Genomic DNA, 213,953 nt, shown 5'->3' with positions numbered 1-213,953 from the left:
AAATAAATTACGCAAAACCCGTTTTCTAATGTGTTATCACATGTCATATGCACACTTTTAACTTGCCTGCCGCTAGAGGGCTACTGTCGCGCCAGCTGTCAAATGTTGGCATATTTTATACTTATGAGTTGCGCGACTGTATATATTAGACTGTGCAATAGACTATCCATAGTCGACTTTGGACTGTGTCGTATTTCTATCGAGTGCTATACCTTGACGAAAACTACTTCCGACTTGACAGTTTACAGAGAAAGGGGAGCAGTGTTGTCATGTTGCCCATCTTTCGTGTAAGCGAGCGCGCTGCCGATAGAGTGCGGTAATGAACAGCTGACATGAACACATACATTTCTAACCAATTTGTTGAACACTAGGCATTAAAACTTGTGTATATTATTATTTTTATTAGTTTATTATAATTAGTAGTAGTAGTAGTAGTAGTAGTAGTAGTAGTAGTAGTAGTAGTAGTAGTAGTAGTAGTAATAGTAGTAGTAGTAGTAGTAGTATTCTTCAATGCAATACCGTTAGAAAAGCGTCGAAAGGACTGTAAACTGTAAAAACAGGTTTAAATTTAATACGAAGCTTCTGCTTTTACGAGTGTCGGTATTTTTCAGTGTAATATTGTTAAAAAGACGTTGAAAAAATTGTAAATTACAAAAATGTTTATGATTAAAAATCTGCACTGCTTTTTTTCTTTTCCAATATCGATAACAGTGCTCTTATTAATTTTAACACAAGCAGCAGTTCTCATTACGACTTGCGCCAAAGGTAAAAGAGGCCCGCCATTATCTTTCTCCCTCTCAAAATACCTTCTTACATACCACACACCCTCTCCCTCGCTTGATTCTTTAACGAGGCACCTTGTCCAATATTCTTTGTTCTCCGCCTCCCTTTCCTTCCTTCCTTCCGACATTGCACAAATCACTTGTTTAGAAATTCTCGGAGAAAATATATAAAATGCACACTAGCCACACACTCCACCAATGACAACGAAGATAATACGTGTAATATAATTTAAACACAATAATTATCGATGCACTAAAACAATAATACAACTAAATAATATTTTAATTCACACAAAGCACGTGCTAACCAGCCAACTCAAAGTCATTCCAGGTGACAGTATTCACCACTAGGCAGTGGTATTCACGTGCAATTTGTAAACATAGACACGGCAACACCGTCCTGTTACCATAGTTACGCATCTCTCGTGATTGGTTGATTTGAATGGTTGCTATGGTAACATGCTAAAGGCGCCATTTGTCAGGTCGGAAGTTGTTTTGAACAGACCATAGCTTGTTGCGTATTTCACATTGATGCTTGTGAAATGTTCGCTATTGGTTATAATGAAAATGTTAATGGCTAAAATATAATAATTGGAATAACAATATGGGGCAAGGAGGAGACGTTTGTAGTGCTATAAATTGTAGTAACAGTAAGAGAAAGAGGCCAGAGTTATCCTTTTTCCGATTTCAGAAAGATTCAGAAAGGTTCCTGGGTTTCCACAAAAATGCTGTGCAGAAACAAAACTCTTAATTTTGAAGTTCTTTGTGACTGTCAGAATACATTATATCCTTAAATTTCACAATGAAATGTTTCAGTCTAACCGAAGGACATTAGATACCGGTTAAAGTTCTGTCACTTAGGCTGCTAGGCTGCTAAATTTCCAGAGAAATAAAAGTTAGGTCTACTTTTTTTTCAGAGGATATATTTTTAATTGTAGCTATTAATTTTGTTATTATTTTTATGTGTTATTTTACTAAAGACGTAGAAAAATTAAGTTTGTTTTAATGAAATTTATTGATCATGTTTTATTTTCAATTCTGGTGGGATTATTATTGCTTAGGCCTACTTTTTTCACAAAAGGATATGTTTTTAATTATAGCTGTTAATTTTGTTGTTATTTTTATTTGCTGCTTTACTAGAGACGTAGAAAAAGTCTGTTACAATAAAATTTATTGATCACGTTTTATTTCCAATTCTGGTGTGATTATTATTCCTTAACCTCATCCCACTTTGTTAACTACGTAAGCCTACACTACAAGTACCGGTACACGTAAGTTACTCCATTAATTCATATTTCCATTATTATTGTTGTAAAGAGAAATGCAAATTAATATTTATTGGTTACATAGTTAATTATCGCTATAATCTTGAATGAGTGAAGCTATTATAGTAAATTTCAGTTCGTTTTGCACAAACAAAAATTATATTAACTTATTTCTTGCAGGTATCTTCGAGTTTATGGTGCAATTTAATATGCTTCATTAAAATAATAAATTAACTTTATGCTTTTAATATTTCAATAATGGAAGGAAGATGTTAATTTTTCCAAAAGAACACGACAACGAAAGTGTAACATATTTTATCGGAGAGAGATCTGCGATGATGAGGCGATAGAAGCCATCCTAGTGGTGGGCAACTACCCATGTTTGCATTTTTACTACATATTGAGCTTCGCGTCTGTATACAGTAGACTGTGATAAAAACAACCAAATATGAGCCTAAGAGTAACAAGGACTAGTCCCCACACTGCCGGCTGCGCAGAAGATACGACTGGACCCAAATTGAAGCGATCGCTCGCTGCCATCTTGGGGCCGTGACGTTAGCGGACGGAAAGCAATGCTGATAGAACGCAATCGTAAAACAAACTAAGATTTATTACTATACAACATAAAAACAAACAAACATGAGCCTAAGAGTAACAAGGATAAAGACAAAATATAAATAGAAAAACGTAATTACCTGCATTCTTGTGGTATAACATCAAGTAATCAAAGATATTAATCCTGCAACTGTCAGTCAATAATCATCGTCGTCTTTGTGACTTAGGGGTATTTATAGTTACCTAATTCATCATATCCGTAGGATGGGCTTCCTGAAATATATTTCAATAACCGAGTGAGAACATTAACTTAATCTTGCACACTGTGTGCATCTTGCACTCGTGAAAAATAGCGGACGAAAAGTAATGCTGATAGAACGCAACCGCAAAAGACATTAAGATTTATTACTATACCATAAAAAAAACAACCAAATATGAGCTAAAAGAGTAACGAGGATAAAAACAAATATAAACAGTGAAACATAATCACCTGCATACCTATAGTAGTCTACAACAGCAAATAATTGGAGAATTTGGAACTGTCAGTCAGTAATCGTCATCTTTGTGAACAACAAATATTAAGGTGTTATACTAAAACTGTCAATTAAAAATTCTTGTCTTCGTGATTGGGCCTATTCATATTTACACAATTCATCAAATCTGTACCGATGGAGTTCCTGAAATATTTTATTAAATCGAGTTAGGACATTAACTTAATCTTGCACACTGTGTGCATTTTGCTTAGGCCTAATAATAAATATTTCAATAAACAAGGAAATGCATCAACTGTTATTATTAAATCGAATATGTGCAAGAATGTGAAAATATTGTAACTAGGCCATATCTAGATAGTATGAAAATACTTAACCAGATTTATTTTGCACTCACTTATTGATTCATAAATAAAATTGATTTAGAGAAATGCTGTCTAACTATCTTCTTGTGCAAAGCAATACTGGTGGTGAATACACGGTATAAATTTATCGCGTTTAACAGCAGAGAACCATTCACAGAGAAGCTCAGGCTTTTGCAATGGAAACCTAAAAAGAAAGTTTGCGCTTACTCCTATAAAACATTCTCTTCTATTAACACAATAAATATGTACTAATGTTCTCAGTCATTTTACAATATCCTAATACAATATATGTAACTGACTTACTTGTGAAAAGTAATAAAGAATAAATTTGCCAAGGGATACAAGTCTGTTCTGTGTAAAAGAAATAAAGTGATTTCTTTTCAGTTTTTGGATTATGCAGAATCTTACTTGCTAGGGCTGAAAGATCAGTATGACATCCCTTTATATAATACAGCAAGAAAAACTGCAATCATAGGTTTTTTGTCATTGTGTCGAGGAGTTAGATACATTTACAGTGACTTCATTGAGACAGATCAGATGAGCTATTTAGCCACCTACAAGTTCAGTCAAGATCATTTAGAACTCTTTTTTAATAAAATCCGAAGCAGACTTGGACACAACAACAACCCTACAGCTCTGCAGTTCAAAGCAGCATACAAACATTTATTAGTTGTAAATGAAGTAAAGAGTAAAAATACTGGGAACGTCACCGAGAGGAGTAATGTCCAATTATTACCTTGGTGTGGAGCAAGCAAGGCACATGTTGAGCCCGTTACTGAAGATCCCCTGTGTTTCGGAAATATGAGACGCTATGACAACAGTAATAACCTACTGGTACCTGCAGAAGATCTCTATAGCACCTTTTTCCTCACTTCATTTGCACTGAGTGAATATATAGAAAATGTAGTAACATACATAGCTCGTTATGTATTAAAGCAAATTAGTAAAACGATAAATTGTGACACTTGTGAAGAAGCGCTTTATGAAAATGAAAACTACAGCAAGGGAATGTCATTTTTGTTGAAGAAAAATAATGGAGGCCTTCATATTCCATCTGAGGATGTGATAACAGTATGTCGCTGGTGTGAAAAGGCAGTTAGGTTATTGTTAAAAGAAAACAATGGTCTGCCTCCAAAAGGATCACTGGCAAATCAAGTGAAAAAATTAGTTCTGGACCAGCTCAATTCTTCAATCCTTTTCCCCCAGTTACATGACCATGTTTTAGACAACGAATATCCCGAAAACCACATTTTAAGAATAATGCATCTGACAATAAATCTGTATGTGAAAATAAGATGTCATCACACTGCAAAATCATACAGTATTACTTTGCACAAGAAGATAGTTAGACAACATCTCTCTAAATCAATTTTATTTATGAATCAATAGGTGAGTGCAAAATAAATCTGGTTAAGTATTTTCATACTATCTAGATATGGCCTAGTTACAATATTTTGATATTCTTGCACATATTCGATTTAATAATAACAGTTGATGCATTTCCTTGTTTATTGAAATATTTATTATTAGGCCTAAGCAAAATGCACACAGTGTGCAAGATTAAGTTAATGTCCTAACTCGATTAATTAAATATTTCAGGAACTCCATCGGTACAGATTTGATGAATTGTGTAAATATGAATAGGCCTAATCACGAAGACAAGAATTTTTAATTGACAATGTTAACATAACAGCTTAATATTTGTTGTTCACAAGGATGACGATTACTGACTGACAGTTCCAGATTCTCCAATTATTTGCTGTTGTAGACTACTAAAGGAATGCAGGTGATTACGTTTCACTGTTTATATTTGTTTTTATCCTCGTTACTCTTTTAGCTTATATTTGGTTGTTTTTTTATAGTGTAGTAATAAATCTTAGTGTCTTTTGCGGTTGCGTTCTATCAGCATTACCTTTCGTACGCTATTTTCACGAGTGCAAGATGCACACAATGTGCAAGATTAAGTTAATGTTCTCACTCGGTTATTGAAATATATTTCAGGAAGCCCATCCTACGGATATGATGAATTATGTAACTATAAATACCCCCAAGTCACAAAGACGACGATGATTATTGACTGACAGTTGCAGGATTAATATCTTTGATTATTTGATGTTATACCACAAGAATGCAGATAATTACGTTTTCCTTTTTATATTTGTATTTATCCTTGTTACTCTTAGGCTCATGTTTGGTTGTTTTTATGTTGTATAGTAATAAATCTTAGTTTGTTTTACGATTGCGTTCTATCAGCATTGCTTTCCGTCCGCTAACGTCACGACCCCAAGATGGCGGCGAGCGATCGCTTCAATTTGGGTCCAGTCGTATCTTCTGCGCAGCCGGCAGTGTGGGGAATTGGCCTACGTAATACACATTATAGAATGTATAATTTCACGTTAATCAGCATATTCTTAAGTTTCAGAGAATTGAAAATTATATTAACATACATTACTCTTAGATCACAAGACGTAAATACATGCACCTTGATGACACAAGTTCTTATCATAATCAAATTCTTAAGTGAAATAAATGTGTGATGTTGTTAAGTTTTTAGAGATTCGAAAATTATATTACCGGTACTTTTAGACCACAGGACATAAGTAACCACGCAAAATGTAATGCGCAAAGGTAGCAAAATTACATCGCATTTATAAGTAATTCTTCAATTAATAAAGGGAATGCTATCAATTATAAAAAAATAGCCTACCTGTATCTAATACATTGCAAATAATAGGTAACATGAGGACCTAAAAACTAAACATAATCACATTATGTAAAAAAAAAACATAATTTTATGAGTGGATTTCTTTACATGATATATTGTTATTTTAAATAAATATATATCATTGCTTGCGGAGAGACAGTACGTAATTTTATGCAAATATGTTATATCAATAAGATGATATTCCTTACTTTTTTTAATAATATATATCCGGCAAAATATAAACGGATTATTTGTATGTGAACTATATGCACCCACTGAAAAATAATGCACTAGGAATATCTGCAAAAACAAAACAACAACAAAAATTGCTGTGCAAATGACAGCATAGACCACTCACAAGTATAAAGTAATTTTAAATAAGCACTTTAACCCAATTTGAAAAGACAACATACCTCTTTATTCTTGAAAAGGGGGAGTAGGTAAATGCTGCGGCACATGATGACTTAAAAATTGACACATTAAAATGTAAGATATTATAATAGGCCTTCATATAAGTTAGGTAACTATTTACATTTATAACCAGATTGAAAGATAATATTGGGAATGCCTACAAAACAAATTCATGTGCAATTGACAATATAGATATCCCCCCCCCCCAAAAACACTTTAAATGAAAAGATAACAACACAGGGCTACCTCTAAATTCTTGCAAGGATGGTTTCTAATAGATGCTGGTAGATGACGTAGAGATTAACAATTACATTACAATTTAATTTATGTTATAATACTCATAGGTTTTTATTTACATTTACAATCGGAATGAAAAATAGAACTGGGAACCCCTGAAAAGAGTGGAATAAATAAAAACGACATAGAAAAAAAATGAACGGTAACTAATAAGTAGCACAAAAAATGCACATGATAATACAGTTACATACCTATCGATTCATGAAGAGGATGGATTTTGTTAGATGCTGCCTGACAATTTTATTGTTCTGTGTAAATTAACGTTGTAAGATCTTGCTATGTGATGTCATCTAATTTTAGTGTACATTTCAACTGTTAAAGATATAATTCTTACGATGTGATTGTCAGGAAACTCGTTTTCTATTACATGTTACTGCAGTTCCGGGAATATTTCATTTAGGCCTATGTTCATCTGTTCTAGAATACGGCAGTTATCTTTATCTGTAGACCTATAGGACCTTTAAGTGGCATGCCATTTGTTTCGTTTAACAACTGTCTAATGCAACATTCACATTATCTACAAATCTTTACAATGTCTGCTGATGGAATTGCCAATTGTCTTTTCTCAATAAGAACGCTATGTGTTTGAGGGATTTGTTGCCATACAGTGATTCCTCACATTGATGACAATGTTGTTTCTACCTATTTCATGGCGGCGTGAACATGCGCAGACAGGTTTCAATTTTGGACAGCACACCAGCGCTCCTTGTGAGTCTACTATACTATATAACGTCTTTGTATCAACCCTATGACCAGTGCCTTGCCTGCTGCTTGAGCGCTAGTGTCGTGAACGTTGGCAAAAAAAGTGTTGAAGTTGCGCGACTGTATATATTAGACTGTGGTTAAACTATAAAACGTCTTTGAGTTTTGACAAAAAAAAAAGTGTCGGAGTTGTGCGACCACAGTCTACTATATACAGTCACGAAGCTTGAGTTTTGAGGGTGCTAGAAACAGTAGAGTGTGACTGTATTATTTTGCATTGCCTGTAATGAGGCGATATTAGCGATTCTAGTGGTGAGCAACTATCTAATGTTTGCATATTTACTACGTATTGAGCTTCGCGACTGTATATACTAGACTGTGGTGCGACTGTATGTAGTTGTAGCATAGTCTAATACATACAGTCGCGCAACTCATAGTATAAAATATGCCATCATTTGACAGCTGGCGCGACAGTAGCGCTCTAGCGGCAGGCAAGTTAAAAGTGTGCACACTACATATGATAACACATCAGAAAACGGGTTTTGCGTAATTTATTTTATATTTTTATGCTATACAGTAGTGTATGGTTCTTATTAATTTTACTTTAGAATCCTAGAAGAATTTCACACGCAGTTAATCTACAAGTTTCAGAAGCTGGGAATAAACGTAATTCTTTCTGCCCCTTACAACTGAATCATGGTTTGAAATGATATAATTGTTCGTACGTGGACGGTTAATTCAATCCATTCCTAAATATATTTATGAATCATTGGAATTCTATATTATATTTCCTATGAGAAAAGTCAAAATTAGTAGCTTCAAAATTTTAGGGCATATCTCGTAGGGTACATCGCGTGGCGAACTCCTCTCCCTGTTTCCTGAGAAATTAACTATTTTCCATACCGCAAATTGAGGTAAACTGGACCGCTGAGATAAACTTGAAAATAAAAAAGGGAAGGATTTAAACCTTAATATGATAGACACTGAATATATTTATGAAGTTCATTATTCTTTCCATTTCTTAAGAAGCGGTATTTTATTTCCTTTATTATTCTGAGTCTCAAATAGTGCTGATATTATGATTTAATTTTTTATGGCAAGTTTACCGCATTTTAAATTACATTTCCAGTTTTCACACAGGCTTAATTTTAACTAATCCTACCTATATAGTACGTAATTTACATGTACTTACTGTTAATATGACGTAGGTGAGAACAAATAAATGAACACAATTTTTTTGAAAAAGTTTTAACTTCAATTAACTCAGAAAATGTACTTTTATTTGCTAGAAATAATCACTGGAACTGTAAAATCAACACCAATAACAGTCATGCAAATTACTACAGAAAAGATTGTCATTTTATATTAAATTTAAAAAAGGTTCTTTTATTTCTTAAGAACTTAATACGACTGCCACATGAATCTACACCAACACATCAGAAATTTATCGACACAGTCTGTATTTATTCAAGAATTGAATATTTCGCAAAAGGATTACAATACTCCAACGTTATTATAAGATCTCGCATCCCTTAAGAGCGCGTGCTGACTGTATAAACCACAGTCTAATAGATAAAGTCATGCAACTCATAGTATAAAATATGCCAACATTTGACAGCTGGCGCGACAGTAGCCCTCTAGCGGCAGGCAAGTTAAAAATGTGCACACTACATATGATAACACATCAGAAAACGGATTTTGCGTAATTTATTTTATATTTTTATGCTATACAGTATGTTCTTATTAATTTTACTTTAGAATCCTAGAAGAATTTCACACGCAGTTAATCTAAAACTTTCAGAAGCTGGGCATAAACGTAATTCTTTTGCTCCTTACAACTGAATCATGGCCCTGATCACGTATCATGGTTTGAAATAATATAATTGTTTGTACGTGGACGGTTAATTCAATTCATTCCTAAATATATTTATGAACCATTGGAACTCTATATTTCCTGTGAGATGAGTCAAAATTGTAGGGCATATCTCGTGGGGTACATCGCGTGGTGAACTCCTCTCCCTATTTTCTGAGAAATTAACTATTTTCCATACCGCAAATTAGGGTAAACTCGGCCGCTGAGGTTAACTTAAAAATTAAAAAGGGAAAGATTTAAACCTTAATTTGACAGAAATTGATTTATGAAGTTCATTATTATTCAATTTTTATTATTATTATTATTTGAGTCGCTAATAGTGCTGATATGATGGTTTAAATTTTTATGGAAAGTTTACCGCATTTTACATTACATTTCCAGTTTTCACACATAAGCTTAATTTTAACTTACCCTACCTATATAATACGTAATTTACATGCAGTTACTGTTATTATGACGTAGGTGAGAACAAATGAATACACAACTTTGTTGAAAAAATTGTAACTTCAATTAACTCAGAAAATGTAGGCCTAATTTTATTTTCAGAGCACAAGTGGTGTGAGTCAAAAATGGGTAATGGGGGTTAAAGTAAACATTCTGTAAAATACAAAGCAAAGTAGCAGTTAATATTGAATTTATCTATACTATTAGTAGTCAGTGGATAGCACGAAGGATATATTTATTGCTACTTTGCGCTGTATTTTACAGAATTTTTACTTTAAACCTCATTACCTAATTTTGACTTATACCACTTCTGCTCTGAACGGCTCAAATAATGACTGGTAACATAAAATCAACACTAATAACCAGGGAAAGGATTTATATGTAAATACATATTTACTTATAAAGCTAATATAATTTATATTTTGCATTATCTTTATGTTTCACAATGTGTAGGGTTGAAAAATCCTACTTTTATTTTCCATATTTTTCCATATTTTAGAGTTTAGTACATATTTTCGTTAATTTCCATATATTTTCCATATTTCATATAAAACAGTCCATATTATATTAGGTTTAACAATAAAACAAAACAAAATTCCATTAACTTTTAAAAATACATTTCAACAATAGAGATTTAAACACATGTTCAGTAATCCCTTTAACATCAGAGTTATTTGAAAATTAGCAGTCCTATCAACAATGGGAAAGTAAGTTACAAAACTGTATTAATTTAATTTAAAATTTTTAACAGACTTCAGTTGTGCAGCTCAACAGTTAAATGCCAGTCAGAGTACACATAGGTTCAGTTTTGTAAATCATACTATAAAGACGGTAAATATGCCAAAAGTACGTCATTCAGTCAATTTAAAATCAAAACTAACAAGTTACATTTCAGAATTTAAAGAAGATGGTTTATCAACTGACAATAAAATATTATTTTGTAATTTGTGTCAGTGTGCAGTATCATCTACACAAAAGTTCCTGGTGCAACAACACATTACAACTAGTAAACATCAGGCCAACAAACAACTAAATTCCAAGCAGAGACAATTGTTTTTAACACAACCAACAACATCGAATGTAAGATCTGAGTTTAACATCGACCTGTGCCGTTCTCTCATCTCTGCTGATATTCCTCTCTACAAACTAAAGAATAAGGTCTTCAGGGAATTCCTTGAAAAATATACTCAACATACAATCCCGGATGAGTCAACACTTAGGAAGACGTATGCTCCATCCATCTACGATGAGACAATACAGAAGATAAGAGATGAAATTAAAGATAGTTCAATTTGGGTTTCCATTGATGAGACTCCCGACAAAGAAGGTAGACTTGTTGGTAATGTAGTTATCGGTTTGTTAAGTGAACAATATTCTGAACGAATTCTTTTACATTGTGATGTTCTAGAAAAGTGCAATAACAAAACTATAGTTAAACTGTTCAACGAAGCTATGGGTATCCTGTGGCCAAAGGGTATTATGTACGATAATGTGTTATTCTTTATTAGCGATGCTGCCCCTTATATGGTCAAAGCTGGACAAGCATTATCTGTTGTATATCCTAAATTGACTCATTTTACTTGTGTGGCGAATGCATTTCATCGTGTGGCAGAAGTGGTCAGAGACAATTTCCCTAAAGTAGATTTGTTGATTTCATCAGTGAAAAAAGTATTTCTCAAAGCTCCCAGTAGAGTTAACGTGTTGAAAGAAATGTACCCTGAAATTCCATTGCCACCAAAGCCAATTTTAACTAGATGGGGTACATGGCTAGAAGCAGTTGAATATTATGCCGAACATATAGACTCTATTAACAATGTTCTCCTTGCATTGGACTCTGAAGATGCAGTCTCAATTGATACTGCGAAAACAGTTACCTGTGACATAAGTGTGAAGAATGACTTAGCTCACATTCAGCATACATTTTCATGCATCATAAAAACGCTCAAAAGTCTCCAAAATAGGCACCTTTCACTATCTGAAAGTTTTGAAATTATAAATAGTACTGTGGAACAACTGAATCGTGGTAGAGGTAAAGTTGCAGATGCAGTAAGAGCTAAGGTGGACACTGTACTTTCAAAAAACCCTGGATATGAAGAACTACAAAAGGTTGTTGCTGTGATGAGTGGTGAATCAACAGTGAAGATTAACTTGGACTTATCCCCAGCAGACATTGTGAAATTGAATTATGTACCAGTTACTTCTTGTGACGTCGAACGCTCTTTTAGTCAGTATAAATCTATCCTCAGAGACAATAGAAGAAGATTCACTTTTCAGCACTTGAAATAAATGTTTGTAACCTATTGTTATGGTAACAGACAATAAAAATTGTGTTTTGTTGAAACTACATTGGAAGATAAGGTACGTCCATTATATTTTTTGTTTAGTTTGATTAAAATGTACCAATATTTAACGTACATAGTCATTTTTTTATAATTTTAAGTCCATATTTAATTCCATATTTTGGTAAAAATCCATATTTAATTCCATATTTTGGTAAAAATAACTACATATATATTTACATATTTCATATATTTTTAGTCCATATAAATCCGTTCCCTGCTAATAACAGTCATTATTATTACAGAAAAGATTGCTTTTTATATTAAATTTAAAAAGGCTCTTTTATTTCTTGAGAACTAATACGTCTGCTACATGAATCTACATCAACACATCAGAAATTTATCGACACAGTCTGGATTTATTCAAGAAGTGAATATTTGGCAAAAGGATTATAATACGCCATGAATTCTTGAAAAAAATTAACACCATAATCCCTACTTGAATGCAATATAACATTCAACTTTTGAAAAATATAAAGAAAAAAACACGAATACAAAAATTATGGAATTACTTGCATTAAAAACTGTAGATACATTATCCAAAATCGGAATCGTTCCACATTTACACATGATCTCTGTAAAACAATAATATATTGTAACAGGTATTTACTTTGTTTTTATTTAAACTCTCCTTCCTGACATACAAATAGGTAACTGATAACTAATAAATGTTTTATAGAACACGATATGATTTTCTCTTGGTCTTTAGGGAATCTGAAGAACGATAAATTCGGAGATTTAAACTTGTTGTTGCTGCAATTTTCGTCATTGCACACATTGTCTTTATTCCGACGCATGATTAAAACGTTATTATAACATCTCGCATACCTTTAAAGCACGTGCTGGCTGTATTAACCATAGACAAATAAATAGAGTATTAACCCTATGACCAGTGCCTTGACTGCCGCTTGAGCGCTAGTGTCGTGAATGTTGGCAAAAAAACTGTTGAAGTAGCGCGACTGTATATATTAGACTGTGGTATAAACCATAGGTACGACCTGTGCCTTGCCTGCCGCTTGGGCGCTAGTGTCGCGAATGTTGGCAAGAAAAGTGTCGAAGTTGCGCGACTGTAAGTATTAGACTGTGGTTGTAGTGTGTCACCGAGCCCCTACAGCCGAGGCTGCGCAGAAGTTTAGAGTAGGGACAAACTGAAGCTTGCGTCCGCCGCCATGCTTTGGGAGAAGCACAGGCTAGCAGACGGCTGTACTATACAATGCTGAATGTTTAATATATATGTTTGGTGTCTCTTATAAGTCAATGTGAATGGATAAATGAAAAAAAATTCTATTAACATTTAAAGCCACCACGTTAAAGACATAATCAAGCTTAGTTACCGTTAGTTTGACATGAAACGAAAGAAAACTGTAGCAAATTGATACCGTAACTAAAGATTTTGTATAGTTATTTGACAACATATAGAACGAACAGAAATACAAATGCATATTGTAGTAATAGTTCAGATGAAAAGAAAATTATTAGTATTAACTATTATTAACAAAACACTGCCTGTGTAAGACGTTACATTAGGCACAACACGTTTGCTTTGATGTGGACGAGAAATGAACAATTATTATTATTTATTCACTTCCATATCACATAATATAGGCCTGCACCTGTAAAATAGAAGCATGTACCTAATGGTTTAGTTAGAAATATAAGTAGACATACCGTGCAATAGCTTATTATCACAGCTGTAGTATGAAATAAACGTCACATGCATGAATTAGTCATATAGGCCTAATAGAACTCAGGCCAAGTGTACAGAACATCTTGCCTATTGATTCTTCATTATTATTATTATTATTATTATTATTATTATTATTATTATTATTATTGACTCCGTTAAATATTGCCTTACAACATTTTTATGTAAAGTCGTGTTGTACTGGTAATCTTAAGCTGTGTGCTAACATCTGCTCTTCATGTATAGCACTTTCTTTTATTTGGTTATTTAATGACGCTCTATTAACTACCACATTATTTAGCATCGATGATATTGATGATAGCGAGTTGATATTTGGCGAGACGAGGCCAAGGATTCGCCATAGATTGCCTGACATTCACCTTACGGTTGGGGATATAAGAAAAAACCCAACCAGGAAATCAGCGGGAATCGAACCCGCGACCGAGCGCGACTCCGGACCGACAGTCCTTAGCCCACTGAGCTACGTCAGTAGATCTTTATGTACTTCTATGGTCAGTTTAACAAGTTTGAAATATGATTCTCGGGAGGAATCTGGGATCCATTTTCTAAAATATGTTCCTATAAGTGTAGAAAGATTGTACAAGTGTTCTACTTCTAGAGCACATTGTTTTCACACGATGTAAGAGTGAGTGATAATATGCCATTAAACTGTCAACATCTGTATAATCGCTCTTTCACTTAAGCGGTGTACGTCTATAATCTCATATGATGATATGACAAGACTCCCATTATTCTCTCGTTAAAAAATAAAAGAGATTTTGTTTACTGCTGGTAGGCTACGTACCATAAATTGAGTCTTTAGATTTATTACACCATATTTTTCTTAATGATTTAACAACTAACCCAGCAATGAACACAATCACATTTTGACAATATTGTGTCATTGAGAATTATGTAAGAATGAGGGAATTGCAATCAATGTCTGCAGTAGAAGAGTCATATCGCCTCTGATTCTCAAAACATAGAGGCTTATTATTACAGTGCGTTAGGTGTTTTGAAAATTCCATTGGGTATATAGACATTTTTAGCGGACATCCCTCTCTTTGTAATATAATTTAAATAAATTATTTATGTATTTTCTAACGTATATAAAATAACATAAGCAAAAATATTCCATGTATTCGATCATAGGAAATAGAAATAAACTAATAAGTCTATTTATGAGCAATATAAGGCGTTTATATTTAAAGTAATGCTTAGTGATATTATTTAGATTTACTTCTGTTGTTTTATATTATACTTTAGAAAATACGTAAATAAGTTTAGTTATATTACAGTGAAGGAGGAAATCCACTAAGAAAACGCCTATATACCGAATGGTATTTTCTAAACTCCGAATGCTTTATAGAAACAATCATTCGTGCTCCCCAAACATGGCGCCGCGCGAACCTGCGCGAGAGGTTTCAAATTTGTACACGACACCAGCGCCAATTGTGTGTCTAGATATATAACTACAACGTCTTTGTGTGTCACCGTCCCGATCGCAGTCAGGAGCTTATCCTGTTTCCAGAACTAGATACTAGCGCTGAGGCACGGCCCAGTGGAATAAAGTCCTGATGACTTATATAACAGATTGACCATCACCATCTTAAAATAGGTAACATGTGGAAGAGAACAACCGCCAGGATCGCCACCGACGACTGAGAACGAATGCTAGATAGAAATAGAGTTGCTCGATGCAATTCTAATTAGTTATAACGTGACTTTTGTGCAGTAGCTAGATATCAGCATAGTGAAGTTGATAAAAGTTGTTACCGTCAAAGCCTATGGCTGAACAGTCTGTTATGTGATGTGCGACGAAAATAAGTTTAGTAATCTTTAGTTTCGAATCACCTTGATATTTTGAAGTTTTCTATTATTTAGAAAGTTGCTGCTGTGGAGTTTTGTTACCCCTTCCATCGCATTATACGGAAGAGAAAAGAAAATGAAGTGAACGACTAGAAAATGAAATTTGGCTACTATTAGAAGCATTGAAGTAATTTAATGCAGATGTGAGAAGAGTAAAAATAAATATATTAACAAATGATAGATGAATTATTCATATATGGAGATAAACAGAAGAGTGCTGAAAGATGTTTCATTTCAATAAATCTTGAATTATAAATTGTAACTGATTTTTTTGCAGATTTTAAATATGTCCCCATTACGACGAGAGCATAATCACAAACTCATAGGTATGACATAAATATATAATTAATGGAAATGCATTCTTATGTTGCAGGGTATTTAAATCAGAACAATGGCTTTAAGAAAGACAAGAAACCTAACCTTCTGCCCTGTATTCAGAATGCCGGAGGAACTGAACCCACCACAATTACTTACCTATCATGAGGTAATGAAATATTATCTATGGATTAAAAATGAATTAAAACCTGACTTCACATCAAAAGAACCTACTGTTGGAGAGATTTCAAAAAGAGTTGCTATCAAGAGTAAGAAAATCTGGGTAAAGGATCTATTCCGGCAGACAGTCATACAAGAATATTACAACTGGTTTGTGCTTACCATGATCAATACAGAAAAATACTGTATACTGCAACCCCAATTCATAGTCTTCCAAATAAAGTGTAAATATGTGATTTTACAGCAATTCACTAGCTATGTAATAAAAAATAATGGAACAAATATAGAAAAAGACAAAATAACCTAATTTTAAGAATCTTCAAAGCCTTTGTGGCATCTCAAAAATTAAATACAGAAACTCCATATTTTTCACATTCCTAAGTTAAATGAAAATATAGATTTTTGCAACTATTACATTTCGAAAAAAGATAAAAACTATTTCATGTATAGATTCACTTCACCTTAATGTTCATCCTGGCATTTTCTAGGGAAAATTAGAATATTGCATTCTGTCGGAGAATGCGGAATGTATCAGAATGCTATGCTCCTTGATGATATCGAAAAGTATTGGGAATAAATTTGAATAAGGAAAAAAAAAAAAGTTTTCTTCCCAGGCAGGATTCGAACCACGAAAGTCTTGGTTACCACTCTATCGTGCTCTGTAGTGAACGAGGCTCTGAAATCAGCTACAAAGGTCGGTCTGGTTTTTTGCCACTACTGTACTTTATTGTACTATTAAAATTGTACGTTAAAGCAAATAAAAACTAAAAATTAATACAGTATATTGTATTGTATACAAATTTATTTTAGTACAGTACACAATTCTGTATAGTACCTGTACTCTATTTTACTTGGAACATCTCAAATACCATACGTTGCTTTGAAGAAGTCATGATTTACTGTACAGTATTAATTTTTGTATTTTCCCTCAAATCAATCCGGATAATTGGGGATCTGGATGATTGGGGAACGGATAATTGGAGTTCTACTGTACCTTGTCCAATGAAACCCTGTTAAGAGCTTTTGCTCCTCTGCAAAGGACTGGCTCTGGAAAAGAAGAAACATGATTTTCTAGCTGAACTACACTGGAAAGCAGAGCGAAATTAAGCTCAAACTATGTGTAAATTTCCAATGAAATGTTTTTGCCAATTTTCAGATTGACAAACCAATAATAAAATTAAATATCTATTAAGTTCTTAACCATGGTCGCCTGTTGGACAGGCTCAACTTAAGGTGAATACTTTTCAAAATCAAAGGACAGAATTTATGAAATAGTGAACAAAGTGGCTGTGAAACAGATTATACTTCTTCTTACACTGTTCCTGAGTAGCTTCTACAGATTATAACGGAGAACTGTGCATGTATATTCGTTTGTCACTTGATGTATAAAATCAGAAGGTTAAATTGCCTCCTATTTATTCCTCACAGAATTTACTTGAAGACCAAATTTTTTCTACCAACTAAACTAAATTATGGAAATTTCTATTTTATTCATATGAATTTGTAAATGATAATTCTTTATGCTCGACCATGCCGAAATGTAGTAATTATACACCTGGTAGCAGTCCTTTAATGCATATCATTAAAGTACACCTATTCATTAAAGTTCAGGTTTTCTATTATTCTCGGATATGCAATCGAAAGACAACTAGGGAAACGTCACGAAGGCTGGAAATCCAATACTGTCGCAGAAGGTTATGTTCTGTTACTATAATAATTAGCGTTAATTGTAAATAATATTCAAATAAATTCAATTTGTCACCTCGTTTTTCATTGTCGAATTCAATTTCAAGGTTATATCAAGATTAATTTTTATCTTAATCTCTAGATTATATCAAGGTCGTCGACATTCGTTTCCCGGAAAAAATCAATACTTTCGCGTCTGCGCACATCTCACAATTTATGAGGTAGGCTATTGCACGCACTCACATAATAACATGAATACTTATGAATAATTTCAAGTTATAAATATGGTCGAGCATAAAAAGTCGTATGAAACTTGCCTATAATAGTAATTAAGACGCTCGTATGAAAATTATGAAACTCGCTTGCGCTCGTTTCATAAACATCCTCGTGTCTTAATTACTACCATTATAGGCTCGTTGCATAATGTACTATTATCTAATGTTCCTCTTCAACACGAGAGGGGGAGGAGATGGAAGGGAAGGAGGGAGGGCGAGAGGGACAGGAGGGGAGGAAAAGGGACAGGAGGAATGGGGGAGAGGGACAGAGAGGGGATAAGAGAGGGGTAGAGGGGGAAAGGAGTAGGAGAGAGAGAGAGAGAGGGAGAATGTGCTCAATTTTTAATTGCACTCTCTCCTGACATCTTCACTAAATTACTGTGTATACCTCAAAATAGATAAGCCTGAAGGAGAAGGAGGTTAATCTATCCCAACCAAATGAAGGTATGCATTTAAGATGCTGAACAAACTTTACACACCCCTATCCTGACAGACCTTCCTGAACTTGTGATGAAACAAATATAGCTCTGATAATCAGCAAAGTCTGGTTAATATTCTTCCAAGCATCATTTTTTTTACAAATATTAGAGGTTTTACTTACAATGACAACCACACTTATAATAATAATAATAATAATAATAATAATAATAATAATAATAATAATAATAATAATAATAATGAATTGAAAGTAGTGTAATATCAAAATAATATTCAAATTCCGGGTTACCAATACAAGTAATAAAGACTTTATTTCTGGTTAAATATTTTCTGCAGAGTTATTAACGTTAATAATACATTAACAGTATAAAATGAACTAATTTTAAAGCAATGTTTAATCACTCTTAATAGCACTAAAGTGTGGCAGAGTAGTTTTTATAAGTTGTACTAATTACAGACTTTACATAAAAAATAGAATATACTCTTCCTTCTATTTAAACACATTCAAGCCCTCAATGTCTTGTATTAATTTCTACAGATTAAATTAAAATTATTGCACTTGCACTTCGTAACATAAAATGTGTGAAAGTATAACACTAAAAATATATCCAAAATATACTTGTAACAGTGCTTTATAAACAACCAAGTATCATAACACAACCGAAGAGTATACAGGGATTATCTTTAAGTCTCTTAAAATGTATAATTCTTTCATTTTCCATAAAATCTCGAGATATGTTGCCATAAATCTTCAAGTTATCATAAACAGACATGGCTTCAAACTGTTCTCAGGTAGAAGAGAAGACATACAAGACATTAATAATATTCGTTATTGCATTTACAGTACATGTCCTTAATTTAATAAATATTAAATATCATGTTGTATCATGTTAATGTAACAGCAAAATTCGTAAATAAGTCAGTTTGTTAAAAACGAGGAATATGATGGTAATATTTTATAAGAGCCTTAATTTACTGTAAAATTAATGTACATAATGCACTATTTTAAATACAAGCGAATTCTCCTTTAATTAATGTACAGAGCCAGTTTTTATGACAAATTTTTCAAATTACTCATGAAAATTGAATATAATAACGTACTTATGGTTAAAAATGTGACAGTAATTTTGTGATTAATTTTTATTCGCCATGCAATGCCATACGCAACCTTAATTAGCTACAATGCTCCGTTGATTTAGTAGAATGTGTTTGAGTCTAAAAAAAAAAAAGCAGCAGAACAGTACAACGTGGTCTGTTGTTGTGACAAGAATCCAAGTCCCCGAATACTGGTAAGGCATCATGTCACAAACACTTTCACGTCTGAGTATTTCTGACGAAGTAAAATATTATTCAAGACCTTGAAAACAGCACAAATATTAAGGATATTGCTAGACAGTTTAAGGCAATATTTATTTATTTACCTATTTACTCATTTAGTTATTTATTTACTATTGTATTTTATACACATATCTATTCTAGGAAATAAAATTAATTTATATTACCATTGTATCAGATTCACTTTTTATAATACATTAACAAGTCTTAAATATCCATTCCTGTGTGATCGATTTTTTCCTGTCCATAATATACCTCGACTTTCATGCTCTACCTAAACATGATGCTTGCCAATTACAGGGGACTTGTTCCACATGTTGTATCTACGTAGGTAAATATGGACATTCTCCTATATCTACAGAGCAGTGTATAATCACATACATGGCATTGAATTTGCATCATTCACCGTGAAATAAATGTTAATGTTAATAATAATAATAATAATAATAATAATAATAATAATAATAATAATAGTGCCCTTTGCAAATTAGCCTTATTGTCACTTAACTCAGTTTTATACACAACCCAGTCATCAATTGCCTTTCAGGCAATTAAAGAGAATAACAGAATTCCAAAATAATTTGTCTTCCTATTCTTTTGCTGCTATCTTCAAAATTAATATAGCCTACTGCCTTTCTTCAAAATAAAATGCCCTCTTTCTTTTTTACTGTAGAAATGAAGATTTTTCGCAGAAAGAGTCAATTTTCGAAAAATGCGCAACAAATTTACTGTCATAAATCAGTGACATTTATGATGAAACCTGCATAGCCTATATTCTTAGTGCAGCTCTCAGCCACATTTCGTGTTTATCGTTAATAATAATAATAATAATAATAATAATAATAATAATAATAATAATAATAATAATAAAGGCCCTGGTAATATTCAAGAATTGTTAGCTCTGTTGTGTAAACTCCTAGACTAGGAACGGCAATAGGCGCGTATATGAGCAAGTTGCACATAGGAGTCAGTAGTAGTCCGTCACTCGCTCATACAAGCTCTACTGATAACAAGCATACCTAATGAGAGAAAGACTAGTAAGCAAGGGTGTACATGGGTGGAGAGAAGTGTAAATCTTCAAACCGTTTTAACCCCGAATGGGAGGCACGCAAAATGGGGAAATGCCCAATGTATAATACACAAGAAGCACGTGATATGCAGAAAACATAATTTAAGATAACACTATGTAATTTTACAGTCTATGTACTGTTTGTTTGGTAGTACATATGCTTGTGAAAAGTTTTTCTCTACAATGAAGCATATGAAATCAAGACTGAGAGCAAACATATCATAAAAGATACAAAATTAAAAGCTGTGTTGCGGCTTGCAGCATTAAAATATTTAATTCGGATATTGCGGAAATAAATTAAGAAACAAAGCAAGCCCATTCTTCCAGAAAATAATTTCTGAAAATACACATACTGTTTGAAGAGACAAAAAAATTGTTTTGTAACAGAGTGCTTATGTTTGAAGTGTCTATGAAATTAGAAGTCCGTACGACACCTGCCGAAATCAAAAGAATAGAAAAATTGTTCACAAATTATTTTATTGAAAAAATTGTGTTATTTTTAATTCTATTGTTTTCGTACATTTCGACATAAGCAGTGTGCAAACCATATTAAATATCTATTTACTGTGATCCAATAAGAATTATTGGTCTTGTTATATTCTGTTCATAAAAAACTGCAAGTTCTTGTTGTTTCTTAATTTCGTTTGCCAGAAAGAATCAATTACTTTCCCTAAGTAACATGGTTTAGGTACTGTATATTTTTCGAAGTAAAATATATGTTTCTGAAAACAAATTTCTTGTGGATGTACAAACAGGTTTATTTCTACTCGTATTAGGACGATACTGCAAATAAATCAAATGAGACACAATTTTTTATTTATTGAGATTCTTTCAATAATAAAATTATTCCTGAACCCAGGACCTCTGTGGTGGCTAAGTGGTTAGACCTCCAGCCTGTCACGCAGGCTGCCCAGGTTCGAATCCCGGTCAGGTCTGGGATCTTTCATTGAAAAATCCATAGTGACACTTGAGGCGGACAAGGTCACAGTTGAGGTTTTTCTTGGGGTTCTCCCGCTTTTCCCCATATTAGGCATCTATAGCACTCCATTTCGTCAGCATTAGCATTCCCCAATCATCAGCTGGCAACACGTGGAGGGGGGCTGGCCTAGGGACAAGGGGAGTTGCCTGCTCGAAACCTGGGTATGTAGCTAACCTTAGTGTAGTCAGCCAGTGTGGGTTTGAGAATGTGTCTAGCTTGAGGGTTAGCACAATAGGTTGTAACAGGTTGCAGTGCTGGGTCATAGTGGCCTTTTCTGTAAACTCCATTCAATAATCCTGAACCCTGACATGTATGCCACATCCCCACAATTGTTCAACCCTTGCTGAGTACACTCATCCCTCCATCATCCTCAGTACGAGATATGTAAACAGTTCTTATGGGTAGCAAGCTTCGCGAGATCACTCATTTGTGCGAGAGTCTTTGCCGCTCCTGTCTAGGGCAGGAACTTACATAAAATATTTTATTAAGTCAACAACTATTGATGGTGGAGATTTGTTTCTTTTTGAACGAAGTTTTATAGAACGAAAACACATAATTAACATGCACATATAATAATATATATCATTACATCATCAAAAAGTATTGTGATATTACAAGACAACAGCGATGCTTACTGATGCAGAATCTTAGTTGCCCAAAAAGAGATCATCGATGTAAATTAGCATTTTTTAAATATATAAACATGGTCGTACAATGCAGTTTGATGAGACTTTAGTATTCTGTCATGTTTTCATAATGTTAAAAATACATTTGTGTTCATATCTGCAAGTTTTGAAGAAAATTATTTGGAATGCTAACTTCACAATCATCACAGAAACACAGAAATGGAAGAGGACTATCACGACGAGGAATCACAGAGTTATACACATTTTCAACAATATTTACATTGGGTACAGGAGCAAGGGGAAAAGAGAACGAAAAAGTGAGTGTGAGTGTGTGTGTAAATATGAATCTATGTGTATGTCAATCACACTTCCAGAGGAGTTAAATGCAAAAGCCTCATTCACTGCTATGAGACTTGTTTCACACATGTTTGCGAACAGCAAGATGGTAGAAAAAGAAAGCAGACTATTCTTTCAAAAGAATATTTAAATAAATATTATGTTTTATTTAATGACGCTCGCAACTGCAGAGGTTATATCAGCGTCGCCGGATGTGCCGGAATTTTGTCCCGCAGGAGTTCTTTTACATGGCAGTAAATCTACTGACATGAGCCTGTCGCATTTAAGCACACTTAAATACCATCGACCTGGCCCGTGATCGAACCCGCAACCTTGGGCATAGAAGGCCAGCACTATACAAACTTGCCAACCAGGGCGACTTTTCAAAAGACATTTATAACAACATCAAATCAAAATATAAGATATTGATCCTACATTCATACATCTTCGTCTGTCAGACGAACGCAATTCAAATTTCATGACTGCTGTCGTGTATTTTCCATTTGGTTTGGTACTAAAATGTTGCCTACTTCATTATTTATATTTATGTAAGTTCGGGCAAAGTTATGTCAGTAGCAAAGCCTGGGCAATGTTCACTCCTTATTTTGTTTCTTATACAAACTGATAGCAATGGAAACATGTCAATGAAACATAGCAATCATGTGAAGAAATTATGCCACTGTTGTTGAAATATTTAAGCAACGATTTTGTGACGAAAAAAAAAAAAAACACATTGGGAGACATGATAGATTTCCAGACGACAAACAGGAACTGCGTAGATTAAATTCGAAGTACAGCTTTTATCGAATAAGGAAAATGGAGCAAGCATAATTTTACGGACATCTCTAAATACTGAAAGGATAAGTGTTGCAATCTCTCGCAGTCCAAAACAGTCAGTATTAAGATATAAGATATGCTGTAGCTTTTTACAAATCCAGTAGATTTCTTCACAGAATATTACATTGTGATCTGCATTACCATCCATACAGAATTCAGATTTGATTATCAAGGAGAGAAACCTGATTCCTATTCACCAGTTTGGATTCAGATTTAAGCATTTAAGACCAAGTATATCGTATTACCAACATCTTTGAGAAGGCAAGAGAGGAAAATTGCTCCACAATATATCTTGATGTAGCCTACGCACTGACAGTCTGGCACCATGGTCTGGAGTATAAAATGGAAAAAGATTTGCAGGAACAGCATAGCCAACTACTGAAATCGTATGTTCTTAGAGATATTTCAAAATATGGAGACAGCTACCATAATAGCTCATTTCATCAAACTTGGATTTCTTTTAGAAAAGTGTTTTTACAGCAGAATTTACTCATCATTGCAAAACAAGTGCCAAAATTACAAGAGAAGCAAATTGTAAAGCAGATGATTTTTAATGAATCAGGGAAGTAATAGCATTGATCAAGTGCTGTGAAAAAGGAAGAATGGCACACTCACAGAAAAATACCTTGAAAAAGCTTATCAGTTTCTTGGAACCATTCAAAGAACCTCCTCTGCAACTAGAGGTTGACACATTCTGCACTACCACTCATATTACCATTGTGATTCAATTTAATGAATCACATTGAACAACAAAGTTCCTCTGATTCACAAGAACTGATACACTTAAAATGCAAGGCAATGGAGTTGCATAAGGTAAAATGTTCTGTTCATAAGTGGAATTGGTTGAGTTCTATGAAGTAACTTGCTTCAGTTAAGAAGAAACTAAGCGAGAAGTGCATTTCTTAATTCTAGGTACAAAAACAGAGTTAGCATGTGAAAAAATTCTACCTAGTGGTACTCAGGGACTCACTAAAGGACTGAAAATCATGGATTTTATCTCCTTTGAATACTAAGTATTGAAGTACAAAACCAGAATGAAGATGAAGTTTCTGCATATTTAAAACAATATAGTTGTTCACTGGATATAAAAAGCTAACTGGAAAGGTGGAAGAATCACGATTAGGAACTGCCATACATGTTGGGAATTAGACAATTTCTGTGTATCCCGACTTCCAGCGAGAGTACTGAAGTATATTTTAGTGCAGTAGGAATGGTTATTCAGGAGTGCAGAACCAACCTAATTAGCTGCAATGTACATTCCATCCTTTTCCTATATAACATCTTAGCATGTAGCATCATGAATGAGCAACGACCAGTGAGTACTCATTTTTATTGGACACAAATTGTTTTTTATTTTGTTGATATGCTTGTTTCCCTCACTTTCAAGTAATGGTTATAGCAACTGCACTATTATAACACGGAAAATTGAGTAAACAAATATTATTAATTTCTTTACTCTAGCCACCACCGAATTCTTTTGGATACCTTGAAGTTGTTGGGCAAGTCCTTTGGATACCTAAAAAGGTTTTGGGAAGGTTCAGGTTCAGAGACTGGTTTTTCTAAATTTTGCTCCATGCAGATCTCTAGTCCACATTGTTTGCCACTCTTTAAACTGCTTAAGGACTGTGTTTCGTAATTGGTTAATCGTAACATCCATAATCTTTCAGCAGTTTTCATTCACTAGTTATCAAAGCATGTGAGTTTGTTCTTGTAGGGAGTTTTTCCAAATAAGGGTCATTCAAAGGCAGCCAAAAGATGCGAACAATCAAGCTGCACAACGAAATTTCTCGATCTGAACAGATGATAGCATTGCGTTCACAATATCACAATATATGACATACCGTGAGTAGAATTAGTAATTGTGCTCTAAAGCTTACAACAGTATATGGATGGATGGCACGGTGTGGAAATATGAATCTGTGAACTTTTTCACTCCACAACTGAGTACTGGTGAATGTACTCCTGAACTGTGTAATTACTTCCATTTTATTAATGAAGTTCTGTTCCTCTGTCTGACTTGAGACTTTTAAATTAACACATCTGAATTTCTTACAAATGTGCTTTGTGGTTTCTCCAAATAAATTTACGTAACTATTTATTTTGTTTCTGGATGTAAATGCCTACATAAGAGAGATAATAACGTGTTTTTAAAATGGACTGAGGCTATTTCTTGAAGAGATAGAGACGTGGGCAGACAAAGAAAGTGCCAGGTACTCGAACAAGCTCTGGAGACTTCTTCTGTAAGAAAAATAAGAGAAAAAAACCACAAACTCACACCAATTAACATGGTCGATATCAGAGGTAGAATTAGCCGAAATACATTCTATTGGAAAAGGTTAGTGAAGTCAAGTATTTATCCTTCAGTCTCAGCATGTAATTTTCAGTATGTTAATGTAGAATGATTTAAAACAAGTAAAGATGCAACTATATGTTCATTGACTCAATGCAAAGAGAACTGAAACATCAAGCGTGACTTGTCCATTTAAATTTTTCTTTATTTATCATATGGACTATGAGAACTGCAGTGCAGACCAGTGGTACCAACAGTGGCCACATTATCGTCTACCTTGAGGTGTACAGATTTCATTAAGTTCAACCTAATTATAATTAGGAAGTGAACGCTGTCTCACCTGGTATTTTAAAAGACATGTTTCAACATTAAGTATTTTTCATATTTTATCCATTATTTTATTAATTTTTTTAAATTTCAAATGCTTGCCTTTGTATATTTCTAAATCATTTGTGCATTCTTGTGTTGTGTATGTGTTTTATTTTGAAATCATTTATAGAAAAAAATGTCTTCCTTAGTGGAAAGATGTATGTGATGTTAGCAAATCCAAATCACTTACAAAATAACATAACTCTCGTTGTAGTCGGGAAATATCTCGAATTAAGCACTGGCAATGCTTCTGTTAGATATATTATATATATTATTCTAATGTACCGAAGTACATATGATATTTCCATGCAGATATTCTGCGTCATCATACGATGAAAGAGTAATGGAACGGAGAAAAATTCTCTCCGGCGCCGGGATTTGAACCCGGGTTTTCAGCTCTGCGTGCTGATGCTTTATCCACTAAGCCACAGCTGAAAACCCGGGTTCAAATCCCGGCGCCGGAGAGAATTTTTCTCCGTTCCATTACTCTTTCATCGTATGATGACGCAGAATATCTGCATGGAAATATCATATGTACTTCGGTACATTAGAATAATATATATGATATGCGTAAAATCACTTCGTGATTTAAGACGGCGCTCATTCCGTCGGATCCCGGCCAACTAGTCACTCATACCGAGTGCACCTTAGCACAGGTATGGACTTCGGTCCTGCGTTCATAGACATCTATGACGTAGTGCAGAGGGCAGCCACTAGAGGGAACCCAAGAGTTGGAGCTTAATCTGAGACGATTCTAACCGGCGTCGGAGTTGTATCCGGTGTGGCTTAGTGGATAAAGCATCAGCACACAGAGCTGAAAACCCGGGTTCAAATCCCGGCGCCGGAGAGAATTTTTCTCCGTTCCATTACTCTTTCATCGTTCTGTTAGATAGCTACATAGAAATACCAAGTATCACCATGTTCTCACATACCGACACTGTATAAAATGTGTTAATTTAATGCTGAGAATTTGTTTCCAGTTTACTATAAATAACTAGCCTAGATTACCATATATTATCTGTCCTGGGTGATCAGGACTTACATTTAACTTCTGATAATTATGTAACAATTAAATCTAGAAAAAAATTCACATTTACATGATTTTAATCACAACTATTAACATATTTCAAATACCGAGATTCGTACGAATATTGGCATTAAGTACTTCTTGTATTTGTCCTTGTAAAGTTCATTTCAACAAGTTAGTATAAAGACACAAGTAAGACACTGTAATGAATATCATGATACAGCCATTCGTTACCTTAAAGACGAGCATTATGTTGAGTAAATATGTCATCTGGCTTTGATTAATAGAGAAAAGTTTCATTATCCATGAGCAAATATATTAGTGTAATAAGTACATAATTTGTAATTATGAGAAATAAAAATACAAAATGTTATTCATTATTTTCCTAAGACGATTAATACTGCATGGAGTCTAGTTATAGTTCATATCAAAAGTTCAGTCTATATTGGAGGCACCGATGGGTGAAGTTTCTTCTTTTCGTCACTGTCTAGTCGGGCTTGATCAATAGACGATGCAGATGGCAAACCACATGGCAGCTCCAGCAAGTCCATTTCAAACTGCATTATATTTTCAGCTTCCACTAAAAGAAAATTAATATCAAAATGTACTTTAAAGCTGGTAAATGACCATCTTCATACTATTATTGTAAGCAAGTACAATAAAAAAATATTTACGAAGAAATACTTATGGAAGTTCAATGATTTAAGGTTCGAATCCCGCTTGAGGTTGTGAAATTTTTCTTTCATGCCACAGCATGATTGTGACTATATAAATATTTAAATATTCATTAATATGTCACATCAACAGACGTATATACGTCATCCAACATTGTAAGATGAAGTTTACATTTACAATGTTTCTTTCCAACCATAAGCAGTGCTGACTAGATCAGACGCTGTGGACAGTACTCTATAACAGAGTCGCCAGTATGAGAGGAGAATTTCAAGCCTTTGGTGTGAAACGAAGTCAATAGTTCAGTTGGTAGAGCGCCTGACCGGAGTACAGGAAGTCGCAGGTTCGAATCCCGCTCGAGGTTGTGAAATTTTTCTTTCATACCATGGCATGATTGTGACTATATAAGTATTTAAATATTCAACAATTTATTGAGCTTAAACAGTACGTTCACAGTTGTAATTCTCTTGTGCTGCAAGATTTGAGGCAGTATAGAGAAAAAAATAGTCAAAAATAATTTTGTTTGAATCATGAATACCGTATTTTCCAGCATTTCATTAAAATATGAAACCAATGTAACTGATGTTCAAGTTGAAGATGAACATATATTTTAACTCAATACAAATAAATACTTAATTTGAAATCATAAAAACGAAAATATTCATGGAATTTTCAATGAAAGCTAGACAAAATTATACTTTTGAATCAAAAGAGGAGAAATCCAAATTAATATATTTTTACCACTAAAATACTGAAGAGGAAAATGTGGTATAAGACAGTCGATTTAGTAAGAATGAACCAGAAGTTCCATATCTTTTTCCCTTTTTACTCTTAATGTGAGTGTCTACTTCAGTTTTTGTTTCCTGAAAAATATTATAACATGGATATGTCTGCTTTTGGATGCAAGCTACACAATTTCAATGTAATATTCGAAGAATGTAGTATCCTGTTACACTTACATCTAATTCTATGCAATTTGTTTCCATATGCCATATCTGCTTGGTATGCAAAGATGAATGACAGAGGTAGCAAAGGTGCCAAAACTCCAGGCTTCCTCGTACGACGAAACCTTAAAATAAAGCAACATGTAAGCACAAGCAGAGATACACAATAAAACACAACAATGAATTAAAATCTAGGCACTTTCCAAATAATTTCTGTCAGAATCTTCTTTAAGAACGGATCTTAATAATAATTATGAGTTTTAAGAACATAATGTGAGGTAAAGAAATAAAGAAAACAGGAAAGATAAATATCTCTGGAACAAGTTTTTTTTTTTTTTTTTTTTAATTCCTGGTTTACAATTTGGCAAGTGAATAAAACTAGACAATTCTTCGCAATTGGTTGTAGTAGCAGCAGTAATCGTCATGGTCATGGCCATGGATCATAGCAGAAGCAAAAAAAAAAAAAAATGGATTTTGGCACTGATTTATTATCGAATTAATTAAGAACTAGAGTTAAACAGGTCTCTGAGAGCATAGTATAAATGTTTATTAAATCTGTACACTACTGATCACAAAGCATTGAGAAATTTTAGTCCATTACAAATTCGTTCGTGATTCAGATGGGGATTGAACTCAGGTCACCATGGTGGAGGTCCACACCTGTGGAGTAATGGTCGGCGCATCTGGCTGCGAAACCAGGTGGCCCGGGTTCGAATCCCGGTCGGGGCAAGTTACCGGGTTGAGGTTTTTTCCGGGGTTTTCCCTCAACCCAATACGAGCAAATGTTGGGTAACTTTTGGTGCTGGACCCCGGACTCATTTCACCGGCATTATCACCTTCATCTCATTCAGACGCTAAATAACCTAGATGTTGATACAGCGTCGTAAAATAACCCAATAAAAAAAATTAAAAAAAATAAAAAACCATGGTGGATGGCAGAGAGGATAAACACTCGGTCATGGACGAACTCGCAGCAACATAATGCAAATGCAAAAAGTTTGTATCGACTTGTGAAGCAATATTATAAGCAATGTTAAGAGATATGAAATTATTTATTTCCAATGGTGGATAATAAACAGCAAAGTACTTACCCTGCTACCATTCCCAATGCAGAAAGAATGTAGAAAGATCCAAACCAATAAAGCAACTCTCTAGCTCTAGCTACTTGCATTGCCATCATTCTTTCCCGCATTTGATTTTGCATTTGAATTTGGCGTTCCACCTGAAAATTAAATATCACCAAGGAACATGAGAGCATCATTTCACGAGAGTTTTTCTCTTTCTAATAATGACGCATCTGTTTTTAATGCAATAATTCATCTGTACGAGCACTTCACTTATTAGCAAACATAAGAACTTATCATTTGTGTTTCACGAAAATTACAGCCAATATAAATCAAATTAAAAAAAAATAGTCCAATAAGAACTCCTTCTTGAATAGTGTACTTTATTTTCTATGAAGTGTCCGGCATGGTAAGAATGGTACCTCTTCAATTTGCAGAACAGTTCTACTTCAGTAAGCTTACATTGAAACTATATTAGTGTCGAGTTCATCAATGCGACATAAGAGTGTGAATTTAAGTTTTTACAGCAAACACAACAAATATTAGAGCTGTGTGCATCAGAATACATTTTCATATTGATAATGACTTCAAATAGATACTCATTATTAAATGTAGAAAAACATGAACTGCAATGAACTCTCAATAGAAGACTACTTACCAAACCAAGTAAAAAATATATGCCATAAAACACAGTAAAATGGCTGACACAGAGCTGTCTCAGATATTTCATGTGTGCTAAATTTTCAAGTAATTATGAATTTGTGAGTGAGAATATATACAATAATTGATTGTTTCTAATGTTCTCGTTAACACTTGTTTAAAACTTTCTTAGTTAAAATGTTAAAAGTTTTATAATTTAAAGAGGTAATGTACCTTATGAAAGATGAGTCCGTTTCAACACCGGTGTGGTGTCATCTTCAGTGTCTTTAAATTATAACACTTTTAATGTTTTAACTAAGAAAGTTATAAGTACAATAATTTATTTTAGTGCAGTCATGAATACCATACAGGTATCAATTATACAGTTCAAATTCAGAAATAATTACATTCATAGCAAACTCCGATTAAATGAAACTTCGGTTCAGGAATTAATCTTGCTGTGCTGTTACTACCCTATTACCACTAATTCTACGAGGTACAGTCCAAAAGGAACCCATATAATTTTACTGTAACTGTACAAGGCATTTTATGGTCAGACTTGGGGTTCAGACCGTGAAATGTCCTGGTTTCATACTTAGGGCAGGGGTAAATCTGACATCACTGATATAAAAGAATATATCACATTTAATCGACAAATCTGCAGTCTGTTCAAAAGTTTTAATTTATTCATCATACTATGGAAAAGCTTCAGAACTTTGTCTTGTGCGGCATTAATAATGGTTACTGGGAATATGAGACAGGATTAGAAGTAAACAATAAAATTTGACACTGCTTACAGTTATTTTATTCATCTCGGTAATGAATTCTTGGTTCTTCTTCAGATTTTCTTCCATTGTTCTTGAAAATATACTACCCATTTTGAATGTCAACCAGCGTGATTCATCTATAAAAATAAAATTTAACTTCAATTGTACAATTATCACTGTGCTTCATCTATGAAAAAAAAAATTGAAGTTTTATTACGCAATCATCAATTTTTTTTATAAAATTCACCATTGAGAGGGAAAGCCAATACACATAACTATATGCTGATATCAGAATTAATTAATGTTATGATTCTCGCACAAGTCCACCATTTTGGAGTAGTGGTCCACGTGTCTGACTGCAAAACTAGAGTCGACGCCAATTCGGAAGGCGGTTGTCTGCTAGCGTTTGCGTCGAGAGAGACAGATAGGGAGAGCAAGGCAGCGTACAACATTGCCACATCGTACTTCACGCGCACGTGCAATACAAATAGCGCAGGAGAGAATTTAAATCATCAAAAGACAATAATGACCTTAGCCGTTGATTACTGTAAGCATGACACCAAACAAACCCTCTTTCCTTCACTAACAATATTCTTTGCACGGTTCTCAATCCCACACCACATGCTTCTGCAGTCGTTTCTTGCATGTTGGCAACGTTGCTGCCAGCATCAAGATGGCCGGCAGCGTTCTGTTCGTTAACGTTTTTAAAATAATTATACGCCTTGAACACTATTTTCCGCGCCTGCTTGTGTAATACTTGTCTTTTTACAGTCTCTTCTTCCATTTACTTACCTTACATACACACTGTAAATGTTAGTTTTACTTATTCAATGTATTGAAACACTCGCACGTGAACAAACGAACTCGGGAAGTGCTTGTTACAGACTGATTCTGATTGGTTCTACTGTACAAACTTGTGACGTCACATACCAGAAATGCTACGGCGCATATAGAAGCTAATCGCCTTCCGAAATGCCATCTAGTCTAGTGGGCTTGGGACTGAATCCAAGTTGTGACAAACTGTCGGGTTGAAGTTTTCTCCGGGGTTCTTCCTCAGCCCATTAAGAGCAAATACTGGATCATTTTCAGTGTCGGACCCTGGATTCATTTCCATCATCTTCATCCATCCTGCGTATTTCCATATTCATATGTCATCGTACCATATGAGGCTATCAGAATCCGACCTAAAGGGTGAACCAACCTCAGAACATGATACTTCATCATACTGTTCTCCAACCAGGAGATCAACCGTGAAAGGAATGTGCTTACTATTGCGTCATCTATTGGAACGAAGTAGATAAATAATATTACCGTTTAAAGCCAGTTTAAAAACCATGCGCTCTCCTCATATGTTATTTCCTGTATGAAGAGATTAAAAGACCAGGAGATTAACTGTGATCTAATTTTGTAACTAGGGTAGTATAAATATGTCTGTATCAATGTTATGGTTTGTGCTGTGAGAGCTAGCCAATAGAGATAAGAGTACCCACGTGTGTGACCTTATGACATCAACATTCATTCACAGCATTACCCCCCCTTCGTCTCATCTGGCAGAGACTTTCTCGTGGTTGGAGCACAGTAATCGCCAAAAAGTAGTCAGAGGCACAAATGACTACATATCAATATGTGCAGTGTCAGTTAAAAAAAAAACTCGTGCAATGGCTACTGTTTCAGCCATTATATCTGGAGGTTCTTGCAGACGAATTTAATTTAAACTGAACAGGTGTAACACAATTTTACTTGTTAACTTTCAAGTAATTTCGAATATTTTGCTTTTCAACACTAATCCACTAAATATGAAATCCTAAATTTTTATTTTGAATCTCTTAAACTCTTTCTTTATTCTTTGAGAAGTTAATAACCACAATGTAAGAACATGTGCATAAATTTCAGTCATTAGTTTCCTCCACATTTATAACTTACTTTCACTTCACTTTAGCAAGTTCGTTTTTGGAAGATATTTGAATTGAACAAATACTAAACATGAATATAACGGACTGTTTTCCTTAGCCCAAAGGTCAGTGTCCCTCTTCTTCAATAACAAGATTTAAGATTTTGAATGAATGCGATGAGGAAACTGAGAGGAGAAACTTTAAAAGGTATGCGCGTCCTTGTAAGGGAATGTGGTATGATTCTTGTACAGTAGTGGCAAAAAAAACCGGACCGACCCTTGTACACTCCAGAGCACGATAGACTGGTAACTAAGACTTTCGTGGTTCGAATCCTGCCTGGGAAGGGAACTTTTTTTTTCCTTATTCAAATTTATTCCCAATATTTTTCGATTGCAGCGATATTTTACTACTTAATTAAGATATTATTCTCAGAAATGAATTTTACCAGCAATCGAAAAGTACTGGGAATAAATTTGAATAAGGAACAAAAATAAGTTTCCTTCCCAGGCAGGATTCGAACCACGAAAGTCTTAGTTACCAGTCTATCGTGCTCTGGAGTGAACAACGTTCTGAAATCAGCTACAAGGGTTGGTCCGGTTTTTTTTTGCCACTGCTGTACATCTAACGTATACTCAAAGTAACCACGACTATTTACAATTGAAGAATATAATACAACTTAAGAACAAAAGGAGTGAAACAATGCTTCATAACTGAAGAATATAATAATACTACTAAAGTAAAAATTTAGGAAAATTTTATTGATGTCACATAAAACAACATAACAGTCTACATCCTAATGTGAAGATCAGATTTCAGATCTAAGTCAACAAGTAACAAGGATGAAACACTAATATGCAACTACAACTTCTCTGATACAAACCTGATCAATCAAGAGAGCTTAAATGCATAACGCTCACACGCTCAACTTCCCCCAGGACTTCCTTTGAGAGACAATTCAAACAAGTTTGAAAGCCACGACCATAATCAGTGTGCAAAATACATCTGCAAAAGAAAAACCAAAATGATGTCATCTCATTGGCATAACACAAAATTGGGAAGTTGCAGTAGTAGTTAGTCATAGTAGTAGATGTTCACAATGTCATCAGGAAGTGCTTGAATATAGAATATTTGTGTATATTATCAAGCAGTATTTATTTGGCAACACACAAAACCTATAAGGCTCGTCAGAGTTTGTGTTAATTATGTATCAATAATGAAACAACGATGAATTCCTTCCACATACACGTCTAAAATGGAACTATGAATTCTGGTGGATGTAGGTCAGGAGGCACAGAAAGATGCAAGTCAATTTCGGTTTCGGCAATTTTTTTCGTGGTTTTTATCAGTCTTTTCAGGTAAATTCTGTTAAAAGAGTTCAAATGACATCAAGACTTTGTATAATAATATAATTATGTACAGAGGTTCGCCTACGAGTGGGGCCAGGAAAGTGGCCTGCCTGCAGTGTCGCTTGCGGGAATCGTCTATCAGTAAGCTTCCGCTTTCTATACTACACTCTGTAGGGTTTTAATTTTAAAAGTTTAGCAGCAGTAAAGACTTATGTTTTTGAAACACTAACTTCCTGTGAAATACTTCTTAGAGATTTATTAGGAGAGCATATAAATGATGCACTGATTTCATCAATTGTTTCTTCTGTCAATACTCTTTGTTTTTGCTTAGGAATTGTAGCATTTATCGACCCTGTTGTCCTTAATTTGTTAACAAGACGTCTAACAGTTTCCCTACTCTGAATTGGAGCACCTGAATATCACACTTCAAATTGCCTACGCACCTCTCTACATAACTCTGTTTTCACATATGCATCATACATAAAAACTCTTTGTTCAAGCGTGAATTTTGCGTTTTGCATTGTTAACAAATTTTACACACACGCTGAATATTTAAGCAACTGTATCAAGAAACTGCACTGTACGTGTTAAATACTGCAACATCTGGCTCACAACTGATAACTTGTCGACCTTGATGTCCTTGATTGTCGAGCGTGTCTCAACAACTGCGCACACAAAGCGGCGTATCAGTACATGCCGCTTTCCTGGCCTCACCCGTAGGCGAACGCTCTGTATAATAAATGAGTTTCTACATGACGAGTAAATTACGCGTAAAATATGTAGAAAATTTAAAATAATCATCCTCCTCCTCCTCCTGACATCTATTTGGCCTTTACTAGCCTGTTACAGTCTCAAACCAGTTTGTTAGATCTTACTAATAACTGCTTTTCCCTTCAGCTAGTAATTAAAAATTTGGCGTGGAATTCGTGGTGTGTCCAATTGTAGCACTTGATTTTTCCATCTCGTTTCTCTGATCGACTAAATAGTCCAAAAGAGGTGGAATTTGTAATTATTCTGGTTTATCTTCATTCCTTTTTTTTATCAAGCATACTATATATTCAACATTTTAACAACAGCATTTTCCAAGAACTCTTCATCCCTTCACGTAGCCCATATTAACGCTCAGAGTTTGGTTGCACACTTTGACGAAATTCAATCCATATTCTCGAATCAGAATTTGCATGCTCTTCTCATCTCTGAATCTTGGCTAAAGCCTACATTATCCTCAGCGACATTACACCTAGATGGTTATAAGCTATTAAGAAATGATTGTTAAAATAAACAAGGGGGCGGCGTTGCTGCATATATTGGATCTGATCTCAATCCCAGAATAATATACAGATCTCCTGGCGAGTATGCCGGAAAACCTGAAATGTTATTTGTAGAAGTCTCGACAAGCTTTCAGAAATGTCTTATTTGTGTAATTTACCAACCCCCGAAGATTAACGATATTGCAGAGATCGAGAGATCGTTGTTGAAATTCATCACAGATTATGAACACGTCTTAATAATGGGTGATCTTAACACAAATTTGTTAGCCTCTGATTCGAACTACACTAGACATCTATTGACCATGTTCCAGGCTCTTGATCTAGCAGTCCTTCCCCTTGCACCCACCCACCATACCCAATCTTCCGAATCCCTATTAGACTTAATTATTACGAAGAATGCAGACAAAGTACAAAAACATGGACAATGTGTGGCTTCGGGAATTTCGTACCATGATATTATTTATCTACTATATTCCTTGAAGTGTCCCAAGCCCACGCCTAAACTCATAAGGTACCGTGACTTGAAACGTGTTGATGAAACCCAACTACTTGAAGACGCAATAAAGATTCCCTGGGACTCAATATGGACCTTACATACTGTTGACGAGAAACTTGTTAAACTAAATGAGTATATTATAAATTTATATGACAAGCATGCTCCTATCAAATCTAAACGCGTAAAAAGGACACCAGCACCATGGATGACTGCTGACATACGTAGTATGATTATGGACAGAAACGCTGCATACAAAATGTTTAAACATGACAAGACAGAAATCTCTTATAATTATTATAAACTCTTACGTAACAACTACTCAAGCCATTAGAAACGCAAAACTGAGACATTTTCATAACATCTTGAAGGTGGGAGCTGACCCTCCCAATCTGTGGAGAAACTTACGGACAATTGGTTTAGGAAATCCCAGGACTCAGGTAGACAGCGTGCCAGTTTCTCTTGACGAACTAAATGACCATTTTGCAATGGTACAGTCAATAACCTTGGATACGGTCGACAAACAGCAGACAGTTCACGAATTACAAATGACTCCAATTCCGAATAGAGTAATATTTTTCTTCATTTATGTCACAGAAACTGAAGTAAGAGCGGCAATAAAACGTATTACTTCTAAAGCTGAAGGTGTGGATAATATTAGTATAATATTATTCAAGAAAATATTGGACATAATATTGCCGACATTAACACATATATTCAACACCTCACTCATAACTTCTACCTACCCGAACCTCTGGAAGAAAGCCTTTATCCGTCCGATCCCTAAAATCAAAACCCCATTATGTGCAAATGATTTCCGTCCAATTAGTATCCTACCTGCTCTATCAAGAGCTCTGGAACGTATTGTTCACAAACAACTAATGGACTATCTAACCGAACATGCCTTATTGGATGAATACCAATCCGGGTTCAGAAATGGATATAGTACGACTACAGCACTACTAAAAGTGAATGAGGATATACGTGAAGCCACGGATGAACGTAAATTAACATTACTGACATTACTTGACTTCAGTAAGGCATTTGATACAGTTGACACGGACCTTCTATTATGTAAATTAAGACTTCTGAATCTTTGTGAAAGTTCTGTTACTTGGTTTGAATCCTACCTTCGCGACCGTCAACAATGTGTCATTGCATGCGATTATTCTTCAAAATGGTGTGTCGTGAAATCTGGAATTCAACAAGGATCAGTTCTCGGACTTTTACTCTTCATGATCTATATTAATGACGTGACTAATATGATAAAACACTGCAAATACCATATGTATGCTGACGACTTGCAAATTTATTTGCATTTCCACCCTGACGAGACTAGTGACGCAGTAAACAAAATAAACGAAGACTTGAATTCGATTTCACTGTGGGCACACAAATTTGGATTAAGGTTAAATCCAGAGAAATCGCAAGCAATCGTAATGGGACATAATCGTCTACGAAGCACTCTTGATAGTAGTACTATACCACATATAATATTGAATGGGATTATTGTTAAATACAGTGAAACCATTAAAAATCTTGGCTTTTTATGGATAGCGATCTAAATTGGAATATTCAAGTAACACACATTTGCAAAAAAATATTTTCTCAACTTCACTCCTTGTTTCATATGAAAGAACTTCTACCACTTAGTCTAAAAAAAGAATCTTATTCAGACGCTTGTAATGCCCCATTTTGATTATTGCGATTCCTTGCTAACTAATGTAAGTTCACTCTTAGCTGAGAGACTACAACGTGTTCATAATGTGTGCATACGATTCATCTGCAATACTCGTAAATTTGACCATATAACACCTTCCCTCCAGTTATTTTCATGGGTGCGTCTGAAGGAACGAAGAACAATACATTCACTGTCTCTTCTGTTTAGAATCATGCATACTTCTACTCCGAAATATCTGTTATCGTGCTTTCAATTTCTTACAACTCTTCGAAACTGACATCAAGCACTTCTTTCTATCCCTCATCATAGAACGTCTTTATACTCATCTTCCTATACTGTAGAAATACCTCGCCTCTGGAATTTGTTACCTAATGATGTCAGGGACTGCCGGACTTTATCACAATTCAAAATTAAATTGGAAAATTTTGTCTTAGTTAATGTTTTTTAGGTATTGCTAGAAGTATTGATTTGTGTTTTTTTTTCTTTTTCTTTTTTAACCTAGATTAAAATTGCAAGTTTCTTGTTTATGTTAGTTAATTAGTTAGGATGGAATTAATTATGATACTTAATCACTCATTTAAAGTTTGTGTGACTGCAGCCTGTATATTTTTGTGTGGCTTTACTTTGTTTATAGTGTTTTTTTCTCTCTCTCTTTATTTCTTGTGTAGCTTTACTTTGTATATTATAGTGTATTTTTTTTCTGTTTATTTCTATTATTGTATTTGTATTCCTGGTGTTGTGGAAGAGAAGGCCTGATGGCCTTAACTACACCAGAATAAATAAATAAATAAATAATAATAATAAATAACATCCTGCTGTTCTCACGAATCCGATTTCATTACTTCATTCTCAACCTCACCTTGCTGTGGTAAACCCTGTTTCTACTAATGATGCTCTGGCGACAGAGTTACATCAGTATAAATTTCAAACAACTGCAGAGCAAAGCTGCAAAGGTGAAAACCTCTCCAAATAACTCCCCTGGGCTAGCAACCTGACTATTTTTAGTCTCAAAGAAAATGTAAAATATGTATAAATAATTGATTAAATGGCGATCTTACTCGTGTTAATTATGTAAGCATGTGTGGCTTACAGCTGTTTCGGTGCTACTTGACACCATCCTCAGAGCCTACTGGATCTCGGCACTATCTCAACTTCGCTGCCTGTTGTGTGGGTGCGTTCGTGTGATGAAGAGTTGTGTCAAATAGTGTGTGTGTTCTGAAATTGATCTGTGTGTTGAGAATTTTATTGGGGTAGGTATGTTCTAGTGTTCTAGAACAATATGAAATACACAGACACACTAAAACACACCCTAATCAAATTCTCAACACACAGATCAATTTCAGAACACACACACTATTTGACACAACTCTTCATCACACGAACGCACCCACACAACAGGCAGCGAAGTTGAGATAGTGCCGAGATCCAGTAGGCTCTGAGGATGGTGTCAAGTAGCACCGAAACAGCTGTAAGCCACACATGCTTACGTAATTAATACGAGTAAGATCGCCATTTAATCAATTATTTGTATTCAAGTGTTAAAAGTAGTGTACGAAAGATGCATCATGTAAAATATGTATAAAAGAACTAATAAAATGCCACAAAAACAAACAAAAAACATGAACCTTAAGATTGATGTACGAAAAAAATAATGTATCTAAAAAATTCCTCTTCGTATTTTTATATGTTTCAATTGAAAATTCACATCAAATCAATATCACGACATATTATATTCCCCTTCACCCTCTTAGATTTCATATTCACACGAGAGAAGTCCTTTTCTTATGATAATGTGGATGACATGCTTAAAAATATTTTTCGAAAAATAAAGACAGAATCTGCAATGCAGCTTAAAGTGAAACTAGAGAACAGGAACTATGAAATAAAATGTCGTCCTGCCTTACGACATCTAGCTTCACACTCAAACATAACAACATGGGTGTTTTCTGTGTCCACTTCCAATAACAAGTAAAGACTGCTGATTATGACGTGTTTCTGGGAATGACCAGTATCACTGTACAGAAGCTTGAATGCTCTGTCAGGAGTAAAACAATTATTATGCAAAATCTGAGTTGCAAGCTGAAGGCAATTTCTTTGAACACAGTTTTCTTCATCACATACAAACTTATCATGATGGAAATCGACCTCTTCATGTGTATATGAGAAAATCGGTTTTATTTCAACTGAAATGGAACATAAAGATTTTATCAAGAATTGTTAAGTGGAGTAATCCTCAAGAATACAGCTAGGGAGTGTCTGAGAACGCACAGAAAAGACTATCCGAATTTCTGCCAAGTTCTTGAAACTGATTCACTATCCTCACCACCAAGAATTACATTTATACTGGATCTAACCTAAATCGAAAGGTTATGTTTTATTTACCGATGCTCGCAAATGCAGAGGTTATATCACCGTCACTGGACGTGCCGGAATTTTGTCCCGCAGGAGTTCTTTTACATGCCAGTAAATCTACTGACATGAGCCTGTCGCATTTAAGCACACTTAAATGCCATCGACCTGGCCCGGGATCGAACCCGCAACCTTGGGCATAGAAGGCCAGCGCTATACCAACTCTCCAACCAGGTCGACACCTAAATCGATCTGAATCGAAAATGACCATAGACATGCTCTCCCATTTCAATTGATGTCCCAATTCCTGCTAAGCTGTGTTCGTAAGTGAATATATCTGCCTCATTCCATGAAATCAATGTCTATCTTGAATAATCTTTCAATGTTAGTTCTAAATATTCCATGTGTAAATGCCACAGGATGAATGCCATCATAAAGCAGGACATTAGTTTTGTTATTGCCAAGAATTTCTACAGCTGCAAAATCCTATTGTGGTCGAATCAGTGTATTTTAAGAACATCAGTCAAAAACTATAGACCGCCTATGGACCACCAATCAGAAAATTCTTTTTTAATAAACTACTATGAAATGTATGATGAAGTTACTAAAACCATCAGACTTCGTTTTGCTCATAGATGTTTGCAATAATGAATTGAGAAACGAAAAATATAACACTTCTTCACAATCCATACGGAAGTAGTGCCATAGTGTCAAAGTTTGAAAGTGTCGTTCTTAATGCTTTCGACATGTTGGGTTTACCAGCAGGGCCATATTTAGACATTCTGCCACCCAAGTCAGTTTATATTTGAATTTCAACAAATAACAAAAATTAGATTTATTACTTTTTTTTTTAACTTGGTTATTAAACGACACTGTATCAACTACTAGGTTACTTAGCGTCGATGGGATTGGTGATGGCGAAATGGTATTTGGCGAGATGAGGCCGAGAATTCACCATAGATTACTTGATATTTGTTTTATGGTTGGGGAAAATCTCGGAAAAAAACTGAACCAAGCGGGAATCGAACCCACACCCGAGCACAACTCTGGGTTGGCAGGCAAGAGCATTAGCCGACTGGGCTATGCCAGTGGCGATTTATTATTTTCATATTTTTAGAAATTAATTTTTATATTATATTATAAACAAATGTTGAGTTGCTCATGGTTGTATGTATGTTATTCTACTATTTAATTTTCAATAATTAACTGAAATGATTTCCAATTTATATTATAGTACTGTGTCATTCATTGCTTGTAAATGTGTTTTCCACCCTGTCAAGATTATGTAGCATTAAGAAATTTGTCTTGAAATGGAAAAGAAACAAATTTAAATTTACTGTATATATTACCTTATAGTGTCACCAGTAACATATCTAAAGTTCATTAATTTTGGTGCACGTTTTCAAGAAAATTGAACAGGACATTTGAAGCATCCTGTGTTTTTAAAAACTGGATAATTATTTTATATTTTTATGCTCGACCATGCCGAAATGTAGTAATTACATACCTGGTAGCAGTCCTTTAATGCATGTCATTAAAGTACACCTACTCATTAAAGTACAGGTATTCGGCCAATGACAAGTCAGCTTTGTACCGTTATAAAACCGCAAGTATCGATTATTCTCGGATATGCAATCGAAAGAGAATTAGCGAAAAGTCACAGAGGCTGGAAATCCAATACTGTCGCAGAAGGTTATGTTCTGTTACTATAATAATTAGCGTTAATTGTAAATAATATTCAAATGTATTCAATTTGTCATCTCGTTTTTCAATGTCTAATTTAATTTCAATGTTATATCGAAGTTAATATTTAGTTTACTCTGTATGTTCTTATAGGCTATCAAGGTCAATGTGGACATCTGTTCCTAGGAAAAAATCAATACTTTCGCGTCTGCGCACATCTCACAATTTACGAGGTATTGCTCAAGGTTAGTTAGATATAAATAAAATGAATAATTTCAAGTTAGAAATATGGTCGAGCATAAAAAGTCGTATGAAACTCGCCTATAACGGTAATTAAGAAGCTTGTATGAAAATTATGAAACTCGCTTGCGCTCATTTCATAAACATCCATACTCGCTTCTTAATTACTATCATTATAGGCTCGTTGCATAATGTACTATTACATTTTTTGTAAGTCTATAATCAATAAAATATAAATTGTTTATATTCCAAATGCTTAACGAAGATTGATGTATGATTTTGATTGGGGTAATTATATGCCAGAAACAACACGAATCTACTGCTAATTAAGTTAAATGGCAGAGGAACTTATATATATATATATATATATATATATATATATATATATCACATGACCATAAGAACCTTTTACCACATGCAGAAAAAATGAGAAACCAATCACTACACATATAATCTTGCAGCCAATGATCATCATTCTTTGTACTAGTGGTGGAAACAGAAAGAAAAACGTCGTGAAGTAAAGGAGTTCATTACAGAGACCCTTACCTGCTCAAAGATAATCGATTATACTCGAAAGTTTATAGTCAGTAAGAGAAGAATTGTCAAAAGTTACTCAACATCCCAACATCTTCAGCTTAACCTACTAGACTATTCCAAATCACTTTTATGTCCATAACACAACAAGAAACTTTGTTAGTGCGACTAAGGGTGTGTGAGAATGGCAATAAATAAACATGTATAAACATTTCCTTTATTGAAATTTAAGAAATGGAAAAGTGATAATGTACAATGATAATTTCAATGTTGGAAATAAAATTGGTTACATTTAAAATGAGTACTTTAAGAATTTGTTGAATCTTCAGTTTTGAAGGGAAAAATAATCAAAATGGAAAATGTTTAAACTTTGCAAACAAATAAAATCATGAGTTTGAAGTGTACGCCCAGATAACATGTCAAACATGCATTATCTGTACAGTGTGGTCGAAGGAAATGCAAAAAGCAGAACGACTATACAGAGGGAGACTTCGCAATTGACGATGTTCAGCTTGCAATATGTTCGAGAGGATTCACCGGCAATTAGGTGAAAATAGGCTGTGTGCACAACTTAATGTGGGACATCAACAAAATGCTTGGACTGTCGCTGCCAAAGAAATACTGGAGCATGTAGAGGAACAGCTGTCCTCCAGCACCTGTGCCCTGCCAAACAGTGAGGTTCTCGAAGTCAACTCTTTGGCAGATCTTGCATGATTAGCAACTGCAACCATATCATCCACAAAGCCTATACAAGACTTAGCTTCAGATGACTTTGTGCCACAGGTTATATTTTGTAAATAGATAATGAACTGACTACAACATCACTGCTCTCTGAGCCTTGTATTGTTCACAGACAAGACAGTTTACCAGGGATGGCTGGTTCAACTACAGAAATTGTACAGTGATAGGGAGTAAGGTCCACTCAAGTGATTGCAAATAATGACCACCCACACTGATGAAAAATTTTCCCTTATGGTGATCAACTTCAGAGTCATAACTTATTTGGGCAGAAGAAAATCCTAAAGACAGTGTAATAAATTGTTATATTGTTCACTGTATGAAAGAAAACACAGGCCCAATACTTGTGAAAATTTTATTTGATTAGCCTTGTGTCTCTGAACGAGAGTTTAGGAGGAAAAAATATGCCAACTTGTGAACTACACAACTGAATATGCCATGCTGTTAGAATAAGTTGCATTTGATATTGTGGCAACCATGCTGGAATGTTCTCGCTGTTTCCTGTCATTGAACACGCGTCCGGCAGAAAGAGGGGTGAGATCGGCGGTCGCTGGGAGCGGCAAAGGAAGTTGCGCACGCATCTAGTGCATGGGCATGTGCGGTGTGGTATGAAGCAAAGGAGACGTGAAGAAGGAGCAAGCCAGTTGTTGCTGGTATTGATCAGCGAGTTCAGCTTGTGAATCAGCGCAGGAGTCTAGGGTTCGACACGCGAGTGAACTTGAGCAGCGTCCAGGCAGAAGCAATGCAGTTGGAAGTCTGGAGTTCGAGTGCAGTGAACTGTCTCTGGAAGTCTTGGGTTCGATATACTGTGAACTTGAGTGAGTGATCTAGAAGAACTAGCCAAGGCAACGAACTGTGAACTGAGAACTAACAGTTTTGTTTCGTAAATAGTGCTTTGTGAACATTAGTTGAGATTAGCAGTACATTGTTGTTCTCAGTAATCCAAGTGAATTGTCATTGTCGTCTGTGGAGTGCAATAACGAATACTGTGTTGCTGTGCGGAGTGAAATACCCATTGTTGACAGGAGTGTTTAAATTCAGTTATAGAAAGTCATTATTGTTGTGACAATAAAAAGTTACATTATTGTTTGAATTAAAAGTCACAATATTATATGTTACATGTACTTTATGCACGAAGTGCTCTACCTCATTTCAGACGAAATGATAGAAACACTTAATGGCAGATCTAACAAATGTAGAAGTCGTGACTATCACATTGCCTGACCTGCCCATCCTCCAGAGTTAAATCCAATGGCTTGTTCTCTGTGGAGATGTATGAAAGCCATTATTCACTTCATCAATAGTTGTGGGAAATCAGAATATACCTAGACATTTTGAAAGATCGACAATATGAAGAACATGATGGATTTTTGGCTTTCATGAAAATGTAAAGTATTACTTTGAAGGACTGTCAAGCTATAAATTATAAACTATAAATGAAACATCGGGCATATGGTCTTATGGACTACTTTCCTATTAGGCCTAAGTGTTGAATTCATTATTGAAGTGACTCTCACATATCAAGTAACACTTTATACAAGTGATATAGAAAAAGAGAAACTTATTAATGTACCACATACATAACATAATCTTCACTTAGCAATATATTCAGTTAGGCTCACGTTGACTCAGCCTCCTTAATTATACAATCATTGTGAAACCATTAAGTATGTTCTATGATAGCCTATTCTATAATTTCATGAAATAAGAATGGTAACCCAGGGCAAGTTATAAATATATTGTAATAAATTAAATAATAAATAATCTTCATTGTTCTATATAAATAATAATTTGAAATAAAATTACCAGTTTACACAATTTTAAACACAAATTTAAAAAAATTATGTACGAAAAATCTTTATTACTATTCAGTTTCAAACATTTTTTAATTCGTGTATGAAGCATATGAGGTCGTTCAAAGGAACTTCTTAGTACGACCACTTTTATAGTAAACTGGGTGAATTCCTTTATCCTCTGCAAACATATGTATCACTTAGTCACTTAACCACAATCTCAATCTTAAGTGACAAACTAAAAAGTGTGCCTAATTACTAATTCTGTTGTGTGTCATAGTACCGACAAATTCATACATTTAGAAATGATAAAATATGTTAGGAACTTGAGAAGTAGCTTTACATTCTTGTGGAATTGGAAGTCGATTTCTTTAGAATATTACTAACAAGAATGAATTATGACTTGGACCAAATACTAAGTTATCCAACCCACAATTACTCTCTAAAAATTAAGATTTGAACTATTTTTCATATGAGAACAAAACTGGATTACAGTCTTCATAAAGTTCAAATAAATGGATCTACGAGTCAAAGTTGTGCAGAAAAAAGAGGAGTGAAATAAATCTCTAAATTAAATGTCTGAAATCAGATATATAAAGTGAAATATATATATTCCACACTACTCTGAAATTCAGAAATATCTTGAGCGTGAAATGAGAGTGGCCAACCCAAGAAAATGAGACATTCATTTACTCTTATCCAGGGGATGAAAATAATCCAATCAGTTGTTTAACATTTGGATTTAGGAATGTGAAACTGTGTAAAATAAAAGTATTGTCCCTCTTCTTCTCTCCTCTATTTTCGTCTCCTAATATTACCTGATTCACATATAGCAATTCATGCACGCACACGAACACACACCACCAGACTACATTTATTCTGAACTAATGAATTCTAGGCATTATCAAATTTCCTGGTTACCAAACCATGTCTCTAACATGTCACAATTTGAAATTTTCTTAGCCTGAAAGATGGCTGATATGTACCAATGTGTGTCACTGTACAAAGTACAGAAACTATTAGATCATCCTGTTTTTCATTTTCTGAAACAGTGCTGCATAAGTGAAAACAATAATTTTATTAGTCAATCATAACAAGTGCACCTCTGCACATGTATGGACATTGTGCCACTGTCATACATCTATGACACAGTGCATGAGGGTAGGCCACTAGAGGGAACCCAAGAGGTGGAACTTGAACTGAGAGGATTCAATCCGACATCAGGATGGGAATCCGGTGTGGCTTAGTGGATAGAGCGTCAGCACGTAGAGCTGAAAACCCCGGTTCAAATCCCGGTGCTAGAGAGAATTTTTCTCTGTTCCACTCATCCTTCATCAAATAATTTTATTGTTTTTTATATTCTGTAAACATTCATAACCACAATGTTGTTGATGTGTTCACCAGTTTGGGAGGGCAAACAGGACTATCTATGGGTAGTTTGTTAGTAGTGGTATTTATAAAATTATACTTAGCAAAACAAAGTACGTGAAACAGATGTTAAGATCCAAATTTCTGACGAAGTGACATTTTTCTTTTGTGTGCAGAGGAAGGGGGAACGTAACGGAAATGTTAATATTTCAGAAATTAAAACCTTGAATAATGAGATTTCTACATTACCTGAAACTTGAAAATAAACTATAAAGGCAAAAATGATCTGAAGAAAATATGGCTATTGACATCATTCATGCCTTTATTATCTGTCCACATATTACAAAGTAAAAGAGTCACATTTTGAATCTTTCAGTTACAGTATGTCATTGGTTTTATAGGGGCCAGTATGCAGAAATAAAATCAGATCCTGTGAAAGAAAAAAGTAAAAAAGGAAAAAACCAAGCACACAAATGGAAAAAAAAAATGTTAGTAGTAAAAAAAGAATATCAGCGGGTGGAGTGTGGAGCCTACATTACCTCAACCAAGTATTTACTTATTTTGTGATGAGAAAATATATTTTAAGAGCTCCATACACGCAAAAAAGTTATCGGACACATCTGTACGGACTTATTTCAAGGAGATATGTCTAAATTGGACGATTATCCAAACATGCTCAGATTTACCTCTAGACTTATAGTTCACAAAGAAGTCGTAAGAGGTCGTTTAAATTAATAATTCTCTGTGGAGAATTGTGATCGAGAAATAATATTCCGTAATGGTTCTAGTCATGAAATGCCTGAGAATAGTTTCTCAAATCTGTAATTTCACAGCTTGCTACCTTTTCGCTACAGAGAACTGCTTAAAATGAAACAATGATGAAATTTCGACCACATGTAGTATTGTTGCTATGTTTTCTTTCATCCAGCTTAATTTGGAGAGTGCTACAGTCTGAAAAATTCAAGCAGCCCCAGAACTCTGGACACTTACAATAAGGCAAAATGTTCCAATAATTTTCGCCTATGCCTGTGGATGTAGGTTTGTAAAGAGTAAGTCTCTGCATACATGGGGCACCTTTTTAAGATCAATTTGATTGTTACTTAGAAATGGCTTTTAAGGAACCCAGAGGTTCATTGCTGCCCTCACATAAGCCTGCTATCTGTCCCTATCCTGAATAAGATTAATCCAGTCTCTACAATCATATCCCACCTGCCTCAAATCCATTTTTATATTATCCTCCCATCAACATCTCGGCCTTCCCAAATGTATTTTTCCCTCCGGCCTCCCAACTAACACTCTATATGCATTTCTGGATTCGCCCATATGTGCTACATGCCCTGCCCATATCAAACTCTGGATTTAATAATCCTAATTATGTCAGGTGAAGAATACAATGCATGCAGTTCTACGTTGTGTAACTTTCTCCATTCTCCTGTAACTTCATCCCTCTTAGCCCCACATATTTTCACTTTGATTGTGCACAGAGCAAATATTGCAATCAAATCACAAGACATCAAGTGCTCGGTAAATAGCAACTATGTGTTTCGAAAATCAACAGCACACGAGAACTTGTATTGTGTTGATATCTGAACACAGATATCAACATTTCTATGATGGATGGTGCCTATTTCCTTCAATCTGACCACATCCAGGAACCTTTATCTATTTACTCAACAGACATTTACCGTGAGTGCAGGGAAAGATTAGATTTCTGATGTCTCCAGTTAAGTGAAAGGTACAACCCTAGAATGCATTGTTGCAACTAACGGCATTCCCCCTTCCCTCACCCCAATGATACAGTCAGTGGATGGTGAACATGATTGGAGTGGAGTAACAGTCAGCGTGTCTGGCTGCGAAACCAGGTGGCCTGGGTTCGAATCCCGGTCAGGGTAAGTTGCCTGGTTGAGGTTTTTTCCGGGGTTTTCCCTCAACCCAATACGAGTAAATGCTGGGTAACTTTCGGTGCTGGACCCCGGACTCATTTCACCGGCATTACCACCTTCATATCATTCAGACGCTAAATAACCTAGATGTTGATACAGCGTCGTAAAATAACCCAATAAAAAAACATGATTGGATGGAGAGGCAGATAAACAAGGAAGGAATGTTATGGTATATATATATATATATATATATGACAACGCCATGTCCACTTGATGTGTGGTGCCAGAGAAGTAGTTGACGTAACAGTTCCCAATGCCTGAGGCATCTGGGAGTTAAAAAAGATATGTTACGGAACTGTTACAAGTGTCATTCTTTGCCTGCAGAAGGTTTAATATAGAGATAGTGAAAAAAATAAATGAGTTCTTTCAGTAGATTCCTCAAAGATACCGATAACAGTTTTCGAGAGAAAAAGATGAGTGTAATTTCCTGTTCCAAAATACACGTTCTGAGGATTAGTGATAAAGTTAGGTAGAGTTTGATGTAGAAATATATTAGTGACAATTAGCCGTACTTTCAGTGGCAAGGTTAGGTAAGATTTGATGATGAAATAGGTTAGCAAAAAGTAGCTCCTCTGTCACTCAGTGATAAGGTGATATAGCTTTTGATGAGATAGATTAGTGACGAGTGTTAAATGTGAATGTTAGGTCCATTATCCTTGTTCCATCAGACCTAATTATAACTTCATAATTCTATTCTTATATAGGGCCTAAGAAATAGTGTTGAACAAAATTAGTATTAGTGTTTTTGTGTGCATAAAGGCCCATAATTTAAGACGTCCATGGTGTATCATGTTTTGCACCATTTCGGCTCCCACCATTTCATACACGCAGTAACATCCAACATTGAAAACTACATAATAAACTTTATCATCAGAAAACGCAACAACGTACAACCACAGGAAATAGTTTTTACAACGGTTCAACAGATAGGTTTCCTCTTCCATACCTTTTCTGACGATGGAGCCGATGCATGGGGCCAAGCAGTCAAATGTTTATCTATCCATGATACAGCGCAAGGTCTAAAAAAAAATCTGGGATCACAATATCTAGGCCTATATCTACATTCGAGAAATAGAAGTTTGATTTTATGTAACACTTTAGCAAAATAGAAACATTCTAAAATTAAACATTTTGGACAATAACCAAATTCAGATTCGATGAAATAGGCCTAATGATTAACATTCACGATTAAATTACAAGGCGGGAAATAAAGTAATATGACAAAACTATCTCGCAGCGCTTTACTCACCACCCTTTCCAGAAGCCTGTATTAGTGTAGAACTTAGAACTGATGCATGCATAAGTATGTTTTGATATGTTCAGAAGTCATTAACATGTTGACACTTCGTAAGTATGAGTCATCTTCCATGTTTACATTTCCGACGTAATGCAAGCTTTGTCTCAAACATACTGATTCAAGTCGATAGTTTTATATTCACCGCCCGATCTCTCTTAAATACATAACCAAGCCAATGAGATTATAGGCATACGCCTGGAACTTTATATTCACAGTCCGATCTCTCTTAATTACACGACTAAGACAATGAGATGTTAGGCCTGCGCCTGTAACGGAGCTATGGTGGAACAAGGACAATTGGGCAAAATCGAAGTGTCAGAATAAGCCTCCACAGAATCATTTTTGTTTACCATGAATCTGATCAGATATAACAAGGAATGAAACTCAGAAAGTACTGGTCTTACATTATTGATACAATTTCAGTAAAATATCATTGGCAAATGGCGATGAAGTTCTACGCCTAATCTAGTTCCTTAATAATTTATCGTGTCTTAAATGTTTTCGTAGAATATATGAATGTGGAAACTTTGTAGACAATACCTGTGGACGAATGGAAAGCCTCGTAAATACACAAAGATTTTTTTCGAAATAGTAATGGACTGCGAACGTAAGAAGAAAGGCAGGCGCCATGACTTTAATGACGTAATGTTCATGTTCGCCAACACTACAGTCTTACCAACCGTAACACAAAATTCATAGGAGAAACTTCAGCCAGATGTCTCAACCCTCAAGCAGTTAGAAATTGTGAATAATTTTAGCACTCGACAGTAATGCTGCCAGTGTGTTATTGCATTTTTGTTGTACATATTATTAATCATTACTGAAAAAGAAATTATTAATAATCACAATGTTCTCGTTTTAAGATGTGCATGTTGCCGACAGTGCGAGTATTCCAGGTGTTCTAAAGATTATAAAATCCAACATGTACAGTATACTGTATGTTGATTTAAATTTTAACAAAATACTTATCCCACCTGTATAATAATAATCCGTGGCGCTACAGCCCATGAAGGGCCCAGGCCGACCAGCCGGCTGCTGACCTCACGTCCACATACCATACAGACAATACTGTCTGTCGTCTTAATCCAACTTTTTCTTGGTCCATCCAGTTTGTGTGGTGTCACTTGGAGTTTCATATTCAAAATAAAAAATTAATAAATTGTCTATTCTTTAACGATACCTTATTATTATGTCTGTTCCTTCTTCCGAATGAAACAAATAAAATTATATAATTCGAAGAATTGGAGGTAATTTACGTATTAAGAAATGATAATATCGAAACTATAAGGAGATCAAATGACTCGACCAAAGACAAACGTGGCGAAGAAACGTTGGAAAGCCGAAAGAAAATATATAATTAACATAACATATTGACTGCACAATTTTAACATAAAATTATCACACGAAGACAAAAATTGGTAACATTTCATGTTAAGATGTCAATAGACAATATACACTTGATTTCGCCTGCGAAGATATTGAATACTTTCCACATATCAGAACTGCTATTTGAGTTGCATAAACAAAAATTAAAGGCTTAAATCAGTCTGTAGGCTACAGACAACGCAATTGATTATGCAAATCTGGCTTTCAGGCAGTAGCTCCCTGTAAAGCAGGTTTGAATAATTTTAAGGAAAAATTGTTCCGGGGCCGGGTATCAAAGCAATTGATTGTTGGAAGTTGTAAACACGCTGTAGCCCAGGGATGTCAAAGCGCCTGCACTGCTGCTCATACTACAAGCAATACAAATCCAACAAGGTTCACATTACAGCAAGAGAAAGTACAGTTATCGCTGTTAAGGAAATGTTGTGCGGGTTCTTGAGAGCACGCAGTGCAGACGCTTTGACATCCCCAGTGTAGCCTGTTCCTTCTCCATATGGGCCAACAACACGGGGAAGTAAGGGGCATGTTATCTTGCGTACTGTTTACATTCCCTAGCTATCCGTTGCGCTGACTTTACATAATATATAACGTATTAATCGGAAACGTTTATTCATTGCACCATTTATTGCAGCAGATACTATGAAATATGTGAATGTGTGCTTTAATAGATTAACAGTCACTTCTTTTGTGCTTCCTTATTACTACTGGCTAATCACGTCGAACTGTTACTTTGACAGTGTTTTATTATTATTATTATTATTATTATTATTATTATTATTATTATTGTCTCTAATTAAAATAGCCATATATGTTAGTTACAACACAAACAGCAGGTACACATATATGTACATACGTAAGTGTCCTGCCCCAATGCAGGTCTTTCACTGCAAACTCAGCATTCTCTAATCTTTCCTATTTTCTGCCTTCCTCTTAGCCTCCGCATATGATCCATATACTGGGTGTTCAGTTCAAAATGTGTCATGGCTCGCTGTATGCCGTCATGTGGCTAGCCGATGAGCCTAGATAATTCAATCTTCCTACACTTCCGCAAAGGTGTATAACCTAAGAGGCAGAAAAGTTGCCTAGCAAGTACGGCGTTCATTCTGAAGAGTAGTACCGATACCTACGGTAACGCCAGTAGTGGCAGGAATGTGAACTGTTTGGAAATACGTACTGTCGGGATATGGGGAGAGGGTTAAGACGATTACTTAAGTATTTGTTGACATTAACTTCGACGGTCAACATGGACACGGAGCATTTGATTTGTGTTGTGGAATGTTACCGTACGCAACCGATGATAACAAATACCCTGCGTACGACTTGCCGGCGCAAAACACAGTTCGAAAGAGGTTATGGTAGCACACAGACCGTACAGACCACCATCTGTTGCTACGACGTTCAAGTTATACCGTACACGTTCTCAAGTTCAGATTGAAGAACGCCTTAAATAATAGGCAACTTCTCTGACTTATAAGCTGAAACTCTCTTCAAATCGGTGACCCAACAACAGTGACGTCATGACACACTTTGAAATGAACACCCAGTATATCTTAATGTTGTCTATCATCTGATAACTTTTTCTGCCCCGAATTCTTCTCCCGTTCACCATTCTTTCCAGTAGACAGTTTCTTCTCAGCCAGTAACCCAATCGATTTGTTTTTCTCTTTATGATCAGTTTCAGCATTATTCTTTCTTCACGCACTCTTTCCAACACAAATTCATTTCTTATTCTGTCTGCCCATTTCACATCCTCCATCCTTCTTCATATCCACATTTCAAATGCTTCTAGTCGCTTCTCTTCACTTCGTCGTAATGTCCATGTTTCTTCCCCATACAATGTCACACTCCACACAAAGCACTTCACTAGTCTCTTCCTTAGTTCGTTTTCCAGAGGTCCGCAGAAGATGCTCCTTTTTCTATTAAAATATTCATTTGCCATTGCTATTCTCTTTTGACCTCCTGGCAGAAGTTCATGTTACTGCTTATAGTGGGCCTACACCCGAAGTATTTTAAGCTGATCACTTGCTCTACTGCCTCATTTAGTAGGCTATTCGGAAAGTTATATTCTTTATTTTTCTTCCGACAACAGATATGTTAACTGATAAAGATAATGGAAGTGCTGCAAAGATTAAACTTACGAAATACTGTAGTTACATATACTGCCACTCGAATATTTTGGCCAGTTTTGTAGTGGTACTTGATATAACATCAAGATGTTGCAGGATGCATGAAGTAGGCATTCAAGTAGAAAATTCTCAGCATTCCGTATATAATTTCTGAACTAATTCAGGCCCACAAAATTTACTGTTCTGTAGGATAGGCCTATACACTCCTGAAAAATATATTTCATGAATGAATTTACTGTGAATATTCTACAATATGTTTTAACAATGTTGCGTTCCTAGTTCATATCTGATCACTGTATTTAAATATTGTTAACTGATATTTCTATTCTTTCTAACAGCCGTCCTGAGGAATTGGCAGCCTGCGTACACTCACGTACTGCACACCTATTAGAACCAGCCCTGATCGTATGAATCAATATATCAATCAGTCCATCAACTTATGTCTATTTAGTTTATTATTTTACTAAAATATGTGGGCAGCGAGTTACAGAATTTCAACGACTAAGGGCTTGTATGCCATACGCTGTGTGTGAATGCCTAAAACAACGATTTATGAACAACTTGAATAAGGCACTCTATACTTAGTTTTCGTAACCACGGCTTTTTCGCGAAATACGACTTTTTCAGCTGACGGAAGCAAATATTTTATGTTTCAAGCCCTTTCAGTTCAAAATATCGTATTTAAACGCTCGAAATAATGTGAAATTTTTGTGTATACGCGATCCTTTTGTTTTTAGGAAGAATTATTCGAAATTAATGTTTTTCAAGATCCATTTTTATTTTTTATTTAATTTAAAGTTTACAAATATGGATATTCGTGTACAAAATTTTGAATCTAATATTCAAACCCTATTTCAATACAGAAATTTCAACCTAATTTTTAAATAGTATTTCGAGTGACTTTATTTTTAAATCACCATCATTAATGCTGCTACAGCCTATTGCAGACTTTGACCGTCCCTACATTGCGCCTCTATTCATTCCTATCTTCTGCCTTCCTTGTTTCCATCCTTGTACACCCAGTACTTTCAAATTTTGTTCAAAACCATCCAGCCAGCTAATGTTAAGGCTCATTCACAATGAAAATTAAACATAACGTAAGTGTTAACTTAAGAATATAAACGTTACGGTAAAATCAAGAAGTCATATCATCATTCACGATGGGAACATAAACATAACCGCAAACATACTTGGTAACCATGGAAACATAACAACGACGCCATTTCCTCATATTCTGTCGTATACTTCAGCGCTCCACGATTGTGTTCTGTTTGCAAATCACGTAAGCATAAGCATGAAATTTTGGAGTTTGCAAACTTTCATGTTAACGTCTTACGGTAATGTTTATGTCAATGCTTATGTGAATCATTGTGAATGATCCCATTTGGTATCCTGGGCGCAAACTGTGTTTATGTTACGGTTATGTTTAATTTTCATTGTGAATGGGCCTTTAGGTCGTCTTATTCTTCTTTTGCTAACGGTTAGCATGCCTGGCCGTGAAACAAGCGGGCCCGGGTTCAAATCTTGGTTGGGACAAGTAAAATAGTATCCCTATCTATATAAGATATCAGTAAAAACCTGTTTGTAATTCTGTTTTGTCCTTTCTCTCCGTACCTCACATGGAGCTAGGGCGTGGACAGAACCTCTCTTCTACTGTACTTTAGTCATTAGTAGACTTCGTGGAATTGCCACGAGAATCGTAAGGTTTACTACGCACGCGGTATGGACTGCATGAGAAAGGGACGTGCAACGGATAGAGTATGCCTCTGATGTAAACACTGAGCAGTATACTGCGGTTACAATAAAACCTGTATCCTGCATTCAAGAAATATAATGAATGATCATTGAAGTAGGAAATGTCTAAACATATGAATACACGATTATTTTATAGTGAGATATATTAACTCTTAAAATTTAATGTAAGATACATCATCCTTGAATATGTGCAGTGAAGAGTTACGTACATTTTGAGCGACTGCAAAGTAACCTCCTCCGATGGTCACTCAAACAGTTTTTATATTGGGAAAATGTACGTTCAACATCACACGATGTAATAGGTGCATATTTGAAGAACGGGAAGTCACTACTTTTTAGTACACCAACTTCAGACGTCTTGTCGTGACCTGATAGCACATCATTTATAATACGAAGTTGTGAATAGGCAGAATTTTTAGCAATAACGTTTCTCAACTTATATTTTACTTTTTCTGAAATTAGTAAATTGTTATTTTGGATAACGGTTTGTGATACTTTATACACTATATTAAGGGCTTCTGAGAGTTGTAGTTTAGACGATTCTAACAGGGTGGTGCTTTTGGAAACGATTTTAAAATTAGAACCAATGAACAGAATATCTTCCAATAGCTGTTCAGAACGCAATGATTTTACTGCTGCAACAGCGGAACTGTCTGTGCTATCCAATGCATCAGTTACCTCCATTATTTTGCCGTAATATTCTGCATAATAATTAACAGCATCCAACCACGTTTTCCAACGGGTCAAGACTGGCTGTGGGAGTAAGGGTATTCCAGGGCAATTGTTTGGAACAGCAACACTCTCATTGTGGTATGTTTGATTGAATTCTTGTCTGCACTGAACATATGTTAAGCTTTGACTATTCCAACCACAGTAATGCAAAAACAAGTGCTTACATAGGTATACATTAGCTGTAGCGGCTCTAATCTATTTGGACCGGTCACAACTCTTAACATGAACTGCTTATACTACGAGACCGGGCGATCGCTCACCTCTTCTATACTATCGCACATCGGCAACCTGATTGCATGCTGCGTGTGGCAATTCAACGAAGTCTAGTCATTAGCTACTAGAGAAGGATTAAGTCAAGAGGAATAAACGTAGTATATATTAATACAATGGAATAAACAGAATCGTTTATAGCTGTTCAGGTAGACTAAGTATGTGATGCACCGCAGGCCTGTTTATTTATATGGTAGGGGAGACTGTTGTACCTCTAAACACTTTTCACATTTTATTTTTTTTTTTAATTTTGGAAAATGAAATATTTTAAATAAAAAAAATGTTTGAAATAATTATTGAAGATTCCTTTACGACTTCCTGTATGTATTTTCCTGCTTTACAGATCTATTAAGGATGGAAAAAATAAACTGAAGGGATATGTAATATGTTCAAAGGTACAACTGGTTCACGTACCTTGAAACATACCCTCTTGCATGTTGGAATATAGGTGGGAATATAGCTGTAAAAACTGACAATCATATTTAAAATGTATTTGCAATCATAAACCAGAGCAGGCTTCTCTGATTCAGATTTTATTTCCTGGAGAAGCAATAACTGCTTCAACAGCTTTCTTCAAGGCATCCGGATCAATTGGGGACCTCATAACTCCAGACTTACTTCGTAACATGATCTTAAAATAAAAGAAAAACAAAAACTGATAGTATTTTGTACCTTGGAACATGTTCCATGGTACAACATGTTTTGTGTTCAAAGGTACAAGAGGGTGCACTTTTAAACAAATATGACTTCCAGAACTAGAGATTCGAATAAATTATGGAAATTAAAATATTTTATTACTCACCACATGATAGGAAACACACTGTACTTGAAAGATATTAACAAATACAATCTGGTTTTGTGTTAGAAATATCAATGAACGAAATGTTTACTTTTGGTACTAAAAATTTCTTTTGTCTACAGAACTCAAACTTTGCAGTAATTCAAACTGAAACTACGACCAGAGCTACTTAGCGGCTTTCTCTACAATCTACTTCAATTTGAGTCCTCTAAGTAGCAGCAAAAATTAAAAAAAAAAAAAATGTTCGAAGGTACACTATGCTAAAGGTACAACAGTCTCCCCTTACTTACTTACTTACTTACTTACTTACTTACTTACTTACTTACTGGCTTTTAAGGAACCCGGAGGTTCATTGCCGCCCTCACATAAGCCCGCCATTGGTCCCTATCCTGAGCAAGATTAATCCAGTCTCTACCATCATATCCCACCTCCCTCAAATCCATTTTAATATTATCTTCCCACTTACGTCTCGGCCTCCCCAAAGGTCTTTTTCCCTCCGGCCTCCCAACTAACACTCTATATGCATTTCTGGATTCGCCCATACGTGTTACATGTCCTGTCAATCTCAAACGTCTGGATTTTATGTTCCTAATTATGTCAGGTGAAGAATACAATGCGTGAAGCTCTCCGTTGTGTAACTTTCTCCATTCTTCTGTAACTTCATCCCTCTTAGCCCCAAATATTTTCCTACGAACCTTATTCTCAAACACCCTTAATCTCTGTTCCTCTCTCAAAGTGAGAGTCCAAGTTTCACAACCATACAGAACAACCGGTAATATAACTGTTTTATAAATTCTAACTTTCAGATTTTTTGACAGAAGACTAGATGACAAAAGCTTCTCAACCGAATAATAACAGGCATTTCCCATATTTATTCTGCGTTTAATTTCTTCCCGAGTGTCATTTATATTTGTTACTGTTGCTCCAAGAAATTTGAAATTTTCCACCTCTTCGAAAGATAAATCTCCAATTTTTATAGTTCCATTTCGTACAATATTGTGGTCACGAGACATAATCATATACTTAGTCTTTTCGGGATTTACTTCCAACCCTATCGCTTTACTTGCTTCAACTAGAATTTCCGCGTTTTCCCTAATCGTTTGTGGATTTTCTCCTAACATATTCACGTCATCCGCATAGACAAGAAGCTGATGTAACCCATTCAGCTCCAAACCCTGTCTATTATCCTGAACTTTCCTAATGGCATATTCTAGAGCGAAGTTAAAAAGTAAAGGTGATAGTGAATCTCCCTGCTTTAGCCCGCAGTGAATTGGAAAAGCATCAGATCGAAACTGGCCTATACGGACTCTGCTGTAAGTTTCACTAAGACACATTTTAATTAATCGAACTAGTTTCTTGGGAATGCCAAATTCAATAAGAATATTATATAAAACTTCTCTCTTAACCGAGTCATACGCCTTTTTGAAATCTATGAATAACTGATGTACTGTACCCTTATACTCCCATTTTTTCTCCAATATCTGTCGAATACAAAAAATCTGATCAATAGTCGATCTATTACGCCTAAAACCACACTGATGATCCCCAATAATTTCATCTACAGGAACATCATTTTATTTTTACTTCAATTTTTATTGTACCTGCGTTTCTAAATGTACTTGACTCCCACCCTTTTCACTAATGTCCTTGCTAACGTCAGTCACACAAACTTACGGCCGCTGTTGCTAGCAGTGAAGTACTACAGAGTACAGTGTGTTTCAGAAATATGTTGCGTTTTCTATAGAAGAAAGAGCTTATATTATTGAAGTTTATTTTCACACAGGTATGGTGTGTAGCATAACTGAATTTATCTGTGTGGACTGAGCACAAGTGAAGATTAGAGTTACCGAAAGTATGGTACCCTATAATATGGTACGTTACTTAACAGCATTATTTAAACAAGAGTTTTGTTTTACTGTTTGTAAGTATGAAGGACGATGATGAAAACTGGAATATTACATTAGGCTATAACCGAATGTGAACAACAGTTTTTTTTCCACAATTTCCTGATTATACCTTTACGGAATATTTTCGTAGAAATGTAATTAATTTGGTAGATAAATTTAGAGCAACAGAGTGTACAGAAAGGAAGAAAAGTGTAAGATGGCCAACAAAGGTGACAGAATATGCTGTAGAAGATACTAGAGAAAGGATGCAGGGAAGTCCTAATAAGTCAGTCAAGAAGTTAGCTGTAGAAATTTGGGTTTCTTACGTAAGTGCTCACAAAATTCTCAGGAATAAATTAGGTTAGTAATACGCTGAATAAAGTAGACATTACATAATGAATATAACCGCCTGAAGAGTTGAGTTTATGAAAAAAAAAAAAATGTTGCTATTCTACTGTTTTTTTTTTTTTTTTGATAAAATACCGTAAAAGTAATGATCAAACTGAAAATCATAATACTGTATTTCCCTGAACATAAATGGATGCACTACTTTTCTCTGCTCCTATAGCTAGTAAAATGATTTGTTTACATATTGCATTAGCAACTCCAAACTCCTGTAATGGAAGGGGGGGTAACAGTGTTTCCAAGTATAGCCAGGTTAATGTTAAAAATGTTGGTAAAAATAAAGTGATGTCCCTGTACATATGGAGTTAATCTTCTCAAAAGGATATTCGACAAAATTTTGTACGAATAACAGCCTCCCCTACACACAAATTTTCTAGTCACGGTAGCTAGATCTTTAATACCCATATTACAATGCAGAAGCCTTACTGGGCTCCCGTGTCGAGTAGATCATTGTTGGGAACGTGTTCCATATGAATAGGAAAGAAAGTGCTTTAGAATCCAACGTGGGAAGCGAGAGAAAACTCGCTCGGCGCGGCAGTCGTGAACCACATCGCGTGGAGACCGGACGCGCGCCGCCATGCTGCTGCTGCTGCTGCTGCTGTTCCTCTGCTACGCGGCCTCGGGTGAGTGCTCGCGCCTCGCTCATCCGATTACCCAATGCTGTTGCCGCTATTGTTGTTTTTATTGTTGTACACGACATTGTGTTAGTAACAGAGTTATCCGATCAAAGTTATTTTTGTGAGCAAGCCATTTAGAAATTTTTGATCAAAATGTTTGTCTTACAAGACGTCAGAAGATAGCTATTAAACACACTGATTTTCAAATTTATATAAATGAAGTGCAGCGAGTATTTACGAAGCATCACGTATACTGAGTTTCTTTTTAATTTCTGCATTTTATCGCATCTTCTTCAAAATTTGACGTCAGTTAAATATTGCTAAAATGCATATGTGCACATTTTTTTCTAATTTAAATTGAAAAATGTGCCCAGAAAAATTATTTAAAACTAATTTATATCATTACCAAACATTACTCTGGGCCTCACATGAAGATAATTAATTTAATCCATTTTGAATCTTGCGTACACTACTTTTAACACTTGAATATAATTAATTGATTAACTAGTGGACTTACTCGTGTTAATTATGTTAAAACACACTACAAAGACATCTCAACACACAAAAAGCACAAACAAATAAATACGACCACACAGGTGTATACAAACTCACATGTAATAGTTACCATAAGTTCTACATAGGACATACAGGCAGATCATTCCAAACACGCTACAAAGAACACATTAAAGCAATAACCAGAGGACACAATACATCTACATACGCCGATCACATAACCAATGCTAACCATACATACAATAACATAAATCCGGACATGGAAATCCTACACATACAACCCAAGAACGAAAAACTCAACACACTAGAACAATACGAAATATACAAACACACTAAAACACACCCCGATCAAATTCTCAACACACAGATCAATTTCAGTACACACACACTATTTGACTCCACTCTTCAACACCTTTCAACAATCAAACACACCCACATAACAGGCAGAGAAGTTCGAGATGACGCCGTGATCTAGTAGGCTCTGAGGATGGTGCGTGAAGCACTGAAACAGCTGTAAGCCGCACAAATCTTACATAATTAAGACGAGTAAGTCCACTAGTTAATCAATTAATTTTAATTAATTTCCTAAAAGTTTAAAATAAAGCTAAAACCCCATACAATGAAATGGTGTATTAGTTTCTCCTGATCAAATATATACTTCATTAGAAAAAAAATATTTCGAACATTTGATTTTTTTGGCATTTCAACTTCACTGCCTGCCATAAAAATCACACCTTTATTAATAATAGTCATATGTGAAAATTAATGGAGCATTTCATTCATATATATGTTGTGAATATGTGCGCAAAGTTTCATTACTTTAGATGTCATTCAGGAGATATCATACTTCTAGTAAGTTAAAATGTGAAAACTCTGATTTGCGGTAAAATCACTTTAAAGTTTATAATATGCATTCTGAGAATAGTAATCACTTAGGCTATATGCGGTAAACTGAATTTATGACTACAGCCCGGAATTTTAGGCGCTAAAAGTTAATACTGTTCCTCGCTATAGTTTATAAATATAGAAGCCACGCTCCCACTTCTTTGAAATGTCATTATTGTCATTCAGTATTTTCTCTTTCGTACCGTTAAAGATTTTTCATCATCTTTGCCACCACTTAAAAAAAAAAAAAAAATATATATATATATATATATATATATATATAAATATATATCGATGAAATCTTCACTACAGTATTATTCAAGAAACAATAGACTTTTAGGCATCATATTTTAAAAAAAATGAAGAATGTGACTAACATTGTCCAAAACTCAGTAGCGCATCCCCTTAAGAAATTGGTGACCATTTTAAACGCAAAATTTCACGATAAACAATGTGTGAAATTTAATCTATTGAGATCACTTTAAAACCTGAAACTAGGGTTAACAGGTTTTTGTCAGAAAAAATACGGAAGATTTTTCACTATATATCGTAAACACTTTATTACTCTGAATAAAATACTGCTCTTTATACTGGTGAACCTTTTCATCCTGCGGATTGAGAAGTTATGCAGTCCCGGCGTATTACATACTATGCCGTAAACACAGTATTCTGCGTCGTATAACTTTCGGCCGAATTGACTGCTACGTACCGCACTGAGCACGAGCGGCTGGAACCACCTATTTACAGGCAAATTCATTGTCTAGAATGTTCTACGTATTTGGACAGAAAACATGTTTTCTAGAACGTTCTCGAAACACAGATAGATTAAGAAAAGAAAGTATGTATCCAGAGCAGTGATTTGAACCCGGGCCTGCACCGGTACAATCCAGCGTGTTAACCGTTCCGCTATCACAGCACATTAACACAGGTCAACATCGCAGCCTTATCGGATGGGCTGTTGAATGCGATGTGAGCACCTGCATTTCGCATCGCCTGAAAAATGCAGATTTGCCAGTTACCAATCCGCAGGATGAAAAGATTCACTCTGTATAACCTATATTTCATTTACTCCTTCTGGTATATCTCTCAACAATTTGTTCCACAATCTAAGCTGCTTAACTTTGATTATATTTAACATAATAATGTGCAAGTCCTATTTCACATGCTTTAAAATTAACATAATACTTACTTACAAATGGCTTTTAAGGAACCCGCAGGTTCATTGCCGCCCTCACACAAGCCCGCCATCGGTCCCTATCCTGTGCAAGATTAATCCAGTCTCTATCGTCATATCCCACCTCCCTCAAATCCATTTTAATATTATCCTCCAATCTACGTCTCGGCCTTCCCAAAGGTCTCTTTCCCTCCGGTCTCCCAACTAACACTCTATATGCATTTCTGGATTCGCCCATACGTGCTACATGCCATGCTCATCACAAACGTCTGGATTTAATGTTCCTAATTATGTCAAGTGGAGAATACAATGCTTGCAGTTTTGCGTTGTGTAACTTTCTCCATTCTCCTTTAACTTTATCCCTCTTAGTCCCATATATTTTCCTAAGAAACTTATAATCAAACATACTTAATCTCTGTTCCTCTCTCAAAGTGAGAGTCCAAGTTTCACAATCATACAGAACAGCCGATAATATAACTGTTTTATAAATTCTAACTTTCAGATTTTTTGACAGCAGACTAGATGGCAAAATTTTCTCAACCGAATAATAACAGGCATTTCCCATAATTATTCTGCGTTTAATTTTCTCCCGAGTGAGTTAACATAATTATTTATTATTATTATTATTATTATTATTATTATTATTATTATGTTATGTTAATTCACTCGGGAGGAAATTAAACGCAGAATAAATATATGCTGGATATGGGAAATTTATAGGGGATATAATAATAATAATAATAATAATAATAATAATAATAATAATAATAATAATAATAATAATCCGGGTAGCTCAGTTGGTAGAGCATCTGGCTACGGGCTGGAAGGTCCGGGGTTCGATGCCAGGTGGTGACAGGATTTTTTCTCGTTGCCAAACTTTCAGAACGGCCCCGAGGTTCACTCAGCCTCCTATAAAATTGAGCACCGGGTCTTAGCCGGGGTAAAAGGCGGTCAGAGCGTGGTGCCGACCACACCACCTCATTCTAGTGCCGAGATCATGGAAAGCATGGGGCTCTACCTCCATGCCCCCCAAGTGCCTTCATGGCATGTTACGGGGATACCTTTACCTTATTATTATTATTATTATTATTATTATTATTATTATTATTATTATTACATCCCCTATAAATTTCCCATATCCAGCATTTCACTCCTCGTAAGTTTGCTGGTCAGATGTTACATGCGCTCTGCGATTGTCAAGAATGACGTAAGAAGTTTAGTTCAGTATTTCGCCGATATGGCTGAATACTTGGCCTTAACTTAAAGGCCTATGTATATCGGAGATACTTGCAGCACACGTCAAAGCAGCTCACGCGTTGAATAGCATGACAAATTGACTACGCACAGGATTAATTCATTACTCATCAAATGTCCAAAACGAATCATTAGAGGAGTTAGAGCGATTTCCCTTTTTTGGTGCACTTACATAAAATATATTTGCGGATTTGTCAATTAATAAACAGTAATGAAATGGAATTAACGTCACAATATTTGCAAGTACGGTAGCTTGCTTACACAGACATGCTACTAGTTGGAAGTAGCCTCTGTATGTCATCGTTTTGTGTGTCGCAGGTTGTTGGCAGAGAACTTGCGACGGGCTACTCTGACTATTAAGTACCTTTCCTGACCGAACGTTGTGTGAAAGCTTACGAGAATCGGGTCGTCCCTTATTAATCTGTTCAATACGCGGTTAACGGGTTAAAACCTGGCTGAATGCGATGGATTTTAATGGGCGATGAAATCCTTAGCGAGACTTTATCGGGGGAAAAGTAGAACTCTCCATCTCGTGTCATAGATTTCCGACAAATTAAATAATGCTGCCCCTGACAGGCGGTTCCAGGCAACATTTTTAAGCCATTTCTCATCCACGTTGAATCAAGACGTCGTCGTCGCCATTTGATACGTACGAAAAATTTAGTAATGCTTTCGGATTATCGGACGTTCGGATTATTGAGGTTCGGATTATCATGGTTGTAAGACCTTCAATATTTCTCCAATCGAGACAGGGAAATCAAAAACTCCCTAATTCCAATAAACCAAATTTTATAGGAGAGAGAGAAAAAAACGTATTATTTCTTTTACTAACTTTAAATATTATACATTTATCTATTAATATTGTGTAAAATTACATTCTTTATTAATTAAATACTTCAAAACCTTAATTTTTACATTATCTTACGCTACAATTTGAAATAAACACTGCTGGAGTTAGTGGGTTTCTGACTTCCACAATGTATGAATTAAGAAAAGGGAATAAATGTGAACCATGTGAAGAAATGAAGATAAGTATATCATAATTCCCTTATGAAACATTGGAATATACGAGAAAATGGAAGTTTATTATTAAGATTAACATTGCTACATTTTTTTTTAAATTTCAAATATATGAGACAGAAACTCACAAATTACCATAAAGCACATCAAAATACACAAATAAAACCACAAACAATATGAAAATGTTAACAGAGTCTCATTCATGTTACAGATTCTGTTTTTTTTTCTCCCACTCTCATGTTCTTCCTGTGCATCTAGTTTCTAGATTACTACTGACCGCAAATAGAGTTTGGTAATTCATCCTACTTTCCTCAGAAATAAACTGCATTAAATTTTGCAAGTCCTTTTGCTTTCTTCTTTCAATGGCAATGCTGAATTGTACTTTAGTTGACTGGGGAATGATGCATCTGTATTGGGTTTCTGGAAGTTAATCGACTCCATATTGTGCCTTTAATAGTCTTACTTACATGGATGTCATAGATTTTTGTGACATTCTGAATACCGTATCGTATCACTTTACTCAGCTGGTTGAGCGATAGTGTTGCCACCTACCAGGAAATTAAGCTTGGAATGCAAAAACTCTCTTATTCCATGGAGTAAGTGGAGTTCTGACTTCCACGAGTTTTAAAACAGCCCCCAGAATGCAGATGAATGTCGATATTAGTGTATTCTTACCTTCCACGCATGCGGGACAAACTAAAAAGCATCATCCAGCCCATAACTCAATTTTGTCAAAAATTGGAGTTAGTGGGTTTTTGATCTCCCTGTCTCAATTACATTGATATAATGATATGATTCCTAATTTTAAAATTAATATTACATTGTGTGACAGCATAAACTGTTTTACTGAAACACATTACGAAAAACAGTACGTAGACCTAAGCCCTAAGAACTTCATTTCAAATTGTCGCCATGAATTTCATCTCCTGTATTATACACACATACATGAATTCTATGGCCCTTGCCAGCCAGCATTGTAACTTACTCATAGTGAGGACTTCATATCTGACCAGATACTTGAGCCCAGATCGGATGAAGATAGACGTAGATTAACTCTCATTCTGTGTCATAAATAAATCTGCTTATTATACAAATCTGGCTTTCAAGTATAGCTCCCTGTAAAGCGGACTTCAATAATTTCAGGGGAAAAATTGTATAATACGCGTTACTGTTTCGATAACAGAATAGTACATTATGCAACGAGCCTATAATGGCAGTAATTAAGACGCGAGTATGTTTATGAAACGAGCGCAAGCGAGTTTCATAATTTTCATACGAGCGTCTTAATTACTATTACAGGCAAGTTTCATACGACTTTTTATGCTCGACCATATTTCTAACTTGAAATTAGTCATAAGTATTCATGTCATTCTTATCTGACTGGGGAGCGGAACTGACCTTGTGCAATATCTCGTAAATTGTGAGATGTGCGCAGACGCGAAAGTATTGATTTTTTCCGAGAAACAAATGTCATTGACCTTGATATAATCTAGAGAGAAAAATAAAAATTAATCTTGATATAACCTTGAAATTGATTTAGACATTGAAAAACAAGATGACAAATTGAATTTATTTGAATATTATTTACAATTAACGCTAAGTATTATAGTAACAGAACATAACCTTCTGCGACAGTATTGGATTTCCAGCCTCCGTGACGTTTCGCTAGTTGTCTTTCGATTGCATATCCTGGAACAATTTTTCCTTGAAATTATTCAAATCGGCTTATTGTTTCTAGTGGAACATTCACAGCGGAGTTCTGGACTTGGACATGAAAAGGTGCACCTACTTTAGTTCTTACATCCGCGTGACAGGATGAGTCATTTCCAGATCCAGCTGTCAGTGTTGCCCGTATTTGCGTACTAATAACTGAGGTGAAATTTCAATATGCAAGATGTTTGTGCACTTTCTCCTTCGGGTCCTTACAATTGATTGACAAAGTGTTTACAGATACATGACTCGTGATCTGAGTGGTTTTACTTCAGTCTCTCTTCAACTAGTAACTTCTATAGCGGCAGCTTTTATTAAATATCTGTCGCGTATCGGCGTAAGCACAATCACTATTTTCATCTTCATTTTTCTGTACACACTTTTAACACTTATATACTACAGTAAAGAAATTGGAAATTTAATCAAACAGTAAATAAGTTGGACATTTAATCTGCACTATTTTTAGTCTTATTTAACGACTCTCTACCAATTATTAAATTAATTAGCGTCGATGAATTTGGTGATAGCGAGATGGTATTTGGCGATATGAGACCGAGGATTCGCCATAGATTACCTGACATTCGTCTTACAGTTGGGGAAAATATCACGCACGAGCCTAACTCCGGAACAGCAGAAAAACGCGTTATCGCCTGAGCTACGTCGGTGGGCAAAATCACTTTAATTACCATACTTTATATGTGATTTGTCTATAAATAATCGGCATAGTTTGGTGGGCGCGATATCTACAGTACGTATGTCCAGGAAGTCCGTATATCGCTATACCTTGCTAGTTTCTTATTTGCGTATCATATATTATTATATTGTAATTATTTATTATTAATATTCATAATATTAGTAACTGTTGTTGGTGCATTGTTGTTATATCAGTGTACCGTTGTTACTGTTGTTGAGTTCTCCTCACTCAAAGGTCATTTTTGGAGTTGAAATGGAAGACAAATGCGTTTTCTATTGAAAAAAAGGTTAGTCACGAGTGTAGGGATACATGAACGTCCTCACACAGGAGAGACAATTGGCATCATACGAGAAAACTTAGGGAATGAACTCAACTCAGAGAATGACGATCGAGTGAGGCGAACTCAACAAAAACGGTACACCTATAACTTACACATTTTTGGACGTAGGACCTTGAAATTTGAAATAGGCTATTAGTATAAAACAGGGTTTTCTTTACATTAAATCTTCTTTTTTTAATTTTATGAATAACAATTTCTTTCAAATTTTTCATTAAAAATATTAACAAATGATGTACCTTTTTCTAAACATTTGCTAAACCAATAAATCTAAAACTTTGCACATGTGTTACCAATACCTAAAGTAACATTTCGTTGCAACAAACTATTTTATTTAGGTTTCATACTATTTTTAAAAATATATTAGGTATGAAACACTTGTCTTTTAATTTTTTATAAGTTTTGTAATGTATAAAACTCGCAAATATTAACAAATCAACATTCTGGTATACGCCAGAGCACTTTCGTAATGTTTCGTAAATTTTCTACTTATATCACTGTGGTTCTAACGGCCTCAATTATATATATATATATATATATATATTTATTTATTTTAGTAGGTTATTTTACGACGCTTTATCAACAGCTTAGGTTATTTAGCGTCTCAATGAGATGAAGGTGATAATGCCGGTGAAATGAGTCCGGGGTCCAGCACCGAAAGTTACCCAGCATTTGCTCATATTGGGTTGAGGGAAAACCCCGGAAAAAACCTCAACCAGGTAACTTGCCCCGACCGGGAATCGAACCCGGGCCAACTGGTTTCGCGGTTAGACGCGCTAGCCGTTGCTCCACAGGTGTGGACCCTCAATTATAGGTCCATATATGAGGCAAATAATATAATTGTACATGTGTCATTTTTTATGTGCTGTAATTTATCTCTGTACATGAATCTTTTGTCTTTCTGTATTTGTGTGTGCAATTTTAGTTTTCTTGATTATTTCTTTTCTCTGCACTTTTTTTTTTAAACTTATTTGTGTATTTTGTGGTTTGTAACAGAAAGTCTGACGACTTTGAGTCCATAACATTAAATAAACGGACGGACAGACAGACAGACAGACAGATAAATAAATAAATAAATAAACAAGCAAACAAATAAATAAATAAATAAATAAATAAGTAAATAAATCAATCAATCAATCAATAAATACATAAATAAATAGGTAAATAGATAAATAAAAATAAATAAATAGGTAAATAAATAAATAAATAAATAAACAGATGAATCAATAGAAAAATAAATAAGTAGATAAATAGATAAATAGATGAATAAATTGATAAATAAATAAATAGATGAATAAATAAATACATAAATAGATAAATAAATAAATAAATAAATAAATAAATAAATAAATGAATAAATAGATAGATAGATAGATAGATAGATAGATAGATAGATAGATAGATAGATAGATAGATAGATAGATAGATAGATAGATAGATAGATAGATAGATAGATAGATAGATAGATAGATAGATAGATAGATAGATAGATAGATAGATAGATAGATAGATAGATAGATAGATAGATAGATAGATAGATAGATAGATAGATAGATAGATAGATAGATAGATAGATAGATAGATAGATAGATAGATAGATAGATAGATAGATAGATAGATAGATAGATAGATAGATAGATAGATAGATAGATAGATAGATAGATAGATAGATAGATAGATAGATAGATAGATAGATAGATAGATAGATAGATAGATAGATAGATAGATAGATAGATAGATAGATAGATAGATAGATAGATAGATAGATAGATAGATAGATAGATAGATAGATAGATAGATAGATAGATAGATAGATAGATAGATAGATAAATGAATGAATGAATGAATGAATGAATGAATGAATGAATGAATAAATAAATAAATAAATAAATAAATAACTAAATAAATAAATAAATAAATAAATGAATGAATGAATGAATGAATGAATGAATGAATGAATGAATGAATAAATAAATAAATAAATAAATAAATAAATACATACATAAATAGATAAATAAATAAATAAATAAATAAATAAATAAATAAATAAATAAATAAATAAATAAATAAATAAATAAATAAATAAATTCAGCATTACCATAAATAATTTAATGTGCAAGGAAGTTCTCTCTGTAATTATTACATTGTGCTAATGCCTTCCATGAAACGTTTACAGGTTTTCAGACACCTAATTTTTATGTTCGCTTCTATTCGATGAAACCTTTGAGGGCTAGGACAAGAACGAATAAATATAAATGCTAAAAACTTAAACAACGCTGGTTAAAGGAATGGCACAGAAAATTAAGCAGAATCATAAGTATTGAGACAAATGTTAACACACGTTGAAGACGTAGAATATGGAAAGTGCGAGGAAAGCAGAACGGGAGCATTTCGTAACGGACGCGATTAGTTACATTTAATGCGACAAATTTACTTAATGAAAGTGAAAATAGAGGCTCTTACTTCTGTCTAAGCCATGAGAGAAACTTTCGCGAATGGAAACGGAGTTGACAGAGGGCAATAGCAACAAAGCGGCTAACAACTCCAACAATTCCGTGATTGAATGTAAGTTCCAGCGAATATTGCACCAATAACAGTAAACAGATTGGGACACGGACTGCACATAGAAAACTGAGATCATTAGTTACAGTACGGTATAGCCTACATGGGACACACGATAAAAAAATAAAAGCCGTTCCGTACAGTGGATCACTCTCCGTGCTCAGTTGGAAAAAGCGAAATGTGACACACAAATAACAAATGAAGATGTCTGCGTGACGCAGTACAAAGAATAAATCACGTGAAGTTTATAGGAATAATCCCACTCGCTATATAGGCCCTAAATTATTGTGATGCTACAAAAAATATTTCCAAATTTTCGCAGGACCATGCGTTTTCTGAAAAAAATTAGTTTTCGACATGTCATGTACTCTCTGTCCAATGGTGTACAGCATTTTCCTTAAATTATTTATAGGATTTTGTAATACAGTAATTTACGGGAGGGGGCACTATGGACCAGCACTGCGACCTGTTACGTCATATTGCGCTAACCCTGAAGCTAGGCGCATTCCCAACCCCACACCGGCTGAGTACACTAAGGTTCGCTGCGTACCCAGGTTTCGAGCAGGCAGCCCCCCTCCGTGCGTCCCCAGCTGGCGATAGGTGACGGAATGATGTAGGCGCCTAACATGGGGAAAGCCGGGACAACTCCGAGAAAAACCCCAACTGCGATCTTGCCCGCCACAAGTATCACTATGGATTTTTGAATGGAAAATCCTAGACTCGAACCCGAATCTGCCTGCGTGACAGGACGGAGGGCTGACCACTCAGCCACCGTAGGAGTTTCATTCTGAATGTAAGTAATTGAAGGGTTCAGAGCCATAGTGGGCCAAGCGCCATTTATTAAAAACGGAGAAAGCAAGGGTTAAAGTTAAGTGAATACCATAGTTTAATGAAGAATGACATCATTTAGATTTAATGTGTATACTTTATATTACTTGCTATATGTTTCCATTGAATTATGGTAATAACTTCATTTTAATCCTTGTTTTCTACGGTTTTAGTAAATGGAGCTTGGCCCACTATGGTTCTGAACCCTACAATTCAGTTGCTAACGGCAAAATCCATCGCGCTGGTTGCCGAGCTACCCAGGAGAACTTCAACTGTCAAACGAAGTGGCCGAGTGCAACAGTCTCGGTTAGAATGTGTGGTTAGATACTCATGGTCAAGTAGTAGGCCTAAGAATAAAAATCGGCGCACCATCGACTTCGTTTAGTTACGAAAACGCGGTTAGTTGCCGCGTGTTTATTTCGTCATTATTCATCTCCGGAGCAATTAATCATACTAATAAGGAGACACTGACTAGTTAATTTTTAGAAGCGGTATTATAAAATATTGTATAGGCCTACGTAAATAGTTGAAATCTGTATTTATTCGTGTACTTATAAATGTATTTTCTATTCATAATTCCTTGAAATAAATAGTAATAGGAACGGAAAGACATGAAAAGAAAGAGAGTACCAAATTTCAGCGCATACAGAAATTCAATTTTACTCAAACTTGTTGAGAAATAGCCTACTATAAAGGAATAATAATTAAACAAACCTATGGCGTGATAATGAACCAAAAAATAATTGCTGGAAGATCATGTCGCTTGAATTTTGCGGTGTGCCGGGTAAGTTAATTCTAATACGTACAAATTTCTCCTATGCTTTTTATGTGATGTAGCTAGCAATATTTTTTAAATTTGTTATTTGTATCTGCTTATTCCTCAGATGTTAAGCACAGAAAAAACGCACAATAATTTGAAAACAGGCTGTTAATGTTTAAAAGGACGTATACAGAAAGTCGCGAAACTTTGGTTCAAAAGTCACTCGATTTCTTATTATCAATTAATAAAGTTTAATTTTGCCGCTAGAGAATCCAGAAAATTCGCTAGACCCCTATTTAAGCAATAGAAACACTAAAGGAAATTGTCTCCGAAAAACAATTAAAAGTCGCTAAATTGGCAAGGCGAACTATAAGCATAGCCTTCTGAGTCTTGAGATTTGTGCCCTAACTGTAATCTGTATAATTGTTTCAGCATTTTTCCTCATATCAGTGACTTTTTTGAAGTGTAGAATTATAGTACATTGAACTTAGAAATTAAACAACAAATGTTTCAGCACTCAGGAGGATAGGCGTAAGTTAGAGTTCGTGTGAATATAACCTCAAATACTATACAGAATGTAAACGATATAAACTGCCAGAATGATACAAACTGTATATTCGGTATACTAAACATGATGTATAGTGAATTCTTTTCTTTTATCTTGTTTTTAATTCTAAAATATAATGTTTTTAGGATTGATAATAGCCTAATACTTACTGTTCGAGTAAATGTGAACGTCATTGCCAATGACCTTCCGTCCAACACACGCTAACAACACCACAATTGAAACAACGGAGCACCCTGATTTGTAAACAAGAATATCAACACAGTTGCAATGTACGTGGCGGACCGAAGTAAATAATGACGGCTTACTATCGTTTTCATAAACATTAGACACACAGATAACATTTTTTCAAGGGAAACCATACAAATTACAGAAAAATTATATTAGACTTTTAGTTCAGTAATTTATGCTCTATCAGCAGTACTTTTTGGCAATTTATATCGTTTACACTCTGTATATCGACATTTTCACCACTTTGTTTAGTCAACTATCCGAAGACAGGTTTGAACCTCACAAGTCATACCAACAAGGCATCACTTGTGAGGCAACTAGGCCATGAGATAATGATGTAAGGCGGCCAGTTCCTTTCCCTCTGATCACTTAATTTAAATCACATCTAGGCTTCGCCAAGCATCGTACATGAATGTTTCTTTTTGCCAACATTAGGTCTATTTAATATCATATCCTCTAATAAATCATCTTCAATGCCTCCAAATGCTATGATCTGTCAACATTATTTAATATCATACTCTAATAAATCATCTTCAATGCCTCCAAATGCTATGATCTGTCAACATTATTTAATATCATACTCTAATAAATCATCTTCAATGCCTCCAAATGTTATGATCTATCATCATTATTTAATATTACAACCTCTAATAAATCATCGTCAATACCTCCAAATGCTATGATCTGTCAACATTATTTAATATTATATCCCCTAATAAATCATCTTCAATGCTCCAAATTCTATGATCTGTCAACATTATTTAATATCATACTCTAATAAACCATCTCTAATGCCTCAAAATGTTATGATCTGTCAACATTATTTAATATATCCTCTAATAAATCATCGTCAATACCTCCAAATGCTATGATCTGTCAACATGATTTAATATTATATCCTCTAATAAATCATCTTCAATGTCTCCAAATGCTATGATCTATCAACATTATTTAATATTATATCCTCTAATAAATCATCTTCAATACCTCCAAATGCTATGATCTGTCAACATTATTTAATATTATATTCTCTAATAAATCATCTTCAATGCCTCCAAATGCTATGATCTGTCAAAATTATTTAATATTATATCCTCCAAATGCTATGATTCTTTTTTTCCTTAGGCCTACCATATCCAATCACTCACAACTGGGCAAAAACTGTCTCGGACTACATAATGTTATTGTAGTTATCGTATTCTGTCACGTGAAACTGTATCAAGAAACACGTTATTGCAAAAACTCTCTATTATGGAAGCCCCTTTGGATTCACTGCCACAATTAGCCACTTAACCACTCGCACACGACCGGTTAGTAAATTCTCATGGTTAGCGTCGTTTAACGCGTAACCGAGCTTGATGCCACAGAAATACAACATAATGCATGGTTAACTAATAGCTATTAATTAAACGTTCCTAACCGAGATTGATGCACTCTGCCATAGAGGAGAAGCCTGAGTGAAGTGTGATGGCCGGCAGAAAGTTGTATCTATGCCTTCACATTAATTTTGAATCAGTGCACTCATTAGAACCAGGTACCCAGCTTTGAAGCCGTTAGCCTATGACAGTATTGTCAAAGCAGGCACATTTTTCTGACCTTGACGTTGTGCGCGGGCATTAAGCGCTAGGTATGGAACGAGAAATAAGCAGCCTGTTGGATTAAGAACACAATGGTGCACAAACTTCAAACGGAACGTGAAATTTTATGTAAATTTTATATGGCTTCTTTCTGTTTGTTATTTTCTAAATTTTCTGTAAAACAAAAGTACTAACACCTATTTCTTAGCCTAATATTGTAGTTATGTTTTAAACGTTAAATAACATAATAAAGAGTAAGGAAGGAATATTCACACAAATTCCATAATACCTATAACTATACTGTACTAAGTGAATTAAACACATCATTCATAAAGAAAGTGTTATCCCAAAGAAAGACACTGAGTATGACATGATAATTTGAAATTGATGTTGATGGTATCTTTAGCCTTATAAAAGTAATCAAAACAATATTATAGTACAAAGCAAAGTTGCCTAGGTATATGTTTTAACTGTAACTAATATTACTTAATAAAACTCTTATCGCATTATGCTTTTAGGTGATATTGGTACGCAACTTTCTGTTATCAGAATATTAAATTATCTCGAAATCTGCTGAAGCTATAGACCTGACGTTGTACCAATACATAGGCACATATCTTTTGTTTGTGATGTAACAGTATTAATTACTTTGTTAATTCATTTCCTTACAAACATTTTCCATGTGAATATTTTCAAACATTTTAATAGGCCTACATTATCTTCAGTAATACGTATTTACGATATATTAGATTTACAAAACATTGTTTCAGTACCTGTAAGGCTACTAAACAAACATATCTGAAAATTTCACTTTTCTGTAAAAGAGTTGAGAAAATATACCGTTTGAATAAAAAAGCAAACTTGTGAAAAATGAGTATTAAAATTAAAACTTACATTCTTATAATACACTTATACTTCTCAGACAAATCTAAAAATTAACATGGATACAGTTTTAATAAGTTCTCTTCCCTTTATCCATTGAATCAGTGCTGGCCATCCCTGTATATAGCTCGACCAGGCGGCATATACTATCTCTTTCGTCTGTCTCTTTCCTTTCCGCTGTAAAGCGCTCAGGCTCTCCTGGGCTCTAAAGCGCGCGCTTGCTCCTGTGGGCATCAGTTGACATCACTGGCCTATGACCTTGCAGATTATTTAGTTCCCTTTATTTTGCATTAACTTAAATTAAGTTGTTGGTAAAGAAGACAGTTTTCTTATATTGACTATTCAAGAAGTGCGTGCAGAGAAGTTCGCCATTTCAATGTATTACTGCGATTATTATTATTATGAATTACTATAATGTTTAAAATTTTATTTTAAGTAGGCTAGAACTTTAGGTTCACAGTTACATTGTGAGCACACAGCCCGGAGAGGGTTAGCTTCTAGGCAGACAGGATTGACGTAGAGATAATGCAGCGAAGCCAGTGCCTGAAGAAGTAAGTGCCCATCGAATAAAAGGAACGACAATAATTTAGATGATTCGCAACATGATAAAGAAATTAAATTGTTACGGAATGTATAAAACGTATAAGAAAAGTCACATGAGGCATTGCGAATGTTAGGGACGAATTCGACACAAAGCATCTCGACTGCGATTTCGCATCTGATATCCGCAAAGCGTCATGTGTGTCATCTTCCTGCCATACACTATACAAATTTTTAGACGCTCATCTCATAAATGTTTAAACTGAGTGCAAGTTAAAAAGAACAATCTTTCCTTTTATACGTGTTATTGTGTGTCCATAAAATGAATGTTGTGGGAAAAATCTCGGATGTCACGTTAGAACTTACACAACTTGGGGAGAAATATAAATTTCTCATCTCAGGAATCGAATCAGATTCCATTGAATTAGCGGGCTGTGAGTTACAGCTGAAAATCCAGTGGCATGGAACAGAGAACGTTACATCACCAATTGGAATTTCACGCCGATGAGGAACAGAAGTTTAAAACAGACATCCGGAGAACTACGTCATCGTAAAGTGGTAGCTGAAAGGTCTCAGGCCTTGAGGTATTTCAAGGAGTGCAGTTCGGTGGCTCCTTTGAACACCCACTTGCAGATTTATGACTTCTTACACAAACACCTCTGACAATTCCAGCCTGTCCCCTCGTCCCAACATTGCACAGTTGCCACAATCCTGGAGACCCTCGAAATGAGACTGACGGGATTCTTGGAATTCTGAAAAGATGCAGCAACTCTGCCTCCACGTGGATTTAACGGGAGCCTGTCAATTCTTCTGAACAAGGGTTGTGATTGGTTACTGACAGGAGAAGACAAGATTTCCGTCACAGTAAGAAATACATTTATTTATGACAACGAATTAGTAGAGAGCAGCAGAAGATCTGTCGGCAAAGTCATTTCTATGAAACTGCATTCCATGAAAAATATAGAGTATACGTACATAGGTATGTGCTACTTGCCCTGCCCATCTCAAACATCTGTATTTATACATACATATATACAGTCCACACTCGTGGAGTAACGGTTAGGGCGTCTGGCCGCGAAACCAGGTTCGAATCCCGGTCGGGGCAAGTTACCTGGTTGAGGTTTTTTCCGGGGTTTTCCCTCAACCCAATATGAGCAAATGCTGGGTAACTTTCAGTGCTGGACCCCGGACTCATTTCACCGGCATTATCACCTTCATCTCAGTCAAACGCTAAATAACCTAAGATGTTGATAAAGCGTCGTAAAATAACCTACTAAAACAACAAATACACGTGCATAAGTGTTCTGCCCATGGACAGGTCTTTCACTGCAAACCCAGCATTCTCCAATCTTTCCCATTTTCTGCCTTCCTCTTAGTCTCCGCATATGATCCACATATCTTAATATCGTCTATCATCTGATATCTTCTTAATATTCCTAATTATGTTAGATGAAGAATACAATGCGTGCAGTTCTGCATCGTGCAACTTTCTCCTTTCTCCTGTAACTTTTTCCCTCTTAGCCCCAAATATTTTCCTAAGCATCTTATTCCCAAACATCCTTAACCTCTGTTCCTATCTCAAAGTGAGAGCCAAGTTTCAAAACTATACAGAAGAACCGGTAACGTAACTGTTTTATAAATTCTAAATTTCAGCATTTTTGAGAGCAGACTGGACGACAAAAGCTTCTCAGCTGAGTAATAACAGGTATTTCCCATATTTTCTGCGTTTAATTTCCTTTCGAGTGTCATTTATATTTGTTACTGTTGCTCCAAAATATTTTAATTTTTCCACCTCTTCAAAGAATAAATTTCCAATTTTTATATTACCATTTCGTACTCTACAAATAATAGTAGATATGAGATATGTATTAATTTTAAATAAGATGCGGCAAAAGGTCATTTTGGATATGATGTTTAGAGCCTATTTTTAAAGTTTAGATCCTATTTCAAAGTTTGTTGAGCCTATTTTAGGGGTATAACATTTAATGTTTAGAGCGTAAAAATACGAAATCTAATAATCACGTACATCACCATAATCGCGATGTAATGTAGATGCCCCTCCAGTGGCACAAGCATGGGCTATGTTCAAAAGAGCAAAATTTTGGAGCGTTTCTCCTGGTGGACGCTTGAGGTCAGAGAGTAAAGAACCAAGAAACAAGCCGTGTGTCGCGTCGGGAAGAAATCGAGGAGGCTTGAAGATTAACGCCGCGCAAGTGGCTGTCGTTGACCTAAGCTGCATCGCACGTCACACTAACCCACTTAGCCTCTGCTCACTGGGTCAGATCTCTGGTTTCGTATCGTTGTCAAAAGCCTCGCGGCCTTTATGCCAATTTATCTGCTAGAAGACGCACCTCATCAAAGTGGTTCTTCACACAAACAGCACTTCCTCCGCCATTGGTGCGTAACGTGATGGCAACTCTGTAGAGGCGACATACAGTGAACACACAGTGAAGAGGCGTGTGAAGATGCTTCATTTGCTTATTTTTTTTACTTGGTTACTTAACGACGCTGTATCAACTACTCGGTTATTTAGCGTCGATGGAATTGGTGGTAGCGAGATGGTATTTGGCGAGATGAGGCCGAGGATTCGCCGTAGATAATTTGACATTTGCCTAACGGTTGGGGAAAACCTCAGAAAAAAAAACAAATCAGGTTTTTGTAAGCCGGAATCGAACCCACGCTCTAGCGCAACTCAGGATGAACAGGAAAATGCGCTACCGCCTGAACTACGCCGGTGGATGTTATTTGTTTTTCATTCACTCCCAATTTGACCACGAGACGCAAGGAGCTCGCAAATAAATAGAGGAACTTTTACTTTCAGCGTTTCAATTTTGCTCTAGAACAGCGTTTCTCAAACTATGGTCCGCGGACCACCTGTGGTCCTCGAGGTCTGTCCTTGTGGTCCTTCAAAAGAAGACAGAAGAAAAAATAAAATTCAAACGAATTGCGTATCACACTATAGCTTAAAATCTCAGAGTTTGAAAATGACACATGGCAATCGAATTTCACTTTTCTTCCCAGTACTGATATTTTATGAAATTTATTATCCTAGACGCCTACCGACTTCCCACTCCACTCTCAGCAACAAAAGAGGGATTTAAAGCACTATGAACGTGGTGTTTCTCGCCATCTTTTTCCTGCACATCTGGCGCCATGCCTGCAACCCAGACAGGGACCACCCGAATTCATAACAGAGGACCAAAGTACCGAACCTTAATCACATTTTAATATATGAGTATACTGGTATTAAAATATGCTACAAAAATGATAAATTTGCTTTAGAAGGGAACAAGAGTAAGGTGCTCCGCGGAATTGTAATGCCTTCAAAAAGTGGTCCCCACTTCAAAAAAGTTTGAGAACCGCTTCTCTAGAATATGTCATTAGGAAAGTGCAGGATAACAGAGAGGGTTTGGAATTGAACGGGTTACATCAGCTGCCTGTCTATGCGGATGACGTGAATAGGCTATGTTAGGAGAAAATTCACAAACTATTAGGGAAAACACGGGAATTATACTTGAAGCAAGTAAGGAGGTAGGTTTGGACGTAAATCCGGAAAAGACAAAGCATTATGATTATGTCTCATGACCAGAATATTGTACGAAATATAAATATAAAAATTGGAAATTTATCCTTTGAAGAGGTGGAAAAATTCAAATATTTTGAAGCAACAGTAACAGATATAAATTATACTCGGGAGGAAATTAAACGCAGAATAAATATAGGAAATGCGTGTTATTATTCGGTTGAGAAGCTTTTGTCATCCAGTCTGCTCTCAAAAAAGCTGAAAGTTTGAATTTATAAAATCGTTATATTACGGATTATTCTATATGGTTGTGAAACTTGGACTCTTACATTGAAAGAGGAACAGAGGTTAACGGTATCTGAGAATAAGGTGCTTAGGAATATATTTGGGGCTAAGAGAAATGAAGTTACAGGAGAAAGAAGAAAATTACACAACGCAGAACTGCCGTTGTGTAATTCTTTAGAAATGGTTACAGGTACGTTAAATAAACAATGGGTTAATAAGCTAGACTTTTTCAACACGACTGTATATAGCTTTCAGCCATTTTTTTTTATTTGTTCTCGAGGCCTGACTCGGGACTTCGCATAGTGTCATCGCGAAATTTTGGTGGAATGATAATGATAATGGTAAGGGAAAACGAACTTTCGTTATTCCTTTTCTGTTCGGAGCAAATACGAATAGAACACTAGAATTCGCTGATTATCCGCAGAATTTCGGACGAATGTATAATTATTCAAAGTGCCGCCGTTCTTATTTCAGGCAGTTTAACAGAAAGAAAGTTAAGAAAGAGAAGCGATGGTGACAGATGCTATTATTCGAAAGTTGCGTTCGGTATAGAGGTAATGACGTGCTGAATTTACGCCGAATTGATATGATACAGGTTCAGATCTTCTGTACAATATCAGCAACAGATTTCGGAATGGTACTGTGCAAAATATGGCCGAGAATTTGCCAAAAAGAAAAACATTTCTAAAAGCAGTATCTATTCATGAAAGACTAGTACTCACGCTTCGATTTCTGCCAACAGGGGATTCGTAGTCACGTTTGATGTATTTAGTAAAAGTGGCGAAACAACCGATTTCAAGCAGTGTATCAATTGTTTTTCTTGGAGTGATTTTAACCAGCAGAAATATCATACTTTTGCAAGCGAACAATGCTGATTCGGTAATTTCTTCACTTCCCATTTCATTTTTCTTCCTCAATTTTCTTTTTCACTCCGAAAGATGTCAACAATGAATCAATTTAATTTTTTAAAATTTATTCACCTACAATAAACAACAAAACAACATGTATTTCTCCTGATATCGATTTACTTTATAACACTTTACAACATTTAAAATTGGATAACAATTTAAAAATTCAAAAACCTTAAAACTTCACTGTGTCTGCGGTCTGACGATGAAGTAGACGGACTCGGAAACGGCCGTACAGCGTATTCAAGGTATATTACATATTTTAAGCAATATTTTAACACAGTGAAGTCTTAAAGTTTTTGAATAAACAAATAAGCTACGTATTCACTAGAAAACAGTAGGTAAACAAAAATAATTTGCTATAATAATAATAATAATAATAATAATAATAATAATAATAATAATAATAATAATAGCAATAATCGTTATCATAATAAAAAACAGCAACGGAATATTTTCCCGACAGCTTCCCAATTACCGTTTTTCACATTCTTGTGATAACCGGAATGCTAGGAGTTCCACAAGATTCCATGTTCCTTCTATAATTCGATTAGATTTATAACTTCTTTTGCCCAATTTAATATGCAAATTTTGATGGGTAAAAGATATTTGTGGAGGTTGCGAACAAAACCGGTCATTTCCACCCGAAACAAAAAATGAGTTTTTTACGGTTTCGGTATGTTTAGAGAGGCATTTTTCTGAATATGTTACTGTTTTTATTCCAACTCGGTCATTTCCATGAGAAACAGTGTGGTAAAATCAGTATTTTCAGTCAAAACTGGATAATTTCATGTCATACTAATGCCAATATTTTCATTGCCTTTTTTGTATCAAAAACAGACATTTCCAACATTCTATATGTGTTGTAATTATCGATCCATTCGAAACCGGTCATTTTCACTTCTATGTGCAAGAGTGATAATATCGTATTGACAATTAAAATTACTGTAAAAGTGTTATAATATATTCATTTTTGCATGCTATCGTAGAATGAAAGTAAAGGATATCTAGGGACATAAGCTATTCAATTCATACTTTTATTTTCATGTGACGTGCATTTATATAGTTGAGTTAAATATTTCTTTAATTGAATTTATTGTAAAAGTGTTACGGTACGGGTCATTATGTAGTAAACATCGGCCAGGCCGACATTTTTCCATAATAGAGATCCTGAGCACATATTTTCCCGTTAAAATGTGTAAAGGGACTCACAATATGCTAGTCATAAGAACATTTTCAAATTTTAATTAAAATATATGTAAATTATATATTTGGCAATGTAAGGCTATGTGTCTGGCCGATGCTTACTACACAATTACCATGTATTCGTTACTCCATGATACAGTTGATGTAAGTGACGTGTATGTTAATGTCAAATAGCTTTTCTTCAAAGAAAAGTAAACATTTCCCTCGCATTTACAAAGAAAACCGGACATAATTATCCAAAAGATTTTTGTCTATAAAATGCACAGAAAATAACTAAAATCATGATTATTGACACCATTAGAACAACGGACGTAACATGCACGGCACATAAAATTGTCGTTCACTTTGGGGTAAAGTGACGGCTCGATACAGTTTTTTCTACTTCCTGAAAAAAAATCAGTATTCTGGAAGTGACCGGTTTTGTTCGCAACCTCCACATTTGTTGTTCTACTGCTCGCTGTTCACACCGAACTATGTTCACAGCGAATGCGAATTCTCTGCGATGTACCAACACACGACAGATCACTGAGCAGTCCACACCAACCGAATTATTAGTCAGCAAACGCATTCGTTCTGTGTTCGTTTGCTAAGTGTATACCAGCGTTAAACAGCGTGTCCAGCAGAATTTCTACCAAAAGTTGTCATATATCTCGCAAACTATTATCAGTGAGGGAAGTGTGAAAAAACCAGAAGCGGTATACTACCCCAAGATTTTCCTCTGGCATACCTCGATTTAAAAAAGGCATACCCCCTCCCTTACAACATAAACATAAATTATGTATACAATAAATTGTTTCGTGCAGTCAGTAACGCGAATCTTTGAAGCTTACGCAACCCATTACATTTCTTAATAAAATAATTTTCAAGTTACTTCGGTTATTTACTAGATCATTTTACAATGTCCTTTGAGACTTAGCATATAAAATAATTTTAAAGCTTCAAAGCGCCTTACTTACTGTTATAAATGTCAAATAACTTTTTTTCGAAGAAAAGTGAACATTTACCTCACATTTCCAAAGAAAACCTGACATATTCAAAAGATTTTTGTCTATAAAATGCACAGAAAATAACTAAAATCATGATTAATGACACCATTAGAACAACGGACGTAACATGCACGACACATAAAATTGTCGTTCACTTTGGGGTAAAGTGACGGCTCGATACAGTTTTTTCTACTTACTTACTTACTTACAAATGGCTTTTAAGGAACCCGAAGGTTCATTGCCGCCCTCACATAAGCCCGCCATCGGTCCCTATCCTGTGCAAGATTAAGCCAGTCTCTATCATCATACCCCACCTCCCTCAAATCCATTTTAATATTATCCTCCCATCTACGTCTCGGCCTCCCTAAAGGTCTTTTTCCCTCCGGTCTCCCAACTAACACTCTATATGCATTTCTGGATTCGCCCATACGTGCTACATGCCCTGCCCATCTCAAACGTCTGGATTTCAAGTTCCTAATTATGTCAGGTGAAGAATACAATGCGTGCAGTTCTGTGTTGTGTAACTTTCTCCATTCTCCTGTAACTTCATCCCGCTTCTACTTCCTGAAAAAAAAATCAGTATTCTGGAAATGACCGATTTTGTTCGCAACCTCCACATTTGTTGTTCTACTGCTCGCTGTTCACACCGAACTATGTTCACAGCGAATGCGAATTCTCTGCGATGTACCAACACACGACGGATCACTGAACAGTCCACACCAACCGAATTATTAGTCAGCAAACGCATTCGTTCTGTGTTCGTTTGCTAAGTGTATACCCGCGTTAAACAGCATGTCCGGCAGAATTTCTACCAAAAGTTGTCATACATCTCGCAAACTATTATCAGTGAGGGAAGTGGGAAAAAACCAGAGGCGGTATACTAACCCAAGATTTTCCTCTGGCATACCTCGATTTAAAAAGGGCATACCCTCTCCCTTACAATATAGACATAAATTATGTATACAGTAAATTGTTTCGTGCAGTCAGTAACGCGAATATTTGAAGCTTACGCAACACATTACATTTCTTAATAAAATAATTTCAAGTTACTTGGTTTTTACTAGATCATTTTACAATGTTCTTTGAGACTTAGCATTTAAAATAATGTTAAAGCTTCAAAGTACCTTACTTAATTATTAATAAAAAGTGCAACAAAAATGACACAGTCACTAAATTGGCAACAATGGGCATCACAAACTTCAGAACACAGTCTTCTATACTTGAATTACTACCGTTGTAATCATTCCAGGGGTTGGGATTATCAAATAAACGTGTCTAAATACACGTTGAATTCAGTTCCAGAAGGCTTTGGTTTAGATTTACAAAGCAAACAGATAGTACTCTTTGCTGTGAAGAAATGTATATACAAATTTTTACGATCAAATTTTTTCAGTGACGGTATGCCATTTTTCACTAACGGTATGTTTTCTGGCCATAGAAACAAGTGGCGGTATTCCATACCGCTGCATACCGTCTCACTTCCCTCACTGACTATTATAGAATATACATTTTCTTTTCTACAGTTCCCTAAACTGTCCAATTTTGACATTTCGTATTGTTCTATGCTGTCTATCGGTTTCAAGGTTCAGATTGTTATGGTAGCAATGACATAACATCCGACCTAAACGGATTACGTTTGTTCAGGAAATGTTGGATGGGATAGATGATGAAAATGGATTTCTCAGTCATGTGTTCTCTGACGAAGCCGTTTCCTGTTTCTGACGCTGTGAACCTACATAAGCGTAACTGTAAAATTTGGGGAATTGAAAACTCACACTTGGTTATCATTTGTCCGAAACTAAACATTAGTGTGCCATACCTTCAGAATAGCTTATCGGGTCATTCGTTTTTAAGAATACAATAACATGGACGACTTATTTGAGCATGCTAAGAAATTATGTAATTATTCCTGGAATACCTCAGGGATACCATTTCCAGCAAGATGAAACACAGCCCCCTATGCCAGAGAAAACAATTCCTATCCAGTCCTATATTTTTCAGGGAGATGGATTGGGAGAACCAGTGGTGATATATGCCTCTCAAATCTGGACTTTTACTAGGTCAAACATATATTTCATTAAAATTTTGAAATCGATTTTCTGCAGAAATGAGAAATTAAATGTCGATTCAATTTAAGTTTGAAAATGTGTTTGAAAGACTCTGGGGAACTGGATTTATTATTTTTCACAAATCTTTTAGGCATTTCTCGTAGTGTACTGTAACGTTCAACGCTGTGGAATAAGGTCTGACCGTGAAACGAGGGGGCCCTTGTTCAAATCCTTGTTGGAACAAGTTATCTCGTTGAGGCTTTTTTTTCGAAGCTTTCCCTCAACCCATTAAGGGCAAATGCAATGGACCCTGAACTCATTGCGCTGGCATTATCACCTTCATCTCACTCAGACGCCAGATAATCATAGCAGTTGCTAAAGCGTCGTAAAAAACTGTAAGTGAGATTCTAAACTTTCAATCTGTATCAGGATCTGATCACTGAATTTCTCGCATTTCGTCATTGTGTGTCTAGCCATGGAGCAGTTTACTATTGCGCAACGTGTGGTTCGTGACAGTGTGACTGTTAGTCCAATGAAATGGGTTCTTCGCCGTTCCCAAGAATTAGGCATAGGATGTTCTTCAGTACGGCGAATTCTCAGATATTATTTCCATTACCACCTTGGTGCCACTAGTCACTCTGCCCGCGAAACAATTGAGTTGCTCCATGAGCGGTTCCCGGATCGTCTCATCTCGCGTAATGGTGACCACCAATGGCCACCAAGGTCATGTGATTTAAAGCCATGCGATTTTTTTTCTATGGGGTAATCTTAAATCATTGGTGTATGTCAATAAACCCCGAAACATCCGCGAGTTAAAAGATGAAATTCGACGTGTTGTCGGCGAAATCCAAGTGGAAATTTGTCAGGCAGTCATGGCGAATTTCACGGACAGAGTTCTTGCATGCCAACGCAGTAGAGGGGGTCATATGATCGACATTTTTCTATACCTCAAATGGGAAGGTGAGTTGAACATGTTTATGTCGTAGTTTAAAGTATTTTGAAAAAAAAAATGAAGTTCATAATTTTATATATCAAAACCGGCGCGCTTTATGAACGACCCTTTACTAGTATATCGTCGTTGTTCCTGCAATAACTCCTATGTGCAAAATATAAAATCTTTCAGGAGGAAGGAAAAACACATTTATCCATCCCATGGCAGCCATATATAAGAGACTGAATTCTTACATTTTCGTAACAAAGATATATAATTACATATGAAGAGTCCACTGCAAGAATGATGGATGTCACTTTCTTGTCGAAAATGAACCAAGACTGTCAATGCATAGCTTAAGGCATATAGAATGTACATAGAGAGTTATATGGCATTAACACTGATAGTCATTGTCCAGTAATGATCGGAAAATCACAGTTAAGCTTTGAGCGCTAAGCATTTCAAACTTTCAATTGCTTCTCCTGCAAAATGTATTCCAAATGACATCCATTATTCTTGCAGTGGACTCTTCATGTAGGAGATTTTATTATTTTCTGTATCATTATTTAAGTTATTTAATAAAGAAAGAAACTGAAAATCGATAAATATGTAGCATAGGAGTTATTGCAGGAACAATGACGATATGTAACGTAAACATAGAATGTAGTATTGCAACACTTGTACGCAATGAAACATGCTGTTTTAGCACAATAAAGAAAAAAAGGCGTTGAGTTTTCGGAGAAGTTAAAAACTTGAACATTTTTGCGTCCCGAGAAAGTTTTTCGGGACATTGGGACAAAGCATCCAAAACTGGGACTGTCCGGTTAAAACCAAGAAGTCTGGTTAACGTGAGCCTAGGCGAGATCTGAACTCACGAGCGTTGGCTCCGCGCAACGTCAAACCTACGCTTGTATCGTAAAGTTAATTTCAAAATAGTTTATTGTAATAAATAGGGCTAGGATTTTAATGATCTATAAATCATGAAAAAATGTCCTAAAAACAATGCATTTATGATCTAAAAATCTTTCAAAAATGCCCTTATAAATGGCCTAAAAATTGATCTTACATAATTGGCTTAGTAGGAAAAGAGGTTTTGTACTACTTAATATTTAGACTAGTAATTAAATTAAATTCTAGGACCAACATTTAAGTTTATTTAATTTTACATAATTTTTTCTAAGTAGTACACTTTAATTAATTATTTTATGTGATGTAGTTTCCATGTAGTCCACCACAAGGCCACTCTTATCCGGAATAATAGGTATAGAGGAGTCTATATTGAAGGGGTGGTTGGCAATATTTGTGTAGAAAAACAATTAAAATATTATACAAAATAACGGGTATTAGCCACCGGCGTAGCTTGCTTGGTTAAGGTGCTTGCTTGGCGATCCGCAGTTGCGCTTAGGTGCGGGTTCGATTCCCGCTTGGGCTGATTATCTGGTTGGTTTTTTCCGAGTTTTATCCTAACTGTAAGACAAATGTCAGGTAATCTATGGCGAATCCTCGACCTCATCTCGCCAAATAGGCCTATATCGCTATCACCAATTCCATCGACACTAAATAACCTCGTAGTTGATAAGCGTCGTTAAATAATCAAGTAAAAAATAATGGGGATTTATAGCCAAAATTAAAATGCCTCAAAAATGTCCGGAAAAAAACAAAAGATGCTCTTAGGAGTTGAAACAGGCAAAAAAATGCAAAAAAAATGCCCTAACAAATATGTCTTAAAACACTCAGTTTATCACATAACATATAAATACTGAAGCAGCTATGTTTCTGGCTTACTAGAAAAAATGATGCAATTTCATCAAAATCCTAGCCCTAGTCATACAGTCTTACTAATAAACCGTGTATAGTTTTTATACTAGACTTATGCGGAGTTGAAACAGAAAACTTTACTAATAAACCGTAAATAATCTATGGACGTATAAACATGCTGTAACTATACAATGGGAATTGCTTTGCAGTAGTTATATACACGAAACCCCTTGTTTAAGCGTTGTATATAGAGAAAAAATGGCCGCCCCTCTAACAGCTGTTCGTATCGACTGTCATTTTATGATGATGGTTGCCTAATAACCAAAGAAGAGCAAACCAAAGAGCACAGAATAATTAGAATAATATTACGGTACCTTTTACTCTTTGACCAAAATATAGTATGGTAATCGATTAGAGCCAGTTGTACTATCGATACTTAACACGCCACACTAGAGCGCTCTACCGGATGCAATAGAGAATCTCAGATATTCTATTACCTTTCGTAATGAAGTAATGACGAAACTATGACGTACCTGTGTAACAGTTGTACTGTTATACTCGACGTATGTAATGATTATTAGTAAGGAATTTACACACGACGTATAAATGAGCTACTCATTGTATAGGTATAAGACAGTTAAACGTCTGTATATAGAGTTTTTATTAGTAAGACCGTTAATGTTTGCGTCGAGTATCTGGACCACATTCTGGCCACTGTTTAAAATATACAGTAGAAAGTAGGAAATCTGCAGATATAACGACATACGCAGCATATTTAATTGTTCTCTATGTGACGAGAAATTGTGAAGAACAGCGAACAGCAGGCGTAATATGGCACTGCCATGCTACAGTCCCTGCGTCTTGATTAATTTAACTACGCTGTATCGACTGATGTCACGCGCTTTCTCCCGCAAGCGGCGGAACGGCCAGGCACTCGAGTATGTCCGAGTTCCGTTGTGTTTCCGCAGTACTGACACAGGCAGACCTCGAGTTCACTTGCTGTGATAGCGGAGGAACATAATAATACAATTACGGACACAAGAGCACAATGCGAAGATATGAACTCACTACATTCTCTTCGCTACCTCTTACAATGTTCTTTTAGATAGAGAAAAAAACACTTGCAGAGACATGCTAAACACCACTGTATGGATCGTCCACGGTGATCTAGCACAGCGCTTTTTATTTTAGTATTCATTGTGTTTTTGTGAATTATCAAGAAAGTGGAAAATAAAATGTATGTGTCGTCTCCACATTTAAAACCAAGTCACTGGATAATTACTGGACATCTTTGGATGAAGATGCTGAGATCTCAATAGAAAAGCTTTAAAATGTTAATTTTTTAACCACATAAACATGCGAAACAAATTTTTCGACCGTCTCTGCAATTACAGTAAAGAGGGGTATTGTATTGTATTGTATTGTATTTATTAACATTCCATGGTATTCATACATTGCTTTACAGTTAGAATATGGAACAAGTCAAAAAACTGAATACTATTATAAAGTCTTAATTTATAGTCACAGTCTAGATCAAATATATACAGACGAGATTTACAATATAGTCTACTAGTACAACACAGAGTTTTAGTATCAATTTCATGAAGTGTTATTGAACGTCATGAATTCACCTACAGAATAGAAGGCGTGAGAAATTAGGTACTTCTTTAATTTGGCCCTAAATAATCTTATGTTTTGAGTTTCATTTTTTATATCGATAGGGAGGCTATTAAAAATTTTAGTCATATAACGCACTCCTTTTTGATAGCACGATAGACTTGCCGATGGAGTATGAAAGTCATTTTTTGACGTGTATTTGTGCTATGAACTGTTGAACTAGTTACAAAGTTTTCACGATTACATACGAGGAAGACTATACTACATTGGGTTATTTTACGACGCTGTATCAACATCTAGGTTATTTAGCGTCTGAATGATAGGAAGGTGATAATGCCGGTGAAATGAGTCCGGGGTCCAACACCGAAAGTTACCCAGCATTTGCTCGTATTGGGTTGAGGGAAAACCCCGGAAAAAACCTCAACCAGGTAACTTGCCCCGACCGGGATTACGAGGAAGATTATTAATGAAAAGGTATACTGACAAGCCATGGGCATTATTTATAGTTTTTTTTAAACAGTCCTACACGATTCCCTAGACTTGGCACCTACTATTATTCTAATTACTCTTTCTTGTAATAGAAATATACTGTTACTATCTGTGGAATTTCCCCAGAATATTATTCCAAAACTCATTACCGAGTGGAAGTATGCAAAGTATATTGTTTTTAAGGTATTGTTATTTACTATCTTTTGCATAGATCTAATAGCAAAACAAGCTGAATTTAGTTTGGGGTAATTTCTTTAATATGATTTTTCCAATTTAATACATTATCGATTTTTAAGCCAAAAAATTTGGTTGTTGTTGTTTCTAATAGGGATCTATTATTAATTATTGCGCTAGAAATTTGCGAGGTTGAATTTGCACAGGATTTAAATTGAATTATGTTAGTTTTGTTACAATTTAATACCAATTTATTGACTGAGAACCAGTCACATATTTTGAAGAGAATTTCCTCTGTTGAAGAGGTAATTTGAATAACGGGGAAACATGGACAATAAGGTTTTGGCAGCATTAAGACAAAACGCGCGACGCTATGTTGAAAAGTGATAGTTAGCGAAAAGAAGGTGGTCTTTGTGATTCCTCTCTATAAATGAGATCCTTCAAACTGAACTGAACAGTGTTTAGCACAGGGTGACGGACATTTTGAACACTTACTATAAAGAGTGTACGTACATTAACAACATACAAAATTTCTCAGAAAATACCATTTTTGTTGGTTTGTGAGTAAACAATAAAATTTAGAAAAAAAAAAAGTTTCAGTAAAAGTTGTTTCTTTTTAAAAGTAGTTTCTAATGGCACCTTCCATGACCCATGTTCTCATTTGAAATTTCAAAGTTGACCACAAGTACACCTACTTCCGGTTTGTTACGGGGAATTGTACTACTACCAATCGATTCTTTACATAAATTTTTGTTATCAAAATTTTTTATAAACAAGCAGTATCATATAGTTTTCGAGAAAAAAGGCTGATACGCGTGGTCTGAAACACCCGGTATATATATATATATATATATATATATATATATATATATATATATATAGTTTTCATAACTAAAATACTATAGGGAGGTGAAGCAGTTTTGGGAACAGGAAGAATATGTTAGACTAAATTCAAGGGAAGAGAGAACGGGAATTGCATGGTGGAGATTAGGTATCTGGAGACTCAAGAATAAGAGAGGGAACGTAGAGAAGGATAAATGTCCTTTGTGTGGACTAGATGAAGACGCAATGCATATTGCGTTAAAGTGCCAGGCAACGAATGATTTCAGAAACAGTTGGGTGGATAAAAAATTTCTACAAATAAACGCTATAGTAGCTTATAAAAAATGAATGGTCACCTAAACGCCAGCAATCTGCATACATTAGGAAAATTTCTTTTTAGAGTTAAAATTAGATGGGAAGAGAAAGTCAAAGCTCTAACGGAGATGGAATTATAAATATGTAGTCACACGATAAGAAACTACGAAGAGTAGCCAATGAAGTTAACATATTAATTCTTAAGAGATTGAGCATAAAATGGAAAAGCTAAAGTAGGAGTTTTAAATAAAAGAGGTATACTTATTAGTTTATTATTATTATTATTATTATTATTATTATTATTATTATTGTTATAAACAGAGGATACTTATAGGTTCATTATGTATTAGTTTTTGTTATATTTGTATAAAGAGTGATGGAGGATTAAGAACTGGAATACATCTAATCCGCCATGACGTGAACAAATATTGAGGAAACAAATAAATAAATAAATATATATATATATAGCTTTCATAGATTCCGCTTCAGATTTAGGTATTTAATGTTCAATCAATTACAGCGTAGTAGAATAGGCCTACTTCAAATTTTATTTCCATTTTCTTAAAAGTTATGGATTAGAACCACTTTCGTTCTCTGATCCACATTTTATAATTTAAACCATTTAAGTTTTCAGGCTAAAATTAAGAACAGAAAAATAAACTCTTTCAGTAATATTAATTTAGATTTTCTGAACAACAATACGAGATGCGCGTCCGGAAATCCGTGCCCGGTCAGCAAATAAAAGACATTTAGGAGACAAAATTGGTTTATTACAGGCTCAAAGCATCTTCACACCTACTTTTCCGCTGATACTGTGCATCGCAGCACCAGCTTCCTTATAGGCCTGCGTGTGCCAAAGAAATCGGTCGCCAGTGAAGTGAACCTGCATTCTACTGTCACAACTTCATGAGTTGTAGGTGAAACTTGAGGATATGAAATAGAAATATTGCATATTGTGAAACGATTCCCACGAATGTTCATGTTTAAGCCTACCTTTTCCATCGAATTATCTGTCACCACACTTGGTCGGGAACTGCGCTCTACATGGATATTGATACTTCCTCCTTTAAACTAACGACACCATTGTTTAAGTCTACTATAACTCATATCATCACACCTATAAACGAACACCTCCCCGCAATAAGGGTATATGGTACATTGTTTTCCTATGTACTGAGACCCTTAATCCGGGGGGGGGGTCATAACATCGTAAAGTTGTATCTTACTGGCAGCAGAACGTTTTGGCACGCGTATAAGGAAGCAGATACACAAAACGCGTGGGAGTCAACGGCGAACATAGAGAAAAGCAGAGTATTTGCAAGTACAGTATGTAGGTATTCTAACCTGTAATAAATTACGTTTTTCTACTTCCATACTAAAATTTACTTATTTGCTGTGTGTTATCTATATCCAAATGAGGTTCACTTCGATACGAATTTTCATTTCGATAAAGAAAAATTTATTCGGAAACATTAGATATTAATGATACTGATGGTATGTTGGTGATTTCATTTTCTTTAACATTAGGTCAAAGTAAACTATCAGCAGACCTACATGTTCTGAAAATGATGATCTATTTTTTGTTCTCCAGTCCATGAATTGTCCATACAGTTTTTCATATATCGTCTTCGAGTTTTGAGCTAATAAATTATTACGTCCACACCTGTGGAGTAACGGTCAGCGCGTCTGGCCGCGAAACCAGATGGCCCGGGCTCGATTTCCGATTGGGGCAAATTACCTGGTTGAGATTTTTTCCGGGGTTTTCCCTCAACCCAATATGAGCAAATGCTGGGTAACTTTCGGAGTTGGACCCCGGACTCATTTCACCGGCATTATCACCTTCATCTCATTCAGACGCTAAATAACCTAGATGTCGATAAAGCGTCGTAAAATAACCTACTAAAAATAAATTATTACAGACATCCACATCAGGACGTGTTGAACTTAGCTTCACATCTTCGATATCACTCATATACGATATTTTAAAAATCAAATTTGATTGAGAACCACAAACTCACAAAAACGAAACTGTGTTTCCATTTATTTCGGCGACTACTGGCTGTTCAGTTCAAAGTGTGTCATGGCTCGCTGTATGCCGTCACGTGGCTAGTCGATGAGCCTAGAGAATTCAATCTTCCTACACTTCCGCAGAGGTGTATTACTTATCTGCCAGAGAAGTTGCCTAGCAAGTACGGCGTTCATTCTGAAGAGTACTTACCGATACGTACGGTAACGCCGGTAGTGGCAGGAATGTGAACTGTTTTGAAACATGTACTGAGGTGAGTTTTTTCTTACTGTCGGGATATGGGGAGAGGGTTAAGACGATTACTTACGTATTTGTTGACATTAACTTCGACGGTCAACATGGACACGGAGCATTTGATTTGTATTGTGGAAAGTTGCCGTACGCAACCGATGATAACAAATACCCTGCGTACGACTTGCCCGCGCAAAACACAGTTCTAAAGAGGTTATGGTAGCACACAGATCGTACAGACCGCCATCTGTTGCTACGACGTTCAAGTTATACCGTACACGTTCTCAAGTTCAGACTGAACGCCTTGATTAATAGCCAACTTCTCTGATACAAAAGCTGAAACTCGCTTCAAATCGCCGACTCATCAATAGTGACGTCATGACACACTTTGAAACAAACACCCAGTATAGGTGTACATTATCAAGTACAGTGTTTTGTTTCACATTATTTCAGACGATGTTGAGAGTTTCATATCTTCAATACTCCCTCTGTTCCAAAATATGGTATAGAAAGATGTCATTTATTCCATTCCAAAATATGGTATACATTTGTTAAAGTTCTCAGTAATATAATGCAACTTTAATACATCTTCTAGATAGTTATTTGTTTGATAAAGTAACATAAGAAAAAGTAATAAATATAGTACATTTCATTCTGTGTGATGTCAAATGAATAAAAGAAAAAAACATTGTTTTGAAAGAGGAAAATTAACATAAAAACTGCAATAAATGACAACCCGTTTTTATACAGCTGTTGTGCCTTAGATGTTCTATTCAAAATTGACTGGGTTGGTGTTACGTTTTCTGCAACAGGAACAACACAGCAGGTGTCCATTTGATTTCTGTTCATAATGAACTATTTAAAGACCTTAAGGAGGCCGAGACGTAGATGGGAAGATAATATTAAAATGGATTTGAGGGAGATGGGATATGATGATAGAGACTGGATTAATCTTGCTCAGGATAGGGACCAATGGCTAGCTTATGTGAGGGCGGCAATGAACCTCCAGGTTCCTTAAAAGCCAGTAAAAAAAAAAGAACTATTTAAATATTATAGTTTGATGCACTACAGAAGATTAGCCACATTCACAACTGCACTGTTTGATAGTCCCTTCACTACTGAACAGAATACTACAGCGTCGTAAAATAACCCACTAAAATATAAAAAAAAGAGAAATCCCTGATATTTGGTCTTAACTCATTTTATATACAGGGTTCTCAAACTCATAGGGCCATATTCATAGATATTCTTAGCGCGGGCTTCCGGTGGATGATCAGCGAACTAACATTTTTCGTATTCATAAACCAGTGTTAGCAATATGATATGATATGAATCCTGTACAAGTAATCAGTCGATAACCGGGACTAGATTAGCACGCTCGTAGCTCGGGATAGCGAAATGTCTATGCATAGCACTCATACAGTTTAAGGCCGAGAGAAGTGGAGATTATTAACGGAAAGTCGGTAACAGTAGGTTATTTTACGACGCTTTATCAACATCTTCGGTTATTTAGCGTCTGAATGAGATGAAGGTGACAATGCCGGTGAAATGAGTCCGGGGTCCAACACCGAAAGTTACCCAGCATTTGCTCATATTGGGTTGAGGGAAAACTCCGGAAAAAACCTCAACCAGGTAACTTGCCCCGAACGGGAATCGAACCCGGGCCACCTGGTTTCGCGGCCAGACGCGCTGACCGTTACTCCACAGGTGTGGACAACAGCAGTAAAGCCCCAAATCAAATAATTAGTACTATTCTACCACTACTAGTACTACTAATTATATTACTACTACTACTACTACTACTACTACTACTACGAGGACGATGATTATGATGACGATGATGATGATACAAATATTCGAAAAGAGTTTCAAGTCTGTGATTACTGATTAGTATATGTTTACATCTAAACCTCGCTTACAGATATTCCAAGTAACGCGTTCTAAGTGATCTGCGACTGAATCTGGCAAATAAGTGAAAGTGACTTTAATTACATCCAATTCCAATATTGAACATTATTAGTAAAAAAAATTATGTAATTGGTATAATATAGCCTACCTACAGCATCAGTGAAATCTGGTTGGCACCTGAGCTATGTAGTCAAAACTCTTAAAAACCGAAATCGGAGAAATTGAGTTTAATGAAACAAGAACACCAGAAGCTTTTATTATTTCCTTTTCTCCTAAATTTTCTTAAATATTTACTCGCAAACCTATCTCTATCTTCTTTCACTTGTTGCTTTTAGGCATGACACAGTGGCGAGACAAATATAGAGACGCCATTGGTGCGCTGTTATCATCATACAATTAGAAAATAACTACGATTCCCTTTTTTTTTATCGTTTATTTAGCAACGCTGTATGAACTGCGATGTCATATAGCTTCGGTAGAGTTAGTCACAACGAGACGGTGTTTTCCGAGATGAAGTGGAGGATTCGCCATGAAATTACCTGGCTTCTTCCTTACAGTTGGGAGAACTTCGGAAAGAAAAATCAGTTCAAGTAGGATTTAAATCCACGCACACAGATTCGGATTTTGCAATCTTCCTATCACATGCTAAGAACACACAGTGGTTATACTTATAACAAAAAAAAATCTGCATAGTATCAGGGATACACTGGCACGTAGAATACGTCACAGAATTTCGGGAATGAAACCACAGTTGTGCTGATTCGGATATTTTATTTTTGTTTCGGTTTACAAATGGAGAGTATGGTTCTACATAAGTAGAGAATGAAAAGCACGCAATGTATTTTCCCTAAATATGAAACGACATTCCGAAATGAGTCCCAGCTCACAATTTGTCCACCAAGGTTCAGTCAAAGTGTGCCGTACGTTTCTATTATCACATCGTAATTGCAGAACTTGCGATTACAAATCAAATGAGTGGTCACACAGGTCCGTAGCTGCTCTCGATGCCAAGATATTACTGAGAGAGAACACGTAGCACGGCTAATTTTACACGCAAATTCGACGCCCTCATTTCCGTACACTATTAACAGGACAAGTAAAGAACTGTTTTTGATCCACAAACAATTAAAAATAATTGTATACTTTACATAAGCATATGAGAATATTACTTGTTATTTATCCATCTGTATGTGAGTAATGCCCAAAGCTCGGAACTTGGGGACTTGTGTCTTTGAACGTGGCTAAGCGACCGGACTTCAATGTCAACAAACTCCCGCTTCCAGCACAGAGGTACTGTAAGGTCTGCTATAAAAGTGGTTCCTGGCTGGAACAACATAATGATAATATTATGGTAGGTTGAAACAAGTAATTTTATAGCATATATATAAATAAACATGCAAAATATATCAAATTTACAGTTCTGCTCTGTATATTTTATTACAGTGTATGACTACATACATTCGAATATTTTTCGAACCCATACCTTCTTCGTCTGTTAGTTAAACATGATTTGAAACGAAAGAAACTTATTTCCACGTCACATGAAGTGACGGGAGCAAAATTAATTTTTTTATTCTATTTATTTTAACTAGCTACCTACTGAATACAAATTACATTTATAAAACAAAAATGTTTCTAGCCACTACCGTAAGAGCCAGGCTCGTGTACGGTGTGGTCTTAGTCAATAATATAACATAAAATTTACAAGGACACTTTACTAAATACAGTAAGTAACTTAATTCAAACCAATAAATACAACACAAGAGCAAGAATATAGAAGAAAGAGAAAAAGAGAGAAAAATACACATTTAATATAAATTGACAATTCGACAGAAGCCAGTGATATTCAATAAAAACAAGAATATAGTAGACAGAAATAAAAGGTAAAAAAAAAATACATTTGTTAATATTATATTATATCGTGGATAATTTTACAAATTTATTTTTTAAAATCTTCGATTTTAAAAAATTTCAAATTTGGAAAATGGTTTGTAATTGTATTATAAAGTCTTAGGCCGAAATAAAGTATTGAATGTTTTCACTGTCACTGTTTCCTGTTCGATTTTCAGTCGTTGCTAGCTGATCTCGTATCTGAGAAAGATAAGTATCCTAAATTTGTCTCGAAAATAGTTTTCAATTTCTATGTCACTACTAGGGAAGGTTCCACTACGACTTGATCCATGGCTATGGACAAATTTTCCACCGATTTAAGGGACTACAATGTATTTCAATGAATGCCCGTTTCCAATCTCTAGTTTGTGTTTGACACAAGTTACAAAATATAAACTCTCCATTCGAAGAAAATAATGTATCTCCTCAGAATTCCTCCACGAAATTCTGTACCTAAATTTTAAGAAATATATTTTCAAACGTATACAATACCTATTCGAATAATATGTATTTTCTTATTTTCAAACAGACCGTTTATCTCTAATTAATTATCTGAATGTCATTGGCTTCGACACGACACAGTTTCCTCGTCGTCTTCCTGTCATTCGATGTGACCACTTTCTTAGTACACACGACTGTCCCTGTCCCTGAGCACTTGCAGGGTGAGCTTTGTGTACCTTGTACCTGTAACCTTACTCATGCACACGACACACAAGTCCCCAAGTTCCGAGCTTTGGTAATGCCAACCTTGTACAAGTGTAACAACTTTAATGTTTAGAATTTCTGGAACATGTTCCCTGACACGTTCTACGTCGATTAAACCTAACATACCTATATCTAAAGTTCTATAGGTTTGGAGTATTTGTACCGCAAAGTTAAATATTTTGAGTTTAATTTTATCGCTGAATACTGAAAGAAGTAACACCAATTTCCGAAAGTGACATGTCTATGTCATTATTTTTATTATTACCATATTACATTTTAATATCAACTACTTGTGAGTATGAAAGAAGCAGTGCAAAGTTGAAAAAAAAAAAAAAATGTCCTGAAGATTCCAAACACTGTTGAATGGTACGAGGGCTGTTCTTTATTAATTCAGAAGCAGCAATGATTCTGTTTCGCAACTGTTCACGTGTGTCAACTTCTGTTGCATACACCATTCTTTTCATATCACCCCACAGGTAATAATCCAAAGGCGTTAAATCAGGTGACCTTGGAAGCCATGCCTGAGGACCACCACGACCTATCCAGCAATTGAAAAAATGTTCACTCAAAAAGTTTCGCACATGGAGAGAGAAGTGAGCAGGATGACCATCATGTTGGAAGTACATGTCATGTCTCACAGCCAACAGAACATCTTCCAGCAAAATAATTCATAAACTTCTCCTGTTACATTGCGGTCAAAGAGGAATGGGCCTATAAGTCTGTCGTTTAGCATACCGCACCACACGTTAATAGAAAATCGACGTTGAAAATGTCTCTCTTATTGCATTCGGGTTTTCATATGCCCATGTATGACTATTTCGAAAATTAGTTATGCCATTTCTGATGAATGTAGCCTCATCAGTGAACAAAATCTTTGCAACCAATTGAGGTTCAATCGTTAACCAGTTACATAAATTCAAACGAGGAGCCAAATCTTGTGGCTCAAGATGCTGTACTCCTTGGTCGTGATACGGATACAAACATTCCTTATGTAGTGTTCTCCATACCTTCATATGATTTACATCGAGCTGTGCAGCAATCCTCCGTGTACTTAACCGTGGATTTTCATCTACAATATCAATAATAATGTCTTGTACCTGTGCCTGTTCTTGTCGTTGTGCATTCTCCTTCTTCACACAAGCTCTTGGAAGTTGACCAGACTGTGAAATTTGCCAATAGGCACGTGAAAATACCTGTGCACTAGGAATCCTACGATTTGGGAACCGTGCTTGATATGCCAAAACAGCTGCTGTTGCATTGCCATCACACAGTCCATACACATAAACTATGTTGGCGTATTCCTGATGTGTGTACACAAAAGGCATGTTTTAATGGTCAAAACTCAATAAAAAGACTAATCACAATACGGTTTATTTTTCCCACAACTGTTATTTTAAACTGTTGTCTGTTTCGTTTCCTTAGCAACCTAAACAATTTTAATTTAATTTCTCTTAAAAGTAAAATTTCCTTCATTCACTGCTTTTCAAATGTTTCTTATGTATCTCTACTTAGTAATGCCATAAAATAGGCCTTGTATAAACGGTATAATGCTTGGAGCTGCAAGAAGTTCTATTTTTTCCAGCTCTGTTATCTCTGTAACCTCTCAATTTCGGATATAGGTATGTTAGGTTTAATCAACATAGAACGTGTCAGGGAACATGTTCCAGAAATTCTAAACATTTAAGTTGTTACACCCTGTATTAACTTTCCATAATTACACACGTATTACGCATGCGTCTGTGGGATTATGTACACAAATGAGCGAATTTGCACTCCTGATTTGACAAACATTTTGTCTTTCATATTACAAATCGCATGAAAAATTTGATTTGTTACAGAGCCAAATATGAGAAGTGCATTACCACAGAGTGTTCCCAGTGCTTCATCCACTGAGGCGTACACACCTGGCAAATCAATCCACCTACCTGGGAGTGGAGGTAAGATTTATGCAGATTCTATTCTAATACGTGTACTTATAAATTTCTGTCATGTTAAAAGTTCTCAGTGCATTCTCATAATGAAAAATATGCGCGTTGAAAATGTACAAATGAAGGACGAATGAAGTTTCTGGAAGACTTTCATGCTAACCTAAGACAAATTACATGGCAGAACATTGCTATTAAGATGGTGATCATTAGAGACCACATGTTAGGCAAAGTTGTATAGATTTAAATGCATTTTGAGGCATTTAGGAGTGATAGAGCCAATAAATTTTTATTTTGCTATTTAAGCTCGTGCTGCCTATTTTTGCCGTCTAGAAATAAATTAAAAGTATATTTATTTTATCTGCGGGCTAAAGCAGGGAGATACACTATCATCTTTACTTTTTAACTTCGCTCTAGAATATGCCATTAGGAAAGTTCAGGATAACACAGAGGGTTTGGAATTGAACGGGTTACATCAGCTTCTTGTCTATGCGGATGACGTGAATATGTTAGGAGAAAATCTACAAACGATTAGGGGAAACGCGGAAATTCTATTTGAAGCAAGTAAAGCGATTGGGTTGGAAGTAAATCCCGAAAAGACTAAGTATATGATTATGTCTCGTGACCAGAATATAGTACGAAATGGAACTATAAAAATTGGACATTTATCCTTCAAAGAGGTGGAAAAATTCAAATATCTTGGAGCAACAGTAACAAACATAAATGACACTCAGGAGGAAATTAAACGCAGAATAAATATGGGAAATGCCTGTTATTATTCGGTTGAGCTTTTGTCATCTAGTCTTCTGTCAAAAAAATCTGAAAGTTAGAATTTATAAAACAGTTATATTACCGGTTGTTCTGTATGGCTGTGAAACTTGGACTCTCACTTTGAGAGAGGAACAGAGATTAAGGGTGTTTGGGAATAAGGTTCTTAGGAAAATATTTGGGGCTAAAAGGGATGAAGTTGCAGGAGAATGGAGAAAGTTACACAACACAGAGCTGCACGCATTGTATACTTCACATGACATAATTAGGACCATAAAATCCAGACGTTTGAGATGGGCAGGACATGTAGCACGTATGGGCGAATCCAGAAATGCATATAGAGTGTTAGTTGGGAGGCCGGAGGGCAAACTACCTTTGGGGAGGCCGAGACGTAGATGGGAAGATAATATTAAAATGGATTTGAGGGAGGTAGGATATAATGGTAGAGACTGGATTAATCTTGCTCAGGATAGGGACCAATGGCGGGCTTATGTGAGGGCAGCAATGAACCTCCGGGTTCCTTAAAAGCCAGTAAGTAAGTAAGTAAGTAAGTATATTTATTTTATATTTTGAGTGATTTTAATAACCAACATTTTGAATGCCTTGAGTTTTTCTTATGTGCAAGTTTAATGTTGACTATCTCACTGCTGCAACACTTTGTAAAACTTACTTCATTATATAAACGGAATTATTAGTACAGTAGAACCCCGATTATCCGTCACCCTATTAACCGATTCGTGGATTATCCGACTGTCTTTCTCTCGCCCCCCCTTTTTTTTTGCTGCAGAAAAAATATGAAGTACAGTACAGTATCATAGTACGAATTTTTTCTACAGTGTGTTCTTTTACAAACTTTTACCCTTACACAGTATGTTCTACTCTTCAAGTGGCCGTACTGTTTAACTTCTATGCAAAATATCTTCCAGAGGTGTCAAAACAAAATGTGTTGTGCTACAAAAAAATGTGCAAGTAAGTGATTGGTTCGGGAAAAGAAAAACTGTGGTTCATCTCGTATCAGAATACGAGATTTAAATTACAACTGTGCGCAATTTAATAAAAAAAAGTATAAAGTGTATTAAGTATGCTGTACTACTTATTCCTATCATCCCACAGACAGTGATCATAAGAAGTTTTCTCAGCCATTAAAAACCCGTCATTTAAAACCAGATTTAAATTAGTGAACTTCTAATCTGCTACCTATACTGCGTGTTCAGTTCAAAGTGTGTCATGGCTTGCTGTATGCCGCCATGTGGCTAGCCAATGAGCCTAGAGAATTCAATTTTCCTACACTTCCGCAAAGGTGTATTACTTACGTGCCAGAGAAGTTGCCTGGCAAGTACGGCGTTCATTCTGAAGGGTACTTACCGATATGTATGGTTACGCCGGTATTGGCAGGAATATGAACTGTTTGGAAACACGTACTGAGGCGAGTTTTTTTTCTTTATGGGGAGAGGGTTAAGACGATTACTTACGTATTTGTTGACAACTTCGATCGATGGTCAACATGGACATCGAGCATTTGATTTGTGTTGTGGAATGTTGCCGTTACCGATGATAACAAATACCCTGCATACGATTTGCCCGCGCAAAATAGAGTTCGAACGAGGTTATGGTAGCACACAGACCGTACAGAGTGCCATCTGTTGCTACGACGTTCAAATTATACTGTACACATTCTCAAGTTCAGATTGAACGCCTTGAATAATAGGCAACTTCTCTGACATAAAAGCTGAAACTTGCTTCATATCGCTTACTCACAACAGTGACGTCATGACACACTTTGAAATGAACACCCAGTATAGTGCATTAAAACAAAAGACCACAGTGAAAATTAAGAATCCTTTTATGGTACGGTTTATCCGATTTTTTCGATTAACCATTCATTCCACCCCCTTCATTACCACGGATAATATTTACTTAAATTGTTTAGTCATAAGTTTGAGAGGGAAATAGAATTTAAATAAACATTCTTCTATATAGTGAATCAATAAACATATTAAACAAAATCGATATATGTGAATTTGTGTTACTAATTTAAAATTGAAAAACACTGAAATACAGTTTTTCATTCCAAACATTGCTCACATAAAAAAACATTTTCAATTAACTCACTAGTTCCAAACATTTACATAGAGGCTCTTTTATTTGATCTATAAATCACTCTTCTTTTGAATGTTCTGTGGAAATTTTATATGCTGCTATCAATTTTATCCACTTTATAGAGTTTACCATTAATTACTTACAACTACAAAGACAAATATCATAACTGTTGCTGCCACTACTACTGCTACTAACTACTGCCATCACTGCCACCACCACTACTACTACTACTACTACTACTACTACTACTACTACTACTACTACTACTACTACTACTGCCACTATCACAACCACCTCCTTAACAGAAATTAACTCATCAAATAAAGTTTTGATACGAGTAATGTATGCTTATAAATTAATACAGTATATTAAATTTACAAAAAACTACACATGTTCATCTTCATGACTGGAGAAGTTGACTAATAGCCTGGTTGTGAAAGACACAAGATCACAGCACAGTCTAGTATATATAGTCACGAAGCTCAGTACGTAGTAAATATGCATCCATGGATTGTTGCTAACCACTAGGATCGCTACTATCTCCTCATCACAGACAATGCGAAATAGTACCTGCACAGTCTTTTTTTCCTAGTACCCTCACAACTCAAGCTTCGTGACTGTAGATACTAGAATGTGATCACAGATTTATTTACTTTACTTAAATAATTTTAATTTTCAACTGAAGAACAATATTCACAACTAGAATAGTACACAATTGGACTGGTTGTGATATACCATACTATAAATTCCTTGACTGCTATCAATTTGAAATTAAAATGCAGATTGAATTCTACAATGTATAGTCCCAGTTATTAGTAATATTTGGTAACATGGTCTTTTGGATATGGAACCAGGTTACCAATTTAAGAAAATAAACATTTCAGAACGTCATATATTCAACTTTGTATTAGTACTATTAATAATAAATCCGAGGAAGAAGAGAAGAGAAAGGAGTTTATTGTATATTATTACTACAATTGTAGCAGTAGAAGTAGTATTAATAGTAGTAGGCCTACTAAATGGTTGACAGAAATGAAATAATTGCATTACTCAGATTGGTGATATCATTGGCAAATAGCATTATGCAGACAACCCCATTTCAGATTAAGAAATTAACTCCAAACTAAATTCAGCATGTCTTGCTATTAAAGCTATGCAAGAGATAGTAAATACTGATACCTTAAAAACAATATACTTTGCGTATTTCCAATGACTTTTGGAATAATATTTTGGGGAAATTCTACAGATAGTAACAGTACATTTCTCCTATAAAAAAGAGTAATTAGAATAATATAGCTGCCAAATCTAGAGAATTGTGTAGGATCATTTTCAAAAAATTACAAATAATGCCCATGATTTATCAGTACACTTTTTCACTGATAAATTTCCTCGTATGTAATCGTGAAAACTTTGTAACTAATTCAACAGTTCATAGCATAAATACTCGTCAAAAAATGACTTTCATACTCTATCGGCAAGTCTATCATACTATCAAAAAGGGGTGTATTATATGGCAATAAACATTTTAATAGCCTCCCTATGGGCATAAAAAATCAAACTCAAAACATAAGATTATTTAGAGCCAAATTAAAGAAGTACCTATTTCCCATGCATTCTATCCTGTAGATGAATTTATGACATTCAACAATGGCCCATGAATATTTCTGTCTTGCATTAAGTGTCGATAATAACCCCTTGTATTGTACCAGTATATTGTAAAACCCTTCTGTGCATATTTAAACTAGACTGTGACTATAATTAAGACTTTGTAGTACTATTAAGATTTTTTTGACACGTTCATATTCTAGCTGTGAAGCGATGTACGAATACCATGGAATGTAAATAAATAATTGATAGTTTTGTAGTACCGGTACGCCTACTTGTTTTAGAGCCACGTTTTCCACATGTGTGTATGTACAGTGAAACCTGTCTAAAGCGGCCATCTGAAGTTATCTTATAAAATGGCCGTTTTATCAGGTGGACGCTTGATTAAGGTTGCGGTTCTTTTATGAATCAGCAAGAAAATACTGAATTTCACTGACTTTTAGGACTGTGCGCGTACAACAATCATGCATATTAATGTCAGCCTCTTCCATTTTTGCAACCAGCCTTTTCAAAACTTGCTTGCGGTACCTCAGTTTAAATCACTGGATAATACCTTGATCAAGGGGCTGGAGGTGTGACGTCGTATTTGGGGGAAGAAACGCCAATTTCGCGGATAACATTGCGATTTTGTCATTTAATCTTGGAATTAAAATCTTATAGTTAATTCTCAAACAATGATGATGTCATCCAAGCTTTATTGTTGGCAGTCCACTTCACCTCCAATAAGCCCATGTCAACATTTTTCAAACATCTCAGTTTCAATGATTTCCCTATCATTATGAGTAGTTCTTTTTCTCCTGCAGCATTAAAACAAAAGAGCAGGGTTAGTCTGTTTTTGCCAACTTCCTCCCTTTACACTCTTTTTTCTTAAAACTTATGTTTTGTTAGGGAGGGCCCTGAAAATAAACCTGTTTCTTCAACATTGTAAATGTCTCTGAGTTCATATTCCGCAAGAATTGAAGGCAGTCTATTTTTTCCATTCTTCAATAACACTGATTGCAATGTCACCTCCTTCACCAGACACAGAACGAAATGTAATATTATGCCGTTTTCTAAAGCACTCTAACCACTATTACTAGCAACAAAATTTCTTACATTGAGTTCTTTGGCAATTTCAAGAGCTTTCTCTTGAATCATAAGCCCACTTATTGGCAATTTCTTCGCCCTCGCACACTTGAACCATTCGTAAATGAAATCATTCACATTATTAAACACAGATTCTCTTTTCCTACCATTCTTTTAATATTTCATCTTTATTCTTAATTATACCGTTTATTTGTGTCTTTCCATATTTGAATATTTCTGCAATTTTTCTCGCTGATGTTCCCTTCTCACTTTCTTCAATCATTTTTCGTCTCACCTCTAAACTTAACACCACTATAAATTTATTGTTAGACATGATTTCTCTCTCAAACTAACTTCACAATTCCTCTGAATCAAGTGAATGAAAAGAAGAAAAATTCGTAAAAGCTGGTCCATATAGAGAAAGATAGAAAGAGGAGAAAGAAAATAAAAAAAAATTCGAATGGTTAACTACCTAAAACATACTGTGACATTTTCGATAAAAAAATTCCGTGTTTCAATCCTTAAAAAACGAATAAGAATTTATAGCTGTGCAGGGTCGGAGTGGAAAGTGACAAAAGAGTCATAAAACAGTAAGCAACTAACCCTAAGCTATGGAGGGTGTACTGTTGTACACTTAGCTATTGCTTCCTGTCCTGTAACCGTCGAAAAAATAGGTCAGACAGTATCCGTGAAAAGATTTTTTGTTGGACAGTGATTGTTATAGTTAGGTTCCAATCCAAATAGACCCCGGCCGCTGGCCGGCGCATGAGGTGGCCGCTAAATAAAGAGAGAATTTGTATTGAACTTATGGAAAATCCAATTGGTTCCAGAGAAAATTGGCCTTTTGGCCAGGTGGCCGTTTAAATAAAGTGACCGCAAAGGTAGGTTTCACTGTATGTATGTATGTATAGGTATATGTCGGTGTATGTATGCTAGTATAATATAATTTACTAAATATGACATGACGTATGTAATATGTATGTGTGTATTCTCCAAAAAATATTAACTGTAGGCTGGAAGTAAATCTGATTGTGTGAATGCAGTCTGAAATATTCTTCCACTTTCTTGGTATAAATTCTTTAAATCTCACAACTTGTTTGGGATGACTAAATTAGCATGTAAATGTTAACAGAGATTTCCTTTGTCTCTTTCAGTTGGAACATGGCGAGAGATCAGCCTGTCAAGAAGGGGCAATGCACAGTCTCAAAGGCACGAAACTTCGTCTGTATCATCCTGTTCTGGTTCAGTATGGACAGTCAGCATTTCCATTGTTTGGCTCATAATTAACTACCACTTCTCAACACGCAACCATATTATGTCAAATGGATAGAGACTCAACTCAAAAGTGACGTGTGTGTATGTGTATATTACAAAACAAAACTTCCAAGTTCACAAACCCTTCAATATTTATTATTGTAACAGTGTTTCGATTTTTTTTTACCGAACTTCAAGTGCAGTTTTATATGCATATGGAAGTGACACAAACTTTTCTGTTTGTATCTTCTAATATAAGAATTCAACTAGGACTAAGAGATACCAATATTTGGAAAATATGTTGTGCATATTTCTTTTCTCCTAGTGTCTTGGAAACATATTATAATTAATTGAAATGTAAAAGTAAGATTACCAGTGGTAAATTTATGGCTTACACACAGCAAATTAATCTCTACTTTCCACACTTCAAAGTTTAGTTAACTATAGAACATACATACATTACTGTGAAATGTATAATAATTGAGACACTGAGATCAAAAACAGGGCTAGTCATGCAGAGGTAATTTTGAGAGAAAAAAAAAACAAAAACAAAAAAACCTTCACAGATTGCATTGTACTTGCTTTAACCCTTGTTTTTGGTATTGTTAATTTGCACTTGGCCAGATCTACTTGTCCCACAAGGAGTTATTTTTTTTACAAAACGTAACATATACTTAGAAAATAGTTTTGAAAACTGCTGACATGTCCCCTTTTTGATCTAAAGGAAGACTTTCGTAAATAAAAAATAGTTAATAAAGACTAATATTTTTTTTGTTATATAAACATTAAAGCACACAATTATATTTATAAACAAGTTGACACCTCAGTAAAACAATATCTAATTGTACAATGAAAGAGTAATGGAACGGAGAAAAATTCTCTCTGGTACCGGGATTTGAACCCGGGTTTTCAGCTCTACGTGCTGAGCGCTTATTCTGCCGGATCCCGGCCAACTAGTCACTCATAATGAGTGCACCTCAGCACATGTGTGGACTTCAGTCCTGCGTTCATAGACATCTATGATGTAGTGCAGAGGGTGGCCACTAGAGGGAACCCAAGAGATGGAACTTAAACTGAGACGATTCTGTCCGACACCAGGATGGGTATCCGGTGTGGCTTAGTGGATAAAGCATCAGCACGTAGAGCTGAAAACCCGGGTTCAAATCCCGGTGCCGGAGAGAACTTTTCTTCATTCCATTACTCTTTCATCGTATGATGATGCAGAATATCTGCATGGAAATATCATATGTACTTCGGTACATTAAAATAATACTATCTAATTGGGTCAACTTCACTGTCTCACAACTCATTCCCAGAATCTTGGAATGCTGGGTCATTTTGTTTAACTCTGTATGTCGAAGTGTATGAAACACTTTGTTAGAAGAAGGGGACTAGTCATTGGACAAGTCTCGTTTTTCAACTTAACGCTAGAATTTTACAATGCTCCACGCAAGTGACAACCTCCATTTTTTTTACAGAATGTCAGAGCCCAGCATATCCAGCTCTGGAACAATTTTTCCCTTCAAATTATCTCTTATGTCATCAGCATTTTGTAAGCGAGGAATAAAAGTAAATAAAGAAATAAAATAAGCAAGTAAAACATTTATCAATACTGGTAACATAATTCACGCCAAGAAAACTATACATTCGCGACCTGCAGCATGTCAGGAATTTTTATTATATTCATCCCAAGGAATTTGTAATTAAAATCTGCACACATATATGACTTTCACCCTGTAGAGTACCGCTAATGTAACACAATTTCATTTAGTCCCTTGTGAGCTGTGTAGACTCTTAATATATCTACTTCATAAAAACGGATTACATTTTCACCAAGTTCATTAATTACCTCCTGCAACTATGAAGGCCGAGCCAAACATTCATACCATGGAATGGAATTTAACTGAGGGGGGGCACGGATGGCCCAGCACTGCAACCTATTGAGATCTATTGCGCTAATCCTCGATATAGAATGAGTTGCGTGCCACAGATTCCCTACGCGTACCACCCTAACCACATGACTCCCTTAACAACAGGTCCCTACAGCCGACAGAATCCATATACCATTCCTGCTTCGGCAAATTCCCCCAAGGCCCCCCTGTCGGTCCGAGGCGAAAGTCCTCCCACGAGTAGGTTTGCCTCGGGTGCCATTGCAGAAGCCATTCAACATCGCTTAACTACATTCCATGGAGGCCGGTTGAGAGAATCAGCAGCTTCGGGAGGCCACAGGTAGAGTGATCTGAAAAACCAGAAATGGGATGATGAGGAAAGGATGATGGGGGAGGAAAGGAAGTGGCGAAGATGAGTGGGGTTCCAATCACCTGATAAAGTTACCTGATATTCATCCATAGGAGTGAGGGAAAAACCCCGAAAAAACCTCACCCAGGCAACTCGTCCTGGCCGGGAATCTAACCCAGGACTGCTGGGTTCGGAGTTAGACTCGCTAAACCCTCAGCCACAACGGTGGACAGCATTCATACCATACATTACACATTTCAGTGGTTTGCACTTCTTTATTTTAAAAACAAGCATGAGTTAAATACACATTAATCTAGTTATATAATGTAACAAGGAATACCTCAACCACGGAAACTTCAGAAATCAAGTTTCTGCTTTATACAGCATATTGCCAAAACTGAAGTGCATTGTAAATATAACCAAACTGAAAGATAATTCTTCAGAATTCGTCGATTTGCTTGGAAGTCCTTTCCACATACACAAAAAAAAAAATTAAAACAAGATAAGTGAATGTGCAAGTTGCTAGTCAAACAACCTGTACAAAGATAAAATGGAGCTTAAATTTAAGAATGTTTTCTTCTTCTTCTACTGGCATGCAGCTCTTAAAGTTTAGCTAGTGCCTCCTTAATGATGACAGCCCATTCCTCTCTATTTTCTGCCTTCTTCCTCCATCTTCTAACTCCCATCCTTCACAGGTCCTCCTCCAGACAGTCCAACCACCTTAACCTCGGCCTTCCTCTGTATCTTCTCCCTCCTGGATTTCCATCAAAAATCTTTTTAATCCATTCTGATCATATGTCCAGCCCATTCTATTCTTTTAGCTTTTATCTGTGTCACTATATTAGGACTCTTATATAGTTGATTTATCTCATTATTTGTCCTTATTCTCCATCCATCTTTATTGGTCCATAAATTTTCCTCAGTATTTTCCTTTCCCATCTTTCCAATTGGAGTTTTATTTCTTCCTTCATAACCCAGGCTTCACATCCATACATAACTATAGGTTTTATTACTGTGTTCAATAATGTTTTATTAATTGAAAATATCACATATACTTACAGTAAAATGTCTTCACAGAGTTAAATAAGATAACAGACAATGATTGGTTACCATCACACAAATCAGACTGAGAATAATACAAAGTGATTTATAAGACATTATTCTATGTGGACTAAATACTGTGTACAACTTTTTGTAAAGAGAATCTTAGATTAACACCTGTGTTTTGATATAAAACATGCAGTGTCTAAACGAGTTTGTGCAGTTCCAACACCATTTTTAATTCGTGAAAGTTAATGAAATTGAATTTGCATTTCTTTCAATTTATGGTAATATCACAATATTTCCTATATTATAATTCATAAGTAAACTAAAAATATTGATAAAATTAAATAAATAGTTTATAATGTCTATATTTTACATATATTAGTAAATAAATTATTCGTACACAATTCAAAATCTTGAAGCCAGGCCATGCCCGCGAGAATCAGAATGGGATGCAAGATCGTCTGCAACTTTCTCCACTATGTTACAGCTCTGATAAGGCTCTGAGAGATTGCGCAGCAGGTAGTGTGAACTGATGAACTGCTCTTTATCAGCAGTGCTTAACGAAGGCAAATGGTGAACTGGAAAGATAAACATCCCTGTGTGGATATATGAGTGTACGAACATAAACTGTGAAATACTCAAAGAAACAACAAAATATAACAAAATCCCAGAGAGAATTATTATAAATGATTGAAAGAATTTTAGTTTTGTCCTTTAAATACACAGAAATTTTATCACAAGTGTAACTCTTCATTCTGCAAAGAAATTTTACAAAGTTATATTTGTTCAGATCAAATTTCTGCACATTCAAAAGACAAAACTAAAATTTTTTCAATTAACTTTTATCATAATACACTGCTATCTTAAACTGACTCAGCATAATGGGAATTAAATCAATGGCTTTCACAAAATACGCTATAAGATATTTCACATGAAACAATTTTTATCTCGAAATGGAAGCAAAATCGAGCAAAGTTTTAGTAAACCTTTTTGTTTTACATATCTCAAAGAATAACCCCCGAAATTAATGACATTACTTACAGTTGACTTTGTATGTGTGAAAATATAACTCTCTCTCAAATTACTATTGGGTGTTCATTTCAAAGTGTGTCATGACATCACTGTTGATGAGTCAGCGATTTGAAGCGAGTTTCAGCTTTTGTGTCAGAGAAGTTGCCTATTAATCAATGAGTTCAATCTGAACTTGAGAACGTGTACGGTATAACTTGAACGTCGTAGCAACAGATGGCTGTCTTTACAGTCTGTGTGCTACCATAACCTCTTTCGAACTGTGTTTTGCATGGGCAAGTTGTACGCAGGGTATCTGTTATCATCGGTTGTGTACAGCAACATTCCACAACACAAATCAAATGCTCTGTGTCCATGTTGACCATCGAAGTTAATGTCAACAAATACGTAAGTTAATCGTCTTAACCCTCTCCACATATCCCGACAGTAAGAAATAAAACTCACCTCAGTACATGTTTCGAAACAGTTCACATTCCTGCCACTATCGGCGTTACCGTACGTATCGGTAAGTACTCTTCAGAATGAACGCCGTACTTGCTAGGCAACTTCTCTGGCACATAGGTAATACGCCTCTGCGGAAGTGTAGGAAGATTGAATTCTCTAGGCTCAACGACTAGCCACATGACGGCATACAGCGAGTCATGACACACTTTGAACTGAACACCCAGTAGTTCTCATCCATCTGTCTGTGTTAATTCGAATTATGGCTTGCTTTCAATTGTTCATTTATTGCTCTCTCTTTCAAAGAACCAATAATTTTTCCACGTTTATCGCAGAAAAAGAGGAATGCAAAATAAGAGTAAGAAAAATTTAATATTTTTCAGATATAAACCTGGATGAAAAAATGAATTTTCACATAGCAAATAAATACATGTTTTATGTAAACAAATCTTACAAACCTTCTTCAGAAATAATGTTCCCTTCTACAACGTGGAAACGTGGTGCTTCCACAATCCAGGACACATTTTTGTCTACAAGGTGAGATAGCAATTGAGCTGCTATCGTTGCATCTCCTGATCCAAGAATCAAGCGCCTTCCACATATACGTTTCTTCTCCACAGCAATAACAGGAGTAGCAAATGACAATGGTCGCTTGCCTGGAGAGGGACTGTTCTTCCCCACTCCAAAATTCGTCATGGCATTATTCAAAATAAATCCTCTCTTTGTCCGTAATTGTGAGCCAAACCATGAGCTGAGACCACTGAAATAAAACAAGTCATGAGTGTTCTAGGAACTAGTGTTAAACCTTGCGATTTAAAATTATACACAAGTTACACAATATTGTGCAAGCTTAACGCAATGCACTGTTGGACTATAAACAATAAATGAACCAAAAACTTTTCCAAGTAATGACAATATATATAAGTGAATTATAAATACTGTACATAATCTTGGCAAGTCTCATCGTTTAATACTGCAAAAGAAGGAGGGAATTAAGATATAGTTCTTGTTTACTTGACTTTTCAGAGAGTGAAGTAACTGTGTTACTTCAACCATGTGTTAAGAAGGAAATATTTTGTAAAATCAAAGAAGCAGTATTAGCATCAGCATTAGAATCAGCAGCAGCAGCAGCAGCAGTAGCATAACACCTAGGATTATGGATGAATTGCATTCTCGCCAAAAACTTGTAATCTTGTAAAATTTTGCCAAACAACTATTGTATGCATAATAAGAGGCTTACTATCACAAAGTTTTTGATTTCCATATATCCTATTTTTAATCTTCCTAGGAGGAATATTAGTACTATTTATTTACGTTACAAGACTAGCATCAAACGAAATATTTTCTATATCCTTGTTCCACATCTTAAAGCTTCAATGCTAATGTAAGATCTAAGAAGCATAATAAATGAAATGGAATGAAGAAGTCTCCTTGTTTACCATTACAGCTTTAATAGTTGGTCCGGAAGAAGTGCAGAAAGAACAAATGTATACATCAACAAATATAGACACAATGAAATAAAATATGTTTGACAAAGTGCCATAAACAAAACTATAGAATTTTAGAAAAAATCCTTATGTAATTTTTATAAGATTGCCTACAACATAAATCTGAATTCATTCTATTAGTTAACTTCCTAACTGATACACAAACATACAAACATTAATTTTTTTATATATATTCTTTTGAGGACCGCGCCATCCTCTTATCGAATATTATGTATTCCATGACATGTGTACTCATCACATATATACTATTAATTGCACATTCGTTCGGCACTGGGAATCGAACCTAGGATCTCTCAGCTTGGTATGCTGAGTGCTCTTAACCAACTGAGCTATACCGAGATATAAAGTCGTTTAAATATGCGTTCCTGTGTATATGACATATATGTCCAAAATGCAGGTAGTAGGCCGTTGATGAAACGAAGGAGGAGAGTTCGGCAGGTGCTGTGAATCAAATCCCAGCATAGCTCATCAGTTGGTTAAGAGCAATCAGCATGTCAAGCTTAGGGATTCTGGGTTCGATTCCCAGTGCTGGAACGAATTTTTCTCCATTAATAGTATTAATTTCTTTCTTGTACCTATCAAATATTGATTTTAGATATAGTCTACTTCCTTGTCTCCAATGGGATCAGGAACTGATCATTCCTCTCTTACTCTCTAGATGTAAATAACAATGTCACGCACCTGACTACAGAGACATAGATGTCATTCAAATCTGCAGCAGCTACATGAGAACCCACATACTGAGTCAAGCTGCTGTTTACACTGAAACTGTCCATGACATGACTATCCGTAGGGAAATCAGGTTCACCTGAAACAAAAAACACTATTATTCATTCACTGTGGATGTATACCAATATGCATGCAATTTCTTCTTCTTCTTTTTCATCCTCCTCTTTAAGGAACACCAAAAGCCTCTTCCAAATAATTTTACAACCAAGTGGGAAGCAGAAAACAGAGGAGGACTTTCTATTATGTTATGAAGATATTTTAAGAGTATTTGGATCAGAGCTTTGATTTTAGTTATGCACCAAGTACTGAAATAAAAGTTCCAAATATGAGTACCGGTAATGCAAAGGCAATTAGTTTTCAGTTCAGTACATCAGGTTCAAATGCCTAAGTTGAAAGTATGTTCTCTCTTTGATGAAATTTAAGTGGTCAGATGTAAGAAACAAGTGTTTCGTGGACTTGATAAAGTCTGAACTACAAGTATTTCTCAACTTTACTCAGTCATACAGAGAATTTGTCTTGCAGAATAAAAATAATCCAAAATTATTTCAGGCTACCAAATCATTTGTTAAATAATAGTGATGTCAGCAGTGCTTTATGTTTTCCTAAGTATGAATGGTTATAATACATTTACCCTGGAAATATGGCCTAACAGACAGGTTCTGTAAATGTATTTTATAATGTTAACTGTTTAAAATAGAGTTAAGAATGGTAATGACCTTACACCTTAAACTATAAATTATATGCTATTAAATCCCTGGAAAGTTCACATACAACTTCCTTATTTTTGTGAAAAACTTACATTTTCTTATAAAACAAATCTGACAACCCTACCAATAGGTACGAAATGCACCACTAGTTGCAGTCTATTCTATGGCACAGCTTAACACCTTAAAATATGGCTGCATACATTCAACCAAGCAGTAGTTTATATCTCCTCCTCCTCCTCCTCTACAACTTCGTGGAAGTCTTGGACTTCCCAACGACTTTCTTCCATTCATTTCTATTCTGGATATATACTGTTCAGTTCTTTACTTTCATTTCCTTATATCCTCAGTGACATCACCTTTCCATACTTTATTTGGTATTCCAGCTGTTCTTGTGCTTAATGGTTTCCATCAATATAGCTTCTTAAAAAATCTGTCATCTTGTACACGGTTTACATGGCCAAACCATCCTAATCTTTGTGCCTTCATAAAATGTAACACATTATATCGAATCAGCTTATTTAGCTAGTTATTGGTTTTGATTCGCCAAGTTCCACCTTTTCTTTGATTCGTCAAATTATTCTCTGTAATATTTTCCCTTCAAAAATTTATGATTTTGTTTATTGCATCTTTATAAAGTACTCATGTTTCACTTGCCATACATCACTATTCATCATCAACATCATTGGCGCTACAGCCCTTGGTGGGCCTGGGCCTCCCTTAGTAATTGTCGCCATCCGTCTCTATCTTGTGTAGCAGCCTTCCAATTCTTGCACCCCAACTTTCTGGCATCCTCTTCCACTCCATCAATCCACCGCAAATGCGGTCGACCTCGTCTTCTCTGACCTCCCGGATTTGTTATTACAATTTTTTTGCCAGGTTCACTTGGGTCCATGCGTATTACATGTTCTGCCCACCTCAATCTGCTAGTTTTAACTGTATTGATTATATTTGGCTCTCCTAGATGTCTATATAATTCATAGTTGCATCTCCTCCTCCAGAGACCTTCCTCAAATGTTGGACCATAGATCCTTCGCAGAATCTTTCTTTCGAAAATCTCCTATTTTTTTTTCATCGTTTTTGGAGATTGACCACGTTTCTGCCGCATATGTCAAAACTGGTCTCAGTAATGTTTTGTAAAGAATAATTGTTACTTTCTGGATAGAGCATGTGAACTAAAGTGATATTTCAAGCCGAAATATGCTCTGTTTGCTTTCATTAATCGATTAGAGATTTCTTTGGACATGTTATTATTGCTAGTGAATACGTCACTATTGGTGTTACATAATCTAAGTTTTGCTTATTTGGATACTGGAAAAAGAATTTATATCACCACATGTAATGAATTACAGTACTAGAATGCAAACTAAATTCAATTTTCGAGTGCAATTGTTACGTTTCTCCACAGTATCTTCATTTTCCATAACAGAATTAAAGATACTTTTCCCATTGTCTTTAAACTTATATGCTTCTTGCTTTTTTAGTGGTGTCAGTTTGATGAAGAAGTGAACAATTCAAGGAATAGAATACTTTCTTTCTGAAGTTCCAATTTGGCAATTTGAGATGGTATAGTAATATACGTTACAAGAGCGGTATGTTGACGTTTTCATGTTCGAGGAAAAGATTGAAAAAGCGAAACGTAGTTGAGCTTTTTTAATTTCCAAGAACATGAAAACAAACATACCGCTCGTGTATCGTACATTATTTTGTGCGAAGATCGTTTATTACATACCTGAAAGACGAATTTCTAATTAGTTGCAATGAAATCTCCATGTTGGTTTCTGTTTAATGACGGCAACTTCGGAAAACCAAAATATCTTTCTTCAACATTGTTACTATAAAATGTTTTCTGTGTTTACTATATTCCAGCAGGCCGTGATATACGTCTGTATTTTTTTTTCCCCCGTCTATAAATGCGAACTTAAAACAAGCGGTAAGGTTATGTAATGATTTATTTTTCATTTTAATATTTTAACAATATTATTTATATAACATATTGCAGTAATAACATCGGCATCTGGAATCTTGTTGATTTTTTCATGGCTTCCTTAATGTTACTTGTATCAGGAATGCAATAAGTTTCGTGGGGTAGTAGACTTTACTTAATTTTTGCAAATATTTAAAAACAATAATTAACATTGCAATTTAGGTGAAATTGCAGTGGTAAGTTTCCAATTTATAATTATTACTATGTTAAACGTCTCTAAAAATAATATGTTAAAAGCCTAAAGCAGTAAAATGAATGTCGCGCTTAAGCGGTAAGAAGAGGGAAATTGTTATGTGTGTTACGTTGGGAATACTGAATGTGGTATTTCACACTTACCGCATATTGGTTCTATGCAGAAAACAAGCAAATACGCACGATCTCGCACAAACGTTTTTTTTTACTAGTAACAAACTTTGTAAACAGAGTCTATCAAAAACGCCAAAATATCAATAAATAAAAAAATAAATACATAAACAAATATGCATAGGCCTGCTATTAGATGCAATCTCAAGAAAGGTCATACCGCATTAATTTTCTTCTAAATTCTAAATTAGCTGAAGAGAGCAACAAACGAAAAGACAGAAATGGAAGTAGTCGCGATAAGAGATAGTGAAAATATGTACTGTGAAATGTCAGCCACCTTCGTGTAGATTACAGTACTTTTATAACAAATGCAACTAAAATATAAATTACCCCAGTCTCCATCACGAGCCTTCCTGTATGTGTCTTCTATAGCTATGGCCAGTCTCACTATTTCACTTATAGAAGTATTCAGACTAGGAAGCAATTTCAGAACTGCCAACAAAGCTGGTCCACCTGATGGAGCATCAGGGACCATAACTCTGAAGTCTCCAAATGTAGTTTCCAATGCAAAACGATTCACTGCCTGATAATTAGACAGATCATGTTTGGTCATCTCCCCACCAGCTTCTCTGACAGTTGTCAAAATATCGTCTGCAAGGCTTCCATTATAAAAAACTAGAACAGAAAAACCATAATTGTAACAAGAACTTCCATTGAGGGAGCTTTTATTTAAAGGTACTTAAATATTTAAAGATAGACTGCATTTCAAAATATTCGTGAATGAAAAGTCATATTTCTCATATTGTAATCATTATTCTAGACATACATATTCAAAAGGTATGAATATTACTAATAACTTCCTAAATCTTAATTTTGCAAAAAAAAAAAAGTTTTATGCAAAAGCTGTTGGAGATAAACCATACAATACAATACCAGTGTTCGAAAAATGTTATTCAGTCATATAGGGTGTGACAGTAAACTTAATTTTTTACATGGTAGGCCTACTCTATATTAAAATTTACATATTCCGAATCTCCATTAAATTTTACGCAAGAATGTGTAGAAATTTTACGCAAGAATGTGTAGAAATTTTACGCATTCACCTGTTTCATGTCTTTTAACTATTTATGCTCGACCATGCCGAAGAAATGTAGTAATTATACACCTGGTAGCAGCCGTTTAATGCATGTCATTAAAGTACATCTATTCATTAAAGTTCAGCTGTTCAACCAATCAGAAATCACCATTGTAGCAAGTATCGATTATTCTCGGATATGCAATCGAAAGACAACTAGCGAAGCGTCACGGAGGCTGGAAATCCAATACTGTCGCAGAAGGTTATGTTCTGTTACTATAATAATTAGCGTTAATTGTAAATAATATTCAAATAAATTCAATTTGTCATCTCGTTTTTCAATGTCGAATTCAATTTCAAGGTTATATCAAGATTAATGTTTATCCTACTCTCTAGATTATATCAAGGTCGTCGATATTAGTTTCTCGGAAAAAATCAATACTTTCGCATCTGCGCACATCTCACAATTTATGAAGTAGGCTATTGCACTCACTCACATAACAATAACATGAATACTTATGAAAAATTTCAAGTTAGAAATATGGTCGAGCATAAAAAGTCGTATGAAACTTGCCTATAATGGTAATTAAGACGCTCGTATGAAAATTATGAAACGATCACAAGCGAGTTTCATAAACGTCCTCGCGTCTTAATTACTACCATTATAGGCTCGTTGCATAATGTACTATTATTAAACTTGTTTCCTGGACTTCAAACTTGAGACAAGTATGTAAAATCATGTTGAGTAGTTCATAAAACTAAACAAAACACTATTACTAACAAAACTTTACAAGAGATGCTCAAAATGAAAACCATTCACAGCCAAACCATGTCCCAGGTTATTACGAAAAAAGTCCATTGTCTTTCTCACAGTTACACGACTGATCTGTTCCATCTCATATCTACAATCATAGAGAGTAGGAACTTTCGTATGTAAGTTTCCTTAAAATTGTAAATATTTGATGACAGCTGTGCCATTAGGCAGGCTGCTTCAATTTGTAGATATCAATCTGTTTTGTTTCTATCGAATGTACACATATTATTACAGTATGCATGGCATGTAAATTTAATATACATGACAGTAGGTAGATTAGATAGATTAAGTTAATAGTCAAGTTAGATTGGATGGTGAATCAACAACATTGCAGAAATAAACGGACCTTATTAGATTTTGTGCCTGTCAGCATTATTCGACATGTTCTACCAAAACTGTGCATCAGTCTCGAGATATTTTTAACTAGAAGTTGAAGTGAAACAACAACGCAAATTTTCAGAGTGAATGCCTCGTGTTGTATAACAAAAAAAGTCTAATATATATACCATATTTTTCGGAATATACTTTTGGAAAGTAAGAGAAAAACGAATTAGGGAAATAAATAAGTTAAAAGACATGTAAAATAAATTTTAAAATGTGTGTGTGTGTATATAGAGTAAGAAGGTTAACCTATGTACAGTAGAACCTCTATTATCCGTGGTAATGAAGGGATAGACTGAACGGTTAATTGAAAAAATCGGATAATCCGTACCATAAAATATTTTCGTAAATTAAGTGGATAATATTTGCACTTTTTATATTTCCTTCATGATCTATTGTTTAACACGCTAGGCAGTGAATCAGTATTTCATTTAAGTCTGGTTGCCAACGAAGGGTTTTAAGGGGCAAGGAAATTCTTTGTAATGGATGTCAGTGGAAAGATAGGAATAGTAGTCTCGTGTTGTAGATTTACGTACTTTAGTATTTTCATTAAATCTCGCACAATTGTAACATCAATCTCGTATTCTGATGCGAGATGAGACACAGTTTCTCTTTCCCCAAACAACTAATTTATTTGCACTTTTTTCGGTACTTAGCACAACATGTTTTGTTTTGTCACTCATGGAATATACTTTATATACAGTAGAAGTTGTACAGTACGATGACTCGAACAGTAGACCATACTGTGTAAGTGTCAAGACTTGTAATAACACTCTCTAGAAAAAAATACGTACTGGTACTAATATAATATAGTATAACTTCATATGTTTCTGTAGCAAAAGAAAAAGGAGAGAGAGAAAGACAGTCGGATAATCTGGCAATCGGTTAATAGGGTGACGGATAATCGGGGTTTTACTGTATATACTGTACAAAAATTGTATGTTGATAAGTGAGTAATAGCTATATGACCGGAGGTCAATGCTGTTATTCAACACTGTTACGCACTGATTTTATATATATATATTGATGGGAAGTTTGTAGTTTCCTCTGAAAAAATATTTTTTGCCAAATATTTAACACTCTGTCATTCGATAACTATTGCGACTAGAATCGTGACTTTTGTCTATGTCGATAGAAAATGTAAAAAAACATTATTTTATCTCTTTGGTGTATTTCAATAGAATGGACGGTTTTCGTGTAAATTTGATTAAAAAAATCACACATTTGAATTTAGTCAACAATGTGAAGGGGGTTGCAACATTGCAGTCAGAGAGGGAGTAAAGGAGAAGTTTAAAAAATTGCCTGACAGGCCAGAGTTCGTTTACCTCTTACACGAGGAGAACTAATACAGTGTGCGTTAGTATCTTGGCAGCCTTCATACCGATTACTGATATTCAGTGTGTGTGTATACTGGGCATCACAATGCCAAATTTTTTGAACACGGTATATCTCGATATGATATTAATTTATGACGAAACAAGATGTAGTTCCCATACAGCTCAGAGGCCCTATGCAGAACGACAACTGGAGAAGAACATGCCAAATACAGACACATTTATCGTGGTCTGTCAGCGTGTCCATGACACTAGCAGTGTAATACCAGGCTGTCGTAATTGTGAGCTACTGAGCTTAGCGGCAGTGTTGTCAGGCATCTAAAACTTGCAACTTTATTTTCTACTTAATCATGCATTTAATCACAAAACGTATTTTAGCTTTTTTATTCATTTCAACGTGCTCTATCATTCCCTTCCATTTGTGTGATTATTTCACTTGCAAACTGTATTCACCCTGCATGTATAAAATTAATTATTTCTTTTCCACTTACGAAATCAGAATAACAAACATTTTTTAGAGATAAACATTTCCTTGTTCTTTAACACTGGAAGAAAATCATTCAAACAAAATAAAGAAATAGTCCATGTTTTTAATTCCAGCATATGAAAGAAATTAACATTACTTACCTATTAATGCAACTCCTTCTCTACATCCAGTATTGTTGGGTGAAACCACAGTCTACTATATACAGTCACGAAGCTTGAGTTTTGAGGGTGCTAGAAACAATAGACTGTGACGGTACCGGTACTATTTTGCATTGCCTGTAATGAGGTGATATTAGCGATCCTAGTGTTGAGCAACTACCTAATGTTTGCATATTTACTACGTATTGAGCTTCGCGACTGTATATACTAGACTGTGGTGAAACTATGTTAAAATCTACTATAGTTCTAAAGGTCAGAGTAGATTCAATAGAAATTGTTCTGCATGATGTATATTTTTAAAACGAAGTAAGTAGTATAAATTATTTTAAATCACATTTTTTGTTTTTGGGCTTAAAAATCCAACATTTTCTGTAGATTAAGAAATATATTGTTCCAAGTTGTAGCTCCAAAAATTGTCATTTATATAATTTGTACGTCCATTTAAATGCGATGTAAGAAATTTTAAATCACATTTCTTTTAATTGCCATTTTTAGAACATGCCCTGTCTTCTCAGAAATGGTAAAAGCTACTATTTTTTTTAATTTGCACACATCTCCTAAGTACTGTAATATATTTGTTGACATGCTTTCATTGACATAATGCAATTACGTATTTATTCAGATATTATTAAATTAGCGCTAAAGTGGAGAATTATGTACAGCAGCTTTCAACCATGCCTATGATGAGAGCCAGTTGCAACTAAGTATATGATATCGCCAACATATGGACATGGCATTTACCTGTGGCATCACTGCCATTCTTAATATTACTGAGAGATAGCGCCACTGTTTGTTACAAGATTAGGTAAAGTTTTATGAGATATATTAGTATCAATAAGACACAGTGTTATTGCTAAGGTTAGATAGAGTTTGATGAGGGGATACATTAGTGACAAGTTGATCCACAATCAGTGACAAGATTGGATAGGATTTGATGAGGGGATATATTACTGACAAGTGCAAAAATGACACAAATGAATGTCACGTCCATTATCCCTTTAATATTATATTAATATCATATAAATGAGGGGATAGCCAAGTGACATGAGGCCGAAGTATATGACAAGGTTAGTTGCGGAGATATTTAAGTGACATGAGGCCGAGGAAAAGATTTCAATGATTTAAGTACATTTTTTCTCCCATATGTAGTATGGGGAAATACCTCATTTAACCCTGCAACCACGTCTCCTAGCAAATTACCAACAGTTTTGTTTCTCAGGTTAGTGGATTTCAAAGTATTTATCCATTTTGCTGTGATAACGTGTTATGATAACTTCGAAAACGAGCATTTCTTTTTTTGCATTACAAATTCCTCGCTACACTCCATAAATCTTGCACTTGATTAGTGCAGTGAATTCTTAAAGAATATATTTATGCATTTTACTAGCAACATTTCGATTCTTTTGTTTGACATGGCTCTGCTCTGTATGGCCTGGTGGCTAGTGGCGAGCGTAGTCAGCACTGCTGTTCTGTCTGAATTCTCCACTTGTTCCTAAATTAGCATGCACAAATTTTATTTTTCGCTCTTTACTCTTCACAGGATAGGTATTAATTTTTTTGCATTAATTAGTAAAGGAGAGAACTATGGGTCAGTGTGTGTAAAAAAAATACTTCTGAACTTTTGTTAATTTATGAGAAAATAGGGCATTTATGTGATCAATATTTTCATTATAATTCTTACATGCCAAGTATTTTAAAAATGAACTGCAACCATCAGAAAATGAAAGATTTGGATACTTAACTTTTATACTCTTATGATCATGTGCAAGAATTTCATGAATTTCCATGCAGTGGTTGATAAAATATGACTTTTTAAATCACAGAAGTCAATCTGGCTATTTTTCACACTATCAGGTCCCCTTTAACTCATATTGTCATGCAACATGCACATAAATGCAAACATAGGAAAAACTGTCTGGTATGTTGTGAGTGTTAATACAACCGAGAAAGTGTGATAATAAACATCATAATATGTTATGAAAGTAAAAAATTTATGCACCCAAGCTTAGAGAGACTTTCTTCTTTACCAGTGAATATGTAGAAATGGCGTAACTTGTCTGTCAACTTGGTACGTCAGTTTTATTATTCTCTTCAATCCAACAAAGTACATAATATTATATAAAAAGTAACACTAGGAAATTAACTTATCTACATGTAATTCATAAAGCATAAAACGACGGCAAATGAATGTAACATGCAGAAGTCACTGTACTCTGACTGAAGACATCCAGATGTATATAACAATTTCAGCACTGAAGCAGATGAATTTGCAATATCTAAGTTCTCCTCTGCACTTAATATATTACCTGAGTTATTAGCATTATGATTCTGTTAGCTATGTTGTTCAGCAACACGTTTACCAGGTAGGTGCTAAGTTTCAGAATTTAGTGTGTGAAAGTGAGAGTTTCCATTGGCCAAAATTCTACATACATATGTAGCACAAAGTGTGGCTTCTGGCGATGAGTGTGTTTTTTGTAAGTACAAATACTGTGTTATTCTGTGCAATAAATAAAACTGTAATTGAGAATAGATGGCACTGCTGTACTTTGCTTCACTTTCGTCCAATCTTTCATAAACAGAATGTTTATTGCATGAACATTTTTCCACTTCTTTCGAACTTATATCAAACTGAAGTGAAACAGTATTATATGCGTATGTCTCCTTATTTTTGGCTTTATATTCTACTATTGTTGCATCCCACAAGCATCTATTGGTTTTCAATAGTTCAAATAAAACATATATATAGTTCTATTCCCCTTTCCCTGTTTAGACATCATTTTTAAAAAAACAAACACACCATTAATAATTATTATAAACTTGAATGAACATCTGAAGTCTGATTAGTGTAATATGTAGCTAATTGACGATGTATGCAATGGAGGGGGAAAGGAACTGGCCACCCTACCCCATTATCTCCTGGTATAGTTGCCTCATAAGTGGTGCCATGTTGGTATCACTTGTGAGGTTCAGACCTATCTTCGGACAGTTGACTAAACAACAAAACAAACCTGAATGCTATTGAGTTTTGTAAATATTTATTTAGGTATTTAGACAGAAGAGTGAATTTCTCTTGGAATGTAATATGGGCTACTTATTGACACCCTTGGGAGAAAGAGGTGAGTTGAGAACTATGGACACATTGTAGCCTAAAAGATACCAACAGAAAAATGCTAGTAGTTACCTCACAGACCCACCCCAACTTGAATTCGTGTCTTTGATATTATCCACTGATAATGGTCATAACTAGTGACATGTTAAATACGAAATTTGTTATTCTAAACCATACCTGCTAGTGATATGAAAATAAGGATTTTGACGATTTCGGATTTATAGAATGCAATTCAAGCAAAAAGATTTATAGTTCATAATATTTTGGCAAAATATCTTAAATTTTTTATATTTTGTACGAATTTTCCCCCCTCTATTAATACTTCTGTAACTACCACTGAACTAGGCTTTCCAGATATTATAAGGTAGGCTGGTTTCCAGTGCTTGACTGTGATGCCATTCACCTATCGATATATTATATGGAGGCAATAGAGATGTTTTCTAAGAAACACTTGGAAAATCCAAGCTACACATTCCACTCTATCATGTTATTACGAGACTTGAAGGTAAGAGCAGTGAAATGCCAGCAAATATTAAACTACCAAATTTAGCACAATACACTTATGCTCTCATGACATCATGTGACATAAAGCAATCTTTTTTTTGTACAAAACTATATCTGCTGACAGAAGGTGCAGTTTTTTGCCAGACATACATAACAATTACTTGTATTGTATTGTAGCTAGTGTTGAGCCCAACCATTGTTAAGAAATAATTAGTTTTTTTCGGAATATGTATGATAAGAACTTTCTTGTGTTAAATATTATTAACGTACCTTGTTAACATGTTTCGACCTATTTTCAGTCATCTTCGGAACTGGTCGTTGTTGGTCTTGGCGCCTCTTGTTTCCTGTGTGGGTGCGTTCGTAGTGTAGAGTCAAAGAGTGTATGTGTTTTTAAATTGAGTTGTGTGTTGAGAATATTATTGGGGTGTGTTTTCGTGTGTCTGTATATTTCATATTGTTCTAGTGTGTTGAGTTTCTGGCTTTTTGGTTGGATGTGCAGTATTTCCATGTCAGTGTTGATGTCTCTGTAGGTGTGGTTGGCATTTGTGATGTGTTCTGTATATGTGGAGGTGTTTTGTAATTTTGTTATGGCTGTGATGTGTTCTTTGTAACATGTTTGAAATGATCTGCCTGTCTGTCTTATGTAGAAGTTGTTGCAGGTGTTACATTTGAGTTTGTATACACCTGTGTGGTTGTATTTGTTTGTTTGTGTGTCGAGATGTTTTTGTAGAGTGTTATTTGTTCTGTATGTGATGTTGTAGTTTAATTTCTTGAATGAGGTTGCAATTTTATGTGTGTTTTTGTTTCCGTATGTTAGAAATTAAACTACAACATCAGATACAGAACAAATAACACTCTACAAATCATCTCGACACACAAACAAACAAATACAACCACACAGGCGTATACAAACTCAAATGTAACACCTGCAACAACTTCTACATAGGACAGACAGGCAGATCATTTCAAACACGTTACAAAGAACACATCACAGCCATAACAAAATTACAAAACACCTCCACATGTGCAGAACACATCGCAAATGCCAACCACACCTACAGAGACATCAACACTGACATGGAAATACTGCACATGCAACCAAAAAGCCAGAAACTCAACACACTAGAACAATATGAAATATATAGACACATGAAAACACACCCCAATGATATTCTCAACACACAACTCAATTTCAAAACACATACACTCTTTGACTCTACACTACGAACACACCCACAGAGGAAACAAGAGGCGCCAAGACCAACAACAGATGACCGAAAATAGGTCGAAACATGTTAACAAGGTACGTTAATAATACTTAACACAAGAAAGTTCTTATCATACATATTCCGAAGTGATACAGTGTTAAAAGTTGTGTAATCAAGATGTATAATTAGTTTTTGTTCTCTTCAGTGTAAAAAATAGAGTTATCTAGTTCTTGCATTCACGTAAGCTTTTTATGATGCTGAAAAACTGTTTAATTATGCAGATTTATTGTATTTGATTTGGTAGCATATTAAATATAGACAAAAATATTAATCTCTAAATGCTTGTTTTGTAAATAATGATGTAAACCTGTCCCAAACGGTATAGGAATTAATTAGCATTGAAATATTTATTTCATATTGTCATAATTTGCCAAAATAAATTTCATACTTCAGCCAAATTTTCTTCATATTCTGTTGGTTTTTAGACATGACCACTATAGAGAAGGTGTATGTATCTGGCCATTTTCGTTTGCATTCTACATTATGAGCACACAGTCAAATATTTCTAAATTCAAAAAATCATGCAGTATATTTTACATGAATGTCATCCATCAGTGCCACTCTGCAGAAGAATACTTGCTCAAGCACAAAGGGACTGCATTCCACAACAAATACGGTATTTACAAGGGAGTACCTGACACCCATGAAGTTAGTGACTCTGCCACCATTTTCCAAGATGAAGTTGAAGATAATTACCGACCATCAGCTCCTTTTTCAGCAATCAGCTCCAATGCTATTGCCAAGTCGGGCACAGCAATAGGCTGTCCTGCTTCCAGTGATTCCACCCAATTTATAAGGCCTTTGTTGAATATATTACTTTTTAACAAAGATTTCGCAGACACAAGTGTTGCTGGAACTTGGAAGCCTGACCTGTTAAGAGAGGACAAATAATAGTTGATTAAATATAACGCAATATTCTTAAATTTCTGTCAACTGAAAGATACAGCATAACAATGGATCAGAAAATGGTAAAATGTAACGTCTTCAAGTCTTCAGAATACATATGAAGGCGCATAACAAAATATGGGACACATTCTTACATTACACACATCATACAGTTAGTTCTATTACAGGATTGGTTTGCAATCACATTCTTTGCATTACCATCCCACTGCAGTTGAAATAAAGTTCACTAATTTAGGATTCTACCTCTACTAGCTCTTCTTACTCCTCTGTCTAGTTGGTTGGTATTCATATTCATATTTATTATCATCATACGGCTTTCAGGTAGTGATTTCCTTCACATTTCTGCATACAGTCCACCACTACCTTGCTTACATTCCATCATATATCCTTTATATTTCTCCTATCATCTATATCTCCCCAAATCTTCCAATTACCTAAAGTTTAACCCTGCTTCTGTCTATTTCTTCCGCCATCCTTTCTGATGTACAGTATTTACAACTCTTAACCTTCTTTATCTTCCCTCAATCTAATTCCCGAATACTATGCAATACTGACCACCTTAATCTTATATAGAAACATTCTCGTCTACATCTACTCCTCCATCACTACTACTATCATTGTCATCTTTCATTACTGTTATCCCTACTTTTATGTTTATCGTGAAAACCTTTTTATCTCTGACTAGTATTCACTAATATTTCTACTATCTCATCTACTTTATCTTATTATATTATTTGTATCAATTATTATTGCAATGTTCTAATGTTTGTGATACCTCCTTGCTATTTCTTGTTCGATTCACTTATCACTTTTTCACTTTATTGGATAACTTTTATGGTTCACTCTCACTACATGCACTCACTTTCTACCTCCTCACTTCCCATATTTTCCCTCTCAATTACATCAAACCCTACCTATTATTTACATATTATCTCCAACTCTTATCAGTCTCACTACCATATTGCTTTTCTTCTCTCTAATTTACTCTATTCATCTTCTATTAACACTTCATTACTTGTTCCTCTATATTATTCACAGTTCCACTTCAGTTACACTAATTGATCTAGTACTCACATTTTTGACAGCATCTAATGCCTCAGACTAAGTCAGATTTCTCCCCTAGTTCACTTGTTACACTTCACACGTCTTAGTTTGCACTTCCTTGTTTCTTTAACTGAAACTCGCTGAATTTTTATAAAAGTTTCATCTAGTTTTTCGCACATCATTTTTAGTTCCCTCCCAATATCACCCACGGTTGCTGGACTTGACCATCTGAGCTTTCGTTGTCTGTTGTATTCTCGACTTCTTTCTTTTCTTCGTCGCAGTCCCTTTCATAACTTACTTGCACTCGCAAAGACTCCTTTCCTTATACTCTCCATATTCCCCTTAGATGATTCTCCTATTATTCCCAACCCTGGACTCCTCTCCTTCTCTTTCCTTCTTCTTACCTCTATTATCTGCTCACTTGAAGTTGGTTGGTAAATAACAAGAAGTAAAAAATGAAAATACAGTAAAATCTCGTTTTTAAGGAATAATCTGTTAAGTCCCAGCCAAATTACCATATAAGAATAATGTAATTCATTCCCACTTTTAAGGAAGCCAGTTTAAGGAAACTCCAGATTTTAAAGAATACTTTTCAAGTGGATTTTGTGATAATGAAGCCCGAAATATCGAACCGACTTTCAATAATCAATAGTACCAGCATATTCGATAATGCCCCTCAATTGATAATAATGCAGCACCACGCAGTGGCATTAATCTTTATTGTTCTTTATGGTCTTGCTTTGATCTCGAATGACAATACTGGTTAAAAGAAAACCCAAGATGGGTGTTTGAAGCTAACAACCCTGATCCTCCAAAAGTTATGGTGTGGTGTGGAATATTAGGTGATATGGTTGTGGGACCATATTTCTTTGGTGGAAATGTAAACCAACACACATATGGGGAATTGTTGGACAGCATTGTAATGGAGTTCCCATATTATTTGCCACTTCAGTCGAAACCACATTCTTATCCGTTTAATATTGTCGAATATACACGTAAGTGGTACCAAAATTTGGACTAGGTGAACGAAAATGAAATATTTATGAATGCAATACAATATACACCTATTTGCAGGAGAAGCATTTGCGGTACAAAAAGTGATAGTGAGACCAATTATTTATTCCACAAGTTTGAACCAAGTTGTTAAGGCTTCATTCTTATTGCTGATGTTGGTGAATTATAATAGACGTCTGTCCATATTTTACCACTGGTTTAACATCCAAATGGAGAGCAAGAGGGTGAAAAAAGAAAAAAAAAGAGAGAGAGAGAGAGAGAGAGTGTGTGTGTGTGTGTGTACGTTAGAAATGTATCAACACTAGGCAAACTCTATAGCATTATTAGGATATTCAATTTACATGAAATGATATGCAAACATGACAACATTGTGATGACAAAACTACTTAAAATCTGGAAAGATTAGCTGATGTTCTTACCTTGCAATTCTAACAGCAGGCATGACAACATCCTTCCACGGTAATAAACCGTAACGTTGATGTGCCAGAGCAAGTCCCCTCAACATGCCTGGCACTCCTACATAACTGCCAGGTTTTTCAGCCGAGAAACTCACGGAAGAAGGAGCTACTTCTCGAAAATCAATCACATCAAGTACACTTCTCTTGCGATGGCTGTATATAGTCATAAATCCTCCACTAGAAATAACCAAAGAGTCTTCTTTCAATTACAGTAATTTATAAAGACTATTACATTTTTTGACCAATAAGATGGCACGAAAGGACATCTTTCAATTAATCATGGCTTCATATCACACAATTTTATCACTTCCCTAGCATTTGTTTATTTTTATTGCTTCCCTAGCATTTGTTTGTTTTTATCACTATCCTAGCATTTGAAGAGTTTGCGGGAAAAACGATGAATGTCACATTTTTGTTAAGGATTAGGTAATGATCTAATTGAGTCTATAACTCCAAGATGTAGTGCTGTTTCTATAGAAAATAAAGGAAAGGATTATTGTATTCGTGGTGATAATTCTCCGTTTTATCGTTTTTCATAAGAGTAGCCAATTTGCAAAACCAGCTATTTGCAAGTTAGATGAATTTTGGCAAATGAGGAAAATTGTGTAAAAACTTATCCACCGATGCTAGAGGCATGGTTTCTAGTTTAAATAATGGGGAAAAAATATTTAATCTGTCTTCCTACAGCTCAGAAATATATGATTAATAGGTAATTAGTTATATTGTATATTAATTTGCAAATAGCAGGTTTTGCAGCCGAACAGAGCAGTTAGCAGGATTTGCAACTCTATAGGTAGCCATATTAACGATACATTAGTTTGCAAAACCTGGTATTTGATCAATGTTAACAGAGTATCTGACAAGACTAACTTGGAAACAAACTGACGGTAGAAGAGAACATTCTTATTTTCGTTACATACCTAAATATTATTAAAGACACAAATATTGTACTATAAAAAAGTAAAAAAGGAGAATAGAATACTAATGCTATAGTTTGAAGGTTTCCTTATGTACTACTGTTTATGAAAAGTGCAACACCCAGAAAGAATGGCCCGAACGACCCCAAACTCGGGAGATGTGTAAAACAGAGTACCAAATGTAGTGTGTTCGTACGAGTCCCGCTTCAACTTGTCCTACAGTGATGGTCACATACGTGTTAAGTGCTACCGTGGTGAACACAGTCTGAGAGCCTGCATTGTTGAGTGGCATTGCGGACAAGTTCCTAGTGTGATACAATATGCAATCTCGCTTCCTACGTATTCAGGACAATCTGAACTTCAACCGCTACATTAGAGAGGTCTCAGAATCCGAGGTACTGCCCCTCCCTCAGGCAACTCCACAGGCCATATTTCAGCAGGACAATGCCCGGTCACATGTGGCGAGGATTGTGCAAGTCTTCTTCGAAGAACGACGGGTATCACTGCTTTCCTGGCCTGCACGTTCGCCAGACATTTCGCCCACAGAACATGTCTGGGATATGGTTGGTCGGCAACTTGTTCGTCATGGTCCTCCAGCACCCACTCTTGACGCTTTGTGTGTGGACTCGCATACAAACTGCGTGGAGGGAAATTCCCCAGGAACATATCCAGGAACTCTTTGATTCCATACCACGACGCTTAGAAGCTCTGATTGCAGCGCATGGAGGCTTCACTCCATAATGAAATCTCACGGTCATAGATCAGGTACAGTTCTGTAATTCTAATCCTTTGTATTGTCATATACCTAATCTCAGATATCAATTTCATTTCAGTCACATGTAACCTTCTTGATGTTGCAATTTCTACAAACATCAATGTAATATAACACTTTACAAAATGTTCGGTTCTTCCTCATCCATGAGTTCGAAGTCCACTACATCCGTATGTTCATGCTCATCTTCATTCAGGTCTGCAACAGCAAGGTCTTGCTGCTGGTTGAACATTTCGATGTAGAAGGTCAGGTTTGCATTCCGAAACCAGTCCTACCCGAAGTGAAATTCCAGAAGTCTTTCAATGTCCCTGATGTTTGCTTCTTTAAGGATGACACCCATTGGAATGTAGTCCTTTTGGAAATGTTTACCTTTTTTGTTTAAACTTTTGGATTTGCCTTTTCACTGGTACCATTCTCTTCATCATCTGTATCTTCTCCCTCAACACTAACAGAGTTATTGAAATAGGATACACCATATCCATCCACACTCATTTCGGCAAAAGTCTAAAAAACTGCAAGATAATTACAGTAACCACTTCAAGACTTCAACACACTTAACATAAAAGGTTAGAACTCCCCGATAAAGCGCGGGCAGAAACTCTCAGCTGATGTCTTAAATGCAGCAGTATAGTCAATTTAACTATACGAGCAAAAAGTAACTTTATTCTCAGCGTCTAATTATATCTTATTCGTTATTTTAGTATGCTCAATGTAATCCTTATGGAGATCGAAATAGCAGCTTTTGCATCAGTAACTCTATATGGCCATGTTGTCTCAGTGACATTTAGCAGGTTTTGCAAAAGTAAACATGGCACTGTGTAGTTAGCAGGTATTGCATCCTTACGCTCTCCACACTTAGCAGGTTTTGCAACCGTATGCAATTTTATTTACTAGATTTAAAGGGTTCAGAGTTGGATTTGTAACCGAATGTATAGCTTATTACGTAGCTAATGACGAACTGAAACCATGGTTATCATTATCTCATTTTTCATTTTTTTTACAGTTAGCTGGTTTTGCATCTGGGCTACTAAATGTCATTAAATTTTGCAGTGATCCATTGAATTAGGTAATGACATCAACCTTAAGAAAACTGTGACATTCATCGTTTTTCCCGCAAACTCTTCATTTGTTTCTTTGTTTACCAACATTTCAAACTGCAAATCCTTTACGGTATTATAAAACATGTTTTGCGATCGTCATTTGTTTCCCGCACAGATAGTTGACTGAAAATGGCAGATCCGTTCAAATGTTTTGGGGAAAGTAACATTAGTGAAATAAAATTTTAGTAAGTCAATTAATATCTATTTTATTGTATTAGAGTACTTTATTTCTTCTATTTTATCACCTCCATACCATTTGTTTCTTTGTTTGCCAACATTTCAAACTGCAAATTCTCTACGGTATTATAAAAAATGCTTTGCAATCATCATTATTTGTTTACCGCAAAAGACAGTCAACTTAAAATGGCGGCTCCATTCAAACATTTTGGTGAAGAATTCTAGATTCTCTCTTACTAGAGATAGAGAACATTTAGCCAGTTATTTTCCCAACAGTTGTATAAAAATAAGTTGCAAGTAATAATAACAGTGTTTCATAAATCCTTAACAAAATTTTCACTTCCCCTTCCCCCACCCACCCAGTTTTTCAATGGCTTGATTTGGCTCAAGCCATTTTTCCTTCCTTACAAGTACAGTCCTACTACAGTCGCGCTCAAACCTCCTGACGTTTCGCGAAAGCCAGTAACATGTGAGCGCGATGTTGTCACAACTACTCTCTCCGTCTTTGTCTCTCAGCGGCAGTACTTTTAAAACTGTGGAGCGCGACCCTTTACCTGAGGTTGGTTTGATAAGAAGCTCCAGAAGACTTAATAATAATAATAATAATAATAATAATAATATTTATTATTATCTCCAAATTGCTTCGAATGAAATTAAAAGTCACAAAATATAGAAAAATTAGTTGAGTCAGACGTAACTCGCTGAATTTATATCCGTTTTGTAAGTTTTACTCTTATTAGGGTTAATAAAGTTGTCCAATAACATGAAGGCGCAGTTTGATCAAATAAATTGAATGATAGGATTAATTTAAAATAGTAATTTTCTGTACAAATGAATTGATTGAATTGACATGGCCCTAAATAGCATTATGTCCATGCTGTCAGAGCACATTCTTACAAAAATAGCGGTTATTATATGCCTGTGTTCCGTTTAAGGAAAATGATGAATTAATAAAACGTACCTTTTGTGCTGCAAATTTCTACTCCAGTGGCAGAGCTGATGGTGAGCAAACATCGTCATCGCCAGCCCCCTCACCATCAGTTTTACTGTCACCCGTGTCACTGTATTCTTGTAAATTAATGATCACTGGTTCTAAAATGTTTTCCCGACCTAACTCTTTAGCGAAATCTTCCTGTTGTAATTTCACCGCGTGTTTCACGCATTTTACCCAGTCCTCAATTGTCACATTATCAAGTTCCTTATTTACAAGTTCTTCCACATCCCACATTTTGAAAGTTTTGTTGTTTCTAGCAACCTCCCTTTTCACCTGGGTCCAAATTAGTTCTATAGCATTATACTGGCAATGATAAGGTGGGAGTCTTATCATTTCATGCCCCATTTCATTGGCCAGCTGATAAAGTTTATACATTTTTCACTGCTTTAAAGTCAATACTTTTTCCAAAAGTTCTGACTTAGGTTTTGAGGGAGAAAAACTAACACCTTTACTTTTCACCCATTCACTGATTTCATCTTTTTTAGAGGAGGTATTTGGTGTTCTATTAATGCTAACGGAATGGTATGGAGCATTGTCCATTATAATTATACTCCCTTCCTCTAGAATCTAGATTATTTAGAAAGCTGTTTAAGAACCAATCGCGAAATGATTGTGCCGTCTTTTCTTCGTGATAATTACTGATTTTCTTTGATCTGAATACCCATTTACTACCTGGAACGAAACCTGTTTCAGCTGATCCTACATGGCAAACAATAAGTCTACCTCCCTTTCCTAAAAGCACTTTAAGACCTCCATTTCTATTTGAGTCTTGCCAAACATATTTCAGAGAATGATTTTTGTTGACTCACGTTTCATCAAGGTAAAATGTGGGTTGAGTGTCACCTGATGATCTCATCATTTGCATTTTGCACAGAAACTTCAGTCTTGCGGCAACAATATCATTCCATTCCATTAGATATTTTCGCCTATCATTGGTTTTCCTGTAGCGGAATCCCAACCAATTCAATAATCTTTTAGTGGAAGAAACTGAACCTGAGTATTTTTTCTTCTAAGCAGTAGGCCTACGGTTAGTTTGTCAGCTGTCGGAAATTTTCCGTTATTGCAAAAGTAAAAAATCGTACGTTGTACAACGTCTTTTTAGAAGTCGTCTAGATTTGTAACTCTTTTAGGAACATTTATAAGCTTTCTAGGAGAATGGAACAATTTATCGGCACCCTGTGTTTGCGCTCTTTTAACTTCTATGCATACACGGGACACTGTAAAGACACTTAAAGAACAAGCCTCGGCAATCAGTGCTTGACATTTTGAAAAGTTAAGATTTTTACGCATTTCTTCAGAAGAGTATTTCCTAAAGAAATTATAAACACTAAACACTATTTTCCGAATTTTACAGCCATATTCACTCGATCCACCATTCGCACTTGTACTGGACTCACTAAGAGACATATTAATTGTTTTGAGAATGTCAAATTGCCAACACATGAAAAAGATATTACATTACACTTTCATTTACCGTACTTTAAACAGAGCCAACTGCACACAACACCATCAGAAATCGAACTAATATTTCAATTTAGTAGTCTCTCTTCTTTCCTCTCACAAACAGATAACTCTGTTTATATTCTGAAGAGACCCTTTGTTTGAAGCTGTAAGTTTATGGTTCTCAAAATTCTTACATATGATAAACATTCCTTATCGCATCGCAGCTGTATAAACATCGTCCACTACTTGATTGCTGGAAGTAAGCACAGAAGGAATGAGACAGAGGCTACTGTGACGGAAAAACTGGAAACCTTACGAAATTACGATGAAAACAGTACTCTTAATCAGAAACAACTCTCTGATTCATTAGAAATCCCATCATCTACATTAAGGACAATAATAAAATATCGCGACTTAATCTTTGCAGATGCGACGTCAGAAGGATGTAAGCGCAGGAAAGTGAAGGTGATAAACATGAGGACTTGGAAACACGCACACGACAAATATCTATAAATTACTTTTTTCAAATGAATTGAGTACAATACATATCGTAAATGTCTTTGTCGTACAGTACAGTAAATACATAATGGAGTAATACTGTATTACCTTTCATGAATCATGTATTTCAATAAAGAAACATGCTAATAGATACTGTATATAAGTCAAAATTAGTATACCCGTCCAATACGCGGCCCCGATTAATACGAGGTTTACACGCGGTCCCTTGAACAGCGTCTTATCGGGGTTTTACCGTATTAACCCATAAAATTGGAACCACTGGGAGTAGAAATGTCATTTTTGTTTCTATGTGTTCAGAAAACATTAAATACTCATTATATATACATGCACAGTCCCAACAACATACCAATTTTCCCAGGGTACTTGTTATTTGATTTTGAGATTTCTAAGCGGCGAATATGCGGCGGGTCTGCGTAGCCCGTATGTTGCAATGCAGCACTGCCGCTATTGGCTATCGCCGATAAGCAGACACACCTGCAAACGTCAGGAGGTTTGAGCGCGACTGTAGATCTTTTAATTCCTGTTTGTGTCAATTCGGAATTTTCGCAGTACAGAAAGGTGCTGAATATCTGATATATTCAGAAGTTCAATAAGGACGTTATGTATGATTTCCAGTAGAAAATTTCTGTAGTGATTTTCTTGTTAAGTGTTTTCATGTTCATTTCAAACAGATTGTCTTTTGTGTTCTTGGCCTTTATTCTGGATTTTTCCCCCTTCCCTGTTTATGCAGTCTTCCTAACTGAAACACTATAAATTATTAATTTCTACGAAACATTTAAAAAGGTATTATTTCCAGAAGTGAATTAGATTATACTTAGAAATTTTCAGACACTTACCCGCCCAATCCTGTAACATGAGGATTTACTACTCCTAAGCAAAATGTTGCAGCAACAGCAGCATCAACAGCATTTCCTCCACGTTTCAGAACATCTGTTCCAATGATGGAGCAATTCTGATTGTCTGTTGCGACACTACCATGAGGCACAAGCTACAAACAAGATAGAATTATTACATTCTAAACAGTATTAAAAGCCCTAAGTTATATCTCTGAGGCAGAAGGAAATTAAATAAGGAAATTAGAATGGAAGTTAATTACAGTAAACTCAGACATGTAGAAACAATCCATCTTGCAAAACAGCCGACGCAATTGCTGCAACTGAACGATCGGAGACACCAAATCAGCTAGGTATTTTTGCCACAGCAACCGTATTTAACATATGTGGATCATTCTCTATTGGTTCTTTTGTCCTCAACAGCTAAATGAAAAGATTAAAATAGATTCAGCAATGAACATGATCAGACTAATTACAGTAGCATGCAAATTAATCTGAACACGACATATTTTTACATTTTCTGTCATTGTTGGCCTCACAGCTGCTCATATTGCTTTAATTGACAGCTGTAGTACATGTAATTCCATTGTTGAAGGCCTGTCATTATTTTTTTTATAATATGTGACATTTTGCCTGTAGTTTTGTACTTATAATGCATTTCAGTTGTGTTGAAGACTTAATACTGCAATCCTGTGTACATTCTGTCGTCTTCACAAATGGATACAACTCCACGAAAACGGTCTAAAATTATAACATTAGCAGAGCATTCTTCTATGACACAGAGGCAAATTGCTGCAGAATGTCACATCGGTTTGGCTACTGTTAATTCGATCATAAAACGATACAGGGAGACTGGATCCATCACACCCCAGAAAAAAGGAAACTGTGGCCGGAAAAGGAAGACTTCACCTGCAGATGATCGTTTAATTGTCAGGAAAAGTAAATTAAATCCTAGACTAACTGCTATCGACTTAACCCGCGAGTTAATGGCTACCACTGGGGCGAATATTCACGTCACAACAGTGCGGCGTAGGCTTTTCGAAGCTGGACGAAGGGCTCGTAAGCCTATTAAGAAGCAACTGCTAACCCCTGTTATGTGCAAAAAACGCTTAATGTGGGCAAAATTACATCAACACTGGACAGTGAATGACTGGAAGAATGTACTTTTTTCCGATGAGTCTCATTTCGAGGTCCACGGCCACCGTGTTTCTTACGTACAGAAAGGATCCGAAAAAGTAACAGCAGCTCATCTCCAACAAGCACCCAAATACCCCCCTCAAGTAATGTTTTGGGGTTGTTTTACACATGAAGGGCCTGGAGCATTAATACCTATCAAGGGAATGATGAATTCTGACAAATATATTCACTTATTGGAAACCATAATCATACCCCAGCTGCAAAAATCATTTCCGGATGGCAGAGGTGTGTTCCAACAAGATCTGGCACCATGCCATACATCTCGAAAAACTACAGAATTCTTCAACAAGAAGAATATTCAGTACTCCCCTGGCCAGGCAACTCACCAGACATCAACCCCATTGAAAACTTGTGGTCAATTTGCAAAAGAAGAATGCAAAAAATGGATTGTTCTACAAAGGAGAAGATGATTTCTGCCCTCATTGGTGTATGGTTTCGCGATGAAGAAATGAAGAATATTTGTGGGAAATTAGTGGAATCCATGCCAAATCGTCTCAGAGCTGTTATTAGGAACAAGGGAGGCCACGTAGATTACTGAGGTATGTTTTAGATCCTTTTTTTATCCCGTTTGAGTGTTTTTGCATAAGTAATTACGTTGTTCAGATTAATTTGCACGCTACTGTATTAACTGGTTCGCAACTGCGAAAACTGAAGAAAACGGCTTTTTACTTAAATACCGGTATCCTTATATACTTTAACTTTACAGCTCAGTAGAGCCTTCAAGATACTATTTAAAATGGCTGAAATTTCATAGGATGATAATACTATATAAGTCACAACTTTTGGCTGGTATTACATAATCGAACTCAAAATTTCATTTTTTTTCACTCAACCCTAACGTACAGATGCCAACATCCATAAAGGACTCAGAAATTTTTATGGTGAGGCGACAATCGACACAAGTACGTGTGAATAATTTTGAAGAAGGCGAAATATGTGTTAAAGACAAACCGCATAGTGGAAGACCATCAACAGCAGTCACCAAGGAAAACCAAAACAGGATGATGATGTGATTTGCTCAGATCAGCATATTATTGACAGATTGTTATGGAACTTGGCTGTGGTCACAGTGCTGTTGAGAAAATTATCCACAACCTTGGATACAGAAAAGTGTGTGTCAAGTGGGTTCCACATCATTAAACAGCTCACTTGAAAAAGAGAAGTGCCTGTAAGTATGTATGCAACTGTTGGCACTATTCGAAGTCCACCTTTTTCGGGAATATCTGCACCAGTGATGAGATCTGGGCATATAAATATGACAAAGAGAAAAGAATCAGTCCATGGAATGGTGGCACTCCACCTCTCCTAGACCAAAGAAATTCAAGAACCACTGCTCAGTACACAAGATTGTGGTAAACGTCTTTTGGGATGGCAAGGATATGATTTTCTAGATTTCCTCGAGTGAGTGACAACAAAGAACAGTAATCAATAATTTACATTACATCACTCTGGAAACTTCGAAAAGCCACCCATAAGCAAAAGACCACAAGAATAGCTGAATATAATCAGTTATACCACAGTTTAGTATATGCAGTTGCGAAGCTCAATACCTATTAAAAATGCAAACATAGACAGTTGAAATATGCATCTATAGATAGTTGCTAGCCACCAGGATCACTACTATCGCTTCATCACAGACTCTTTCCCTAGCAGACGATAAAATGTATTGTACTTTTGATACCGTGTTCTTTTGAAAAATTAACACCTTCCTTCCACTATTGAAATACGAAATACATAAGGTTTATATATTATTTTCATAAAGTATATATTATATTTTATAAACTCACCTTCCTGGATCTTTCGGAAGAAGGATAACTCTGACCTCTTTTTCTTAGAATTTATAGTGCTGCAAACGTCTCCTTGTCCCATATTATTATTCAAATTATTGTATTTTAGCCATTTACAGTTATTACAACCGATAACGAACATTTCACAGTTTACACAAATTTTCACAACAATGCGAAATACGGCACAGTCAATGCCTTTTCGATCTAGACCAGGCCGTAATATATGTTCGGGTTTTCTATTTCAGTGTATAGAGCTCAGTGAATTATTATATTATAACTTTATTGCGTATCATAGCTAAGTTTTATTTAGTGTAATGTGTCCATAAGTTCCCTTTACTTCTTGTTGCATAATAGCCTATGTTGCAGAAATAATTACAAAACTGTGTTATTTTAATGTGAAGAGAATTTTACATGTTAACATAATCTTTTCGCATAAACATTTTAAGTTTAGAATGGAAGCTATTTTAGGTTTAATAAAAAAGAATTTATATTGTAATTTAATATAGCACATCTACCTTCCTTAATAAAGACAGAAAATTTATCATACCACTCCTATGAAATTAGTGTACGTACAATTGTTACTTCGTCTCTTAGGTAGTAGATAAATACAATAATTCAATACTCAATTGTAGTATTAAAATACAGACAAATTGAATGTGCGGAGTATCATACATGACATTATGCTTAATTATAAGGTATAATTGCGAATTTAGGAATATAAGATATAGTAAACATAACCAATAATATTTCCATATGAATGGCAGGGCATTGGAGACCACTAAAATTAGACAGAAAGGGGCAACTGGGAGAGAAAACATAACCTATAATTTCAACATATCTAAATATCCGTGCGGTGCAAGTGAAAATTATTGAATCATGCATAAATGAATGTACAAGAATTTCGCAATATTTAATCGAAATAAAGGCAAGTATTACACATACGAACAACGTAATTTTCACACCAAAAATAATATTTCATCTTGACTTGCAAGTGATTTATGTCTGAAGTGTCTCATAATCATAGTTTTAAATTTTATTAATGCAATTACACTACATTTTAGAGAAATATATATTACTCTTTATGCATTCCAACTAATTAATATGGTTGAAACGCCGCCCTTCATGATCAGGTTAAGCGAATGACATGGTCTGGCTTACGGCCTGTATTAGATCACGATGGCAGTGACACAGTCTATTGTTCCTAGTACTCACAGCGCTCCAAGCGGCTAGCAACTATCGCGAGAAATGCAAAAAAATCATCCCAAGCTTCGCAACTGTACATACTACGACAGTGCATGATCCCACGCTTTTTTTTTAGCTACATCATAGGTTCTTGTACAAATGAAATGGTTAAGTGGTACCATATGCCTTACAGTCCCGATCTGGTGCACTTAAGACATTCATTTGTTTGGATGAAGAATAGCTTTCGAAAGTGTTGCTTCGATGATACTGGTAAAGTGGAAGACATTATCAGATGTTGCACCACAGAGTGCCCAGAAGAGTTTTTCCAAAGTGAATTTCACCAATGGATTGAAAAGTGGCGCACGCACACACACAGCCTGAGTTGTATGACTCATGTTGCTAATAAAGAAGAGATATATGATGTAACAACTGTTACTTTCAGCACAACCTTCATAAATATACACATCACTTAAAAAAAATAGAAACATTTGAATTATATATTCACAACGTTTCTGAACAAATTAAAAAAAAAATAGAATTTATGGTTTACATTTACATATGCAACTATAGCATGTAACATGACCTACTGTATACTATAATAAAAGTAACAATAATTACCTGATAGTCTCCATAGTAAATCTGAATAGCCAGAGCTACTATTACAGCTAATGTTAATATTCCAAAGCACAGGGCAATCATACGGAGACTAGCACCACTTTTATCAGAAGACCCACTGCACCACTGAGTAAATATAGTCAACCCTTTTCCTCTGCTGGTAGCTCCCACATTGCGTCGATATAAGCTCTGCTTAAGAGGAAATGCCTCTGTTTGTTCCGGGCTGCGATATGGTCCAGGAATAGCTGGTGTTGATCCACCTTAAACCGAAAGAAACATGTATGAATCATAAATTCGTAATTTAAATATTAGCAGAGCTTGGTGTCACTAGCTCTATCTATTCTGAGATATATCTTCACTGAAGAAAGAAGTCTTTGGGTTGGTAGCATTAATGACATTAAAAATCATAAATGTAGTTAATTAAACTTACAAGCTCTATATTACTGGAGCAGGCATATAAAATTCTTACATTAGAAGCTGCATTAACTAACAAGAATGCACACTTCAAAAGTGTGTAGGTTATTTTACGACGCTGTATCAACATCTCAGGTTATTTAGCATCTGAATGAGATGGTGATAATGTAGGTGAAATGAGTCCGGGGTCCAGCACCGAAAGTTACCTAGCATTTGCTCAAATTGGGTTGAGGGAAAACCCCGGAAAAAACCTCAAGCTGGTAACGTGCCCCCACTTCAAAAGAAGTTCATGTATGAGACTAGTACAAAATCCTCGCAATCACAAGAAATTCTAACGAATATTGTATAAATATAGTAGCCCATAATGTAGTTCTTATAGCCATATAACATAATAACTAATGCAACTTTTCCAGAGTTCTCAATTATATACTTCAATTTGGCTACTACATTGTTCTAGGAATGACGAGAAGAAATGGTACAATTCCTACTCGAATTATCTTTTCGGTTTTTCCCGAGGTTTTCTTCAATTGTAACACGAAGACGAATATCAGATAATCCCATGACGAATTCTCAGATTCAACCTCACACAAGATTTTACTCTTGCGTTGAATTGATTTAGTGTTTTATGTAAATTTTATTTTTAAAACACGATAAAATTTTTAAACTTAAACAATTTTAAAACTTCACAGTTGGAGCAATTATTGCATTTGGTTTTGTATAGTACGCTGTTAGATATTTGCTTATTGTTTGTTTCTGTTTAAATATTACTCTAATGTGTTTTATGTAGGCTATACTATATTTCAATTTTCTGAGTGATGATGCAATTTTATGTATTGTTGTAATATATTAGTATAATGACTTTATTTTTCTTTTGTGTTTGTGTATCATTGTTTATGTTTAAGTTGGCTTTTCTTTACTATTCTTAATTTTTTCAGGATTAGTAATTTTTTTGGGCTATGTATTTTATATAGTTCAGTTCATCACTGTAATCCATTTAAATACTAGTATTTATTAATCTATGTACATTGATCGAAATGCTACATACCAGTACTTGTGCTGTATAGCATGGTTCAATACGTTGTATTGTGTTCCTTGTTGTTTTTTTATATGACGAAATCTGTGACATTTGTGTTTTTTTTGCTAATAAAGATTAAGATGATGGTGGTGGTGGTGGTGGTGGTGGTGGTGGTGGTGATGATATTATTATTATTATTATTATTATTATTATTAACCTTGCAGTTGATACAGCATCATTAAGTAATTAAAATAGGCCTGCTTATATATATTTATTCAGGAAGAATGTTAGACCTAATCACAAAAGAATGTTGCGCTACATGCTTGGCATTGAATTTCAAACAGATTACACAGTCTTCATCTACATTATCTGTCTGGTAGTTCTTTATAATACGTAGTTGTAGGTCACTGAATCGAGTAAGTTTATCAGTAACTATTCGAGCTTCGACATAGGAATAGGAGGCCCTAGAAAGATGAGGAAGGTCATCGACATCTTGGTTGAAACCAGAATGTACAGTAATTAATTTACGAGAAACTAGGCCTAGTGAAGGGAATGCACAACTGGGTAGTTCGTGGATGCTTATAACGGTCAATAGTTCGCGTTGGGAATGGAGAGTTCATGTAAAACTAGTTCTGGTAACTGAAGAAATTTGAGAAGATATCTTAAATGTAAGTCACAACATCAAGCGCTACGGACTTCCCTGTACTGTTTTGGGTTAACTCAATTCCATTCACATAGTATTAAGTCAAAATATGTGTAGTATTCCACAGAAATGTCTACAAAGAGAAAATGTTAATTTCAAGCTTATAAGACTGCATTAACTTGAAACGATGAAATTGAGAAACTGTACTAACAGAAATGGGCAGGCTATATGTTTTTATTTATTTTTATATTTTTTTTTCCCCCAGAAAAGCTAAACCACAAGAGGCACAATTTCATTTTGCTTCACTGGCTTCTGTGAGATGTAGGCCTCAATAATGATAAACACGTGATTTTAGTTTGCAGTCAAAAACACTTTCAACATAAAAATCGTTTGATACTTACCTGTATATTCTAATGCACTGTTCTAGCTCCCCCCTCCACTATACTTGTGTAAGTACTTAATGACGAATCTATAATCTGTAATAGATTGTACCCACAGGGAATAAATAAATACAATACTACTTGTTACTAGTTGCTAACATAACATGCGAGAGGTTCAGGGCAAACTACCAGTATTGAGTCCCGGACCTCTCGCATGTTACATTTTGTCACAAGTGAGGTGAGGGGTTACAACAGTGAATTAGAATATATAGGTATTTGTGGCTGCGGACTAAATCAAGTGTTTATCAGTAGGCTGTAACTAGCACCGTATTAACTTCTATGTAGCCTACATCTCACAGAAACAGCTGAAGCAAAAGAAAATGTTTTACCTTATTTGGTCTAGCTTTTCTAGGGAATTGTCCACCAGGAAAGTACTAGATCCATCTTGCGCAAAACTCTCGGAATATTTTCAACCTTCGCACACTGGGGAGAGGAAAAAAATAAAAAAAATTGTGTAACCAAGTAGCTTACCATAGGCCTCGATACATCATAATCCCTTCCCTACGATAGTACGAGGATAAGTGTAACACTTTTAAGAGAAGACATGAATATTGAAACCATGTGCCATTGTTTTTTCTAAGATACATGAATAAATTTTGCCCATGGCTTGTCAGTATATCTTTTCATTAATAGTCTTCCTCGTATGTAATCGTGAAAACTTTGTAACTAATTCAACAGTTCATAGCATAAATACACGTCAAAAAAATGACTTTCGTACTCCATCGGCAAGTCTATCGTGCTATCAAAAAGGAGTGCGTTATATGGCAGTAAAAATTTTTAATAGCCTCCCTATCGATATAAAAAATGAAACTCAAAACATAAAATTATTTCGGGCCAAATTAAAGAAGTACCTAATTTCTCACGCCTTCTATTCTGTAGGTGAATTCATGACATTCAATAACACTTCATGAAATTGATACTAAAACTATGTGTTGTACTAGTAGACTATATTGTAAACCTCATCTGTATATATTTCATCTAGACTGTGACTATAAATTAAGATTTTATAATAGTATTAAGTTTTTTGACTTGTTCCATATTCTAGCTGTAAGCATGTATGAATACCATGGAATGTTAATAAATACAATACAATACGATGATGGGCAAGATATTTTACGTATCATAAACGTCCTGGGACCCAAACATTTTTCTCTCAGTCGTCATATTAAGGATATTATCGCCCTTTAATATACATAGTAACAACTACATACATTACTGAGGACCTATGGCTATTATGAGGAATGAGAAAATTACATGGATTTGTTTCAATTAGGTTAGGTTTGTTTCTGTGTATAGGCTATTTTAATCTCATAAATTCTAGTCCAACAACATATTGAATCCACAATTATTTCGAAAGTGATTGAAATTTACACACCAGTTTCGTTCGTTGAGGTGCCATTATTTATGTTATTCATATAATTTGACGTTTCTGCTAACTCCTTAATTCACAACCCTTTTCGTACACAATGGCTTCCACTGACTCTGCGACCCTTTTGGTGTACTCTGGAAATCAAATTGAAGACTTCGATGGCTCAGTCATTGTCATGGATGAATATTCATCCATGTCGTTATTCAGTAAGGGATTTGGTTTATAAAAGAAGTCGGCCCTTATGAGGGATTCTCTCTTTATTGCTAATAGCCTAGATAATAGTATTATATATAATCTAGGCTATAATGTTGCTTATAAAAACAGAATGTACGGTTCAATCCGTCTTTTCATTCCCTTTTAATTCCAGTTGTAAGACATTTTCCTTTTGAAGTAAAATGTTTTTATGGTTGAGATACAAAAAAGGAAAATTGTAATACTTTGACATAAAAAGTTTACTCTAATGTCACTCCTGGTACTATGGAAACAGAAGTGTAAGATGAACTTCGGGTCTCGTGGTTTTCTACGTAGTCTGTCTCACTCTGTTGTTTATCCACTGTTCCTGAGGTTTTGCAAACACATGCCTTGTCTAGCGAGAATAGTGATGCCTTGCTCTGCTCTGTTGCTGTTCAGTCGTACCACTGGTATTTCTCCCCTCATGTGTTAACTGTTAGTTACGTCAGTGCTTAAAGTGGCTTTAAAAGAGGTGGAGGTATGCAACTAACATGAGTAAATACAGGCAAGGTGGTGGTAGTAACTTTTAATTTTAAGGGAAAGAATAATCATTTAGAAAATTAACTTTAAAATAGAATAAGGTATAAAATGGTGCCTATTTAAAAACTTCAATTATAAACACTACAAATTTAATAACCTCTTAGTAAGCAACATAATAAAAAAAATACACTAATAGAAAGTTATCCATATCTTCATTGTTTGATACACTATCAACAAGCAAAATTACTTCACATACGACAAATACTACCCAAACTGAAGGCCTACCCATGGGATCACCCATATCCTGCTGAAGTGGTCTGCATCTACTTAACATTAATCTGGGATGTAGCTGGACTTTCCTGTAAGTCATTAACAAAGCGATAAGACGAATAAATGAAGTTGGTAGCTGCATTTTTTGTAAAACATCTAATGAGATACCAATTTGAAGAAGCCTGGGTTCAAATCCTGGTTGGAACAAATTACCTGGTTGGAGTTTTTCCGGGGTTCTCCCTCAACCAATTGAAGCAGAATTGCTGGGTAACATTCGACGTTGGACCTCTGACTCATATCGCCATCATTAATTCACGTATCATTCATACCAAAGCCTGAGTTAAGTTCACAATTTGATGTGCTTTACTGTTTTGAGTTTGTACCAGGTAAACAAAAGAAGAGATTGCTGGATGACATTACTAAGGATGTGGAAGTGCTGAGAATAAGAGATTGGAAGAAATGTACCCAGAACAGACATGAGTGGCGACTTCTGTATGGGAGGCCAGAGTCCTATATGGACTTTAGCACCAGGAGATTGAAAGATAAAGTGTGTGTGTATATATATATATATAATTTATATTAATATAAATCAAAATTTTATATATATATATATATATATATATATACAGTGAAACTTGTTCAAGACGGAAGTGACATGGTCCTAATTTTTTTTTCCGTTGTGGACAGGTTTCCGTGTTATTCAGGTGTGACATTAAAATGGAATATTTTGTCATTCATATACATGAAAAACAAAATGGCATGCAGCAAACAGCAAGAAGTACAAAATATTTCGTTTAACACTCATCACATTAAATCAGCTTTCTGTCGCTTATTACGTTGGTGAATCATCTTGATTAAAATCTCATTTTCTGTGTAAATATTATCGTAACTCACTCATTAGTCATTAAACATTACTAAAGTTCACCAATCTCATTCTATTTAATATCAAACATTATACTCTAATACTGTACTGCATATCACTGCACATTATTAATTGATTGGACTAGAAGCCATCTATTATAAGCCTTGAATTCTGGTTTATTTAATTTCTTTCCCAGTTCAATAGCTTGCTTTGCAGAACAGATCCAGAAATTGGCTTGTTCTTTGAATGGTCATGAAGAACCCACTCCCACAACAGTTCATTTATTTCCACATAAACAGTTGCTTCCTGGTTCCTTTTGTGTCACCAATATTGGCCGCACGCCACTCACTCATTATGATCTTTATTTTTTAAAGTGTCACACCTGAGTTTTCCACAACTGTACTTCAATATTATTTCACATAGACTTTGTTTCTAATTTTCCTTTATCTCGATAACTTTTACTTCCATCACTTACTTAATGTTAATGCCACATTTTATGCAATTTTTTTTTTACCTGGAAATCACTATACTTGCGCTCTGTTTAGCTACGACAGTATACGGGTGTGAAAATCTTTGAAGGGACTGGTCTGCCTAGTCAACAGGGTAATAAAATTTATGACAGACAGGCTAACACACCCTCGTACCCTCTACAATTTTGCAAAGAAAACTTGTTTTTATCTTAGTGACCTACATATTTCGTATATTCCTTGAAATTACACGCTGTTTCAAAATATAGTTACAAAATATTGTGTGTGTCCAAAATATTGTTTCCATTTTGAACAGTAGCAGACAGTTTCCGTTTCCGCATTGGACAGTTTCCGTTTTATTCAGGAAAAATTACACATAATACACACAAATTTCGCCGGGACCAATAAATTGTTCCGAAATAGACAGGATTCCGGATTGTTCAGGTTTCACTGTATATATATATATATATATATATATATATATATATATATATATATCTCAATTAAAATCATTTTCTGCAATCGGGAATCAAACTATAGAAAAAAAAGGTAACTCCAACTGCTGTATTGTGAATTCATGCATAAAAATTGACTGAAACAAATGTTATTTTCCCGGAGGTAAAAAAAAAAAAAAAAGACATTTTTCTTTACTGTAATTTAACATATACTCATTCCTTTATTCATTCATTCATAGTTTCCTGCCCAAGGGCAGGTCTTTCACTGCAAATCCAGCATTCCCCAATCTTCCCTATTTTCCACCTTCCTCTTAGTCTTCACATACAATCCATATACTTTAATATTGTTTATCACCTGATAACTTCTTCTGTCTCGAACTTTCCTCCCATTCACCATTTCTTCCAGTGCATACTTCAGTAGGCAGTTTCTTCTCAGCCAGTGACCTACCCAATTAATTTTCTCTTCCTGATCAGTTTCAACATTATTCTTTCTTCACCCACTCCTTATAGCTTCTAGCACAGCTTCATTTCCTATTGTCTGTCAATTTCACATGCTCCATTCTTCTCCATATCCACATTTCAAATGCTTCCAGTCGTTTCCTTTCACATCGTTATAAGGTCCGTGTTTCTGCCCATAAAATACCACACTCCACACAAAGCACTTCACTGGTCTCTTCCTTAGTTTTCTTCCCAGTGGCATGCAGAAGATGCTCTTTTTCTATTACAAGCATTCTTTGCCACTACTATCCTCCTTTAGACTTCCTGGCAGAAGCTCTGTTACTATTTATAGTACATCCAAAGTATTTGAAGTCCACTTGTTCTACTGCCTCATTTCTAATTCGCACGTATATCTTCTTTATTTTCTTCTGATAACCATGCTCTTCATCTTCATTGATTAAAGTTCTCGTTAACACTTTGTTAAAAACATAAAATTTACTTAGTCTTGCGTTAAAGTGTTAAAATTGTTAAAAAAGGTATATACCTTCGACAGACGGCCTGTTTCGACGCTATGTCACGTCATCCTCAGTGTCTCTTGAACCACTGGTGATCTTGACTCTGCGATGTGCATTTGTCGATGGTAGGGGTGGGGGTGCGTTGCTCCTATGGTGGGGGCTGGCTGTTTTGTGTGTTATGGTGTATTATGACGTCGACTAATGTGTGCGTATCGAACTGCAATTGTGTGTTAAGTATATATTGTGGGTGTGCTATTGTATTCTTATATATTTCGTACTGTTCTAGGATGTTTAACTGTGAACTTTTTGGTGTGATGTGTAAAATTTCCATATCTGTTTCTATATTATTTTAGTCATGATTATTGTTGATAATGTGGTCTGCATAATTTGATGTGATGTAGGGTTTGGTTATAGCTTTAATATGTTCATTATATCTTGTGTGAAAGGATCTTCCTGTCTGTCCTATGTAAAAATGTGGGCAACTATTGCATTTTAATTTGTAAACTCCAGTTGAATTATATTTATTTGAATGTTTAATGTGATTATTTAGGTATTTCTGTGTTGTATTATCTTCATCTTGTTTGATTTTCCTTCATTCCATGTCTGCAGTAATGGTATGTAACTGAAATTAACATGTTCACCAAAGTTAGATGTATTAGGAAAGTGGTCTGTAAAATGTTTCCAAACAAGCCTACATAATTTTGAAACTCAAAATTTATTCTGACAATTATTTAAATTACACTACTATAGGTGAAATATACAGACCATAATCATGTGGTTCCGAGCTGGGAATGCTTGCATGGCTGGCATACGTTTTGCCATTAATGGTCCATAACCTTCTGCATATTTCTAGTCACATAACTTTGGTTAATTTTTTATTGGGTTATTTTACGATGCTGTATCAACATCTCAGGTTATTTAGCATCTGAATGAAATGAGGGTGATAATCCCAGAGAAATGAATCCGGGGTCCAGCACCGAAAGTTACCCAGCATTTGCTCGTAGTGGGTCGAGGGAAAATCCCGGAAAAACCTCAACCAAGCAACTTGCCCTGACCGGGATTTGAACCCGGGCTGCCTTGTTTCGCGGTCAGACGCGCTAACCGTTACTCCACAGGTGTGGACTTTGGTCAACAATAACATAGTACAATTATATTTTTATTTCATAATAAGTAACTAGAGTGCATGAATTATGGCCATATGAAATGAAAGTCGAGTGCATTTCTCTAATTGAGTTTTCCAAAACATTGCTGACAGTATTAATTGCTCCACATTTAACAATTTTCTCTGATGAGATATGGTTTTATTTAAGTGGTCATGTTGCTTTACAGAACAAAATATACCGTAATGAAGTACAGGTAATCCTCAATGAATTAACAAAGTTCCCTTTCATGATGATAAATTGGAGTATGTTGTGCTGTAACTGTGATCAGAATAATTGGGGTCTTATATTTTGAAGATAAATTAAGTTCAGAGAAGTACTACACACAAATATTCGCACTGATTTTGAATTTATTATCAACAAGAATCTGCCACAGCACATACTGGGTGTTCAGTTCAAAGTGTGTCATGGCTCGCTGTATGCCATCATGTGGCTACCCGATGAGCCTAGAGAATTCAATCTTCCTACACTTCCGCAGAGGTGTATTACCTATGTGCCAGAGAAGTTGCCTAGCAAGTACGGCATTCATTCTGAAGAGTACTTACCGATATGTACGGTAACTCCAGTAGTGGCAGGAATGTGAACTGTTTGGAAACATGTACTGAGGTGAGTTTTTTTCTTTCTGTCGGGATATGGGGAGAGGATTAAGACGATTACTTACGTATTTGTTGACATTAACTTCGACAGTCAACATGGACATGGAGCATTTGATTTGTGTTATGGAATGTTGCTGTACGCAATCGATGATAACAAATACCCTGCGTACGACTTGCCCGCGCAAAACACAGTTCGAAAGAGGTTATGGTAGCACACAGACTTTACAGGCCGCCATCTATTGCTATGACATTCAAGTTATACCGTACACGTTTTCAAGTTCAGATTGAGCGCCTTGATTAATAGGCAACTTCTCTGACATAAAAGCTGAAACTCGCTTCAAATTGCTGACTCACAACAGTGACGTCATGACACACTTTGAAATGAACACCCAGTATTGTCCAGGATTTTTGGAAAGCCTACAGATAATCCCTGCACTATAGACGAACTTAGATATTATTTTATTTATTAAATTCTAGTTCCCAACTAATGTTTGTTTTTAGTGTAACACATTATTATTATTATTATTATTATTATTATTATTATTATTATTATTATTATTATTTGTTAACAATTTGATTTTATTTACTTTATTTTACAGAATACTTTTTTCATGTACACACATTTTTCATGAAATTATAAATTCAAACACTGAGACTGTCTTGACAACTGGGATAAGAAAATATGCTTGCATCTTTCATTTGATGGTAAAATACGTCAGTAATTGTAAGGTCTTTGGGAATGTGGCAGATTTTCACATGATTCAGGTGGTTTTGCGACATACTGTTCCACAGGTAAGTTTTCAATCTTCAAAGAACACTGAAAGATAGTTCTGTTTCGTAAGAGGAGCTTGGGACAAGTAGGGTGTTCATATGCATCCCTTCCAAATTCTTGAATATTGACCTAGAATACAAAGAAAAAATTAAGTTGCCAGCATTCACCGACATGGATTCAGAGAAATCCCTAAGCAGTAATCCAACCGAAATGGAAATAAAACTGCATAAAGGCAGTAGAAAATATTAAAATCATTTACTACGATTTTAACACATGTATCTGACTTCTGTTACCATTTCTATGAAAGAAATAAACTACTTTTTTGTTATCTTGAAATACATTATACTGGTATTTTCAGACAAGTCTACTATAACACTTGATCAATTAAATATGTATTTCCATCTAATGACTTATCTAAGTTTTACAAAGCAAATATTATAACATATAATAATTTGTTATTGTATTCACATCATATGCGAACTTTTTTGTCAATCGGCATCTTCAGGCATAATTTACAATATTTAAATGTTTGTACATATTGAATACTTGGTTACAATAATATTCAACAAATACATGTTTTGTTACAAAATATATTACAATAATTAAAATAATAAATAAAAAACACAGTTACAGTTATAGTAAATTACAATCTTAAGTGAATAAACGCGAACTATATAGTTGAAAGTTGTACCCAACAAATACGCAACAAATATCAATATTACATACCGGTAGTCTAATGTTTATGCAATACAAATCTATTAAAATGACATAAGCTCAGTACACACATATTGATGAGACAAATTTTGTCTAACATAGTTCATATTATGTAGCCTACAATTGTAGATATTTTATAATTTTAACCTGTAACTATGTATTTTATTGTTTTAATATTCAAGGGTAGTACAATAACCAAATATAATCATTCTTTTAATATGTTCTATTTAAGTTATTGTTTGATTTGATTGTTAATTATTCATATGTATTTGTTACACATTATTGTAACCAGATATTCACTATGCACAAACATTTAGATATTGTAAATTATGCCTGAAGATGACAATTTGCGAAGAAAATTCGTATATGACATGAATAAAATAACAAATTATTATATCCATGTTGAATCTTTCGTACACTACTTTTAACACTTGAATATAAATAACTGATTAAATGGCGATCACACAAGATCGCATCCTCATTCACAAAACAGAAATACAACACAGCATACAGAACAGAAAACACACTACAAAGACATCTCAACACACAAACAACACAAACAAATAAATACAACCACTCAGGCGTATACAAACTCACATGCAATAGTTGCGATAGTTTCTACATTGGACAGACAGGCAGATCATTCCCAACTCGATACAAAGAACACATTAAAACAATAACCAGAGGACACAATACATCTACATATGCCGAACACATAACTAATGCTAACCACACATACAGTAACATAAATACAGACATGGAAATCCTACACATACAACCCAAAAACCAAAAACTCAACACACTAGAACAATATGAAATATACAGACACACTAAAACACACCCTGATCAAATTCTCAACACATAGATCAATTTCAGAACACACACACTATTTGACACCACATTTCAACACTTTTCAACAATAGAATGCACCCATACAACAGGCAGCGAAGTTCGAGATGACACCGAGCTCTAGTAGGCTCTGAGGATGGTGTGAAGAAGCACCGAAACAGCTGTAAGCCACACATGCTTACACAATTAACACGAATAAGATCGCCAATTAATCAATTAATTATTATATGTTATAATATTTGTTTTGTAAAACATAGCTAAGTCATAAGACGGAAATATACACATAACTGATCAAGTACTTTTTTTTTTAGTACTTGAAAGATTTAAATTTGTTTTTAATATTTTAAGCTCCACACTCGGAGCCCCCACCTAATTTCAGATTATAGACTCATGGCATCTATTTCATTTCCATCTCCTAAGAACAACTTCTCCAGTGTACCAAGTTTTCCAAGTCCTTCTTCAAATATTATTTCATTCATACTAATAAATGCAGTATTAGTAACAGACTGGTACCACAGTCTAGTATATACAGTCAAGAAGCTCAATACGTAGTAAATATGCATACATAGATAGTTGCTCACCACTAGGATCGCTAATATCGCCTCATTACAGACAATGCAAAATAGTACCGGCACAGTCTATTGTTTCTAGCACCCTCAAAACTCAAGCTTCGCGACTGTATATAGTAGACTGTGCTGGTACTCCAATATGTATTGTAGAGGGCGTATTTTGATGCTCTAAAAGTTGGTATTACAACATATAGTTCAATTTCAGACAAAATCCTCATTGTCACTGGCACTTTGTTAATATCTGGTGAACAATGACTCCGAAATCTATTCACTAATTCCTTGACAATGAACTTAAAAAGCATGTGAGATTACGGAAACAAAAATCTGTGGTGTTCGGTTTAAACACAAAATGATTAATTTCATTTGAAATATCACGTGTTTAGCACGACTCTTTGAAGGTGCTTACCTTACAAACCTAGACCTAATGTTGCATACTGACGTAATTTTTAATTTTTAGATCATCAAAATCCGCCCCCTGGTAGTAAGTTCCAGCAGAATCTGGAATACATTCTTATGAAAGATCTGCAAACCTTTTTCACACATTTTTTTTTAAGTAACGATATTGCAATGAGATCGAATTCCTGTGATTTTTTTTTTTACAGTTTCTTGAATTCTGCATGTAGTTGGAAACGATTTTCACAGCAGGAATGAGTCCAGAAGCAATTTGTAGGCAACTTTGAAGGGATTTGTTTGGCATTTCCACGTCATCACATCACAGGTGATGGAAGCTATTTTGGATGTTGAACTTAACAATATTATCACTTTTATTATAGAAGATATGAATATGTTGTGGAGTAAGTGGAAAGACATTTTGCAAGAGAGTAAACTTGTGAGCAGCAATACCGGTATAGACATGATTTCCAATTCCCAAGAGAAACGAATCAAGAAGAATTTATCAGAATTAACTATTTAAGGAGAATAAATAAACAACCCTGAAGAAAAATTTAAACAGTCTGATTTTTTATGCTATTCTGGATGGTGTTGTAAGCAATCTCAAATATCGCTGTAAGGTCTGATGTGAACTCAATGAGAAGTTCAATTTCTTATGAATCTAATCAATGTTGATCAATATGAGCTGAAGAAGACGATTAGAATGTGGTTCCAAATCTACACCATTATATACTTGGGGAAATTGACCACCACGAAACAATTAATCCTGTCAACTTCACTAATGTTCTGATACTATTCCAGCGTATCAACACAATCCTTTCTCAAAAGCTCTGTAACATTTTCCCAAACATTATCCTTGCTCTTCAGACTTTTGTAATTTGTCAATACGAGTGACAGACTGAAAATGCATTTAGTATACACGCAAATGTGAAGAAAAAATGATAGGTTTGGCTGGGATTGTACAGGAATTGATTTCTTTGTTCCAGGTCCCAGTCGAGAATAATACAGTCAGGAATCTTCTATCAAATGATCCTTTAGAGCAGCCATGGCGAGAACGTGACTCGCGAGACATTGTGGCTCGCAGTGATAGCTGTGCATTTTGCTTGCTTTTAACCTCCGGCAACCCCCACCCTCTCACTCACGGGAGTCAAACTCTGTTCCATTTGTATTTGTCTCTGACCTGCGAGTGGCATATGTCTTTCTCGAAACCATATACGAAAGTTCCAAGTACGATGGGAAGACTCGCTTTTTTGCTGTCAATATGATGAGAATATTAAATGTATGATCTGTTCACAAGTATTACGAGGAAAACGGTTGTATAACATAAAACGGCATTATACTACATGTTACTGATGAAACATTAAAAGGTTGTGTTATTGTTGTTGTTATCATCATCATCATCATCATCAGCATCATCATTATCTCTGTACGTGGACCCTTTTTCAGCAGATGTATGAATAATGCGGTTAGCTCTTCAATTCGAACTCACTGATTTACTATGTGACGTCAAATGAAAGCTAGATGTAAGGACTTGACAAATGTTGAACTTTCAAGTCTTTGCCAAAAAATAAATATCCGAAGCTTCGTTCTTTTGCTTGCTCTGTTGAAGCCATATTTTCTACAACTAACGTTTGTGAAAAATTATTTTCAACAATTAAAATAGTAAAAACCAAATTTAGATCATGACTGACAAATACCTTCGTGATCAACTACGACTGGCAGTAAGTGACATAATTCCTGATTTTGAAACTCTGTCGCAGAGACATTCTGAAGACAGTTAATTTTAGGTTGTGATATTGTTCATTTATTGTTAATTTTTTCTTCGTTACACGTACTAAACATTAGTTTGTAGACTTGTACTGTATAAAATTATATTTAAGTGCTCGACATAAGGAAAATGAAAATCCGTTAATGAGTCAGACAGTTGCTTCACTTCCCCTTCGAGTGTTCGCCTCCCTCCATAGGTGCTATGCACTTTGCAGGTTACACAGTGGCTCGGCACACGATTACATTTTCGCCACCGCTGCTTTAGAGTGTAAGCACATAAAAAATAAATTCGTTCTACAGAAAAAATAATTACAGAACAGACACAGAAAATACTTTCTTCATCGTGCCTGTGTGCAGGGAATCAACAATGAATGCGTATGTAAGGTGCGGTCAAACAATTTTTAACTATAAGGTATATATTTATATAATGCTGATGGCATGCGTAAGGTTCAATTCAGAATGAACGGTTAAACTGTGAACAAAAACACCCAATAATAATTATCATTGTCTTATAAACCGCTGTTAGCTTAATATTAATACTAAGCTGTTGAGAAATAATATTGTAATATGCATTTGTGACGTGATTGTTTCTAAGAGCGTAAAAATTTACTAATATACAAAACGTGGCAAGTTTTAGCAGTGATGAAGGCGAGGATATCCAGGTAAATCTACTGCTACTAAAAAGAACTTCAAAGATTTTGCACTTATATATATATATGGGAAAAAGAAAGACTTTCAAAATTGGAATGTGAGGCAAGACAAATTTACAGCTAAATACATATTATATTCCATTAATTTTTCCACAAAATATGATGGGCGACGCATCTTAAAGGTTCATATGGAATCGAAAAATCTTAAAAGAAGCCAAGGAATACAGAGCCAAAACAAAACCATAGTGCGTTTTACGTGAGCAAAAACACGAACGATGAAGATGCCATTGTAAAGGCTGAAGTTGTTTCCATATTTCACAATGTTAGGCATGGTCAAAGCTACAACAGTCTACTCTCTCAAAAAAAATTACCTCAAACATCTTTTCTGAATGCAAGACTGCTGCTAAAATATAGTGTGTGAAAGGACCAAAGTGACAGCAGTTGTTCAAAATATACTAGCCCCCTTCTCACAGAAACTTGTTGTTGAAGACCTGAAAAAGTCAGGATACTTTTCTGTATCATGACACATCTAATGTAGGAAATGTCAAAACATTTCTTAAGGCGCGTCTCCACTATTAAACATTTAACAACATCATGTTAAATTGTTTACCGTTAACATCCCAATATGTTGATTGAACATGTTAATGCTAATTTCATTTAACACTTTGTCCACACTGTTAAACATGTTAAACTTTACTTTCTTTGCGTAGTCCACCATAAACAGTCCATGAGATCTTAATATATTGTTTTATTTTCAAACCTTGGACAATGGACTCAGATGATGATCTGAGTTTTGTAATTGCCTCTATTGCTTGTTACAAGGCTTTGAAAAGGAAGAAAATGAGAATGTGGATGCGGCAATATCTTAGTAAAAGACACTATGCAGGATACATTCTAAACGAATACAGTATCGATTTGGATTCAAAAACTTGCTGAGAATGTCAGAACACGATTTTAATATAGTGCTGCAAAATACTTCCTGTTACATCAAAGAAATACACAATTTAAGAGCAGCCATTTCATCTCAATTAAAAAAATTACAGCGCGATTGATTATCATAGGACCTACGACATGATAGATGTTAAAGGAGTGGGTAATATCGTATAATTATTCTTTCCGAAGTTTTACGAACGTTAACATACATCACCAAATATGACCATTACTGACGTCAACATAGCATTAACGTTAGCGTACGAGTGTGTGAAAACTCTCTATTGTATTCTTGAGAACAATTAAATAATAATTCCAGTTCTCTAAAACAGTCGGCCTTCTTAGTTTTGGCCGTGTATTCTTTTGTAGACTCATCCCACAAACAAGGCCTTTCCATCAGTGCATTAATTTTATTCTAATGTATTTTCTTTCGTCCACTCCATTACTTCGAACAACTTACAGCTAACACCAAGGACCAATGATAGTATAAAAATGATCAAGATACGCGCCACAAAATCGGAACTTATAGTTGTTGCTATGGAAACTGTACGAACTTTGCCGAACAGTACCGATGATGCACGAGCAAATGAATTGACTTGACATGTTTTCCATTTCTGCTGGAAAACACGCCAACATGTTAAAAGTGTTAAATTCAACATACTTAGTTAACATGTTAAGTCAACTGAGACTTGAAATGTCCATATACATGTTAAATTCAACATGTTATATTTAACATGTTGTTGTTAAATGTTTAATAGTGGAGACGCGCCTTTACGCAGTTCATTATTTCGACTCGAAAATTGCAATTTGCCGGAAGCTTCTAGATATCTATGAAGATCCACCAAGGGAGAGCTCAACTGACATCTTTAATGCTATAAAAATATCACAGTGGCAAATTAATTAGAAATTGAATAAATTAATGCGTACTATGCTGATAATGTGTTGGTGAATAATGGGAAACAATTTTGTATACATAAAGCTAGAGCATGAAATTCCACATGTTGTAAAAGCAAATTGTAATTGTTATGTTATCAACAACTGTGTGAAATGTGGTAGCAAATCTCTCTCATATGACATCGAAGCAGTTGTCATAAAGATGTTCAATGAATTCAGTTCGTCTGCTATCAAGACCGAAAGTCTTAAAGAATTTCCTGATTTTGCTGAGACAGACCAGAATGAAGCATTATCATTAATAAATAAGCAGAAAAGCCTAAGCCCAGATTAAGTCCATGCAAAATTTCTAACAAACTGAAGTATAAAAGCAAAATTTATATTGCTTAAAACATTAAAATATAATACGCCACAAGCAGTATAGCATACCAGCAATATGGAAGAAAGCAATTATTGTATTATAGCAATTAAGAAAAAAGATGAACAATCGGGATTTGTTAGAGAGCTATAGACCTAATGTCAGTTGTGCCAAAACGAATGGACAAAATAATTATTACAAGATTAAATTACTTTACTATCTGGAAAAAATGGCCTAGTAATAACAAATTGTCAAGCAGTTTTCAGAAATAATTTCTCAACAATTCATCAGATACTAAATTTAATACAGAATATCAAAGAATCATTGAATAAGAAAAAAAATAACATTAGCACTCTTTGTGCATTTCAAAAACGCATTTGATACAGTATGGAGGTAACAACTTATCCATAAAATGTTATCAGTTCGCATTTATGGACATGTACCGGTAATAAATTGGTTAGGAGTCTTCCTCCCTTCCAGATACATTGCTACCAATTGGAACAATGTAGTCTTCACGAATGTTATCAAAAGAATCCATATCAAGTCCTGTACTGGTCAATAATTATATTAATGACTTACTACTTAATATAACTTATACATTGGATGCAAAAATTTAAGATTGCTTGCGGATATGTGGACATCTGATTTTCAAGGAAAGTCTCACAAAAATTCATTACAAAGAACTACAAAAGAAAATGACAAACTATTATGATGATAGAATCTTGATCAATGAACAATAATATGATAGTAAGTATTACAAAAACTATCAACCAATTCTTTATAACGCAACACAGTACTGGAGACATAAATCTCAAAGTGAATAAAGAAACATTAGAGGAAAAACCAATAACGCATTTGGAAATCAACTCAGAAAACTAAGTTTCAACAACAAAGTAGGTGAAATGATTAACAAAGTTAATATCAAATCCAAAATAATGAAAAGACTAGCAGGAATTAAACAGGGAGGCACTATATACCTACTTAATGAAACAAAAAGTTATGTAAATTCAAATTTATTACTACTAACAAAAGCTGAAGACAGCCTTTCACAGAAAGCAGTAATGGCACACACTAAATCTCTGAAAATTATAAATGAATCTGTTAGAAGTACGCCCAAATAACTCAACAGATAATTTAACACTAAAACTGAGTACAAAACCAAAGCAATAATGTTGTCAGAAAAAATTAAAACTTAAGTACATAAAAATAGGCCTACATGGTTTCAAACACAACCACCTGAAATAAACTAAAATCACAAACAATTTTAAGGATAGACTGGCTGGAACTGAATGTTATGTTTTATTTAACGATGCTCGCAACTGCAGAGGTTATATCAGCGTCGCCAGATGTGCTGGAATTTTGTCCCGCAGGAGTTCTTTTACATGCCAGTAAATCTACTGACATGAGCCTGTCGCATTTAAGCACACTTAAATGCCATCAACCTGGCCCGGGATCGAACCCGCAACCTTGGGGATAGAAGGCCAGTGCTATACCAACTCGCCAACCAGGTCGACGGCTGGAATTGAAACTCCCAATATTTCCCAAATTAATAAAAATTAAATATGTTTAGATTCTTTTGAATTTAAAGATACTGACATCAAATTAAATCTAAAGGCAACGGTTTCGAAATTAAATGACCGGCCACAAGTGATGAAGGCAGCAGTTTAGCAACAACTGCAAGGAGATATCCAGCAGAAGCATCATACAGGATATAATATACTGACGACTCATGTACTAGAAATAGGAGACAGGCTTTGAAATATTTAGCAGAATTTTCACAGTACACACATTTAGGTAAATATGGAAATAATTTTGATGGAGAACTAATCACTGTAATCAGAACTACAGTAAAACCCCGTTTTAAAGTTCAAGTTTTTATGGAATAATCTGTTAAGTCCCAGCCAAATTACCATAAGAATACTGTAATTAATTCCCGCTTTTAAGGAAACCCTATTTAAGAAATTCCTGCTTTTAAAGAATACTTTTCAAGTGGATTTTGTGATAAATAAGCTCAAAATATCGACTCAATTTTCAATAATCAATAGTATTAGCATAGTACATCTCAATCGATAGTAATGTAGTGTCACAAAACGGTATTATTCTTTATGCTTTGTGTTGCTTTCACAGAGTGTTTGCTTTGCTTGCTGTGTTCTCGCGAGTTGTGTGGATCCTGTTTCTAAGTTTTTTCGTTACTTTATGCTGTTTACACATCATTATAATGGCGACTAAATGAAAGAAATTAAGTATCAGAGAGAAAGTAAAAATAATACAGAATGTCGAGGCTAAAGCCTGGTTCAGACGGTGCGTGTTTCTGTGATGGATTCCAAGGTGGTTGCGTGGATGGGTAGCCTGCGTGGTTACTGGCTGGCTCCTGTGTTGCCTACGGTGATAGTAGTTGTTCACACGGAGCTGGCTCTTTTCACAGTTCAAATTGGAAAATCATCTGCTGTTTCATCTGTTGCCAACACTCATGGTCAAAAAGAAACTAAACCGTGAGTGGAAAACAACTGAAGTCCTACATTAACAGTAGTAAATGTCGTAATAAAGTAATTAAGCCATAAGTGCAAAACAGCTAAAGTCCGATATTTAGTTGTTGTTTCTTAGAAACTAAAGAATATAGAAAAAACTGGTTTAGTTGGAAAACAACAATCATGGCGACATGGTTTCAGTGGTGATGATATATGATCATCTTTGGTTTCCAGCCTGCACACCATCACGAAAAATAGCAAGGAACCTACCCTCGAAATCCAGCAAGCTAGCCATCCACGGAGCCACCAGAGCGCATTACTTCTGGCGAGTGACCACGCAGGCTACCCATCCGTGCAGCCACCTTGGAATCCATCACAGAAACACGCACCATCTGAACCGGGCTTAATCCTCAAATAACAGTATCACATATGCAAAAAAAAAGCACGGTTTGTCAACTACTTCATTATGGGGAATAATGAAGAAGAAAAAAGGAATTTTCAATGCCGTGTTTCACTGTGGTTCGGGTTCAACCAAACAGAAAAACTTTTGAGCTTCACAACTTGAAGAGTCAGAAAATGAATTAAATTTATTGTAAATAATAATTATAGGCCTAATTAAATGATTATAATGTTTGGTATATAACGGTACATGTCAGTAATAGTTATTTTAGCATCTCTTACCCATTTTATGTAAACCCGCTTTTAAGGGGGGGGGGGGAAATCCCTCATAGATTCATTAAAAAGGGGTTCTACTGTAATAATTTTACTTAAAAACCATTCGAGTTGCAATAAAGCCTGCTTTTAATATAAATATTTCAACAAAATGTAAAGAAATAAAGGATCACTTTAGAAAACCAGAACTAAATAGGCCTAACAATGCTACAGAATAGAAATGCAAATTATACAAACAATTTAGTGAACAAAAATATCGTCGTTGATTTGATGAAACCTCCTATGTGGCAGTACACAACATAATTTTTCAGAAGAAAAAAAAAAATTCAAGGGACCTACATAAGAATATGAAGTAAATCGATAGAAAACATTGGTGAATATTTATTTTATTTTAGTAGGTTATTTTACGACACTTTATCAACATCTCAGGTTATTTAGCGTCTGAATGAGATGAAGGTGATAATGCTGGTGAAACGAGTCCAGGGTCCAGCACCGAAAGTTACCCAGCATTTGCTCATATTGGGTTGAGGGAAAACCCTGGAAAAAACCTCAACCAGGTAACTTGTCCCGACCGACCAGGAATCGAACCCAGGCCACCTGGTTTCGCAGCTAGACACGCTAACCATTACTCCACAGGTGTGGACATTGATGAATATGGTGAACATAAATGACATCATCGAGGATAAGTGTTGGTCTATTGATATTTAATTAATTTTTTCTTCCTCCTGAAAAATTATTTTCTGTACTGTCACATAGGAGGTTTCATAAAACCAATGACGATATATTTTTAAGTAACCCTAGAGACAGGTGGTTGCACATTTCTATTTACTGGACACAAATGCTTTGGCGAGTAGCTCAATAAATTAAAATTAAGAGTAACAAATTGAAAATTAACGATAAATTGAAAATATAGTGTACAATGACAGAATTCAAAATCTAGTATATTCAAGGAAAAATTAAACAGAAAATAATTACAAGCAGAATGTGGGCTGAGAATTAATATTACTTTGACGTGTGCCACAATGTTAACAGTGTCTGAATTACAAATAAAATAAAAATATCTTCATGGTAAGCTGAATAACTCATAGTACAGGAGTAACGCAATTAATTAATTAATTAATTGTCACTCAGCTTCACCATCTTCTCTGTTCCTGTGCTAACTGTTCCCACAACTTCTTGTAATTCTCGAATAATAATGTATGGATCCACATGGACATTCTGCATCTGAAACAATAAAGCATATTTCACTTAATCCATAATGCAATATAGAAATTCATTCTGAATATAATTTTAAAACTGGTTTCGTACTTGTAATATTTAATATAAAGCAAGTTTTGTTCTCTACATGAATACTGATAGACTAACATAACTTACAAAAACAACCCTTCTTACCAGCAAGAATAAATGGGCATTTGGGGCTATAGCAGAATGACTGGGACTTACTTACTTACTGGCTTTTAAGGAACCCGGAGGTTCATTGCCGCCCTCACATAAGCCCGCCATTGGTCCCTATCCTGAGCAAGATTAATCCAGTCTCTACCATCATATCCCACCTCCCTCAAATCCATTTTAATATTATCTTCCCAACTACGTTTCGGCCTCCCCAAAGGTCTTTTTCCCTCTGGCCTCCCAACTAACACACTATATGCATTTCTGGATTCGCCCATACGTCCTACATGTCCTGCCCATCTCAAACGTCTGGATTTTATGTTCCTAATTACTGTATGTCAGGTGAAGTATACAATGCGTGCAGCTTTGCGTTGTGTAACTTTCTCCATTCTCCTGTAACTTCATCCCGCTTAGCCCCAAATATTTTCCTAAGAACCTTATTCTCAAACACCCTTAATCTCTGTTCCTCTCTCAAAGTGAGAGTCCAAGTTTCACAACCATACAGAACAACCGGTAATATAACTGTTTTATAAATTCTAACTTTCAGATTTTTTGACAGAAGACTAGATGACAAAAGCTTCTCAACGGAATAATAACACGCATTTCCCATATTTATTCTGCGTTTAATTTCCTCCCGAGTGTCATTTATATTTGTTACTGCTGCTCCAAAATATTTGAATTTTTCCACCTCTTCGAAGGATAAATCTCCAATTTTTATAGTTCCATTTCGTAGAATATTCTGGTCACGAGACATAATCATATACTTAGTCTTTTCGGGATTTACTTCCACCCCTATGCTTTACTTGCTTCAACTAGAATTTCCGCGTTTTCCCTAATTGTTTGTGGATTTTCTCCTAACATATTCACTCCATCCGCATAGACAAGAAGCTGATGTAACCCGTTCAATTCCAAACCCTCTGTGTTATCCTGAACGTTCCTAATGGCGTATTCTAGAGCGAAGTTAAAAAGTAAAGGTGATAATGCATCTTCCTGCTTTAGCCCGCAGTGAATTGGAAAAGCATCAGATAGAAACTGGCTGGTATGTATGACTGGGACTAAGAAACGATTATTACAGTTTCTCCGAAAGTTTTTTAACGAACATCAGATTCGTCATTAGAGCAAGAAGCTACAGTGTATTCGAGTATAAGAATTCCTGTTGCTGAATTTCCCATAAAAATTATAATGTCCGCCTCTATATGAAAAAAAGCTGTAAGAAGCTGTTATCCTCCCTGTGACCATGTTGGTAAGTGTATTGAAACATTTTCGTCCACCTGCCCTCAAACCCAGTCAGTGAATACTGGTATACTGTACTACAGTATATTAACAGAAACATAATCTGTCTTACAAATACGTGAAACATTATTGTTTCTCCTAAGCTTGCAATAGTTTTAAGGCTGGTTCACAATAAACCAGAAACGAGAATCGGAACAAAAACGGTAAAATTGTTAAAATGTATACATTTAAATGTGAGCATTCACAATTAACGAAAAGCTTTCCAGAGCCCAAGATCGGGAACGGAGAGTTGGCCAAGTTTCAACTTTGGCGTTCACGTTTCCGATCACAGCCCACTAGATTAATTCTATTGCCATCTAAAAGCTATTTTGTCGTCGTATATTTTGTAGCAAGAAGACCGTGACATAACCTATGCATTATTTTGTTCTGTTCTGTGCTGTGCATCATGGAGCAAGTTTTATTTGATGAGATTCTAATATTGAAATCCTCACATTTACGATAAGCGGCGTGCCTCGTATAAAGATGAGAAAATGAAGAATACGTGGCTTTCAATAGCTGGATCTTTGAACACCGATCGGAAGCGAATCAGATTTTATTACTGTATTGGTTGTATTACACACTACATATTTATGCTTCAATTCAATAACTACGGTTGTGTTCATTTTTGTTCTATTACAAATGTTTCTTCTCTAATTATTTTACGTTATGGTAGACTTAAAATAGGTTGTGATAATAAAGATGCATGGGCATATTTATAGTACCGTACCTAATGAAATGTTTCAGTTGAAATTTCGAAGTTGGTTAACCTGTGTTTATGTTGGCTGCCTTGTACTCATGAGAGAATGCCACTGGTCAATTATACACAAATAACATCAGAATGCGTAATATCGACTTTACATATCGTTACTGACATACATAGTCGTCTACGTTCTCGGTTTATTGTGAATAAAAAATTTTCATATTCACGTCCTCTGCTTCTCGTTTTCATTCTGATTCTCGTTCCCGGTTTATTGTGAACCAGCCTTTATACTTACTTACTGGCTTTTAAGGAACCCGGAGGTTCATTGCCGCCCTCACATAAGCCCGCCATTGGTCCCTATCCTGAGCAAGATTAATCCAGTCTCTATCATCATATCCCACCTCCCTCAAATCCATTTTAATATTATCCTCCCATCTACGTCTCGGCCTCCCCAAAGGTCTTTTCCCCTCTGGCCTCCCAACTAACACTCTATATGCATTTCTGGATTCGCCCATACGTGCTACATGCCCTGCCCATCTCAAACGTCTGGATTTTATGTTCCTAATTATGTCAGGTGAAGAATACAATGCGTGCAGTTCTGTGTTGTGTAACTTTCTCCATTCTCCTGTAACTTCATCCCGCTTAGCCCCAAATATTTTCCTAAGAACTTTATTCTCAAACACCCTTAATCTCTGTTCCTCTCTCAAAGTGAGAGTCCAAGTTTCACAGCCATACAGAACAACCGGTAATATAACTGTTTTATAAATTCTAACTTTCAGATTTTTTGACAGAAGACTAGATGACAAAAGCTTCTCAACGGAATAATAACAGGCATTTCCCATTTTATTCTGCGTTTAATTTCCTCCCGAGTGTCATTTATATTTGTTACTGTTGCTCCAAGATATTTGAATTTTTCTACCTCTTCGAAGTATAAATCTCCAACTTTTATAGTTCCATTTCGTACAATATTCTGATCACGAGACGTAATCATATACTTAGTCTTTTCGGGATTTACTTCCAACCCTATCTCTTTACTTGCTTCAAGTAGAATTTCCGTGTTTTCCCTAATCTCTCACTGGAGTCTGTGAAGAAACATCTGAAGGTCATATCTAAAGTAATAACCAGTCTTTATACCATGAATAAGTAGTTGAATTTTTTTAAATATTTTACACGCCCTTAGTTGTACAAATTCTTCATTTCTCTCTCTTGCTAGCAGGTAAATACATGGTTAACATTGATTTATCTTCAATTGTTTTCATATATGGACTACAATGTATTCTGCATATATCAGGCGCCTACTTCAAAGCAGCTGTTATTTTTTTAAACACACTGATCCTGGGTGTTCGCGAAAAAAAAGATTTCTTAACACAAACTTATCCGGAAGTAGGGGTAACCATGGTCAAATTTTAATTTTCAAAGTAGAACCTAGGTCGTGTAAGGTATCTTAGCACAGAACTTTTGATGGATGTCACTTTCTTGTCGAAAATAAACCAAGACTGTCAATGCATAGCTTAAGACATATAGAATGTATATAGAGAGTTATATGGCATTAACACTGATAGTCATTGTCCAGTAATGATCGGAAAATCACAGTTAAGCTTTGAGCGCTAAGCATTTCAAACTTTCAATTGCTTCTCCTTCAAAATGTATTCCAAATGACATCCATCATTCTTGCAGTGGACTCTTCAAATGTCGATGGTGATCAGGTAAATATAAAACTGAGACTGATTACAAATACTCCTACGTATTAAATATGGCTTTCACAATTCTGCTTTATAAAACTGAGTGGCTGGATGGAGTAACAGCCCATCCCAATCTATCTTCAAAATGATAGGTTTCAGTTAAACATGTAATTTTTATGCAATTAATTAACCTATGGCTCTATAAATTTTCAGATATAAAAATGTTGTGTATTGTACGCAATACCAAGCCCAGAAGTACAGTAGCGTGCAAATTAATCCGAACAACGTAATTACTTATGCAAAAACACTCAAACGGGATAAAAAAAAAAGGATCTAAGACATACCTCAATAATCTATGTGGCCTCCCTTGTTTCTAATAATAGCTCCGAGACGATTTGGCATGGATTCCACTAATTTCCCACAAATATTCTTCATTTCTTCATCGCGAAACCATACACCAATGAGGGCAGAAATCATCTTCTCCTTTGCAGAACAATCCATTTTTTTGCATTCTTCTTTTGCAAATTGACCACAAGTTCTCAATGGGGTTGATGTTGGGTGAGTTGCCTGGCCAGGAGAGTACCTGAATATTCTTTTTGTTGAAGAATTCTGTAGTTTTTCGAGACGTATGGCATGGTGCCAGGTCTTGTTGGAACATACCTCTGCCATCCGGAAATGATTTTTGCAGCTGGGGTACGATTCTGGTTTCCAATAAGTGAATATATTTGTCAAAATTCATCATTCCCTTGATAGGTATTAATGCTCCAGGCCCTTCATGTGTAAAACAACCCCAAAATATTACTTTAGGGGGGTATTTGGGTGCTTGTTGGAGATGAGCTGCTGTTACTTTTTCAGATCCTTTCCGTACGTAAGAAACACGGTGGCCGTGGACCTCGAAATGAGACTCATCGGAAAAAAGTACATTCTTCCAGTCATTCACTGTCCAGTGTTGATGTAATTTTGCCCATATTAAGCGTTTTTTGCACATAACAGGGGTTAGCAGTTGCTTCTTAATAGGCTTACGAGCCCTTCGTCCAGCTTCCAAAAGCCTACGCCGCACTGTTGTGACGTGAATATTCGCCCCAGTGGTAGCCATTAACTCTAAGTCGACAGCAGTTAGTCTAGGATTTAATTTACTTTTCCTGACAATTAAACGATCATCTGCAGGTGAAGTCTTCCTTTTCCGGCCACAGTTTCCTTTTTTCTGGGGTGTGATGGATCCAGTCTCCCTGTATCGTTTTATGATCGAATTAAAAGTAGCCAAACCGATGTGACATTCTGCAGCAATTTGCCTCTGTGTCATAGAAGAATGCTCTGCTAATGTTATAATTTTAGACCGTTTTCGTGGAGTTGTATCCATTTGTGAAGACGACAGAATGTACACAGGATTGCAGTATTAAGTCTTCAACACAACTGAAATGCTTATAAGTACAAAACGACAGGCAAAATGTCACATATTATAAAAAAAATAATGACAAACTTTCAACAATGGAATTACACGTAGGGGGAAGTCTTGCAGCGCCGGTCAGCATACAGTACCGGTCAGTGTGTGCATTTAAATACCGACAACAATTAGCAGGACGCGAAATGTAGTGTACATTACTTCTAACAGTCAATCACTGGTAAATAATTCAAACTGAAATCTACATTAATTCGTTATCAAATCCGTTGAAAAACTTTTCTGTTTGCTGTGGCGCGAATCGACTAAATCTAAATTGACTGACACCAAGGCAATTCGGTAAGTATCGTTATAAATCTTGTTTCATTCGATTCAGTCATGATTTATGAATTACTTTTATGCATGATCCATGTTACATAACATAATGGTGCTATAGAAAAAAATATTATATGTTTCGCTGTGTGTCAGCCAGTACCGGTCAGCTCTTGATCTTGCAGTACCGGTCATATTCTTTCATGTAAGTTATGTTCGTTTAATATTTTTATAGGACGTTCATGATGCCTCCAGTGATAAGTAGACCTTCCAAAGGAAAATGGCATCCAGATTCTATGAAACAAGCTGTAGAGAATGTGTTAACAGGCCAACATTCTATCCGCAAAGCTGCTGAAATATACAATACCCCCAAAAATACGTTGATTGATCGTGTTTCTGCCATAAAAAGAGGTAAAGAAATTACATTCACTCCTGCACTTGACCGTTTTAAACCCACGTTCAATGCCGAATTCGAAGGAGTTCTATTGAATCATGTGAAAGATCTATCTGATAGATTACTACCACTCACAAGGAAAGCGTTTTTGAATCTAGCTTTTCAACTTGCTGAGGCCTTAAAAATTCCTCATCAATTCAAAATGACAAAAAGACTTCTGGTAAGCAATTTTATTATGATTTCATGAAACAGCACCCGAATTTGTCTCTCCGAACTCCTGAATCGACAAGCCTTAATAGATCAATTGGGTTTAACAAGCCACAAGTCAATCGATTCTTTGAGAGTCTTATAAATCTAATAGAAAAATATGAATTCACACCCTATAAAATTTATAACTGTGACGAAACTAGTGTCACTATTGTACAAAAACATTTCAAAGTTATTTCGCTGAAACAGAACTGTCAAGTGGGTAAACTGACTTCGGCTGAAAGGGGAAGAAGTGTTACTGTACTATTCTATATGAATGCTGGGGGTCAGTACATTCCACCATTTTTCATATTTCCTCGACAACGCATGAATGAAAGACTCCTCATTGGTGCTCCCAAAGAGAGCATAGGTGAAGCTCAATCGAACGTGGATCAAACTGAGAGCCCAACAGTTAGGCCTATGCTTCCATTCCCTGACATGACTTCTGCACCTAAGGCAAGTTTACATCATGAGACTAGTCCTAATAGGCCCACTCCTACTGATAGGCCTAATGATACCACTGTTGTAAAGGAAACAATTCAGCAGCTCAGCCCAATTCCGGATGCCAGTAAGAAGCGAGAAGTTAGTCGACGCCGAAAATCTGAAAGAAGTGAAGTTTGACATCCAGTCCTTACAAGACATATCTGGAAGAAAAAAATGAAAAGCTGAAGAGAGAAGTCAAGAGCCTAGTGCGTGGGAAACGCCCCTTATCAGAAAAAATTCTTTCCAAAAAGATGAAGAAAGACAACTAAGAAAAATGACGAAAAGGAGGAAACTACATGCATTTTTTACGGGGAATCTCATGACGAAGATTGGATCCAATGTTCTTCATGCCAAATGTGGGCTCACGAAGCCTGTGCCAGCATTCCTGTGACATCTGACACGTATGAATGTGATTTTTGTCAAAAGTAATGTGTGACCGGTATTGCCTGCCAATTTTCTGATTGTATCGATTTTATGGACATTTAATTTGTTTATGTTTTGTATTAACATTAATTTATGATTTTTTTTTGTAATTACCATTGAGTTCAATAATATATGTACTTACATTATATCAAAAGAGTGTGTCAAAAAGTTGAATGTTTTCTTATTTATAACCCAAAAACCTTAAGCGGTCGGTACTGCAAGACTTCCCCCTACTACAGATGTCAATTAAAGCGGTATGAGTAGCTGTGAGGCCAACAATGACAGAAAATGTAAAAATATGTCGTGTTCGGATTAATTTGCACGCTACTGTATGCATAACTTAAATATTTACAATTAGACATTAGTAATATTATAGATCTGAAAATTTACTGAAAGTGGAATGGGCCATTCAGCCACTCGATTGTTTCCCAGTCCCCTGAAAAGTGTAATTATTACATACAGTGTGTAGTGTGTATCTAGAGCCCACCTAGAAGAATAAAAGCATATTTGATTCGTTCTCTTTTATGTTCAATTTAAATAGTTTTGATTAATATAAATTTGTAACATCAGAACTTACCACATAGAGCTCCAAAGAGCTAACATCATTCGTGTAAGCATTGCATTGCCCTCGTGTTCCAATCCGAGCAATTGCTGGGAGAGAGGCACTGCTGTCAGTGATGTGCATAGCAGGAAATGCCAATCCTGAGCTGAAGCACATTCGCTGAATCTTGTTGTAGTAAGTCTGTATCACGTAATAGAAAAGGCGAAAAAAATCTGCTTCCGGATGGTTGCTCAAGATGATGATCTCATGCTCTCTCACTGGAGTCTGTAAAGAAACATCTGAAGGTCATATCTAAAGTAATAACCAAAATGTGGAAGAAAATAATTCTACCTTCTGGCACACAAATAGATGAATGATTAGAGCATCAAATTTTCAGGCTGAAGACTTGAACTCAAATTTCAGCAAATCCAAGTGAAGTTTTGTAATCCTGTTTTCTCAGCCAGAAATTCATACTTTCTCAATAACAACAACAAGAACGACAACAATAATAATGATGATGATGATGATGATGATGATGATGATCCTAGTTTGACATAAATCCTATTTCTGTATTGTACCACAGGCAACAATGTCTAAATCAATAAAGTTATCTACTGCTTTTGGTGTGTTGCTCCTGGAGTGGGACAAATGGATCAATGAATTAGAAACATAATAACGTATAATTCAGCTCTGAAATGGTGGCATTCACTTAATTTTTTTTGTCTTCCTTAGGGACGATCCTACTTTTTTTAAGTGGATGGGGGTTTATGGGTTAGTATGATGTTGGTTGTCATGCTGTTAGGTTGCCTCTCGAGTTGTGTTACTACCCGACCACAATACATCAGCTAGTTAGCTTTCTACTATTGTATTATTATAGGGTTAAAAGTTGTGTAATCAAGATGTATTATATTATATTATATTAATATGATTTTGTAATTCTCAATTATTGCTCTTTTATTATTTATTTCATTCCATTAGTAAGTCGACCTGGTTGGCGAGTTGGTATAGCGCTGGCCTTCCATGCCCAAGGTTGCGGGTTCGATCCCGGGCCAGGTCGATGGCATTTAAGTGGGCTCATGTCAGTAGATTTACTGGCATGTAAAAGAACTCTTGCGGGACAAAATTCCGGCACATCCGGCGACGCTCATATAACCTCTGTCAGCGTCGTTAAATAAAACATAATTAATAATAATAATGGATTAATAAAACAAAATAAATCTTACAATTTGAAACTTTAGTCAGATTTAGGGAACTATATGTTTTCTGTTATAACGTAACAAAGTTTCCAACCTACCCCACTTCCTTCTGACCGTCGTCTCCTAGGAAAAAGAGGACTACCCCCACCCTTAACCATCCCTTCTTGCCAGTTCCCACCCTTAACCGTCTCTTCTTGCCAGTTTACTCGTTTAGTGTAGGCGAGTGCCATCAGTTTAAAGCTGTTCTATAATGTTCGAAAACGAGAAGAATTCTACCACTCTATCAACAGTAGGAACACTAACATCAGTGAAAAGACAGCTTCGAGAACAAAACACAAAGAAATTAATTGCTCCTGATAGGTTGCACTCCCATGCTAATTAGAACAGAGTTCCTTGTTTTTCACAACTTACTAGTGGAGATATTGCGATAGCATTTCCCATCGTAACTGAGAGACCAAGAGCATGATGTATCTCGATCATATCATTCCAGTATTCGCTGTCATTTTCATCCTTGTAAATTCTTGCAGCATTGTGTTGCACAGCCATGTGACTCAGGTACTGAGTTGACAAGAAGCCATGAGCATGTGGATGGAATTGACTTGCACCTCCTTTTGGAAGAGAGTCATATATCATCATTGGGAATCTGAAACATGTTAAAACACAGAAATACAATGCATCTAGAAGTGGGGCTGATCACACAAAAAAGTTATAAAAAGGTACATACTTTCATGCCACATATTTCGTTTGAAATAAATAAAAATTTGAAAAGGAAATATAAAATTGTTCAAATATATAATTAACTGTCACCCTTATTTCGCAAATAATTTTTTTTCTTCTCGATACTGCCGAATTTTAAATTACGATCTAAGAACTCACTAAGCTCCGAGATGAAGTATTTTTTTTAACTGGAAGCACTTGCAATGATATAAAATTCTTATTTTGTTGTGCTATTTGTTAAAAAGATTTTCATGTGATATGACTTGGACAAATACTTGTGTGTTTCTTACTTTGTTGAGTAGAAGTATGCTAATTACAACAATTTAACCCTAGAATACTAATCTAAGTAAGTCTTACATATACTCTTCACCAACTGGCGTGTAAAAGTCATAAAATTAAAAGTAGAACACTCATTGGGTATAATATGCTACTACTGTTCCAGATGACATTGTTGGCAGTCGGCTTTGTGGTTTTCTCTGTGGCTGAAAGTAACAATTCAGGAATACTTTCTCGTAAATTTTATGCACGATTAGCATTACTAGAAAATTTTTAGTAGTAAAATTTTGTCAGTAAATCAAATATGAGTCCCACGTCATTGCATCGTAGTTTCAGGCATCATGCCTAGGATTCAACATTATAGAATCCATGCTGGTTCGCATCTGCGTGGAAGAAGAAATTTTCTCATAAAATGTCAGCCAGTTTACAGGACCAGTGGCCACCAAGTATCGTAATGAATTATGGGTGCTACAACAGGTAGCGAAATCAAGTTTCGTAATAAACCAGATATAATGGCTGCGGGGATCATAGTGCTAACCATACAATACCACCGTTCTAATTGGATGATAGTTCACCTCTGTTGAGGTATGGGGACGTGAGATCAACAGTAGGCTGGTCAATCTTGGCCCTTCGTGGGCTGTCTCACAACAGGTTACTATTATTAAATTAAACTTATATTTCAGTAAATGAAATATATTATACATGGATAAGGATATGAATAGTATGGACAAGGAAATGATTACTTTAGCTAGCTACTGATATGAAGAAAAGTATGCAGATTTTAAATTACGTTTATGAATCAGATGATGAATATATTAGAGCTTGAACGATTATGATTATGATGATGATGATTATTATTATTATTATTATTATTATTACTATTATTGTTATTATTATTATTATTATTATTATTACTATTATTGTTATTATTATTATTATTATTATTATTATTATTATTATTATTATTATTATTATTATGGTAATGATGACGATGACTATGATGGTGAAGGTTGAGATCGGGATGATCATTGAAATTACATAGAATACGAAAATATGAAGGTCAAAATATATTAAACTGCAAATGTAATACTGGTAACGTTATTGTTCCTAATTTTATCATTAAAGTTTCACTAACTCTTCCGAGTTTTTCCTTTTTTGTTCCAGATTCCGACTTTGAGTTACATATTACAGTTGTGATTACTCACGATTAACATAATTATTCTATCACAAGAGTACTCTATATGACAAATCTTTATGCGACCTTTGTATTCACTGTATGCCTTGAAGTAAATAATGAATACGGTACTTTGTTTCATCCAATTTGTAGACAACCATTTCAAATTATAATATTAAAAATTCTGTTTTTAATAATAGTATTTATGGAAGAAACCAGTCACAGTACTGTTTTGAATGGTAAATCTGCTATTTTTTTAATCACCCGGACAGTTAATTAATAGTTACAATTCCCAGCTAACAATTTCTGTCTTTAGAAACTATTACCATTAACAAGGGGAGGTTGCAGAAGGAAATTCAATATTTAAACAATATGACTATGACTAGATAATATGTGTGATAAATGTGTTGAAATGCTTCTGATTAACACAAAATTATAAATATACTGGTAACGGCAATATGAACTTTACTAAATAGTAACGAAGAAAATGTGAAGTTTGGGTTTCGAATCCAGGACCTTATGCATATTAACCTGTGACTTAAGCTATCTGGCTTGCATTTTGATGGAGTACAGCCTGTAATTGACATTTGGACCAGAAACTGTTTTAAAAGAATTTTTGGTAATATGATTGACTATATCTATAACCTAGGTGTGTTGAAATCTCCTCTGGAAATCCTAAAAGCTGGAAGAAAATTAATTGAAATATTGCTTTTCCTGTTTGTGACTTCTATACCTCATTATTCTCATACCATCACTTTCCAGGCTTGCATAAGAATTTGACATATCTTCAACCTGCTTCGAGACTGAGGTTTAAGTTCACGATTCCGATACAGGTGCAAGATTTCTATACTGCAGTAATGTCTGACATTATAGATACGAGGGGGATCCAGGAAATAACGACCATTTGCGCATACCCGCCGCGCAGCTGACTCCCCTTCCTTGTTTGAAGGTCAACTGGCTTCCTTAACATATGTTCTCATAATGTTGTGAGTACTGGTTGCAACAAGTCGCCATTGTGCATTTTGTGTTACTTCAAAATGAACGACGTGATTGATAATCCCGCCGACTGTGAGGTAAGGAGTGTGATTCGATTTTTGAATGCCCGACATTTGAAACCTGCAGACATTTACCGGCAATTGAAAGAAGTGTATGGTGATACTGTAATGAATGAAAGAAATGTGAGAAAATGGTGCGAAATGTTCAACAATGGACGAACAAATGTCCACGATGAAACTCGACCCGGACGCCCATCACTCATCACAGAAGACCTGAAGACTAAAGTGAACGACAGAATCTTGCAAGACAGGCGCACGTCACTCGACGAATTGTATATTGCCTTTCCTGACATTTCTCGTTCATCTTGGTGAAACTGTGTCGCAACATCTTGGCTACCACAAAATCTGTGCACGATGGGTTCCACGGCAACTGAGTGACCAACACAAAACTCAGAGAATGGCCTCAGCATTGGCATTCTTGATGCGATATCACACAGATGGAGACGCCTTTCTTGATCAAATTGTGACTGGTGATGAGACCTGCGTGTCTCACAACACCCCAGAGACCAAGCGCCAATCACGTCAGTGGCAATCACCCAAGAAACCGAGAAAATTCAAACAGACTCTCTCAACACAAAAAGTCATGGCTACTGTCTTTTGGGATTGCAAAGGTGTTCTTTTGCTGGACTTCATGCCAAAAGGCACTACGATCAATGCAAATCGTTATTGTGAGACTTTACGAAAACTACGGCGAGCCATCCAAAACAAGAGGCTTTCGAGAGGAGTTGTGCTTCTTCACGACAACACCCGCCCGCACACTGCTGCTTCAACTCGAGAATTGCTGGATCAATTCGGTTGGGAAATCTTTGATCATCCGCCCTATAGTCCAGACCTTGCTCCTAGTGATTTTCACCTTTTCACTAAGCTGAAAGACTTTCTGGGTGGTACGCGTTTTGGAAGTGATGAAGAGTTGAAGAAGACAGTGAACACCTGGCTTAATGAACTGGCGGCAGAGGAGTATAACACGGGAATTCTAAAGCTAGTGAACAGATACGACAAATGTTTAAATGTAGGTGGTGATTATATAGAGAAGTAAAGGAAGCTTCAGTTATGTAACAGACTTTGTTTTTTCAAATAAATATATATATTTTTTTTAATTATTACAACAAAATGGTCGTTATTTCCTGGATCCCCCTCGTATTATTACTATTATTATTATTATTATTATTATTATTATTATTATTATTATTATTACTATTAAAGTTGCAGACAATTATTATCTTAAAACTGCTCACGAGGATGAATTCATCTTGCATTCTAACTGCACAAAATAATAATATACCTGGAATCTTCATTAATCGAATTCGCCTTGTTGAACCACTTCAGTGACGTGTTAAAAATATCTACAAATTCCTCTTCACTGAGATCGAGTGGGTTGTGCTTCTTACTGAGAAATAAGCTATGCCATTTTTCCAGCTTAAATGTATTGGAGGCACTAACAGAATGCAGACCTTCGATTCTGAAAAGGAAAGGCAATTATTTATTAGTATTGTATCAGATTTGTACTCTTTTATTTAATAACGGATTTATACGAATTAAATTCGAAACACACACCTCAGACGATTACCTCGTGAGTACAGTAAATAAATGGATATCAAGACATGAAAATTTGAGTTTCAAGATAAATTCAAAGTAAATATACGTACTTATATTTGGAGATGGACTTGGTTTGACATTTCAATCAGAACTTATTTCTGAGGTATATGGGATGGAAATTTCAGTTTGTAAGACTTGAGTAATGGGTGCTGTAGATATAAACTTATCTTCATAGTAAAAATCTGCATTTACAATAAACCTCCAAAATAAGTTCCATGTTTTAACTATCTGGAACACTAAATCACTGCCAATGAAATGAAGATTTTAAGAAAAGCTGCAGGCTAGACTGAATTAGATAAGAAGAGATACAAGACATTATAAAAAGTTTAAAAATGTATCCAGTTTTAGAAGACTTTCAAAATAATAAACCCAATATAGATCTTCTGAAATAATACCCTGCCAAATGCAAAGTTATCATCTACGAAGGAAAAGATCTTTGGGGCATCTTCTAAAACAGTGGAATGGGACTGTAACAGAAGAAGAACGATTTATTTTCTAAAATCATCGTGAAGAAGAGGGGTGAAATTTAACATATATATGAATAAATCACAGAAAGCAAGTAGTCAACATAAGCCACTTATAAAATACTGTAATTATTGTATAATTCTTGTATAAAAGCAATGCTGCCAGTTCTCAGAATCAATAGGGTGTTCCATTACGTCTAACATTTTTCTTTTTCAATTTCTCATTATGTTTGTCATTTACACGTGTTTTCTGGTAGTGCTAGTGCAATTACACCAGAATAATAGTGGGAAAACATGTTTGTAAACGTGGTCAAACACATCAAGCATTTCCAAATGCTGACTCTGTGATGTCACACGTCTCTGCTCTTGTGCTCTTCAAGAGGGGAAGCATAAGTGAAACAGCAAAGTAAGGGGAGAGGCAGTGGAAGGGATGCAGAAGTTTAAATGGTAGAGACACAACATTACCCTCCCTCACGTGCTCTATAAGATCTGATCCAAGAGGGGAAAACACACTCCGACATCATAGGGTGGCCACTTGGAAATGACTGTCCTAAAAAACACATTACAAGAACTACAGTAGTGTACCAATGGGGGCAGGATGTAGGATTAACATTCTCCCCCCCCCTACCCCCCCGAGGAAAAGGAAAGAAAACAGAAAATAAAGGAAAAGAGAGAATAAGTCCAGTAATTATCATCACAGGTAAATGGTCCCTAAAATTTTATGGTTACTTCCATCTGATATTCGCGGTATTCTGTCTTGTATTTAGCTATTGCTTCATGATTAGTAAGACCTTTGCTCATACCATATATAACATTAATAACATAACCAGTAGTTTTAATATGTACTGGATGTGACATTGTTAGTTTATTATATTAATTTACAGTTTATTATTTTAGTTTAACATTCAATTATTGTTCCAAAAATTTACTTCAATTTAAGACTTAAAAAATCCTATGTAAGCCAGTGTACAAGTACACATACAAGTCTTGACAAGTTATCCATGAAATACAAATCCAGCCTTTCAGTAAATAGCGAGAAAGTTACCATTTTTCTTTATAATAAAATGAATTGTACAAGGAAAATTTGTGTAAGAATGGATATGAAACCAATAAAGTGTTTAGAAAATAATTATGTATGCTGTTACAATGTGTATTTTCTTCAGAATAATGAGACTATTTTTACAGATACTTTGACACCGATGTCAATATGTATTAAAAATACATTGTTAGGTGAAACATGCCTCCATTAGAACAAATATGTGGAGCACTGAGTAGCTCTGATAACACTAGTCAGGTTTACTTCTTCAGTAAAATATCACCCTAGTCTTTTATCAGGTGCTTATCACACAAAAGTAGCTTATCACACAAAAGTATACTCGTATGACAGTGACAGAAACTTGTTAACCTTGCAGTTGTGTAGTAACAGTCTACGAAACGTTCAATCATTACAGCATACATTATTTATGGTGAATTTTTTGTGCGTTAAAATTATACAACTACCTACTACTGAAAGATAATTGACGAGGAAGTATGAAAGTCAAAGGCACATAAATGCAGGTATTAATAGAAATTACATTTTAAACTCCCTCAATTCTGGGTCATGCGTAATTTCAATGTTTGTCACGATCTTTTGAATAATTTGTTCATATGACCTGGTAAAATGTCACTATTGCTTAAAAGTCCACATTTCTGCAGGTAATAAAAATAGTCATACAGGGATGAAGTTACAGGAGAATGGAGAAAGTTACCAATGCACAAGTGCATATTCTTCACCCGACATAATTAGGAATATTAAATCCAGATGCTTGAGATGGGCAGGGCATGCAGCATGTATGGGTGAATCCAGAAATGCATATAGAGTACGAGTATTAGTTGGGAGGCCAGAGGGAAAAATATCTCTGGGGAGGGCGAGGTAGATGGGAGGGTAATATTAAAATGGATTTGAGGAAGGTGGGATATGATTGTAGAGACTGGATTAATCTTGCTCAGGATAGGAACTGATGGCGGGCTTATGTGAGGGCAGCAATGAACCTCTGAATTCCTTAAAAGCCATAAGTATGTATGTATGTATGTATGTATGTATGTATGTATGTATGTATGTATGTATGTATAAGTATACACATAGGTAACACATTCCTGACTAACGCAACACAGCAAAAAAAAAAAAAAAACAATTACTATATTTCTTTAAACAAAGCCACAAGCGTAGCTCCTGAGTGGCACATTTGCCTGATCCAGAGTTGCACTTGGGCAGGTGTTAGATTCATGCTTGGGCTTACTACCTGGTTGGGCTTTCTTCAGCTGTAAGACGAATGTGGGGTAATCTCTTGGAGAATCCTAGGCCTCATATAGCCAAATATCCTCTCGCTATCACCAATTTTATCGACTTAGCCTAGTAGTTGATACAGCATCATTAAATAACCAACTAAAACAAAATCATTTCAAACAAACCTTCCAAATACATCTTCAGCAGTATTTGTTTTATACTGACAGAAATCACAAGACTTCTTTGTCTCTGCTGCCAATTTATATACATATTCACGTGGGTCTTCTTTGGAGTTTGAAGTTGGCCGTTTGGAACGCAGCAGGTTGAAGATAGTTTGTTCGTGATTATAACGATTATTCACATGCAGCACATCCTGAAAGTAGTTAATTATAAATTATTAAAGCTCTGAAATTAAATTTTTTCTAGAAACAAAGTGATAAATTCCTTGTGTTACAATGCACCACTAATTCCTATTCTACAGTTTCTTTCATTGTGTTACGATGACTCAGAAGTCCAAATCTGCATTCAGATTCAAAAACAAAATTATATTTTCTGAAGCTATATTTATATTATGTCTTGCATTTGCAAAATATAAAATGCATTCTTGCACTTCACAAATAATTTTAGATATTTCTGGGAATAATATTTTAATTGGTATGCTTCATTACATTTTTCGACTGAAATTTAATAGTATAAACCAAGTAGTTCCTCAGCATGTCATGTTCTCGTTCCTTCCAAAATTAGTATCATAGGGAAGAATTGAAAATGCTGGTCGACAGTTGCTTCAGTGAAATTAGGGAGCACTCCTATGCAAAACACAGCAGTGTCTATTCCGGGACCAAAAGGAAATGCAAAGCTTGTGAAAACCTCTCTCTCCCTCCGTGTGTGTGTGTGTGTGTGTGTGTGTGTGCGCGCGTGCGTGCGTGCACGTGGGGAAAATAGCAATGTGATTGTATGTTTTACGTTGGTGTGCTCGTATTTAATCACTATGCAGTACATTACCTGATTTATGTATGCTATTGCACAAGCAGTTAATTTATGATTCATATAAGTTAACACTGTTGGCTCACTGTATTAAAAGACAATTTCAAAGAATCCCTATGAAAATATTTCTTGGTAAATGAGTTTCGAGAAACAGCAAGGGTTAAATAAATACAATGGCGTAGAGACTTCACTAAGGAGAACGTGGATGATATCGCATACCATTTGAACAATTCCCCTAAAATTGTTGATTTACTTGTTGTCTTTTGAACTAAACGCATATCCGTCTTATGATTCTGTGGGAAATACTACATAATTACTCTGTCAAACAGAACATACAAAACAAATGGACATACTCTGAAATCTGCCTAATTTAAAAAAACTATCATTAATTTCTTTCTTTTTCTTTATCTTAGTTTAACTTCGCCCTTATAGGTTCACTTATATGACCCATGCTACACGGATCTTACAGGGCCATGACCTGTCGAGAGAGGAATTAATCTATTGGATAACATACATACTTATTTGACCAGACAAGGACATGGAGGGCTTCCTTGGATGAGGAATCAGCTCAGTGCCAGGGCCACCTCCGATACAACACAAACATTTAAGACATTACACACCATTCACTCACATATATGAAACAGAAGAATCGCCGTCAATGGCCGGACTTTCAAGAGGTACAATCCCTGCATTTGTCTGGAAATAATTGAGGAAAACATGAAAAACCTCAGAATTGCCTAACCCTGGGGTCAAACTCTACATCTCCCGAATGCAAGGCTAGCCCTCTACCACTCCACAGCCCATTCGGTTTCATTTAATTCATGCTTTGAATATTAAGGAAGTAAAAACTGTAACGTAATTACTACCACATAATTTCTATAAAATACATGCTGTATGTTTAGCATAAAAATCACTTTTCTGTACAAAGCAACTTCATTGTCACTGCAACATCTCATAGAAACAATTTTAATAAGTAGATGCATAACAAAACACAAGCAGCACATAACCTGAATTGTATGTAGACTTACCTGTTTGTAAACTTGTTTTAAGAGTTCATCATCATTGCCCATCCAACGTCGAACTTTTTCAACAAAAAGAGGCGGAAATGTCTGTTTTCCTTCCCTGACATTTACTTTGTATATTGTATGAAACTTCCTCCATAGTATTTGGCATTTTCGATGGTATGCCTTTGACCATTTCAAAAGATTATCAGGCAGCTTCGCCAAAGTGTTTGCAAATTTGCCATCAAAGCAATTTTCTTGATAGAATTCCTGCAGAATTTAAAGAATGGTTATTAAACACATCCCTAAAAACTATTTAATGTATGTAAGTGTTAAAATATACAATTCCCTGCAGTGAATTTTCATTTATTAAATTAATTTTAAGAAAAGAGAAATACAATTATCTTTAAAGATTTTCATAAAAAATTACTGCACCGTCTTCTTTCACTCAATTAAAATTACATTAATATTATTGTCTCAATATTAATATGTCAAAAGAAGATCGGTCCTGAGAAATATGAACAAATTTTCATATTTGTTATGAAATTTTTACAAATATTAAGGAATATGAAAAGAAAAGTATCCCCATTTCGATTCACGACAAAACACAAAATTATGATTCCCAATACTCTTCGATTAACTGTAAAATTTCATATTTTTTTGTTCTATAGTTATGATGTGTATGAAATCAAAGATTATGCATGTTGCATTTCTAAGAGTTATTTTATTTGTATCCTTTATGCTATATTGCAGGTTGTATCGGCATGCTCATGCTAAGAAGGAAGATGTGCATATAGTATTACAGAAATGGTAATGGACTTTTTTCCCCAATAGACGTCTACTTTATATATTCCACGTTGGAAACTTTATTTCACTTGCATGTTAATTTATTGATCTATTATGTATTTAGTAACACTGTGTGTAAGCACCTGTAATTTTAGTCTGTGTTTTTCTGTATATCGCTTATAAGAGATAGTGTGTGAAGACAGTGTACAACTAGTGCTTTAATATATTATTATGATGTACCGAAGTACATATGATATTTCCATGCAGATATTCTGCGTCATCATACTATGAAGGAGTAATGGAATGGAGAACGGAGTATGATGACGCAGAATATCTGCATGGAAATATCATATGTACTTCGGTACATCATAATAATATATATGATATGCGTAAATCACTTCGTGATTTAAGACGGCACTTATTCCGTCGGATCCCGGCCAACTAGTCACTCATTACGAGTGCACCTCAGGACATGTGTGGACTTCGGTCCTAGGTTCATAGATATCTATGACGTAGTGCAGAGGGCGGCCACTAGAGGGAACCCAAGAGTTGGAACTCTTAATACTGAGACGATTCTTCCGACGCTGGGGTGGAATCTGGTGTGGCTTAGTGGATAAAGCGTCAGCACGTAGAGCTGAAAACCCGGGTTCAAATCCCGGCGCCGGAGAGAATTTTTCTCCGTTCCATTACTCTTTCATAGTATAGTGCTTTAATGTTTTTTTTCTGCACCATTTATTTTTTGCATGTTAGAAAAAAAATTGCTGTATGACTAGCATTTAAAGTTTTATTGCAACATTTATTTTCTGCATTTGAGAAAAAAAATTCAACAAACGTAGATAACTCTTGAAATCAGTATTAAAATTACAATGCAACAAACATAAAAGTCACATTTTACTAATCTGGGTGGATAAATAATTGCACTATCCAAGAACAAGTAATGAATCAATATTAACCTGAAATTAAAGCATCACAATATTGTCTGCTTTCAAAAATTATGAATTAGTTATTTCACTTACAAGCAGTACTGTGTTTGGAGATGTCAATGGTAAGAATTTCATGCAATTTGTAAACGTTTACTGCCAAGTTTGACTAACCAAACACTGAATGTAGCAAATCTCAATTAATTTAACTAATTCACTCTTTCCCTAATACTCTGTGCAATAAGCATGATGATTTTTAGTCAAGGTTACTGCAATTTTACATTAAGAATGCCATGCCATTCCCTTGCGAATTATATACCTTTTCCATTAGAATGTTCAGATTTATGATGTCAGTCTTCTGAGCACTGTTATAGAAGCTGAATTGCTGCAAAACACTGGGGTAAAAATACATCACCATACTACCACAGAGAAAGGTCATCACTACTGCCTGGATCAAAAATCTTCGGCTTAAACATTTTTTAAATAACATCTGTTGCCGAATCAGATCTGCAAGTGAACACAGAAATCAAATTAAGTTTACGTGTTTGTCTAGTGTGGCTCACTGAAATTATTTTATAATCTAACACCAGTAAATGATGACAGTGTGTACATTACTGAAACGTAAACACATATTAAAAGTTAACTTTAGGAGTTCAAAACTCATGAAATAATAGCAATATAGCTGAACCCTGTTTATCTGAAATAATGGGTGTGGAGTCATTTGGAAAACATGTTCTTTTTGTTTTTTCTTTTTTCAGATAATCCATGGATACTCTTTTCGGTGGTGAGAGGAAGACTCTGCAGTATTAAGGGTATGCACTACTGAGCTCTAGTGAAAAATTTCAATTTTTACCATTTTTCAATTTTCCAACCAAAAAAATTACTTAGTCTATGAGAAATATTTGTGCAAAATTTCATTTCATTATTCGAATTTTTGGTGACATAAATATTAATTCTTTTAAGGGCCACAAGCTAACTGCTCATCAGGTAGTTACATTTAAATGCAGTTTCTCGAATATGATTTTTTATTTTTGAATTTAGAAAATCAGATTCCTCAAAAACTAAGTAAGATAATGCAATGCCATTTTTATCACTATTCTATGGAAATGTGTATTATTTTTATGTCACTTGAAAAACACGCCAGTATAATTTTTATGCTCTACCTCATATTCTTTTTTTAATTCTTCTATAATATTTTTTTATTCCAAACCACAAATGATAACAAAAATCGAACACACAAATCCATTACTCAGTATCCAGCTACATGTTAAGCCATGAAAGTAGAAAAAGTCATTATTCATTCAGAGTTAATCCGATTTATTGATATGATAGTATACATTTTTATATTTATATTTTTTGATCTTGATAAAAGGAATTTGTGATTAAAATTTCATTGAAATTAGATAACAATTGTGGACGTTTTTAAACTCTATAGTATGTACCCTTAATACATACATGTAACAATGTAAAGCAAAAGCATGTACTATATTATAATACATATGTTCTACACTACAATACATCTTGCTTAGGTGTCAAGCAGTTCCGTGTAATACCTAAGCATTACAGAAGTGAATACACATGGAATCAATTGTCATCCCTCATTCAGTCATAATTGGCTCCTTGATTATTGGGATAAATGGAACAAAAGACCACAAACAAAGAATAACTTTCACTTGACGAAACCAACATTCACCTGCTGGCTGCTACTGGTACTAAACACATAACTGAATTGAGAGTGTGGAAAGCAGTATTCTATATCAACTGAATTCCTTACACTTACACTTATATGTAGCCTTGCTGTGGGGTGAGAAGAAAGAAGCATGCACTGATAGACCTTCTGAAAATAAGATGCAGTATATTTTAGGAAGTACCGGTATTTTCTTAAGAACAAACGTTCGTGTTATGATTAAAAAATTATGTGTATGTATTTTTACTTAATCATTTTGGTTAAGTAGGGTTTTACTGTAATATAATTTTAAGTTTTTAATATTAAACTGAAATCACTTTTACAATGTTGTATGTTACTTTTTTAATTAATTATATTAACAAGTAGGGAAAACTTAAAAATGGATACACAATGTTATGTATCATAAATAAAAAGCAGAAATTTTGTAGACATGTTCTTTAACATGTCCTCTTCACTATGAAGCACAAAGGTTACACATGGAAATGTATAGGGGCAACCAATAACAAAAAATAAAATAATATGAAAGTGGTCCGTTCTGCCCCACCCCTGGGGCAGAATGGAACCCTACTGATACATTGTCAAATTTCACACAATTATCTCCGTGAGGCAGCGTATCCAAAGCTTAATCAAAGTGGGCTAATACCAACACCATTCATTCAAATCAATAGCAATAAGGGCACATCAAAATATTATAAAATTAAAAAGAAAAGAATTCAATCACGATCAACACATTTTGCACACACGTGTTGCACTTCATCATCTTTGCTATTGATTCCTGCACAAGAATTATGTGCCCAGTTATGGCAGGAGATACACGCTACCCATCCTTCTGTCGAACAAGAATACAAATCATTGCAGTACAGGCATTCTGCATCACTCTCATCATCTTCACCATCATCTTTCTCTTCAATTTTATTCTTCTGCCTTGTTACGAGGCGCGTCCATAAAGTAACTTTCCCACTCATCCCACAGCTAGCAAAGCATATGTTGCGTGAAGCGACTGCATGTACGTGATAGAGTAATGTCCTGGCATGGCGCATGCGCTAGCTGAACATCCCGAGTGCTCTCAATAGTTTCGTTGCATTAGCTGAAGAGGGATACTCCTATTCCAGCTCCTGCTGCGTGTGAAGTGCGATCAGTGATAAAGTTTTTTTAATGCATGCAGCAGGAGACCTGAGGGAACTGACTGCTGAGTTCCGTAATTGTGAAGCGATGATTTTCCATGATGCGTTCCTGCACGAGTTCCACAAGGATGTCTGTGATGATGGTTCACCTCCCACTGTGCTCCTCATCATGCACATTTTGGCATCCTGCTGAAAATTGTCTAAGTTACACCAGCAATGCGCCATCTGCTTGTTCATGACGTTAGGCCCATAGACCTGGCACAGCTGATGATAAATTTCAATTGGCGCTATGCCCTCTGCATTCAAAAACTTTATCACTGATCGCACTTATTATTTATTGGGTTATTTTACGAAGCTGTATCAACATCTAGGTTATTTAGCGTCTGAATGATATGAAGGTGATAATGCCGGTGAAATGAGTCCGGGGTCCAGCACCGAAAGTTACCCAGCATTTGCTCCTATTGGGTTGAGGGAAAACCCCGCAAAAAACCTCAACCAGGTAACTTGCCCCGACCGGGATTCGAACCCGGGCCACCTGGTTTCGCAGCCAGACGCACTGACCGTTACTCCACAGGTGTTGACTGATCGCACTTCACATGTGGCGGGAGCTGGAATAGGAATGTCCATCTTCAACCAATGCAACGAAGCTACTGAGAGCACTCGGGAAATTCTGCTAGCACATGTGCCATGCCAGGACATTACTCTATCACGTACACGCAGTCGCTTTGCGCAACATATGGTTTGCTAGCTATGGGACATGTGGGAAAGTTACTTTATGGACGCGCCTCGTACTTTTTTTTGCATTGTATTTTACTTTCCTTGTCCCAGGGACGAATTTCAACCTTTTTCTATCTTGTTCTTCCTGTTCCTTCACCTTTCTTTTAGAACTTTAAAATGCTTCTTGGAGTTCATTTTTGTAAGGTGATGCTGTCAAAATCGCAGCACAACCTTTCTTCCTCTTTATTCTCGTCTCTTGTGTATTGTTCTTCGGATTGGCGGAGATTTGTTGTGGAGAAACCTGAGGAAATTTGGTCGAAGTTGATGAAGGCCCACATTTTTCGCAGGAGTTAACTCAACCGTATCTTCTTGGATATTCTGAGTGGAGGCTGTAGTCAAGGCAGGATCATCAGTTGGTACAGACGAACTTGCAGTGTTTGCTGATTTTTTTTCAAGAGCCCTATCTGTTGTGCTGATACCAAAAAACGGTCACCACTAATGGTTATTTTTTTTTTCATTCACTACCCCAATAGATAAGACTAATAAATAAATATTAAAGAATTAGAAGATAATATAGACAAGACGAAGAATGGTATTAAACCTAGCAAACAATAGTAATGCTGGGGTAAAACGGAACCCTGGTCCATTCTGCCCCTACTTTGAGATTAGATTTAGTTTAACATCCACAAAATTCCTTTCGAAATGAAATGATTCTGAACACGTTAAAATATAGCCAACAATGCCCATTTTAAGGCAATGTAAAAAAAACACTAATTAAATACATGTTACATTACCTTGTTAGTAAATATTCATGCAAGTTACAATTCAAACAGAAGAAACGAAGAAAAACGCACTACAGTCTTCAACTACAATAACCAAATAGTCAAAATGGCTTCTCTTCTTCCTTACCGCTGGAACAGTAAAGTTTTATAAAATGCACTATATTACAATGCAAATAAATGGACAGTTCCATTCCACCCCGGGGTTCCATCCTGCCCCTAGTTCCCTTATATAGGCCTACCAACAAGTACAACTTTGTCACAAGACCAAAATTACTTTGTCATAAATTTAACCAGTTTCAAGTAGTAGTAATAACAATATTAAAAAAGAAAGAAAGATATAAAGAAAGGAAGAATAAATAAATAATTAGCAATAATAATAATAATATTAATAATAATAATAATAATAATAATAACAATAACACATTGTTCAAAAGTGCAAATTTAATATTAAAACCATTTCTAAACATTTGGTATGTTTGTGTGCTTATTACACAGGGGCTAGATTAATAGCAGCCAATAACAGCTATTTTGGATTAGCAAATATATTAAAAGCAAAGAATGTTCCTTGTACGATTAAAACTAAAATTTATAAAACAATAAGACTGGTGTTGATTTATGGAGTGGAGACTTGGATCCTGACAAAAAAGAGAGGAAAATTCTCTGGGAACTTTCGAAAGAAAGATCTTAAGAAGAATATATGGAGTGATTAATGAGGGAGGAATATGGAGAAGAAGGTTTAACCGGGAATTATATCAGTTATATGAAGAACCGGATATAGTGGCGATTATAAAAGCAGAAAGGATAAGATGGCTTGGTCATCTCATGAGAATGAGCGAAGACGAAATAGCCAAAAAGCTGCTTTTTAATGAAACTGGAGGGATAAGGAAAAAGGGAAGACCTAAGCTCAGATGGTTTGATGGCGTGACAGATGACTTGGTGGCATTGGGAGTGAGAAATTGGAGGGGGAAGGCACAGGAAAGACAAACATAGAAAAGAATTGTTGAGGATGCCAAGGCCCATGTGTGGCTGTAGTGCGGAGATGATGATGTGTGCTTATTACAAAATATCAAAATTGTTTTACGGAGACATCATTTTACCCAGACTCACTTCAGCGGCAGAATTTTGCGGCGAAGCAGAGCATACTTGTCCACAAACAGATAGCAATAAGTGCGATATGCAAGGTCAGCTGCAAACAAGGCAAGGCAATTGAGAAGCATGCTGTGGTGTTGTTCAGTTCTCTTGGGTTGTGAGTGTGTATTGCAGAAATTTAGTACAAGATAAAGAGTTTTCTTTTAGTGTAACAATATAAAAACTAATCATCTGCTCTGTGTTGTAGAATACTTCATGAACGCTTTCCTCAGGTTGATCTCCCTAACAGAGGTAGACCTACAGTTCATAAAATAGTAAAAAGCTCAAAACTAGAGAAACAGTATCGGATAAGAAAATAAATCGAAGACGTCACGTTTTAACACAGGAAAAGCTTGACAATATTGGTGCTCGATTAGAATGCTCACCACGAAAGTCTCTAAGTTAGCCTAGGAGGCAGAAGTCAGCTATGGGTAAGCACACAGTGACAAAATTACTGAAATTTCATCCATACGAAATGGTAGAAATGCAAGCAAGACAGGGACTTGCAGAGGAAAATACAGTTTTGCACCTGGTTTCTTGAGTCCATATTTGTCAGCAATTTAAACCCACAATTGGTGTGTTTCAGTGACAAGGCGTGGTTTCACGTGCATGACCAAGTGAACAGACAAAATAATCAGTACTGGTCAACACAAAATCCAAGAATCATACATCAAAGTCTGCTACATGATCCTCAGATCAGAGTGTGGCGTGTCAAGAGTGTGACTATAATAAGTGACCCTGTTTTCCTTCACAAAAAATTAAAGCTGCCCAGTATTTATCTGTAATTTTGAAAAATTTGTTGTTTTCTTCACTTGAATGAAGAACAAATTCATGGTGTGTTTCAGCAAGATGGGACTGCAACTCGAGAGACTGCTGACATCTTTGGTGACAAAAGTGATTAGTTCTAGGCTGTGACTTGCTTGATCCTCAGACCTAGCACTCTGCAATTTTCATTTGTGGGACACTTTAAAAGACAAAGTGTATACATCAAATCCGCGGACATTACAAGAATTTTAAAATAACATACGAGAAGAAATAGCCAACATTTTTCAAGCAGATTTGCAACATATGAACGAAAATTTGTTATAACACAGCATTTGTCTCAATGCACAAGGAGAATAATTTCAATAGCTTCTTTGAAAATGTAAGCAATTTTAGGCATGTTAACAATTTTAATTTGCAAAATAATGTTACTAAGTTAGCCTTGTCCACTCATCAGATTAATTAAATTAAATTATGGTTTATTGAACGACGCTCGCAACTGCAGAGGTTATATCAGTGTCACCTGTGCACCAGAATTTTGTCCCGCAGGAGTTCTTTTACATGCGAGTAAATCTACTGACATGAGCCTATCGCATTTAAACACACTTAAATGCCATCGACCTGGGCCGGGATCGAACCTGCAACCTTGAGCACAGAAGCCCAGCGCTATACTGACTACGCTACCCAGGCCGATTTCATCAGATTAATCTTTACGCATAAGAAACACCACAGGGACTGGAGTGTAGACAGGTGAGCGGTGTGTATTTGTAGCCACAGCACTGCTGATAAGAAGCATCATGCAGAACTCAAAGTACTAAGAAAAATAAAACACACTTGGAACAGAATAATGGTTTCATCTGGTTTCTCCCGAGGTTTCCCCCAGCCGTGGGACTGATGCGGATGGTCTATGGCAAGTCCTTGGCCTCACTTCATTTCAACCCCCTTTCGTCTGATTACCTGGTTGAGTTTTTTTCCGAGGTTTTCCCCAACCATAAGGCAAATGCCAGGTAATCTTTTGGCAAAACCTCGGGCCTCACCTCATCTCACTACATCTCGCCAAAATATTGTAAAAAATTGTAGACAATTGCAAAATTGTAAAATATTGTAAAAATTGTAATTGTAATCTTGTAAAATTTTGACTTGTTCCACATCTTAAAGCTTCATTGCTAATGTAAGATCTATGGAATATAATAAATGAAATGAAATGAAATGAAATGAAAAAAAAAAAGCTCCTCAAACATAACACAACCGTATCACCACAGTCTAGCATATACAGTCACGAAGCTCAATACATTGAGAATACGCATCCATAGATAGTTGCTAATCACTAGGATCGCTACTATCGCCTCACCACAGACAATGCGAAATAGTACCCCAACTACTCAAGCTTCGTGACTGTATATACTAGACTGTGGTATCACTCACAGTGGGGGTAGTTGGTGCTTATTTATTTCATCAAAACCTCCCTAACATTATCATTGACAGTGGGTCTACATGTCATCAATTTCTTATCAAACCCTACCTAATATCATCATTGAGGCTACCTATCAATAATCTACCTCCACATTAAATCCTAACCTAAGCACTGGCATTGGAGCTACTTGTCACTAATCTATCTCATCAAACCCTACCTAACCTTGTCACTGACAGTGGGACTACTTGTCACGAAGAGTAATAAGATTGAGGAAGAATGTAGAGAAGTAGAGAAGGAAACAAATTTTGGTGTCCAAATATTTCCCAATAAAAATGTCACAAATGAACGCCAATCCTGTTATCCTTCTGTTCGTATAAGAAAAACTAGGGGTCAATGTTACTTATGTCACTCCCACTATAGAGACATAGGCCAATTTTACACATATTTAGTATAACTTGTTGCTTGACAGGTTAGGTTTGGTTAGTTTTAGTTTTTGTTATAGCCTACCTTGCATATACGATTATAGCGCAACATTGGCAGTGATAAAAGTGAAATATTCGTTCAGTGGGCGCTGGATACTCTACATTCACCGGCACTTATAATTAAGCATACAAACAGCAAACAAAACAATATCCATATTATACTGTATATATTATTCTCGAATACGTCACCTGTCATGAAAAGTTGTAGATGTTCATTACGTAATTTATTAATAGCAAAAAGCAAAATTTAATGAGTAGTATTGGTCCCTGGTTTACAGGATCATCTGCTCGATATCTTCATACAAAAAAATATACGAATAAGGCTCAACGTCAATTACTGCACTGTACACCGTCGTTTATATCACATGTAATTGTCGCTTTTAAGTAATACAGAATGAGTATTCATTAATGTCAAATATACGTATAAACGGAATCTATGATCATCTGTATCAAACAAATTCCACAAAATATTGACAGCTGACGAGATAAGGTTAAAACATGGATAAGCGAAACTGCGGTCAGCAACATCTTACGGCTGACGGATCAAATAAGATGATCAGCGCCCGACGTCGTAGGTGGTGAACATTATAACTACGTGATGGATAAAACCCTAGATCATATATAAAACAGATTGCTCAAGCTTATACTAAATTTAGACGCAACTGGAAAATAACGGACGCTATGCGTCGCTAGTGTCGAGAAATGAGCTTGCAATAACAAACACTAGATGGCAGAGTACCTGAACAGTACATAGAGTAATACGACTGTGGGATGACTTTTTTACGTCATGCCACCTCCAAATTTCTTTCTCATTGCAATGTGAGGTTATGTTACAATAAGACTTTGATGTGTCGCTAAATTGTAGTATACAGAAGCTTGTTTTACCCAAATTCATCAACACACATAGATGACATTTTGGTACATGGCTGATATAATGTTGTTAGCGTTCAATATATAATGTCATCATTTGATGTACGAAATCTAATTGTTTTTAATTTTCAGTATACAATACCTCCCTAGCAACAATTATCACAAAATACTAAAAAGAGCAGATTTGTCTGCGTTTGTTGAATGCACATCATGATGCTCACGAAAAGGCACTAATTTATTTTGTGTGAACAAGATTACAAATTTTGAATATGAAGGAAAAGCAGGTATCCCTCTTCTGAAATTTATCCGAAAGGGGAAGAATTACAACTCCCTCCCCCAAACATGTTTCCTCTTTTCTAGGCCTATATGTTTTCATTTTACAGGTGTATTATATGATGCGATATGGAAGCAGATAAATAATAACTGTACGTTTCTCGTCCACATTAAATTCAACGTGTTCATAACGTAGACCTGATATATTGCTTCATGTAGGCTACACAGCTGGCAGTGTTCTTTTTACGAATAAGCGGTCGTACTAATCATTTTCTTTTCATCTGAACTATTGCTAGAATATGCATTTGTGTTTTTATTTGCTCTGTATGTTGTTAAATAACTACTGAACATCGTCTTTGGTTAACAAATTGTTCTAGTATTCGTTTTATATCAGTCTTACGGTATTGAATTATGTCCATAACGTGGGCGAGATATTATCAGGCTGGAAAATTCGCTCTGAATGCATTTTTTTACACAATTTTCTAATTTTCAGCAGATTTACGATACCCTGTGCGGTTTCTCTGCCAATGCAGAGTTAATTGCAATTACGGTAATTCTGTTATTTTCCTGACACTTTTATATCCGTTCTCAAACGTACTGATTTAGATTCTTTACCCTACTGTAGGTATTTTGCTCTCTATAAATCATCGTTAGTCAAATGAAATAGCCTATAATAGTTGTTTGCAACGAATTAGTAGACAACCTCAATCCCTCCTGACCGCCTCCCTTACGAATTTCTTTCTCACTTTAATCAAATTTACTTTATACTGGTCCTTAAATTACTGAAACTAGTGCTGAGGTAGTTACGGTGATTTCTGAAGTGAAAATCGTTCAATTTATAAGGGTGAAATCAAAAATAACTTTTGTAGCCTTTCCTTGTCCTTAATTGGAAATTTGAGTAACTTCATATGACGACAATATTTCTTCCTTCTTCTACAGTTAACATAATCGCAGATGGGCATTTCTAAATGAAGTTTGTTACACAGAAACCTTTGAGACAATATTGACACTTGAAGTTCTTTATATAGTTCATCTATAAGAGTTAAATTAGCGCTGAGGTAGTTTCCTTCATACTCAGCTTATTCACCTTACATACATGAGTCTGTAACAGGTTAGGTTTGGTCAGTGCTGTCATGGTAATTTTTTTCTTGGCCATACACCCCACCCCTTGTTTTCTCCCTTGAAATATATTTTACTCTCCTCTCTCTATTTCTCCAATTGTCATTTAATTATTTTTTTTTAATATTAAAGAAGAAGTAAAGAAATTGTTTTGCTTTACAATTTAATTGTACAAGTTTGATTTAAAGAATACACCATGTAGCACCACCATAGATGCACACTTGTCTCGATGAATCTTGGAGTGTATATTTGCAGCACTTCTTGTTTTTCAACCATTATTTTATATAATTCTGGATTCCAGTGCTGAAGAGGTGGATAATTTTTGTTTATGAACATCAAACAAAATAGGCGGTAGGTACAGTAGGAACAGGAAGAGATGATCTAAGATCTGTATAGATCTCCACGTACAAAACTTAGGCACCCATATGCCGTATGGCTCCTTACAGACAAAATTTTCATTTCCCCATACGATTAATTAAAAAAAAATTGTAGGTTCCATACGATATATGGCCTCGTGTGGCCTCCATGACAGCACTGGGGTCAGTTAGTTTAGGCACTTTTACACCTTGCATATACAATCAAATGCATCTCCACAAAAAAATTCCTTATAAATTGAACGGTTTTCACTTCAGAAATCACAGGAACCGCTTCACCCAGGTAAGTAGTTAGCAGTTAATCATTTCAAAGTTCTTGTTATATTATGAAATAGCATCACACATGCTGCCAAAATAAATGTTCCCAGTGTTAAAATTACAGAGTGTAAATTTCGCTTAGGACAGTTTTTGCTCTGGAAAATTAAAGGAAACAAACAGTATATCAAACCAGCAGCTGAGACACAAAGCACCTGAAATTCGAAAGTGGTTAAAAATTTTTATATTTCGTTCTTTCTTATTTACCAGCAACAGAAGTACCGATATCAGATTTTTTGCAGAGCTAATATCAGAGGCCCCTCCTATTAGAGAATGTTTTGAATATTATTATATTCTGGAAAACTACATTGGCACATCAACCTCCCCTCCCCCCGCCTGAATTCTGGGCTGAAGCACGAAAATTTCGAAATGTACAAACTACAGATGCGGCAGAATATTACCACAATGGTCTTCAGCAAGAATTTTGTAAGACATATCCAAATATCTTCATGGTCATTATATGTATTAAAATAAAATATATACTACATGTGAAGTACCTACTAAAAATGAGAGAAATAGAAATGGGAAGGACAATAAAAAAGTGGAATGGACAAACACTAAGAAACTATTCATCTTGAATCAGTATGAACAATAAGACACTTTTTTTTGGTGTTAGTGGTATAGAATATGAAATTAAGTGGCATCAATAAGTTTTTCGAGTTTAGCATTACTTTAAGTATTTATTGTCCCCCTGTTGGAAAGATGGAATTACTTTGTTTGAAACTTGATGAAACTTTATTGTACCTTAACTCAATTTATTAAGGTACAATAAAATTCAAAATAATAACTGCAGACCATTTTAAAATAAATCTGTTGGATGTAAATTATTTCTTAATTTATTAGGACCATAAAGGTATTGTTACAAGCGATAGATTGAATCATTTTTATCTTAATAATTTAATGTAGGATGATTATTTCGGGAATTGTTATGCTCTAAATTGTGAGGATATTTTAATACTTTTTTAAAATATAAATTTGGAATATGTTTCCAGTTAGTAAAGAGTAATTCAGAGAGATAGAGGTCTCAAGCATATTTATTGACACATGCCAGAATTATTAAATATGAAAAAAAGAGTTCTTGCACTAGCATACTGTTTATAAAGTAACCAAATCTTAAGAAATACAGTATATGTACTGGTATTCTATATAAAGGCATAGGAGTGAATATAAATCTGTTTTAAGGAATTCCTATTTAATATTCCTGCTATAGGAACATGACAAATTAAATACAACGCAGCATGGAAGCTAATTCAACTCTTATCGAGTATTGTTGATGAGATGTGTTATGAAGGTAGACCGAATCATTCAATATAAATGTATAAATAGGACGAATAATAATAGATTAATTTCAGTGTATGTAGTATCAAAACTGAAAGCGGTAACTAGTCTATGAATGATGTCTTAACAAGTATAAATAAAATGGACTCTTGACAAGAGACACACATTTGGCTTCAGTAATAACTAGGATTTCAAGGAATTTATGGTAGCTCACCTGTCAGGCAAAACTCTGAATAGTCAGCATTGTCGAACTATAGAAGCGCGATTAAAAAGTATTTTTTTCCCCACCCATTACATATGATTGCTTTTTTCAAGTCCCGGTAATAACATTATTAAATTAATTATTCCACATATTTGGGTGGTGCCTTTCTTTGTTTCTGACATAATTTATGAGAGTTTCTCTTTTACACTTCAATAGAGAAATACTACTTTCAGTGGACAATGAACGTGTAACTCTAATGGAACTCTAAGAACCACAGCATTAATGTTTTCTTCTTTTCTTTCATGCCCTTTAGTTTTTGTTGCAGATAATATCATGCTATTGGATAATTATACATGCACCTTTCTAATACAATTGGCATATATTTCACTGGTCTCAGAAGTAAAATTAAATGTATAATAGCTTCTCGGTGCAAAATATTTACTGAAAATTATTGTAGGATTTGAATAGAAATGTCACTTCTCAGGCAAGGTTATTCGTGGATGACTGTATAATATACAGAAAAAATTAGTGATAAATCTTATATCACCGCCTTGCAAAACTAGCTTGACGTTATTGAAACCTGGACTACAACAAATAAAATTGAAATCAATGTGAGCAAAAGTAAATCAATATGTATCCTTCTGTAAAACACAAAATTAAATTCGTCTCATATACCAATTAAATGGATCACCAGTGTCACAAGTAAACACTTAGGTACTGTATATATTTTAGTAACAAACTGGTTGAAATAAGTCACTAATATTACAAGGATAGCCTGGAAAACACTACATTTCTTTATGCGTATTCTTAAGAAAGCTAACCGAAAGTCAAAAGAATTAATGTATATAACCCATGTTCGGTCCACTGCTGTGGAGTAATGGTAGGCACAACTGACCGTGAAATGAGTGGGCCCGGGTTCAAATCCTGATTGGGGCAAGTTACCTGGTTGAGGTTTTTTCCGAGGTTTTCCCCAAATGTAAGGCGAATGTCATGTAATCTATAATCAACCTCATCTCGCCAAATATCATTTCACTATCATCAATTCCATCGAGGCTAAATAACCTAGTAGTTGATACAACATCGTTAAAAAAAACAATTTAAAAAAAGACGTCAGATAAGCAGAGGAAGTTACAAAAGCTTGTAGTGGCGAAGAATTTAAAGCGTCTGTGTTGTTAAAAAAAGGGAAGTACTACAAATGGTAGAAAAAGTGGATAGCCTATATTGATGTATTTGTTACGTGACATTACACAGGAGATATCACCACATATAGTTGTAAACAACCGTGGATATTTTAAATCTGAAAGTGTACTTTAGTGTAATTTTTTTTATTGGGTTATTTTACGACGCTGTATCAACATCTAAATTATTTAGCGTCTGAATGATATGAAGGTGATAATGCCGGTGAAATGAGTCCGAGGTCCAGCACCGAAAGTTACCCAGCATTTGCTCGTATTGGGTTGAGGGAAAACCCCGGAAAAAACCTCAAGCAGGTAACTTGCCCCGACCGGGATTCGAACCCGGGCCACCTGGTTTCGCAGTCAGACGCGCTGACCGTTACTCCACAGGTGTGGACACTTTAGTGTAATCAAGTGTTGCTTTGTATAATAAGAACTGTAGGCACAGTGCATACGGTAAATCTCTATATGCATTTGAAAAGATTAGTAATCAACTTGACAGAAATGTTCGTGTGTCACAATATAATTTGTAATATTTTATTTGTTAATGGCACTGTTATTTTTATTAAAGTATGCGATTTAGCAGTTACATGTACTTCACAAATGTCTTAATTGTTTCAAAAACAACTAAATGCATTTATGACATTTGGCACAATAATATGAACATTTTCCATTTTGGCAATAAATTACGTGGCAAGAAAATGTTCATGTGTCACACCATATAATATTTAATATTTTTTACATTATTAATTATTCCTTTTCATTATGATTTTCTGTTTATATTTTGGAATGCTTACGTTAAAAAACAGTGATGTGTCTTTCATGAACTCCTAAGTATTTGATTAAGTATCCTGTGAAGATCATAGTTACTTCGAAAATGTTACGTGTATGACTATGGAATGACCCATCAGTATTGTTAGTATTGTTACAAATTACAAAACCTGTAACTGTTAGAATGGGATCAGGAGTAGTGACAAAAAATGTAATGTTGTAGGCCTACATCAACATGACTATTTTAATCCAGTTTCTAATAGTTTTTAAGGTTTGAAGGCCTTTTGAGGTAAACAGTATTGAACATGTGAGGGAAGGGCTATTTCTTGGTAATGGATTAGGCCTGTATATTTTATAATATTATTAACTATATATTGTTAAAGTACCTAGTAAATATCGTAATATGTATATTATATAATACTGTAAACGAGACAATATCACAGGCTGCAAACTAGATTATTCTTGTTTTTGTATAATTATACGAACATGTCTGAAATAAACAAGACTACCATTGGTTAGGTTAGGATAGGATTACTTATATATTGTAATCAGGCTATATGCACAAATTTTCCAATATACTACTACCATAACTAAATAGGTAATGTTAACATTAATTTTCATAAGTTTTTGTGGTGCAAATTAAAATAATTCAAAGTAAAGTATAACAAAACTCCGACAACATTATAATTATGAACGTCAAATTCTCTTATTTTATTTATTTTTCAGTGTTCAGTCCCTTATTTCCCATTGTTCTTTGGATTTATCATTAGTGAAATATCAATTAACGAATAAATTATGTTATACACTCAGTTGATAATATAAATAATATTCACGACAAATATATAAAAACAGAAGAGATAACGAATCATAATTTAGCCCACCGATAACTTTATAACATGGTCTAAAAATTCTAGCTAGATTGGCTTTGCGCGAGACTCTGCATTGTATTCTATTCAATACAAAGGCGTACTTTATCTTATCTCTCCGCTTCGCCCACGTGACAACTATAATTAGAACTCCCTCGTTCCGAACTTGCCTAGGTCATATAGGCCAATAATATTTATCCATGGTCATCAATTGTCGACAGTAGAATATCTCGTACGCAAGAAATAATCGATTTAGACCGACCAGACCGGTTCAGAGTTCGTGTCTCGTGATGGTGTTGGTCATTGTGCCATCTGTTGACAATTATTGAACTACATCAAGCCGGCCTCGACTGCAAACCCTAAAGCCTATATAAAAGAGCTATCTGTTAGTATATATGATCTAGGATAAAACTTAATATTAAAAGGAGAATAAATTCGCTCCGGCGCCGGGGATCGAACCCGGGTCCTTGGTTCTACGTGCCAAGTGCTCTAACCATTGAGCTAGTACGCCAAAGTTCAATCCACAGCACCGGATTGAATCCCTAAAGATTAATTTTTTGGTCCTACAGAATACGTCTGTTATGTTGACAATTAATATTAGAAGAGAAAAATTCGCTCCGGCGCCGGGGATCGAACTCGGATCCTTAGTTCTACATACCAAGGACTCGGGTTCGATCTCCGGCGTCGGAGCGAATTTTTCTCCTCTAATATTAATTGTTACCGTAACAGACGTATTCTGTAGGACCAAAAAATTAATCTTTACGTGATGGGTAAGTTACCTAGAGTTCTCTACTTATCCGTTAGAGATGGTGGTTGAAAAAAGGAGATGCCAGATGGCAGCTAGAAACTTGCAAAGAAGTGGATATATGTGATACGTATGTAGGTTATAAGCAATGTATGTTTAAATAGTGATGTTTATGGACCTTGTAAAAATAGTGTTGTTGAATATATTGTAAAGTAGTAGATAATAATGTAATAAATTCAACTATCTAAGTAGTTTTTGCAGACTTTTCCATTGCACTATACACTAAATACTCAAAGAATACAATCCCAATTATCCTTTTGTTTTCTTTTCTGTCCTTGTTTGGTTGTATTAGAACTTAGAAGGTAGTGTAAAATAGACAGTTTCTTTCATGTTCCTGTTGACTCCAATTAGAATTTTCAGTGAAAGATATGAGGAATAAAAATTTAAATGTTTTATTTTAAGTTGGGTTGATTTGTGAATGGGATGAGAGAGGGAATATTTTTCTATATAGTTTAACTTCCTCGCCACAATGTGCGCTGCTGGATGCATGGACACGGCCGAGGTATGGAGTAATTAGTTATTCATTTGGCCACTTGGTGTGCTGCTAGACGTAATAAGTTCTCCTCCAGCTAAGAGATGGCAGCAAGATCAATGTCTACATTAGTGCCTCTAGCGCGTGAGACGGGAAACTCAATAAGTTACGCATCCTATTATATAGGCAAGGATCCAAGAGACCTGGTACTTTTAATAAAAACATCTTAAAAAAAAATCCTATTATATATTTGAAGGGTTCAGAACCATAGTGGGCCAAGTGCCATTTAATAAAGACAAGGGTTAAATTTAAGTGCTAACCATAATTCAATGAAACATATAGCAAGTAATATAAAGTATGCACATTAAAACTAAATGATATGTCAGTCATCATTAAACTATGGTATTTACTTAACTTTAACCCTTGCTTTCTCCGTTTTTAATAAATGGCGCTTGGTCCAGTATGGCTCTGAACCCTTCATTAATCCATGATTAAAATTTAATGCTGGTAATTGGATGTAGTTCTCCGATGATTCAACCAGAGAATACGATTGCAATGCCCCATCCGATTTTCTCCAGTAATGACGATGGTGGCAAGCGATTTGACATACGTTGTTAATTATGTAAATTCGAAATTTCTTGCACTAAACATTTGCAGAAAAGTTGTTTTGTAAAATGAATATAATTTTATTTATTGCAGCATATGCAGGTCCTGGTTGGGAAGTTGAGACTGTTACGTAGAATGCACTCCAGACAATCTTTGATTGATCTATTTACATTACTTTACGAAAACTTTTCCACCTATTGTTCTGAGTCACTTCAATAAAATTCTTGGTTCATCTGAATGAAGACTAGCAGACGTTAAGAACTGTTCAGAAAGATTAGATGGATGCAAACTGTAAAAGTAACGAGCTTGATTAAATGTACTGCTGCTTCTATACGAAAATTGTTTAGAAGAAAAGTTATATTTAATAGTGTCATCCAGCTAATCCACACCGGTTCTCCAGAAATGCATGTTAAATGTATCGCAGTTCACTCAATAGGTTGTTAAATATTTAAATAAAAAAAGCTCTTTTTTTACAAAAAGGAAGAACATTAGTTTAACACGAAATTCTCCTGCTTTTTGATAATGCAGTTAACATAATACAAAAATGAATGACAATACAGCTCGAAGTGATCATACTAAATTCATTACTAACTTTTTTCCCCAATTCAAATTTGCATTGCATTGTGAAATAAAGTAATTTCTGTGAACCTCTTCGAGTCATTCATCAACAAAGTATATTGCTTTTATCATATATTCAATAAGAACCAAATGAAATTAAACAATACTGCCCAAGATTTAGAAATATAAATCCGAAAAATTGGACCTCAATGGGTGGCATGGAGTGCCAGAGCTATGAAAGCAGTGTGGAAAGCTTATCCTGTTCTACATGCTCATTTCTAAAAAATAATCATAGAGAAAAAATTGAGGAATACAAGTACTGTATCATTGAAGACCTTGCTTTTATGCCGAACATACTTTACTCTTGTTATCATTGCATAGTCGGGAGTTAACATTCATGAAATCTATCACCTGATTAGGTGGTGTAAAAGAGCACTGCAGAGGGAAGTATGAAAATCTTGTACCCATAGTTACGAAATCAGAAGATTATAAAAGCATTAAATTTGTTTCTAGCAACGAATAGAAGATTGTTAAATAACGGGGATGAATCACATACAAATCTGATATCTCTATTCAATCTACTGGACCCCACAACATAACATGGCCGGCAGCAATATCCTTCTTGATGGAATGGAAAAGACAAATTATGCAAGCTGTGTAAGTTGTTGAAATACATCATATCTGTAAATATTTTTAGAGGCTTTATTGATGAAAGAGATACTCAAATTACGGAATCAGTGAAGGTGGCAAGAAACAATGGAATGTGGTGTCTCTGAGTTTCACAGAAGTAGAAAGAGGATCTCATTTTAATGCATAACATTGCAGTAGATAAAAAAAGACAAAAAAAATCATTGCTTGTTGAAAACATTTCTCATCTCATGACACTGAAGCTTATTGGGAAGACTCTTGCTGCTTTATAAAGTCTTGGTTACATCTTGGACACCATACAGCTAATGAAGCTCCTGTCTAGAAGAATGGGAGTACAGGACATTCACTGCACCAACCAGCTTTGTGGTAGCTTCTATAATCTTCAGATAGAATTAGTGATTTTTTTAATATAATTCTACACACAGTCTGTAACAGTATGCTGCATTGAAATTTTCCTTTATTTGTAGCCGCTTATTATTACAGACCAATTATTTAGTCCTGACAGCTCAGTGACGCGAAAGAGAGGAAGTAATGGGAGTAGTGGGGAGAGCTCTGAAGTAGAGATAAGGGCGAACGGGCAGTGAAGGAATGCAGTACAGTTTAATTGTACTAGAAACATACCGCTCTACCGCACGCATGACATCCGATTGCTCAGAAGGCAAGCGAGTAACTGACCCAAACACCCCTTGGCATAACTAAATGGACTCACCTGACCCAGGCGCACATCTCCGGCGACTGTCAGAACTAAATAATCGTACTGTACCTCATTTAATATTTTACATCCCGTATAAAATTATGAAATTTCCTGTAATTAGCAAAGAGAACCAGCTGTTAAAAATTTAGAATGACATCACTAATTGAGGACCGTTTTTGCAAAACATGCTAACTGCAAAATTGAGATTTTGATGGATTCGTTAATATAAGGCAGGCCTCTACATAATGTTTAAAGCGTCTTAGGGAAATTGGGTTATTTCTCTTCATTGTAGTGTGTCAAAGTGTGATCGTTTTTTCAAAACTTGCTTTCTGGTATAAGTGAGACATACAGCAAAACTTACTTACTATAGTGTTTTGTCTCTCCTGTAAAATTTAGTTTTTTCGGTTAGCAAGTTTTGCAAAAACGGTCCTCAATTACATTTTGCTTTTCCATCTCCTGAAGCTATAAAAGAAGTTCGAAATCTCACATCTTTTCCTCTGTTAAAGTCATTGCAAAACTCCCACACTAATTTACACAACGGGGGTTTTGCAATGATTTTGACAGAGGAAAAGATGTGAGGTTTGAGACTTTTTTTTACAGCTTTAGGAGATTAAAAAGCAAAATGTAACTTTTCCTCTAAAGAAATTTCGTATAGATGTGGCAGTGCATTTAATCAAGCCATCATGTCTGTAGTTTGCATCCACCTAATATCTTAACAATGCTTAACATGTACTATCTTCTATGTTTGTTTTGAAAACATATTTTTTTTATGAAATTATAATGTAATTAGTTTGTAAGGTTTTATTAAGAAAAATAAATGTTACTCATTTCAGTGAATTTATTATCAATGTTTCGGAAGATGAATAACAGACGTTACATATTTACATATTTAAATGTAAACTTTAAATTGTTTATGACTTTATTTACTTTCTGTTGTATCCTGTTAAAGACGTCGTTAATAATTAGGCCTATTTGCGAGGGAGGTAACATCCTGGACATTGCATGCACATGACTGGGGATTCTTTTTGTCTTTAAAATGATTTTTAACCAAATGTAACGTTTATGTGTCACAAAATTGTTATTATTGATGAGTCAACAAGTACATTTCATACTGCAAACTCAAGGGATTAATTTCAGGTTTTGCTTGGGAGAGAGCAAGGTACTTTAGGGAAGACTTTGTAGTGTATATCGCATGGCGTACTCCCTCCCTTTTTCCTCTGAAGTGACCTATTTATTTCCTATTCTGTAAACTGGGGTAAACTTAACTGCTGGAGTAAACTTGACCATAAAAAAAGAAAGATTTAAAAGATATAAAATGCACTGAACATAGGTCTGTTTTTAAAGTACATTATTTCTTCTCAATTTCTTAAGTAATTTTTATTATTTCTAGTAAAAAATAGGGCTGATATTATGGTTTAATTTTTATTCTTTTTTTATGGTCATGTTTACCCCACTTTACAGAACATTTCCAGTTTCCACACACAGGCCTAGCTTTAACTTCTTATCCTACTTATCCGACACATAATTTATATGCACTCGTTCTTATGATAGACGTGTGAACAAATGAACACACAATTTTATTAATAGAGAAATTTTATTTCAATTGCGGAAAAAAAAAGTATCTTTATTTAAAATGCTTAACAGCCACTAATGTAGCAACGCCTTGGTTTCTTTTGAGGAAAATAATTAACTAGTTCTTTTTTATTTCTTAAGTATTTGTAAAAGTGGAATATTCTAACGTTAAAAGTAGGGTTCCCATATATTTTTTTAATAGTACTATAGAATTATTTTTTATGTCTTATAATTCCCTACCCTCTTATACGACGTTTTTCTGCAAACCCAAGACTATATTAGTTGGAAAAAAATATTGGAAACAGCACATAATGTGTTTTAAGAACAAATTTTGGAGTAAAATTAAGAGACAAAATCAAGAATGAAGAAATTGGCGGAAGAAAATATACAGTAGCGTGCAAATTAATCCGAACACGACATATTTTTACATTTTCTGTCATTGTTGGCCTCACAGCTGCTCATACCGCTTTAATTGACATCTGTAGTACGTGTAATTCCATCGTTGAAGGTCTGTCATTATTTTTTTTTATAATATGTGACATTTTGCTTGTTGTTTTGTACTTATAAGCATTTCAGTTGTGTTGAAGACTTAATACTGCAATCCTGTGTACATTCTGTCGTCTTCACAAATGGATACAACTCCACGAAAACGGTCTAAAATTATAACATTAGCAGAGCATTCTTCTATGACAAAGAGGCAAATTGCTGCAGAATGTCACATTGGTTTGGCTACTGTTAATTCGATCATAAAACGATACAGGGAGACTGGATCCATCACACCCCAGAAAAAAGGAAACTGTGGCCGGAAAAGGAAGACTTCACCTGCAGATGATCGTTTAATTGTCAGGAAAAGTAAATTAAATCCTAGACTAACTGCTGTCGACTTAACCCGCGAGTTAATGGCTACCACTGGGGCGAATATTCACGTCACAACAGTGCGGCGTAGGCTTTTGGAAGCTGGACGAAGGGCTCGTAAGCCTATTAAGAAGCAACTGCTAACCCCTGTTATGTGCAAAAAACGCTTAATGTGGGCAAAATTACATCAACACTGGACAGGTACTTTTTTCCGATGAGTCTCATTTCGAGGTCCATGGCCACCGTGTTTCTTACATACGGAAAGGATCCGAAAAAGTAACAGCAGCTCATCTCCAACAAGCACCCAAATACCCCCCTAAAGTAATGTTTTGGGGTTGTTTTACACATGAAGGGCCTGGAGCATTAATACATATCAAGGGAATGATGAATTCTGACAAATATATTCACTTATTGGAAACCAGAATCGTACCCCAGCTGCAAAAATCATTTCCGGATGGCAGAGGTGTGTTCCAACAAGACCTGGCACCATGCCATACGTTTCGAAAACTACAGAATTCTTCAACAAGACGAATATTCAGATACTCCCCTGGCCAGGCAACTCACCCGACATCAACCCCATTGAGAACTTGTGGTCAATTTGCAAAAGAAGAATGCAAAAAATGGATTGTTCTACAAAGGAGAAGATGATTTCTGCCCTCATTGGTGTATGGTTTCGCGATGAAGAAATGAAGAATATTTGTGGGAAATTAGTGGAATCCATGCCAAATCGTCTCAGAGCTGTTATTAGGAACAAGGGAGGCCACATAGATTACTGAGGTATGTCTTAGATCCTTTTTTTTTATCTCGTTTGAGTGTTTTTGCATAAGTAATTACGTTGTTTGGATTAATTTGCACGCTACTGTAGTTGAAGAAAGTAAAAAAGGAATATGAGAACAACATGTAGATACTGCGATGTCAATTATTAGATTTCAACGAAGTGCCTTTTATTACAAACCTCCGGAAGATGAGACCTTGGAGGTGCACGGAATAGTACAATGTTTAGACTTGAAACAGGTCTTCGACCCAACCCTTTTTTAATGGTAGAAGAAGAAAAATAGAAGGAAGAGAAATACATATATTTAATTTATTTTAACATTTATCTCATAGGTTTGTTAATGAAAAAGAAATTAACTCACCAAAGATGATCCTACAATTTCATCAGATGGTAGGTGATGAAAGTTTCTAATAATTCACACAGCTTAACAGCCAATACCAAAAAAAAAGACTTTCTGCTATCATTTTTGAAACGAAAATCGCTGGCCACTCTTTTCTTGTTAATACCATCTAAATGATATTAGGATGTATAACAAAATGCAGTATGATTTATTCTCTCAGTAAGTTACGTCTTGAAACTACACATTATGGTACTGCTTTCTGATTCACCCTTTAAATGCCCTTAGCATTTTTCTCATGGTAGTGAAGTGGTAACAAAAACTCCATCAATAATGGATGAAACAGCCTGCATTTGCCGCAGCTTTGTAAAGTATCTAAAAGCTTTCATTAACCAGTAAGTAGTAAGTTCATACTTTTTATTTAGTCATCGAAGGAAAATGTCTTGTTCATTTCCTACTATATGTACAGTAAATATACAAATTATTTTTTTCGCACTCTAGTGGAAATATACATTGATAAGACCCAGAAAGCTATTGGATGAGACATGTAACACCTGTTACCATCCCTGTGATGATGGCCCTATTTTGTTTTCCATGTTATCGGCAATTATGTATTTACTGCACAAGAAGCTTCTCTCCAAATTTGTAGTAAATTTTCAGTAGATACAAAACGATTTGATTTTGCATTGGAGTGCCATTTATTGAGAAGTATATGTACTATGTTATGCTCATAATGTATAACTGTAAAGTGTGAAGGTGTAGCAATAGTGGTACGAACTGGATGTGGAAGAGAGGGAGTACGTAAATTACTGTGAAGGGCTTAGGTGGCCTGTCTGGTTGGCCTGAACATTCCAAGTCTGTGCAGGTAAATGGAAGCATCCTCACATACAGTCCAAAAATACGATTTTCTCAATTGGATTTAGTTGCTGTTAAGGGGAGGCAGAGGTGAAATTTTCGAACAAAACTGAAGAAAAAATGAAAATTTGGTTTTATCCATTTTTATTATCTTTATGTTGATATTCCGATGTTAGTTTTTGATTTTGTGCCCTTAACCCTTTCTTACCTATAGATACCATGTGGCAATAATTAACTTTATAGCATTTATATACTTGTGTGTTACATATGAAGGTAAATTTTGCTGGATAACTTCTATTTCAATACATTTTCATCAATATAGTTTTGTTTCAAATGTTGCCACTCCCGTAACTTGGTCACTGAATTAGTCCTAATACAGCTATTTGTTTCAACATGGATTGCTTGTAAATTTAATTTGGGTTAGAAAGGGTTAAAAGTATGAAATTAAAACCAAGATAACTGTATTACTATATTATTCCCATAATAAACTAATACTTATCATTATTTATATACCTTCTCTGAACATATAAATAAAAAGAAATATTGAAAATTTCTTACAATACGCTGCATGGAGCATTTTATATCAAATGATATAAAGTTTTATAAAATTATTAATATTTACAGAACTATTGTACTTAGAAAGTTGAAACTTGGTATGTCCATTATTAATAACATACTTAGTATCCATGAACAATTTCAAACAAATCGGATAAATGTTGTGGATTTTGAAATATTCACCTCTGCCTCCCCTAAGATCATGTCTGAGAAAATGAATTCCGATGTACCATAAATGGGGCTTTACACTTCATCTTCTCCTGCTCTTGAGTGTAGAGAAGCATTAACTTTTTTCATTTTTTTTCGAAATGAACTTCGCGAGTTGTTAATTTTTTTGCTATACTTCCCTTGTTAGCTGTAAAATCTTTTACCCTTAAGTTCTCAACCAATTTCTCATTAGCAAAAAGTTTTTTTTTTTTTATTTTTATCGCAGTACTCCTTCCACTTTACTTTCCATAAACACAGATTTGCTTTGCACATTTCGATAAAATTTTCCAAGGAAGGATCACTGTTCTTATTGCTCTCCATGTTGACTCAAGCAGGAACATGCTCGGACTGGAAGATTTGTCTAAATCAGCGTTTCTGAAACTATGGTCCGCGGACCACCTGTGGTCCTCGAGGTCTGCCCTTGTGGTCCTTCAAAAGAGGCAGAAGAAAAAATGAAATTCAAACGAATTGCATATTACTCTACAGCTGAAAATCTCACAGTTTGGAAATGATACATGGCAATTGCCTTTCACTTTGCTCTCAGTCCTGACATTTTATGAAATTTATTACCCTACCGTCAACTGGGGTAACATTGTCCCATTAAGGCTAACTTTGGCCCAACAGAAAATATAAGTTTGAATTTTTATATCTCCCAGAAAAAGTGGTTTATGTAAGTAGTTTCAATTGTACTGTGTAGATGGCAGCTCCAGTCGATAAAAACAATGTGTCATTGGAATGCATTATGTCATATCAGTTGGGTAGACCAGCAGTTGTTTTGGGGTATCATTGGCCCAAAATTATCCTTAATATAGCTTACTATGCTAGTTCGGAAGTTGGGCCAAAGTTACCCCATGTCAAGGTAACAATGACCCAATATTTTAAAAATATGTAAACTCAGATAAAACTAAACCAAAATGTTTTAATTGCTTCAGGATCCATTATTGCTTCATGTAGAACCCCTTATAAAAATATTCATTAAGATAAAGGAGCAAACTCTTAAATTACAGACGTTTACTTTTAGAATGGTAAAATATTTGGGCCAATGTTACCCCAAGTGACGGTATCCATCCAGTGACAACCCACTTTACTCTCAACAACAAAAGTGGAATTTAAAGCACTATGAACGTGTTGTTTCTCGCCATCTTTTCCCTGCTTACCTGGCGCCGCCCCTGTAACCCAGCCAGGGACCACCCAAATTCATAACAGAGGACCAAACATTTTCATGTATTTATGACTTTCTTAATAGTTTTGCACACACCCAGTCTACACATTGAAATGGTCACGTACTGTACGTCGTACTCCAATAATACAACTTTGAGGTCACAATTTGAAACTTACTTTCCGAGTATATATGACCAATTTTCATGGGTTCGTGATCACTTTCATTGCGATATTGAAACTAACAAACTTTCATTGAGTGAAAGAGAACAGTTGATTGAACTCTCGAATGACACCGCGCTTAAAATGAAATACCAAGCGGAAGATATGGTGAATTTCTGGACTGCATCACTAGTGAAAATAGAATACAGTGAACTGTACAATGGCGCTTTAGGGATTATAATTAAGTTTGTTTCTACGCATCTGTGTGAGAAAAGGTTTTCACCACTAACTTTAATAAAAACAAAGTTAGGCTACCGAAATCGACTCGATGTATGTGATGATCTCCGACTTAAGCTTACCAGCATACGTCCAAATATAGAACTGTGCAAGAATCGGCAGACTTATCCAACATTTACCAACATTTATTCATTTTTTTTTGTTAATAAGTTAAAAATTATCCAAACTCTAATAGTTTTGAATTATTAAAGAAACAAAAATGAATTTTATTCTATTAACATTAGCTTCATTAGTTAATACTAATATAAAATTAATTTAGTTTAATTAATTTTAATTAATTAATTTTGTTTTAAAATATAAGTATATTGATATTAAAATATATTACAAAAATTGTAAATTTGCTTTTGAAGAGAACAAGAGTAAGGTGGTCCGCAGAACTGTTCTGACTTAAAAAAGTGGTCCCCACTTCAAAAAAGTTTGAGAAATGCTGGTCTAAATGACCTACAAACGCTCTGTTTTCGAAGGCCTGTACAGCTCAATTTCTGTCAGCACCAGAATTCAATTCAGTCAGGCGAGCAATTTCCTGCGACTTGTACAGTTGAATTGTAGTGCATACAGATGCTATAGTTTATCTGCACATGCTTGGACTGTTCAGGCCAACCAGACAGGCCGCCTGATTGTGTGTAGAGCCCATTAGCGTAAAGACAGCAAGTAAGTATGATTAACAACTCTACTGCTACTGATGCTGATTACTGCTGAAATAGGAGCCTATAACCTCTTGCTATTTTGTGAGTCTCCATGGCCTGTAATAAGGAAAACTATTTTTACTCTTCTGTGTAGTTTGGATTTCAAACTAAAGGCACCATTTTAATGATTTCAGCGTTTGTCAATCTGTAAAATAATTTTATTACTAAATATAAATGATTGGAGTTGGAACTTTCTGTGAGCTACTTCTTCAAAACTTATTCAATAAATCTACAAAAAGAATACTTTTTTTCCTATTGGCTTCAATAATTAAGATGGAAGCCTTCAATTTGGTAACTGGTGACAAACAAAGAAAATCCATTTAATATTAGCCATTGTGCATGAAAGTAATATAGGCCTATATGAAATGTATAACAATGATTCAAACATGTATGTTATATAATTAATGTATATATATATAAATTAAAGAATTGAACAAAGACATATTTTAAATACAATAATGAAATTTGTAAATGTTCCACAATACTCTATTTACACCAACACAGGAGTTCCTGATCACGCTTTGTATTCTTCGTTCAAAGCAATGAAATTAAGCTCCACATTTCTTATGAACCAACACTGAATTATAACAGCATCTGAATCTTATAACTAGTTCCTACGTAAAAACACAACCACATGTTTACCACTTGTGTATACCAGCAGGTGATTGTATCTTGATTCAAAAGAACACATACATACATACATACATACATACATACATACATACATACATACATACATACATACATACGTACGTACATACGTACGTACATACATACATACATACATACGTAATATGTACATACATACATTACATGCATGCATACATATACATACATGGTACATATACATACATACATACATACATACATACATACATACATACATTACATGCATGCATACATATACATACATGGTACATATACATACATACATACATACATACATACATACATACATACTTCACCCTCGTCTTTAGATTGTTCGTGTGTCTAATTAATTTCAGAATTTGTAAAACATAACAGAGATAAACATTCAAAACACGAGTTTCTTGAGTTTATGTATTTGAACATGGAATATAACATCACAAAATTGATTTTTAATCACCAAATATCTTACTCCATATCCTTCTAATCGGCTGTTCGTTTTATGCACCAACATTCTAGTGATTTCTACTTTTAAATTGAATTATAAAGCTAAAAACACAATTAGCCTATACAAAGAAACAATACTTGAGCTAGATTTCCAGGAACAGTGAGAAGTCTTGGAACTAGGTAACCATTTTTGGTGACATAATGTGACCAACCCTTAATGTACATTAAGTCTACACTTAACCAAAATCCAAGTGAAAATACTTCATATATGCAGAAACAGATGAAACATACAAGTCATTTTTGTTTAATTTTAACAGGTTAGAAAAATTTTACACAAATAAGCTTATTGATTGAGTACATAGTGCGTATTGCATTACTTGCTGCAAAAGACTCACATACACTGAACACTATCATTCTCATAAAGATCGCATTCTTGAAACTGTATATGCACATACACACTACATACTAACTATGGAAAAGCAGAAAAGCATTTGTTTATCACTTATTATTGTGTCAGAATGAAAAGCATGCAAATTTACAAGAATGATGTAAGAATAAACATATCTGTCTATCCATTCTTAAATTATACCGTATATATTTGCAATTTGTAATAATTTTGTATTGATAAAGGAATCTGCAATATATTTCATGTTCAGCTTACAGGTTTGAATAATGGACATGTAAACCATTGTGTGAATTACTCTTAGGACAAAATTGTATTTAGAAGAAAATAATAACGTATTACTTTTTTCCATGCATTATTTTAAACTCTGTTTCCGGTTGTGGTCCTGTAATTTTCAAGCAAAGAAAAGAAATAAATTCTTGCATAATATCTTATGTTACTTGAGAGTTCTTAATGATACAACTGTCATAAAAACGTGTTGCGGTACATATACATCATTGTGATGCTGCTATTTATTATATGAAACAATTTATTCTCTAAGTTTGAATCTTTGTACATGAAATATAAATTGCATTAAGCCAGGCATCATCCATTTCCATTATATTATATTCATAATTCTGCAAAATTTTAGTGAAAATATAATGCAGTGAAGTATGGTATATTGTGATATCTTAGTTGATATGGAGTGATCCAGTATTCTGGCCTCTCAATTATCGAGGAGAGGATTTTTATCACATTATCTTGAAACTATGTCTAAATCAAACTAAATCCTTTCCCCAGAAATGGAGGAATGGAAACAATATTGTCTTGAGTGAATATCTACATGTAAATATGCTCTTTTTTTTACTCATTTGGAATGTACATTATTATTGTCTCTATTCTATTTATTGGAATGTCAGATGAGTCAGTTGGGAAGCAATATTTTAGTCATTCAAGTACTATCACGTGTACCAGAACTTCATAAACATATGGCTTGCCATTATAGCCCTTTGAGTTAAATTTGTCAATCGATGATTAGCCTATTGTGAAGTCATTAGCTAAATACTGTGAGAGATCACACAGACTGCAATTGTTATTTCAAAAATCTAGTTACCAAATTATGCAATGTTATATTTATATGCAATTTTTTTAAATAGTGTCTCAGATACGTTAGTACTGTAAGCCTTATGTGACCATGTCGATAAAAATTAAACTTAATGATGGGACTTAGCAACTAAAATCTTCTCTTATGGTCATTGTTACTAAGACATAACATAATAATTTCTGAGTTGCATAAAATTATTTCGATTTACTTTCATTACAAGAAAATTGTTTAACTGGTATAAAATGTAAAAGTGAAGCCCATATTGCTCACGTTTATACAAAAATTAGTAGAAAGACGTTCGTTTACTTAAATATGGTAATGTAAAATGTAAAACTAAAGCCCATATTTCTCTCGTTCATATAAAAATTAGCCGAAACATATTTGTTTTCAAGAAATTTGCTATACTTCTGAAAAAATTAACAAAATACATAGTTTTAACTTACATGCAGCACTACTTAGTTTTGTTACTGGGTGCTTCATTCCAATAAGCCTTTGTCACAGTTTTAACATTTTTATTCATGTCCTCTATTTTTTATTTTCTTTTATTTTTGTCTATTTCTGTCAATGAATACGTCTCTCGTGGTACCAGTATCGGTATGTAGAAATAAGTTTATATAAGATTTTAAATATTAATAACCATGAACACATTATTACATTCAATACAAACTACAACTATTACTTCTGTTCTGGGATTAATATAGTCCGAATCATTTTACAAAAGTGTTGCCATTGTAAATATTTATATATAATTCACTGAATATGTACATAAAAATATTTAAACGTATGTTCTCAAATACATAAAAATGGCTCCCCAGAATGATTTAATTACAAAAAGGAAACATTAGCACAGGTAACGAACTTTGTGGTCAGCGGACTGTTTATCACCAAAGGGATTAAGCGATCACAGAGGTTCCCAGTGGGAGAGGATTTTTCCAGTACTTCTGCTATTCCTGCCATTCTTGTTTCATAGCAGCCTTGATATTCACGAGGCAAAGTTAAACAGTCTCCATAGTTCTAAGACATTTTTAAATAAAAAATTATCTCTCTACCTCAAAATGTATGTCCAAAATTAACAATATAATTTCCTTATTTTTTTCTTTTTTTACATTTTCTTAATGTTGTAAACAAAATATGTACCTTCCATTGTAAAGTTGACTTACCTACTAAATTCTTAACTGTCGTCTCCTGAAAATTTACCTAATAATTGAACATTAAAATTATGATTACAGTACTTTGAGACGATAAGAGTTTAAAATAGCAGAAAACACATAGTGTGACAAAAAAGATCAAGTGGAATTTGTCACTTACAACTTACTACGAACACAGACAAACATTGATACTACGTTTTCGACAGTGACGTGTAATATAGAACAGTGTTGGGGAAGGGAACGTATTTTCTGTTTCTGACTGCACAGGATATAAAAACACATTTTTCATCCTTTAGACATGAACATGGTAAAGCATGATACTCTTACTGTCACAACTTATTTACCAACATTATTTACACTAACTAGATATTCATTCCAACAATCTATGTACGTATGTCAAATTAACATTAAAATTTATACATGTGAGAAAATAACAAATCGTTATTCAGTCATTCATATCCAAACATAATAATCAGTGGGTACTTGTTTTGAAATGCACCTGAATTATTTGACTATTCTTCTGCTAATTAACAATCTCTCAATTGTTTTGTATTAGGTGATATCTACTGCTTTTTTGACGCCAGAGATGAAATTTTCCATATTTATTAAATCATTTTTCTTTGCTGCATGTATCTGTCAAACATGCTCACATGTGTTCGTTCATCACTCACAGCAGTAATGACATCGCAATGCAGATGGTCAATACTGAGAGTTTGATTCTAAAAATAAAAAAACACACCATTTTATTTTTTCTACAATTTTGAATTAGTATCTTCCTCGGTTAACCAACCAAATGTAAGACTTTTCGAAAAAATATTCCCTTCTTCTTGAACATAAGGTCAGAACTGAATACAATAATTCTTTTATCCAAAACAATGATGTCAGGTAAGATACTAATATACTGGATATACATACTGTGAAATGAAAATTGATACTTTTGAAATAATGTGATACGAAGTTTTGGACCTTTGCATTGCGTCAGAGAAGTAGAAACATCACATATTTTGGAGCTATGTGTCAGCTCCATTGTCGCAGAAGGCAAGAAAAGGGGAACCTACATGCTTGAGTCTGTTACCAAGAGCTTGTCTCGCAATTTCTCTCCATACCTCGGTGATGGAGTTGACACATATTTCCAAAATGTTAGATGTTTCTTTATCTAAGACACCATATAAAAGTCCAAAAACCTCGAACCACATTGTACACCTAAAAAGTCTCAAACCATACTAAACTTAAGTTAATTTGCAAAGTCATTTCAACAATTGAAGCGTCGGCTGGAACAACATTATAAGTTACATTTGGTAAAATTTACAGGAGCTGCAAAAATGTGTACACATACAACGTTGTTCTTATATGGTAGCAAACTTTTGAGTGGACAAATTTCACGTTGCATTGATGGACAGTTGCAAGCGAAAGAGTATAGCAAGGTAACATGACATACAACATTATTACACGGAAACACGCTGAATGAAAATTTTGTAACTTACAATGTTGTTCCAGCCGACGCTTCAATTATCACATAATATAAAAATAAATAATATAAACAGAATGAACACCAATGAATCATTGTAAGGTTTTCCTCAATTAAGGGTATGAGGAAAGGTCGTTGGTG

The 213,953-nt window shown here is 35.2% G+C and overlaps 4 protein-coding genes, 1 long non-coding RNA gene and 1 other non-coding gene across 10 annotated transcripts; 3 read left to right on the top strand and 3 right to left on the bottom strand.

Moving 5' to 3' along the window:
- Nucleotides 1–18,960: 18,960 nt before the first annotated feature.
- On the bottom strand, nt 18,961–50,915 carry LOC138707593 (plasminogen receptor (KT)). 2 transcript variants are annotated; one of them, XM_069837202.1, is made up of 6 exons: nt 50,798–50,915; nt 34,402–34,523; nt 31,660–31,766; nt 30,251–30,381; nt 29,175–29,284; nt 18,961–28,123 (listed from the first exon to the last, which is right to left on the bottom strand). In XM_069837202.1, exons 3-6 carry the CDS (start codon nt 31,738–31,740, stop codon nt 27,984–27,986), a joined length of 462 nt encoding a protein of 153 aa, XP_069693303.1. In that variant the 5' UTR covers nt 31,741–31,766; nt 34,402–34,523; nt 50,798–50,915; the 3' UTR covers nt 18,961–27,983. The 2 variants fall into 2 exon arrangements, with proteins under 2 accessions (XP_069693303.1, XP_069693304.1); XM_069837203.1 differs by lacking the exon at nt 50,798–50,915 and adding an exon at nt 50,210–50,230.
- TRNAC-ACA (transfer RNA cysteine (anticodon ACA)) lies at nt 27,292–27,363 on the top strand. Its single transcript has one exon. It is a non-coding gene; the product is annotated as a tRNA-Cys (tRNA).
- A 9,212-nt stretch (nt 50,916–60,127) lies between the features above and the next one.
- Nucleotides 60,128–107,060, top strand: LOC138707591 (uncharacterized). Its single transcript, XM_069837201.1, has 3 exons — nt 60,128–60,236; nt 99,423–99,521; nt 106,202–107,060. Exons 1-3 carry the CDS (start codon nt 60,191–60,193, stop codon nt 106,375–106,377), a joined length of 321 nt encoding a protein of 106 aa, XP_069693302.1. The 5' UTR covers nt 60,128–60,190; the 3' UTR covers nt 106,378–107,060.
- On the bottom strand, nt 68,491–190,666 carry LOC138707590 (uncharacterized). 3 transcript variants are annotated; one of them, XR_011334283.1, is made up of 10 exons: nt 190,322–190,666; nt 183,817–183,873; nt 182,356–182,543; nt 180,358–180,600; nt 178,531–178,718; nt 175,302–175,478; nt 171,209–171,440; nt 169,638–169,886; nt 161,358–161,984; nt 68,491–68,572 (listed from the first exon to the last, which is right to left on the bottom strand). XR_011334283.1 is itself a non-coding variant. In XM_069837198.1 (9 exons), exons 1-9 carry the CDS (start codon nt 190,326–190,328, stop codon nt 161,877–161,879), a joined length of 1,449 nt encoding a protein of 482 aa, XP_069693299.1. In that variant the 5' UTR covers nt 190,329–190,666; the 3' UTR covers nt 158,618–161,876. The 3 variants fall into 3 exon arrangements, 2 of the variants coding, with proteins under 2 accessions (XP_069693299.1, XP_069693300.1); XM_069837198.1 differs by lacking the exon at nt 68,491–68,572 and having other exon boundaries at nt 158,618–161,984; XM_069837199.1 differs by lacking the exons at nt 68,491–68,572; nt 183,817–183,873 and having other exon boundaries at nt 158,618–161,984; nt 190,322–190,665.
- On the bottom strand, nt 108,801–144,431 carry LOC138707589 (glutathione hydrolase 7-like). Its single transcript, XM_069837197.1, has 9 exons — nt 144,263–144,431; nt 140,379–140,635; nt 135,598–135,749; nt 128,801–129,016; nt 126,118–126,287; nt 116,678–116,962; nt 113,246–113,372; nt 111,515–111,816; nt 108,801–110,164 (listed from the first exon to the last, which is right to left on the bottom strand). The coding sequence occupies exons 1-9, from the start codon at nt 144,300–144,302 to the stop codon at nt 109,992–109,994; spliced, it is 1,722 nt and encodes a 573-aa protein (XP_069693298.1). The 5' UTR covers nt 144,303–144,431; the 3' UTR covers nt 108,801–109,991.
- On the top strand, nt 144,465–154,366 carry LOC138707592 (uncharacterized). Of its 2 annotated transcripts, XR_011334285.1 has the most exons (4): nt 144,465–145,328; nt 150,330–150,522; nt 153,237–153,352; nt 154,011–154,366. It is a non-coding gene; the product is annotated as an uncharacterized lncRNA (long non-coding RNA). The 2 variants fall into 2 exon arrangements; XR_011334284.1 differs by lacking the exon at nt 144,465–145,328 and having other exon boundaries at nt 150,183–150,522.
- Nucleotides 190,667–213,953: the final 23,287 nt, after the last annotated feature.

Source organism: Periplaneta americana, chromosome 10 (genome assembly GCF_040183065.1).
Source record: "Periplaneta americana isolate PAMFEO1 chromosome 10, P.americana_PAMFEO1_priV1, whole genome shotgun sequence".
Lineage (NCBI taxonomy): Eukaryota > Metazoa > Arthropoda > Insecta > Blattodea > Blattidae > Periplaneta > Periplaneta americana.
This window is presented reverse-complemented; position numbering and strand designations above follow the sequence as displayed.

What these genes read in the sequence shown, in the direction of transcription:
- LOC138707593 (XM_069837202.1), bottom strand. Translation starts at nt 31,740, where the DNA reads ATGGGTAGTATATTTTCAAGAACAATGGAAGAAAATCTGAAGAAGAAC. An exon ending in CCGAGATGAATAAAATAACT is followed by an intron (nt 30,382 to 31,659) that starts GTAAGCAGTGTC and finishes TTTAATTTTCAG; the next exon opens with GTGGAACGCCAAATTCAAAT. An exon ending in GCATTGGGAATGGTAGCAGG is followed by an intron (nt 29,285 to 30,250) that starts GTAAGTACTTTG and finishes CTTTATTTTAAG; the next exon opens with GTTTCGTCGTACGAGGAAGC.
- LOC138707591 (XM_069837201.1), top strand. Translation starts at nt 60,191, where the DNA reads ATGCTGCTGCTGCTGCTGCTGCTGTTCCTCTGCTACGCGGCCTCGG. An exon ending in CCTCTGCTACGCGGCCTCGG is followed by an intron (nt 60,237 to 99,422) that starts GTGAGTGCTCGC and finishes GATTTGTTACAG; the next exon opens with AGCCAAATATGAGAAGTGCA. An exon ending in CCACCTACCTGGGAGTGGAG is followed by an intron (nt 99,522 to 106,201) that starts GTAAGATTTATG and finishes TGTCTCTTTCAG; the next exon opens with TTGGAACATGGCGAGAGATC.
- LOC138707589 (XM_069837197.1), bottom strand. Translation starts at nt 144,302, where the DNA reads ATGAATAACATAAATAATGGCACCTCAACGAACGAAACTG. An exon ending in CATGTTACAGGATTGGGCGG is followed by an intron (nt 129,017 to 135,597) that starts GTAAGTGTCTGA and finishes GGTTATTTCTAG; the next exon opens with TGGAGGATTTATGACTATAT. An exon ending in ATCTATGTCTCTGTAGTCAG is followed by an intron (nt 111,817 to 113,245) that starts GTGCGTGACATT and finishes GTTTTATTTCAG; the next exon opens with TGGTCTCAGCTCATGGTTTG.
- LOC138707590 (XM_069837198.1), bottom strand. An exon ending in TGAACATTCTAATGGAAAAG is followed by an intron (nt 180,601 to 182,355) that starts GTATATAATTCG and finishes TAAATTCTGCAG; the next exon opens with GAATTCTATCAAGAAAATTG. An exon ending in CTATCGCAATATCTCCACTA is followed by an intron (nt 169,887 to 171,208) that starts GTAAGTTGTGAA and finishes GTTTCTTTACAG; the next exon opens with ACTCCAGTGAGAGAGCATGA.